This window comes from Rhipicephalus microplus, chromosome 5 (genome assembly GCF_043290135.1).
Source record: "Rhipicephalus microplus isolate Deutch F79 chromosome 5, USDA_Rmic, whole genome shotgun sequence".
NCBI lineage: Eukaryota > Metazoa > Arthropoda > Arachnida > Ixodida > Ixodidae > Rhipicephalus > Rhipicephalus microplus.
Genome location: NC_134704.1, coordinates 137,750,997 through 138,039,354, shown reverse-complemented (window position 1 = coordinate 138,039,354; position 288,358 = coordinate 137,750,997). Strand labels below are relative to the sequence as shown.

Here is a 288,358-nt window from a genome sequence, read left to right as displayed (position 1 = left end):
CTTCGTGAAAACTTGAGGCTTCGCCGATGCAGTATCCTGGGATGCATTCTTATAAACAAGCCATAAAATATAGTTAGTCATTTGTCCAAAGGAGAGAATGTAGCCAAGAAAATTGGGAGCCCAAGCTCTGTATAGTGAACTAGAATTTATTCTATAGTTCACTGTGGCGAGCCCTATTGGGAAGATGGTGGTACTTGATGCTTGGCGGCTGCAGGCTTTACCCACTACTACTCCTAATTTTTTTAAGGCGATAGTCTTTCTTGGGGACCTTAGACGGAAAAATTTTGATCTGTCGGTCTGTCTGTCTGTCTGTCTGTCTGTCTGTCTGTCTGTCTGTCTGTCCGTCTGTCTGTCTGTCTGTCTGTCTGTCTGTCTGTCTGTCTGTCTGTACATTCATCTGTTTGTGCGCCCTAACGATACCTCAAACGGCACCAAACGGCCAACCTCGTCCTCAGCGCCCTCCAATATTGCTCAAGGTTTAGCGTTCATAGTTGCGTGAATATCAATTAAAACAGCAAATAGTGTGCATATCTGAGGTGCCCTAACAACACGTCTATGTTTGCCTCTTCTAGTATAAATGCATGTCTGCATTTATACTAGAAGAGGCAAACATAAGTAACTCTATGGACTGTAGCGTTTATCGCGCTGCGCTGACAGTGCAACGCGATGCTCAAGAAGGTGTTTTCAACACTTTGCTACGACGACACGGTGGTGGCAACTGTTTGTCACTTTGCATTCTATACCTTATCACCTCCGATACTGGCGCGCATCTTTCTCTGCGGTTGCGCACACCTTCGTTTTCGAAGATAACTGCCAGATGACGCTCGTGTCTAACGTGCATAGATGCACTTGTTCACCTCCGCTACACGCTCGAGGCACTCTAACGCAGCGCCTTCAGAATACCATTCACCGATTTTCTTGCGCAGAACATAAATAAACGTTTTGTTCACTCTCTCCAGATGCAAGACTATCGTCTTTTGACGACATTTACAGTTTAACATGAAGATTCGGGCCAACTTTTTCTTTCTCATTTTCTTTGTTGTTTCTTTATTTCATTCTTACTTTTCTTCTTTCTTTATGTCTTTTGTTACTTTTTTGCTTTCTTTTGTCGCGATACATTTCTTCATCTTAGAGACATTGGCACTGGCAATATCATTTCTCTCTGCCCCTAACAAGTTTCAATCAAAATGACGAATCTTCGCACGGAACAAATGGAATAGGCAGATTATAATGTTAACGTAGACAAGCTAAGAAGTTTCGCAAGCCCCGCTGTGGCGAGGTCGTTTGTTCGTACTGCATTTATTTTCTACCTTTACCCACTGCATGACAATGAATTGTGTCAAACAAAAACTGATTGACAGTGGTTTTATATCTTCAAGAGGTGCTGTAGGCCCGTGTGCTCTGATTTGGGTGCACGTTGAAAAACCCCACTTGTTTTTCCTTTTTTTATTGTATTTCGTTTTCACGCTGTCATTGCTGACGTAGGGTGGACGGTGCTTAGTCAAGCTGCAATAACTGCAGCTTTTTTGCCATCTCCCTATTTTTCGCCATTGTATTTGTTATGGTGAAAATTAAAAATAAATAAAAAAGGTAGTCGAAATTTCTGGAGCACTCCACTATATACGGCGTCTTTCATAGTCATATGGTGGTTTTGGGACGTTAAACCCCACAGATCAATCTTTAAGTAATCTTCAAGAGCGGTTAGTCTTACCACGACTGAGTGTTTCCATCTCATTTACAAAGAGGGTATTTGCGTAGAGAAATGGTTTTATCGAGCATCCACATCTCGAGTCATGGAGCGCGACAACACGCCCTAAACTCATTATTGCTACTTTTTATGCGCGCTTGATTATGACATCACATCACTCACCTCATACATGTCAATCAGTGTAATCGTTAACTCTTTTAACTATGATAGTATTTCTGGGGAACCCCCTGTCTAGGACTAGTGAACTTTCCCACCTTAGGGTGATACCGGGCGTCGCACGGAACACTGTTTCTAAATAAACGTTTATTTCTCTCTCTGTTTCTTGGGGTGCTTCAACGCAAACATTTTGGTCTGTCTGTCTGTTTGTGCGCCCTAACAATATTCCAAAATGCACCAAACGATACCACAGAACACCTACCAGTGAAGAGAACAGGAACGGTACGTCTTGGTTGTTGTACCAAAACAACATGCAAAGAGGTAGCGGCATCGTACTGAACTGCAATACCGCGAGGCAAGATGGCACTGGTACTACTATCATCATCATGAAACAGGCGCATTTTTTCTCTTATTGCTGTAGGCGAAGGCTTGCTGCTTGTTTGCGCTGCTCGCTTGCTCTGGTATTTAGTTTTTTTTCTCGTTGATAAATTGCTGTTCGAGTGTTTAATTATCGCCAGGTGACCTAGCTCACCTCTACTGGCAAAAACAACGTCAATCAAGCCAGGTTTGCATCATTTATTGCGAGTGTACAATCTGGTATAACCAATTTATACGGTCGGATCCGAACAAAACAAGTCACTCATACATATCAAAAGCTTTCAACCCATGTGTAAAGACTCTCGAAAGCTAACAAGCAGATGCATATAACTGAACATTGAGATCGCTGAATGAACGTCACTATCATTGTGTGGCAGCTTTCGAGTTTATTAGTGTGGCTTAAGAACAAGGGTCTGAATCTGCCGTCAGATGCGGTGCTTGCCAAGCAGCGTTGATCTTGTAGTAAAGTGAATGCATGATGTGGAATCAGGAAGGAAACTTGTACATTGCCGATTGATAGCTCGGGCAGTGAGAGCAATGTAGATTTGCTAAATTTGTTAAATAAACAATCGCGGCTCCGTGCAGTTCTGAACTTTTCTCGCTCTGCAATGCTACATTGAGTACTTAACAATTGTGCAATGTCGTTGTGGTGTCGACAGGGTAGGCACTAGTTTTAGTTCTCACCATGAGCCCATATCGTAGGTAATATGTATTTAGCTGATAGGCCTAAAATTATTTCAGGCTTATTACACTTATTGCTAGAGTTAAGTTACATGGTAACTTGAGCTAGAATTTCTCGTCGCAAGTAATTACCAGTCTGCTTAGTATGCAGTGTACATGTATGCTAAAGGAACAGAAGTATGAGGCGTGTTCTTGCAGATCAAAAAAGCCCAATTCAAATGAAATAAGCTTTATGCATGCATTGTACATTTTTGTTGTTTGTACATCTTTGTTTGTGCTCTTACGGTACACTAAACAACTGTTCAGCTCTGAGCACAATTTCTTTTTTGCATAGAGATATAGATAGAACTTGAGCAATTTTTTATAAGCAAGCACTCTTGAAATCAATTGGTGGCACATGATGTGAATCTGTCAAAATACTGGATAAATAAAGGTCACATTTATTACACACTTTTTCTCGTGTTTACTTTGCAGCATACTTTTGCTTGAAAGCTGCAGTTGGTTTCTCTCTGCTACTTTTAGAGGGTTGGACTTGAAATACGTACTATCTTGCAGTGTGGCTGTGGATAAGCCAAGATCATTGATGTTTCAATTACCTGTACGATTTCCTAGATTTTTTGTGGCAGTAGGGCACAGAATTTTACTTCTCAGTGGGAGATACTATAGCTATTACAAATTGATTTAAAGAAAAGCAGATGTGCTCAAGCAAATCTGGGACGTTTCTTTGAAAAAAAAAACAGTACCGCGGCTAATGAACAAAATCTTACTCATCTCGACAGCAGTCACGTGTTTGAGGAAGCTGTGCTGCAAGTGCTCATCACCTTAATGATTTATTATTTTAGGAGCACATTGAGCATATGTGCAAAGATAAAGCAACTGTGTGCAGCCTAATGAGCTTTTGCAAATCTTTTTGTAAACTTGTAAGAGCAAAGCACAGTTAAGACAAAACAGCTTTCGTTGTAGTTTGTAAACTGTGTCACAAGGCACAACTAAATGTCGGAAAGCCTGTTCATGCCCCTCACTGCGAGGGTGTTCATTTTGTAATGCAAATAATTATTTCTAATGATTTGCAGGTCAACCATGAACTGATCATGAGTCGTACAGAAGTGGGCCACATTAGGCTGATTCTGGCTTGCAGAGATTAAAACAAATGACACTGTAGCCTCACAGGAGATAACACTGCTTGTCAAAACAGCTGCTCTGACACCTCGTGTTCACAGATTTTTTTATATTTTAAAGCTTCCATTTTTAAGGGTCAGTTTGATTCCCCTGCACCAATGGGAACTGGTTCACAGCTGTGCACGAGAAGTTTAAATCTTGTGCAGCACGAGTGCAGCAGTGCGACACCACAAATGAGTGACTAGGTGGAATCCTTATTTCTGCTCGCCTAATTTAATGAGGGGCAAACATCTTGGCGAAACATGCCGCGTTTGCCGAGGCGAGTATGGCACCTACGTCTAATACTACGTTGTTTGTTAAGCTCTGCGTGCGGCTGCGCCAATCCAGTGCCGTCAGAGTAAGAGGTGCAGAAAAATCATGAACTATTTTTAGTGCTGTACCTCTCCTGCGCTTTTTGAAAAGAATGGCATGGTTTAGAGGATGCAATGCTGAAACGAATCGCGAGGCGCAGAACTTTGTAAGGAGGAGGAGGATTGAGAGAGGAAGGACAGGGAGGTTAGTCAGTTCTCAGACCGGCTGGATACCATGTACTGGGGAAGGGGGTAAGAGGGATAAAAGATGAGAGAAAAGAGACGTTGAAAAAAAAAGGAGAGAGAAGGTTATCAAACGAACCCCGACGCTGCTTACAGTCTGTCTCTAAGACCACTAGCCCGCAGAAAGCGCAACAATGCTCTTAATGCCTTGCGTGCAGAGGACGGTCTCGGACAGTGTACTAACACCCTTCCTACCGACAATTGGCGATTGTCTAGTCTATCTAAAACTTTCGACAGTTCTTTTCTTGGCACACTGAAGCGAGGACACTCGCGAAGAAGATGGGAGAAAGTCTCTGCGCAGCCACAGTGTTCACATGTTGGGCTGCTGTCCTAAGGTTTCTTGCGGCAAAATTATGGGGTGCATAGGTACGAGCCATGCGTCAACTGTATGTTGCACGTTTTTTTTTACTTCATGCACTACAGCCTACATATCGATGGCAAGGCCCGCATAACAAACGTACGCGTCCTCTAGTCATTACAAGCTCAAGCACTGAGAATATGCCTCGGGCTTCCGAGATGCGCATCCTCAGCAGCGATGGTCGCAATCGCTCATGAACACCCTACCATAACCTACATTAGTTTCGATGTTTTAAGAACGCACATAAGACATGCCACCCGGGTTCAATCGCATCACCTCGCCTCCCTTCCAACTTCCAGTCCATGCTCTGCGTTCTGCTCTATTATTGCCGCACATTGCACGGTGATTCCCACGAACTTCACGCACGCAGAAAAACCGTCGTTACCATTGTGGTGTCTACATCCACTGGAAGCCCTAATAACCATCCCCGGAATGCAAAATAAGAAAAAATTGTCAAACTCGGCCCTAAACTAACAACATTACTGTTTCTACATGAGAAACACAGTTGACGCATTCACAATAACATGGACGGCTCGGTAAATTCAACAAGTTCAACAGGCGCAGTGGTGATTCCGGAGAAATCCATCACGATAAAGTTCAGGACCTCGCATTTGACAACATCCACGGCGGCAGAACCCGCCGCCATTCGTGCCGCTCTGGAGTTCTTAGTTGAAGAACCGCAGCAGACATGGTGAATCTTCTCCGACTCCAAAGCAGCCCTCCAGGGCATTGTCTCGCCATATCGTCATGGACCAAACAAACATCTGATTGCTGAAATACGGCTGCTTCATCACCGGGCTATAGAGAAACAACATGACATAGCGTATCAATGGATACCAGGCCACTGCAGCATTGATGAAAACGACCGTGCAGATGAAGCAGCCCGATCTGCTCGTGAGGATGCCCCTTGTGCAGCTATACCATTATCAAGAACGGACGCCGCTGCAAGGCTTCGATCACTTGCACGAGAACTGACACTCGCTCAGTGGAATTCACCGGCATTCACCAACGTACGCTTTTATAATTGGGACCCACACCTACAGCTCCGTCTTCCATCAAAAATAACCAGAGCTGAGGAGACACTTTTGTGCCGTCTGTGGATTGGGGTGGCCTTTACGAATGCTTATTCGTTTCGAATAGGAATGGCAGAACTTTGTAAAATGAATCATGTGGCGCAGGGGAATTGAACAAACCCTTGAGCACACAAGTGTCTTAGCATTTTACCCCCATCGAAATATGGCCACAATGTCTGGAATCAAACCTGTGTTGTTGAGCTCACCAGTGCCACACAATCCAACTAATATTGTTTCAGTTTCAGCGTTATTGAAATGTAGATTCCGATGCACAGCTGAATGCCAATGCTTGTCGCCAATCTAAAGCATCTCTTCACAATATGCGTGGTAAAACATTCACAAATACAGCAATGCAAGTGTGAGGTTCGAGATGACCTGCTGTAGTGGACGTTGAAATGTTTCAACGTGCTTTCAGAGTGGGCATTCGGGAGTAGTCATCCTGTCGTTGCATGGCAGTCTGGGAAAACAAGTAACATCACCAGACATTGATAAGAATAATCAATGCACAACATTTTCCAAAGTAAACAGATAAACTCAGTTAACTAGTAAATAGGCAGTATTTTATACATAAGTGTAATGGTTCCCATAACACATGTATCACTCAGGGCTGCTTCTTCACAAGTCATGTCATGTAGCAGGTTTCTTGAGCATTGTGCAGATCTGCTTCTATGCCAGGTAGGCCAGACGCGCTCGCTGGATTCTGTGCCGACCGGTTGTGCCCTCGCGATCTCCGACGACAGCGTAGCTCTGGCCGACTGAATTAGCCCTACGCCATCTCTTGTCGCCGACAAGAGCTCTCGCCAGTGTTGCCCCGTCATCGGACTCCTGCAAACGTGTTCTTTCCTGTATTTTCCTTACTTACGTCGCTCCCTGTCCCCCCCCCTTGCTCTTTCCTTCCTCTCTCTCTATCTCTCCACCTTTTAATCCTACTTTTTTATTCTCTTCTCTACCCCAATCCCTCGTGAGCTACTGTTGAGGTGTCCTCCTCCTGAGAGACAGTTATGGGGATCACTTTTCTCTTGTTTTCTTTGTAAAATCACCCCCCCCCCGGTAGGCCAGGACGCTGTGACAGAAAAAGAACTATATCTGATTTTGGTGACGCCTTTTTTCTCACACTACAGAAAAACCACACCCATAAATATGTGATGCTTCTCAAGTGCGACTGTGGTAAACTATTACCTCGTAAGGTATTTGCACTAATATATGGGCTAGCTTTAAAGATACATGCGAAGTGACAGTGATGTATTTGCATTCTTTCATCGCAACGGCGTGGTTTGTCTTACCTGGCGATACAAGTTCAGAATTAAGTATTGAGTTAGCGACTCGTTCCAACGTGAAGCCACGCCGCAAATAACGCACGTTTTTGCAGTCACCGAACGAAAGTTAAATACTTTATAAGTTAATATTGCAATACGCTGCCGCCACGTGACACTCACGAAATCATTGGAAAAAAAGAAAACTACATCTGTCCAAACGAAACGACTAGCCCAGCAAGCAACCGTCATAAAAAAAAACTTCAGTGGTTTTTACTCACCAGCCCGTTATTCTCCGGCTTGCAACGGGTGTTCATCCGATAAAAGCTTCAACGGTCTCTTTGTTCCCGCAAGTCACTTGAATTCGCTTCGTGAAAGCATTTCAACGAGTCAAAACAAACAGAACGAAAGAGAGTGTGTTGGCTGGTAGTGGCTCGAAATACTTACAGCAAAACAAATTAGTGCGAGACGTCTCCGAAAGTACCGCGAGCCATTACCTGCCATCGCTACCGTTGGCCGCCGTATATTTTGAAATGAGGATAATGATGTCGATTGGCTGCTGCTGACAACGATTCAGCTGGAGCAAAAACTATTACAAAAAGATTGATGACGCAGCACATGTTAAAAAAAATCCTTGCTATAAGAACAAATTGTTTATTTTGTGTGTAGCGGTACGCAAATATGTATTATTCGATGATTTTAGAATGGAAACATGGCCCCGACAAGGACGCACCTACAACAAAGTGCAATAGCTCGAATGGCGGCGCCCAGGCGCTGCATAACGGAAGGGTCAGTAGATCCACTTCGCGTGTTTGAAGCCGAAACGTGCCGTTGTGTATTTTTCACCCCCTGCGAGTGCTGCCAACCTGCGAAGTCACTTCTTCTCTCTCCGGAGTAAGAAAATTCTCTAGATTTCTCCAAAGTTTCGTGGCGAGAGATGTTTTGAAGACTAATGTGTTTGTGCTGTGGAAAAGATTTTCCAAGTTCACTTTTATGATATGATGGCGCATTTGTTTGAAAATATTCACCAAAATCACTGTGCTGAAGGTGAAAAGTGTTGCAGTACGAATCAATAAACTTTAAACGACATTTTATTCAATGAAATCACAAAGTAAAGCGGTAATCACATAGGGGGGGGGATGAGGACGCTTATTATCGCAGTATTTAATTTGAATCCCCAAGAAAGAAGCATTCCATATTGGCCAATGAAGGGATATTATATTGAAATAATGTTTACGAACACTGCGAGCCGAGCTGTTCAATGCGAAAATTGAAAATATTGCACCACGGTACAGTGCCCTTGTAATCGCATGCAGGTTAAATAATAATAATAATAATAATAACAACAACAACAACAACAATATTAATAATAATAATAATAATAATAATAATAATAATAATAACCAGAAAGAGCTTGTTATTTTGCAACTCTCCTTCAGAAAATGCTTGGGGGTGTTCATATAAAACATGAAAACAAAAACATACTCTCAAGCTTTGCCAGAATATCTGATGCAGGATATTGTGACGAAAAATAGTTTAACCACGAAAGAATATTATGCCGTGCGGCAGTTCATTCTTGCCACCTGCTGAATGGTTACGAAAAGATATGTTTATTAGAAATGTTGACTGCGATGTATTCGTTTAAAGTATATCCTTGCAGTCTTCCACCAGCTACTTTTTCTTGCACCTTTTTTTTTTCATTTCTGCAAATAACCGCATACATGCAGCCAACTGCTCTTGCCGCGCTTTTCACAGAAACCTTGGTGACTTTGTCGGAGCCATATGGCTCCATAGGGCAGCTCACTAGCACCGTGACAGCGTTCGCAAACAAGGGAAACCGATGAAGAAAGAACAACAAACCACAGAAATAATGCCGCTGGTGAAAAGCGACAAAATGGCAGGTTAGTGTGAAGGAAAACGTATATTTGGTAGACTCGAGAGAGAGCACTTTTTCTTTGGTTCTAACCGGGATTAAGGCAATCGACGTCGAACATGGACGGCAGGTTATGAAATGCATTGAAGTGGGGGAGAGGAGAGCGCTGACACAGCGTTAAAGATGGAGATCGGCCCTACCGCCCCCTTGCCCTCCGCGAAACCGCTAGTAAACGCATGGCATAGCGCTTTTGGGTGAGTGTAGAGTGGGTGTAAAAGAAAAAAATTGTGGCAGAAGGAACTAAAATCAGGTTATGGGCGGGAGGTCCCTGCGTTGATATGCTTGCTTCATATAAACGCCGATCTTTTCCTTGATGGTGACAAATTTTCCTTTTCCCCGGTATACAGCCAAAATCTCCTAGATCCAGAGAAAACTCCCTAGAGTTGGCAGCACTGCCCTGACAGGTGATGACTTGAACTTGCGCGTTTCCGGGGGCTGACGATACTTTAAACGGGCCACCCCAACCGCAGCGCCGACCAATATTGCTCAAGTTTCAGCGTTCATACTTGTGCGATTGTCAATTAAAAAACAATGATTGCGCATATCTGAGGCACCAACACAACATGTCAGTATTTTGTATGTAAGTCTTTATACTAGGGAAGGCATGCATAACTAAATCTAAGGATCATAGCGTTTATCAAACTGCGCTGACAATTCAATGCGATGCTCAAAAAGGCAAGTGTTCCCAAAGCTTTGCTAAGACGACACAGTGGTGGCACCTGCTGGTCGCTTTGCGTTCGACACCTTATTGCCTCCAAGACGGGCGTGCAAGCCTTCCTTTATGTTCGAAGATAACTGCCAGATAGCGCTCGTGTCTAACGTGCCTTAACGTGCCTTGATGCGCTCCTTCGCCTTCGCTGCACGGATTGACACTTTTTAATGCAGCGCCTCCGGAATACAATTCACAAATTTTCTCGCGCAGAACACCAAAGAAACGGGTTGTTCACTTTCTCGAGACGCAAGACTGTCGTGTTTCGAGGACATTTGCAAAAAAACATAGAGATACGGTGTCAATTTTTTACACCTCGACTCACCTAGTAGTATATCATGAAATCTTAAGCCACCTATTACCAACACATCCCATCCAACACCTGCTTCCAGCATCAGAGAATTGAGATGAGAATTCACGAAGATTGTAAAAAAATGACACGAAGTATGTAGACACAGGTGTAGTGGGTGCTTCTAGTTGTCGTTATACTAAACACATTCTTTTTGTTAACTATAAATACCATTGTAGTTTAACACAACCAGAAAATCAAAATTAGCACCTTCGTTGCTCTCCGCCGTGAATCCCCCCCCCCCCCCCTTTGGTTTTGCAAAATCCAATTTGTGTGCGTCGTGTTTTCGCAATATACATAATTTTATTTTAGTAAACTTTGTTTTAGCATATCTCCTGTTTAATAGTATTCAGTCATTGCGATCTCTTGCCCCTTTACTGCCCTTCTACTGCTATTTTGCAGCTCTTATTTTTCCATATCGGTGTGAAGTTCAGGAGTGCTAGTTATAATATTTGTTATCTCATGGTTTTAAACAGCTTAGCAACCAGAATATTTGCGTATAGATGCCGCGTTGGGCAAGGAAAAGTAGTGAAAACGTGATACACATGTACAACTCTTAGCGCAGGTGGTGACCCTTCCCAGACAAAACACCTTTGCATGAAGTCTGCCAAACTGTGAAGTAGTATTTACAAAATATCATTTCCCGCACTTAGCCTGGAAACAAGTTTGCTATGTCAACATTCCTGATAACATCAAGACTACCTTCTATACACTAAAGGACCCGCACTCTGCAAGATGTTCACAGCATCTGAAGAGGCGAAAGTACACACGCACCATTACGACCCCACACTGAATATTAAAAACGTTTGAGAAAGTGAGCTGATAGCATTCTTAAAGTGGTAGCCTCGATTGCTTATTGCACTTTATTATTGCACAGGTACTCTGGTGGGCGGGACGGCTATCGTTAACTGAATCTGGTCATTGCCTCAAGTGAACTTTACGTTAGAAATATTGACAGATAAATCTTGGCGCAATGATAACTGTAAACATTGTCGTGAATGGTAGGTTCTGCTAACGATTGAGCGGAGAATGCACGTTGTAGACGGTGCGTGCGAAGATGCCTCGCTTGCCAGACTTATAAGTTGCGTCATCAACTCTTCATCCCGGTGTTTTAGTTAATCGTGTTTAGAGGCTTCACATGGTGTTAAAAGAGGATACGTAAGCGTGAGATTATTACATATTTCAGTATTTCATTTTTTCAAGCGCAAGTGCGCCTCTCGGAACGATTGCCCTCGGCAGAGCTTAAATTGTTTTGTGCATTCACATTCTTTGAAAGCACAAGTTTAGGACCTCAAAATAAGTGGAGCATAAATGAAGGGTCGATGTGTCCTCTGGTGCTAGAAACGCCATCAATATTCGAAAAGGCAATTTTCGAAGTTAATTCTGTCTGCACAGCGCAGCCTGACTTCGGGAAGACTGCAGCGGGCAGAAGTGGGCTACGATTTTGAAAAAATCAATACACGTGATTACTTGAGCCAAGTAACATTTTCCGAACAAACCACAAAAGTACAGCTGAGATCAAGAAAACTACGCACCTGAATATCCTTGATAAAATGTGCCCGGAAAGTTGAAGTGAAAAGCCTTTGATAGTTCACCACACCACACCTGATAAAAAGGTAATGAGAAATGGTGATTAGTTATATAGCAGGAAGAATACGCCGCTTGAGAATTCAGTTATGTGTTTTGGTTATTTGTGGTGTCGAGTTTACTGTGATTAGAAGGTTCGTTTGTTATAAATAAGTGTGCTTTCCACGCTGCTAAATCTTCCGTGTTCTCGAAAAAAATCTTGCAACTTAGAACATGATTATGTCGACCTATAGCCGTTACAATCTTGTGTGGTCGGCATCAAGGCATGGGACAACTTTCGGAAAATGAAATATGTAAGTATTGCTTCTGCGAATCATTTCATTTCCCTCGTATTTTTTGTGGACAGAAAAGGTTTTTCTGAGATAAAAAAAAACATTGCAGCATATTCACGGAGTGCAGGGTGATGAGTGGGGCAAAACGTCCATTCGTCTTTGCGTTCATCTAAACGACAGTTCATACGTCCACCTGTGCGTCCGTCCATGCATACGTCCATCCATGCGTCCGTCCATGCATCCGTCGATCCATGCGTCCGTCCTTCCGTCCACCCATCCGTCCATCCATGCGTCTGTGCATTTGTCTGCCTGCCTGCCTGCCTGCCTGTCTGCCTGCCTGCCTGCCTGCCTGCCTGCCTGCCTGTCTGTCTGTCTGTCTGTCTGTCTGTCTGTCTGTCTGTCTGTCCGTCCGTCCGTCCGTCCGTCCGTCCGTTCGTCTAGTGAACACTCAAGTACTGCTATTTCACATCTTTTGATCATAAATTGAGCATATAGAAGTGCCTCCGTCCAGCGGACACTCCATAAACTAAACGAGAGGTCGCACTCGCTCATTTTCTTACAGCCCGCGCTTCGTGTCTACTTCCCACTTTTCATTGCCTCTTGTTCATGGCTATATACAAGTTCATTATATTCATTATACTGTGGCCCAATCCTCGCTAAACCTTGCTAAAACCAAGGAGGTTACGCCCAGTTAAATGCGGCAACACTTTCTTCTCCGGTAGGGCTCAAAGTGCGTCCTCGTGACACTTGCTTCTTTTTAATACACATCAAACTCAAGGCAAATTTTATTGTAATTAAGTCACCAGTACTAGTCTCTGTAAGTTATTTCATGAGACCAACAATTTTTTATTTATGATTAACCTGCGCGCATTTCCTCCTCATTTGAAAAAGGTGCACCCGTGCCACTCCTCTAGTATGGCCGTAGAGGTGACTACTACTACTACTACTACTACTACTACTAGTACTGCTACCACTACTACAACTACTACTACTACTACAAATACTAATACTACTACTACAACAACTTCTACTACTACTACTACTACTACTACTATTACTACTACTACTACTACTACAACTACTACATACATCGCGGACGCACGACCCACGGCATAGGGAGCTTCGCCCCCCAAAACTAACCTCATAATATTGCAGGAGCTGTACACAAGGACAGTCCTTATAAAGTACGCCTTATAAAGTGCGTCTTTTTTTAGAAATCTTTATTCCTCCATTAAACTGCACGGTTCATTGTTATCTTCACGACGAGTGCCAATTTAGCTATGATAACTATGTCTATTGATATTAGGAACCTAATATTGTCAATACACAGAGTCATATCTTAGGATCTCTGATATCTTCAATAACGTTGAGCTCAGAGTACGGGCAGTATTTTTGTCGGGAAGGCTGTGAAATTAATGCTAAAGCCTATCGACCAGGAACTAGAATGTATATGTAGGAGACAATGTACACGGCAACTAAGAGATTGCACAAACGGACATATAAAATAAAAATGACATATTCAGTGGTAGCCCGTTCGCAGTAGTGATGGATTCTTTCATGTTTCTTATTTACACAACATACCAGCCAACAATGTTTAAAAGAAAATAGCAAAAGATATGACAGTTCAGGGTGAGTGGCGGCCAGATGACGAATGCAAACGCCAGCTGCAAGAAGGTGGCACACTTTTTTGTTTTCTGATATTTGGGTATGTATGATTGTGGGGATTCGGATAAAAAATTCTCAAGTTTACTATATTTGCGAGCAATATTAGAACTTAGCACCGATAGTTTTGCAGTAGCAGACATCTGCGCTCGTTTTACCGCTTCTGTACTGTCACGTCCGCAGAGTCGAGATTATTGAATTCAGGTCGGTCTGGCCAACAACATTGACGTGAACTTTTCTGTCACGCCTAAATCATAATGTTTATTTGATGTACTTCATAAGATCCAAATTTAATAATCTAATACAGCTACGCAGCCTCTTTTACGACATCAGGATCAGTTTTCAAATAGGACTTGTAAAAAGTGTGTGCCTGCCACTCTATCAACCACAACTGGACTTCTATAGTTCAATATTCATTCAAGTACTAAGTAATATACACGTGCACATTGTACGATACACTAATCCTATCGACTCTCACTGCTTCTCACACGGTAATGAGCACCTACGAAGACTGATCGACGATACAAGCGACGATACCCCTGCAACCAAATACCTTTTTGAAGCCTCAAATAGGAAGTTACGATGCCAATTATTCTTGTTACAATACAGATCTCCACAAGATGCAGATGGATATTTTTTTAAAGTTATCGTGGGTTAGGAAGACATATCCTACGTTGTACTGTGATGCTTGTCCATGTTGCGGCGTTTTGCCAACATTATATCACGTCCCTTTGGAATGTGACCGAAGGCCAGATAATTGCAATATTGTTAGGCAACACTTTTACAGCAAGTTTGATACAGTGGCTGACACAACTTGGCAGCTCGGAACCACAGGCGCAGTTTTTCGTCTGAGTTAAGTTAGAAGAGCTGTGCAAGCCTGTGGAGCCCTGGATTTTGGGCCCCAACCAACGTGCTCCTAAACACCCCTTTTTTACCCCTTCCCTCAAAATAAAGTGTTGTTCTTCACTGTTCTTCCACACTGGAGCTATGATCTAATGACCCAGTTCTTGTGATCGGTCATTAGATCGAAAAAAGATCGTCAGAAGATTGATCTACCTTAGGATATCAGAGAAGCGTAACACTTTATTCGGCCCATGAGTATACTGATCTAATATGCTCACATTCGTTGCTCAGTTCGTTATGAGTACAACACATAGAGTGGAGAAACAACAAAAATTGGTAAATTCCACGCCCTGTGGCAATCGATATTATTCAAAGAATGAATGAGGAAGGTTGATATGTCACTTTAAAATCAGCGCAACGTTACTATGCCGAGGTAAATTATGCCGTATATGACTTCCCTTCATCATTGCTTTCTCGGCTCAAACTCATTGACCATAACTATTTCGCCAGCCGAGGATGCTTCTACTCTCATTAACATATATTTTTATCGCGAATTAAGAGAAAAACACCCATTGCTTAAAAAATCACCGACATCACTGTTGTCAGTGTACATTGGTGCCGGTGCAATAAAAAAGGAAATACGTCTCAGGTAGTATCCACGCATAATATAGAAGTCAATACATCGTCATGAGTTCCTCTCGGGAAGCATATATACATATAATAGCCAGCGTACAAGTTATTTCCAAATGAATAGAGCATTACCAGTCTTTGCTTCCGGTAAACCACACATATGCGAGAGAGCTTGAGGCTTACGTATAAGACGCACTTCAGTGCTCGCCTTCGTACCTCAAGGAGGATTTGACAAGCCCCGTGTTTGTCTCCACCCTTGACGTTTTCGTTCTTGTAGTAGACCAATATCACATGCAGAACGGGCATCGCAATTTCGCTCCGACGGTGACCTCCGCAGTCACGAGACGATCAATAAAGTGCGACGGTCACTTCAGTGCGCTCAATGTGCGCCATAAACGCTCAGAAGATTCTCGCGTTTCGTAGCTCAATGAGGCTGGCAGCAGAGACTCTTTAGAAAAGCACACAAAGTGGTCGTCTCTATAGCTTCGCGTCAGTTAATATGTGCACAATCCTGCCATTTGGTCAGAACTAGAGACTTCGCGATGCACTATCCTGAAATGCATACTTATAAATATGCCATCAACTGCAGAGAGTCATTCGGCCCTAGGAAAGATTGTAGCCAAAAAATACGATTCTAGGTGAATTAGAATATACACTAGTTCACTATACCAAGCCCTATCGGGAAAAGAGCGGAGCGCGATGCTTGGCGTCTGCACGCTTACTCACTACTGCGCTTTCTTTTAGATGCGGAAGCATCTTATATTCGCGCCTTGTAGTGCGCCGTCCGCGCCGTCCGCACCGCTTCTCAAACATTCGACAGCTGACGCGCGCGCATGCGCCGTCGCGCCGTCGCCCACTCTTCCACCATCTGTGCATCCCTTCCTCCTCTACACACCGCGCGCGCTTCACTCCTCCACCATCTGTGCACCCTTCCTCCTCTACACACCGCGTTCGACATCTACAATTCTCCTGATTCTCCAGTGGACGCGCATGTGGCGTCGCGCTTCGAGAACATTCAACAGCTGACAGTGCATGCGCCGTCGCACTGTATATATACTCAAGGTCGGCGCTCGCTCGCTCAGTTGCCGCTCGTCGGTTGGTTTGTACGGCGCGTCGACGTCCAAGGTCGCGGTGAAATTAATTCCAACGAATCCACAAACACAATGATCGACGTCCCTTCGACCAGCGCCGCCCTTTCGCATACGTGTGTACGTGTTCACTCATTTAACACCCCCTCCTACAACCACGTTAACCAATTTAGCCATCGACCCAAGTAAGTCGCAATTTAACACCCCATTTCACAACCACGTTAACCAATTTAGCCATCGACCCAAGTAAGTCGCACTTTAACACCCCGTTAACCAATTATATGCTCCGCATCCTCCTCAGTGTTCCCCCGAGGGAAGCTGCGGGCAATTTTTTTTCTTTTCTTTCTTCCTTTCTTTCTTTCTTGCTTTCTTTCTTCAGTTCTTTCTTTATTTTCTTTCTTTCTTTTGTCGCGATACTTTCCTTCATATTGAAGACATTACTATACTTTCTTTCAGGCAAGTTGGATACATTGCCTCTCGAAATACCACTTTTCTCGGCCCCTATCAAATCGCTATGAAATCAGCAGAGAGGTGCACAAAACAAATTAAATGACCAAATTTCAAATTTAACGAAGCAACGACCTTATGATGCAGGAGCGCGCCACATATGCACAAGCCAAGCACGAGTGGAGGGCAAAAGGTATAGAACAGTGAATGAGAGACGCTGACGTGTACCTCCTACGTAAATGACTTGATTCGAACGTTGAGCCGAAAATGAGGTTAGGGAATGGAGGTGGCCATTATGAATTTGAAATCTTAAGTAGCTTCACTGATTATGTCGTGAACACCAGTTAAAGAGTGCGTGTGGTAGCAAAGAAATGCGATCAAAAAGCAATATGATGCCACCGCCTTTGCTGTTTAACCAGTCTTAGCGATCTTAAGTTACCAAACCTGCTTCAGGTTTCTTAATTAGTGGCATATTCTTTGATTATCAGCACTTACATTCCAACATTTTTCTTACACATGTGAGAAATGTGCATATGCTGTGCCGCTTTGTTAAATTAAATTGTTCTTCGTTTTCTTATGAGCCCAAAATGAGCTTTCTAGTAAAATCCGAATTTAAGCTAGATTTAGCAGCTTGGTTGAAGTTAGTAACGTCTTTATTGTCAGTACTCTAAGGTCCTTGCGGCCTATCAGCTATATTTCAAATTCATGGAAATCTTTTCCCTGTAAGGCCCTGTTAGCAGTTGTGTGTAATCAGTGATTCCTTTTGGTAATAATATCGCTTTAGAGATTTTCAAGCAATTTAGAAGTTTTATTGCCTGTACGTGCTCTAGAGCTTGCCTTAATGTCACTAACTGTTCTAAAAAATGAATAACAAGCTTAAAACTGCACAACCTTAGGAGGCTTTCCAGTGTAAGTATTTCTAATTGTGCCCTCAAAGTATCTGTCTCAAACCCCTTGAAGTTTTATTTTATTTTGATCCTGACAACCATAAATTGAGAAGATATAACCACGATTATTTTTGTCACGTCACATATATAGCCTTCACATTGCTACAAATTTATGAAAAGCAGTTAGGCCACATGAGGTCTGAATGACGCTACTGCTATTTGTTGTCTCTGGTATATATATTCGGTGACAAGCTAGGCATAAAAAGTAAAATTACCGCAGTTCATTTGTATAATGCGCGTCCAACTGCGGCCGCTCTTTGCTATGACGTAACAATCATGATGAACCAATGACAAATTCAGCATGGCACCGTTCGCGACGAGAGGCGATGTGCCACTGCACCGAGACCAGGAGGCGTCTATTCGGTTTTGCTGTAGAGATTTTTTTCGTTGAAAAGCTATTACATCAACTCGCACTCAGCATCGTCCTCACTGGCCGTCATTCGATGGGGGCGTTTCTGATTTTGCAGTGTCTGAAGGGCACCGAAGCGGCAGAGCTTCATCGCTTTTCGTCGTTTCGGCAGCGTGAAGCGGCAACTCGGCGTCTACTTCATCAGTCGCTCGGATGCACCGAGCATATCGCCTGAAGGTGAAAACTCTCGACGGTTGTCGGCGTGGTCTTTCGTGTGCAGTAAAGTGAAAGTGAAATCTGAATAGGCGCGCCTGTATTTTGTGGAATATGAGTGTCTTCGATTTATCGCCCGCAAAAGCCGTGCCATCGGCGCTGCCACATGTGCGTGTGTGAGTGTGTTACTTGGTTGTCGCAACTTGGAAACCTCGGTGATCTTTTGCGATATGCGCTGTGCAGTGCGCCTATATGAGTGATATGAGGGCGGACAAGGCGTGAGAGAAAAGCATATACCAGTACCTGCTACGCGACACAATATGAATTAAAGTAAACAAACCTGATGGGGAGAATATCCAATGCTCTATGCATTATAAACAGAATTGTGGTCGTCCGGTGGGTGTGTGAATAATTATGTGCCACGTTTAAGAGCCCGTTACATATGCGCTTGTCTCAGGCTCCGTGCACGAGTGCCTTGCATGAAAAACACCGTTCAAGGTGCTTCAAACACGTTCTTTAATATCACTGAATATATTGGGATCAGTGCAGCGATAGCGATCAATTAGGATCAGTTGCATCTATCGTGATAGCTACTAAAGCGACACTGCTAAAACTAATATTGTGCGAAGAAAAAAGAAAGCGCTTGATGTCGTTTTTCCAGGCGTTATAGGATTTTTAATACTATCTTATAATTTGATTGATTAAAACTTTATCTTGGTCCCTAGAAGACGCAGGGGAGACCCCGCGCCACCCGGCTAATCTCACGTAGGAACAGTCAAGCCAAGCTTCGCGGCCCGTTCACGAGCACTCAGGACGGCCATGGTTTGATCGTTAAGTTCGGGGCTGCGTAACAGTGCAACCCACCAGTTCTCGCACAAGGTGGAGCCGATGACTTCACATTCCCACAACATATAGTTGAATGTTGCTAGCAGTCCACCGGCGGGAAAATGTGCACTTGGATAGCATTCAGGGTACATGGCAAGAAGAACCGCAGGGTTAGGGTACGCATTGGTTGAAATAGCCTAAGGGTAACTGCATGTGCCCGGCACAAGGTAGGGTGTGCGAGGGAGAATACCCTTCTTGACAGATAGAATTGCTTTGTTATTTCGTCGAACGTCAGTAAGGGTTTACAGCGAGGCAGAGGGACTGCGGAGGCGGTGCAGTCAGTGAGTCCTCACGCGGCCTCGTGTGCGCCCTCGTCAGGGTTAGAGGTAGAGCCCTCAATCGACCCAAGGTGAGCCGGAAAACAAGTGAGAGAATGGGGCGTGATACTCTTGACGACTTGGAGAATGCGGAGGGCCTGAGGGGCTACCATCCTAATTTCGTAGGCTTTGATAGCCACCTTGAAGTCGCTGTATATAGACTCTCTGCGACTACCTAGCGTAGCCTGCGCGATTGCAACCTGTACAGTTGTCACGGGCTTCGATGTGCGTTCCATGGCGGAGCAAGTGAGTCCGGAATGATGTCTCATTAGAAATCTTAGCTTTGTCTAACGTGTTTGTTTTGAATTTCGCCTGTATTGTGTGCATATAGTTCGTATTGATAACTTGTTTATAATAAATTAAAGTCCTTTGGAAGAAACATGAAGGCTGCATTGCACTCCCATGTGAAAGGAAGGTCTGCCACACAATTCACTCATAGACACACCTTCGTACAAACACCATCATAGAAGGTAGTGTCCCCTGGCCAAGCAAAACTGGCTCGCGTTCTAAGAACGTTGAATATTCAAGGACTGACAGAGTCATGGCAAACAATCGAGTACATGTTGTCAAAACAAGAATATTAAAATTCACTTACAGCGTTTAGCCACTTTCATTTAGGCCCGCACATCGCCTTGGCATCGATTTAACGAGAATGCATACCATGACACCCACTGTTAAACACATTATGCGCTACGCAATTTTGTTTCATTGAAAGAAGACGTCAAATAAAATATTGGCGTTCACCTCAGACACGATGACAAGCACTGAAACGCTGAATGCACAATCGGTAATCACGGCAGCACAAGAATCAAAATTCATGAAGTTATTCTCAGATCACTTCTCTGTTTTCGCTTTGAGTCATAGTTGCCATAGTTACATCAGATAGTGAAGAAACGTAGTAGCGAAAGTTTTCTAAAGCTACATGGAAATTGTAAGTGACCTTATAAAACTTGACTTATGCCCTTTGCTGTTGTTTTACAGCGTAAAACAAAAACTATTCTTCTTTTACACTTTACTATAACTGTGGAATTGTTTGTTTTAGTACTACTATAGATACCGCGCAGAAACGTCGCCTTAACAAGATGTATTTTACTTCATCGTGGACTCCAAGATGAGCGCGGTAGAGGGTGCGATTTAAACAACAGATATTTCGTTAAGCAGACAATGAACTTCGTGCCCTTAAGTTTATTTATCGAGCTTTGGTTTTTTATTTCAGTACCAATGAAGTATTGTAAGATAATTATTGTGTGCGGGAAAATTACTGTCCTTGTTTGGGGACTACTTCTTTTGAAGCGCGGAGGCATGCAAAATAAGGGCAATGTGGCCTCGTGGGCGGAGCTTGTATTTATTCTTAGGCTGTCACCGACTACAGATTTCTCTGCTTAAGTTTCTGTGTTCAGGCGGGCCGCACTGTCTCCTCGTGCTTGTACATATTTGTGGAACATCGACTATAGAAAACAGTATGCAATCGCAACCCATGCTTCCGTGTTCCGTCACTCCTTCTCTACAGTGACGACCAGTGTTTTGAACCATTTCTCATATGATTCTCCGGAGAGAACTACACCCACCTGAAGGCTTTTGCCGCCGTCGCCCCACAGGATCCATTTCTTCCAACAGCGGGTTGCCCCGTGCACCCATGGTCCCGTGGCACGACATGTGCAAAGCCTACCTGCTGGCTTCCGGTGCTTCCGAGCTCTTCCCAGAACGACGCAAGGCTCTTTTGCTGCATTCTTTGGGAACCGAAGGCCAACGTATCTTCAATACCCTGTCTGTATCGCACGCGCCCAAAAAGAATTGAGAGGAAGGAAAGACCATACCTGCATCCGCTGTATAAGGCTCTGCAGTAGCGGCACTGTCCAAGCACTTCAATACAACTCGCAACCTGGTCGTTAAGTGCCGCCGATTCCACTGTCGCACTCAGCTTCCAGTCGAATCTATTTAAGAAGGTGTGACCAAGCTTACTGTCATTGCCACGATGTGTTATTTTTCTTCGTAAGAAGAGTCGTTACGTGACTAGTTTGTTTCCGGTGTGTCCTCGCATCGTATTCGGCAACGTCTTGTGTTACAAAGGTCTTCGTTTTCGTTCAACAAGGCAGTGTCACTCGCCGGTAAAATCAAGCATGCAGAAGAGAAAGGCAGCGATTCTCTATTTCTGTACAGCCAGTATCTGCGCAGTCTCGCTCGATAAGGCAGTTCATTGTGGCAATCGAACGCATTCACAGCCGCGTACTCGCACTTTAGGTCAACGCGGTAAGTCAGCCACGTGTGGAAACCGCCCCTTAATCCGAGATTGCTGTCCATCGAATTAGCATAAACCGGCAAATTCTTCGCACTGCCTTAGATGCGGTTCTAAGCAGCATCGCGCGTCATGAAAGCGCTGCCCAGCTAAAGGAAAAAATGCTTCTTTTTCGGACCATATAGGGAATTTCGAAAATGTTTGCAACCAGAAGCGGTCACGAGTAGCTGTTCACTAGGTTTAAGAAAAAAACCCCTCACAGGAAGAAACCGTAGAGGCTGTCGTGGTTCTACAGCCTCTTCTAGCTACAATTCACACTAATGTTTAATTTCGGCGGTTCTTTTTTAAGCTTTTAGTTGATTCTGGCTCGTCTATTTCTATTCTTTCGGAGAACGTATTTAACCATTTCCCTTGGTATGCCGCTTTTTGCCGTTCCTCGTGTCACGCTTCTGGATTATTCGAAAGACCATTCTCAGTTTGAGGCTGTTCTTTTTCTGAGGTCTCTTTTGAAGATCACAGCGCACTGTTCATGTTTTATGACGTCTAACAGGGCACTTTCCTAATTGGCCTGGATGGCATGCAGGCTTTAGAGCCGCTCTTTGAAGGGCCTGAGGTTCAGTGCTTTTCAATGAGCACAGTACCAAACGCCCAAATAGCTTACCATTTCGAAGGAGGCGTGCATGCAGCAGCCGCGTTCAGCCCTCCAGCAAAAGTTTAGCTCAGCCCTGGGGAACAATTTTTTTCTATGGTTCAACCAACTTGTCTAACGAAATAGGAGTTCGGACAGGTGGTTCTTTATGAATCCACTCTAGAGAACGTGAAGGCGTACGTGAATACCTCTTGGGCTTTACCCAGGTACTCGCCTGAAGGTCTACAATTTTGTTTCAGAGTTCGAAACAAATTGTAAGGGGCAGAATTGTTTTCTGTGGACTGCCTCGTATTTTCTGCATATCAAGTTTCCCAAGTGACAGTCACAGAGCTTAAAGCTCACCGGGATATCGGACGCATGAAACCCCGACTTGGGAACGGTTTTGTTGACCTCGTAGGGACATTCATGTGGAAGAAGCCGTCCATCATTGTGTCATGGGTCAAGACGCAGATAAATGGGCAAAAATGTCACCTACACCACAGCAACCTGTCGAGCTACCAGAGAAATCATGGCGAAAATCTGCGATGGATATGTTGGTCCCCTGAAGAGGAGGCCTCCAGAGAACAAATTTTTCCTTACACTCGTAGACAACTTCTCAAAGTAGCCAGAAGTAAAGTCTTACAGGAAAATTTCTACAAGAACCGTGATCTGTTTCTTGCTCAACGTATTTGCACGAAAAGGCGATATTCCCGCAAAATAGTCTGCAGTAACAGACCCCAGTGCATTTCTAAAATATTGTTACCTTCCTACAAGAACGAGCCATTCAACTGTGGTATTCATCAGTTTATTACGCACAAGAAAACAGAGAGATCCAATGTTTCGATCGCATGTTCAAGACTTATTCCAAATTGGCCTGATTGGAACTGCGTCCGCTGGGATCTGCTGTACGAGATTATCTCACTGTATACAGCTGTACGCCACACGCCACATTAGGAGTGACTCCTCCTGTACTTCTGCATGAAAGGCTGCCCAGATAAAAGGTTGATATCTTCGGCTTCAACAGAGTCGTTCGCGGGAACACTCCACAAAGAACTGGCAAGGATTCGGCAACGTGTGAAGCGCACAGAAAGCCCACACCAACAGGAGGCAATCGGCCAAAATCAGACAATGGTGACCGTAGGAGACATGATGCGGGAAAATTTATTTATTTATTTATTTGTATTGCATTCACGGATGCACAAGGACACGGAAGAAAGAGGAAGAAAGCAAGCTGGCAACTGCCACCTGGAGGGGCACTACGCCTGCTCACTTTTTCAGAAAGAGAGAAGAAGCAGAGGAAAAGAAGAAAAGAGGAAAGAAGGAGAAAAGGAAAGTGAAGAAAAAATGACGAAAACTTAGACAATATAAGCGAACAAAAATCTGACTATAAACGGGCGGCCAGGTTCATTTGGTCCATAAAAGCAGGTAGAGCTCGATGGGCCTAATCACGTCGGAAAGCGCAAGCTTTCGGAAAGAGGTAATTGTCTAGGGTCATGAACTTGAGCCCCAGGAGTATTCATTATTCAGCAGTCTCGCTGCGTAGCGAATGCCAGATCATGCACTATACGAGGCTCAAGTGTTTCGCAAAAGCCACAAGTAGCACGCAATTAACTGTCAACACGCCATTCACGGTGTTGCATCCGTACAGAGCCCACCCTTAGTTTGTATTTCAGCGCCTTGGACCGACGCGACAAGCCATGGCTACGATCACGGGGAGGGAACGATGCGTTCGCCACACGCTGGTTTGGATGCTGCTTTCGGAGGTGTCGGTCTATAGGCAGATGAGCGTTGTCCATCGTACATAGAATTCCCGGACAGTCACTGTCATCATGATTGCATGACGAAGCCAGGCGATCCGCCTATTCCGAGGGTTGTATATGCTTTTGTGAAAGCAACCTCCAACCAATGACGACAAAGAAGCGAAGCTTCACGTCGACGAAGTCCGGATGGAGGTCGAAGTTCTAGTCAAGGGTATATTTGGTAGAGTCTCGTATGTCTTATGCTTGGGGTGTACCACTCCAGCAGACAGACTACCTGCCAGGTGACGAAGTTGCTTTGCAGCGTCTGTTCTTCACAAAGGAATCGGAAGGGTGTGCTCTTCTTGGTGCGATGTGCGAGACATGCTGTCTGCGGAATTATTGCCACTGATCCCACAGTGGCCAGGTAGCCACTGAAAATTGACTTCGTGGTCTGTTTCTGTGACGTGGTGAAGAAGCTTGACAACCTCGTATGTTAACTGTCCATGGCAACTTCGTCGAGAGACTGACTGCATGCTCGGTAGGAACGGTTTCGAGACGGAAAGCACAGCCCGTTTACTCGGTCTCTGGGATTCGATGTACTCTAGAACTCCACGCAAAGCCGCAAGTTCTGCCGCCGTAGACGTAGTCACGTGTGACAGCTTGATTCGCAGAGTGATTCCTCTAGTTGGAATCACCACTGCATCGCCAGAACCAGACGCTGTGGTTGAACCATCTGTGTATATGTGCACGTGGTTATTGTACACTTCGTGCAGGAGGTGCAAGCCTAAATGTTTTAGGGCTTACAAAGGCAAATTTGATTTTTTCTGTATTCCTGGAATTGAAAGACGTACTTGCGAAAGTGTCAGGCACCACGGAGGATACACCAGTTTCTTAGCAGGTGTAAAACCTGACGTAAACGACGCACGATGTGCACAGACAGTCACACTAAATTTCGTGTGGGGCCTCTCAGTAGCGAGGGTTGCCAAGTGGAGGGGAAAATTCCTAGCGTGTTGCCTGAGGTACGTACACATCGTTTCAATGGTGATGTGCGTCATGATCGAGTACTCTTGTGCAATTACAATTGTTTCAGCTGTCGATGCGCAGCGGGGTAAATCTAGGCATATCCTAAGCGCCCGGGCTTGAATATTTTGGATTGTGCGCAGGTTTGTTTTGCACGTATCAGATATAACAGCTAGGCTGTACCGCAGGAATCCAATAAATAATATCTCGTGCAGCTGTAACATAAACTCGATATTGACTCCCCAACTTTTCTTGGCAAGAAACCTGAACAAGTGACAAACGGCTGTCAGCCGCTTTCTTCATGTAGTTTACGTATGGGGTACAAGACAGGTTTTGGTCGATTATGACCCCCAAGAACCTGTGACTCCGGCTGAAGGACACGAATTGCCCGGTAATTGATATGAGGTAAGCGGACATTGGCTTTCTGATAACTTTCTACTAGCGATTTGGAGCCTTTGTTTGCGTAGGTGGCGCGATGTCACTGATGCTGCCTTCTGAAGTCGAGCGCGAAGTTGAAGTCGAGTCACACCTGATGTCCACACACAGATGTCATCAGCATAAATGGAAAGTCGTACACTGCTTGGTTGCGTCCAACTAGTCCAATGAGTGTTAGGTTGAACAGCGTCAGGCTTAGCACTCTGCCTTGCGGGACTCCTCGGCTACAGTAACACTCGGGTGTCGGGCCATTCTCCGACTGCACGTGAAATGATCTATTCTGTAGGTAGCTGTGAACCCACATATATATCTTGCCACCGAGTCCCACTCCTAATGCGCTGAGCATAGCTTCGTGAGTGACATTGTCGTATGCCCCTTTAACGTGAAGAAACAGAGCAGCAGATAATCGTTTGCAGGCGTTCTGGTGCTCTACATATAACACAAAGTCCACTACTTTGTCGATTCATGAGCTGCCTCGTCTGAACCTGGACATGACATCTGGATATGACAATGACAATGACTTTATTTTCGCATCAATACAATGATTGATACGGCGGGGCGGGTGGAAACAGCTGTCGTTTGGACAGCATGACGAGGCCGCTGGCCCCCTCATTGGCGCTGAACAGCAGTGATGCAACAACAAGAAACCAGCATAAATCAGCATTACACAATACAAGACATATATGAAAAAAACAATAATGTCTAAGTATACAAAATTGCAGTATTTTGCAGAGACAAAGAAAAAGAAGAAGAAAGATACCGCATTACAATAACGTTCTTCCTACGTGACCTTAATTATTCGTGCACGCGAGATTTAGAAATGAGAGGCATCAGAAGAATGCTTGTCAAGAATTATTTGTCTTGAGTTCAAAATAACTGTGTATGGCTTTAAAAGACATGTTCACATATTGTAGCCTTTCGCAAACTAATCTGTTTAATAAACTAGGAAGTTGTTTCCGAGTGTTTGTTTTCCATATATTGTTCGCACTGTCGGTAGTTTCCAGTACTCCCTTTTACGTGTTGCATATACAGGGGTGTTTTCTTGTAACCTGGAAAGGCGCTTAAGAAAATCTGATCTGGTTTTTAACTCTAGTTTATACGCCTTACACAATCGGTAATCATACAGTGTTGTGGCTGGAAGTATCCTATATTTTAAGAAATACTCACGTGTGTGAAATTGTCTTGGGACATTTTCAATTGTGCGTAAGAACTTTTTTGTAGGACGTGTATTCTGTGTAGATTTCCTTGTGTAGTGGTGCCCCAAACTAAATGACAATAGTTCAGTCTGTATTGAAACAAACTGTTGAAAATTAGAATCAGAATGTTCTGTGGCAGTATATGACGATTGCGCTAAACAATACTGGTTACTTGAGAGAGCTTTGTTACTAGGCAATCGACATGTGCATCCCAGCATAATGTTTCCTGAAACACGACGCGTTTTAAAACTGGATACGAAGGCGATAGGTGAGGAGTTTACAGTTAACGTTTTATTACCTACATTTTTTTAATTTTTACTGCGTTATATCATAGCTTTTGTTTTATTTGTATTTAATTTGAAACTGTTTTGAGATGCCCATTCGTCTAACTTTTGTAAGGTTAAGTTGGCTTTATCTATTATTTCATCAGCCCAATTGCCTATTAAAAAAAGATGCTAGTATCATCAACGTAAATTATAAATGTTGCCTGAAGGTTTATGGCAATAATATCTTTAATATAGATATTAAAAATGAATGGGCCTAAGATACTGCCTGTGGCACACCTGAAGACACGGCAAGGGGACTAGAGAGATCCTGGTTTATGTACACTCGCTGAATAAGATGTAGATAGGATTTTACGAGTTCTGCCGCCTTGCCGCGGTAGCCATAGCGTAACAGTTTCTCTAATAGAAGGGTATGATTTATAAGATCGAATGCTTTAGTGAAGTCAACAAAAATTCCTAGGACTAATTTACTTTCGTTAAGTGCTGTTAATATGAAGTGTTTTTTAGCCAATAACGCCAGTTCTGTGTTAAGACCTTTACGGAAACCAAATATATTTCGTAGAACTCTAAGTGCCATTTCAGACGCGTTAAAATCATATATTTCCATAAATTTTCCCACACAGCTCGCGAGGGGAATCGGGCGGAATGAGGAAATGTCCAAATGTGACTTGCCGGCTTTGAGAAGTGTAATCAGGCGACTTGGCTTGCATTCCTGTGGAACCATGCCAGTTTGCCGGAAGTCGTTGTACAGCAGCAAGAGTGCCTTCCGAGCTTGATCTCCTAGGTGAGACAGAGCGCAGTAAATGATGCCGTCAGGTCCTGGCGCTGAAGAACGTCTACACAAAGCAAGCGCCGCCTTTGGTTCTTTTATTAAAAACGAAGACTCCATTCGGGCATAACGTGAGGATACAGAAAAGTCGGGCGTCTTTGTTTCAGTCGAATTTTCCCCGCAGGCAATCCTTCGACAAAAAGAATCTTCGACATCAATCTCTTCGCAGCGTAAGTGAAGTGCCAGATATTTAAATAGGTAGCACTGAGTTATGGCAGTGCGAAGACCTCGGACAGTTCTCCAGATTAGTGACAAAAGCTTTCAGGGATCCAAAGACTCGCAAAAAGGTACCCATCGTCGCTTATCCAACTTGTCCATGTGACGCTGTATTTTTTTTGTGCGTGTCTGGCTACTTTCAGGTCATTAAATGACTTCGTGCGTTTATAACGTCGTTCTGCACGACGATGAATCACTCGGAGTTTCTCGAGATCAATGCCCATATCACTGCGAGAGGAGCCCACCGGAAGCGAACGCGGGGTGGACTGTGGGGCACTCTTTACATTGTTGTAATATTATATTATAATATATCATATTATTATTATTACTATTATCATTATTTTTATTATTTTTATTAATAATAATAATATTATAAGTGACAAAAATACAAAGGTGGTGATCATAAAATAGAATCAGGTGACACAGTTCAGGCTACGTTGAAAATGAAGTATTGAGGCCTTGGGCGTTCGCAATGCCCACGGCCTATAGGTGGCGCACCGTGAAATCCAATATGGCTGCGGAGAGAGCATCAACCCGGAATCTCGCATAAGAAAAGATAGGACGCAGGGACGTACTCCCCGTTCCACTGTTGCTGGATGAACTCTTCATCGTCAAATGAATGTATATCATACCGAAGTACTTTCCCAAACTAAAGGAAGAGCTGAATGTTCGCTATCTCATTACTGGCCGCATACGAAGGGTGGTGGGGTCAGCTGATAGTCCGTGTATTATCCACCATGCTTTGCGTAATCCTGTGCGTGCTGCAGAAAACTCCGCGAACTAGAATTTACGTATGCACTGAATGGCACTCCGAGATCATTTGCACCAAGCCTGCCTGGCGATTTCGCCGCAGTAGTAGTCCATTAGCGAGGAGCGCGCCATCGTGGCTGCACAAGACCGAGCGTTTACCGTAGCGATGGTTTGCAAACGTATTACGCCGTCGTCATTACTTGCGCTGTAAGCATCATGCAGCTGGTTCTTCAACGAAACACAAGCATGTACCTTCCGATTAAGCAGCGCTTGTGTCAAAGCCGTGATCAGATTCAAACTGTGCGCAATTCGCTGCACTTGGATGTGACAAGTTTCATCAGCGCGAGTGGAACAAGGATATCGAAACGAATACACGCATACGCTTTTCACAACGTGAGATTTGTGAAAATTTGTCGAACAACAACGTCGTTCTGACGGCACCGGTGAAGCGCAGAAGTTAGCGTGGACTGTAGTCGTAACTGCATATCTTATTGCTCTAACCATTTCGCTTCGCTGGTCGAACTCGAGTGCACTGGCGGCATGCGGCGTTCTGTAATTTTCACTGTAAATGGGTTACAAGCAATGTACATGAAAGACTGTGTTTTTTTTTATTTTGACTACACTGAAGGATAATATACCAAAAATAAAACCAAAGTGGCTTACGAGCGTAAAAAAGTATTAACACACGACGGGACGGGAAGTGCAACTCACTGCTTGTGAGCTAGCAGCTGATCGTTAATCGTTGCTGTCACTCTCAGCGCTTTTACAATCATCTACGTTCAGTGAAAAATCCTCGACGTTAAGACGGTTTATTTGAACATGACTGCTGAAAGTAATCTGGGGAATTCTCTCCACCGAACGACTTTGATAGCACCAACAATGCGTCATTGCACATCCTTAACATGGCGCCACTCATCACATTTGTTTGGGAGTGCAGATAACATTTCGCTCAGATACCAGGCAAGAAAGGGATCGCTTGCAGTGTGGTGTTATCTATTAACCAACGTGAAAAACAAGCGGCGCGGCGTTGGCCGAGGTTGGGAAGTGCAAATTGTGAGCCCGCGTTACTTTCCGCTTGCAATGAATGTTATGAGATTCATGCACTACAAAAACACTGATGAATGCTATATGCTCATAAAACAAGGTGGGTTTCAACTGAAAAGGTTAAACAATAACAATTAACTGCCCAACGTGACTGCAGAAAATTTCACGATGCTGATATGTGTACTCTGCGGACTATCTTCGAAAGTACAAGTTGCCACGTATTTTCACGAAAACTTCATTTCTCGCAAGAACGAATCAGATTTGTCGCGTCACGGACGATCCGGTATATATACTGATGTACGCAACATACAAAGTGGTTTGTGTTTGTTTCTTGCTACACTTTAACACTGAGGCTAGCAGATCCGAACAATGGAGCGTTGGAAACATCTGCCTACTGATTATCCTTGAGAGGATGCTCTTGCATTCCGCTAGGTGGCGCGACAATCAATGAACATTGCGAATACAGAGGACGTAAAATCTGGCAAATATGGCGATAATTAAACACTGTACAGCACAAGTGTCAATATCCCGAACCACTTTTCGGCAATTACTTCGACATCACAGACCCGTTATGACTCAGCGAACAAGTAATAAACATGTGGCAGAAACGATGTGGAGAATTTCCCATTACCTTTATACGGAGCTTGCCCGTCCTGACCCCTTTCAATGACCAATGTACCATACGTCATGTGAATCAATGGAAAGTTTTTCTGCATGCACCATCACAAAAATGAAGTCATGAAAGCTTTTCTCAGGCTTTTGCATTTTTATTTTTGTCTTTTGCTCTTTCTCTTAGCATATATTATTACTTTTTAATGTAGCAATAAAACAAAGGGTTAAAAAAGCAAGCCACAACACAGAAAAAGGAAATGAATGGATTCATGCATAGGTTGAGAATGAATGTATAGCAAAGGTATAGGGTATTTGTGCTCAAGAAGTAGCCAAATTTTTCCGAATGAAATGGTCACTACACATATCTTGATGCAAATGCACGTAAATAACGCCACTATACAATAATTTGAAACATATGTGACGTGTTCTATTAAACGTGCTGTATTAAAAAAACAGCACCCATACCTTGCCCATGTAGAGCATGCTAGTCTCACCACTCACAAGATGGCGTTTTCAACGTTACTTGTCGTCGTTAAACAGATACTGAAAAAATTTGAAATTGTTTCAGAAATGATTTTCGGAATTTACGATCGCACTGAAAAGAAGACGTCAATTATGAGAATTTTCAGTGGTTGCATGGTCTTATTTTAGGTATTTTTTTAGAGTGCTGCAAGCCTCTCGGCCTTGGAACGCATGACGCCTCAAAAACCTCATTTGACACCTGGTACAGTTCACCTGCGCAGTATACATTCATGTCATGGTTCATCTACAAGAGGTGAATTCACCTCTATTGATAGAGACCGGTTTACTTGCAAGGAGTGTTGCTGTACATGGCTACGATCTTCCTGCGCCAAGAGACGAAGAGAAGAAAAGGCCGCGGATGTGCTGGTCAGTTATTGCTGGCCAGCAACATGTTGCTGGCCAGCAACAATAGAAATAGATAAATCAATGTTGCACACAATATAAAACGCGCCATTTCATTAGCGTCATTAAAGCAGATACTTATTAGGGCTAAACCAAGGCTTTGCATTTTGTCGCGATGTGTTCCCTGTATAAGGTCTGCGTTCGAGCGCTGCGCAGTAGGTTCCTGCGCAAAGAGGCAACGTGTGTGAGGAATTTCTCAACTGTTTCATAGCTGCGTGCATATGGAAGCTACTGTATCATCCAAGCTAATGCACGCAAGTTGCGGGTTCAAATTATTTAGATTCTTTGATTATTTCACGTTGCCGGGCACGTAATATTCAAGTGCAGTCTCATTTGAACGTATAACGGCTAGTTGTTGCCAAGGTTTAGTGCTCTGGCTGGTCCTTCCTTTTTTACGATGCCTCTAATTGAAGCGACGAAGTGATCAGAGCTTAGAAAAACGTGTCGCGGAGTGGCGTTATATAATTGAGAATCCCGTATCTAAAGTCTACGCAGACTGCCATCTCATGAAAGGTTCTCGACCGTTTGTAGCGACTGACAATGCCGTTATCATTTGGGGAGTTATTACGCAAGCATTCCCTACCGCCGCGACGAGCGCTTGAAAACCGATGACCAGCCACCGGAAGGCGTGTATTATACGAATAAATAAATTTCATCGACTTCTCAAGTGGACCACAAAGCAAGCAAGTAGCGCTGAAAGCAAGCAACAGGCACCGCGGCCCCAGCGACTGCTGCAGCCAGGCGCGGGCAAGGTGCCACATATTGCACGCGTCGGTCACCTACGGCTGCTTGGGGGTTAGGCACAACCTAAAATCAGCGAAAGTAATTTAAACAAGAAAGTTTTTGTGCCAGATTCCATCGAGACTTGGGTGATGTATTTCCTTATTGAAAACTGCATTGGCAAATGCACACGAAAAACGGTTCCGTAAAGGGTAGTCGGTCGCATGACCGCCACAACAGAGGCCAGGCACGCTCATTCTGCCACGATCAGACGCCCTCAATGCTTTACGAATTTTCCAAACTTTATGTACCTCTTCTAAATGACTAATTGACCAATCACGCTAAAATATTTCAAAACTTATACCTAAATTTTTTAACAAATAGTCTGAAATGAATAAGCTGTTCAAACTACAATTACAAAAAAGAATAACTGTAAAGCCGCCATCTTGGCCAACGACATCTGATAATAATATCAAAAAGTTCACCAACATTGAGCGTATCGTCTATCTATCTATCTATCTATCTATCTATCTATCTATCTATCTATCTATCTATCTATCTATCTATCTATCTATCTATCTATCTATCTATCTAGCCATCTATCTATCTATCTATCTATCTATCTATTTATCTATCTATCTATCTATCTATCTATCTATCTATCTAGCCACATATGACTTTAGTTCTGGCCGTTTTAATGATGGCATCAATACGAAAATTAATATGGATGACATGATGGTATGATGAGCATAAGTGACTAGTCATATAAAAATAATGACATGTATGTCATAAATGTCATAATTTACATTTCATGGTCTTGCTGCTCTTCCGGTGGTTTTGTTTACATGACATATTGAAATACTGGTATGGTATGGTATGACTGCATGGCAAACATAGGTGACAGACTGTAGCGTAGAAATCATGACATGCTTGTCATGTAAGTTATGACTACACGCCACGCTCACGATGAGCTCGCGGTCGCTTCGCGAGCTTCACATATACCAAATTTGCAGTTACGGGATGCGAACGGACAACGAAGGTTAACGACACGTCCAAACATGATAATCATGACATGCGTGTTATGTCAAACATGACTACGTGCTACGCTCATAGAGTGCTCGCGGTCGGTTCGCTAACTTGTCATATACCAAACTTGGTGTTACGTTAGGTCAATTGATGACGAAGGTTTATGCTGGTGCAAACATGAAAATAATGACACTTATGTCATGTAGGAACATTACAACATACCACGCTCATTGACACGCTCGCGGCCGTTTCGCTAGCTTCAAATATACCAAATTTGGTATTTTGGGACGTCAAGGCCGACGTCCGAACATAGTAATCATATGAGTGTCATGTAAAACGTTACCACATGCTACGCTTATAGCTCGCTCGCAGCCGATTCTCTACCTCCACACATACCAAATTTTGGTAGCACTTGACGTGAATAAACCACAAAAATTGACCAACCAATAGCGCGTGATGAACCAACGATTTGTTGGGGCATCACGCGTCGGCATAATCTAGTTTCCTGACACCATCACATCATTGTGGAGAAAGTGTAACGGGCCGAGGAAACAGCGTCTTCCCACCCCTTGCACACACCGGAACACGCTAGTGTGCATGAACTCGTTCTGATAGTGCTTGGGCCAGCTGTTACGTACGCTCAGTAAGGAAGGTTACGCCGCACACTGAATTTACGTCCTCTATATGCTAATGCAGATCCAAAAATGTGCACTTTGATATCTCTGAAGCTAGAAGTAATAAGAGCGCAGTTTATTCAAATCGCTATTCAGCACTCTTATGTCGCTTTCCTTTGCATTTAGTCATCCTTATTCTGCAAAGTTCGTAGTTTAAGAATAGCTGTTTCTAAAGCTTTGGCGCAGTCGAAATAACGGTTGCCTCTTTCGACAGATACATGCTGGGCTTCGTATTTGTCATATCTAAATTTTTTCATTCGACATGCCTCTCGATTACGATTGCAGCTACGATAACTGCATTTATAAATTCCCCTCAACTACTACGGATACAGTTGTCAATCTTGACTACTACGTTTTTCCTTTGCACACGATGGCTTCGTGTTTTTAACTACTGCTTTCTACCAAACAAAATGTATGATTATCGACTCTCGTGAACTTTGCTTTCCACCACCACGGCACACAATTCGTAACGATTATGCTTGCCTGAAAATAATAAAAAATACGCTAAATTGTCAGACAAGCTTTAAAGAAACTTCTTCATAAAACATTCGTTTCAGTCTATTATTGAAAGAGGTTTCGTACAAACAAAGATACTTACATAGGGCTACCACACCATAATGTACACAACTCTCATACTCTTATGACAAGACGCGTCATTTAATTTCTAAAGGGATTAGTTCCTTCTTTGTACATGGTTCAGAATAAAAATTCTAAAATTTGGGTTTAATGACACAATGAAAAATTCAAGAAAACACTGAACTAAGCTTTAGATCGGGTGAAATTTGCGGTTGAAAGATTTCTCATCTTTTGAAACTCCGTAACCAGACATATTCTTTATAAAGTTTCTTCAGGCTGGGTATAAATGGATTTATTTATTGCGACCTCATGAAGTGGCAGATGACGCACAAATAAAGATTCATGAAAAATCGTCCCAAAGATCCCGGCTTCGTGACTTTTCGCAAAAAAAAATTGTGACTAAATTTTTCGTGTTGTTGTTGTTGTTGTCGCGGTAAGATGACATTCACATATGCATTTCTATGGCCATAAAAACAAAACAAATATGACGATTCAAATGAAAACTTAGCCCGCATAATGATATCATTTTGTGATAATTCGGTTGGTTCTGTATAATTTTTCTATTTTCCTTTTTCATCTCTGAGTGCGCAGCATCTAATATCAAGAATCATTATTCAAGGGAACCAATGAACGTCATTGAAGCAGAATGTGCCGCGAGATGGAAACCTCTATGACCAACATTTATCAATTCTTGCTGCTTTGGAACGTTTGGTGTCCGACAAGAAACGAAAAAGGCGAGCTTGGAAACTAATTCCACTTCTTGCTTTTCAGGCACTATCAAGGCCGAGCATTAGGTTAAGAATTATACGCTAAATGAAATGGTAAATATACAAAAATATAGGTTCTCATCTTTTTGCAGTTCTACGCTTCGTGGGAGAACAGCCGCCCTTAATCGGAACATGTCACACGCCTCGGTGCACAAATGTCCTGCATCAACGTGTCTACGTTTATTGGTGTGCTATATAATCACCAGACATTTCGAATGCCGTATTTTTTTCTAAGTGAAACTGTGCAGCCCTTACGAAATGTTTAGAAATTCTGCAGGTGTATATATATCCATATTGGTAGTTATTTTGGGACAAAAAAGGCAAAATAACTACCAATATGGATAGGATAGTTAAAATAGTGGAGGAATTTTACAGAGATCTGCACTGTAGCCGGAATAACCATGACTTTAATACTATAAGAACTAGCAGTAACCCAGATATCACCCCACCAGTAATGATAGAAAATGTCAGAAAAACTTTGGAGAGCATGCTAAGAGGCAAAGCTGCTGGTGAGGATCAGGTAACGTCAGATCTGCTGAAAGATGGAGGACAGATTATGTTAGAAAAACTAGCCACCCTGTTTACGAGATGTCTCCTGACGGGAAGAGTACCAGAGTCTTGGAAGAGCGCTAGCATCATCTTAATACATAAGGAAGGAGATGACAAGGACTTCACAAATTACAGGCCGATCAGCTTGCTCTCTGTAGTATACAAGCTATTTACAAAGGTAATTGCTAACAGAGTAAAGAAAACATTAGAATTCAATCAACCAAAAGAACGAGCAGGATTTCTAACAGGCTACTCAACAATCGACCACATTCATACTATCAATCAGGTAATAGAGAAATGCTCAGAATATAACCAATCACTATACATAGCCTTCATAGATTACGAGAAGGCGCTTGATTAAGTAAAAATATCAGCCGTCATGCAGACACAGCGGAATCAGGGAGTCGATGAAGTATATATAAACATTCTGGAAGAAATATACAGGGGATCAACAGCTACCATAGCGCTTCATAAAGAAAGCAACAGAATACCAATCAAAAATGGTGTAAGGCAGGGGGACACAATCTCCCCAATGCTATTTACCGCGTGCTTACAGGAGGTTTTCAGAAGCCTAGAAAGGGAACAGTTAGGGATAAAAGTTAATGGAGAGTACCTCTGTAACCTGCGCTTTGCCGATGACATTGCATTGCTGAGTAACTCAGGGGACGAATTGCAACTCAAGATTACGGGGTTAGACAAGGGGCAGAAAGGTGGTTCGTAAAATTAATCTGCAGAAAACGAAAGCAATGTACAACAACCTCAGAAAAGAGCAGCGCTTTGAGAAAGGTAATAGTGCACTTCAAGTTGTAAAAGACTATGTCTATTCAGGGCAGGTAATAACCGCAGAGCCAAACCACGAGATTGAAGTAACTAGAAGAATAAGAATGGTATAGAGCACATTTGGCAAGCACTCTCAAATTATGACAGGTAGATTGCCACTATTCCTCAAGAGGAAGGTATATAACAGCTGTATCTTGCCAGTACTTAGCTATTGAGCAGAAACCTGGAGACTTACAAAGAGGGTTCAGCTTAAGTCGAGGACGGCGCAGTGAGCAATGAAAAGCAAAATGGTAGGTGTAACCTTACTACACGAGACGCGGTTTCTTCATACCGACTCCACTTATCAGAATATTCGTCCACCCAAAGACATCCTAACAAACAGAAGAATGCCACCAGCTCACTTACCTAATGGCAACAACCACCCAGACGTGACGATGAGCGCCAGGACTCCCTCTTCTTCCCAGGAGAGCCTAAACGACTTCAGGTTCCGGCCGCTCCTGCCAGTCCATATTGTAGACTTGCGTGCAAATGTAAGCGTCCCTGCTGTGACTTTACGCAGATGTCGCCCTTGAACTACTATCGTCGAGCTAGTCGAACGCATGCGACCGACACTGCCGCAGTGACGAAGCTTCCCCGTAAAGCTTCCAAGCCCCATTACGACACGTCCAATCTGCCTTCTTCATGAGACGCCAGAATGGTTCGCTTTCACAAAGGAGGGAGCTTGCAGGGAAGCTAAAAGCTGAGCGCTGCATGTTGCAACGTGCCTCCATTGAAAATATTGCTCTTGCATGCTCCTGAAGTTTCTACGCGGCTTACAGCTCCAGCGCACATTCATTGTATTGTGTTGCGAAATACGCACAAGATGGAGTCGTCTTACACCTAAGGCAAAAGACTCCCAAACTAAAAGGGTCTGTTTGTCGAGCACTACAAAATAATGAAACTGCGATTTTTAAACGATAGAAAATGCTTCGAAAGCAATTACAATGAATTTGTCCCTGTAAACATTTTTCCGATTCCCACAAATTAGGGTATGTAGCCAGACGCTTATATATAAACTCTCTGCCTTCTGGCTTTTTATTTCTTCTAGCTTTCTATTGGGACCGCGAGGACTGGTATCACAGCATAATTAGTCAAAATGGAAAGATCCGTAACCTAATATATCCTCAATAAACTTTCACTAATCACGCAATATTTTCGTTATTGAACAAACGTAACAATGAGGAAGCTGTAAAAAAAAGCTTGTGAACGATGTTTTTCTTTACGTTGGTAACAACGGGCATGCTAGTATGAAATTTACCATGATAGCCACCTTCTTGAATATTCACCTACTATCGTGGTCACAAAGAAAGAATTATCCAAGGAAAATGTGAAAAAAAGGTGTGCTAGCAATTACGCCTAATAGGATCAGACAGCGAAAAGGGCAGTATAGTCATCCATCATGTGGTTGCTCCGCTCTCGAGGAAAGATACGGCGCAAGTCCAGAATTTTTGTAAAAGGCCGACAACGTACTGTGTCTTCGTTAGTCTTAATATCTGCATATGTTTTTCGCGCAGAAAGAATACATATGATACAGACTGCACTAAAACACGCCTACTTCACATGACTTGTTGGAAAAATTGTGGGATGTCTGCGTTGCTCGTATTTCAACCGGGCAGGTGTGCATAATGATAGACCACAAAAAAAAGCGGGACTGAGGTATTATGCATGCATGCACATTGGTGATTATTTTATTTTCTACAATTAACGAATCAATACAAAAATTACGATCTCACCCAAGATGCTATGTTTCAAGTATTTATGAAATTTTACAACAGCGTCTAAATCCGAGGACATTGCACTACCAATGCCTTAACAGGAAAGCTTCAGAGGTAGATATATCTAATGAAATATAAATTCAACAAAGAAGTTAGGAGTTCAGCGTGCCAGTTCACCATGACCGGCCCTCACCGACAAATAGTAAGTTTTGCTGGCAAGGGCATATCGAGGCCAAGGATGTTTCAAAATAAAACCTTCTTGATTGCAACTTGGAAATATTTGGTTTATTCAAGGTAAAAACGTGTGCGGTCCTTATTGCGTCCATGTGCGCGCATCCATTATGCGTACTATGTCATTGTAGGAGCTGATCTAGTAGCACAATTATTACAACTGAAAGTTTGCGCTTGTGAATTTTCCTTGCAGTCCGCATTCACAGTAAAACGGTGCCAGCGAAAACGACAGACCAGACAACGTAAGAGAAAGAAAGGTTTACTGTGAGAGAAAAGCTGACAGGTGCAACAGATTCGATTTTCTGACCTGCTACTCAGCGTTAGGTAAGTACAGAGGTTGGTAAAGAAAGTGGAGAGAAGGCATTGGTGATAATAAGGATCATATCGATGATGGACCAGACAAGGAGGAAGCGCCGTACACAAGGTGCTTTCACAAGGAGCTCCGAAGGCTTCTTCTTGGGCTCGCCATCGAAATTCTACACACAGCTCACCAAACGCTTCCCATGTAGACTCCGGGACTATTGCATTGCTGGTCACGTGAAGGGGGCTTCCACTTACAGCAATTTTTTGTAGCAGGTCACCTGAAGTAAAGGCAGCAATTGCTGCCATGGTACTTTAGTGGCTGTGCTCACCCCGCACATTCATTTCGCTCACAGGCGCGCAGCATGATTCTTTGTTGAGGTCAACCGAAGGTAGTCGTTCGAGAGACGAGCTTGCCGCATTCATTCGAATCTCAGAATCTAGCAGACTCTGCTTCCGTGTGCGGCCGAAAGAAGGAGTGGCCAAAGGGAGCTGTGCCTTCAGGAGAAAGAACCTTGTGTCTCCTGAAAATGGTCATTTGTCGTCCATGCTAGTAGGCAACCACCTCGATTGAGTGATAAGCCAGGTTGAAGGAAGTACATGTTGAGAAGGGATGTAACGTGCCCAAGTGTACATTTGGGTTAGTTGCTTCATATTCACTGTTAAACAGTGCCAGTGAAAACAACAGACCAGACGTAGAGGAAGACACGTACACAAGACGCTGTCTGTAATTTCTCCAAAATGCTGCTCTCAATAACCTAAATGAATGCTCAATACAAACAAGCTGTCTCTTCAGATATGATTACACATGCAGACACCAGGTGAGGTCTTGATCTATGATGACACCTAAGAACCAACGGGTATAAATTTACCAGCTACTGATAGGCCTTCGATTTCACTAAATAAAAAGCATAGGTTTGCGTGTAAATCCCACAGCTGCGCTTTTTTTCACTAGCGATGGTCAAACCTTGCTGACGAAGATATGTAGATGAAAAGGTTGCCGCCTTCCGTAAGTTTTCGCGTACTTCAGGCCAAGTCACGTTAAACTTCTAGATGGACATAAAAATAAGCACACAGGACGAAGCACTTCATACCGTGTGCCTCTTCTTTTTTTTTGTCCCCCTGACTGTCACTTCACCAACGGCCGACGCTCTACTCGCTGTTATCAGTGCCAGCGTCTTGTTGTAATTTGACTTTCCGTTAACGTGGCCATAAATGATGCTCAAGTAAACATATTAGTATTCGACTTGCAGTCCGCACTCTTCGTGCACGTCACGATCTCGTGACAATATTGACAGAGGATACCTCCAATTATCACGGTTCACATACTATGCCACACCCTCCAACAATTATAGTGATGAGATACGAAAGGTATATCACAGAGAAAAGCTGACAAAGCTTGAAATGATGTTTAGAGAAGGCTGGCAATGATACATTTATATAAAAACTAATGAATGCCGGGATGACGTCGTAGTTGATATGCATGCTTCAGTGAAATTTGAAGCCCCACCTGAGAGGACAAATGCTTGAGTCGTTCTTAACTCGTACTTGACCCAGGTCTTGCTTGAAATTAGAATGATGAAAGGACGAACCGGTATTTTAAAGTTACTATGCTTGACTTCGAGATTCAGTTTTCTCCAGAAGCACGCTTTAGAAGTAGATGAATAACCCTAAGCTTACCTTTCTGGAAAACCAATATCAATAAATAACAAAAAAATTAGAGTTTCACAAAAATGGTTAAACAATGAATGCAGTAGCAAGTTGTAATTTTGTACGACGTGAGGCTGGCTGCACACTCTTTCCCATGCGATCTCATGCAACTTTACAAAACGTTGGTGCAAGAGACCACAGCCGCTCCAGGCACACATTTCGCACCATCACATCTCGTTGAGAGTGCAGCAACTGAAAGGGTATACGTTACGCTCGCTCAGGGCTGTCGAGATAGCCAAGCAATGCCCACGCCAGCGATGGCTCGTAAAGCGAACGTTTGCAGCTCCGGCAGAGGTGTTGGCACAAATCCATTCACATTCATCATATATTTGCAATCGCAATAACAATAAAAAAAACGAAAAATCAAGGCAGCTACGAGGTAGTGGTTCGACGACTGACAAAGTAGCTTACATGATGGCTTTCGCCTCCTCGTCATCGTCATTTTCCTTACGCATCTCTTGCCGGGCTTTAATAAACTATACACGCATCTTATATGGCTCAACCTCTCCCCTTCTTTCCATCAGCTTCAGAATGACTAAACAGGTTAGTCATTCTGAAGCTGATGGAAAGAAGGGAGAGGGTTGAGCCATATAAGATGCGTGTATAGTATATTAAAGCCCGGCAAGAGATGCGTAAGAAAATGACGATGACGAGGAGGCGAAACGCCATCATGTAAGCTACTTTGTCAGTCGTCGAACCACCTACTCGTAGCCTGCTCTCGATCCTCCTCTTTCCGTTCCTCTTCTTTATTGCTGCACTGTTCATGTTGAAATTTTGACACTGGGAAGCACATTTGCGCCAACGTCACATTGTGTCAGGTGTGAAGCGTGGAAGCTTGGGCAAGTTGGTAGGACATAACTGAATTCAAGAACAGCGCAACCTACGAAAGTCAGTGCTCTTTTCTGTGCTTGTTTTTTCGCTTCCGTAGTTACGAAGTAACTACTTGTAGGTTGCGTTGTTCCTGAATTCAGTCAGGTGTGAGTGTGGTTAGTGGAAAAATGATACACTTCTTAGGCACAATTTTTTTTGCTACAAAGAACAAGTGAAATGCAAGTATGGGGTTATTTATTTTGATATTGTACATCGAAACTTTGAAACTTTGTGTATGTCTTAAAATACTTGTAAGTAGAGAACATCCTGGTGTAGTATATGTAGGTTATTGATGAAAGCTTTGGTTAATTTTTGCGTGAGCATTAGATCTTTCTTTTGATGCGGATTTCATAAATTCGTCCCGTATTTTTATTGATCAAAACCGTATCAGGTTAATGACGTGCTTTAGCCGCAAACAACATAAAAACAAAGTGAAGGAACACTTAATGACAAGCACAAGCGGTGCTTGCCGTTGAGTGTTTCTTTACTTTGTGTTTGTGTTATTTGCGACCAAAGCATGTCATTAGGCAAGTAGAAACTAGGCCAACAATCAGTATTGTTAAAATTGCACCTTGATGTATGTAATTTAGCAATAGGCCGAAATTTGGGGAAGTTGAAAAATACTGCGTTCCTAAGTTTTGTATTTCTCTGGTTAAAGTCAAGAATGTGGTCTACAACTTTGTGGGTAAATTTAGGTTCTTCCTAAACAAAAACAGGTGATACGAAACTCCGGAGTCCTTAATTGCGTCGATTTCAATAGTTGTATCGTTTTCTACACACAGACGAAGAGCTCCTTTTATACATTTTTCATTCGTTGAACTTCATTCATGCTGGTGCCGAAGTAACAGATGCGATTAAGTGACTAAGAAACCTCCAGGAAACCAAATTTAGCGGACGTTACGTTTTCAGCTGGTAGGCCAGCCTACTTCAGAGTAATGGACAAACAAGGTTCTTCAATTCTCTGACGACGCCTAGCGTCCAATTATACGTTACATTGAACCAATTCCCATTGAACCACTTCAATCTAGCATCTCGCCTACATGCAAGTGTGACCGCCATGGCTTGGATTTAAACCAAGACCATTGGAACCCGCAGTCGAATGCTTGTAACCGCTGTACTAGGCACGCAGCGATTCTTCAGCGCAGAGCCTAAGTCGGCAAAAAGAAAGAAAAACAAATTGGAGGCACCACGGGGACGAAACGTTACCTCCGCTACACTGTGCAGGCAGGGCCGCTGGAAGGCTATGACGCGAGGGTGATCGTGTGCATGGGCAACTTCGCTGTAGGCCTATTGTACGTATCTGAACGCGGGTAGGTACCGTCAGTATACTGAAGAGCTTGGAGTGACGTCACGGCCAATAATGGCCCCGTGACAACTTGCACAGCAGCACCGAAACTGCGTCTGAGGACAGCGCGTTGGGGGAGCGTCCCGCACGTTGACCAGTTGGTGAGCTCTGAGCTAGTCGGAGCGTAGGCGTCGTGACGTTGCTACAAAGGCCTCAGTATGTCGATATCGCCTACTTCTGTGTACAAACATGGAATACGTCTATAGGCGCTCAAAGAAGGGATAGGCGGTGCCTTTTTCTCTTGTGTATTTTAGCAGGAACACCTTTTACGCGGAATTTTTCGAAGCTTTTTTTACATTCTTTTTTCGAAGCTTCTAAGGAAGATGACCCCACACAATTTGTTCGTTAAAAATGGTTTCAAAACGATACTGCTATTTTAAACAACTAATTGAATAAAACGGCCATCATGTGTTATCAATATATAAATTGCACTTCCTAATGTAGGGGCCATCGAACTTGGCGATCACGCTGGAAGATTAAATAATTTTGAACTCAAATCGCACGTGCCAACGGACTTGCATGCTTATCAGGGTCAATAAATTATACGTTAAGTACCACTCAATTTTAATGGCGAATATGTGAACTGTCAAAGATGCCCCGAGTAATTTTGAAGTAAAGTTGTTTTATCGTACTTTTCCTATTTTTCAATGATTGTAGAGTAGGGCGGCTGAGATTTCACTGAATAATACTCTTGAGAGCAATACATTTCACCAGGACAAATTGTAGGAATAATTGTAGCAAGGATGGCAGCTCAGCTACGTTATCTGCCTCGAACACTGCCTCAGTAATTTTGTTGTCCTGCAGTACTAAACAGAAAATGAGATTTCTGTGCAGAGGTACATGTTGGAATTTGAGCATGTGTTTTAGTATTTGCATTCATAAACATTAATGTCCTTACACACAGTACACTTGAAGCTTGTCTCTATAGACCATATTTTTCAGAAAAAGAAGAAAAAGAGATACTATTTTAGTTTTCTATATTACTCAGCAGCGTAGAAACGATGCTTCCTGCCTCTTTTTGTGTCACCTTCTCCCTTTCTAAAAACGTGATACATGCTACGACTTAAACAGATTTTCTTTGAAAATTCGCAGAGTTTTAATGCAACGAAGTCAGTTGTTCAACGTTCGCTTTGGCGATGCGCTTACGGTAGGAACAGATTACACACAGTAGGTACGCTCCGGTAACACTGTTTCTGATGTACGTTGTAATCTGTCCTAACCGTCAAAATCATCACGTAAGCCAACTTGAAATTGATGCTGATGATTACTAATCTACTGTACAGGCAACGCTTCATTGGTGTATATAAAAAAACTAATACTTTGTTCCTTTTTTTAAAGCTCAGCAGGTAACGTTTTTCAATGTGCATCATTTCGCAAATATTTCAGTCAGAAATGGCAATCTCCTAGTTCGTCACGATAGAATATCTTCGCATATATATATATATATATATATATATATATATAGGCAGGCATGATGGTTGAGTGGCCGTAGCGTTGCATATAGTCTAGTAGATCCTCCGTGAGCGGTCACAACGTGGTTTATTTCGACGTTTCGGCCTAGAGTCTGGCCTTCATCCTGATGAAGGCCAGACTCTAGGCCGAAACGTCGAAATAAACCACGTTGTGACCGCTCACGGAGGATCTACTAGACTATATATATATATATATATATATATATATATATATATATATATATATATACATATATATATATATATATATATATATATATATATATATATATATATATATATAACATATAAAAGTAGATGCGCTTTCCTATAACAACTTGTTTATTCAGCCAAAGTTTCAACGGGAGCCCTTTTTTTTATGCCTTGAAAAAGACGGGGCTCCCGTCGAAACGTCGGATGATTAAACAAGTTGTTAAAAAAAGCGCATCTACATATAAATATATATATATATATATATATATATATATATATATATAATATATATATATATATAAATATATAACAATCAAATTTTTGTAAGTGTGCTCCTTTATTTCTTAATTATATATATATATATATATAAATATATATATATATATATATATATATATATATATATGCGCAAATGGAGATTTCACCAGGGCATACGAAATAGTGTGCCATAGATCTAACGCGCGCAGTATTTACAATAATAAAAATAAGAAGAAATAAACAAAGTGTATTCGTTGTATTGAAAAAATGAGTGCGTACTTTACTTTGTCAGATCCTGTCACGCGCGGTCTAGCCGAAATCAATGACTGCGAAGTCCGATGGGGAACCATTGTATTTTCTCGAAGCACTTTCAACAATGTTGTGAAAAACTAGGCCTCACGACACGGAATCGCCGCAAGGACTAAGCATCCGCACATAATTGAAAGAGTCTCAATTGCAGAAAACTTGCCTTAGAATCGTGCACTCTTCTGCTTTCTAACGTACGGATCGCACCAGTCGTCAAGTTGAAGTACGTCCCCTTGAATTACTTTGCGGTGGCACGCTACCAGTTCGCTTCAGCGAAATTCACAACAGCGAGTTTCAATTTCGCCGTATATATAATTACTGCAGCACATCGCAAGGGAACCATCAAAAGGCGTGTTGCAGATGGCGAAACTTAAAGTTCCGAAACCGACCAAGCGTGCGTTGCAGCACGGACGCAGAGACAGAGGGGAACAGTTGGCGCGACATGTGCTCGCACGCCTGTGCGGAAAGTCGTCAGTGCCGTGTCGTGATTGTGCATTCCGCCATTATCGCGGTGGTAGAGATTGGGAGAGAGGGAGAGGCAAACGCTCGAACGGTCGCGGCGACCCGTCAACGGGTTCGTGTTCGGGTGCGGTATCCTAGGAACCCTGTTTCGGGGAGTCCTCGGAAGCAGGAACTTCGCACTGGCAGCCTGTTAGACTGCGCTCGTCTGCTCGGCGAGGCGTGCACCCGGCCGAAGCATCGAAAGGTTCAAAGGTGTGCGCAGCGGCAAGCTGGCTCGGGCGGGTCGGGGAGCGCGAAATATGCGAGCAGATATTTTTTTTTATCCGAAAAGCTGCAGAATATTTGTGGTGCACAAATTTTGCGAGGACGAAAATAATGCGCGTAAATATGGTATATATTTCACATCTTGTGTCATGGCCACAAAAAATTCTTAGTACAAATTGTGGAATGCATATCATGTAACACTTCATAGGTTCATAAGTGATCGTACGTCGCATTGTAGAATGACGTCACAACATAGTGACACCTTGATTTGACGTAATTCCTTGCTTCGAGAAAGCTTTGAGGCTTTTTAAATGGGGCTCGGCCAAATTTGACCAAATAATGCGATACCTCCAGACCTCAAAAAAAAACAAAAAAAAACACGCATCCCTGCGAAGTGAATCCGGTCGCCTGAGCGAAGCTCTGGTCAACGTGTGATGAGTAACCATACTTTAACCGGACGTTGCCCCATATAATGTAAATTGAGTGACATAAAGAGACGTAAAGTTACATCAAGTGCCCATATAGTGCACGTTCAAGTCACCGAGCTGCATAAAGGTTTGTGATTGTAGGTGATCTTTAGTCTTCTACCACAATTGTGAGAAATATAGGTCTATTGTTAAGCATTTGACAGCGAAAGCCCTATATGGCTTGGAGAAAGGAAAGTCCGTCCGGCAGTGGTGTCACGAGCAGTGTTCGTTGGTTGTATCGAAACAGTACATATGGGAGCTTTATAAAATGAGACAGCCAGCACTGCAACCACAACGGACGCTTGACGAACATTAAGGTCTATTTGAGAAGCAGTCCCAATGTGCGGCATGGCTCTGTGTTAGAGTGCTCAATTTTCACGCAGAATGTTTAGGTTAGATTCCTGCAGGAACCCTGACATTAATTCTTTGCATGTTCATTCCCGTCGTTCCTGGGTAGCTACCAAGTTTCTATCACCTGTGGCACATACCCGTACACCAACGGCACGTACCCGCCCGTGGGTATGTGCCACGGTCCGGCTGGAAGTGTTTGACGACGTACGCGACGGGTTTGTGACATTGTTCATGTGCTGACCAGCAATTCATATTCGTCATACTATTTACCCTCCCATAATAATTTTGGTTCATGCATAGCTAATGAGTGACTGTGAGAGCACCCAGACGTAAGCGGCCATATAAATATATACATAGATACGCAAATAGACGTCGAGATTGCTTATAGTACGCTAAGTTGCGAAACATTTCTTAGCGAACTTCGGTGACTTTGAGCGTATCTATCTATCTATCTATCTATCTATCTATCTATCTATCTATCTATCTATCTATCTATCTATCTATTTATCTATCTATCTATCTATCTATCTATCTATCTATCTATCTATCTAGCGGCTTACGTTTGGGTGCTCTCGTGGTGACCCCCTTAACTTGGCGTGAAGCGAAACTAGCTTGGGAGGGCAAGATAGTTTTACGAATATGACGCGCTGCTCAAGATCTCAATATTGTCACAATCCCGTCACGTACGTCGTCAAACACGTCCCGCCAGTCAGTGGCACACATACCCATGGGCGGGTATGTGCCGCCAGTATGCGAGTATGTGCCACAGGTGATTGACACTTAGTATCTAACCAGGAACGACGAGAACGCACATGGACAATTTTAAAGCACGAGAGTTAAGAATTACCCGGTATCGGTAACGTCGACCCGAGGAATTCAAAGAGTAAATGTCAGGGTTCCAGCTGTAATCACACTCGAGCATTCTGCGTGACAACGAAGCATTTTAGCAGAGAGCTACGCCAGGTCTCGAAACTTCTTTTCAAATTGACGTTGATCTTCGTGAAACGCCAATAGTGGTGAAACGTCAATAGCCCCCAACTTTATAAATGAAACATACCTACTTCTTTGATACAGCCGTCACGTCGGGTTAACGGCAATTGTGGTTAGGTGTCATGTGCTGAAGTTGATTTATGCCGCAGTGTCCAGGGCCAGCACCTTAGCGAGCTTCAGCGCTTCGTATCAGCTTCTGTTGTTGCTACAATGTTCCAGTTGACATCGTTACGCAAGTGCAAACAACTGGTTATATGAACATATGCAACTCTTGAACATATGTCTGTGCGTGCGAAATTCGCACATATATTTAGCTTCAGTTTATGACGTGTCACAAAATAAAAAATTGAGACACGGTCACCATCCCTTCGCATGCTTCGCATTACGTCAATTTCCAAGTACGTGGTACCTGCAGAATTTTTTTTTCCATCGAACTCGTGTGTTTAAAGTTTACTGATTTCTGCAGTCTATATAAAAGTTCTTATTACAGGATTTTCTACTCTTGGCTTTCACACGCCGCACGCCACAGATGGCAGTTGCATCTCAATGGGGGCATGAAGTGAAAGGACGCTTGTGTGTTTATAGTTAGCTGGAGCTTGTTAGAAAACGCAGGTGAAGAAAATTATTGTGCAGACTTGCTGCAGTCTTTCTCACAATCACATTGTGGTTGTGAAATTGCAGAAAACAATAGAAATAGGAGCATTTCCGACTATGTGCGAGGTATACGAATTGAGCAGGAAGAATGCAGCTATAGGAACAATCTTGCCGATGGGTTCTTTTTTATCCCTCTTTTTTGTGTATCTCTGTGAACACACAGAGGTTGTAAAGACGCGAAACAAGGCCTCGTCAGGCCCATGTCCTTGAGGCGTTTGCACCTGATAAAAAGAATGATACTAACAGACAAGACATTGAGACGACAAACATGAATAATTACTTCACTTTTGCTCGTTTGATGCTCAAGCGCCTTCAGGCGTCAGCGTTTAAATACCGAATAATGAAAAGAAACAAGGCACGCGAGTGAAGGTGCGTCTGTTTTGTTGTTTTTTTTTTCTTTTCACCAATGCGCACCAAAAAAGTCTTTTTTTGACTTCCCTTGGTAGATTGTTTTGAAATGCATGTCAAAAACAATTAGGTCGACAGCAGGCGCCATCAGCACGCTCCTTATTCTCAAGAAAATTTTAAGAAAAGTTCGCTTGTGACAGCTCATATGTGGGCTGAATTGGCTCTCTATCTTCAAAATAATGAAATTACGTGATCTGAAGCTACCCGTGTGGTTATTTATGTGGTGGGCTTAGTATTATTTTATTTTTTTACGTCACCGTTCTGACTATGATTTACAAAGTGAACGAAGCTCTTTGTTGTGGGTTATGTGCATTGTAAATACTTTTTACGCACCAACATCCTTTTCCCGATAAAGGAAATAATGCAAGGCTCAAACGAAAAAAAAATTGTAAAATGAGCGCCCCAGAGGTAGTGTACGCGGCGTGGAAGAATGAAGTTCTAGGTTAAAATACATCGCATTGCCCTGAGAATACAACTAATTCTACATAGTTGTCATCCTTCTTTTCCTTCAGACGAAACGGTATTGAGTGTCTCCCAAAAATACAGAGTTATCTCTAGCAGCAGTTCCAAAATCAGTGAGTACAGTTTCCGCAATTAAAAATGTGTTGTACTTAAAGAATGCAAATAGCTGTGCTGTTTCGTATATGATTAAGACGGGAAGAAATAGCGCTGGCCACGGGACATAGAAAAAACAACAGACAAGTGCAGAGCTAACAACCACTGGTTTATTGCTAGGAAGTTTAATATTTGTAGGATCTTTGCGAAGATAAGCAACAAAAACAAAGTGTCTGAGCAGAGAAATTTAGAACTTGGTTACGTCAGACTTGGTGCCGAAAACAAGCTCTCGCGTTTTCACCGTGTAAATGATTTCATATTTTTGCACGGAAACTGACGGCATGTTGCCAGGCAGCATGACATATCGCACGTGAAAAGCGATATCATACGTGATACCGCACAAAGCGATATCGCACGTGAAAAAAAAATGCGTATAAAAGCAATGGTACTTCGCAAAAGAAGTTGTTAGGTTTAAAGCATAAAATTCAAGTTTAACAATAGTAATAAAAATTAGGGACATGGATGGGATATTCGAAGTAACACCGTTCGAGGGTGATCGCGGCTGCATGCGTGCTATTCTTTTCGCTTGTGCACCACAAGTTGGACATAGGCAATACCATCAAGTCTATACCATCACAATGTGTACGATCTTGTGAAGTCTAATGTACGTAAATCAAACAGTATCTGTCTAAATATTATTATTTTGACAAAGCTTCAAAAGCGTGCTGGCGTGTTATTCAAGGGCTACTATCGATGGTCTGTTTAAAGCATGTTGTTTAGTTTTCACTTAGTTCAACATTTTTCATAAATATAGCTAGTTCATACAAACAGCTCTTACATTTCATAAAATTCGTAATTCTAGGAAAGAAATTTATGTTACAAATTTGTAGAATTTATAATTCTATGAAGCCCCATCGCGGTGGTCTGGTGACTAAGTTACTCGGCTGCTGACCCACAGGTCACGGGTTCGAGTCCCGGCTGCGGGAGCTGCATTTCCGATGGAGGCGGAAATGTTGTAGGCCCCGGTTCACAGATTTGGATGCACGTTAAAGAACGCCACGTGGTCGAAATTTCTGGAGCCCTGCACTACGGCGTCTGTCATAATCATATAGTGGTTTTGGGACATTAAACTACACATCAATAAATCAAAGTAATTCCATGCATTTGACTCAGACAGCAGCTGTGGTTTCCTCTGCACTCCGAGTATTTTTATTTTGGACGTTTTCTTCTTGAATATGAAGTCGACCTGAAGGGATATATATTACATATTTTTTGTCAGCGTGAAGTGGCTAGCGTTTGTTTGATGAATAAAGTAGCATATATAGTAGGTATAAAAGAGGGACAGAGAAATTTATGAAACAGAAGTATTGCATGGTAAAACTATTGGGGAATCCAAACATTATTGAAAATACAGATCGGGTATGCAGGCACAAGGAAGTAACATAAATCTATAACAAAAATAAATGAAGCGGCATATTACTAACGGAGAGGAAAAGAAATACATGGAGGAACAGTCTGTCACAAGGCCGTTCGGCTGAATATTGCGCTCAATGCCGAGAACATCATTCGCTTCCGCATTGCTACGGTATTGCTGGAACATCAATATCTCAAGAGCAAGTCACGGGGATCACTCTATATTGAAAAAAAAAAACAGCGGTGCCCGCAAAAAGGTAGAAACACTCTTTTAACGACACTTTAGGCTTCAATATCTTCAGAATGTGGTGCCTCAGTTTGTCGCGTTCTGTTCATCATTTTTGCTACACATTGCTCGATTTTGTCCTCCGAGCACGAAAAAAGCACAAACACACACAGACACGCGGGCACACACGTACACAAATGTATCTCCGCTACTTTTTAAAAAAGTGCAGGAAGAAGCAGAAGGAAGCTAGCAATAAAAAAAAATTATATACAGTGGTTGTGCGCGTGATATACTACGGTTTGACAAGTGGACTTCTCTTGCTTGTTCAGTTCTAACCGTGAAGAAGACTAAGACCACTTGCTGGAATGACGGCTCGAGCGCACAATCGCTGTTCACGGATTCTTTCATCTCTACAACTCAGGAAGACTTGTCAGAGTGTCTAAACTGCAAGCTGACACCGGAAGATGTTACGTGGAGAGATGTGGTGCCATCAGTTTAGTGATGGAAGACGTTCCATTGGACTACGCGTTTGATGAGTACACTCGGCGAAGAAAGCACGCTTTATAGTCGCATTTGTTTTATTAAATGTATATCATCATCATCATCATCATCATCAGCCTGACTACGTCCACTGCAGGACAAAGGCCTCTCCCATGTTCCGCCAGTTAACCCGGTCCTGTGCTTGCTGTTTCCAATTTACACCCGCAAACTTCTTAATCTCATCTGCCCACCTAACCTTCTGTCTCCCCCTAACCCGCTTCCCTTCTCTGGGAATCCAGTCAGTTACCCTTAATGACCAGCGGTTATCCCGTCTACGCGCTACATGCCCTGCCCATGTCCATTTCTTCTTCTTGATTTCAGCTATGATATCCTTAACCCCCGTTTGTTCCCTAATCCACTCTGCTCTCTTCTTGTCTCTTAAGGTTACACCTACCATTTTTCTTTCCATTGCTCGCTGCGTCGTCCTCAATTTAAGCTGAACCCTCTTTGTAAGTCTCCAGGTTTCTGCTCCGTAGCTAAGTACCGGCAAGATACAGCTGTTATATACCTTCCTCTTGAGGGATAGTGGCAATCTACCTGTCATAATTTGAGAGTGCTTGCCGAATGTGCTCCACCCCATTCTTATTCTTCTAGTTATTTCAATCTCGTGGTTCGGCTCTGCGGTTATTACCTGCCCTAAGTAGACATAGTCTTTTACAACTTCAAGTGCACTATTACCTATCTCGAAGCGCTGCTCTTTGCCGAGGTTGTTGTACATTACTTTCGTTTTCTGCATATTAATTTTAAGACCCACTTTTCTGCTCTCCTTGTCTAACTCCATAATCATGAGTTGCAATTCGTCCCCCGAGTTACTCAGCAATGCAATGTCATCGGCGAAGCGCAGGTTACTAAGGTATTCTCCGTTGACTCTTATCCCTAACTGTTCCCATTCTAGGCTTCTGAAAACCTCCTGTAAGCACGCGGTAAACAGCATTGGGGAAATTGTGTCCCCCTGCCTTACACCCTTCTTGATTGGTATTCTGTTGCTTTCTCTATGAAGCACTATGGTAGCAGTTGATCCCCTGTAGATTTCTTCCAGAATGTTTATATATACTTCATCTACGCCCTGATTCCGCAGTGTTTGCATGACGGCTGATATTTCTACTGAATCAAACGCTTTCTCGTAATCTATGAAGGCTATGTATAGGGGTTGGTTATACTCTGAGCATTTCTCTATTACCTGATTGATAGTATGAATGTGGTCAATTTTTGAGTAGCCTGTTCGAAATCCTGCTTGTTCCTTTGGTTGATTGAATTCTAATGTTTTCTTTACTCTGTTAGCAATTACCTTTGTAAATAGCTTGTATACTACAGAGAGCAAGCTGATCGGCCTGTAATTCTTCAAGTCCTTGTCATCTCCTTTCTTATGTATTAAGATGATGTTAGCGTTCTTCCAAGACTCTGGTACTCTTCCCGCCAGGAGACACCTCGTAAACAGGGTGGCTAGTTTTTCTAACACAATCTGTCCTCCATCTTTCAGCAGATCTGATGTTACCTGATCCTCACCAGCAGCTTTGCCCCTTTGCATGCTCTCCAAAGCTTTTCTGACTTCTTCTATCATTACTGGTGGGGTGTAATCTGGGTTACTGCTAGTTCTTATCGTATTAAGGTCGTGGTTGTCTCGGCTACTGTACAGATCCCTGTAAAACTCCTCCGCTATCTTAGCTATCCTATCCATATTGGTAGTTATTTTGCCTTCTTTGTCCCTTAGTGCATACATCCGACTTTTGCCTATCCCAAGTTTCCTGTTCAATGCTTTGACACTTCCTCCGTTTTTCAGAGCGTGTTCAATTCTCTCCATGTTATACCTTCTTACATCGCATACTTTACGTCTATTAATCAACTTCGAAAGCTCTGCCAGTTCTATTTTGTCTGTTGTACTTGACACTTTCATGATTTGACGCTTTTTAATTAGGTTCTTCGTTTCCTGTGAAAGCTTGCCAGTGTCCTGTCTAACTACCCTGCCTCCAACTTCCACTGCACACTCCGTAATGATACTCGTCAGATTATCATTCATTGTATCTACGCTAAGGTTGGTTTCCTCACTGAGAGCCGAGTACCTGTTCTGCAGTGACACTCTGAATTCCTGTACTTTCCCTCTCAGTGCTAGCTGATTGATTGGCTTCTTGCGTATCAAGTTCTGTCGTTCCTTCTTCAAGTCTAGGCGAATTCGAGACCGTACCATTCTATGGTCACTGCATCGTACCTTGCCAATCACTTCCACATCCTGCACGATTCCAGGGTGTGCACTCATTATAAAGTCTATTTCGTTCTTATTTTCGCCATTAGGGCTCCTCCATGTCCACTTGCGGTTTTCTCGTTTTCGGTAGAAGGTATTCAAAATCCGTAAATTATTGCGTTCTGCGAATTCTACTAGTAGCTCTCCTCTGGCGTTTCTAGTGCCGATGCCATAATCTCCTACTGGCTGGTCTCCAGCCTGCTTCTTCCCTACCTTTGCATTAAAGTCGCCCATCACTATAGTATACTGTGTTTTTACCTTACTCATTGCCGATTCCACGTCTTCATAGAAGCTTTCAACTGAAGCGTCATCATGGCTGGATGTAGGCGCATAAGCCTGTACTACCTTCATCTTGTATCTTTTATTCAGTTTAATTACGATACCTACCACCCTTTCATTAATGCTATAGTATTCCTCTATGTTGCCAGCAATGTTTCTGTGAATGAGGAACCCCACTCCCAGTTCTCTTCTGTCTGCCAAGCCCCTGTAGCAAAGGACGTGCCCATTCTGTAGCACCGTATAGGCCTCATCTGTCCTCCTAACCTCACTAAGCCCTATTATATCCCATTTAACACCCTCTAGCTCCTCGAATAGTACAGCTAGACTTCCCTCACTAGATAAGGTTCTAACGTTAACGTTTAACGCTAGAAATGTATATAAGGAGAGGTTGATGCCAATGCGTGGCGCCGGCTACTCCTCTTTTCTTGCACTAAAGTCGGCTGCCAATACTCAGTATCAAACACAAGGCTATACATAGGTACATAAAACAACGCTTACGTAGCGAGTCCACGTTTTTCATACTGAACTGCGTCCATACTACAAAGAAATGTGTCCACAACACATATAAATCTGTCCATACCACGCAGAGTTTGTAAAAACAAAAGTAAATCAGTCCACACCACGCAGAGTTTGTAAATACAAAAGAAATCAAGCCAATTCAAAGGTCTATACAAAACATTAAAGTTCATTAACATCAAAGGTCATCCTGTCTCTTAAGTACTGAACTGTTTCAGAAAGGTATTGTAGTGAAACACAAAAGTATTGTTATGAAACATACATGTAACAATAATACATTTTCTTTTCTTTTCTTACGTTTAGTATTTTTCAGATGTTTCTCACTTCTCCAGAAAGTGAACAAGTGCACGTGCTGCAGTGGCTTGTTGTAGCTGGATGATTGATTCCACGAGAGAACGACACGGGTCGAAAAGTTGATATTTTATATTTTATTGAGTAGATTTTATTTCGGGCACCTCTCACTAGGTAGCCCGAAAGTCAACTTCGTTTTATGATTAACAGCATAACTTACGAAAAAAAAAATCAAACTTCACGATCACGAAGGCACCAATTTCGTCATCCGTCATTTTCGAATATTGCAGATGCTATAAAAAGACAAATATTTTTGTTTGCAAAGAAGATATTTTTTACCTGAAATGCATGTCTAATTAAGAATGAATTCATACGGTTTCAAGTTTGTAGACCTTAAGTAAATAGCTTTTAAAAATGTCTAATTTTGCGACTGTTTAAAATAGGTTATACATTCGCCATTTTTTTCTCCCAAAGTAATGCAAGCAGCGTTTCCAAACTTGGCACAATTTAAGGATATTGTATGTTCATTAGGTAAATAGATTATTGCTGCCGTAGGGCAAATGTAAATTTTTATATATTGCCTCAAAATTCTCATATTGGCAAAAGTGTACTTCAGTGAAATTTGAATAATAAAATAACCCATCTTCGGTTTTTCCTAAAATCTCGTAAATAGACAACCGAAGGCCATCATACAGTAGTATAGAAAAAAACATGTTGCATTATTTTGTTTCTAGTGACAATATTTGTGGTACAAATGCGAGCTTTTCGAGAATGCGCTAATAGGCTGAGAAATCTAGAAATCGGAACGGAAAAGCGGCAATATGCTTCAAACGCGATTAAACGTGACCGCATTTGGTGAAGAAAGCTGTTTTAGCAGATAGGAGTAACTATTTTGAACACGATATTCTACAGTATCTGAAGTCACTCTCATACGTAGAGCGCTGAGACTTCTAATATGTGGTGCCTCTGCATTACTGACACAAAGATGGAGCTGCTGTGACGGCCATGTATTTGCAACACTTTGAGTAAGAGAATTGAATGTTGAATGAGTTCATAAACGATTCTTAACAAGTCTTTATCATTTGGGGCACGAAGGCTGCCGCATTAGACTGAAGAACACGCTTTGGGGCAAGTTGTCATCCGTCGTCTGCTCTACAGATGAATTGCCGGCGCCGCATCTCGGAGGCAATGCTTTAGATCATATGCTTCAAAGTAGGGACAAAGATTACGCCTACCGTAACTTTATCGACAAATACATTGTGAAATTCATTTCAACGTACTATATTTCAGTGTTGCATTCGCACTCCGGATACTTGCGCACGCTGTTTTACGTCTGCTCTCAATAAAGGTGAGAGACATAGGAACAAACGACAGATAGATCACTTTCGTGCTGCTGGTTTCACGCATAGTTGCATTGCCAGTAATTTGAGCCTCAAGGAGCGTGGTGATGGCTGACTACTTCAGCCGGGATAGAGTTTTTGGTTCAGATTACCTCATGTTGCATAAAAAGAAAATGCCTTATCAAAGAAACATCCGCAAGGTCGAAGACATCGGCCTGTTTGCCCTTCAGAAGCTTTTGCCGAAAGCTGCCCGCCATGTCCATAACAACGACCACGTCTGCCAGAACTGCTTCAGACGCCTCAGACATATGCTGTCTTCGTCTAATGGCTTCTCAGCTGAAACAGCTGATGAGCTTTTGCCGGAAGAAGAAAAAGGCAGAAGTCAAGAGCGGTGCGTAAACACGCCTGAAGCATTGTCACATATGCGACTGGAAAAGCTGCATGCGCGAAATAGCAAAGTTTATGCTGAGCCAAGACAACTTAGCAGCAATTCTACAATAACCATGAAACGCCACCGTAACGTGTGTAACCGCCAATTTTAACCATCAGATCTAAAATGCAGTGTGTGTGTGCCCAGTGGTTCAAGAACTTCAAGCAAGCCTTTAAAGCGTGTTCTTCGTATCAAGAGCGCATGCGTTTGTTGACACTGTTGCCGAGCGATATAGAGCGCCGAAAACTCCAAGCGCTTATACCAAACTTGTCAGCTTACATGATATACAGATCCCGACGCTGGCGCGCAAAACACGGGATATGGTTAGCACCAAATGCGGTAAAAAGGACGTGGCTGAACCAGATGGACGTCCAGGCAGCTATGGCTTACTACTCCAGAGATGAGTATAGCTGCTCTTGGCAGAGACTCAATAAAAAAGATGTAGTATCTGTAATAATTGACGGAAAAGGGAGTTTGTTTCGAAAAGGTTTATGACCCGTTTGGTGCGAGAGGCTTACCTTCTCTTTAGAGAAGCTAATCCGAACACGTCGATTGGGCTCTCAAAGTTTTATTCACTGAGGCCGAAGTGGGTTCTTCTTCCACCACACCAAGAAGTGTGCATTTGTATATACTGTGCTAATGCCACGGAGAGTGTTTCTGCCCTACAAGACGTCACCGATGGTTCCTACACGGCGGACTTCTTGAAAGAACAATGTCTTCGCAGCTCCCCTACCAGTGATTGTTTTTTTAGGCCATTGTGACTATTGTGCTAAGGAGGACGCTCTGACAGCCACATGTTTAGGAATTGCTGATGATATTGAGGTAGTCTATGCAGTATGGGAAAACGGTGATCTAGTAAAAAAAACCGCCCAGGCAAGTGCTTTTCTGCGAAAGCTAAGTCTATGGTTCGTGAAGTGGATTACCCATGATTACATAAGATACATTCAAGAATCAGCAATACGCCAGGCGAAAGAGAACCAAAAAAAGAATCTTGCATTTTTCACTGTGATTTAGCCGAATATTGGACAGTAACTTTACCGAATGAGGTACTTTCGTATCACTGACACAAAAGACAGGTGTCTATATTCACGTGTGTCGTCACAAGGAAGCAATCAATTCAAGGTTTTGCCGTCATCAGTAATGACACATGTCATGATGCTGCACATGCCTGTTTTGCTCTACAAATAATCCACAACTATATGAAGGAACAATTTAAGCTTGACACGCATGTTACATATGTTTCTGATGGTGCATGCAGTCACTTCAAAAACAAGTACCAGTGGTTCGAGTTATGTCAGAAAGATCATATATCAACAATGTGCATTTTTTCGGCCAAAGGACATGCCAAGAACTGTTGTGACGGCGTTGGTGGCCTACTAAAGCATCAGGCTATGCTCTACAACTTCAGAGCGGCAAGCTCAGCTGTGTTAATGTCTAGCATCTCAAATGGTGGCGCAATTGAGCGCGAAGCTCAAAAATGTCAAGCTGCTGTGTGCAAATGGAGACGAGCTAGAAACTTTCCGTCAGTTTAGGAAGAGCTAGTGGAAATCGTTGCCACGGGTTCCAGGCATACGGTCTTGGCATGTTTGGCTAAGCACATCTGAGGGCACTGATCGTGGTCGTGTTTTCTTAGCGTCACGTACTGCTAAATGTGATCTGCAAAAGATGCAGCCATTTTCTGCGCATAACTTCTTTCACGCAGTTACCACCAAAATACCAGTGAAGGTACTTCAAGCGCATATGCTTTTTCTAGCGAGATCCAACACTTGCATAGGAACATTTTCATGTTTGAATTTATCTGCAAATATAGACAGATGTTTTGCAACTGAGTTACATTGTCGGAAATTTCCTCCATTAGAGCAGTGTTATCAGGAGCATAAATGCGCCTTCATAGGTACGTATTTGTCACAGTGCTAAAACAACCTTTCTTCACCAAATGCAGTCACGTTTACTCGCGTTTGAAGCTTATTGCCGCTTTTCTGTTCCGATTTCTAGATTTCTCAACTTATCAGCGCATTCTCGAAAAGATCTATTTTGTACCATGAATATTGTCGCTAAAAACAAAATAATGCAACATGTTTTTTCTATAATACTGTATGATGGCCTTCGGTTGTCCATTTACGAGATTTTAAAAAAAATTGAAGATGTTTTTTATTATTCAAATTTCACTGGAGAACACTTTTGCCAATAAGGGAATTTTGAGGCAATATATAAACATTTACATTTGCCCTACGGCAGCAATAATTTATGTACCTAATGAACACACTATATACTTAAAATGTGCCAAGTTTGAAAACGCTGCTTGCAATACTTTTGGCGGTAAAAAATGGGGATATATAACCAGTTTTAAACAGTCACAAAATTAGACATTTTTAAAAGCTATTTACTTAAGGTCTACAAACTTGAAACCCTATGAATTCTTTCTTCATTATACACGCATTTCAGGTAAAAATTATCTTCCTTGAAACCAAAATATTTGTCTTTTTATAGCATCTGCAATTTTCGAAAATGACAGGGGACGAAATCGGTGCCTCCGTGTTGGTGAAGTTTGATATCTTTTTTCTCGTAAGTTATGCCGTTAATAATAAAACGAAGTTTACTTTCGGGCTACCTGGTGAGAGATGCACGAAATATATGAATACTCAATGAAATCTAAAATATCAACTTTTGGGCCCATGTTGATCTCTCGTGGAATCACCGAGCTTTCCTTTTGAGCCATGAATCTCAGATTTTCGCAATTGATAGAGGTCACTTATTCAAAGAATTTAGTTCTTTCAACAAAGACTGGGTGCTGTCACACCTAATGCTATACGTTCCAGCTGCAGTGCCCGACTTGCCGTCAGGAGTTGGGATACAGCGTTTCAAGAAATAAATAAAAAAGATATGTGCAAGGTAAGCACCAACCCGATACGAAAAACAAAAAAAAAAAACAGGAACGAAACCAACGTGGTGTCACCCGACGATCGAAACTAAAGCTAATTTAGACTGCTTTTCGTTTGATTTCGAGTACTTGTGATTACGTTGTTGGTTACGTATGCATAAAATCACCATTATATTGTCACGTGGAAGCGACAGGGGCGTAGGGAGTAGTCGACGTCTTCAAGGTGAAACATTATTTTACCGAACTTGAAGCCGACCATCTGGAGGACTATATAACAGTCAGGCACGGATATTCTAAATAACTTAATCTAAGTGCAGAGTGCTTCTAACTGTATTGGGAAAGTAAGGTTACAGCAAAACACAATAGCACTGATAGCGGTGAACCGAGCGTCAGCCGTTGATAACCTCACAAGCGGCGAAGTGCGGCGGTAATAATACGTGTATCATCGAATGTTTCAGTCTTATCACTGGTTGTCGCACAAGCTCTATAGAATAAATTGCAGTGTTCATGTCCTGCGCGAAATCATGACAAAATTATCTACAATAGTTGTGAAGTGTCTCGAAAAATAAGGCATGGTTCGCGATGGACATTGCTGACAGTCTTTGTGGCAAAAACATTGAATAGAAGAGAAGTGAAAACTAAGAAACACACGTCACAATGCCCCCATTTAACAATCATCATCCCGAGTCTTAAAACAGAACACAGGGAGAAAGTGCATGCAAGAATAAAAATAACAACAGTGAAGCAAGAAAGTAAAATAATAAAGTACACAACACACAAGACTACACAACTACATGAGAGGGTGGATCTCCATTGAAGCGGCAAGAATCTTTAACAGTAAGGCAGAGGACTTGGTGAACGGAAGCTATACACCTAGGTACTTGAAATGAATTGTGGAGCACATGGGCGAAGATGAAGAGGATCTCAAGACCCCCTAAACATGAAAGAGAAGGCCCACTTTGCCACGCATGAACTCAGGCTGGGAACACCCATCTCAGACCCCCAGGGGGACCAATCTTGAATTTGATGATAAGGATCAGCTTCTCACCTTTCACAACATATTGGCTCACTATACAAAAAACAGAGGAAGATACATCATTAGCTCCAACTTAAACTAGATAGGTCACAAGAAGTAGACTCGAGACGCCTACCAACGAGAACATTTCAAAATCTAGTTCAACTCAACCGCATATGCCCCAGGCGACTCCCCGACGCTGGCTGTATCATATGTACACGCGAAAGCGCAGACGTAGAACACATTCTTTGGAAATGCCCACACACTACACGGATTTTCAATCGCCAAAACACGGACCTGCTTGAGACGCGTTGGCTTGAGGCTCTGGCTAGCTCAGAATTTGAATAGGAAATTCGGACCACCCAGCAGGCCCGGGAAGCGCCTGAAAAGCTAAACCTTACCGCGACCACACGGGTGCCCTAGGTCCAGCTGCTAATCTGCAGGTTTTAAATAAAGCCTTTCACATGTCATTCTATTAAGCGCAGTCCGGAGGTTCGCCAACGCGTGTAGCATGGTTTGAAGCGAGCGACATGGATCACTTCAGGTCACGCACGGTGCCATTGAGAGTTCGTAACGCCTTCCGGGACAACCTCATTATCTAGAGCACCTAGATGTCAAAAATCTTTGTATTGCTGGAGGTATCGCCGAAGAAGTTTTTTGTTAGAGTCCCCGTTGGCCTGTCGACGTCGACACTCAAACATGGTTGCCACACTGATATTGCACGAAGCTTCGTCGAAGAATGTAGTGGTGGTTAATAGTCATCTCTTAAGTCTTGATGCGTAGGCTGGCGAGTTTCCGGGCTTATGCAGCGCAATGCAGGTAGGAGGTGACGTCAATGTTTTTCTCGTCCCTGATGTTTGGTAACAAGGCGTCACGCATCGTTGCCGGCCTCCTGCCGTTCATTAAGTTGTATGGCGGGACCTGCGTAGTTCCTTCTACGGGCGTGTTGTAAGTGAAGGCCACGTACAGTAAGGTGGCATCCAACGTCTCCCGCTTGAAGTCGATGTACCTGCCCAGCATGTCGACAGTAGTTCATGTTTAAACACTCAGTGAGACAATTTTATTTTGGCGGTACAGACGGTGGTCCGGCGGTGGCTTGTCTGGCAGTATCTCAAGATCGCCCGAGTTAGCTTCACAGAAAAGGCCATACCCCAGTAGGTGATAAAGACCACTGGTGCACCAGGACGCAGGACACTGTCTTCAATGAAGAACTTCGCTACATTGGTGGCACTGCCGAGGGGTAAGGGCCCTGTTTTGGCGCATCGCGAGCAGTATAGTCGGTACTTGGTAGCTACGACGATTCATTTATTCCCTCAAGTCGACATAAGAAATGACCTCAGCAGGTCCATGGCGTCAAGCGTCATTGCCATAGGTCCATGCTGATTCGCTGGAAAATTTGGTGAAGCTGTTTGATCGGCTGAAGAAGGCCTGCTGGTCTTGTCGGCGGTGCCTTTCTTCGTTGACAGTCTCGGCATGTCTTTAAATAAGGAGCGGCTTCAGTGGTAAGCTATGGCCAGCAGTACTTTTCCTGTATTTTTGCGAGTGTACGGGGAACACCGAGGTGTCCAGCCGTCATGTCGTCGTGTAGGGTCTGGAGGATCTCTGGTTTCACTGAGGACTTCTGGTCTTTTAATTTGCGACTACATTTAGCCCAATCGAATCATAACCCTGAGAACAGGTTCTCGGTTAGGCTGTAGGCCGGTGTGCACAGATTCGGGTGTACGTTAGAGAACCCCAGGTGGTCAAAATTTCCGGAGCCCTCCACTACGGCGTCTCTCATAATCATTTATTAATATTGAGTCGTTATTCCCCACATACCAATCAATCACTCAACCAATCAGATTCCCGGTGAAAAACAAAACAATTACTTTTATGTTGTTCATTTAGACATGAATGTCAAACGAACGCAACAAATTTACGTACAACCAACAAACGACTCGCGAAGTTGATATGGTTGATTCAGTGCAGGTCACACTATCCTATTTTCTATGCTCAGAGCAGGCACTCTTGAAGTTTCTGGCTACAGGTCATACCATAAGTTAATTGCGCAATCGGTATTATCTTGTTAGGCTTGAAAAAATTGTACAAAAGCTGAACACATTTTGATTTACCACGATTATTGCTACGAGCAGACCACATCAAATCATGTCGAATGTAAAAAAAAAGAAATAGGAAAATAGACTTCGAGATGCAATGATGAAAGCGAACGCGTTTAAAAAACTGACAAAAACTGATATCATCTGAACACATGAGCAATTGTGTAGGCTGGTGCAGCGGGAGCCGGTATGGTTTTTTTTTTTTTGAACACTGAGGGAATGAAGAGGTATACGAGAGAAAATTGTGCGAGAAAAAAAAGGTTAACGAACCTTCAGAGTTCCTCTCGCGTCGGTTTTTTTTTTTTGAAGGCTGAAATTTCTAGGCCAATAAAAGCAAGATCAAGCGCCCATCAAACATTATTTATAAGATCAGGCTAACAAGGCATATGTCGAATCTATTGTAGCGAACAAAAAACGTCTTCGGGCAGCAAAAATACAAAAAAAGACTGGAAGTCTACGCTGATTCAATTATATTCCATAAAGCGCACTGTATCTGATCCTGTCCTAGCCTTCTGAGTAACGGCTTTCTCAAATAAAAAAAAAGTTCCCCTGGCAAAAAGACATACCTCTAAAGGGTGCAGGCACAGGCATCATTACTGAAGTGCCCGAACGCTGAAAAGTCTTGAAAGCCTGTATACATTTGAGATCATTGAAAAGGGGTTCGTTGAGGTACACAATTTACGATGAAAAGTGCATGAAGACACATGAGAAGCAGGTACAGTGTAGGGTGCGGCCTCTCCTTCATCATAATGAATTATTGTGAGCCATACGATATTTAGTAGCAATAGTTCCCCCACAAGTGTGTGGCATTCTGCAAACAATTTACCGACGAGCACTCTTCAGTGATTGATTGATTTGTGGGGTTTAACGTCTCAAAACCAAAATATGATTAAGAGAAACGCCGCAGTGAAGGGCTCCGGAGATTTCGACCACCTGGGGTTCTTTAACGTTTACCCAAACCTGAGCACACAGGCCTACAACATTTTCGCCTCCGTCGGAAATGCAGCCGTTGCAGCCGGGATTCGATCCCGCAATCTGCAGGTCAGCATCCGGGTTCCTTGGCCATTAGACCACAGCGGCAGAGTGATCAGCGCTCTTCATGCAACTTAAAAATTTTTTTGTAGTTTTATGTTGTAATACTCCGATGTCATTGACTTCGCACACCTATTGCGTTTAGAGCGGTTATTCAGAAGGGGTGTCAAAGCTTCAAATAAGAGCCAGAAAAAAATGCAAGCATCAGCACGAAGTGAATCATTAAGAGGGAGAAGAGCACTGCAGATCGTTTTTACCATAATTCAGCCGTGCCATTGGTTACTCGCGCATTTAGAGGAGTGACAACGCGTGTGTATGTCACTAATATTAATATGTTTGATTTTTATTGTCTAACTTACAACATGAGAACACTTGCAACTTCGGTGAATTCACCGCGACAATTCGCCATGCAGCATCACTCGGATTTGCAAGCGCATCACATATCCGCGCTGCAATTTACGGGCACAGAGTAAATGACAGCATATCCATTGGTTGAATATTGGAGAGTGGAGCGAATCCGGGTGCGCACGCTGCTGCTGCACCGCTTCGGCCTGCCGTTCTCGTACGCCGAGCGCCATCGCGCAGCTTTACGACACACTTCTGTCTCGCGCACTCACGCAATGGGGTTCTGTCTTCGAGCGCGAGCCGCCGCCGCCTTTCGCGCACGCCGCTCTGCAACCCTGTTCACCCGCCAACCTTCTGAATGTGCGTGCGCGTCAGAATGGCTTCTATTTTACTACACAAAGCCCTCTGGCGTATGGTGCCAACGACAAACACGCGATCGCCAACGGCTTTGTTTGACGTTTACCCTATTTTCTTGCGCACTCGTACATCGTGGTTATGTCTTTGAACGCGAGCTGCCGCTACCTAGCGCGTATCGTACTTTTTTTTTGGAAAACCGCGGAAAACCCGCTGGCCATAACCGTCCGTCGTCTGGCTGTCTGTTTGACGCATGAAAGGACGGACCTGCGGACGCACCTGCGGACGGACAGGCGCACGGATGATCGCAGGGACGGACACATGGACGGGCGGATGAACGAATGGACGCATGTGTATCGCACACGTAGCACGTGGCACAAGATATGCGCATGAACTGTTAAGAGATGTAAATGATTCGCATGCATTCAGCGCATATATAACCGGCTAACGCTCAATAAAAGGAGCTTTTCCACCACCGGCTACCAGGCGTATTGCCTAATTGACACATGGTGTCAGAAGTAATGCGCACCCACTGCCCCGTACATCAGCGCCGACGGCAAGCCGTGCAGTAGGGATGAAATTTGTTCGACCACCAGATGCAGTACGCTTCACAGGAGACATAGGCAAGAGCAGGCCATGGTTCAAGCAGAAATTTGAGCTATTCTTGACAGCTATCGAACCATCCGAGCAATCACGACCAGAGGAGACGAAGACTGTGTTGCTGCTTACAACTGCAGGCGAAGAAGCCATAAAGGTATTCGACGCCTTTGTTTTTTTTTTTGGAAGGCAAACTCAGCACCAGTTACGTTACGCTAGTTAAGAAGTTTGACGAGTGTTGTCAGAGCCAGAGCAATGAGACATACGAACGCTACTTGTTTAGGAAACGAATTCAAGAGCCAGGCGAACCTTCTGAGTACTTCGTGTGAAACTTGAAGAAGCAAGCTCGTCTGTGTAACATTAAATACCTGCGAAACTCGATGATCCGGGATCACATTGTTTTTTCATAGAAAAAGAAAAAGTACGAGAGAAGCTGCTGAGAAGCACGAATCTTGCGCTACAGAAAGCGCAACGGAATTGCAAGGCTGCAGAAGCAACAGCAGCGCAGCAAGAACTATGGCGACGAGACCATCAAGTACATCTGATTCGGAAGTTTTCCGTGCCAAGAAGCCACCATCACGGACAAAGTCAAAGAAACAGCGACGAAATGAAGCCACCAGACGACATAGGTCCCAGATGCGCACGAACACACGCGCCAAGAAAGTGTCCTGCGTCCGCGGGCGTACAGCCGCGGCCACTCCTGTGTAGAGCGCACGAGGAGCCAGTTTTCGCTCCGTCGGACGAAACCTCGACGCTGTTTTGGGCTCTAATGTAGTCAGCCTATAGCTAGGCTGCACAAGCTTCTGAAACAGCACTTCAGAGGCCGAAAATGCCTCGAGGTTTTGCTCCGCGGAGTGAAAACCGGCTCCTCGCGCGCTCTACACAACCGTGGCCGCGGCTGTACTTCACTCTAAGCCAAAACGGAGCAACAGAGGTATAGGGGTTGCTCCTTTCAGGGAGCAATTGCATTGCCACTCCCATTACTCTCCTAAAAGGAGTAACTGCAGAGGGAGGAACCGTTGCTCTCCTTTCAGTTCCTCCTTCGGGGGATGAACAGTTACTCCTTCCAGTTCCTCCCTGCAGACCAACAGTTACTCCCACCAGTTGCTCCCTGCCGACCAACCCTTACTCCCACCAGTTGCTCTTCTAAGAGCAACAGTTACTCTTTACCGTTCCTCCCACGTGTTTGCAGTTACTCTCTGAAAACCAACTGCACATGCTTCCAGTTACTCCTAGGGGAAATGAGTATTTATCTCGAGTATGCTTGTCACACGCTTAACACATGGCGAGAGCTCCTTGGAAGAGCACTGCTTGGGTGCTTCTAACACAAAAAGTGGACAATATTGAAAATAAAATAAATGCTTTATTGTTCTTTTTATGAGGCGACGTGTGACCACACGTAAAAGTAGACTTCGCCACAACACAGCCAGCACTAAACAAACACCATAATACATCAAAGGTTTTCTGCGTCATCCGTGGAAAAACAATCTTGAATTTCTAGCATAGGGCAGTCTGTGTCATCATTGGTGAGAGAAGGGCAACTTCTCCAATTCTGAAGAACTCAAGTTTCGCAGCTGGTGTTTCCATCAGGCTAGCGCAGCAGAACGTCACCGCAGGCATATGTGAAGCATCTCATTGCTGCAAGAAAAAAATGGAAGTGTGAGGTTAAACATGCCAGAATCAATTCATAACAATGAGTCACACACACTGAAGCAGCGCTTACATTCTAGGATGTCTACTACAAAACGAAATGTGAAAAAAAGGAAGGTTCGGCCAAACGTTACTTGGCAAGCCATATAAATGCTGATGTGGTAGACGCTCTTCACATGATGTCTCAGACAGCAATATTCTGAAAGAATATGTGCAGCACCTCAACAAGGCATATTTGTAGCAGTTAAAGATACCCTTAGGTTCAGTTAACTTGTTTCCTATACACAGCTGAGTTACATTTCTATGAGCCCAGTCACCAATGGGCATTCTAAATGAGGTCATGTGTGTGGCAAATAACACGTACTGTCTGCTCATATTAAAATACTTATTTAGCTCGTGCACATAGTTGCTCTCGATTCTACTGTTCTATCATACGCTGCTGCGTCTTGAATTGTGCAATACCTGTAGGCACAAGCCAAGCATGCAAAGCCTGCTTGAAAGCAACCATTTGCAGAGGCTACATGATAATCTTCAGTATATTTCTTTGTACCTGACGCAAACGGCTGGACAAAACTATAGACAAATAAATGTAGACCGTGCTACCTTTAAAAAATGCTTTAAATTTAGAAAACTAGGGCGCATTTGTTCACTCGGTTGACGAGTCACAGCCACGAGATATGTAAACGAAGCAATATATCTTAAGGCATGCACAGATATTCTGATTCTTTGTTTGACAGTGTCACAGATAGCTTGCCAATACATATATATCTGAGAGCAACAAGATGTGAAGCTTTTATTAGTTCAACGTCTTGTTGGCTCACAGCCAAACAGGTTACTCCTCTGTTAGACAAATTAGAATAAGCGCTTCGTGGTTTCCAAAAAAAGCATTATTAGAAGATAGCTCCCGGTGTGAATGTCTGCCTATTTATTTTGTACTGCCTTCTACATGTGCCAAAAAGACATTTGTTGAGGATGTGCTACCAGTCAAGCCAAGATCGCATGCTTGGTCAATGTGATGGAAATACAAACATTAGAAACACTGCCACCTCTAGTAAGAGCATAACACTTCAGTATCTTGGACTAGCAAAGAGGTGCACAAGAAAGTTAAGCCCACTCTTGCGGAACTTTGAACGCGAATATTTCAGAGTGGGGGAGGTCAACATGCTGTGGCACTTTTAAACCCACGAAACATCTGCAGAAAACAGGGTAAAGGCAAGTCAAGAAACGCTGTTATGAAGGCCTGCGCATGGAGAGCTTTGTGAATCTAGGCCCAAGTGTTATGCTTTGTGCAAGCCAAAATCCATGTAAATAGGGAAAGCATACTTTTAGGAGTACCAGCGTAAACAAATCTTGGCAGTTGGCTTTTTAGTACAAACAGCAATCCCTGCAATGAAAACATAAACATTTTATCTTAACGGTAACAGTGTGAGCACACACACGGGCCAGCGGAGCCATGTCGAATTGTCAGTGCCAGTGTAACCATGTGGCAAAATGAACTATTCTCTGGCCAACACATGCACAGTTTGCCCCTAAAAAGCGATGGTTTCATATACGTAGTACAAAAAGTCTGCACTTACCAAAATTCACTTGCTTTCTGTACTTTAGCATCGTTGGGAGCATCTTTATCTGCAGTATAACCAAATTTGTGTCATATCCCTGAAAAAAAAGTAAAAGACATGCATCAAATATTGTTTCATTTGGTAGCAGTGAAGTCAGGTTAAGAACAGCCAAGTGGGAATCAGCCGAATTATGTGCATGCGGCAAATCCCAAACGGCGTTATTGAGGTTGTCGAAATTTTCGTCGATTGGTATTAACGTCGATATGTGACTTCAACGGCATGCCAAGTTTTCACAGCGCATAAAGAATTCATGATGCAGAATAATGACAGCGCTAACAAGAACATACAGCATTTATGATTGTTTTTTACAATATTCAGTTTTGCTAAGGTTTTACATCACTAAAGAAATCTGAAAGATTTGGGTCATTCCTCCTCCAATTGTTCTGTCAATATGTAAACTGCTCGCTTGATGGTGCGCTTATAAAATAGTACGTTCAGCGCAGAGGTGAAGCAAGTGACGCAGTGATGTGGGCAGATTTTTTTTTTTTAGGCGTGCGGGGAGGGGGGGGGGGGGGTCCGCTTATCTGAATAGGCCGGGCAAGCGAATATGGTCGCCAATTTGGGCTCCCTACGCCCGGCCTAAAAAAATTTTGTGCGCAACCGCCTGGCTATGCCAGTGAAGTGATGCGACAATGATTTGTTCACTTACTGATTTACATACACTTTACATCTCTAAAAAATGCGGCCCAAGGCCCCAACACTCAGCCGTTAACATTACATAAAGCCAATGGTAGAAAAGTGCCAGTATGAATGCAGCTACAACCCCGCCCCAATGTTTTTTCAAGCGAGGTAGTGTTGCGGAAATGAACTTTTAACTGCAAAAGTACACTGGCACTGCAGTGGTGACAGGGGAAGCAAGAGGGTATGCAGGCGGTAATAGAGGTAATTTAGTCCGATACGGCTAGCAATGGATACGGTGAATAAGAGCAAATCATTTCTCTTTCAATAGCGCAACCACTCAACAATGTATTGTAAGAGCATTAAATGTTGCTGGAAATGCCACTCACCTGCATGCTGATGCATGCTCGGTCCTTTGTCCGACGAGCGAACAGGCTTGCAGATAGCTGAAGACGTGTTTACGATGTGTTTGTTCCACCCAGCAGCAAAATCCACAACTACTTCGCGCTCCATAAAGATAAATATACACTAACCTTCATCACGAATAAGCAGAAACGCAAATCTGCGGCACACACACACGATCAAAACATAGCTCACAAGCTCGCCCGTCCATGTGCTCGCCAACCACAGACCATATGAAAATGAGTAAGTAGTGCGAACGGGAACCTAGTTGCGCCGAAAAAAAAAACGTCCAGCAGTGGCAGCACAGGCGTCAGCGCAATAATTTCAGTGTGTTCTCCTATTACAATTATAAAAAAAACTAAAAAACTGAGGTACACTAAAACTCATAAATAAATATAAAAAGTTGAGTGTAATTTTTATTTAGTGCTAGTCAACATAAACACTGAATAAAAATTACTTTGTAACTTACATCGTTTGCTACACCAGCGCCACTTTTGTCGTGCGGGCGCAGATGGCGCAGATTTGTCATTCTGCCCTCAAACTACACGGTGAAGCGTGGTACTAAGTGTATGGCTGATGAGAAGCGCGTCTGGGTCCGCTTTTTTTTTTCTTTTCCGATATATCTGGGCGGGGGGGGGCTCCTTATGCACGTGTTTCGGTGCTTGATCGACTTTGACGCCCTTACTTCGCGGACGAACGGCGTGTCTAGGCTTTTTTTATCGTTGTTTTGCACGTGTTTCGGCATTCGGTCCGCTTTGACGTGCCAACTCTCCATTCTGCTGCTGCGTGTGTTAGGTATTTGCCGTACTGTATTCTCAGGCCTCCTGTGTTCAGCCAGCGCTGCTATCTTATTATCTACGGATGCTAAAATAAATCACTGTTTTGGCTTGGTGAAGTTTGGCACACAGAACAAACAATAATCTGGCCCATAAATATCAATGTGGGCGGCATGCATATTTGTGTGCGGTGTCCTGCCGGGGAGTAACCGTTGCGTGACGAGAGCATTTACAGCGGTTCCTCCTTCCGTTGCTTCCTTACAAACTTAGGATGAATACAGTTGCTCCCCCATTCTCGAACATGTCGGCCATCTTGTTCCGCTTGGTCTTTTCGGAGAGTAACAGTCGGTCTGAAGGAGTAAAAACAGCCGTTGCTCCCATTTTGGCCATTTTTGGCTTAGAGTGTTGCCGCTACTGCCAGCGGATGAACCACTTTGCAATTTGCTGCAATGTAAAAAGTCAAGTTAACGAGCTCACTGGCAATACAGAATGCTTTGACGTGTTGAATGTGTCCTTCAAAAGCAAGGTCAGCGGCCGGGACTCGCTTGTTCGCGCGAACGTTGGCAACATGTCAGTAAGATTTGAAGTCGACATCAGCTCCCAAGCAAACAATATTCCTCTGGGTTTCGTCATTAGCATGCAGCCAAAACCATCACTAAAGTCCAAGGGGTCAATACCACGTTTCTACGGCGGCAACAAAATCAAACACTGCGGCACCATGATCATGGATGTGACACTCAACGGGCACACCGCATTCCACCGATTCTTCGTCGTATACGTAAAGGTCAAGCAATTTTTGGACTGCAAGCTTGTGAACACCTTCAACTGCTTTCACGCTCAGTGCACAGTGTGGAAAAAAGCCATGCGAAAGAAGAGTGGAGGAATTTCAACACCTTTTCAGTGGCATGGGATGAGGCAAGCGCTGCTACCACATGGTACTCTGTTGCTGTTCCGGTGGTCCAACCAGCGCGGCGGGTTCCACTAGCCTTTTGAGAACCGCTGCGTAAAGAGCTGGAACGTATGGAACGACGCGGCATCATTCCAAGGGTGGCCGAGCCGACAGATTGGGTGAGTCCTCGCGTGCTAGTACGTAAGAAGGATGGAAAGCCTCCGGTATGCATGAATTTGAGGAAGATTAACGAGTGCATAAAAAGGGAACACTATCAAATGTAAACACTATCGAGGACATAGAAGGGAACACTGTCGAGGACATAGAAGCGGAACTAGCCGGTGCAAAAGTACTCACTCGCCTCGATGCTAATGCTGGTTTCCACCAGATACCACTGGATAAAAAAACTTCAAACGTTTAACGTTTGCAACGCCTTTTGGGCGATACCACTTCTTGAGGCTACAGTTCAGTATTTCTTCAGCATGGGAGGCTTCCAAAAAGCTTCGAATGAATTGTTTGAAAATGTGCAAGACATACGTTGTTGACGTAATAATCTGGAGCTCGTCAATACAGGAGTACGATCAACTGCCGAAGTCTGCCTTTAGAGCAGAAGAATAAGCCGGACTGACTTTTAGCGCGACCAAGTGTGCACTTTGTGTCAAGGAAATAAAATTCCTAGGTGACGTAATTAGCTCCAAGGGCATCAGACGAAATCCTAATCAGGTGTAGGGCAGGACGCAAATGCCAAAGAAAAAGGACAAACAAGCAATTCAAAAAATGCTGGGCGTCGCAAACTATTTCAGTAAGTTCTTGCCGTCTCTGGCCGAGAAAACGGTACTGCTGCGGAGCTTCTTAAGGCACGACACAGAATTTGAAGGGATAATACACCACACTAGAGAATAGCCGATGCTGTGTGATTGCATGTGTCGCCAGCCTTGGCTATCACTGTTTCACCCAAAAAAAGGACACCAACGTGTCATGTGACGCGTCGCAAAACGGAGTAGGTGCTGCCTTGCTACAGTGTAAAACAACAAGTGGAAGCCTGTTGCATGCGCGTTAAACTCGCTTGACGAATGCGAACAAAGGTTCTCGCAAATTGAAAAGGAAGCCATGGTTATTGTGTATGGGTGCGCAAGATTTCAGCATTTCACATACGGTAGGAAGATTATCGTGGAAACAAACCACCGCCCACTGATAACGATTTCTCTCAAAAAGCAATCGGAGATATGCCACCAAGGCTTCAACTTTTTTTTTGTCTACTCCGATACGACTTGGAAATTACGATTATTGAGGGAAACACCTCCTGTTAGCCGACATGCTATCCCGGGTGACTGTCAACTGCAACAACGATGCCACCGATGCAGAGGTACACGCCGTGAGCATGCTTGCATCCTGGGTCATCAAGTGGACCTAAGAGCGACTTGCCGAAGAGACAAAAATAAATATCTGGTAAAAGGTATAGAAAGTCTGGGAAAAAACACACCAATCGATGGCCAGCTAACACCATTTAACGGAGAGCTCTCCCAGGTGCAAGGTGTTTTATTAAAAAGATGCAAAATTGTGATTCCCTCTAGCATTAAGCATGAAATACTTTAAAAAATTCACCAAGGGCTTCTTGGCATCACGAAGTGCACGTGTGGTGCTCGTGATAGCGTTTTCTGGCCTGGAATAGAGTCGAGACATTCAAGACTTTGTACAAAAGTGAACAGTGGGCAGAAAATTCGACTACAGCCAGCCTCGTGAACCATTGTGGATGCGTCCGATACCTGAGCAAGGATGGTGCCGAGTAGGTATAGATAGTTTCCACTATGGCGGCAAGACTTACCTGTGCTTCTACGATGGATTTTCAAACTTTTCTGAGGTAGAAATGCTCAAAGATGCATCTGCTCTCACGGATATCCAAGCGACAAGTGCCTTTTTCCCCAGATGTGGTATATCAATGGAGGTTTTCTCCGACAATACACCACCTTTCTCGAGCAAGTCTTTTGCCACCTTCGCACGATAGTATGACTTTCGGCATATCACTTCTGGCCCTGGCTATCCGCAGTCTAACGGTTTAGCAGAAAAAGGGGTACTATTAGTAAAACAGACTTTAAAGAAAACTGATGAAGCAAAGCGCGACTTTTGGCTGGGTTTGCTTGCTTACAGGACAGCACACCTGGAAGGCAGTGCGGCACCGGCGGAGCTTCTCCAGGGAAGAAAACTGAGGAGAAGCGTACCTGACCTCGGAGGCGATCCATGTCTGCGAATTGTCAAGCATCGCCAGAGAGAAAACTAGAGGCGTCCTTTGTCAGCTCTGAAGCGCAGAGATGTGGTCCGTGTGATGAAACGTTCGTAGGACACAAAAGTGCGGGTAGTGGAACACTACCCACAACCTAGATCTTGCAATGTGGTCTATAACAAAGTGCTTGGTGGGGCTGGTTGGTGCTGCATGGTAAACGAAGAAAGTGCTTCGTCATTTGAACTGTTAAGCACTTTCTTCGTCTACAATGGGGTCAAAAAATAGAGGAGAATCCTCTGGCGTAACAAGAAAGATTTGTTTCTGACCAGGGAACGTTTTGTGTGTAACTTTTCAGAAGACAGCGAAGACGACAATGAGGATGAGCCACCCTGCAGCTGAGAAAGTACATCAGCACAACAATGGTTGCCCTCAACTTGGGCGATGAAGAACGTCTCAACACTACAAAGATCACATAGTCAACCTAGAGCACCCAATCGTTTAAGATACGAAAGTAACCTTGAACAAGTTCGTTAAGCGAGTTTTTGGGTACAAACCACTAGCATTGTACTAACACATTACTAACAGTGTAGTAATATAGCCCAGGTGGTGCGAAGTTTTGTTGTTAATTATTTTTTGTTTGATTGATTGCTGGTTTATTTGGAAAGAAGAAAATTGGCAGATCCCACGTAAAGGGGGCATCGATGATATGCGTAACGCGAATGAGGAAGGTTGATATGTCACTTTAAAATCAGCACAATGTTACGAGGCGGAGGTAAATTGTGCCGTATATGACTTCCATGTTATGGTTATCATATTTGAACGTGTCTTTTACTTTCGTTATTTATTAACGTGACGTAATACCAAATTTGGTATATGTTGAGCTAAAAATATGACCGTGAGCACATGCGCTATGAGCGTAGCATGTAGGCATGCCTTACATGACACGCATATCATGAGTATTATGCTTGGCCGTGTCATTTACTTTTGTTGTCTATTACGTCACGTGATACCAAACTTGGTACGTGTGGAGCTTGCGAAACGGCCGCAAGCGCATCATGACCTTGGTATAATGTCATGTTGTTACATGACACTCGTGTCATGATTATTATGCTTGCACCAGTCATATACCTTCGTCATACATTAACGTCACGTAACACCGAATTTGGTATATGTGGAGCTAATGAAACGGCCGCGAGTGCATCATGAAGGGCCCGATATACTCCGACGTAAAGTTTACGAGCGCGCAGGCTTCGCGCAGTGAGGCTACGCTCGCAAAATGTGAGAGAGAGAGAATAAACTTTATTGAAGAATTAAAATTACGTGACTAATCCCGGGTGGAGCCCTCTTGTAGAGCCCCACTGGCCACAGCGGCTCGCCGGGCCTGGTCTAGGGTCACCAGTTGGCTCCCCAGTGCCAGCCCGGAAAGCCGTGCCTCCCAAGACCACGTTGTGAGTGTTTGTAGTGAGCGCACCAACCTAGATACTGCATTGGCTGGCCGCTCGGTACATTGGTAGGTTATGTGTGTAAGTGTGGCTGTGTGGTTACTACACCATGGGCATACCCCTGTTGTGTATATATGTGGAAAAATTGCGTGTAGTTTTGATATGTGGGGGTATGTGTTCGTTTGGAGGCGGCGCCAATCCCGGGCTTGTTGGCTGCTTAAGTTCGGATGTGGAGGGGCGTACGTGCGTCTTGTAAGGCGTTGGTTTTCCAATATCTGCCTGCTTGTTACACTTTGCTCTTCATGATGCCCTGTGAGGTGTCCTGAGGAGAGTCCTGCGTCTCGGCCAGTAAGTCCGCGAGCTACGCAGTTTGCCTCCTCGTTTCCCCCCAGGCCGTCATGCCCTGGGCACCAAGTGACGCCATGTGCCTCCATCAACATGGACCCCAAAATATCAGTGACGCACCTTGGAAGTGTGCCTCTAAGGTATAAGCGACATGCAGCTTGTGAGTCTGTCAAAATATACGCTGAGCGCCCCCTTCTTTCGGCTTCTCTGATTGCCAAGGCTATGGCTGCTGCCTCTGCGGTGGCACTTGATCTGGTGCGTAGGGACGCGCAGGCCACGACTTTGCTTTGGTTAGTCACTGCCAATGCATATGCTTGTTTTCTGGAGCCTTGTGGTGGCGCGGGATAAAGACTGACGTCGGTAAAGTAAGCGTCTGGATCGCTACTTCTCTGCAGGAGTTTTCGTGCTCGCGCTTGACGGCGCTTTTTGTTGTAGAGCGGGTGCATGTTTTTTGGAACTGGTTCCACGATTATTTGATCACGTATTTGCTTGGGTGCAATGACTGTCTCATCGCCACAATATTGAGGGGTGAGAGGATATCCCAGCCTCTGTAGCAGTGTTCTTCCCTGGAGCGTAGTGGTGAGTCGTTCTCGCTGTGCGATTAGCGTGGCGGCGGCCAATTCTTCATACGTATTATGCATGCCGAGTCCCATGAGTTTTTCTGTGCTTGTGCTGTTCGGAAGTCGCAATGCTGCTTTGTACGAAATTCTGATGAGTCTGTCAATCTGCTCTATTTCGGGCTTGCGTGTTGATTGAAAGGGAAGAGCGAACGTGACTCGGCTGAGAACGAAGGCCTGTACAAGGCGTACCGTGTCGGCCTCTGTCATCCCATCATTACTTCGCGCAATTCTAGCTATAAGGGATGCAATACTCTTTACGGTGTGTTTGAGTTTGCCTATTGCAGTCTTTACGCTGTTGTTTTCTTGCACGTGCATGCCTAATATTCGAGCTACTGGGGTCCTGTTGATGATCTGTCCGGCAATTTCTAGCTGCAGCGCTGGTGCACGGTTGAACCGAGTGCGTGGGGGTCTTATTTGCAAATATTCCGATTTGCTAGGTGCGCACGACATGCCTGCAGCAGTGAGGTAGCCTTGAATCATGTCTATAGCGGTTTGCAGTACATCTTGTCGTTCTCCATAGGAGCCCTTTGTTGCCCATAGCGTAATATCGTCCGCGTAAAAGGCACAGCCCAGGTTTGGTACAGTCTCCAGCTGGAGGACTAGTTTCCGGAGGCCGATATTGAATAAAAATGGAGACAAGATGGAGCCCTGAGGTGTGCCTTTCAGTGGGAGGTTGTATGGTGATGATTTGGTACTAGCTATGCCAATCTGCGCCTTGCGATTTCCAAGAAAATCAGATGCATATTTGTATATGCGTTGTCCGCATCCAATGGCTGCAAGACCGTCTAGTATGGTAGAGTGCGCAATATTATCAAATGCTTTTTCGATGTCGAGTGCAACGAGTAGATTGTTGAGACTACCTGGCGCTGGGTTAAGCACTTCCTCTTTGAGCAGTAAGAAGATATCCTGGTTAGACACTCCTCGCCTAAATCCGTACATAGATGTTGGTAGAAGCCCCCGTTCTTCTGTGTATTGCTCAAGGCGAGTGAGTATAACTTTTTCGAAGAGCTTGCCAATGCATGACGTTAAAGAAATTGGTCGTAGCTGATCAAGGCTTCGCCGTTTGCCTGGTTTAGGTATGAGTACAACCTGTGCCAGTGTCCATTCTGCAGGTATCTTTCCACTCGGTGTCCAGACTTCCTGATTAAAGTGGTCTGTGATGGCTTGTAATGCTTCATCGCTGAGGTTCCGTACCATGGCATTTGTAATGCCATCCAATCCGGGCACTGTATTTCTTTTGAAGCTTTGAGCCGCTGCATAAACCTCAGCAAAGGTTATGGGGGCGTCGAGCTCAGTGTTGGGTTCTCCATTGTATTCTTGACTGGGTGTTGGGCTAACGTTTCGCTTGCGTTCTCCTGTGTAGCGTTGTTTCAGCTCTTCTATTAACTGATCCGGATCACCTTGAAATTCCCCAGCTAGCCGTTGAAGGGTAGCGTTTGTTTCGGTTCTTGTTGCAGAGGGATCCAAAAGACTCCGTAGGATGTTCCACGTCTTTTTCGTGCTTAATGTGCCTTTTAAGGAATCGCAGAAGGTGCGCCAGTTGTGGTTGTAAAGTTCCTTTGAGTATGCGTTTACTTCCTCCGTGATTTTCGCTATACGGAGTCTGAGTTTCTTATTTAGCTTTTGTCGGCGCCACCGTTTCGTGAGGCCTCGACGAGCTTCCCAAAGATGTGTCAAGTGGGTGTCAATGGCAGGTGCGTCGGTAGTTGTTTGATATATCTTGGTGTTCTTGTCATAGAGACCCTTAATGTACTGTGTCCATTGGGCTATAGTTGTTGGCTTGGGCCCGTCTACTTCCTGTTGCTCTCTATATTTAGTCCAGTTAGTCAGTCTGGCTTTTCCGAGCGGGCGTCGCAGTCGAGCTGTTTCATATGTTATTTGCACAATATTGTGATCGCTGCCCAGATTGTCGTCCAGCACACTCCAGCGCATGGTCGCGGCATTGTTGGTTACGGTAAGGTCGGGAGTGGTGTCCCTGTTGACACTGTTTCCTATACGGGTCGGTATGCCCGGTGTCGTGAGGAGTGTGTAGTCGTAGCGCTGTATCGCTTCTAAAAGTCGCGTACCTTTGGGTCTGTCTGCGCTATAACCCCATGTGGTGTGCCAAGCGTTGAAGTCCCCAGTGATGATCAAGCGGTCGCGTGGTTGAAGCTTGTTGTTCAAATAGTGGAAGATATTGCTGAATTCTGCTTTTCTGTCTTGTGGGGGACTATATATGTTACATATAACCTGCCTGGGGCGTCCTTTCTTCGCTGGCCAGAGCGTTACGATAAGGTGTTGCGTCTCTTCGTTCGGTGCCGTTATGCATGTAGCTGCCAATTCTTTCCGGACGAGTGTCGTAATCTTAGGTGTATTTGGATCCATGTACAGTTTGTAGCCAGAAACTGTTTTAGGCCTAGTTCCCACCTCTTGCAAGCAGATTACGTCAGGAGGAACCAGCGCCGCCTTTATGTATAGAGTGAATGTAGCGTGCTTGTTGTGCAGGGAACGACAGTTCCAGGACCATATAGTGAGATTCTCGTTTGCTATGCGTCGGTTAATTGCCATGATGCGAGGAGGTGGGTGTGCTTTCAGCGTCCGAGGTAAGCATGCTTTTGGCGTCGGACTCCTGGGACCGCGTTTGGCTCTGCTTACGTCGACGCTTCGTTTCTTTGTCGAGGCTTTCATGAACGTATCGCTTCAGGTCTTGAAATTCGACAAAGAACTGTTTCATTTGGGCTTCTGTTTGCTGCAGTATGTGCTGTTGCATTAGCTGCAGTTGTTGTTGTAAAGTGGGGTTTGTCGCTGTTTGTTCTGTTCCTATATTGGCTACAGGATCTCGTGGTGGTGTCGATTGCGGTTGGATGTGCCCATTGTCCCGTAGCTTTTCGCTTGGGTGGCTAGTTTGATTTTGAGAGGCCTGGACTATAGTTTTCGGGGTGGCTCCCATTAATTGGGCCAGCTGTTTCTCGAGCCACATTATTTTGTTCTCGTATTTGTCAAGGCGTTGCTCAAGCTGTTTGTTTTCAGCGATTACTGCTTGATAGTGTACGTTTTGTGTGATGGGGGGAGTACATGCAGACTTGGGAGCCACGGCTTCCGCCCAGCTTACCGGAAGTGATGATGCCTGTTGGGTGCATCCTTGATCCCCGCCGTTGCCTTTGGCTCCCCCTCCTGGAGGACCGCGGTGGAGGTTCTGCTGAGTCGGTGCTGGCGCGCTCTTCTTGGATGGCGGGTGCGGCTTTCTGCCCGGGGACCGTGAACGCGACCGGGATCTTTGCTTGTCATCTGCTGACTTGTAGGCGTTTTCTTCCTCTTCAGAGGAGAACCAGCGGAGATTCTTGGTCCTCGGTGGGTCGTTGCTAGTGCCCTGTTGAAGCTTATCACTGTGGCCTGCTTGTACTTGCGGCTGTTTAGGCTTCGGCGGCTTAAGTCTTTTTTTGCAAGTTGGATCTCCTGTGGGGTGAGCCTCCCCGCACGAGGCGCAACTGATAGAACACGGATGTCCATCCGTTGGATTAGTCAGTCCGCACAGCCGGCAAATGGGGCGATCCGGATGCGGGCAAACGTCCGCGCGGTGTCCTTTTTCTCGGCAGACCTTGCAGACTTGAATCGTAGGTCGGAAGGGGTAGCAGCGGAGTTCACCCCCGTAATAGTAGACGGTACGAGGTAGCGTTGGACCGAAAAATGTAATGGCTGCGCTTTTCGTTGTGCCTATCATTCTGTCAGTGATGATCTCCACACCGTGCGTTCTGACACGTAGGTGCGCCATGAGAGTTTCGGTTGAGGTGTTCATCGGTACGCCGTGAATCACCCCTCTCAGAGTATCGTCTCCATTTGCGGCGTATGCACGGACAGCGTGAGCCCTGCCGTTAAGCACAAGGGCGCGTATCAGACGCACTTTGTCCGCCACTTCCTCATATTTGGTCGACAGAATCGCTATGTTTGACCCTGGGTTGATTCTAAGGATGAAATGGTCATCTCTGATGCCAGCTTGGCATGCCTCAATGATTGCTTGCGCAAGCGTAGGAGTCAGAATGTTTCTCAGCGGGAGGCCCTGGTTTGGACGAATGACGATCTTGTAATCGTCCTTCGGCAACGGCGGTAGCTTTGGCAATTTCTTGAATGTTGGCGTGCCTGTCTTAACTTGGTCCTGGAGCCCTGCGCCGCCGCGTCTCCGCTCCAGTGCCTCTTGCTTGCGTTTTTTGGTGGATTTTGCTGCCTGCCAGCTAGCGTCCTCGTCTGCATGCGATTGAGCGCCGATAGCGTCTCGGCTCACCGTATCGTGGTCGCTCTGGAGTTGATCCATTTGGTCGTCTGCTGTACCATCCTGGTCTAGGAGGTGGTATTGTTGGTCGGTCGCCGCGTTGAGAGCCATAGCTGGATGAAGCTCCGACGCGGGCGTCCCCAGCGTCGGTGCAGCTGCCGGCGGCTCCCCAGGTCAGCGTTTGGTGAGCGTCCTAGGGGTGACGAGCTTTCTGAAGTCCTTTGGCACCTCCAAGTGGCAAGAAATCCTCTTGAGTGGTGCCCAGGCGTTCCTCGGAACTTCTTGAAGCTGATAGTAACGTTTTCGAGTGGTTGCAGACGGAAAAACACCACTAAAAATCATGAGAATCCAGAGCGCGAAGCGAGCGCGTCTGCACTACTTCGAGCCCCCTGGCGGTCTCCAGCAAAATGTGAGCACATTATAGTCTGACGGCAGGCGCGACCAGCGCGACCAGCGTCTGTCGGCGCGGCCCGGCGGCAACCGCCGCGAAATGCAACATGCTGCATTGCGCGCCAAGGACTTTACCCAGCTCTACCCAGACAGCACTGCGTCTGCCTTTCTTCGTGATGGAGAGACGCCGTGTGCACTCAAACACGTATGCGTCAAAGCAACGCAGTGCGGAGTGCGATCGGCGCCTGGCGTGGCATCGCCGGCGTGACGCGACGAAACGAACGCCGGCACGCGCGCGCGCCGGGTCACGTCAAAGTGTAATGGCGCCTCGAGTGTGGCATGTAGTCATGTTCTTACATGGCACGCATATCATGAATGATTATCATGTCCACACAAGTCACATGCCTTCGTCATCCGTTCACGGGACGTAATACCAAATTTGGCATATGTGAAGCTAGTGAAATGGCCGTGTGCGCTTTATGAGTGTCGCATGTAGTCATGTTGTTACATGACACGCATGTCGTCATTATCATGCTTGGACGTGCCACTTACCTTAGTTGTCCGTTCGCGTCACGTAATACCAAATTTGGAACATGTGAAACTAGCGAAACAGCTCCGAGCGCATCATGGGCGTGGCCTGTAGTTATGTTGTGACATAAAACGCATCTGATGATTATCATGTTTGTACCAGTCACATACCTTCATAATCTATTCACGTCCCGTAGTCCTGAATTTGGTATATGTGAAGCTAGTGAAATGGCCGTGAGCACATCATGAGCCCGGCATGTAGTCATGCTGCTACATGACACGCATGTCGCGATTCTCATGTTAGGGTCTGTCGCTTGAGTTCTCCAAGCAGTCATGTCCTACCATACCAGTTTTGCAACTTAATTGTTGTGTGAACAAAACCACCACAAGAGCAGCAAGATCATGAAATGTAAATCCTGACAATCAAGACATAAAAGTCATAATTTTCATGTTATGAACAATCACTTATGTTCGACATACATTCATGTTATGGCATAATAAGTTTTTTATTGATGTCATTGTCGAAAAGGAGGGCTAAAAGTCGTAAGCGGTAAGATAGATAGATAGATAGATAGATAGATAGATAGATAGATAGATAGATAGATAGATAGTTAGATAGATAGATAGATAGATAGATAGATAGATAGATAGATAGATAGATAGATAGATAGATAGATAGTACGCTCAATGTCGCCGAAGTTCGCTTAGAAATGCTTCGCATTAAAAAAATGTATTGTACACGTGGCACGTGGCGCAAAATATGCGCATGAACTGTTCAGAGTTGTACATGATACGCACGCCTTCAGCGCAAATATGACCAGCTCACATTCAATAAATTGAAATTTTCCACCACCAGCCGCCCGGCGTAATGCGTCATTGATACAGCATGAACAAACGCAGGGACAGACGCACAAACGAACAGACACACGGATGAACGCACGAGAGGACGGACGGATGAATGGACGAACAGACGCATGGACGGGTGCACGAATGAACGAACAGACTGATGGACCACCAAACGGATGGAGGCATGGGTCCACGGACGGACGAACGAATGAACCGACGGACGAACAGATGGACGCACGGACGGGTAATGAACGGAAAGACGCATGGACGAATGCACTAATGGACGGACGCATGAATGGATGGAAGCAAGAACGGGCTGACGGCCGGAACGATGGACGCTTCGCCCCACTCATCATATTTCACTCCATAAATATGGTGTAATTTTTATATTTATCATACTACAAGTAACGTCCTCTACTATCAAACCATATGCATTTTGTTATATGTACAAGTACCGCCGCCTAAGACCGGTTCAAGAACAAACGAGGGTTGGCTACATACTATTACGACGGGACGCTCAGCCCGTGCCTTAAAAGGGCTCTGCAACACTTTTTGAGCCTGGTCAGAAAACGCTGCCGATCCGTAGTAAAGGTTCCTGACCACACGCGAGCCGAATATTACAGCGCTACATGGGGCCTGGAATTCTCAATAAATTATCAAAGTGAGCTAAAATTTGCGTTTCCTTCTCTCGGCAAATGACGGAAGTTGCTCAAAAATTATACGTAGCAAACCCATCTATCAGCAATTGGCTGATATGAATATGGCGCGCCCGGTCGTTACAGAGACCACCGCGAAAGGCCGTGACATGTCCGCGAGTGCACGCGCAATCAAACTAAAAAAGCCGTGCATTCAAGGAAAAAAAAAAGAAAAAGTGCTGAAAGTCACGAGGCATGCGTGACGTAATTTTTTACCCCTTTCATCCCTCTCTGCGTAACTTCCAGCACATTTGTCGGGACGAGAGAAGAGAGATTGCATTGGCAGCGTGCGACAAATATTTGTAACTTCGCTCGTACAAGACGGATTCTTAAAATTTTTATGGCGTTGAATTCATAAGAAAATGAGCTCTTCCAGCGACTCCATTCCATGGTTACTTGAAAAAGTGTTTTAAGGCCCCTGCAAGGAGCTTCACTTTTAAAACACGGTCTTTCTGAGCCAAAAAGTGCACCTGCACGCTAGGCAGACATTCGCCAGACTTGGCAATCTATGTTTGACGAGCGACGACAGTAAGCGTAGGCACGTCTGTGCAGTGAAACATGGCTGTCTAAGCGGAGTGACGTCAAAGCGCTCAACAGAAAGAGTTAGCGGACCTGAAATCACCTAAGTGACATTGGTGTACCCACCGCCGGGCAAAATACACGTGGGAGATGAACGTATGAGCGCGCGTCGCGACGAGCGCGGTGCCGAGCTAGAGAGGCGGTCATGTAGGCTCCCTATACTAATCGCGTCTTTGCGCCATCTCGCCCGTAATACTGAAAACACGTTGATATTTACCCCGATATCGGTTTCACTATCAGTGAGTGGTTTACATATTCACCTCGCCATTTGAACGTTGAAGGACGTGCGCTTGGTGGCTTAGTAGGTAACTCTACGCGCTGCGGATTGAGAGGTCACCCGCAGAGTCAACTGAAGGCAAAAACAGTAAACTGATTGACTTGTCAGAATATCTTTTACCTACTAATATGTTTTCCTTCTGCTGGAGCGTATCATCTCTTGTGTGGTTACTGCTTATATGGCTCTAGAGCAGAAGTCTCAACTCACTTTAGCCAGAGGACTGCAATGACAAAGTTTGGTCCCGTAGGGACCGTTCTAGTGAAAAGCCTAAGAAACGAGGAAGGGGGCGAGAGTTCGCACAAGTTGTGCGAAATCGTTGCCTTTTGAACGAAAACCTCATCATTGTTTTCTGTGTATATTATTCCTCAAGGACATATGGTGCCATAATTGCAACAGCACGTCAATGACTTTGTGTGGATGCTGATTAGGAAACGATCAAGCAGATTCTTCACGAAAAAATGAGCCCATAGAAAGGTATGGAAGTTCCCAGCGAAAGCAACTTTCGCCTCATAGAGATGCAGTGCACCATGCCGAAGCCTTTTTGTAACCATTCGAAGACCGCAGGGTGGACGGCCGGCATCATGGGAATCCAACCATGTACCTCTCTTTGAGAAAGCTGACGCACTAAGCTTCTCGCCATTTTTCACGAAAAAAATGTTGTTCTTAACATGGCTGCTTAGTGCGTGATGATGCTTATTATTAAAATAAAAATGGGTAATGGGTTACGGCAGGCATGTGTGGGCCGAGGGCCACAAGTGAAGTGCTCGTACGCTTTTGAGATTTACACTCTACAGAGTTTACATGATGGTTTCACTTACATTCTATTATTATTTATCTCAAGTAAAAATGCAACCCAAATTCAGTCAGTGTTTCGTTTTTATTTTAAATAGGTGTGGTTCTCTTAGATCTTTTTTGTTCTGTTTATACTTTCTCATTTCTTTATTGTCCATTAAAACAGCGGTAATGGCACTCGGCTGCCCACGTGAATGTCGCGGATTGGATCTCTCCTATGGCAATCACAATCGATTGAGGCGAAATGATAGAGACCCATGTAAATGTAACGTGAGTGCACGTTAAAGAACTCCAGACAGTCAAAATTTCCGAAGCTCACCTTTTCGCGTTTCTGAAAATCGTATTGTGATTTTGGAACGTGAAAGCTCAGGTATAATAATAATAATATTATTATTATTAATATTAATAATAGTAATAATAATATAATAATAATAATAATAATAATTATAATATTAATGCGTTTGTTTGTTTGGTAATGTCTAATTTCCAGCCCGATGTACATTCTTGTCAAGGCAACAGGCACAAATCATAAACAAGTTTTTTTACTTATAGATGAAGAACCCGCATTTTTGGGCCATACCAATTATTCTTAGCGTTCGTCGGGTCAACGGTACGAATGTGGGCTTTTCTTAACGCTATAGCATTTAAATTACCTGTGTGTGTTCTCGCCATCACTCGGTCGATATATACTGTCAAATACCTGTGAGGCATACCGTGGCCTGTGGCAGACAAATGTGTTTGCCGTCGTCCACTACAGTATGTTGACATTAATCACGTCCTCAACAGACAGCCATAAATGTCAAAATTTTCTTAGTCTTACATGCTAATTTTGGTCTACGTCAATATAGGTAGGTGATACAAGAGCACGCAAAGTTCGGCGAATAATTAGATAGGTAGATAGATAGACAGATAGATACATAGGCAGGCATATAGATAGATAGATACATACATAGATAGATAGATAGAAACGCTCAAAGTGCATGCAGTACGGAGAAAAAAATGGGAGATGATTTATACTCCAACCAAAAGTTTTGAAGAAACCCGACGCTACTCGCGGAAATTTTCAAGCATACCCGGATCTCAGAATAGTTTACCTACGACTTATCTGCCATAACGGATCCGCACCGAGCTTTTGTGGACTACCGAAAAAGTTCACAAGCCTGACGTCCCCCTCCGACCGATGGTAGACTTCACTTTCTCCCCAAGCCGAGCCCTTTCAAGTTTTCTACACGAAATCTTCGCCCCAATAACCCGGAAGACACCAGCTCATGTCCGTGACGCCAGCCACTTCGTGCAGCTAGCGTCGAATGTGAGCATCGGCGATGATGAGAGCATGGTCTCATTTGACGTCCTTTCATTGTTCACCAACGTGCCAGTTCCCTTAGCTGTCTCCGCTGCCCATGCTGCACTTAAGGAGGACGCAAGCCTGAGTGAAAAGACTCGTTTGGAGGTTGACGAGCTCTGTCGTCTACTGGAGTTCTGCCTCTCCAGTACGTACTTCTCCTACAAAGGAACTATTTTCAGGCAGAACAATCGAACCGCGATGGGAGCTTCCATCTCCGTCACGATGGCAAACCTGACCATGAAGTACATAGAAGAGAAAGCACTCAGTTTCTTCTAGCCGCGACCCAAGCTTTTTCTGCGTTATATGGACGATTGATTTTGCGTCATTAAGACGGCTGAAGTTGAAAACTTCAGAAAACACCTAAATTCTGTGCACCCAGCCATACAATTCACGACCGAGTGTGAAAGCGACCACTGCCTGCCCTTCCTCGACGTCCAGGGGGCAAGAAAGCGCAACGACCTGGAGTTCTCCGTTCATAAGAAGCCAACGCACACTGGCCGCTATCTTCAATTTGATTCTTCCCAACCCGCCTGCCACAAGGCCTCAGTTGTCACCACGCTACTCGGAGAGCTAGGAACTTGTGCTCTAATGACACCGAGCGAAAGAAAGAGGAGGCCCGCGTAATTGCTGACTTCAGAAAAAACGGACACCCAAAAAACATCATTCGACTCACCACCCGCTGCGCTGAGCAACAGAGGATACGAAAACACCATTCAACCTCAATTGGCAGCCCCCCAAAACGCGCACCGGTTCCATACGCTCAGGGAACCAGCGAGATGTTAGCGCGGATCTTCAGGAAGGAAGAGGTTCGCATCGCGCATGTGCCTTTGTGTACGCTGGGCCACCTCCTCCCCCGGCCGAAAGACTGGCCAACAATGGACAGGCGCCCCGGTGTCGTTTACAAAATTCCGTGTGCCGTGTGCCCCTCGTCGTATATCGGCGAGACGAGAAACCTACCGGAATGACTGAAGCAGCACGCCAACGATGTGCGGAAGTTCTACAAAGAGCCCAGCGCAGTCGCCGAACATGCTGAGACGTTGGTTCACAAAATAAATTTTGAAGCGACGGTCATCCTTGAAAGCGAGCCGAACTGCAGGAGAAGGTTGTTATTCGACTCGTGGCACATACAGAGGACAGCCCATAATGTCAACCGCTCTCTCGGAACCCTTCCCCCAATGTGTTCACACGGACTGCGCTCCACGGCAAAACAAGAGAGAGAGAGAGAGAGGTCATTACCCACCCCGCGAGTGCTTTGAAGATGACGCTGCTACGTAGCCTCCGCAGTCACCCTCCCCCCCCCCCCCCCCCTAGGCGCTGCGCCGTGTTCCCGACCGGGTTGCAGAAATTAGGTGTCTTTTCTCATCTTCTAACCACTACCACTCATCCCTGAGGAAGGAACCAAGTCGGTTCTGAAACGTCGGGTTCCTTCAAATTTTTCGGTTGCGGTCTAAATCATCTGCCAGTTTCATACCGAACCAGACAGACTTCTGTCGAATGTTTACTTTGGAGAAAAAATGCCTCACATTTTGAATACCTCTCGAACAATTACAGAAGAAAAAAGCGTACAGGGTATCTCAAGCATTCGCCTAAGGTGCGGACTATGCGTTGTCGCTATATTACCATTCACTTTACATCGCGCTATTTCAAATGTTTTTAATCGTTCCAATCAGTCGAGGGCAAATTGAACGAACAGCTCGCGTGGCTCCTGTCATGAGGCGCATAGGTGGTATATGACCTCATCCACCACACGCCAGATTTTTGCCGATGAGTTCGTGCTGAAGCCTTCGAAGGCCCTAGCCTCAAAAAAAAAATGCGTAAATATATAGGTAAGTCTTCCTAGTCACCTTCGTTTCAGATAGGCCAGAGATCGCGGGAACCAAACAGTAACGCTTCCACGGCTTTCTTCCACGTTGTTAGGTCTAGCCAATGGCCTAGAGTTTTTTCTTCCAAGAGAGGTCATCCATAAAGCTGGTTAGTCTCGCGTGTCTTGGGTCGCATTGAACTTTTTCGGAGACGTTATGTATGCAGACGATTTATGAACCTTCTTCAGTGGTCAGGGATAAGCATAAGATTATTTGAAATAAAAGCAACAATATTCACATAAAATAATTGCGTGCTCCATATTCCGCACAAGACATTGCTTTCTGGTTCATCGCCATGATATTGTTGCTCAGCTGTGCCAAAATAAATTGGAAGGCTCTCAAGTAAAATCCCCAGCATAAGCACGTAAACGCTTACAAACTAGGACTAACTAGCTTGACTAACTAGGATATAAGTAGCGTGCGCTTTGTAAGAATGGAAGACATACACACACACACACATACATACATACATACATACATACATACATACATACATACATACATACATACATACATACATACATACATACATACATACATACATACATACATACATACATACATACATACATACATACATACATACATACATACAGACTGGAGAGTGAGCTCACGCAAGTACAGCGCCAGCCCACCAGTCACACGCCACTCCAAGAGCTTCCAGTCCTTTTCCCGTGCGCCAGCTGTGCCCCTTGAGACGGCAGTGCTCCTCGCGCATCCGCAGTGCGTCTCCAGTACGAGCACGAGAAAGGACTTTGGCTCGACCAGTGTAGCTAACGCTACAACAGTGGATATGTTGGCAAAGTCATAACTACATAAAGTATAGTCACTTTCAAAAACGCATGACGGCGTCTTCGAAAACTCATCTTATATATTTTCCATGCCTAAAAGGTACAATGATAATGACATGAATATATTGCGATAAGATTATCTGATTGCGATGAGGAAAAGTGAATGGTGGTGATTTACACGGTTCAGATGAGCCCCAGTGAGAGATTGCGCACATACGCACAACACGAACGAAATATTCGCTCCTCATGGCAACGAAATATGAGCGCACAAAGCTTGGAGCCAGTGTTTTCCATGTAGAGATGATGAAAAGTTTATCAGCCTGTGGCGAGGCAGAACAAAAGAATGATGAAAACGTTTATCAGCCTGTGGCAAGGAAGAACAAAAGAATGATGAAATTGGCTCATAAAAGATGGCGGGCTTAAGCGAATGGCCTAGTATAGTGAAATGCTCTACTCAACCAATCCCCCAGGGACGTTAATAATTTCCTCTGAAATTCCTGGCAATACATCAAGACAGCCGTATCAAGCAGATCAAGTGCTTTACACACAGAGAGGAGTGTAAGTACGCAAAAGTAAGAAAAGAGGTCAGGCATTTATAACAATTAGGTTTTTCGATGAGCTGTTAGTTCATACCGATGGACGTCTTTTCTTTCATTACTCATGGGTCGTTTTTTCAGTGCGTATATATACATCGCTATTCTTTATTTAAAGAAAAATATTCTTTATTTTTGAACAATGTGCATAAGAAAACATATAAGGGGGTTTCACATTGACCAATATTATTGAATTCATTCACAAAATAAATATTCAGGCCGTAATATATGGTTCACTGTGCATGTGGTATTTCTGTGTCGCGTTTTTAAATTCTATGCATGTGTTCTACTGTTAAGTATATCAAAATGTTAACCAAAAATATGCAAGTATTGCTTGATGGAAAATAGATGTGACGGAAGGGAGAAGTATAGAGCAGCCCACTTGATCACGGCACATAATAGTGAGCCCTCTACTCGAGCCATTTTTAGACCAGCGTCTTCAGCTGTGGGCGTTAATAATCTCTAGCTGCGAGAATCTTGCTACGAATGTGAGTACTCATTCCGATCAGCAAAAGTTATCTTTACCACTGCTGAGTGTAAGTTTTAGAGCGCTTTGCAGAACCTTGTTCTTGCCTCGAATGATCGAGAAACAAATTATTGCGTATTTCTCAGCTGCATTGCATTCGACGAATGGGCTGCCTGATAGTCTACTGAATACTATAAGGTGTAAACTTAGAAGGCGACTTCAGTATGAATGAGGAACGTAATTTTGGCCCCACGAGGTTATTTAACCCGCATCTGTGTTTAGGTACTCAGTCGTGCTTACTGTCGGCCCTCATCAAACTACGGTAACTGCCATCGGCAATCGAGTCTATGACTTTTGAATATATGTCATTGAGTCACCGTGGTAGACGATAAGTGATGCACATTTATTTTGTATACGTTTCCTGAATGCATTCTTTGGCTTGTATAAGCTGTATACAAAACAGCTGTCCTTACACGCACAACGAAGAACGCAATGGCACTGACTGAATAACTTACTTTGATGGCAACTCTGTGTGCACCTTACAGCTTAAATTAGAAATGAGGACCATTTATTTAAACTTATCTGCAATGCGAACGCCCACAGTCACCTAGGATCTGCTTTTTCAGCATCGTCCACCTCCGTTGTATTAGAACAGAGCGAGCTTAAGCCAACGCAAGTGCTCACATGTCTTACCCCAGTTTCATAAGGCCGGCTAGCTGCTGATGTGCCCGTTCACGCAGGTGAAAGCGAGTGCTAAACAAGAAGAGTATACATGAAAAAGAAGGAGAAGGCTCTATGTTAGAGCCATCACGAAAGCACACCGAATAGTCCATCTTTCACACCGGCGCCGCGATCTAGGGGCGTCGCCACTTCGTTCACCGTGAACTGAGACGAAGTGAAGCACAGCAGTCGACTACAGTATGCTACTCTAATCTGCGTTTGTACATTCACCTACACACCAGACATCGACTTTCATGCTCTGTTTTCAGCAAAGCTATAGATATTTCACGCTGTGGGGAGACCCTCAATGGTCATTATGCATTACTTCTTCCAAGCGTACTCCTGGTCATTGGGTAGCCCAGCACTTGAGTACTGTTAGGTAACCAGCAAACGACATTTTAATGTGCTCATTTACGGGTAGGCGGTAGCATTTACGGGGTAGCCTGGTAGCAGCTATTTTGCTCCAATTTTATTGAAAATTCAGCGAGGCTAAATCTATGGTTCTGTCACCCAAATCAATTTTCGTTCCCGTGTTTTGTTTCAAACCTTTTTTTGTCGTGACGCCTAGTCAAACACTTTGTGTAGCATTGTGTTGGTAGCTGCTAGCATAGTAATATGATAGCTTTTTTGTTTCCTCACTTGTGCCTCACTTTGGTTTGATGTAAAAAATGTTTTTTTGAATAAATGTTCATTTTCTAGCCAGAAAGTCAGTTTTGGAAAATATAAAGGAAAATACTAAATATAGTATGAATGCCCGGCACAGAGAAACACAGTCTGGCTTTACGAAAAATTTAAAAATCAGTAGTCAAGCGCATCTTTAAACAAACTTTTCACGAAACAGGCAAAGCTGCGGAATGAAAGATGAACACTTATGCTATAGGGCTTAATAATATCGCGTGTTATAAAAACAAAACGCTGGCTGTATACAGCTTATATGTAGTCATTTGCTTTATAGTTGGAGTTTGTTTATTGTGATTATCGCAGAACACCACCTGTTGACTGTGCAGATACCTTTGGCGTATTTGTTTCTGTCCTTCTATACTTTTTCGCTCATAAATCAGCTCGGTGGCCCCCATTTTCAAACTCGATTAGGCATCTTAGACATATCGTTAAGCTATAGCTCCCAACCACCTCCCGCATATTACGAAAGCCCTTCATTATAGCAACAGGTATCATCGTTAGTAATATTGCTTTTGAAGTACAAAATTTTAGCTTTCTTTCAGATCTATCGATTTGATCGCGTTTTATCGCGTAATCGCCTTTTGACAGCAAGGCATAAAGTAGTGATGAATGAGGCCTCTGGTGCTCTTATCACTGTATATAATTAGAGATAATGAGTGAAGTCGAGGCCATATGTGTCCTATGTTCAGACTTCCTCACCAATGTTAATTTTTGCTTGGAATCCAAGTAAGTCTTTTTATGACACTTTCATTCTACGCGTTGTTTCAGCGGCAACTTTGGCTTATATTTGCAGGAAGTCCAGCATGCCTAATATATTAGAAAAATGACCGCATTTCACTGTTCACACCAAAACGAGCAAGCACCATTTAACAGCCCCCTGCTTGCAGCTTTCCATCATTTCTGTAAAAAAAAGTGCAGCCATTGAAATTGGATGGCTGCTCGCTTCGCGGTACTACACGTCTAGTTGGCTATGCTAGCATGATGTGGGCGTATGAAAGTATGTTTTACAGAGGGGGGGGGTGCGTTGTGCATCACAGGCATAATGAAAGAAAATGCCCACAGTGTTTGTGTACGGCATACCGGGCATGCGGTAAGCAGCCGCAACATTAGACGCTAATGCGTTCCAGTATGTCTTTATTTACACTACATGAAACATCAAGAAACTGCTGCGATACGTTGCCATTCACTTCAGGCTTATGCACTGTTTGGTCAATTGTAAATGTCGAACCACACAACTGAGCTAATAAAATGGCTAATGAATTCTCAATTGTATTAGGAATCCTGGTTGACATTATGACCTCATTCAAAACGTATGCTTAAACTGATGACCAATGAACATTCACACCTCAAACTCAGCTGCACGAATTCCAATAATTGCATGTTGTCGCATGGCATTTCGTCGAAATGTTTCTTCATGGACCCGCGTTCTCGCTCCAGTAATTTTTCGATGTAGGCAACCATCGTACCTTACTCCTTGGCTTGTACTCGTAGCTGAAGTTCGGGAGCATCATTCTTGCATTACCTTCCCGCAGCCGGGGTGATGCAAACTTCGTGATTGATCAGCAGTTGCTGGTCGCCTTCAATCACTTCTTGCATGCCGGTTCATCCTTTAGGGCAGACAGAAATCTTCACGCTGGAGCAAGAAGGAACGGTGGCTAGGTCTTCTTGCACACTCAAGACGTGCCTTCCTGATAACGTGTGTGGTGGCAGTGAGTTTTCTGTGAATATCGTTATTGCCTCCGACACTAGGTCGATGACGGCGCCATGTTTACTTAAGAAGTGAATCCCCAGTATCACATCCCCGGAGCAGTTCTGTAGAATGAGAAAGCTGGCGAGATAAGTACGGTTAAGAATGGTAACTCTTGCTGTGAAAACACCAGCTGTTGTTATTATATGACCACCAGCGGACCGGATATCAGGGCCTTTCCAAGAAGCCTTCACTTCCTTCAACTTGATCGTGAAAGGCCCCCTAACGACGGAACAGTCGGCCTCAGCCTCGACGAGAGCGGTGACGTTGTGGCCGTCGGGTCGCTAGTTCATCTTTGTGCGTTGCGGTTTGGTCGTGACGTCGGGCCACGGCTACGTCAGTTTGCTCGAATGCTTCGACGTGGCGTCGTCAGGTCGCCTTCTGGCCGGGAAGTTTCTACTTCAGAGCTCTGTCTGCCTATTGGCGTATTACCTTGCTCTCGTGTCGTCGTCGGCAGCGGAGGGTCTTCTTCGGTTGTTCGTCGTACAGCAAGCGCACGTCCATCGGCTGCTGCCTTTAATTTTCCGAATAGAGGCTCCTGGAACGGCCCCTGTTGGAACTGCTGTACTGCTGTCGCCGATGACTGGACCCGTAAGGTCTAGGTGATGGTAAACAGAAGGAACTTCGAGGTGCCCTTTCTGAAGTGGTCAGCTGTCAGTGATGTCCAATGGTCAGTCACCGTGCTGTGGGGGCGGTGCGTTCACGGTGAAGCCGCTAGGCCCATTTGGTGGTACTGGCAGCGGTGGTATGTAGGGCCAGCTTCTCCGCAGTGGTACCAAAATGGAAGGTTGTGAGGAGCACGCCAAACATCGCAATCCCTCGGTACGTAGCGCTAGGAGGCACGTGGGTGGTGTGTCGTCGGTGGTTGCGCTGGCGGTGTCTGGCGACCAAAATGCGACGGCAAGGCATTTTGACGTAGACGTGGGGTGGAGCGCAGCGTCAGCCACCAGCAGCGTACGTACATTATGGCTTGGCGTTGCTGCTGCGTTGACTCAAAGATGACCAGCATTTGGTGAATTTCTTCTCTCACGATATCTGGATTGACAAAACTTGAGGCTCGCACAACGGGAGCATTCAGCGAAGTGCTTCTCGCACTACGGCTCTCAAGGTTTCACGCACATTGTCGGAGCAAAGTGACTGGATCTCTACACAGCCTAGCGTCGACTGGTGGTTGAATTGTTGCGTTCGTAGTTCTAGGGCCCTTTTTATAGTCGTCGCTTATGAGACAAATTCTTGAACGTTTTTTGGAGGAATCTGCATCAGTACCGCTAAAAGCTCCTGCTAAACTCCTCGCATGAAAAGGTGGACTTCCTCATTCTCAAGTATTTTCGTGTGAAGAAAGAGTTTCACCATCTCTTCCGTGAAGAGCGCCAAGTTTTTCTTTAGCCGCTGCATGCGAGTTTCAAGGAGAACTTCTGCCATCTTGCGGACCACACTTGCAAAAGTGGAGAGTAGCCTGGCTTGACAAACGTCCCACGTTGTGAGGTTTCATTCTTGGTTCTCAAACCGAGTCCGAGCAGCGTCTAATAAAGCGAAAAAGACATCCCGAAGCTTGTCATTGTCGGTCCAGTCGTCGAAGACGGCATCTCGGTAGAACCTTTCAAGCCAGTTTTCAAGGCAGTTTTCAAGCTAGTTTTCTGGGACCAGCTTACAAAGTTGGCGGCTCTTTGGAATGCCGGAGCAGGAATGGTGCAGGTGGCACAGGCGATGTCATTGTCACTGTGGTCAACGTCAACGTTTTGGTTTTCGAAGTATTGTGGCGTAAAAGCCCGTAGTACGGTGGCAGGCCTTGTCACCTACGTCTAAGTTGCAGCTCCCGGCTGGCGTCCGGGTAATCTCCACAACGTGGGCTATTTTCACGACTTGACGGGGGTGTCCGATACATAAAAGAGGCAGCGCCTACACCAGATGTCACGGGCTCTTGACGGAGACGAAGGGAGCAGACCATAGATCGAAGATGAAACTGTTTATTTGGGCTGAATTCATGGCCGACAAACACAAAGTAAAATTGAAACGATACACACTGGCATCAATAGCGGTGAACAAAGCGTTGGCCAGCGATCAACTGACAAGTTGTGAAGCAAGTCAGCATTTATACACGTGCCGTGGAATATTCTAGCGGTATCGCTAGTAGCCACGTAGGCTCCAAAATGATCTGTTATGTTAGCGATGTGAGCGTAATCTTAACAAAATTATCTCCTATAGTCTTGAAGCTTCTCAGACACTGCAGGCGTCGTTTGCGCTGAGAAATACGTACAGTGTAATGCGACGATAACAAAACTTGAGGAAGGATTGTGGCAATATTATATCACAGCAGCCCACACTCAGGATGGCATGATGGATTCTGGAGGCCACACCACCAACTTATTCAAAAATGTACAAGGCGAAACCTCAAATCAGATGTTGGTCATTATGTGAAGACGCGTTATGAGTGTCTAATAATGAAGTCGGAGTGCAGAACTCCGATAAATAGAATGGCTTTGCAAGAATATTAAACGATACCATTTAATCTAGTTCATCTTGACTTCGCTGAAGCTAAGAAGAAAAGTGAGGGCGTCAAAATAATGCAAGCTTTCATGCTATCGGTTGATGGGGCAGGCGCTTTGCAGCCCGAAAAAGCTGGAAGAGAAAACGTGAATTACGTAATAAGACTGTTAGAGAAAAATTGTCAAGCTCACCAAGGTCATCGTTGAAGACAATGGACCCGCGTTTAGCAATCTCTATCTACGCAACAGGGATAGTAAAAGGAACATTGTGATTCGATATCAAGTGCCTTGTAATCCTGAGGCCAATTGTCGCCCTGAACGCATGATTGAAAACCTGAAAATCTATATGAAATTGTACCAGGATTTCAAGAGAGGCTGGAAGAGTGCTTCGACGAGTGCTTTGAGCTAAACCAGCGCAAGTAAGGCTGTGATGGCACATACATACTCCTAACTTTACTCTAAACAGTAATAATAAACAATAATAACTTGTAATTTATTATTGCTGATTCATATGAACCTTTAGAGTATGCATGAGCCAATATTGATTGATATGTGAGGTTTGACGTCCCAAACCCATCATATGAATATGAGAGACGTCATATGAATATGAGAGCTCATGGAACTCAAGTAGACGCTTGTGCAGAGTGACATTGGATTCCTCAATCATGCCTTCAACGAATGATTGAAAGCCCGTGCTATTGATGCGTCAAGTAGGTCAAAGAAGAGCAATATAGATTATGGTGACAACCGTAGTCACCGTTCTATTTCTTTTAAACGCTGAGCAGAAACGCTGACATAGCACGTGGAATTGCGCCCCATTCTAAGTGACGTATTTGAAAGTTTTATTTATTTTATGGGTTGACTGCCCGGGCTGTCTCGACGACCTGGGCATTAGGAGTATTCCCGTATTTATTAACCAATTTCCCAAGACGTCTTTTACCCACGGATCTGCTCGCAACATCGATGACTCGTATCTTGCATAAGTAATGGCGCTAAACCCTACATATAAAAGCACTCAGTCACGTAGTTCTTCTTTATGCAAACCTATGCTTCGGTTGTTAATGCCCGCGGTAAATAGCAGCCTACAGTAGTGATCATTCTGCAGAAGATGTCAAAAAGTTATTTCTAACATGTTTTTAAGCCCGGTTATATTGTTGTAGATTGAAGATAATTTGATTTAAAACGATACTTGAAAAGGTACCAGCTTATTTGCAACCCTTTTCCTGAACAAACGCTAAAATATCCTGAAATCATAAAAAAATAAACATAAAACTTTGCCGAGGAAAGAACAACTTAATCAGCTACACGAAAGTTTTCACGATCCGAGACAGCTTCATTATTTTCAGGGTAGTTCACATCGAGACGTTATGCAGAAGCCCCCATTCCACTGGCTGTGCAGTTGTGCGTGAGCACACGCGAAAGCACTCAGAGATGGCGCTACGGGAATCTCTACAACGACCGCTCCCTCGCCTTTGCGCGTCGTACAGGCGCGTGTGCTCCCTTTCTCCCACCCACCCTCATCTCCCTCTCACCTCCAGCGAGCGCCTTCTCTAGAAGCCACGCCTACGAATCAGCGCTGTGGGTGGCTTGACTCGGTTCCTTTTCCTTCCCCTTCGCAAGCGCGCTAGTGGGGAACAAGGGATGCGTGGCGCTGTATTGCCGCTGCGGCCCACGGCTCAGTAGCCGGAGGTCTGCGCTCACGCTTGGTGGCTTCTGCTGTACACTGCTCGCGTTGGAGGAAAGATTTTGTTGAGCCAAGTGACAATCGCCCGTTTTTGTCCTCTGCAATTACGAAACGTCCCTGCGTCGACTCAACTCGTCCAGCCAGTGTCTACAGAGTAGTGATTTCGCATCGCAGGTGTCAAACCATCAGTGTCCGTAGCTCACCGTAATCTCTTCGGACAAACACCAGATGGTGATGTGTACAATATCCCTGATGAGATGTCCCACGAGACAGAGCTTTCCACCACGTCAAATGCATCTTCGACGTGCCATTTGATCTTTACTTTCTCGAGGCCATCGATTTGTGAGAGTTTCAGTTAGCGCACGCTCGTGAACACTTTAAGCTACATGGTTACTGCGACCGATGTCTAGTTATTGAATTTGTGAATGTGTGCATTGGCGTGTTTTTTACAAGTTGTATATAAGTGCTTCCCTGCTGCATCAACCGAGACGTGGTAAGAACACGGCGCTTGAGAAAGTTATTTTGTTGTTACTGGCACCTTATTAATGCAACATTTTAAACGCTGCCAAGATGTTCTGGGTTTAATCAATGTTAATATGGATTCAATCTAGTAAAATTTTAGGAGCTGATAGCTTTATTTTTTTCACGAAACACTTTGCTTTGGTTGGGTTAAAAGACTTGTAAATTTAAAAAAAATCTAACATTTCGAAAACACTTTTTGGGCTGGTAGCTATGAGCTTGCTTTAAAAAAATGCGCTGTTTAGTAGCAACAGTTTCGAAATTATCAATTTAATACTTTAGATATCGCTTTTTATTTTCCTAACGAAGCATCAGTGATGTTTCGTGTATGCTTCTAATTTTTAATAGACCGGCTCAATAAATTTCCGCGACCATGTTGTGCTGACTTTGAATGGCGTGAGAAAGGTAGAAAAACATTTAAACGTCCCAGATACTCAGATGACCCTTCGAGCTCACACGATTGACTTGGAAGGTAAAGAAAATAACCTTTTTAATCTCATGTGTGGCACTTGGAACCATGAAATTTAACAGAAAACTGTTTTTGCCGAAGTGGATGTTCAAAATGCTGAAATTCGCATAGATGTGTTTCTATCCACATATTGATGAGTGGTTGCGTACAGAGTAAAAAAAGAGCAGTGTAGTACAAGCAGCTTGAAAGTTTTCTCATAAGTATACTTGAAAAAAAGAAGACTCCAGCTCACTTGGAAAGAAAATTGATAATGCCTGCGCTGCCTGTGAACTCAATGAAGAGAAGCAGTCGCCCTCAACGTTTAAGTGCACAGTAATCTTCTGGCGGAGTCTTCATCCGAGAACATGGCCTGGGAACTGTGGTTCACCGTGTGTAGAGCAAGCTGGACATTCGCTCGAGGGACCCTTTTGGTGCTGTGTATATCGATGGCTACAGCGCCACTACTTTGGCAGTGTGACACAGTAGCGGCATTACCGGACGTCATACGCATAGGTAAGTTCACACATAAAACAACTCTTCACTGGTTCTATTGTCGCTTCACTTCTAAGACACCTCTCAGCGATTAAGCCTCGTGAAGCCATCGTTGTCAAATATTCTAAAGAAAAAACATATTGTGAATACTGACTTTGAGCGATTACTTCCCTCATGTGCGCTAAGCTGTTCTCTGTGTGAAACTGCTCAGGTATGGAATGTAGGCTGCAATATACTAGGACCCTGATCGTAGACTCTGCATGCATTTCTCATCACTATAACTTTCCCTCCCTCTTCCCTCTACACAGTGCACGGAAGCCTTCCAGGCTCAGCCCTGGTTGATCTTCCCGCCCTTCTCCTTTTTCTTTCTCTCTAGCTGAGAACAAAGCTGGCCATCTGCTTGGAATTGTATATTACTTGATCATATCTTTTCACCTTTCGTCGTCTCTTGCGGCTCATTCGACATCCTGTATTATGAAAACGAGTCTCGGGCGTGAAGAATTTTCTCGTCTGTCACAGCCTCAATCAATGCTCGAGAGTAAAACATGTGAATTAGCGTTTTGGAATTGTCCGACGTTCTCATCTACATGCTTGTATAGGAATGCAAGTTTCCGATCACATTACTATTGTGCTGCACATGAAGAGAATTTGAGTTCTCCTTTTTTACTATGTGCGTCAGTAATTGATCTCTAACACGTGTTTAATTTTACTGAGCTCAGTGGCTGAAAAATAGAGGAAGACAATTCACATCCAAGGTGGATGTCCCTGTTCATTCCACGCAGTTCTTTTCAGTTGTAATATTTTCCCACGTACTTGCTGCTTGGGGGGCACCTTTGCTCGAGTGCTATGATTGAATAAGTTTTTCGCTGATATTGACTAGTACATGTTAAAGTATAGTTGTTGGTAAAGAAACGTAAGTGCGACGAAAAAGGACCGAAGCGAAATCTGTGTTTTTTGTTCATGCAATAAGGTGAAAAGTCGCAAAAACACGCCAGGAACATACAAAGGTGGGTCAACTTATTCCTATGATTACTGCATAAAGCAGAATATCATCAGTATCTAAAGTTTTATGAGCAATTCTAACTAAAGCAATAGCAGACGAAAGCAGCGTCCTAAAACGAGCTGATAATTAGAGAAACGCTGACAGGTTCATTCTAATTGCCAGTTGGACTGCATCGCGACAAATGGAGTCATTATGCGATGGATTAGCTGTACTTCAGAGGATATAAAGTCATAGGCTAAAAAAGTGCATATTCTGCGGCGTTCCAGAGGTGAATGTGCTAACGCAGTGGTTGTGCCAAAGCAAAAAAAAAACATCGTGATAATACCAAATAAATAATCACATTACGAATCGCTTGATAGTGCTACATTACTGAAAAAATCTTTTAGTCGTCAAACCGTTTCGATACTCCCGCTCACACTTGCAACTTGGCTATATTACACATAAAGCACACTAATTATATCTTTTCACCTCGCTTTTATTTGGCTAACAGTGCCTCCTTGAAGAGTCGAGGGTATGCACACGTAATTAGGCTACGTCGAGGTGCCATGGACTCTTGCGTATATTTAGCGTGTATAGTTATGAACGGCAACGAGATCTATAAAACAGAAGCTTTAAAGCTACTCAAGGTGTGGCACTGGGAAATTTAGATTACCACTTACGGAACCATCTTGTGCACGGCCATCTTCGTTTTCTCGTAACTTCTTCGTAGTTAACGTTAATTCTCAGTCCCTCCCCTCAATGGAATATATCAAATTATATGGTCAAAATGGGCAAAGTGAGGTACTAGCCTAGTTGATTTCGCATGATTGATATATGGCGCCTAAAGGAACACGTGTATTCAACCTAGCCTTTTTTTTTATCAATAACTGTAGCACCGTATTTTAATCAGTCAAAATGAGCAGGTCAAACTGGCGTGCTCAATTCGTATTTACTGGCCTTTGAACAACAAAATAAATTAAAGAAACTGGTGTACGAGTGATGACAGGTAATCAAGACGCACAGTCACCCGCGAGCCTCATCGTTCGAAGAGAGCGATATCTGCGTTAATACACGCGTTCAATCTCTTCTTGGAAGCGCTGCTTTGCAAGGTGCACGCAGGAAAAAGCGCCAGATTTTGACTAGGCTGACCTCGGCAGCCATTAACATAAGTACTTTTCTTTGTTTCTCTACTTCTTCGGTAGGCACTGGTATTTCTCTGCATTTTTATGGGTAAAAGTTTATCATCGCGCACAGCGTTCCCGTGGGAAAAATTACGTGGCTGGTGTCGGTGTCTTCGCAACCCATCAAAAAGGGACAAATATCTGCTCGTCTTGATTACTGGATCCGTTCGTTAAGCTATATACTCCGACGTCAGTACAAGAGCTTACGCATTTACTTCGTGACATTATATTACTAGCTCCATACCACCATAAGTTTGCTTGATTTGGTGCCTGGTGGGAATGCGCAAATGTTTTTGAATTCGGGCATGTTGGAGGGGCAAAACGCCACAAAAAGCAACAAAATGCCATTGAAAGTTTCCTACTTAGTTAACCGATAACGCATAATGAAGAAATATTATAATTTTGTTCTGGAAGAATGGGGCATACAAAAGAGGACGTTATATAGAGCTTCTTGTGTGGAAAACTACACGAAAAAGTGCTGACTGCTGTGGAGGACAGGACTCACTCCATTCGCGCTACTTAATCGAGGCTGTTCCTTTCCAAGCATACTTTGGAAAGACGCGTGCGAAATTTAATAGATCTTCAGGTCAAGCCGTTTACAAACACCTTTCTTAATGGAGTTTTAATTAGTCATTTTTTTTCATACCGGAAAAATGACGAGCTAGGGAAAATTTAAAATTCATCACCTCACAATGCCTGGCAGACAATTTTGAATGTTATAAAATGCCCGTGCAGTTCTGCATCCAAAATGGCAAAAAGAGGCGAATAGACTGCATCAGAACATATCTAGGTTCATATTATTAAATAAGCCAATGGAGTGCAAGCGTCCAACAAAACAAAGCATTAGCACAAAGAAGGACTGGAAGTGCTTGATCTGCTAGAAATTTTGGAGCAACGTACCACCGGTTTCTGGCCAAATTCATTGCGTAGATGGCAAATAGGGGGGCCATACAAACTGCATGGGCGCCCTTGGAGTAAATTTAAGCTGCTTATACTGCAATATACTGCAAAATCTGAAGGAATGACGTTTTTTTCACATTATCTACTTCTCCACTCCCCACTGCGTCTCGTTTTGCCCTGCAGGTTGGAAAAAAATAACAATATGATGCATTTTTTATGCGATAGCGTTGAAGAGCTCATTTCGCAAAAATTCTGGCATCGGCGTTGGTGTTGGCGTCACTGATTGTTAGCGAAAAATTATTCTCTCATGCGTGGCCGGAAAATTGACAACGATGCAAATAAAAAAATAATTAAAAATCCTGGAGCAGAGTTCGGTATTAACCAGAATTGTTTGGGTCCAAATGGGAGTCAAACCTGCAGATCCTTCGCGTGGCATGCGAACGTTCTACCTTGCGGCCTTGCTTGCGAAAAAAGTGAAAACAACTTTCTCTTCTTGGAAATGCAGTGAAAGTAGCTTTCTCGCTTCATAAACACATGCGTCCTGTATACATGCTTCAGAATGCAACACGAAATATTGCGGTAGCAATGCGTGGCACAAGTGCGCATTGCCTAAGGGCGCCATAATATGCGATGGTGATAATGGCTCCGTGGTTGAAAGCTGGTACCTCACTACAAAGGCGCACACGCTACTGCGCCTAATCCCTTAAGACAACGTAGTGGGTGCATAAGAAAACCGAAAGGTTTTCATGCACTAAGTGTTTGAAATACACACTAGGAACAGGCAGTCGGTATTGCGTTCCACTCCTAAAAGGCAAGCTTTAGGGACCCCTAATTTTTTTTATTTACAGTGAAAGCTGTTATGAGATCACAACTCGGGTCACGCGCAGCGCCGTAGTTTACCGCTGCCTCCACCGGTGTCCGTAACTAATATCCTGCGAAATAAGAAAAAAATCACAACATATCCAAGGAGTTAATGATGATTGGGGCGAAGCGTTCGTCAGCCCGTCCGTGCTTCCCTCCGTCCGTTCGTTATTGCTTCTGTCCATCCGCGCGACCATCCGTGCGTCCATACATGCGTCCGTCCATCCATCTGTCTGTCTGTCTGTTCGTGCGTCCACCTCTCCGTACGTCCGTGCGACTATCTACCCGCTTGTCTGTCCGTCCGTGCGGCCATCTAGTGAACACTCCAAGTACCGTCATCTCCCATCTTGCATCCCCTGTGGCACATACGCACTCTAGAGCAAGTACGTGCCACCGGTGACTACGCACTACTACATACCTACAAGGAATGAACATACCCACGCTTTATAAGCTTTGCCCCTAAAAGACCTTGTACCAAGGACACAGCGGGGCTCGAACCCGGGTACGCTGTATTACAACCCTGTATTTTACCACAGAGCCACGACGGTGCTTGGTACTTGTTCGTAAACTTGCCTTAGGCAGGCTTGATGTAGGGAAAGGAATCGCGTTACTCTAAATATTGTAAACTGTTTTAGAACACCAAAAGAACAACACAATGCGATTAGCGTAACAAATTGGCACTCCAATGATCCAACCCATCACAAATCCTGTTATTGTTCCCCTATTAACTGTGGCGCGTACCCACTTCAGCCATAATTCCTCATCGTCGTCAGCCACTGCATGAACAATTGGCGCAAAATTCCTAGCAAGTGTTTATTGAATACCACTCTCCTCAGAAGAATGACGAAGAATAGCATAGCGAATGCCAGCCTTCTACCCAGGCATTATTATCATAATGCCACAGTGGTTACTTAGAAATTGTGCTTGCAGCAGTTACCCAATGACTTTTGAGAAAAGGCTGTGTAAAACCGCTCTTCAAGCCTTTGCTGTGATTGTGGTGCGCCATTCGGGAAGGCCTGGTGTTTTTTTAAACATGCCTTTGAACAGTAGCGATATGATTATAGCTATGCAGTGCATAATTTCTAGCCAAAGAAACGTTTCTGCATTGAAATTTATAGGTAAAGAGGGAAAGAAAAATATAATCACTATTCTGAAGTATTTGTCGCATTTTAATTGTTTCGCGTGCTCGCGTAAAGTAGAATTCGCGGCGGAATCGTCTCACTAATTAGGTTTCTTTAGTCATATTGGCTCAAGGCAATAACGCCTTCATACAATTTAAGAGTAAAGAGCTAAGGACCATCTCCTCAAAAGAAACCCTGATTGGATGCGAATCAGAAGCGGGGCGCACGGCGTTGACCCGGTGGTAACGGGCGTCGACACTGGTGCGGGGAGAATGGTTTGAAGCGAAACTCGGTTTAGCGTATACTTCAGTAAATATTTAATTCAAACGCAAAGAAATAGAAGACGGGACGCGTTGAACATGCTTGAACTCGGCTTTCTTGGCTCGGGTCTTACCGGTGTTACCCGTGCGCCGTCAGTGTTTTCGAATGCGATCGGTGTTCTTAACTCGCACCTCGTTGGTGTCGCTGGTCTTCCACTGCTGACGCTATTGTTCAGCGTCCCTGGCTCGCGCCTCGTCAGGATTGGCGTCGCCATTGGCGAACGCGAACCCTCGCAACGCCGGCGACAGCCGGGAAAGATACGCGGCCACTAGCGAGGAGCGTATCACGAACGCGTCCCGCCCGTCGGCGGCTCGTGCGGCCAGCAGCTGCGTGCCGTTCACATTGTCGGCGCAGTGAGATTCACGAGGTACGCACAGCGCACACGCACTGCCAGCACGCGGTCTCTTCTCGCCAACAGATGCAGAGAGGTGGCGTGGGTGAGATGATGCTCGCGAGAGGAGTGGGTCCGAGCATTGCGGGTGCTGGAGAGGGTGAAACGAGGGAAATGGCACACAGCGAGCGGCACAGGATAGGGAGGGAATGATGTCAATGTGCACGCACTGCGAGTAAAAGCCCCAACACCTGGGGACAGGGGAGCGCGGTGCGGACGGAGGGACAGCGTTACACAGGTTAGTCAAAGAACTGCTTCGCATCTAATAATAAGGTAAGTACGTAAGCAGTAAACTTGTTATGGACACTTGATTGCAATATTTTGTATGGGCGGCCTAAAGGCGATCTGCTGGACAACATATAAGGTCAATATCAGGAATCGCACAACACGAGAAAGTTTTGATTCCGAAAATATATACTGCCTTGTCCTGGGCGACAGCCACCCCGGAATAATCTAAACACGAGACCAAGGATCAAAGGGGCGCGACTTTAGCCGTTCAGACCTCGACCGCGACAACCTGTCAGCGGCTGCTAAGCGCGAACTATGACTGTGTCGTCGTTCATCATTATCTTCTTCTATAGTCGGTGCGCCCATAGCCGCCGCTCCCGATTGCGAGCCTTCTAATACAGCAATTGCAGGGTGGTCATTATTGAAGATAGAAAGAGGCCGCAGTATTGACACGTACTGAAACAGAGAAGAGCAACACAAGCCTTTTCTCTCCTCCAGTCTGTGCTAAGTACTGCCCCCTATATTTATCTTCAATAATGAACCACTACCAACTTGCCCAAATGGCTATTTTGCTACAGGGTGGTCACCCTAGGGGGCGACCAACTACAGCAACATGGCACTCTGTACTGACAGAGTGCAGCATTTTATTTATACACTTCTCTGTCTTAAATACTCATGCAACATGATGACCTGCACTATCAACGTAGTAAAGACTGGACATATTTCAACACCTACAAATACCCCTTAGGTGCGCGCGCCTTGACGACGAGGGCAGTTGGAAGAATGCAAACGCAACATGTTGAATTGAAACCGAAACAAAGTAGTGTCATACCTCAAAGATTTTCAACTGTCTTTTTTTAAATTCGTTATGAAAAAAATTGCCAAATCTCACGTACAGTGGGAATTGATAATATGTGAAGCATGATTGAGAAATATTGATGTGTCACTTTAAAACCAGTACAACGTTACGAGGTGGATGGAAATGATGCCGTACGTGACTTCCGTGTCATGATTATCATGTTTGGATGTGTCGTTTACCGTCGTCATCTATTCACGTCACGTGATACCAAATTTAGTATATGTGGAGCTAGCGAAACAGACATGAGCATGCTATAAGCGTGATATGTTGTCACGTTCTTATAGGACACGCATGTCAGAATTATCGTGTTTGCACCAGTCTTATATTTTGTCATTCATTGACGTTACGTAACACCAAATTTGGTAAATGTGGAGCTAGCAAAATGGCCGCGAGCGGATAATAAAGGGCCCAATATACTACAACTTAGCGTTGACGCGCGCACACGCTGGGCACTGTGACGCTACATTAGCAAAACGCGAGCATTCAATAGTATGACGCCAGGCGCGACCAGTGCCCGTCGGCATGGCCCGACGGCAACCGGCGCAAAATGCGACATGCTGCATATCGCGCTGATGTCATGGAATAACATTACTCTATGCCGATGCGTTACACAGACAACACTGCGTCTCTCTCTTTTCGTGGCCCCGCCGCGGTGGTGTAGTGGCTAAGGTACTCGGCTACTGACTCGAAGGTCGCGGGATCGAATCCCAGTTGCGGCGGCTGCATTTCTGATGGAGGCAAAAATGTTGTAGGACTGTGTGCTGAGATTGGGTTCACGTTGAAAAAGCTCGGGTGGTCGAAATTTCCGGAGCCTTCCACTATGGCGCCTCTCAGAATCATATGGTGGTTTCGGGACGTTAAACCCCACATATCAATTAATTTTTTTGTTACGGAGAAACGCCGGACGTGCTGAAACGCGCATGCGTCAAAGCAACGCGGCGCGGCGCGCCAGTGAGTATATGGCAGCACCGGCGCCTGGCGTGGCAACGCCGGCGTGACGCCACGAAATGAACGCCGGCGAGCACGTGCACCGCGTCATGTCGAAATGTATTGGCGCTTTGATTGTGGCATGTAGTCATGTTCTCACATGACACGCATCTCATGATTATTATCTTTGCACCAGTCACATACCTTGCTCATCCATTGGCGTCAAGTAATACCAAATTTGGCATATGTCAAGCTAGGGAAACGGCCGCGAGCGCATCATGTGTGGCAGGTAGTCATGTTGTTACATGACATGTATGTCGTCATTATCACGTTTTGGTGTGTCATTTACCTGTGTTGTCCGTTCGCGTTGCGTATTACTAAGTTTAGTACATGCGAAGCTAGCGAAACGGCCACGAGCGCATCATCAGCGTAGTATGTAGTCATGTTGTTACATAAAACATATCTAAAGTTTGTCATGTTCGCACCAGTATCATACCTTCATTCACATCCCATAATACCTAATTTCATACAAGTTAACCTGGCGAAACGGCCATCAGCGCATCATGAGCGTGGCATCTTGTCATGTTGTTACCTGACACGCATCTGTTGATTATCATGTTTGCACCAGTCACAGACCTTCGTCATCTATTCACGTACCGTAATATCACATTTGGTATATGTGATGCTAGCGAAATGCCGCGAGCATACCGTGAGCGTGGCGAGTAGTCGTGTTGTTACAGGACACGTATGTCATGATTTTCATGTTAGGTTTTCTCGATTGCGTTCACCATGTAATCATGTCATACCATACTAGTTTTTCAACATGACATGTGAACGAAACCCCCGCAAGAGCTGCAGGACCATGATATGTAATTTATGACATTCGTGGCATACATGTCATCATTTGCATGTTAGGACTAACCAAATATGTTCTTCATAAAGTTATGTTATGTCATTTCAAGTTTGATATCGATAGCATTAACGCAACGGCCAGGAGAACTTAAAGTAGTAGGCGGCTAAATAGATCGATACGCTCAAAGTCGCTGAAGTTCGATAAGAAATGCCTTGCACTTGAAATTGGTGGTTACCTGGGGTGACCGCCAACGAACACAAGGAGATCATTTGATGATGCGTGAATTAGTCTCCGCACACCTTTCAGAGCAAACTCTTTGATACAGCGCAAGAAAACATGCGAGAAAATTTGGTGTTAACGTCTACGGATATAAACTTGGTGGCGTAAAAAGCAACAAAGGATAGTTCGTTTGATAATACAAAAAAATAGTGAGCAAACTGTCTAACTTTCTACGTGACAGTTTAGACAGTGTAGAAACAGCAAGCATTTTTTTCCAGTTCGTGACATCAAAAAGCTTGAATAAGTTGGTTACACCAGATGGAAAGTGCTTATAAAAACACGCCCGCGTATGCTTTCGTCTTCAAAGTGGTTGACTTATTCACAACTTTTCTATTCACCGAACGAAAGAAAATTGCCTCCATGCAAGGAGCGGTGACAGGAAGACAAAGAATTTTGTCGAAGTTCTGAAGGAACGGAGAGATCATATTTTTTCGATGCAAAAATAATTCTAGGAACGCAAGCTTAAGGAAACAAAACATGCAATATATTTCACTAAAAGAGAAAGTCAAACTGCATGCCTTCGATGGTCACGGTAAGGAAATACGTGAGGTGTATGAGTGATATTTCTAAAACCTCAACATACTTCATCCGCAATCTGAAATGAGGAAAGAAGCCAGCAGTTGTAAAAAAAGAAAAAAACTAAGAGGATAGGGTAAAAATAGTGCCTCATCTTCCTCAAAAATGCGAACTAAAATGTGCTTTTCGCATTTACTCCAACTATCCCCACCGGTAAACGCCACGGCCTTCCCATTCTGCCGCGAAGTATTATGGGCATCAGAGCCAGCAATGAAACCATATTTAAGCCGTTGTTTTATCTCTTAGCACTGACAAGCTGAATGCCATTTCACATTCGTGTTTTTTTTAGCCGCTTTCACGGTGCTGTCACGCGCTATAACGCCCTTCTGGTGCCGTTTCCTCACTTTGAAAATGCGTCCCAGGAGATCTGAGCAGGCTTATGCAACATTAGAAAGAATTATCGCTTGTTTAAAACTTCAACATACATGTAAGTGGAACTTTTCATTGCTGCACGACTTTGTTTGCTGTTCCTTGCATAGTGCAATGTGGCATGTTCCGGATTCAATAAACACTAAAAAAGAAGGTGTCATGTTTTGCGCTTCTTATGTTGCAGGACTCGTTTTCGTTTATACCAGTGCTTCGAAAGGGCGCTGCAGTATCTTACTTGTGTTGTCTGTTTGCTTCCTTCGTTTGTCTTCGTCAATGACTTGTGTTGCGTTTATTTACTTCAGTACGTTTTACAAAAAGTAATCAAAAATAAAAAATGTCAAGCGAACGTATTGAGAACGTGGGGTAGAAATTTTCAGGCATCATAGCGTAACGCGGCCGAAGTTGCTCGCTATAAAAGTGCCAAGAAATCATTTAGTAATATTTGAATGTATTATCAAAGGATGGAAAACGCTAACTGATTCACCAAAGTGTGATGATACCTCATTCAATCTACGATAATTTGTAATCAATATTATGCGGCGCATGGCCACGAAGAGGGTGTGTTAGGGAGGTTCCTACCTCATCAAAATTTAATTTTGCTTGCGCACGTATACACCCACGCCTACAAATTTATGCGTGAACACACGTAAAGTACCGATAAACAGCCGTGCCCTCAACCAAGAATATAATAATAGTAACTCTGCCTACGCCCATGAATGATAGCGAAATTCAAATCAACTTTCAAGTTCTAAATGGTGGCCTGGGAGCTAAACAGCGAATTAAAAAAACTGTTTTTGCTTTTTCACGAAGCACCTAAAAAATTCCCAATCGGATTGAGCTATATATGCGTAAAATAGTGTTCATGCCATCCAAAAGCATTCTTTGGAAATTGAGCATATGCTCTTGATCCAAGATCAAGAGCATATGCTCTCCAATATGATCCAAGTCTGCTGCTGCTGATCGTGTGCAGGATTTTCCGCCTGTTGACGTGATTTCGATCAACCATCTGTACTGTTCACGGCATGGTACAGTGGCGGCGCTGGCAGCGAGGATGCCCAAGGATATAAGAGCGGCAATGTGGAACCATCACTTCAGTGGGTCCGGTGGCGGCATGGCGAACTGCCGTTTCAAGCACGTCTGTTTCATCTTGCAGGTAACATACAATTACAAATGCTGCAGAAGTGATAACCGCTGTTTGCTGCTGCTACCGGACCCTCTGAACTTTACTGCCGTTGTGACACATCTGGTGCATTGCTTAAGAGTATCATTACTGTTACTTTGTGGCGACATAGAGACCAATCCCGGTCCCAAAGTTGATGAAATGTTGTCGCAACTACTGTCTGGACAAGCCCGTATCAGCCAGGAATTAGCTAGCCTATCTGAAACAGTTGCATCGTTTGAAAATCGTCTAATGAATGTTGAGGCAATGGCGGCGTCTGTGTCAAACATCATACCACGTGTAAGTGAACTGGAGCAGACCGTTGGTACGCTTCAAAAACTAGTTGGTAAGCTTGACCGTCAGAACGATGAGCTAGAAAACAGACTCCGTAAAAACAACCTGATAATTCATGGTTTGCATGAGACACCATCCGAGACGACTAACCATTTGCTTGAGTCTGTATTGGATCTGCTATCAGTTAAACTCGGTGTAAATTGTGACGACATAGAGCGTTGCCACAGGCTTGGAGCAGTAAGAAGAGATAAACCTCGGCCGGTAATCATTAAACTGATGGACTTCAGGTCAAAGATTGCCATCATGAGCAACGCCCGAAAACTTAAAGGAACTAAAGTTTATATAAATGAGGACTACTCTGCTCGGGTTCGACTGGCACGTAAAATGCTGTGGCAGAGTTCGCAAAATATGCGCAAGAATGCTAGGAAAGTGAAGCTTAAACACGACACCCTCACAATTGACGGTGTTCGTTACACGTGGGACACTGATAAAAAAGCCATTATCAAGGTTTCTACGCACTCGCTTTCAGCGGGGTCCGACTCTGCGAAATCGGCTTCTGCGCAAGCGCTTGGTATAAACTCAGCTTCATCCGCTTCTGTTTTCGCGAAGGCTGATTGACGTTGTGATCGGAATATAATTGTCCTCAACTTAAATGCGAGGAGTATACTAAACAAAATTGAAGCTCTGAACTGTTTAGTGGAATGCCACAGCCCATCAATTGTCTGCCTTACTGAGACCTGGCTAAATGATACTGTTATTGACAGCGAAATTTCGCCTGCTGGTTATGCGCTTCTTCGGAAAGACAGGCGTGCCGGACGTGGAGGCGGTGTGGCAGTTTTAATTAAATCTAATCTTGAATTTTCTTTATTACCTGACCTTCCGGGTACAGAAACCATTTGGTGCAAAATATACATTAAAGGTATCGTAATAGTTATTGGTGTCCTCTACCGTCCTCCTAACTCCGATGATATTGTCCCTGCTATTAATGATTACCTTGTCAGTAACAAGTTGTACGATTGTAGGTTACTTTTGGCTGGAGATTTCAATCTCCCGCACGTTAACTGGAACTTACTTATCCCAACAGGCCGTGACAGGACACTTTGCGCTTCCCTGATCGATCTGGCGGTTTCTTTTGGGTTAACTCAAGTTGTAGATACCGAAACACGCAAGGACGCAATATTGGACCTTGTATTTGTAAACCAGCAACTCTTACCGCACGGTGTAAAATGCGAAGTCATCGATGGGTTATCTGACCATAAAGCTGTCGAAGTTGCCTTGAACTTAGTGTGTCCACCTCAAAGACCTGAGATAAAAACTGTTTTGAACTTTTCTAACGCTGATGATACTTCTGTATTGGACACTTTAGCTTCATCTTATGATGAATTTGTATATTGCAGTGAATTTTGCAATGTAGATACGCTGCTCCTTAAGTTTTGTGACATTGTGCGTGAATGCCAATCAAAGTACGTGCCTCAAAAGTATATTAAACGGAACCCAAGACACCCATGGTATAATAGAGAAATCATTCAACTCACTCGTCGCGTAAAGCGTTTACGTAAGAATCGTCATTCCAGGTGTAACGACAATGTTTCTTCATTTAATACATTGAAAAGTAAATTAGGCACTAAAATGAAAGAGGCTAAAAACTACTACTTCAGCAATACTTTGGCTAGATTTATGAAAAAAAATCCATCCAGGTTCTGGAGATCGATTAGTCCTGTATCGTCTATACCTTCATCATTTATTGTTAATGACCAATCCTGCTCAAATCCCGAAGCTATAGCAAATGCCTTTAATGATTATTTCAAATCTGTTTTTTCCACTGATAACGGCATCAAGCCTTCGTTTTCTGCATGCAGCAATCTGTCTGCTCTTCCTGATCTTGAAGTAAGCTCCTCTGGAGTACATAACCTTATATTAAATCTTGATGTAACGAAAAGCTCTGGCCCAGACGGTATTCACAATGTCTTTCTAAAAAGATATTCAGAGTGGTGTGCTAATTATCTTACTGTAATATTTAAAAAATCATTAATCTCTGCAACAGTTCCCCAGCTGTGGAAATTAGCAAACGTCGTGCCTGTATTTAAGTCTGGAAACAAGCAATTAATACCAAATTACAGGCCAATATCTTTACTTTCTACCAGCTCTAAACTTTTGGAGCATATCATTCATAAATATATTGTAGAATACCTAAATGCACACAATATACTTTCCCGATCACAGCACGGTTTTCGTGCTTGCTATTCTACTGTTACACAGTTGCTTGAATTTACGCACGACGTCGCTTCTTCTCTTAACGACCGAGGACAGATTGACGCCATATTTATTGATTATTCAAAGGCCTTTGACTTGGTTTGCCATGCTAAACTTTTAGTTAAACTTCGCACATTTTTTGGTGACAATAAGCTAGTTGACTGGATAGCAGATTACTTGCGGTCACGCACACAATTTGTTACGTTTAACCATGTGAAATCGTCTGAAGTACAAATCACTTCAGGGGTGCCCCAAGGTTCGGTGCTTGGGCCGCTCTTGTTTATTATCTACATAAATGACGTAGCAGAAATTATCGGTGACACACAAATTAAACTAAGAATGTATGCAGATGACTGCGTTATCTATAACACCATCTCTAGTGTTGAAGATCAGGAAGCCCTGAACAGTGTTTTTTCATTGTTTTGTAATTGGAGTGAAAACTGGCAAATGTCAATTAATTTCAAAAAAACTGTAGCCATGACCTTTTCAAATAAGAAACAGCCTCTTAGTTTTGCATACACTAATAATGGTGTCAGTCTAGCTCGTGTCACGGAGTTTAAATACCTAGGTGTAACTCTGACAACAAACTTAAAATGGCGCACGCACGTCGAAACAATCTGCAACAAGGCTCTTCGAAAACTTTGGTATCTCCGACGCACTTTAAACAACTCGACAAAAGAATGCAAATTGACAGCGTACAAGACCTTGGTCAGGCCCATACTTGAATATGCGTCGGTTGTTTGGTCGCCTCACCATAAACATGACATAGCTATGTTAGAATCTGTTCAGAAGAAAGCAATAAGGTTTATTTTTCGTCGCTATGACCAGCGGTTCTCGCCTACTTCGCATGCGCATGTCTTATCACTGCAGTCTCTAGAACATCGGCGCACTTGCGATCGTATCATCCTCCTGCATAAGACTGTTCACACAGGCTTGGGTGTTCTAGCGCCCATTTCTTTTGTTGCAGCTTCTGCGCGCCGTACCCGACGATTTGATCCCTTAAACATTACGCCCTTTAGAGCTAGTCTCGACTGCTTTAAGTTTTCCTTTTTTCCGTGGACCGTGGATCTATGGAATGAGCTTGATGGGTCTCTGCGCAGACTCGATGCTCTGCAATTCGAAAAAGAGTTGCGTAGTCATGTATTCTGATAATTTGTTTTACTGTTTGAACATTTGTATTCCACTCCTGCAATGTCTCAAAAACTGAGACAGCAGTATTTGTAAATAAAATAATAAAAAAAATAAAAAGATCTCAAATCTGACTATCTGACACCTCGTACTCAAAAGTGCTTGCGCTGGAAAGCTCTTCCACCACAGCCTGCGAACAGTGCGCTCCATGGAAAACTGTAAAAGTTTACGACGCGTTTTGCAAGCTGCCAGCATTGCGGCGTAATTGCGGCGTATTCGGCGTAATTGCGGCGTATTGAGCATTGCGGCGTATTCACATTGTGTTTTGAAACAGAAAGGGCTTTATTGCCCTGAAAGGAATTGGGAAATAGTTACAACAAAGCAGAGTTTTTTCTTTCAATCAACCGTATAGAACCTGACATGGGAGTAGAAGGGTTAACTAAAGTTGGCTTGCGCGAATGTGAATGTCAAAGCCAGTATACAATAACTTTGCTTTATATGACGTGTCAGTTTATACGCACCATGTCGAAGAAGGCTTAGTAACTCCAAGTAAAACTACGTGAGCAGATAGAGTGGACTTTGCGTGCTTTACGAAAAGTGCAATAAACATGGGAAGTGAATGAGCACGGATTTCGTCAACAAGCCTACCATCAAATGTATGGCCGTTTCTCAACCAAAGACATCCGCCTTAACAGAAATTATAACAGCTGGCACAATGTAGATTGACGTTCCTAAGCTGTATTCCCATGTTGCCCTAATAATGACCAATAACACTGCATAACAGATATTAACAAGGAAGCCACATACACTGCTGATAATATTTATTGCCAAACAGCTTGGTCTAAGACAAACTACTTTCTGCGCCAAATTTTTTAGACAACGAATGAACCAGACAAGAGCGGGCGCTCTTTCGTCTGTTATCTAGCAAATTTCACGCAAGAAATATTTCATAATGGAATACCTACTAGCTCGAGCCCACACCTTGTTGATCTAAGGTGAATTAGACGATTGAGACAGGAATGCAAGACTACATGAACTACATGACAATCACTAATACTACCAAACTTACGGCGTTGCTGTGAAATTTCAAATCAACGAGGGTAATGTATTCAGAACAGGCGAATGCCCATCTAGCAGGCTTTTTTCGTGTATTGCGTTTTATTTACTGTTTACCGCACGCCTAGGGAACTAACAAAAGGATTGTCTGGCAGCCATTTCTTACACGTGTCATGGCTCATATTTCTTGAACATCTTCTGCTCATTGACTACCCTCAGAATAACACAGTGAAGCATGGTAAAATATTCGTTCTCTGTTACACAGCCAGAGACAGCTAGGAGAAAGAAGGAACCATTACGTCTCTGAAGAGAGGTTTCCCATTAGGAGGAGCCGTCCAGCGCGAATCACGAGCGGACGACAGGAAGTAGACATAGACTGCGCATTGCCACCAGTTGCACAATTGAATTCCTCCAGCGCGCCACCATTTCGTTCTCTCCTCGAGAGGCCCGAGGACGAAATGAAACCCCCAACTTGTGGAGCAAGCGGAAAAAAACAAAACAATCTTTTCAGGAAACGAATAAGACATAATACGCTACCTACAGTTACGCATTGTATTGGCCTCTCAGAAGCCACAGTATTGTTTTCATTTTTTTCTCTGTTTTAGACGCTACCACTGCGTAAAGAATGTGTGCGGTTCTCTATAGGGCGAACCTATTTTGCGGGAAAAGCGGACACAGCACTTCCTCCAGGCACTCGAAAAAGAAAACGTTAATGGGCTTGCGAACTTATCAACCAATAATTTGGTGTTCTTTATCTCAGGCAGTTCTTCTGACGTTGCCATCTAGGCAGAAATTATACTTTGCTGCAAGAAAAGCACTTTTTTTTATTGAGCGACAATCCCCACTCGGCGAACTTTGCTGTGTAATTTTGTCAATTTTTGTTTTTTACATGAATGTCATCTCCTTCTTAACTATGGGAGGCTCCATTCTTCTATTAACATTTTGTATCACTTTCTGAATGCACAGCGCTGGGGCCGTTCTCGTCACGTTTGGGATGTTCAATCCATTACAGTTTCTGTTGACACAATTTCCATTTTTCCTTCTTTTTTGATTAGTACTCATAAACGCAATATATGTGCGAGTAATAACAAAAAGAAGGAAAAAAATTGCTTATTTAGCTTGACTTAATACCTTAAAATTGACTTACAAGGGCTTTTTTACGCATTTGAAATGTCTAAAAAATATGAGGCGAATCTTTTGAGGCACAAAATTTACTTTCCTTGAAGCAGAAAGCACTGGAAGTGACATAAAAATAAATGTACATGGGTATTCCTAATTGCGAGATTTATCCCTGTTTTGCAGCTGGCCTATCGACAAAAGCCACGTGAAAGCCATAAATAAACTATCTATACAGTGTCTTCCTGCTGCATTACGTCAATCGCAATTTTTCTTCTAATGTTTAGGTTATGTGAAAAGGAAATAAAATATTGAGATTAAGAGGGCACTAATTGACTCAATTCACCCTTTCGAAAAAAGATATTGCAGATAACAACATGGCAATAAAAATACATTCTTACAAATGTGCTCATTATTTGCAGTCTTCGAATTGAGTAGTAAGTACTGCTGATATGACGTAAATACAAAGAAAGAAAAGTAAGCTGGCCACTTGTATTCTTCCTACTGTAAATCAAGCTACAATTGTCGCGGTGCTGCAACCTTCAACTATCTAGACTACTGAACAATTTTTATGTTTACGATAGCGTTTGCACAAGCAACAGTGCGTATACGCACTATCTTGCACAACAAGCACGAAGTATGATAGACACGTTTTCTGGAAGCAGGAAAGTTGCGAAACCACTATAGTGTCTCGCGAAAAAAAACTGTTGGTTCAAAAAGTCGTGAAATAAGTTAAAATAACATATTCTGCTAGTTTTATTTCTCCAGTTTTCGGAACTTACTCCACCACGTTAAAGTATGTTTACAGGAGACGCTCTAAAAAGGGAAAATCTCCTACCTCCCGAAGTAAGCTAATGAATGCCTATGATATGGAATGCAAGTATTACCGTATTACCTTGAAATGAAACCATTGTGTGTAATAACTTGCAGCCTCAATGCTATCGGGGATTTCTCCTTCGCTTTTAACTACCAAGGCAGCAATGCTGGTTTTATCATCCTCTGGATTTGTACTCGCAGATGCAACAAAAGCAGTGTTGCCAGAACGGCAAGACGATGAAATATTGCGAAATGTACGCTCTTCCAGTCAGAACTCAATACGCAAATTTTTCGAGACGCAGAAACAGTAGGGGCGTCTGCAACAAAACAAAATAGTATAGAAGCATTTCTGATGCCTATAAGGTTGAAGCAGCCAGGCAGTTTCAAATATAAATCTGCATATCATTTTTTTCAATAGACAGGCAATGCCTTCACTGCTTTTGATATGCGGAATCAGAAAATTCGCAAACTCACCTTGAAAAATGAGCACTTTGTGTTCCACCCCCCTGACTGTCTAGACATTTGCGCAACCAATTTCTTTGCACGTCTACCATTTTGTCTGATTCAATCGATTTCGATGTTAACAACAGAAACAGACGCGACAACATAATTCAAAATAGATCCAAAATATTTCATTTGGCTTTACTTGAACTCTATGATGAAATTTGCATTTTACGAGGTAGGCGGTAAGCAATGATTGCTTCATGATACACAAAAGGAAGAGTATTACTACCGTGGAGTATTCCTATATCCTCCGCATGAAGCATCGAGATCCCCGATTTCATTATGACATCCACGTCAAAGGAGCAGCGAGAAAGGAGCACCAGGGACCAAGAATAATGGATGGAATACAAAAGGTACCGCCGTACTATATAAAGCAGCCTATAAGTGAGCAGCCGCGAACATACAGATAGATGGGCTGTGAGCTCTTCCCCGGTCTCGATGAGAGTCGGCACGCGAGCCAACTACTAATCAACAAGGCGGATATCTCTCCAGATAGTCCTTCTAAACATATACATACATAAGGGTACGGAAAGGGGCTCCGTCTTGTCGGCAGTGCTATATTGCCGGTCTACCAATTTATCTAGCACGCCGCCAACGCTAAGTCCGCCGAGTGGGAGGCTGACTGAGCGTTAATCGATGCCGAAGCAGGCGTACCGCTTCCTTCGAAAACAGAGTTCGACTGTACTTCACGCTTTAGAATAACAGCCTTCGATGACAAATATGCCGGCGTTACGAGCATATAGACGGCAAAAGATGGGCTGCGCCGTTCTTGCGTAAGGGCGTGACAACCAACAAAGCAGGAGTCGTTACCGAATGTGCATGATCAAGCCCTGAATATGTCTCCTTCCTGCGACGCATAAGCGATTCCCCCTTCGTCATTGTTAAGGCAATTTCGGTCATTCTACATTTATATGACTAATGTTTTCTGACCCGAATACATGATTCATACGTTTTGATGACACCGGGTGCAGTGTAGGTAACTACCTGATCATCTCTCTATGGATGGGCTCAAAGAAAAGCGTATAAGTTGCCTCTTTTTCTTCTTATCAGACGGGACAATTTATCGTTCATAGGTTCTGTTCTGATGTTCTTATTATGTTTTTTTTATTATGTATTTGTTAGGATACTTCAACGCAGAAATTTCTCTGTCTGTCTTTCTGCCTGTCTGTCTGTCTGCCTGCCTGTCTGTCCATGCGTCCATCCGTCCGTCCGTCCGTCCATCAAAACAATGCAGAAACCCGGCTAAAGTTTAAGCACTTCTTTAATGCCCTGCCATTTTGATCTGGTGGCTGCGTTCATACTTGTGACTATTGTGGATCAAGCAGCAAATATTACGCATATCTCAGGAGAAACGTCAGTACTTTTGTATTTGGTTGCTTGTTTTAATATAGAAAATCCATAAATACGTATTTCTAAAGGCGTTAGCGTTTCTCGCGTGGCGCTGAGAATGCGAAGCTGTGCACAAAAAAGTGGGTGTTTCGTACGCTTCGCTAAAACTTGACGCTGCTGCCACCAACCAGTGGCTCTGTGTTTTTTACATTTTTTTATTTCCCGACATCACTGCGAAATGGCGACCATATCTCACACAAGGCGTACACGAAGTAGACTAGCATCTTTCGACGACATTTGCAGCGAAGCAGGCACACACCTTACCAATTATGTTACTGTGTCTTTCTCTTGAATACAAACCGCTGTCAAGATGACACAACATGTAGCTTATTCTATGGTTCACATAGCATTAGGACTTTTTATTGCTGGCAGACAGATGCAATGAAGGAATGAAAGAAAAGCAAGAAGCAATGCTGAATCGATCCCACTGAAGTGGAAGATATATTGTGATTTCTCATACAAACTTCTCCCTGGGTTGCCGCTGTCCTGCACTGACGTCCTTTAAACTGAACGCTACATACATGCTTATGTTTTTGTCTTAATTTCAATGCTACCCCTTTCAAGACGTATGCATTGCGAATTCCACGCTTGAAACCCCGTTGTGATCTAGACAGGAAATGAAGCTAGGTTTGTGAAAGCTTAATTATATTATCTGAGGTAAACATCTTAAATCCACAATATAATTATGAGAAACGCCATATAAGACGCCTTTGGAAATTTCAGCCTCCTGCGGTTTTTCAACGTGCACCTAAATAAGTACACGGTTTCCAGTTATTTTCGCCTCCATCGAAAATGCAGCTGCCGAAGATTGATTCCACGACATGGCGGTTAGTAGTCGAGTGCAATAACTAGACCTCTGTGGCGGGGTGTTTGTGAAAGCGTCTGAGATATAATTCTGGTTTTCGGAGCCCAGCAAGTCACTGTCCCGAGGATTAGGAATAATTGGGCAAGTTGGCAATAGCTCATAGGTAATAGGAAGAAAACAGTGCGAAATCAATAACAACTAAGAAAATTCCGCTCCCTGTGTTTTTAGAGCTCTTTTATTTCGTACTGTTACGCTTGTATTTGCTATGGCCCTCGATAAACAAACTGCGTTTCATGACTTTGGGTCATCTTTTGTCTAGGAGCTCTGTCGTATAGAGTTGCTTTGATTAATTACTACGTTATCTCCACTAATGTCTATCCATATCATCAGTTTTTCAGACCAGGATTGCATACTTATAATCACCGTTCAAGAGCCAGCACATGGCGGGTTTGTATGCCCTAAATTATGGTGTAAATTTCACTCTCATTAGTATTCGTTTATTTGTTTTTTGCTAGAGGCAGCCATACGTTATACCTCCAGAAATAACATGCTTTTTCAGTCAGTGCTGCCAAAGAAGCCAAAATCTTATAGTCTCGAAAGTTCCTTCTCCTAGCTCGTTATTTCTTTATTGGGTTTCAAATATAATCATTCGCTCATGCAAGTAAAGTACAAGACAGGTGTGTGCTATGAATAAAGTGGTCTTACGCGCGAGAGCGAAATGACTTTACCTATGGTTTTCTCTTTTTGAGGCTGAAATGTAAGAAGCTTACCGGGACTGCAGGTTGCGCAAGCTGAATATGACGACGTTTTAATAAAGCACTTAAGAAGGAAGCAACAGGAAATAAAGCAAAAGCAGGGGTGTTAACTCGTCTAGAAGTACTGGTTAAGGACTGGACCCCGCACAAAGAAGATAGGAAAGCATTTATGGTATATTATTAGAGGGATTGTGATGGCTAAAAGCACGATGAGCGAAAAGGCAGGAGTGGGACCATAATACCGTACTCTGTTACCGTACCGTACTTCCGTAATTTACTGAAAGACCATTACTGGATCTCGCACAAAGTTTGAAAACAGCAAGTATAGCCATGCCACACACTGATCGGCACAAGAGAATATTTATCGGAGGATTCGCTTGTGCAGATACGTTTGTACACTGACTGTGCGTATCACGTTGAGAACACTTAATTTATTTTTATCCCAGTATAATTTTGCAGACATTTTATGGGCAATATTTATGAGTAATATATTTTGTGAATGATAAGGCTAAGTATTTATAGGTGTTATGAGGTATTTAATCAATAGAACAGCCGTTAACATATCACTGCTTGCATCTTGCTATTGTATGTGACCATGCGCGTTTGAACGGTAGAAGACGAAGAAGCGGGCTCATTTGTCTAGTGTTTTATAATGCTTTATTGAGCCCAATTTTAACAGAAGAAGAAGCTACTGTCTACGTTTATGCTGATGACATCGTATTCTTTGCTGCTGACTGTGATATTTACTCACTACAACTTAAAAACAAAGATATATTAATATGTTAGAAATTTGGTTACAGTCGAGTTCATTATCGTTAAATGTCAACAAAAGTGCGCTCTTGGTGTTCCCGGTGGCAGGCTCAATTTCAATTTCAATTATATATAAACAGGAACCCATCCAGCAAGTAGACTCTATAATTTATTTGGGAACCATGTATAATGAAAAACGTAACGGGAGTCTACACATAGAGTATATACCTATCAAAGCACAACGGGCCTTAGGCTTACTGCACAAGCTACATAACCGTAAAGACGGGTTACGAAGGTACACCTTGATAATGTTGTACAAGATGTACATGCACCCAATCATGGAATTTGCATGCATACTACTCTCGGGTAACCCTCCTTATAGAACAAAACCTCTAGTTGTCTTGCAGTGAGAAGAACTGCGAATGTGCCTGGCACTCCCTAGGTTTGTGGCTATCAATGTATTGTACCAGGTAGTGCACCTGCCTACACTAATATGTCAATTTTGCATTTGATTATAGATCCCAGTGAGCGCGCTCTCAACGCGACATTCAAGTGAGCGAAAAATCATCATGTTGTGCGTTACCGAAAATTGAGTAAGATGCGATTTAAATAATAAAGTTCTGGGTCCAATTCAAGATACAATGCGGGTCGTTTGCGTGGCAAGTGGGTGTTCTATCACAGGGCCACCGGTATGCTTGTGAATGCAGTGAAAGTAAATTTTGCGCTTTAAAAACGCGCGCGTCCTCACACACACATGTCTCACAATATAACACGAAATATTTCCTTATCAATGCGTGGTACAAGCGTACATTGCCGTCGGGTGTCAGCACATGTGATTATCATGAGGAGTTCGTGGTTCAAACCGGTCACTCATTACAAAAGGCGCACACGTTAATGTACTTGTGCTGTTAACGACACGTAGCAAGTTTGGAAAGACTTTCATGCACTGTTTCAAATATGCACTGAAGACAGGATATGGCTATCACATTCGACTTTCAAAAGCAAAGCTTAACGGTCCACTAATTATTTGTTTGTACGTACTCACAGCTACTTCAGCATCCACTCCCAACACTTTGAAGCAGGTCTCGCTAGTGGGCCACAGTGATGAAATTTAGTTCCACTATAAAGATGGTACACTGCGTAAAGCTTAAATAAGGGAAACGAAGAGGGCGACAGAATTGAACAGAATGTTCCTAAACACTGCCACTGGCAATAATTAGACACGTGAACCACGACTTAACAAGGAAGAAGAAATTTGGCAGATCCTACGTACCTTGGTATCGACGTTATGCGAAGTATGCGGAGAGAAGGTGACCCTGTTGCAATTTTTTTATTTTGAGCAACACGTCATGAAATGACGCTAAATATATGTACAAATTATGCACGCACACTCATAAGTTGAAGAGTTGCGCATGTTTATATAACCAGTAGTTTGCTCTTGCGCAACGACTTTAACTCGAACATGCGTATTAGCAACACCAGAAGCCTATATGAAGCGCTGATGCTCGTGAAGATGCTGGCCCTGGACACTGCTTCATAAATAAATTTCAGCGCATGACGCCGAACCACAATTCATGTTACCTTGACGTGAAGGCTGTATCAAAGGAGTACATATGTAATGTTTATAAAATTGGGTAGGCAGCACTGCAACCACCGATGATGTTTCCCGAAGACTAGCGTGTATTTCAAAAGTAGTTCCTAGACCTTGCGTAGCTCTGTGGTATATTGCTTGACTGCAACGCAGAGTGCCTGAGTTAGATTTCTGCTGGGACCATGAAATTTATTATTTGCATTCATCAGAGGCTCAACGCTGCTTATGTCAGGTTCTTCTTAACAAAGAATTCATTCTATGCCTTCGTTGGGTTGAGCCACCGATGTCGGGTATTGCTTAACGCTCACGCGTTAAAATTGCCCATGTGCGTTGTCGTCGTTCCTGCGTAGATACTAAGTGTTATTCACCTGGGGCACATACCCGCACCCCAGTGGCACATACTGGCCCGTTGTTACGTGCCACTGTCTGGCGAAAAGTGTTTGACGACGTACCCTACGGGAGTTTGACATGTCTTGACTAGCAAGTCATATTTATCCAACTACCTTACCCTCCTAGGCTAATTTTGATTGACGTCAAGTTAAGGGGGTGACCACAAGAGCACCCAAACGTAAGCGGCTAGACAAATATATATATATATATATATATATAGATAGATAGATAGATAGATAGATAGATAGATAGATAGATAGATAGATAGATAATGATTGCTATCTGGACCCAAATTGTGAAACAGAGAGCTTAACTTCCATAATTTTGTTTTAACACCTGCTAGGGTGGCTCAAGAAATAAATGGTAGAGCAATTCAGTGTCTGCAGCTTAGCAGAACCGAGCCTTATTATTCGCTATATGAGAGGCAATGATGCGAGCGAAAATCTCATTGGAATGTAACAGACATTTTTTTCCATATGAAGGTACTGCCCGCATGCGGTCTGTTATCCTCCTATTTGAGAAGACTGCCGCAAGACCAGACGCGTTTTAACAAAATTTGCAGTTATGGAAGTAAATAGTATCCAATGTCCACGTAAAAGTAAAAGTGAATGTTCGTGAAGCGTTGCCCCATTAGGAGGAAGTGAAGCTGTTTTACCAATATCACTGACCCTATGAGGTTTGTGCCACAGAGAATGAATATTTTCTTACTTCTCAAATCATGAGCTGGAAAGTTCCTAGACAGAAGTCTTGACTCTTAAAAAACAAACTAATAGATGGACAATTCCATGAGTTAAATTTTGCAGCGCACTGCTGGAACCCGCTTATCCTAATGAAACAGAAGGCCCGTCGCGCTGAAGAAAAACGACTCTGCTGATGCAGCGAAGCGACGGGAGTGGACGTCTGCTACAAAGAATAGGAAATCCTTGCACAAAGATAGCTTAGGTCGACGGTTCCCAGAATATTTTCAGCCCATTTCGTCATAGACATGAAGGCCACCGGCGAGCAGGTGTAATTTCGTCAATCGTGTCGGCATTTAATTTTATGTTTAATGACGGAATCAAAGCTAGCCAGAAATGTTTTCTCTGCGAAACGGCAGGAAATGTTCAGTATACTTCATGTATGATTGTGCGTGTGTTTATATGTGTGCGTGAATACGTATTTAAACGTAAACATTTTGACAGCAATCTGTCTGGCTGCGTATGCATGCAAAATTTACAAATTAAAAAGGGAGCCTGCCCCCTTCCCCCCTCCCCCCGATTACGCCAGGGATGGGAAATTGTTATCATAATTTGTTTTTGTCTTCTGCGTAATTGAGACTGATTCACCCATAGGAGATGTGAACGTAGCAATTCTAACACAATAATGCTGCATTTTTTCAGTACAATTCTGCCTAGCGTGTACGGTGAAACGGAGAGATTATGCTGGAAGGCTATGCTTTCAGAACACAAGAAAGTGAGAATGACCATTTCACTTAGACCACACAGACTACGAGACACATGAATTACGAGAAACCTCAAGTCTGACATCAAGCCAAGCGATAAGGAAAAAAAACAGCAGATTTATTTTTCCCATGGGTCCTCAATTAGAAAGTGAAATTCACAGTGCAAATACACGCCCGTAATATACCTGCACGCGCCGCTAAAAAAAGCAAAAAAACAAGCCAGCGTATTGCATAGAGAAAAAAAGTCTAGTCTTGATAGAAACAAGAAATGAAATAACTTGTTTTTGAAAAATTGGAAACATAAATATTTAAAGATTTTTTTTTCCAACGTTAGCTCAAGAGGTATAATGAAACGAATATAGCTTCAGGGTTTATAACTTGCAAAAGCTGGAAGTCAGATAGAACAGCTTTTGTTTGTTTTCTCAAAACCTCCTCCATATCCGCACTGGGGCATGCACGCTGAAAAAAGCAAATTGAATAATAGATAACAAAAAACAGCAGAGAACAAAGCGGGCCTTTCATTGCAACACTAGAAGGCCTTAATTCAAATAAAAAAGTTTGTTGTCTTAGTTCTATACGGTATGCATCAAGTCAAAAGTTTTGAGTAGGCATAAAGAAAAAAACGAACTTTGCAACTTTTTATAACCTTTTATTTTTATATTAGTTTGTAGGGCACACGAGGGACGCCCATAAAGTTTCGGGCAGGATGTGTGAGGGGACAGTCAAGCACGTTAAAGTGGTGCTGGTCTGATAAATATTATAGTCCAGCGGAATCCAATGCAGGAGCATATATTGCTGTCAGTGACCGCCACGGTAACCACAGTAATCACGAACTACGGAAAAGTAAAAAAAATCGGTCAATAACCAATATTTCTTCAGATGGGAAGCAAGGAGAAGCCCAAAAATAATCGGTGGCTCCCCTGAAGGTCACGGGTTAAATCGCGTGCACGGCAGTCGCATTTAGCTAAACGCGGAAGGCTAAGGCCCACGTGCAGTGCGGTGTCAGTGCACATTAAAGAAGTCCAGACGGTAGAAATTTCCGGAGCCTTCCACTCTGCATGATGTCGCATATATTGACAGTGTGTTTTTGAGAGATAAGCCAGATTAATTCATCGCACGTACACAACAATTACAAGAAATTGTGCTTTCGCTACAGAGCTTAACGTTTCCAGGTTAATTGGGCGCCCCCAATGTATTTCCTGATGTATCCATGTGGCTCTCTAAGCCAGCCCCCCCCCCCCCTTCCTTTTTTTGCGTTCTCGTCAGCATCGTCTCCTAAGGAAATTGTGTAATGAGTGATCACAATGTCTTTAAATAAGGAGGTACTGCGCCTTGAATGAGAAAAGACGAATACAGGCGCTATGTATTCATCGCTTGTTTCTCTCTCCTAGTTTTGTATTGCGCATTAGGTGCGGAATCAGGATTCCAACATCTCCAAGTCAGATGCCCACAAGTGAAACCACCACGGCTTGTTACATCATGCTGCCAATCTATAGCCGCATATTATGAACTGCTATTTTCACATCTATCTCCTTCATTAACAGCGGAAGATGTTGAACATCTTGATAGATCGTAAATTTCAGCAGCTGGTCATCTCCAAAAAATGAAATGAAACTTCGTCCTCAAGACTTGTTTTTTAAAGTTCAGTATAAAGACGCCAACGTCAACGTGAGAACATGGTCGTGATCACAAGAACGCACAATATCTCGGCTGGCATCAGCAAAGGGCTCGTATCTCCGTCTGGGTGCTTCGCTTTCTGGGCGAAGAGACTTCGCTAAAACAGCTTTTTTTCCTAGAGTGGCCCTATTCTCATGCACGAGCGTTTTGTAAAGACGCGAGAGATTACCTTTGAAAGCGTTAGCTGCTAACGTTACATTGTATAAAAAGTTGAATTTTTTGTTAATTGTTCCGTTGATTCGTCCATTCATGGAAACTGTACTCTTCATTTTAACTTGACTGAACGAGTGATCTTAACGAAAATAAAATGAAGATATAAGTGTAGTAAAAGAGAAAACTCCTGCTATTTATGTTTTTTTGAGTGCTATTCTATCGATATTTTAACAAATTATGCATATCAAACAAAAAATTGAGAGTGTTTGATATAAAATAGTTTATGTTTACCACCTCATGTGTTGCTTCATTCTGACAATCAAATGAGCTTCTTTCTACTAATCGTGCTTCATAACAAAAACAAATTGAGCGCTTCATAGGTGTGGTTAATTGCGGCAGGAAAGATCTCACATTTAGTATGTCTTGATATCATGAGACACATAGGAAGTATGGTAGAAATTATGAAGCCCCCTTTGCACTGCTGGTGACAAGCCTGAAGAAATGCTGAGCCAGTCTACATTTATTTCTATATCTTTCACGTATGCGCGTATATTTCTTTCTCTTTCTCGCCCAGTGCAGCTGTTTGTTTTGTCTTTGTTTTTTTTTCATTTTACCCTTCAACTTTAATTCTTCCCGTTTCTTTTTTCTTTCTGTCAGTATTTTTATCTCTATGTGAATTCCTGCCTGCCAATGTTTTGATTTTATTTCTCGTTTTCTTTCCTTTTTTCATCTCATATACCCTCTTTTCTTACGTTCGATGTCATGCATTATTGTCGCCACTCCTCCTTTTCTTATACCCAACCTCAATTTACTTTCCAACCTGTGTCTTTATAATATACAATACAAGGTTATGTTATGTGCTGCTATAGCGTACCTGAATCATGGAGTGGTTGCGATGCCCCTCTTTGAACTGTGGGTGCACAGGCTTGAGTCCCACCTCGCCAAGAAATTGTATATGTATAGAGTATCTATTTTTTTCCTCCCTTTCTTTTTTTGCTCGTTTTTTCTGTTTTTTTCTTTCTTTCTATCTTTCCTTACTAGTCCTTTTTCCCGCCAGGTTTATTCTACCCCACGCCAGACAAATTGGCGCACTAGGTATAGAAGCGAAGCAAGAGACAAAGAAGAAGATGAAAGTGGCGTGTGTCTGCTCATGATGATGATGGTTGCGCGCTCGTGGAGTACGATGGACGTGTGACATAAATAGCTTCACTGCTAAATACTGTGGGATCTCGCAAGCCAAAAACATACAAACTAAGTATGTAAGTCACGCCGCAGCTGTGAGTTAATGTGGACCAATTAAGATTTTAACAGTCGGCCTATATAAAAATAGAAGAAAAGTGATATTTCGTTTGACATAGCACCACGCCAATGCCGCAATACCTTCACGGCTAACGGCAAAAAAAAAAAAACGAACACCGCACCATCACTACTGGCCTTATGCGAGGGTCGCAACAGTTTTGCGCATCATGTTACGATGAACTACCATTAGCACTACGAAATCAAATTACTAGAAATGCAGCCACAGAGTGTAAGAGTGCATACATGCTACAGTCTCGATACGCTTTTCACTTAAGGGGTAGTGATAAGTGATTATCAGAAGGGGTAGTGTCGAAATTATCAGAACCGCCCATGCGAATTGCGTGTCGCAAAGTCTATTAACGACCGCAAATCGCGAGTGTCATCTAAGATAGCACTTTGGAAGACGTTACGCAAGTCAGCGACATAACATACCATCGCGAACATTCCGAGACTGACTGATAGCGAACTAACCCGCGTTGCCACCCAATCCGTCTGTAGAGCCTAAGCCGCACCGTTGTAATGCTCGTCGTGTTTATTATTTCACACTCCTGTCTTCATTTTTTTGTTGGCTGTCTGGAAAGCTTAGGCTATTTTAGCAACAGTGCGATGCTCCTCTTTAGCGACACGTTTGCATAAAAAATGTTAAGATAAGATGTATGGTGGCTAAAAGCAACCAACATGGAGTATAACAATTTTTGTAGCATATTTTCACTTTGCATTTGCACTTTTTTCTAGTGACACTGAGCGAAATTTCGACATTTCTTGTAGTCACTGCTGCTCTGTGTGTGAGATTGCGAAGAGTAGGTACGAGCATTAGTACCAAACATGGAAGCAGAAATGCAGCTCTGAACGTGGTCAAGTTAAAAGGAAAACGTACGTGCTTTATAATTTTCAGCCAGAGACGTTGAGGATGTTACGGAAAGCGCGTGAGGAATACAATAAGGACAAAACATACACTAACATACTACCATTGCGATAAAACAACCGAGCTTTTATTCGAATGGTTGTGCGTATAAATTGTAGTTTGCATTCTCTGCGTAACTACACAAGTGAGGATGAAAGGCTCGCATGAAGGCTAAGGCTCGCAATAGCCTTCATGCGAGCCAACCCCGAGAAATTTCGTGAGTGAGTCTAACGCAGGCAAGTTTCATGTTTCCGCAAGCACACCAATTCAGCAATGCAGCGTTAGATCACGCGAGCAGGCTTCACTGAGAGGCACGCACGCAAGCAAACGCTTGAAATTGTAGTCAACCAGCAGACAACTATCGCTAGCACTAACCAAGTTGAGAAATTTGTTTACAGAACAGATGAACGAGAACGCTCCTGTGATAACGAAGGAATTGAGCAACAAACTGACTTCGCAAAGCAGTACCCGGACTGCTCCTAATCACGCGCTGTTAATCTCGAGTGCACAGTTGCAGCGGTGCTTCAAGATTTACCACGCTCCTTATTGAGCTCTATTACAAACTAAAGCAATAATAAATCTTGCGGCTCGTTCATCATGGAACTCTACTTGCCTTGAGTTTTCGGGGTGCACAGTGGAGGGCGACAAGGGGCGCTAGTGCCTTGTGCACATGATTTCGTCTGGTACACCGTCGTAGCTGCGTCGTCTACCTCGTTTTTATTAGGTAATCGATTGTGCAGACCTTTTCGAGAGGTGGTTCTCACGTCTTATGCATCAATTATTGAGAAACCGTTGATTGCATCAGTCTTAAAAAAATTTCCTTTTTTTTCTGAGCAGGTTTCAATAAACAGCCATACGCGTGCCCTGCATGAAAGTTGGAGCAAGTAAAATTTCCTTTTTAATTTTTATTTTATTTATTAATACTGTAACTGTCACTTGAGGGTCATTACAGGGAGGAATATAAACGCAAAACAAAAACAATACACAATGACAAAACAGACATTACGTTTCATGTTGCCGGGAGTACAATTCTAGCGAACACTCAAACGCTTTGACATTTGCGCTAGTAACAGCGTACTCTGTAAGTATATTCCACACTTCTATACATTACAGAAAAAAAGAATTTTTAAAGCCATCCAGACGCACCCAAAAACGCCTTATTGGGTGACTATGGTTCAACCGAGCTCCTCGTTTGGGTGCAGGTTGTATGTATGTGTCTTTATTTATTTTCATTTCGCCTCTTATAATTTGAAACAGGAGTTTTAACCTTTGCTTTTCGCGGCGCACTTGCAGGGGTTCTAGCGCACATGATTTTAACAAGTTTGTGATGGATTCTGTCCTCCGGTACCGCGAGCAAATGAAGCGCACTGCTAGCTTTTAGCAGTGCGCTTCATAGGTCTACTAAATAGGTCTACTAAATAAAAAAAATAAATAAAAATAGGTCTACTAAATAATCACTTTGCTCACACACCTATATTCGGATAATTTTATTTTTCACACTTCTGAAGCTATGAAACAATTAAAAAAACATCTATAGTAACCATGCATTCGGAGCTTCTAATTTGTATAAACCGAGGTAAAGACATGCTTAAATGGTGATAAGCCTCGCAACAAAAGACTCAGATGCTCACTATGCACCAAAACGCACCGATAATTTTTTTGTAAAGTACAACTGAGCCGGGAAACAGCTGAAAAACAGTGCGCACAAAAGTTTAATGCAAGTACCAATAAGACTGCGAAAAAGAGGGTCCAAGTGTCGGTACGGTCTTTGGTGATCTATAAAGGCCGATCGTTTGGCAAAGCCATAATCCGTAAGAGAGCGGCGAATTGACCAGAAAGAGTAAAGGTGAAATGGCGGCTTTATTTCAAGGCTATCGTGCCATGAAGCGGTCTCTTCTTGTTCGTCCTCTTTTGCAAAGAATCCCAGAAGGATTTAAGATCAAAGAATGACTGTGCCCATTGCAATAGCGAAGATTTTGACCCCCGAACCTTTCTGCGGAAACCCCGTAATGGGCGCCATTAGAGCTCTAATTCCCCAAGTGTCAACGCTGCTGCAGCCGAAGATATACCAGCTCCTCGAATGCGTTGCCAATCTATATTTGTCGCATTCCACGCCGATAAGCCCAGCCAGTAATGAGAGGTGCGCCGAGAAATGAGCTTAGAGCGGGAATAGTGGGAGATATGTGTTTCATTGCCTATTAGCGTGTCTGGTGTGAGTATGCTCGCTGTGATTTAGTGTTTCGAAGTAGTCCAACGTACCAGTGAGCTGTTAACTTCTTTCTACTTGATCACACTTATTGTATATTCTTTTTTTTTTGTCTGGGATTGACACCCGAAAGTTTCTTTGAGCTGAATTATTATTTCAGTGGTTGCATTGCAACTGGGTAATAATTTCGCTTCACGGACCAGGAAGCGTTGATAAAATGAAGAAAAAAAAGCATAAGATCTTTTTTGTGTGCCTCTTTTTTACACGTATGCTGCATATCAAAATTTTTGTGCAGAACATTCTTGCGGGCATCGCTTCTTTTTCTTTCAAAAACATACCTCAAGGTTACGATTATTATATAAAAAAATTGGTATTCCAATGATCGGTCTCCTTTGAATACGTTCCTTCTTTTTCTGAAAACACGGTAAGGTGTCACAAATTGTAGATTACATTACGTTCATCGCCCACACGCTAAGAAAAAAAAAAGGTGTTTAACTCTTACTTCTTTCACATCGGCCTCACCTAGGTATGTCTCTTTAATGGAACCCGTTCAATCTCTTTAGGAGAGTAAGTAATCTCTTTAGGACAGAATACCCGCGTGTCCTAAATGGCAGTGTGATGTGCTCCACAATTTTCCTGGGGAGATTTTGCAGAGTGGTTACTGCGCAAGGTTAGACCCGAGACAAGGAGACGAACGATGGAGGGCTCATCCTCGTTCATCTCGTTGTTGCCTTTCTTAACACAGTAATCACAGTGCTCAGCTTGATACTTATCAAGATTTATAGAGGGGAACGCCGCATTCTTAGGAATCAAGAGTGAAATGACACTTCTCTTTCTTATAATTTAAGGTGACGGATAAAAGGAGACATAACTTGAATACAGAGCCACGGTACAAGTATACAGGTGATCAACTAGAAAGCCAGACATTACACATACACACACTGCGTCTGTCTTTAGTAACCACATCTGCAACAATTTAGATTGATATTAGGAAAATGTTACCAATCTTTGCTTATAAAATATGGTGGAAGTCATCAGCTTGTAAGCGGATTTTAGATCTCAGAGTTTCCTAGTATCGAGGAAGAAATTAAGGAGGAGGCCATGAGCTTAGCCCGATATTTGCATCTTTGCTGCCCTGCACTCGGATGAAGAAACAGGGGTCGGAAAGAGGGTGTGTAGGGAGAGAGAGAGAGAGCAACAGAAAAGAACACACACAAGATGGGTGCTTCGATTGCAGTCTTAGAAAGGCTGGTAGACCTCTAGATACGCCGTAGCGCTTACAGTGCCTTCTGACGACATTGTGTCATGTGTACTGCGCAGAATTAGTGACAACAACAACAACAACAACAACTACTACTACTACTGCTACTACTACTACTGCTTCCACTATTACTACTACTGCTACTACTACTACTACCACTACTACTACTGCTAGTGATAATAACATTAGTAATAATGCAATGTCTTCATTACTGCAAAGGAACGTTTTTTTCGGTCACTTCAGTAACTATCATGAAATCTACAATGCAGAAACCATTCGCATGAATACTGCATTGTACTACGTATCTTTCGTATAAGGTTTGAGGTAGCTTGACACCTGTTTTCTCCATGTTATTGAAGTTTTTTGTTTACGCAGACACTTGAAATTACATACTGTGGTTTTCTAGTAATTATTGACAGAGACGCAGTCGTGTTTTTAGATGTTCAAAAATGGGTATTTTTGGAATTTTTCACGAAGTCTGCGAAAAAATGAAAATTTGCACCTCATAGAGCCCTATTAGTCCGCAGAGACACTCAGGCGAACAATTATTTTATAAAGCCCATTCCCCCACACATTCACCTTAGTCATTCTCTACATTGTAGTGTTAACACGGGATATAAAGTTTGTGTCCACTAAGCCAGCATTGAGACAGTTCCTTGAGTCAAGCAGTGACTGCTTTTAATTTCTTGTAATCCCTAATAAGTTGGCTATGCGCGTCGCTACCAGCTGTATTACGATACTCGTGAAGCTGTGCAATGTCAACATTTTTTTCCTTTCACATTCAAGGTTATACGCTTTCTGTCGAGTCGGCATCCTCCGACACTTACTTTGCTGAGGATGAGTATAGTGAAGATGTTTTGTTTTACCATGGCAGAATGTGTTGCGATTATGCTAGCACGATCTCACAACGAAGTTGCACAGAAACACTACACAGGATGAGGTGTTCGCAGGGTTCTGTGTTGAAAGGAGCCAAGCATCGACCCAGACCTTCCCTGACCACGCCACACATTGCTGGAGTCGGAAATAAAAGCAAGAAAACAAGGTTCAAAAAGAGCACAAACTAGTATCATCATCATCATAATCATCATCAACAACAACAACAATACCACCACCGCCAATAATAATAATAATAATAATAATAATAATAATAATAATAATAATAATAATAATAATAATAATAATAATAATATAATGAAAATAAGAAGTAATCACAGGTTCCTTTTACGCATTCAGTTGAGACATCACTTTTGCTCAGTCTCTATTTATCCTGCCTTGCCACTCATCGAAAGCCTTCTGCACATGGTGTGATTTTGCACTACAGGAAAAGCCCTGAGTGCACCTCAGGGCTTTTCAGCAGCTGTTTCGAGTTCATCCTGGCTGGGACATGAAGGCGTCTTTCGAAGGACAATCAAGTGTTTCGGCCCCAACAACGTATCGAGTGACTGGTTCTCCAGTCGTAACACTGAGACGTTCATTTATTGCCGATGCTGAATGGGAACTGCCCCGAGAACGTGTGCGTGCAACCCTCACCCTTCTCGTCTTCCCAATTGTTTTGTCCGCTCCTCAGTGCTCTGTTGAACGGCTCCTCTTTCTTATCGATGCCAGGACGCTCTGCCCGATGCAGCCGTTCACCATCCTCTCCTCAATTCTTTTCCTGCTCTCGACCATCGCCTCGCCTTCACGTGTGCTTTGCGCTCAAGGGCGAGAAAACCGCTCATGCAACACATCGCAACCGCTCATGCAACACAACGGGAATCATATGGAGTAATTTTCGTTAACTTTTGTGCAGATCCGTGGGGTGGCGTGTTGTATTCCTTGTGTGCACAATATCGGCGGTCGCACTGGCTCTGTAAAAGGTACCGTGTTTTGAGATAGCGTGTCGCCGTTCGTGGCACTGTGCAAGCAACCAAATATGAAGAGTCACTGCAACGCCACCAAATGCCCTGCGCTGTGATGAGGGAATGACGTCGATTCGAGCCACAAACAAGGAGCAACTAGCAACAAATCTGAAGGACGTTGATAATGGAGGGGGAAATATGTCTACCACAACTCCGGGAGAAACCTGCGTGCTCAGCCCATGAAGTAGCGTCGCATCACGACCACTCTCCGAACTTGGGCGGACCGACGGTGGATAGAGGCGCTGCTCTGATCCTGGGCATTTCGCAATATGCGCTGCCTCCAAGACCGGAAGCACCTCGCCTAGCTTAGCGTTACCTCTGTGATTGGACTACCAGTGACGAAGCTAGGGTGCCAGGGAATGACACTATCACGTGATGTGAGGTCGCAGTAACGTTAAAGTGACGTTGCTATGAGGTCACCGCTCTGGGTACTGGAGACCTCATTGTCACCACGTTAATGGCGCCATCGCATGATTGATTTCTTTCTGTATCACTCGTTCGTAATGCCACTCGATCCGCCGACGGTCAACTATCGCTTTTGCTGAAGCATGTAAGGTATTTGACTTACAAATAAAATGAAGTCATGAAGCGGTTCCCACCACGGTCTGCCCTGTTGTCGGCTTTATGTAATAACGACGAGAATGAAGAATTCTATGACAACAGCGCAGTTGTTTTCTCTTGATAATCATAAAATCTAATCTCATCAAAGAACGCCGAAAAGCCCACTTTCATGACAAAAATAGTTCTATTTCTTGTAGTAGTGTGTAAAAAGGCAATAAAAAACGTTGTTATATGCATATGGCACCATAGTTCCCCTGCCATCAATGTTTCGCGCGCACAAACAGTCGCAAGTAAGCCTGGAAGCGCACAGCAATTTACATGGTTTCTCACTTTTTCAAATTATGCTTTTTGACCATGCAATTGAAAAAAAAGAGAAATAAGTGTACGCGAGGCAAGAGAGAAATATCCTTTTTCGCAATCTGTACGTATTTTCATCACTATAATTCATTGCCAAAGCGGTGATGCGGGTGATGTCATACATCCGCTGTCCTTTTTTCGCGGCAGTGTCTAGTTCCTATTTATGGCGCGCGAAGGACCATCGGCTCGTTACTACGATGACCGGAAGTAATGTATGTGCGACACAGTGATGCCTGAAAAAAAAATAACAACTATCATGGCACTCGCGACGGGAAAAATTGCGCACATCCTGAAGTCACACATCCTGAGGACATATGACGGTGCCACTGCCACCGTAAGGGTGCTGCCGCTTTTCAATGGCTGTGGCTTTCTCCGTCTGAGATGTAGGAACCATGGTGGGTTGTTGCAGCGAAATCGATGTCGCATTGGCTGGGCAATGGCGCTTGAAAGAAAAAGCGTGTACTCACACTGCTCTGGGTGGCACACTTGGCTGCCTGCGTTCTGATTCCGGTTTGCGTACTTTATTACGCTCAGATTTCTTTTCTTTATGCGTGCATTGTAGGTATTTTTGCATTGTTACCTAATTTGCTTTTATTTGCGTATCTGCCACTATCAGACTATCTTTGTCATTTGTCACGTCTTTTTTTGTTCGTATTTGCAGCCATTATTACGTAACGATACGCTTCGACGATCCTTCTCTTGGGGCAAGCTTAAACAAAATCATTTTCAGAGTCTTTATTTTGTTTTCCGCTTGCTTCCTCTGTTCTTACCTGAACGTTTAATATTTTTTTCGATGTAATTTTCTTTGAGTTATCAGCGTTATCGCTTATAGTATGTAAGTGTAGGTAAGCGATTAGGGTGCGCAGATACATTAGCGTTACTACTGAATTGCGATTAGCGAGCAACACTTTGAATAATTCACTGGTCTAGGAAGAATAAGCAATTATTTGAAGATAACTTATTTATTGTTGTTTCCGCAAAGACCAATGCTATTCGCTTATTTTATTCATACCACAGTTGCACACAAAGCACACATTTTATTTCAGGGGCTTCAAACTCACCTCATCTAGTGGGCCATCACAAAACTTATTCCCACAACCCCACAGGGGCCTGAAGTGTGAAGATGGCAGGCGCGCTAGTGGAGAGGGGAGGGTGAGGTGGAGAGCTTGAACGAAATCGCCCAAGACCTTGCCATACATACCATATAAGGGTGAATTTTCAAAGGTATATGATGGCAGGCTTCTGAAATCATGTGGGTATTGCTTTTCACAATGATCAAAGTGTAGACAGCAGCTCCGAAATATAGTTTTCCTTCCGCGATGATGTAACAACTTAAAGTAACTTCCGAAGTATAACAGTGCCTCCACAAAAATTGTTTCAGACCAGTCCCGTCGGTGAAGCTTACCCGAAGAAAGCGCAACAAATTTGCAATAGACCAGGAAACTAGTCAATTACTGCTTTAAAAAATTCTCAAATACGTGTTGCTTGTGAAGCGTCAGGCAACTAACGAGAGGTTTTGAAGACCCCTCTTCTGTAGACTTATTCCATGCTTGTAAACAGCGGTAGGTGCCATCGGCAAACTAGGGTTTCTGTAGCGACATCTAGGCCAAAGCTCGCCAATGCCATCTACGATCCAGTGACAACTAGCACTGCACCTGTTAAGCTGACTCCCGTGTGCACGAAGCCGGCTCCCCGATGTCACCAAATGTGGCGTAGTATGTCAATGGCGCGTACTACGGTTTACGAAAGAGGAATATCTATTTAGCCACCACACCAGCAACACTCATGGGGAGTCTTAACGGGTTACCTAGTGCTCTTTTGTAGTAGAACGAATTGTAAGTTTGTCGCCATTCCCATTTTGGCAGCATTCTGCCACCACACCCCGGAGCGGTTAGATGAGGCTGTGGAAGGCCTCACACAAGCTCGCCACCTACTCGTTGTTTCACCATCGTCTGTAACGCCGTAGAAGGAGCTCTGGCTCTTATGCACAACCATTTGCCTTATTTCATCTTCTTTTTTCATTATCCCCGCCCAGCGAGATTTTCGCAACATCATTGTCTGTTCGCTTCCTTAACCAAATTTTCTGATACATGTTTAACGCCAAACTGAATGTTGTTTGTCCTTTTTAGTGCTTTCACTTTAAGTAAAACTGTAACTTTTCAATTTTTTAGCTTCTTTGATGACTAGCAGCACTTTTCTATGAAACTGGGACAATTTTTTTATGCGCCAATAGTGGTGGGGGTGGTAGTTTGGTATAAACCTGGTGTATCTGTATAAACATGTAAAAAACAGAATAACTTTGAACAGGAAACCTTGGTACTCTATACTGCTGACACTGTAAGAAACCATGCAACGACACTTCACACGTTGATATGAAGATTTTTCTCTTAAGGAGTGGATAGTAACAGTCCAAAAATACATATTCCTTGGCTTCTGTGCTATAATGTAGTTAAAGTGTTTCATTGATACTGTTGCACCGGAACTAAACGGAAGAACAATACGCATGTGGGTGTTTAATTTTTCAGTTTGGTCCTGATATAACATTATCGCACCAAAATAATGACGTCATATACGATAGGGCTTGCCGAAACCTTGTTATTCAGTATTTCAGTCTAAAGGCCCACCTATTACCAGCCTTGTTGTGTCAAACCGAATATATAATCGTAATTATCCGGGTTCAATGTCCTCTGAAACCACGTCTTCATTGTGTGGGATGCCGTAGATGAAGGCCCCGGAAAGTTCGTTCATCTGAGGTTCTCAATGTCTGCCTAAATCTGAGTACACGGGCCTCAAGCACGCCCTAATATTTGGAATGTAGGTCAGGCCACGGGGGTGTTCAAGTAATCGTATGTTTCAAAATACCAGATTAGGAAAGCCGTTATGATCTTATTTGAGCGAATTTAAAAGCTAGCTTGTAAGAAATAAGTGTCCAGACGGCGAAATGCTATCAGCTCAAATTCGCTTAATTTTATATATAGGTATGCGCCGAATAATTAACTGCATTTCACATCAAATATTTTAACATTGTAAGCATATTGTCTGACAATACTATTGTTAAAATTTCGAATGATATCAAAAACACCCTCTAATGGTCTTCAACAGAAACACAGGTATATGAACGCAATGGCGCTTGTCTAACAATGAAACAAGCAATGAGTTGTTAATGTTGCCTAAGATCTTAAACATTAGGGTAGAACTTCGATTTATATAATTCGGTTCATCACTTTTATTAGCCTTTCTACGATACACGGTATGTGGACAGTTGTTATAACCTAAAATGCACTGAGGTTATAAGCTTAGAGAAAGAGGATCTGAACAACTTGACTCGAGCACCAATCTGCAATAATGAGTCAACACTACCCGAGGCTAATGCTGCAATCATGGCTTTCATCTAAAGTATTTATGGCACCTAGTCCCCATCAAGCGATTACCCTGCAGATAAGCAAATTGTTAAAGGCTTATGCTGGCTTGATTTCCGAGTGCAACAAACATCACTTCGAAAGGTCAACAAACTGTGTCGACAACCACATTCATTTAGAATGAAAGACCATGGTTCGAGCTTTATTGATCTGGCAAGAAACCTTGCTTTGCTGAAGAATTTAAAATTATGAAATGCAAAGGCTTCAAATTGTGGTGGCTGGTGGTTTTTACATCTAAAGCGCATATGTATATTTGTCATTTGTCTGGTGATGTAGTATTTTTTTTCTACCTAAAAGATGTGTGCATACTCTCAGGTTTTACAAAGACTATGGGTGTACATAGCAGAGGAAGCTTTAAGGGCAAGGAATTGACATCAGCATAACCCTGTCGTTTTGTGCCTCAATTGCTCTGTATATGTCGAAGAAAAATGTTATCTTGCACTTCTAACTTTATTACCTAGCCTTTTTGTGAAGGGATAAAAGAAAAGCGCTGTTCTCTTGTTAATATTTATTAATGTGTCATTGTAGTTAGCAACTGTGGCGTTAGCACAGGATTATATGTTGTTATGATAATCCATTTGAAAGAAACAAGTTTGTTAATTTAGACGGACGGAAGCTACCCTAACCACTTCTTTGGTCCATGTCTCTCTGGTCACGATGGCGTTTAGTTATAGATTACAAAATACACGACAACAAAAATCTGGCCACAGCGTGTTCATGTTTTGTTCTTTGTTCAAGTGCTATGACTGAAATCATGATAGTGTTATTTTTTGCTTTCCAGTGATTACCGTAAGCGAAATCGACTCTGAAGGATCATTGACAAGTGTTTCAACGGTCTTTTATTGAGAGTGGTTAGCAAGTGACTATGTGTTTATGTTTGTTGTTTATGCTTATTTTTTTTAAATTTGTTCCTTGGAACGTAATTCTGGATTGTCTCACGTGGCACGATGGGAAGGCTTCATAAGAAAATTTTACCTATCAAGTCTAAACATTACGTTAGAGGCACCCGCCTGTGCGTGAGAAAAAGACTACTTTAGCTTAGTACAAACACTAAAAGTTTCATAACGAACCATGCATAAGAGAACATTGAAGATATATCATATCTCTCTTTCATGCATACACACCAAAACATGCCCTATAAGAGTGCATACTTGAATTAAAACATTGTCGTGCCTCTAGCACTGCAATCCTAAACGGCCAGAAAATATTGCACTTGCATGGGAGCTTACTCATGCTTCTTTTCAAAGAGATGGCCGTAAAGTTTGTGTTGCAGTTTTTACCGACAGGTGCATGCGATCATACATTATACAGGCGTGAATATTTGGAGAAGCAAATATAGCTCGAAATGCGTTGTATTTTCAGACCGCATATCTTATTGGCAAGCTGTTGTGATCGATTGGGCGTGGGGTGTTTTTTTCACCATGCTTTTGCAGGGAGAAGTTAAAGGCACCGATATCACGCTGCATGCTGAAGACGTTTATGACACCCCTCCTCACTTTCACCGAAGTATCCCATCAGTAGCACTAGTATAAAATGAGTCCCTCAAACAATAATGGCTGAGAACAACTGTCCTTGAGGGTAAGTTGTTACACTCACTGTTCATTTGTTCAGTTTGAAGATGTTCTTGACAATATTTATAAATATAGCGGTTCCAAAAACTGCTAAGCTACAGGTCAAAGACAAAAGAACATGCCCTGCGTTTGCCAGCGAAGCTGCAGCAGCTCTCGAAGTGAAGCGCTGTAGCCATTTAATGAATCCCCCGGGTGAGTATACATTGAACTGCAACACTTTTAATTGCGATCGACCTAACGCTGGAGCCATAGTGAATAGCGAGCTTCCGCTTCACCCGAATGATTAGCGGATGCTACGACAGAGTTCTAAGCTACAAAGTTCACAAGAAACTTCTGTGACTTTGTTTCCAGCATCATTTCAGACAAGATGTCCTTTAACAAAACAACTGCTACAAGGTCATTGCATTTTGCGTAGAATGGTATTTTTTCAGCCTTCCGCTCTTAAACCCATGAACGTCTTTATACGTTCCTGTCTTCAGCTAAGGGAAAGTTCAAAAAGTTTATGGGTAGCCTGGAAATATATGTATGCAAAATAAATGATAACGTGGCACTGCGGCTTGAATTGTGTCAATATAGGAAAGAAATAAGAATACTACCAGAAGTCACTTCTTTAAGACCACTCACTTTCTCTCAATTGAAGAAGGAATACTACCTTAAACACTTAGCACAATAGAATTGGTTAGCAAAAAATACACTGATTCATCGCTGAGGTAATGATCAATATTTTCTTTCTTTTTCAAAGCAACCGCGTTTAATAAAACTACTCTTTAGGCGCGGCGTTAGGTTGAATGCTTTATTCTATGCTTATGAAGTTTGTAACAGTAACACTCAACATTACTACTTTTTTAAAAAGTTATTTTGCGAAATTCCTTTCACCAAGATGCATCTGTTTCTGAACTATTATGACTCGAGATATGTATAGGTACATACACATATTATACTACTCATTGTAGTTGATGGTTGCAATATTTCGCACGGAAGTGAAAAGTTCTCACCGCTCAGAAATATTGTCGATGCTTCAGATGGCTCTCAATCATTTAATGATTAATGTTACATGACTTATTCATGGCATTTGCGATGACCTCATTTTTGCAATAGGCATTTCGGGAGTTCCTGTGCCAATAAACCATATAAATTATTGCTATTATGCGTGAAAAGACAGAAATTGAGCCAGCGGCTAGGGTACGTTAGATGCTAATAGTGGTTAGTGATTAAGACGGTGAGTTAGGAAATAAAAAACAGCCTTTTAAAGACAACGTTAGGTCATCCTGCACCGCGAACAGAGTTCAAAAATAGGTATGGTAGATGATTTCCGGGAAAATATTCTCTTGAAAGTACGAGTATACATGTCATCTAATGCTCGCATGCCTACGTTATAGCAATGCCTCGAATCCAATGAACTTGTTTAATTTTGCTTCGTATTACCTTCCTTCCTAGTAGGCTGCACCTTGTAGCGGTGAAGCCGTGAGCATTCAGCGTACAACGTGTCTGTATGTATGTGCACGTGAGATCGTAGGAAAAATTAGCTGCTGTGTCCAAAAACCTCTAAAACAAAAATTGAGAGGTAACTTATTCGCCTTTTTAAGCGGTGAATACGACATGATTATTTGACACATTGACTCAACGGGACATTCACACAACATGAATTTTGGTGAAAAAAGGGGGAATTTTTCTAATTTTTTTTCGTTTATTCGTGTGTGCGCAATGGCATGGCCACGGACAAACTGCGACTTTATAGTGTACGAGGGGGGCGGGGAGTTGAACACGTCGCATCATTTATCTAGAATTGCCAAGAGCTGGTGAAAAGAGTGCTTCATATTTGTGACTGCAATACAAAGCTTATGCCTTTAATTCCTACCCTACTGTTGTTGCTATGTTAGTTTAGAAGCTTGCGTCACAAAACCACTGTCTAGAATGTGGAATCTGTAGCAGAAAAGAAATTTTTTTGTGGTAGGTGGGAAGTTAGCTATACTTTCACGTTCGCGCATACATATAGATGCGAAAAAATATGGAACAAAAAAGGTTTAAACCCCCCAGCTCGTTATTGGACCCCCCAGTTCGTTATGCTAAGGCTGTAAAACAACTGTTGTGTTGCCTGTGATCAAGTAAATATGTGGGTGAATTGCTCAATGGTCCTTATACGCTCCAGATTTGTATTTATCTTTGTAAATCAAACATGTGAAAGTGAACACCCCACAGGGAGTGCATGATAAAGCATTTACGATTGGTGAAATGCATTTCAGAAAAGTTCCAATCCTCAAGGGGAAAAACGAACATTTGTCATGGTCATAGCCAATTCCGAAACAACTGTTCGCACCGGAATTCGCGACAAATGTGTAAAAAGCAAGGAACGACAAATAATCACATGAGCGGGAAGAAAATGAAGATAGACGACCAGCTTTCAACTGGGCCTGTCCCTACTATTTTTCCATTAATGAAACACTCTGCATTCTTGCACAGTGCGACGCTGAATGAAAATATTTTCGAGTGTCTGGGACTATGTTACGCTTTGGAAAAAATAGCTATATATCTTATTCAAGTTAATTGGGCTTGTTCAAGGGTTAGCTTTCGCCGATTCAATAGCAAATCTGTTCAAGCATGCTTTAATACGTTTGCCGTACCACGATTCATTGGCTCACCTTAGTTCTCTGGTATGTTCACCTTAGTCCACTAATATGTTTCCCATAAATTCAGAAAGCCCCCTACTATCGTCTGGTCTACTAAAGGACTCCTCCCAGTCCTAGTTACGACAGCAGCGATTTATACTTTCATATGAGCAACTGTTGTCTCGGCTGTGACGCTGCGAGTTGATGATTGATTTGCGAAAGCTAACGTTACTTGGCAATGGAATGAAAGATCGCATGATCCGCCTATCAACCTGGTCTTGTGTTTTTTGCTGCCACGTTATACCTGCAAATTTTTAAATCTCGTCGGCGCACCTAACATTATGCCTCCTTTTCGTGCGTTTTCTTTTTCTGGGAATCAAGTCAGTTAGCATTAATCACCAGCGGTTATCCTGCTTGTGCTACTTGCCGGGCCCACGTCCATTTCTTCTTTTTGATTTTGACTATAATATCATTCATAATATCATTTATCCCATGTGGGGTGTTCGCATTCATATGTTTGATTTACAAACAGAAATACAAATCTGGAGTTTATATGGTTCATTAAGCAATTCACCTACATAATCACTTGACCACAGGCAACACAATAATTGTTTTATAGCCTTAGCATAACGAAGAGGGTAACTGGACGGTCTAAACGTTTTTGTTCATTTTTTTTATTTCGCATCTCTATGTATGCGCGAACGTAGAAGTATGGCTAACTTCCCACCTACCACAAAAAATTTTCTTTTGTACTACAGATTCAACATTCTAGACAGATGTTTTGTGACGCAAGCTTCTAAACTAACATAGCAACAACAGTAGGGTAGGAATTAAAGGCATGAGCTTTGTATTGCAGTCACAAATATGATGACGCACTCTTTTCACCAGCTCTTGGCAATTCTAGATAAATGATGCGACGTGTTTAACCCCCCGCCCCCCTCGTACACCATGAAGTCGCAGTTTGTCCGTGGCCATGCACATGCGCACACACGAATAAACGAAAAAAAAATTAGAAAAATTCCCCCTTTTTTCACCAAAATTCAGGTTGTGTGAATGTCCCGTTGTGCCAGTGTGTCAAATAATCACGTCGAATTCACCGCATAAAAAGGCGAATACGTTACCTCTCAACTTTTGTTTTAGAGGTTATTGGACACAGCAGCTAATTTTTCCTACGATCTCACGTTCACATATACACAGACACGTTGCACGCTGAATGCTCACGGCTTCACCGCTACAAGTTCCAGCCTAGTAGGAAGGAAGCTAATACGAAGCACAATTAAACAAGTTCATTGGAATTGAGGCATTGCTATAACGTAGGCATGTGAGCAATAGATGGCATGTATACTCGTACTTTCAAGAAAATATTTTCCCGGAAATCATCTACCATACCTATTTTTGATCTCTATTCGCGGCACAGGATGACCTAACGTTGTCTTTAAAAGGCTGTTTTTTATTTGCTAACCCACCGTCTTAATCACTAACTACTATTAGCATCTAACGTAGCCTTGCTGCTGGCTCAATTTCTGTCTTTTGACGCATAGTAGCAATAATTTATATTGTTCATCTGCACAGGAACTCCCAAAATGCCTATTGCAAAAATGAGGTCATCGCAAATGCCATGAATAACTCATGTAACATTAATCATTAAATGATTGAGAGCCATCTGAAGCATCGACAATATTTCTGAGCGGTGAGAACTTTTCACTTCCGTGCGAAATATTGCAATGATCAACTACAATGAGTAAGATGATATGTGTATGTACATATACCTATCTCGTGTCATAATAGTTCAGACACGGATGCATCTTGGTTACAGGAATTTCGCAAAATAACTTTTTAAAAAAGGAGTAATGTTGAGTGTTACTGTTACAAACTTCATAAGCATAGAAAAAAGCATTCAACCTAACGCCGCGCCTAAAGAAAAGTTTTTTTAAACGCGGTTGCTTTGAAAAAGAAGGAAAATATTGATCATTACCTCAGCTATGAATCAGTGTAGTTTTTGCAAACCGATTCTATTGTGCTAAATGTTTCAGGTAGTATTCCTTGTTCAATTGAGAGAAAGTGAGTGGTCTTAAAAAGTGACTTCTGGTAGTATTCGTATTTCTTTCCTATATTGACGCAATTTAAGCCGCAGTGCCACGTTATCATTTATTTTGCATACAAATGTTTCCAGGCTACCCATAAACATTTAGAACTTTGCCTTAGCTGATGACGGGAATGTAAAAAGACGTTCATGGGTTTATGAGCGGAAGGCTGAAAAAATACGATTCTACGCAAAACGCAATGACCATGTAGCAGTTGTTTTGTTACAGGACATCTTGTCTGGAATGATGCTGGAAACAAAGTCACAGAATTTTCTTGTGAACTTTGTAGCTTAGAACTCTGTCGTAGTATCAGCTAATCATTCAGGTGAAACGGAAGCTCGCTATTCATTATGGCTCTAGCATTAGGTCGATCACAACTAAAAGTGTCGCAGTTCAACGTATACTCACCTGGGGGATTCATTAAATGGCTACAGCGCTTCACTTCGAGAGCCGCTGCAGCTTCGCTTGCAAACGCATGGCATGTTCTTTTGTCTTTGGCCTGTAGCTTAACAATTTTTGGAACCGCTATATTTATAAATGTCGTCAAGAACATCTTCAAACTGAACAAATGAACAGTGAGTGTAACAACGTACCCACAAAGGCAGTTCTCAGCAATTATTGTTTCAGGGACTCATTTTATACTAGTGCTACTGATGAGGTACTTCGATGAAAGGGAAGAGGGGTGCCAAAAACATCTTCAGCATGCAGCGTGATATCGGTGCCTTTAACGTCTCCCTGCAAAAGCATGGTGAACAAAACACCCCACGCCCAATCGATCACAACAGCTTGCCAATAAGATACGCGGTCTGAAAATACAACGCATTTCGAGCTATATTTGCTTCTCCAAATATTCACGCCTGTATAATGTATGATCGCATGCACCTGTCGGTAAAAACTGCAACAAAAACTTTACGGCCATCTCTTTGCAAAGAAGCATGAGTAAGCTCCCATGCAAGTGCAATATTTTCTGGCCGTTTAGGATTGCAGTGCTAGAGGCACGACAATGTTTTAATTCAAGTATGCACTCTTATAGGGCATGTTTTGGTGTGTATGCATGAAAGAGAGATATGATATATCTTCAATGTTCTCTTATGCATGGTTCGTTATGAAACTTTTAGTGTTTGTACTAAGCTAAAGTAGTCTGTTTCTCACGCACAGGCGGGTGCCTCTAACGTAATGTTTAGACTTGATAGGTAAAATTTTCTTATGAAGCCTTTCCATCGTGCCACGTGAGACAATCCAGAATTACGTTCCAAGGAACACATTTAAAAAAAATAAGCATAAAGAACAAACATAAACACATAGTCACTTGCTAACCACTCTCAATAAAAGTCCGTTGAAACACTTGTCAATGATCCTTCAGAGTCGATTTCGCTTACGGTAATCACTGGAAAGCAAAAAATAACACTATCATGATTTCAGTCATAGCACTTTAACAAAGAACAAAACTTGAACGCTGTGGCCAGATTTTTGTTGTGTTCTATTTCGTAATCTCTAACTAAACGCCATCGTGACCAGAGCGACAAGGTTAGGGTGGCTTCCGTCCTGCTAAATTAAGAAACTTGTTCCTTTCAAATGGATTATCATAACAACATATGATCCTGTGCTAACGCCACAGTTGCTAACTACAATGACACATTAAAAAATATTAACAAGAGAACAGCGCTTTGCTTTTATTTCTTCACAAAAAGGCTAGGTAATAAATTTAGAAGTGCAAGATAACACTTTTCTTTGACATATGTAGAGCAATTTAGGCACAAAACGACAGGGTTATGCTGATGTCATATTCTTGCCCTTAAACTTTCTCTACTATGTACACCCATAGTCTTTGTAAAGCCTGAGAGATTGCACTCATCTTGGAGGTAGAAAAAAATACTACATCACCAGATAAATGACAAACACATGCGCTTTAGATGTAAAAACCACCAGCCACCACATTTTGAAGCCTTTGCATTTCATAATTTTAAATTCTTCCGCAAAGCAAGGTTTGTTGCCAGATCAATAAAGCTCGAACCATGGTCTTTCATTCTAAATGGATGTGGTTGTCGACACAGCTTGTTGACCTTTCGATGTGATGATTGTTGCACTCAGAAATCAAGCCAGCATAAGCCTTTCCCAATTTGCTTATCTGCAGGGCCATCGCTTGAAGGCGACTAGGTGCAACAAATACTTCAGATGAAAGCCAGTGACCGATTGTGCAGCGCGAGCTGTCGATATTTTCAGTCAAAAAGCGCGCTAGCACAAGCTGCCTGCGTCAGCGTCACCTGCGAGAGAAGGAGAGCATAGGAGAGGAGAGGAGACGCACATGCGTATTGGGGGTGTGGACGCCACGGAGAGATATTCCTAATAGCCCGAGAACAAACACTGGCGGCTTGGCAGTCGGGGTGAAGTGACGTCACGACAAGGGCTCATTTCTTCGGTGACCGAGTATCGCCTTTTTCTGCGCCCACCGCGCGCGAATATATACGCGATATATACAGCAGTCATCATTGCTCATTGTTGAGGTGCAGGTCTACCAAAGTCAAAGACAGCTGTTTACGCCACTAGGAAAATTTAAGTGAGCTGTTGCGATAATCTGATGGGCAAACGTACCTCCAAACGGAAGATTCACTGTGAAAATGGCGGTGAATGACAGTGATGAATTTTTTGTTTTCACCACTCACCCATAGAAATCGGTTCTTAACGGCTTTACGCTAGTTACACCAACTTTGTTTACATCTTGGAGTACAGTCCGGAGTTATAAGATGTGTCCCAAAGAATTACAGATGTAATTATGGTCTTTTAAATTCACCAAATACATCGCAGTTTTATGCGGATTATGTTGGCGATTTCACAAAGTAGTGCTTTCTGCTAAAAGAGACGTTACAATATTTACAACAAAAATCTTTCAATATGTCCAAATTGTTGAACAATATAATAGGTTCCCGTACAAAACGCTCAAAAAATGCTGATATGTTATCGGTATATAATTTTCACGTAAAGATTTCTTCTAAGTAGCTAAACACCTGCAAATATGTAGGCGTATTTCCGATTTGCAGGAACTGTTGCTCCGATCAAACGCCGCGTCACCAGCGGTAGTGTTTTATTTGCGTGGGCGAACTGTTCATAGTGATTCACCGACGTAGCCCGCGTAATAACTTAACGTTATTCGCCTAAATGTGTCAGTGTCTGGTCTACCACTTCATATTCACGTACAGTTTCATGAAACTTGAAGATACTCAACTGCTAGCAAAATCATTTTACTAGTATTCTGTTTAAACAAGTATACATACCTGTGCATTATCTGCAGCGCCGTTGCTACGATGCTGCATGAAGCTGGCGCAATTAACCTCAACTAGTTTTTGTGAGATGAATCCCCGAAATCACTCCAAAGAAAACGTGGAACAGAAATACACCTGGAGTTAGAGAGTATTCTACGGTCGTGCAGAGAATATCTTAAGCTAAAGCACTTCAGAATACGTTTCCACCACGATAGACTTAAGGTTGTATAGAATCCCTGCTGTTGTATCGAATCCCTCGTGTTTTTTTCCCTGACCAACTCTACTAACTTCTTGACCCTTAAAGTAGCACCTATCATTGCGCTATCCATCGCTCGTTGCATTATCCTTAATTTGAGCTGAATCGTTGTTGTAAGACTCCAGGCTTCTGTCTGAAGGTAAATACCGGCAAGATGCAGCAGTTATATGCATTCCTCTTGAGGTTTTGTGGCAGATTACCGTTCATGATTTAAGAATGCTTACGAAATGGATTCACCGCATCCTTATTCTTCTTGTTATTTCACCCTGATTATTTAGCTCCATGGTTACTACCTGTCATAAGTAGACATATTCTTTTACAGCTTCCAGCATATTTTCACTTATCGCAAAGCGGTGTTTTCTGCCGAAAGTTGCTGCACATTATCTTAGTTTTTTGCATGCTACTTTTCAGACCTACGTTTCTCCTTTCTGTGTCCACTTAAGTGATCATACGATGTGATTCGTTCCCCGAGTTACTCATCAAGGCAATGTCATCAGCGAATCGCAAGTCACTAAAATATCTCCAATTAACATTTATCACTAACTCTTTCCGATCTAGGGCCCTGAAAAACTCCTCTCGGTACGCGGTAGATAGCAATGTAGAGATTATGTCTCCCTGCATTACACCTTTCTTTATTGTGATTCAGTCATTCTCCTTATGAAAAACTATGATGGCTGTAGAGCCACTGTATAATTCTTCCAGTATGGTTACGTAGGGTTTGTCGATGGCATGATTCCGTAGTGTCTGTGAACTGATTATGTCTCGACTGATTCAAGCGCCTTCTCGTTATCTATGAAGGCTGTATGTATAAGCATTGGTTGTATTACGTGCTTTTTTCTACTACCTTATTGATAGTATAAATATGGCCTATTTTAGAGTAGCCTGTAAGAAATCGTGCTTGGCCCTTGGGTTAACTAAAGTGTAATGTAGCGTTGATTCTATTAGCTAATATTTTTGTAAATATTTCGTAGAGAATGGACAGTGAGCTAATTGGCCTGTATTTTTTCAAGTCCTTGGCGTCTGCTTTCTTATAGAATAACGTGATGTCGGGCTTCTTCCAAGATTCTGGTACCCTTCCCATGCAGAGACATTTCGTATATAAGGTGGACAGTTTTTCTAACACAATTTCTCTGCCATCTTTCAGCAGGCCCGTTGTTACCTTTTAATCACCAGCGCTTTGCCTCTGAATTCTCCCTAGGGATTTCCTTGCTTCACCAGTCGTTACTGGTGGGATGTCGAATTCTTATGGGCTATTGTTGCTTCTTGCGATATCATCGTGGTTGTTTTGGCTTTGTACAGCTCACTGTAAAATTTCCAGTCCACCTCACCTATCATATCTATGTTGGTGATGACGTTGCCTTCCTTTTCCCTTATGTCCATGCACAAGCTTGCCGTCGCAACATTCAGGCGTCTGCTGCTTCTTACAGCCTGCTCAATTCCCCCCAAGTTATGCCTTCCCTTGTCGGCTACCTGAAGCCTAATGATTACCCTCGAAAGCTCCATAAATCTATTTTGTTGATTGCATTTGTTTGCATGGTCAAATATTGAGTGAAATCATTTTAACATTGAGTGAAAAAATCTTACCTGGCTGCATAAAAAGTATTACTTTTTTCCGTATTCCTACTTGGCACCCTATCTGAGTGTGGTCCAACATTTGATATCGCTGAGCGTGTGGCTAGGGGCGCTCAGCCAAACGCTGAGCTCGCGTCTTCCCCCGGCTTCGCCCGATTGAGAGTTCACAAAATAACAACATGAAAGACAAATAAACAAAAGATCAGCCGGTAACGCCAGCTTTTTATTAACAGCAGGGATTTCATACAACCTTAAGTCTATCGTGGTGGAAACGTATTCTGAAGTGCTTTAGCTTAAGATGTTCTCTGCACGACCGTAGAATACTCTCTAACTCCTCGTGTATTTCGGTTCCACGTTTTCTTTGGAGTGATTTCGGGGCTTCATCTCACAAAAACTAGTTGTGGTTAATTGCGCCAGCTTCATGCAGCATCGTAGCAACGGCGCTGCAGATGATGCACAGGTAAGTATACTTGTTTAAATAGCCCACTCGTAAATTGATGTTGCTTGCAGTTGAGTATCTTCAAGTTTCATGAAACTGTACGTGAATATGAGGTGGTAGACCAGACACTGACACATTTAGGCGAACAACGTTAAAATCTTACGCGGGCTACGTCGGTGAATCACTATGAACAGTTCTTCCACGCAAATTAAACACTACCGCTTGTGACGCAGCGTTTCCTCGGAGCAGCAGTTCCTGCAAATCGGAAATACGCCTACATATTTGCAGGTGGCTAGCTACTTAGAAGAAATATTTACGGGTAAATTATATACCAATAACATATCAGCATTTTTTGGGCGTTTTGTATGGGACCTTATTATATTGTTCAACAATTTGGACATATTGAAAGATTTTTTTTTCTAAATAATGTAACGTCTCTTTTAGCAGAAAGCACTACTTTGTGAAATCGCCCACGTAATCTGCATCAAACTGCGATGTATTTAGTGAATTTAAAAGACCATAATTTCTTCTGTAATTCTTTGGGACACATCTTATAACTTCGGACTGTTGTCACAGGTTCCGTTAATTCGGGAGGCGATACCGGGCTAATTCCAAGGGCCGAAGTATCGGCCCCCCGAAGCGCACCACGAAAGCGTGGACAATTTAGAAGTGGTCCTATTTGGCGCGCCAGCGGACGCCGGCTGTGGCCCAAACAACAAGTCAGAACCGACACTTGATAAACAAAACAAATTTATATTCTCCATTATGGCAGATCAAAACGATACACAAGTACGCACACTCGACAATAGTTGAATACAATGTGTCACCAATCAAACAATGTACTACCCAGTACAATCATCCACTCTCGAAACAACGGACACAGACAACAATACGCACTACAATGTTGTCGCATGCATTGAACAACCAAGACACTTAAAGAATAAAGAGATAGAAAACCTATTCAGTGTAAAGTCCTTGGAACAAAAGTCTGGATGATACTCTTCCGAGAATCACTCACTCAAAGTCCAGCGTTGTTGTCGTTCCGCTGCCCCCGAAGTTCCTCTTCCAGGAAACCTCACGTCTTCACTTGGCCGCTCTCCAAGCTTCGAACTTCTTCGCCGGCAACACGTCGGCTTCACACTCGCAGCTGTTGCCACGCGTCTTCGCTCGATAGCGGCAGACACAGACTCTTGCCTGTAGCTCGAATCGTCACCCCTTAGTTGGAAATCCTCCTTTCCTCGTCCTTTGTCACGGAAGACAAAAAGGCTCGCTTTGTGACAACTGTACTCCAAGATGTAAAGAAAGTTGGGGCAACTAGCGTAAAGCCGTTATGAACCGATTTCTAGGCGTAAGCGGTGAAAACAAAAAATGCATCACTGTCATGCACCACCATTTTCACAGTGAATCTTCCGTTTGCAGGTAAGTTTGCCCATCAGATTATCGCAACAGCTGACTTAAAATTTGCTAGTGGCGTAAACAGCTGCCTTTTACTTTGGTAGACTTGCACCTCAGCAATGAGCAATGATGACTGCTGTATATATCGCGTATATATTCACGCGTAGTGGGTGCAGAAAAAGGCGATACTCGGTCGCTGAGGAAATGAGCCCTTGTCGTTACGTCACTTCCACTCCACGGCCACGCCGCCACTGTTTGTTCTCGGGCTAATAGGAATCTCTCTCCGTGGCGTCCACACGCCCAATACGCGTGTGCGTCTCCTCTCCTCTCCTATGCTCTCCTTCTCTCGCTGGCGACGCCGACGCAGGCATCTTGTGCTAGCGCGCTTTTTGACTGAAAAAATCGACAGCTAGCGCTGCACAGTCGTTCACTGGCTACCTCATACGCATATAGGCACTGGACCCTGACCACCCCGAAGGGCTAAATTTCTGATGAGCGTTGTTTTTCAACAAAAATTCGTTCTGTGCACGTTAACTAAAAGCGGGCTGTGGGTTTCTGTGTCCGATTAGATTCTTTTGTCTCTCATTGTCCATTAGCATCGATTAGCACGCACTTGTAGAAAACACCAGTCCATAACTGCATTCTTTGCGTCTTCTCAGGTTTTTCTTCTGCACAACACGGCATGAGCTCCAGCGTGAACAACATCGCCAGTGTAACCATTAGCACCCGCTGCTTCGCATCTGCACATGGTTCCCTTTAGCGGGAGATGGTGTATATTTCTTTACTCTTGTTCTATTCTTGTACATTCACTCTAGTCTGCCATAGTAGACTACTGGTGTGGTGATTGCATTCTGAGCCGAATCTTGTGGGTTTGATCCCTGCTTTGGTGGCTGCATTCAGGTGGAGGTGAAGTGCTACAGTTCCGTGTGCTGTTCGCTGTCAATGCACGCTAAATAACATCAGGTGATTGAAATTTACGGTGCCCTTCACTACGGCGTGCCTAATATTTTTGTCAGATGTTTGGCAAGGTAAGTTCTGGTAATATTGTTAATACCTACTTCCTCAGTAGGGAAGGACTCAAGTGTGACACTAACCTCTCTGTTCTTTTTTTACATTTGGCTATTCCTCTCTGCTCTTTAGATGTGTTTGTTAAGTTTTTATATACGTTATATATGTGGCATATGTACGCCACCATGAAGAGGTATGAGCTTGTGGCCACAGTTTTACATTAGACACTGCGCTCGCTGTTTTTCAGGTGTCGTGTACGACCAGTCGTGGTCATCAGAAGAAGCGAAGCAGCTTTCACAAGCACTGGACCGGGCTAATATAAATGCAAGTGACGTTCGTGAAGATCTGCACCAACATGGAGAAAGCGATGGCACTCAAGCTCGGCCACGGACCCCGCACTTGAGTCTGGCGGGCGTGAGACTAGAGCAAGAGGACATCTTCCGCTCTTCCAAGAAAGGTGAGAAGTCTTCTAAGCTTAGGCGTGCACCTACTTAACGGCCGGCCATGTATAAGAAGTCGAAATTGCAAATTTAAAGATGAAGTGGATCACGATTGCTAATATTGAGAATCAAAATTAATTGAGACTTACAAAGTTTTCAGCAAGACGTTGAGGACGCGGCAACATAAGTGAGCCAAAAGCGTTGACGTAATATCAACGAGGGCACCAAGGTGATCTGAGTTTGGCGGGGAGTTTGGCTGATTGTTTCTATAACAGATTCACTGTGGAGTTGTCTAGCATTCATCTGCACGGTCATGTTTGTTGAATGCAGACAATGTGTTGTCGCTGCTGACAGTATTCTACACCCGACAATATTTCACGGTCACCTAAGAATATTACCTCTAGTTGATCTCACATGACAAACAAGACCTAAAAGAACTTAAATACATTCACTTAACACGACTGCAACGTGAAACCAATCTTCCTTTTGCTCTTCGCTTGCACATTTATGCTGCCCAGCCACCCTTAGAAACTCTTCTGCACCTAACGTGACTTTACAGTGCCTTCGTGATTAAAAGCACCCCTCCTAGTTTGGCATTGCCTCCGTCATTGGACCACCTAGGGCAAGCTATCAAGCGATATGATGACTTCTTAATTTTACGTTGCGTGGTCTGACGTCTTTGTGAGACCGCGATGGCGTCATAATGACACCACAAAATTCTGCAACTTGGGTCGCCTACTCTTGATGGTGATTTTTTTTTTGTCACTCGTACTCGATAAAGCGGGTTGCGAGATGCCGTCATCGCGGGACGGTGACGGTCAAAATTCGCACTCTATAAAGCAGGGTTTGAAACCCGCAGCGTATATTGTTGTGACCCGTGGCTTCACAAGAAACACATTGTGTTATTGTTCAAGGGTTGTCGCAATATTTACTGGCTTATTTCGGATAATAGCCCTTTGCTTGGGTAAGCTGCAGAGATGAGACTTGCCCGAAGCAGTTTTTTTCTTTTTTTGTGAATTAATTCATGCATAGCCTTGTATTGAAAGATGACCATGAAAAAAAATGTAATATAAAAATTGGCGTCCGTATTCGGGTAACTCTACAGATCATCGTTGAAACGCCACTCTAATGTTGACGCCGAATAGCCACCAGAAACGCATCACATTTAGTTAATGAAATGCGCCTTTCAGAATTACCGTGTTAGGTGTTCACTGCCCCCTTTCTTCTGTAGCTTCAACCTTGTTCACAAAGTGGAGCATTGTATATAAAGGCCTAATTTTTTTAACTACGGCACGTTAGCTTAGGTGAGTTTAAGACCACTGCCATATGCCATCAAGTGATTTCGCCTTTTAAAGGATTAGGCAGCTTCGCAACAGTGTTGCTAAGCAGGATTGAAGTGCACAGCTTGATGGCCTTGTGTGTTTCTTCTTACTCTTATTCTTCTATTGAACTCCCTACTTTTACTGTTTCTCTATTTTTCTAGTGCTTTCAGGATCTTTTTGTATATATTTTTTGTTGTCCCTAAATATATTTTCTTTCTCTCTCTTCTTCTTCTTGCTTCATCTTTATTTATCTTCCCATCTATCTTTCGCCATTTATTCTGGTCCCTCCCTTGCGTTTTATTTATCTCTTTCCTTCAACGCTATGCTTTACTCTCGCTCGCCCTTTTCTATTTCTCCCCGTCACTCTCAGTTTCCTTTCTCGACAGCTTGCGGTACTACTTATACAAGGCCATGCTGTTCTCTGCTGGCGTGCCTGGATAAAAGATGGCTAACGATACTCTCCTTGGGGTCATGGGTACGCATGTTCGGATCCCACTGCTTCAAGAAAATGTTTTTGCCAAGGGTTCCTTTCTGTTCCTTTTATTTTCTTTTTTGTTGTGACTAGCCTTTTCTATTGGTTCTCCTAGCCATCAGAATTATTGTGTCTCATACCAAAAAAAAAACAAACAAACGCACGTGTTTCAGAAGCAATGTGGAACATTAAAAAAATAAGATAACTTGTGTGGGTTCGTTTCGTGTTTTTGCGAAATGACAAAACGAAAAGCTTACCAGCTACTCTGTAAAACACAATATCACAATGAAAAGAGCAATCTTGGCTATATACACTTATACGTGGGCCTGTTCTGTTGTGGCGGCCCCGAAACATTGTTTAGCGTGTGTTTATGAAAAGTCCCCAAAAATGAACAGGTGAAAGGGCGTTTTATTATAAAATATTGTTCAATTTCTCCGGCACCAAGAACAAAGTGCTGTGGGTTAAATTAGGTAACAAATAATCTCTAAAGAGGCCCTAAATAGATAACCAATTTTTCGCGTACTAGTAAAGTACACAGTGGCTGAAACACCACTTATAATGCAAAGCGACTTTCATAAGCAAGAAAAAGCGCGAAAAGCATAGACGATAGAGGCGATGCCTCGGGAATCCCCCACTATACACCGTGAGGTGATATATTTGCAAAACATGTACTGGGTTCCTGCGTAGCTTCTAATCGATAAAAAGCAAATACATCGCCCCAAACCTAGCATGCGAAGTTTCAGAAGATCTCATCGAGCTTGTGTTGCGACAATACAAAAAATACATTTCTAAATTCGGGGCTTCACGCACGGAGATTTCGACACGAGATTTATAAACGAAACTTGAACGTTAATTTTTTTCGTCACTAAAGAATTCAGGATTGTGAAACTTGTAACATTAGAGTTTTCAGGTTACAGTTTATTGTTCTAAGCGAAGTCATTGTTTACTCTATTGTGCTTTTATAAAACATTTATTGCAGTGCGAGTGGTACTGCCACAGCGCTTTCATAGAATTAGACTACGTAAATGCCTTAGTTTTGACGCCTCCTGTAAAAGTTATAAAGCAACATAATTCAATGCTCTTAGCACCTCAATGTTAAGTACAATGTTCTTTCCTTCATTCCAATAGATGCTTTCGGTATATATTTACAACATATTTCAATTTATATTTTAGAAACGTTAAGGTATACTCTCGTGTATATTGCAGTAGCGCTACATATCGTACTCATCACTATGTGCACTACTTGCTTTGCTGTGTTTGGTTTCATGCAACCAAAGCTTGTGAATAAAAATTGCTAGTAAATGAGCACAGTTGCAGAGACCGCGCTTATGTATATATTAGACAATTTCAGTTTGATGTAGTGTCTGAGGGCGTACTGGCTACTATATTAGATGTAGTTCTGAGTGCTCACTTTTTCCATGCGATAAACGAAAGTCAACGTTAAAGTCAGCTTCACTGCCGTAACAGCAGTTCTTCCTTCCTTCCTAACGTACTCACAAGTTGTAAACAAATTTTTCAGCGCTTTCGCCTTAGTGCAACATAAAATATATTTGTAGGTGGACAGGGAGAAATAAATCAGAAGCCCGGTACGGCCCCATTGTTGTCTGTGGTGACATATTGTGAGGCCGGCTGTCGGTATGTGTGTAGCCAAATGGTTTTTGTCGACAGGCCGCCCTCCAGTTCGAAGTTTGTTTGTCTTGCTAGCCCTGTTTCTGGGGGGTCTGTAATTTAGGTTCTCCACTGCGCCTCTCCATCAAGCGAGGTGAATGACACTCGTGTCAACGAGGAGCCAGAAAAGGAGTCGGGTCATTCGCGCGGGCAGCGTAAAAACGGTGCTTCATATATTCACTCTTTTCTCGAGCATCTTGTTGTTTAGGTAACTCATTTTTTATTTCTTTCACCGCGGCCAACTTGCTAACGATGTAGGGAAAAGCCGCACGGTGGAGTGGCGCCGAAGGTACTTCTAGCAACGCTAAGCGTGAAAGCTTCGGCTTAGCTCTGCGAAGATTGAAAAATAGACAAAAGAGTAGAACTATATTACTACCGGGAACGCTGCGTGGCACTACTACAAAGAAAGAGCGTTAACATTGAATCATAATGTAGTGCTGTAAAAGGATAGTTAACGCGTGAACCAGTGAGCACATGTATTCCAACGCGTTAGGTGCACGTGACGAATTGAAAGAATGCTTTTTTTATTCGAGCGATTTGAAGAGAGTGTGTAAAGGTGGGGCTCAAGTGGAGATGATTTATGTAGTTGACTTCGTGACATATGTAGAGCACCAGAAGACCTGCAAATGGTTATCTGCTGCTCTGTTTCTTGACCTTATAGGGGCATACGACAATGTCACCCACAAAGCCATTCACAGCGCATTAGAAATGGGACTCAGTGGAAAGATATATATGTGGGTTCAGAGCTACCTACAGAATAGATCATTTCCCGTGCAGACACAGAATGGCCCGACACTCTAGTACTACTGTAGCCAAAGAGTCCCGCAGGGCGGATGCTAAGCCCGATGCTGTTCAGCCTAAAACTCATTGGACTAGTTGGCGAGCAACCAAGCAGTGTAGGACTTTCCATTTATGCTGATGACATCTGTGTGTAGACATCTAGTGAGACTCGACTTCAACTTTACGCTCGACTTCAGAAGGCAGCATCAGTGACATTGCACCACCTACGCAAACAAAGGCTTAAAATTGCAAGTGGAAAGTCACCAGAAAGTCAATGTCCACTTACGGCATATCAATTAACGGGGAGTCGGTGTCATGCAGCCGGAGTCACAGGTTCTTGGGAGTTGTAATCGATTGAAACCTGTTTTGAACCCCACACGTAAAGTATGTGAAAAAGCGGCTCACCGCCATTTGTCACCTGTTTAGGTTTCTTGCTGGGAAAAGTTGGGGAATGTCTGTCGAGTTTATGTTACAGCTGTACAAGGTAATATTTACTGCGTTCCTGCGATACAGCCTACCTGTTATGTCTAACACGTAAAAACAAACCTGCGCACAATCAAAAATATTCAAGCCCAGGTGCTCAGGATATGCCTTGGTTTACCCCGCTGCGCATGGACAGCTTAAACAATTGCCATTGCACAGGACTACTCGATCATGACGCACATCACCATCGAAACGATGCGTGCGCACCTCAGGCAACATGCTACGAATCCTTCCCACCACTTGGCAACCCTCTCTACTGAGAAACCCCACACGAAATTTAGTGCAGTTGTCTGTGCACATCTTGCGTCTTTTACGTCAGGTTTTACGCCTGCTGAGAAACTGGTGTATCCTCCGTGGTCCCTGACACTTCCACAAGTATGTCTTTCGATTCCAGGAATACAAAAAAAAAATTGCCTTCGTCAGCCCTTAAACAACTGAGCTTGCACCTACTGCAGAAGTTGTACAATAACCACACGCACATAAACACCGATGGTTCAACCACAGCGTCTGGTTGTGGCGGTGCGGTGGTGATTTCAGCTATAGAAATAACTCTGCGAATTAAGCTGTCACACGTCAATACATCAACGGCGGCAGAACTTGCGGCTTTGCGCGGTGCCCTAGAGTACATCAAATCCCAGAGACTGAGTAAATGGGCTGGCTTTTCCGACTCGAATTCGGCCCTACAGAGCATGCAGTCAGTCCTTCGACGAGGTTGCCATGAACGGTTAACTTACAAGGATGTCAACCTTCTTTAACAAGTTACAGAAACAGGCCACTAGGTCAAGTTTCAGTGGCTACCTGGCCATTGTGTAATTAGTGGCAATGATTCCGCTGACAACGTGGCTCACACATCGCACCAAGAAGAGCACACCCTTCCAATTCATTTGTCAAGGACTGACGCTGCGAAGCAACTACATCATCCGGCACGTAGTCTGTGTCTGCTGGAGTGGAACACCCCAAACATAGGATATACGAGACTCTACCAAATAAACCCTCGACTGGAACTTCGACCTTCATCCGGACTTCGTCGATGTGAAGCTTCACTTCTTTGTCGCCTTTGGTTGGTGGTTGCCATCACAAAAGCATATACAACCCTCATAGGATTGATCAACAATGCGAAATGCGACGTCTGCTGCACCAAAGAAGACATCGACTATCTTATATGTCATTGCCCTCGATTTGCCTTTGAAAGACAGAAGCTTTTGGACGTATTGCGACCATTGAACGATCGGCCACTCTCTATGCAGATGCTACTGAAATACCGTCCTCGCCTTTCGGTCGGCTCGAAAAGCAGTCAAAGCTGCATTGTGCTTTTTGAGGACTACAGACCTACGTGACTACCTTCAACTTTTGTGTAGTGCCACCGCTGCATACGCGTCAGCCCATTGACTGACAGTCCTTTTTTTCTCTCTTTCTCTTCTCTTTCCTCTCCCCCTCATCTGTATGCCCCCCTTCCCACTCCCCCAGCGTCGGGTAGCAAACCGGGCATGTGCCTGGTTAACCTCACTGCCCTCTCTCATATATATATATATATATATATATATATATATATATATATATATATATATATATATATATATATATATATATATATATATATATATATATATACATACATATATATATATATATATATATATATATATATATATTTATATATATATATATATATATATAAATATATATATATATATATATAAACTTCGAGAATAGTGCAGTATAGGAAACAAAACAATAAAATATTTATTTATTCCTAACAGTTTCGGCTGGTGGACCAGCCTTCTTCGGAGGATGTAAGTGAAATGATACAAGTTCCCGTAGCAGAGGGTCACCCTCACAGTTTAAAGACCCTCCAAAAAAAAGAGAGAGAGAAAAAGACAAGCGGGCGAACGAGGTAGCAACAGACAACAAGAAGCAGAAGAAGGAGAGGAACTAGAAAGGAGCGACGGAGAGCCGCCGGGAATGAGCGGGTAATTCTGGCATTGTTACTGGGTATAGGTAAGACGCGCCGCCAGCGGAGGCGACCAAGAAAAACGGAAAAATGTGGAACATGTTGCCGCTTACTCGCATCCCACACATCGATCGAGTTTAAGTTCACGTGGTTCGGCGGCTGGCCCGTGGCATCGGGCCACACACACACAAGAAGCATACGACCCGCTCCAGCTTTCGGAATATAATGGCCACGTTGGAAAGCTAATGTGCCCTCTCCCCCTCCCTCCACCTGCCCTCTCTTGCAGAAAAATGTACAACCAGTCATACTGAAAATAAATAAATGGGTATTCTTGCAAAGGATGAAAATATATAAAAATAAATAATACTAAAAAAGTACTCAGAAATGAAAATAAAGTCTAATAATACTAACACAATCCGTTTGGTTCACGTAGCATCGAATTCGTTTAGTTTCGTTATATTGACCAACTTGCGTGTGCGACTTCACGTATGTATAATAAATTAATTGAGTAATTCAATTTCTGTGTTTCACGAAACGTCGCGGAGACACGTCAGTCGCCCAGGGCTCTCGTTGATTCCGTGGGTAAGTGATCTGAATTTCTTTATAAAGTATGACTCCCGCTGTTCGCACTCCCGTGTGTTCTGGAAGCTGGATTGTAGGAGTATGACACTTACGCGTTCGAAAGAGTGACCAGGAAGATTGATATGTTTGGAGAACGGCAAATTGGGGAGGCCCTTTACGTGTGCCCTGTGGTTGTTGAAACGCTAACGGAACGCGGTTTCCGTGTGTCCAATATATTCCTGTTTGCACACCTCACAGCGAATTTTGTATACCACATTGGCTGAGTCACAGTTAAGGTCGTCTTTAATTTTGTACACATAGTCTGAACAGGAGGCTTCGGCCGTATCTGTGGTCACCATGTGTGTGCACACCCCGCAGCGAGGTTTCCCGCACGGTCTACAGCCCTGATGGTGGTCGGATTTGTGTGTTTTCGCCCTGACCAGTAAGTCTCTCAGGTTTTTATTTCTTCGGTAAACCACCTTGGGCGGAGTCTGAAAAATGGCAGAGAGGCGACTACTCTGTTTAAGTATGTTGAAGTGGCGGTTTAGTATAGAATTCACCCGAGGGGCGGCGGCGCAGTATGTGAGGATTAAATTTGCCCCTGAAGTTATATCATCTTTATTCCCACCTTTTTCTGACATTGTTGATTCTCGGTCCAAAGAGCGAGCGCGCTCAATTGCATTGTCAATTATTTTTTCCGGGTACTTTTGGCGCAAGAAGGCTGTTCTCAATTCCTGTGCGTGGGTGTCAAATTGCGTGATTTCAGAGCAAATTCTTCTGTATCTGTGGGCTTGAGAGTAAGGAACACCTGTTTTGCAGTGATGGGGATGACTGCTATGGAAATGCAGATACTGTTGGCGGTCTGTTGGTTTTTTATACAGGGAAGTAGATGTGGTGGTGCCACTGAGTGATACAGTGACATCCAGAAAGTGAACACTCTTCTGCGAATACGTGTGCGTGAATGTTATCGAAGGATGCACGGAGTTGAAACCGGAAATGAATTTGGAAAGATTATGTTCACTGTCGGCCCACACGAAGAATATATCATCGAGGAAGCGTCGGTAAAATATAGGTTTGAATGGAGAATTTTCGAGGAAAGGAATCTCTAAAGAGGCCATGAAAATATTTGCGTAATTTGGGGCAATTTTGGTTCCCATGGCAGTTCCCTTTACTTGCAGATAATAGTTTTGGTTGAATTCAAAGTTATTATGTTTAAGTACCAGATTTAGGAGCACCTCTAAAGCGCTTTCGTCGAATTCACTCGTCGATTTACTTTTTCCATAGGCGGTGACTGTGGCGGCGATTCCTTCGGTGTGGGGAATGTTTGTGTACAGTGATGAGACATCCATGGTGACCAAATAGCAATCTAGAGGTACCACAAGTTTTGAGACTTCTCGAAGGAAGTGGCTGGTATCTTTGATGTATGATGGGAATGATTGTGGGATGTGCCTAATCAGAGAGTCAATGAAACTAGAAATTTTTTCAGTAGCAGTACCGTTGCTAGAAACTATGGGTCGGCCGGGATTGTTAGTCTTGTGAATTTTGGGTAGTAGATAGAAACGCCCGGGAGACAATTTGCCAGGTGACATCATTTTAAGCATAGGGTAGGTTATCTTCCCACGTTTACGTAATGATATTAGTGAGGCCTTAATAGTACTTTCATACTCCTCTGTCGGATCACAAGGGAGTTGTTTATATAAATTTTCATCTACCAGATAACTTAAACTCGATCCATGTGTGGGATGCGAGTAAGCGGCAACATGTTCCACATTTTTCCGTTTTTCTTGGTCGCCTCCGCTGGCGGCGCGTCTTACCTATACCCAATAACAATGCCAGAATTACCCGCTCGTTTCCGGCGGCTCTCCGTCGCTCCTTTCTAGTTCCTCTCCTTCTTCTGCTTCTTGTTGTCTGTTGCTACCTCGTTCGCCCGCTTGTCTTTTTCTGTCTCTCTTTTTTTGGAGGGTCTTTAAACTGTGAGGGTGACCCTCTGCTACGGGAACTTGTATCATTTCACTTACATCCTCCGAAGAAGGCTGGTCCACCAGCCGAAACTGTTAGGAATAAATAAATATTTTATTGTTTTGTTTCCTATACTGCACTATTCTCGAAGTTTATAACTTTTATTAGCCGGAAGAAACTCTGATCATCTATTTCGTATATATATATATATATATATATAATGCCACGAGGAATTGCTAAGGCGCAGTACAACGCAGACGTTGTTAAAAGAGGAACGCTGACGGCATCGCTACGACTCATGAAGCCCGCCGGAAGGCACGAGCCGGCCCAGCCTGTGCACGAGCTGCTACCGAGCAGCGGCAAAGAAAAGAGGAGAAGAAGAGGACGACGAGCGTTCGCTGCTTTCTCCCAGCTACTGTGTAGTTCTTTTGGCTTTGGGCACAAGTTCGCCCTTATTAAACCTTGTAAATAGGACGTCCCGGTTGTGAGGTTGTTATATCCGTTACATTTTCTGGTGGAGGAGCCTGGGTACATGATTCCGAGCCCCACGCAAGAGCGAAGTCCAAGCACTGACCAGCCGCAACCAGTGGAGCTTACACCGGTGCACCAACGAGTCAGCCGCCGTATCCGAGGAGAGTTGCCAGAATTTGGGCCACTCCCTTCTGTATCAAGGGCATCGGTGACGGAGACAAGCGCCGCCACCACCATGACGAGCCAAGTTACGCCGGCACAACTCATCGTAAGCCAACCGGTCATTCCAAAGGTGTTTCATGGTGACCCATACGAGGACGCCGAAGACTGGTTAGAGCATTTCGAGAGAGTGGGAAATCTAAATCAGTGGAACGAGGAAGGCAAGCTGCGTAACGTCTACATTGCGTTGGAAGACTCTGCACGAGTGTGGTACGAAAACCACGAGGCATCTCTGACGTCGTGGCAAGAGTTTCGGCGGCAGCTACTGAGTACGTTCGCCAACAGTGATCGCCGGGAAAGGGCGGAAGCAGCTCTCCGCACACGGATTCAACGAACGAACGAAACTGTCGCGATGTACATCGAAGACATGTCCCGCCTTTTCAAGCGAGCTGATCCTGGCATGACGGAAGACAAGAAGGTGCGCCACCTCATGCACGGGGTAAAGCAAGAATTGTTCGCGGGACTCATCCGCAATCCGCCCCGTACTGTTGCTGAGTTTCGGTCGGAAGCAACAACCATCGAAACGACGCTTCAGCAGAGAGCCCGACAGTACAACCGCGACGTAGCCGGTGCATCCGCAGGAGTCTACTCAGCAGGCGTCGTGGATAATCTTGACACATTGCGCGAGCTCGTCCGGTCTGTTGTCAGGGAAGAATTAAGGAAACTGCAGTCACCTGATGTCACCCCCGAGCTGTCTCTTGCTGAAGTTGTCCGAGATGAAATTCGACAGGCCATGCGGGAGCCGCGGAGTGATGTGCCAGCGACACGACGGGCGGTAACGTACTCCGAGGTGCTCAGGCGACCTACTCTGCACTGTTCGCCGATCGAGACACCAAGTACTTATGTGCAGACAATGCGCAGCCCGCCTGAAATCGTAGAGGCAACACGCACTCCACCTCGTGTGAGAGAGATGATGCCACGGAAGAGCGATGTGTGGCGAGATGCCACACGTAGGCCCTTGTGTTTCCACTGTGGAGAGGCTGGCCACCTGTACCGATTCTGCCGATATCGTCAAGCTGGTCTTAGGGGATTCGCCATCAATGCACCGTGTCCGCGAAACGGCGAAAGACCTTCCGAGATTGAAGAATACCTATGCTCACGTCGGGAATTTGACCCGCCTCGTCGTCATCAACCACGCTCACCATCCCCTATGCGCTACCGCTCGTCTAGCCCACGTCCCTTCCCAAGCACGTCTAGGCAGCGTTCGCCTAGCCCAAATCCGGGAAACTGAAGAGGGCGACCTGTGGAGGCGAGGCCGCTGGCGACTTGGGATATGAAGATCCTCCACTGCGGTACGAGCCTGATAACGACGACTGTTTCCAGGTAAAGGAGTGCAGTACAGAGAAAATTACTTCAGACTTGCCGTTGGTGATTGACGGACTAGAGCTCAATGCTTTGATCGATACTGGTGCGGATTATTCTGTGATAAGTTACGAATTAGCGAAGCGACTCAAGAAAGTTCTGACCGAATGGGGTGGACCTCAAGTACGTACTGCAGGTGGTCACCTCATAACCCCTTCCGGCCGATGTACCGCAAGGGTCATGATACGGGGCTTCACTTACGTCGGTGACTTTGTCGTCCTACCTGTGTGCTCGAGGGAAGTGATACTGGGAATGGATTTCCTACAAGCTAATGGTGCGATTATCAATTTACAGAGGTCGAGCGTGTCCTTTTCGACGGAGCAAGCTTTAAAGGTAGCACGATCAGATGAACGATGTACCACTCCACTGCGCGTCGTCGACGATGATGTGACTGTACCGCCACGGAGCAGTATAATGGTTCTCGTGCATAATGATGCATTCAGCGACTACGAGGGTGTGGCGGAGAGCAACGTGGATGTTTTCTTGAAAAGAGGCGTTTGTGTGGCACGAGGGATTATCCAGCTGCGAAACGGGTGCACAGACATCCTCTTGACGAATTTCGGTAACGAATTCCAGCACATCGCAAAAGGGACGGCAATAGCGTTTCTTCATGAGTTCTGTGAAGTGACAGAAATATGCAGTCTTGAAACGACGTCACCGAATGTGAAACTTCCATCTGATGCCTGCGACACAATATACGTAAATCCTAATCTTTCAGAGATTCAACGTCAACAGCTATACGACCTCGTGCGGGAATTTGGCAGCTGTTTCTCCAACAGTTCAAAGGTACGGCGCACGAGCATTACAAAACACAGGATCATAACGGACGAGACAACCAGGCCGGTATGCCGGCACCCGTATCGTGTTTCCCCTAAGGAAAGGGAAGTCATCAAGAACCAGGTACGAGAAATGCTTGAAGATGATGTTATCCAGCCTTCTAACAGCCCGTGGTCATCTCCCGTGGTGCTTGTCAAGAAGAAGGATAACACGCTACGGTTTTGTGTCGACTACAGGAAACTGAATGCTGTGACTAAACGGGATGTATATCCCCTTCCACGCATCGACGACACGTTAGATCGACTTCGGTGTGCCAAGTTCTTCTCATCACTAGATCTGAAAAGTGGATACTGGCAAATCGAGGTTGATGAACGTGATCGCGAAAAGACTGCTTTTGTTACCCCGGACGGACTTTACGAATTTAAGGCTCTCCCGTTTGGTCTCTGTTGTGCGCCGGCAACGTTCCAACGCATGATGGACACTGTGCTTTCCGGATTGAAGTGGCAGTGTTGCCTAGTGTACCTAGACGACGTGGTCATCTTCGCGGCTACATTTGAGGAGCACATCAAGCGCCTTCGGTCAGTGTTAGAGGCAATCCGTTCGGCAGATTTGACAATCAAGCCAGAGAAGTGCCGATTAGGTTTCGAAGAGCTTCGTTTTCTTGGGCATGTCGTCAGCGCCCAAGGTGTTCGCCCTGATCCTGATAAGACGACCGCCGTCGCAAGGTTTCCGGTGCCAACAGACAAAAAGTCAGTACGGAGATTTCTAGGTCTATGTGCGTACTATAGACGATTTGTGAGAAATTTTTCAAAGATCGCAGAACCCTTAACGAGACTTACGAAAGAAGATGTGCCTTTCCAGTGGCAAAACGAGCAACAAAGCGCCTTCAACGAATTGAGAAAGAGGTTAGAAAACCCCCCGATTCTTTCTCACTTTGATGAGACAGCCGACACGGAAATACACACAGATGCCAGTAACATCGGCCTTGGATGTGTTCTAATACAGTGGCAGAAAGGTGAAGAAAAAGTGATAGCTTATGCCAGTCGGACTCTAACAAAAGCAGAGACAAACTATTCGGCCACGGAAAAAGAATGCCTTGCCGTCATCTGGGCCATCAGTAAATTTCGGCCGTACCTATATGGTAGACCATTCAAGGCAGTCAGCGATCACCATGCGCTTTGCTGGCTGGCGAACATAAAGGAACCATCCGGACGACTAGCAAGGTGGAGCCTCAGACTGCAAGAATACGATATAACCGTGGTATACCGATCTGGCAAAAAACATACCGATGCCGACTGTTTGTCACGGGCTCCTACAGACACACCACCATCAGAAGAAGACGACTTTCCGTTCGTAGGAATTGTCGAGACCACTCAAATAGCCGAACTCCAACGTACAGACAAAGAATTACTCCCGCTTATCGAACACCTGCAAGGAATTGACGTACAAGTACCCCGTATATTTTCTCGAAGCCTCGCATCGTTCTGCCTCCGAGGAAACGTTCTCTACAAGAGAAACTTCAAGCCCAACCGCGAAAAGTTCCTGCTTGTCGTTCCAGCAACTATGCGACAAGAAATACTTCGAGCGTGTCACGATGAGCCCACATCTGGACATTTGGGTGTGACGCGAACGCTTGCAAGGATCAGTCTCCATTATTATTGGCCCAAGCTACTAGCTTCAGTGCAACACTACGTCAAAACATGCCGCGAGTGCCAAAGACGAAAAACACCAAGTTCTAAACCAGCGGGCCTTCTACAACCTATAGATCCACCGAAAGCGCCTTTCCGCCAAGTTGGAATGGACCTCCTTGGACCCTTCCCGACATCTTTACTCGGCAAGAAATGGATCGTTGTGGCCACTGATTATTTAACTAGATACGCCGAAACAGACTCTTTGGAACGAGGAACGGCAGCAGAAGTGGCCCAATTCTTCGTACACAAAATAGTCCTGCGACATGGCGCTCCAACGGTTGTAATCACCGATCGCGGAACGGCTTTCACGGCGCAACTTTTGAAGTGCCTGCTCAACATGACTCACACTGTTCATAGGAAAACCACTGCATATCATCCTCAATGCAATGGCCTGACCGAACGCCTTAACAGAACTCTAGCGGACATGATATCCATGTATGTGGATGTCGAGCACAAAAAGTGGGACGAAATTTTACCATACGTCACTTTCGCCTACAATACGGCTGTGCAAGAGACCACCAAAATCACCCCATTTGAACTAGTTTACGGTCGTGCTGTTACCACAACACTGGATGCTATGTTACCAATAGACCAAGATGACTACCCCCCCGATCTTGACGACTTTCTACAAAGAGCGGAAGAAGCCCGCCAGTTAGCAAGATACCGGATACGCCACCAACACCGCATCGATGCCGACCGCTACAACCGAGGAAGACTTGACACGCGATATGACGTTGGCGACAAAGTGTGGATATGGACTCCAGTACGACGACGAGGCCTCTCCGAAAAACTCATTTCCCGGTATTTTGGCCCCTACGAGATCGTACAGCGACACAATGACCTCGTCTACGAAGTCAAGCCTGCAGGCCACCTGCATTCGAGGCGACGCAATCCCACGGAGCGTGTACACATTGTACGGATGAAACCGTACTACGACCGATTCCAAACCTAGCCACCCCAATCCCTTGACGTACTGCAACCTCATTTTTACAAACTTGTACACACAAAAAAAAAAAAAAAAAAAAAAGTACTGAACAGCCTCATCGCAAGCATCGGGGCGATGCCGCTTGAGAGGGGGGATAATGCCACGAGGAATTGCTAAGGCGCAGTACAACGCAGACGTTGTTAAAAGAGGAACGCTGACGGCATCGCTACGACTCATGAAGCCCGCCGGAAGGCACGAGCCGGCCCAGCCTGTGCACGAGCTGCTACCGAGCAGCGGCAAAGAAAAGAGGAGAAGAAGAGGACGACGAGCGTTCGCTGCTTTCTCCCAGCTACTGTGTAGTTCTTTTGGCTTTGGGCACAAGTTCGCCCTTATTAAACCTTGTAAATAGGACGTCCCGGTTGTGAGGTTGTTATATCCGTTACAATATATATATATATATATATATATATATATATATATATATATATATATATATATATATATATATATGTATATATATATATATATATATATATACCTATATGTATACGCTATGATGTCATATACGCCAGGTTTATTCCAAAAAGCTTTTCGAATTCTCCTACTATGCCTTAAATTCCTTAATACGTCACATGATTCCCCCTCCCCCCGAAAAATGGCACTAACTACAAACCACAACAAATTCAAAAAACTATAAATAATAATGCCCGAATTTACTGTTTCATGCACTGATGGAGTTCCACAATCTCACTAAATCTTTAAGGCCGAGAAAGCAGTCCGGTGAAATTCTACAACACTGGTGGGCGAGGTTGACTGTTGCGTTCCGGGCAGAGTGGGTCACGGAGTGGGCTACACATGGATACTGACAATACTGCTCGGAACTCTTGTGGAGACTGAGCAAGGTTGGAACGCCTTGTGGCATCGGCAGCTGAGATGTCATCATTTTTTGTCGTGGGTGGTGCAATCCGGGTGCTTCTTGCGCTCGAGTGAGTGAAACTCCTTCTCGTGATCAGTGAAAGCTATGTAAAAGGGTTCGTTGTATTCAGCGTGTTTCTCTATTACCCGGTTGATAGTACTAATATGGTCGATCGTTAAGTACCTTATAATAAGTCCTGCTTGGTCTTTTTGTTGATTGAGCTGTAATGCCGCTTTAATTATATTAGCTAATGTTTCGTGAATGGTTTGTAGAGAATGGGCAGTAAGCTTATCGACCTATAGAGTTTTAAGCCCTTGACGTTTTTTTTTTTTTTTTGATGAATCGAAATGGTGTTGGGGTTGTTCCCAGCTTCTGGTACCCTTCCCCTCTAGAGACACTTCGTATACAAGGTGGCCTGTTTTCCTAACATGTTTTCTCCGTTATCTCTCAGTGGACCCTTTGTTACCTTACCCTCAGCAGCGGTTTTGCATTTTTGCATTCTTTCTAGGGCTTTCCTTACTTCCCCTGTCGTTACTGGTAGCATGTCGAATAACACTGGATCAATGTTGCTCCTTACGATATTATTCTGGTTGTTTTGGCTTCTTTACTGTTGAACTCCTCCGCAACCTTAATTATCCTCTCCATATTGGCTATGACATTGCCGTCCTTGTCCCTTAATGCATACATCCGATTTTGTCTATGCATGAGATTGTTTTCGAAGTTTTATTGCTCCTGCTGATTGTGTTACTGGGGCCTACGTAGCCTCTAACCAATAAAATGAAAGCTGTTTGTTACCTGTGGGTGCCATGAATTTGGCATAGAAAGTTTTCAAACAAAATTCATGCAACCAACGTAGAAAAAAAGACGAAAAATTGATTTCTATATAATGCGCTGCAATTTAGGCCTGAGATTCAATTATGGAACTTCAGCATTGATTACCTTCTCTACTAAGTAGCTTACGACAGTAAAACTGATGCCAATGGAGTTTTACCTGTACAGATAATGAGTATAAAATAATTTATTGTTTGATTTTAGGGTCCATTTAAAGGCTTTGGCCATCAATAAGCTGGTGTATAAAAAAGAAACAAGAAATATTTCGCCTCTGTGTTGTATTATTCATAATGCATAGGATGCCAATTATATGTAACTGTCACTTACAATTTGTTGTAATCCTTAGATATTCTGGAAACAATTGCGATAACTGCGGAAACGTATTTGGGAAAATACCATCGATTGTCTGTATGACGAGATTGTGGGTGCTAAGAAAGCATTATGGCAGTGTGGCGAATATTTCGAGGCAGATTAAGGACAACTTATAAAAATAACAAAGATATACAATCTGTGGCGAAAATTTTGTCATTATCAAGACACACGTAGATTGCTTAATATTGTTACGGGTAAAAGTGAATGCTAGTGGGAGATTAGGGGAGGACGAGGTGAGTGTAAGGTATTCAAAATATAGACTACAATGGTCTCATTACCAGAAAAATTTATTGGACTCATTTTATGTTCAAGTATGCTCTTTTTTGTGTATGGTGGGAATATTTATTACTTAAAAGGCCTAACAATTCACACAGCCAAAACTTGACCAATCCCCGTAATTGGGTTTGACCAATGGTTAAGGCATCATTATCATCATCAAAGCTGGTGTTTTTGGCGGCCACATTAAGAAAGTGTCTCAAGTGTAAATTGTTTGTGAGTGTTGACCAGCCGTTAAATTGGTGGCAGTGGTGGGATTCGCCAGTATGGAACGCCCAAAAGGTGACCTGGGACACGATGCCCTTGAAGATATTTTGGCAAAGTACATTCAGAAGTAGAAATTGGTGGTAGAAAAAATATATCGCCACTGGAGAACCTCATAACTACGTCCCATTGTAACGTCTAAATTTCGCACCAGAGTGACAAGTGTGCAACGTGGCTTTAGGAGAGACGCTGTGCCATCTTGAGATGCTGAGCTTTCTCTAATGGAGAAGCCTGAGATGATAAAGAGTGCGAGTCTTCTGTCGAGAGCTTTGACTTGGAAAGATGTGCTACAGACGTTACAGTGTAAGGTCAGAGGAAACAAAAGAACAACAATAACAAAGAAACGTAAAAACGAGAGTCAAGAAAGTATAAAGCAAAAAATCAGATATATTGAGTGTTTTTGATGCAGCTGAGGAAGACTTCATATAAAGAAAAATGCAAAAAAACGCCTCGTTCACTCAATTTTCCAGAATGGCATGAACTGAAACCAAAACCTTGAAGGAAACTGCAAAAGTGGGCCATTTTCTAGACGGGCTCGGTAAGTTCTTTCTCTTTGGAAAGCTTTCCAAAAAATCAGCCAACCCAATCAATCTTCGAAGACAGGATAAGCGCGCATGTACGATGACGGTTCTGTCCTACGCAATATCTTCAGTTAAATTGAACATCGCTATAGTGACCAACGACAGCAATCATCGACGGCTTCAGAAGACCCCTCAATTTAGTTGCAGGTTCCAATCGGTACTACGCAAACGGCGCGTCACTCCTGAAGTCTCCGTTATTTGTTTCAGAATGCTTCCTCATTGAACGTAACTGATTATGCTCACTGATTAGGCATCAGTTTTTGCAGCTGTTGGAACATTCATGCGTGTGATGAAGCACGAAGGAAACCAGAGTTTCTTAATATCTGAATATATTATTTATCTGAGTGTTGCCTAGGTACGTCGAGTGCCAACGGGTGCCTAATTGTTTTATTGGACAGATGTAGCTGGGCGTCCTGAGCACCCGTACGGTCAGAGCCTGCGACCTATTTGCAATGGCAGGCTGCGTCCGTACGGCTGGTGAACCTGTCGAAATCTGCTGAATCTGTCAAAATCTTGAGCAACTAAATCTGTCTAGTAAGTTCGTGCTATGTTTCGACAAAAAAAGCGAAAGTGATTGTGGTGGCTGGTGGAGTACTTGCGTTCTCACATATTTTATTCAATTAAAACGAGCACTCACACAAATACACTTGGTTTTTTGAGCTAACAGATAATAATGCCAAAGAAAGTATAGGGAAAGTCATTAGACCAAATTGTAATGTAAACGTGAAGAAAGAAAAGTGGGTGAAAAGATAACTTGCCATGGGCAGAAACCAAACCTGGGACCTTTGAATAACGCGTTCGATGCCCTACCACTGAGCTACCACTGTGGCTATCGTCCCAACCACATCATTGGGTATATATTTGAATTTAAACGTGAGAGTGTAAGTCAGCGCCATCAGTAGCCATGACGGCGAGTGCGGCACACTCTTTATGACCCTAAGTGGCATCACGTAGCATGGGAACTAATTACGAGCTGGCACCTGACCAATAGTCCCTCGTATACAACTTAAGGCACCAAGTCTGCCAGTATGAGACCCTCGGTAATGAATAAGGGAAAGAAGTTTATGCGTAAGGCCTCCTTTTTCCGTGTTTCGACACAATAATATTGAGATCTAAGAGACAATAGGCGTTTACAAATAGTATTCTAAGCAATTTCAAAATGAATCCGAAGTGCGTGTCACTTGAGCGTAGCGGCCTGCCGTACCTCGCCATCGCTTGGCGGCACGCTCAATGTACCGAAAGAGAAACCATGTGGCGTCCACCAAAGACCCATTAGTGAATTTCTCTCGGGGACTGAGATTTCAGAACGCGTCACCTCGTGACAGAAGCAACAATATTGAACAATATTTCAACGAGAGCAGAGCTCACAGCTCTTCGTGCCGCATTGCAATGCATCAATGACCAACAGCCACAAAAATGGATAATTTTTAGTGACTCAAAGGTGGCACTGCAATCCCTTCTATCACCTTTACGCCACGGCCCGTACGAACAGCTGGTATTTAAGACTGCAGAAAACACTCACCAACTCATTGAGGAAGGACATGAAATAGCTTTTCAATGGCTCCCAAGTCATTGTGGAATAATTGGCAATGAACGGGCCGATTGAGCTGCCCGTTCTGCCCATACTGAAAGCGATGAAATATCAATTCCGCTTTCCAGAACTGACGCTGCACGGAAACTCCGCATGCTTGCTCGCAAGCGCACCTCGTCACAATGGAACGAGTCACATTTCATCTATGCACGGTTAGGTACTTTGGACCCAACTCTTAGTCTTCGAATTCCTCCGGAATTACGCCAACGAGACGCTACTATGCTGTGCAGATTATGGTTGGGCGTCGCATTTACCAATGCGTACGCGTTCCGCATAGGAATGACCGACACTGCTGCATGCGAGCATTGTGGCAGTGATGAAACAACTTGGCACATTCTGTGTGAATGCCCACAATACTGCTCGCAGAGACAGTCACTCTGCAATGCACTAGATGAACTGGACAACCAGCCTCTTTCGGAAGAAAGAATCCTGCACTGCCGACAAGACTTTATGTCGCAGAAGAAGGCTGTGAAGGCGCTCCTGCGCTTCTTGCGTTCAACCGGCCTGTCCAAACACTGTGATCGGAACTCCCTGATTGTGGCGCATGTGTTTTTTTTTCTAAATAATTTTTTATCTCCCTATTTCCATCCTCTTTCCGACCCTTTTCACCACCCCCGTACAGGGTAGCAAATCAGTTCGCCTAGGTTAACCACCCTGTCTCCTTTTATTTATTTCTCTCTCTCTTGAACAATATTTGACGCAGCCATTTTTGCCTATTGAAGTCAAGCATGTGACTGCGCTCTACCGACCACCACCTAACCAACGACCCCAAAAATCAATTCAGAAGGGAGCACTACAAGTCAAGTCAAAATAGCAAAATAGCCCGAGAGAGAGCGCCACAGCATCATAACTGAAGATATTATTTGCTGCCATGGATTCGGAGGAAGGTGCCAGTGTACTGCCCGTGAACATGCACGTCGTCGAAGGGCTAATATACATGATGCAGCACAAGACGACGAAACGGGCATACAGTACCACACAAAATTTGTATGCCTGTTTTTTATTTCGGTGCTACATCATGATTTTTAGCAAGCACCAACTAGTCGCCTCAGAACAGAGCCATGTAAGGACAAATTTGTTTGTGCTGCCAGCGAAGGGATAGCGAAACGACAATGCCGGCCTTTAGGCACGTATCTACAAGAGATGAAGGGGGGTGCTAAAATAAAGCGAATACGAGGTAAGGTTCTAGTTTTTTGGAGAGAGACGCCAATGGAGCGCCAACAAAGACAGGTGATCCCAACACTTTGTCTCAGACAAGCACAATTTGAATGATAACAGAGACCCGCCAATGAACAGTTCTGATTAGCAGTGTGTAGATTTCAATGTGTCAAAGTTGCTCGATTTTATGGACTACCATAGATATTAAGGGCAGTGATGAGTGACGAATGCATGCTAAGTGTGTGCACACAATCCAACGGTAACATGCAGCGCTCTCAGAATACGTGCTGCTCGACAAGCTTTCTCTATGTCATGCTGGATCGTTAGCGAGACGACCGGAAATTTTCGGAATTTGTTTTTTGTGGACATCAAGTTTGCTTCGTGCCATACTGTGTGTAAAATCTATAATTATACCTCTATTAGTTACCTGTCACACAGCGTGATGTCAGAGTGCACACAAATCATAAGTGGTGCAAAAATGAGTTCGCAGAAAGAACTGAAGGAATTTCCAAATTTATCCTTTTGTCAACTAATGTCCCGGATAAATTTTTTAAAAAATCCCAAGATCGTTCTTCCTTAGAGAAAGTCCATTTATACTTTTTCCCTAATTTTGCTTTCCTATATTTATAGGACGGCCGCATTTGTGCGCTTTCTAAGCTACAATAGTCGTTTATAGTATAACGTGGATTATGTAAACGTTTGATTTTTCGGAACAGTGTGCGGCCTTCTGGAGCAGGGCGTCTTGGCAGTGCTTGGTTCCCAGGAAGCGGAGACTGCGCTACTAGTGCGGCATGCATGCGCCAGGCATCAGGTGCCACACGTGTACTTGCACAGACAAGAAGGACACGAGCGTGCCTTGCCAATAGATACGCTGTCATTGACCATGACACCGCCTGCTGAGGAGCTTGGTCGTGCTCTGTGTGACCTCGTTAAGGCTCAAGGCTGGAAACATTTTACCGTCATCTACGAGAAACCAGATGGTAAGCAAAACTTTGCTGTTACCTCAACTGTCATTGCCTGAAGTGCGGCTACTTCGAGTGTTACTTCAAGTATTGTCAAACATGCTGTTCTTCTTCCAGCAGTGCATTTCATTGAGAGCCGTGCGCAAACTCAGATATTTTTTATCTTACAGCGCTCTATCCGATAGAAAGTGGTATGTATCCGCCACGCTCGTGAAGTGGTTAGGGTGCTCAGTTGTTGACCGTGGGATGAATCATGGCTTTCAGTATAAGTGAAATGCTAAATACCTGTGTGCTGTCCGATGAGAGTGCACGCTAAAGGACACCTTCTGAACAAAACTTCCGGCGCCTCTCAATATATCGTGGGGCTGGCATATTACACCGTAGGTAATATTATTAAAAAATTGCGAGTTATTGCACTTTTGTACACGAATAATTGGTTATGCCTTCGTATCAGAACACTAACCCGGTATTTTCAAGACTTCTCTCCATACTGATTTATGCAGAAGCAGTGCAGTTCTTACTGTCTTTGCTTTTTAATCAATGAAAGAGGAGACGTATGTACCTTCAATATCTGCACTTCCTTGTCAGTATGTACTAAGCACATGACATGAAGAGACAGAGTGGCAGCACTTGGTTCGGAAGGTCCACTTGGTGTTGGGTTGCTATTGTGACAAAAAATAAAAACAGCAATATTATTATCATCTCCTTGACGACCATCCTGCTCAGCATTACACCATTAAAGATATAGAAGCTAAATCTGGCATACTTAAATGAGTCTTTCTTGAAAGTCGTAAGATAACACCAATGAAATAGCTGACTTCCAACGAACATTGACTGAAAAGTCCTTCGTAAAACGCCTACCTGGCTGTAGTACTCTTGCTCAAGTGAATACACTGATCTAAGAAGTTCTGTAGTAGTGTTAAGCTGTGTACATTTACGTTAGAATCGTCTATCGTGAGGATGATATTTTTCAAAATGTGCTGCTTGAAGACCCCCATTGCAATGCCTAAACAACAGGTAGAAGTATTGTTATTGCGGTGACATACCTTGTCGTAAAAGAAAGTTTCATTTAAAATCAAAAGCTACGTCATGCTGATCAAGTTTTAGAAGGGGCCATTTTTGCATCATTATCAGTGCATTGAAACGTACAGACTAAGAATTTTCTGAAAATATCGCAAGTGAATTGTGTGCGAAACCTTCTGCGGTCTAGTTTCGACTGTAGAATTCGATCTTGGCCACGGGAACGAAAAACCTACCTTATTATAGCTGAGGATATTCACTTCGATCGCACGTAAGTGCAATCGATCTCCATTTTTGTTGCATAAAAAGGCGGAACACAACAGTAGGCCGAAGGTACCACTTCTCCTTTTCATTGCCAAATTATGTATTGAGAATCATCTCTGCGCGCAATATATTGCAATGCATCCACCTTCCTTTACTTGCAGCGCTGGTTCGACTTCGTGGGCTACTGCAGCTGCACAGGCCTGGTGGCCAGCCTTCAATAGTTTCACTGCGGCCACTTGACGAAAAGGTGGACCCTCGGCGTGTTATGCGAGAGGTGGCCAAGGCAGGAGAAAATAATATAGTTTTTGATCTTACCTCCAACAGACTTGCGGATGTGCTCAGGCATGTGCGTGTTGCAGTAATTTTCTGACAAATACAGCCTTTTCGCATTTCATTGTTGAGTAGCGTAAATGATATACAGATCATCACACCTATGCGAAGGCCCACGCTGGCTTAAGTTTCACGCAGTCAGCCAGCCAATTCCGCAACGTCGGTCAATACACATTTCGCTCCGTTTCCGAAACCAAAAGTCTAACATTACCGCTTTAATACAACTGAAAATAATTTTGGGGGGTTATGCAGGCCTATGTGGTCTGAAAGTTGGAGCTTAATCCAGTCATCTATAAGGTACCTCTAGAAAGGTACATACATCACCCATATATTTCTGTTTCATATGCAGTCAAGAGTGCACTAAACGTTCGTATGCTCAGGCATTATCATAAGGATGTAGATGCGTTGACGAACTCAGTCAAGCTGAAGAAACACAGAGGGGGTTCGAGACCCATACGGTTTCTTTGTGTAAACTAGGAAGTGCTTGTAATGAGGTTCTGTTCGCCTGGCTGTAGGAAAATAACGCACAAAAATAGACACACAACAAGGATGTTATACAGGAACACAATGAAATACAACACGGCGAAAACCTTGAAAAACAACGCGCAAGCTGAGTCCTACCACAAGAGCGTGTCGCCGGTGAATGCATGAAGTTTGTTTTGGGCTCGTCTACATAGAGAAAGTGTAATGTGGGAATGTCGGGACTACAGAGATTTGGCAAAGAGCAGGGCTACGCTCAAATGTAGGCATGGCGGATAAGGTATGTGCCAAAGACAGGGCTGACGAAGCCGTGCAGCCTTCTACTCGGACGCGTGGATCAGCGTCCTCCTGCAGCTAAGCCCTCAGGCTTACGTTCAATGGTGGACCTGGTGGTTGCGGTAGCTTCCCGTTGGCTCCGCGAACCGTCGAAGCTTGAGGTCAAGTGAAGAATGCCACTACAACTTATTACCTTGACCAGGCTCTCGGGGCAGACCACTACGACCGTGATGCTGGCGAACCGCCTTCCTTTTGCTTCCGCCTGCACGACCACCACCTTGCCAACTGCATGGCACTCTACCCTCTTCACCTGGCCTCGTGTATGCACGCCACTCTTCTTGTTCTTCCACGCATGCCAAGCTAACCACGATTACACATTCTTTTTCATGCGCCAGTGTTCTCATTGTTTGTCCATCCCCACAGAACACACAGTGGAGGACTGAGAGGCTTTCGCACGCACATCTCATCACACCTGTATGGGTCCTGAGTCATCTCTTTGTTTTAGGGACTCCGTATGAATCGCAAAACGTCCCTGTGTTTTTTGACCTCGACAAAGTCAGTGACCGCATCTAAGTTTTCATTTTATTGCTCCACAAGCGTTTAGGATAAAGGGTGGGCTAGGGATACTAAACAGTTTCGGTATGATGACTGTGCGCCTATTATCTACTCTCTATATTAAAAAATGCGAAAGCTAAAAGAAAGCATTCGGAAATTAGTAGCCTCATTTTCCTCTCTGCGACAAAGTTGTGTTTTTAAAAATGCTGCCACGAAAATCGACCTCGACAGTCAATGAGAAAGTTAGTGTCGTCTGGGACTCCAACACTGCGCAGCTTTTTTGTTTGTGGACACAAAAAGGTTGTCGACCCATAAGTGACAGCATCACTATAGAAGACATTCTGACTAGGCAGACTTCTTCTGCATCTCACACGCTAATCCAAAGACACGAAATGCGATAGGCAATAGCCAAATACTATAGGCATCTGGCAAAGATACGAAATGCAATGAAATTGGCAAGATGCGAAGACATCCCTATCGCAAAAGCTAGTGGCACTGGTCCAGGGCCATACCTGATTACTGGACCAGTGCAGCGCTGACACTGGGACACTGTCACGCCACACGAGGCACGCTGGCACTGCACACTGGGACACCCACTATCGGCCGAAATCTGGTTTTAAAGTTTTTTTTTTAATTTTGGTCATGCGCACATCGTAAGTAAGGCTGAAACACGCGCGCAGCGAAAAAAAGCAAAAAAATGAAAAAAAGTGGGGAGCCAAATAAAACTCACTACTTCAGCACATCACACGTACATCTTGAGCCTGACCGCTACCCACTACACCACACCTGAAAGACGAGAATAAAGAAATTTTCCTTCATCTTAAAAATGTTTCAGGTCACCAATATTTTGATTTTGTCGCTTACATACGCGGTGTGTCCTCTCTTCATGCCAGCGCCAAACTAACAGGTGATTGTTAGCTTATTTTTTGCTGGTTGCCTTTGATCACAATAATCAGGCATGTTTTGCCGCAAAGTTTGTGAGCGTATAGCTGCGAATGTGTTAGGGCAATCTAGTGTTTGATTGATTGATATGTGGGGTTTAACGTCCCAAAACCACCATACGATTATCAGAGACGCCGTAGTGGAGGGCTCAGGGAATTTCGACCACATGGGGTTCTTTACCGTGCACCCAACACTGAGCCCACGGGCCCACGGGCCTGGGGTTCTTTAACGTGCACCCAAATCTGAGTACACGGACCTACAAAATTTCCGCCTCCATCAGATATGCAGCCGCCGCCGCCGGGATTCGAGCCCGCGACCTGCGGGTCTGCAGCCGAGTACCATAGCCACTAGACCACCGCGGCGGGGGGAAATCCAGTGTCTCGCTATGTGGTTGTTCACACCTATGTAGAAAACAGCGTCCATCTGAACTGCCCACTGAACACTGTAGATTTTGTCCCTTGATAGTTTGGGAGTAATTTATCTCCTCCTCGTTTACTTTCCGCGTACGACAACCACAACAGTTCACTCTAGCCTAAACGACCATTAGGCTTAGGGCCGTACTTCATGTGCCATGGTCGCTGTGAAGATCATAGGTATTCAGTTATGGTTTATTAATCAATAAAATGTAGTTTACATCATAACTTGCCCATGAGTGGTTATATTTTAACCTTCGACTACGCGAATCAGAGGCTAAAAACACCGAGATCGGGCGTTGCAGCGGATAAATGCTGCCAGGGACGTGCGGCTTTCTGCGATACGAGCCGGAACGACTGACTTCTAGAGTAGGTTAGTCTTGATTGTCAGACGGATACTAATGTCATGCTGTGTTGCGAATTATCAGTTCTATTGAGGCCGTTTATGAAATGCATTGCAAAAACTCAATCAAACTGCAAGCAAAGCGCACCCGTGCCAGGAGGGCATCCGTGGGTTGGCTGGAGCCGTTTTTCCCTATATTCTAGCAAGCCCCTTCCCCCCCCCCTCTTTCCTTCCCAAGAGCAAGCATAGTCAAAACACGACGCATAGATTCTGTGCCTCCCTGCCCCCCTGCAGAAACATCATTGTTGTTGGTGCCCCTCTCCCCAGCTAAATTCTGGTGGCGCCCCTGACGCGTGCCCTTGACATTTGATTGCTCCATCGTACTCGCGCATAGATCGATTGTCTAACTAAAACTAAAGCTATATATGTGTAGCACGTAGATGAGAATACCATCTTGTTCGGTAAATTTTACGCTTGACATCTCGCGATTAAATATGATGTCTTACAGAAAGTGCATTGATCGCGCCTAGCTTCTTCCAATGTGCCTCTAATGTTCTCAGTGTGCGGTAGAGACTGCACAGCGTGACCAGTGCCTCGCCCCGCCACGGTGGTCTAGTGGCTAAGGTACTCGGCCGCTGACCCGCAGGTCGTGCGATCAAATCCCGGCTGTGGCGGCTGCATTTCCGATGGAGGCGGAAATGTTGTAGGTCCGTGTACTCAGATTTGGGTGCACGTTAAAGAACCCGAGGTGGTCAAAATTTCCGGAGCCCTCCACTACGGCGTCTCTCATAATAAAATAGTGGTTTTGGGACGTTAAACCCCACAAATCAAATCGTGACCACTGCCTCCCAGTGCGCTTTAAGACACTGCCTAGGTTCCGTGCACTTCAGCGCGCTGGGCAGCACTGGCCATGCTGTACAGTGTGCCCCACTGCCTCGCAGCGCACTGTAGTACACTGGGACACACCGTAGAGCGTTTTCAGTGACACCCAGTGCGCTGAAACGCACTGGCAGACACTGCAAACGCTTTTTTATATAGGGATAGACAATGTACAACGGTACAATACGAAGTAGGCATTAGACAATGCATGCAATGGCTCTGTTGGGGAGCATTGTCTCCTTCATAAATATTTATTCAGCGAGATCGCAATGGAGGTGGTTTTTATAGCACCCACTTCCATTAGTCGCCGCTAATATAGATATATTTATATGGGAGATAAACTTTTGTCACTCTGAACTGCAGATGTCAGAGATGCTGAAAAAGGACGAAGAACTTTTTGGAAATACGTCTGTGGCTCATTCAGTAGTTTAACATGTGGCATACTGATCATCCAACTTAAGCTCCGAGTGTTATTTTCAGCACACGCGGAACACTTGAACACTTAGTCTTAATTTGCGCAGGGTCAACTCACTATAGCTTCCCCCATAAAGCAAACCGCGGTTTTACGCCTGAAGCTTAGCAAATCAATACATAGCGTCTTTTCAAAGATGGGTCTGAATATTAAAATATATTATTCACTGTAATAATTACTTTTATATTGTGGCAGACATCTGAGCTTGACTAGATACAAGTATAACGGAAATAATTGGGCGGTAGTTTAAGAGAACAGCAAAGGAAGGTTAGGTAGTAGTTAAGCTTCATAATTAGTCCTCACTAGTAGTTGAGTTGAATGGGAGTATCAAAATCCTTCTTACAAATAGTCCATTGTCACCGTGACATTTCCGAAAACGTGATGCTGGTGCTAGCTTCGCCAGGGAAACCCAATCATCAAAATGAAACAGTGCCATCACCACACTCTTCATGACGTCAGTAATGAGAAAGAGCCTTTATCTAATTGTGCATTTGCTTTATGGGCTTATGGGCTTTGCTTGCAACGCATGGTTAACAAATGCAGAACTAACACTACTACCTTCATTGTCGTGAGAAGTGTCATCATTCTTTAGGTCTGATAGTGGCGCTCTTGTGCGTTGTGCTTTAAGTCTGGTCGCTGAATTAAACCAACTTTTGTTACTTTGCGAAAATACCTGTTTAGAGGGGGTGGGGGTACTTATAGGGGTTCTCTAGGACTATATAACATTTGTTTCAACCCTCTAAAAGTCTCTTTTGTGAAAGCTCAAAGCAGCCAGTTGCTGTTTGAAGGAAGCATGGACACAGCCCCACATGACTTCACCAGATGTCAGAAATGTGTGATAAATTTATTGATTGTCATATATCACGCCTCCAATTTTATTAAACTGAGTGCCGCAACAGAAAAAGCAATTAATAAGGCGCTAGATAAACATTCTGCTTATTTTTCATGATTTCTAGGTACAATTTTTGAAACACGCTCCATCTATATGTATATTTACAAAAATGCTCACTGCAGACAGAGCGTTTGGTGAAAAAGAAAATAACAAAAAATTGCTGGCTGACTTAGAGCAATCGTCACTATAACGAACATGAGCCGCCACAGCAAGGTTACTGACTTAATAAGGCGAACGCACTTAATATCTCACACTTGCGTCCTCCTACGATTCATCCGCCTTTTTGTGCCCTGGAATAGGGTCAGCTGTGGCCTCTCCTTTCGCAATCTCTCATCAATCACGTGGTTGCACAGCGGTGGCGGGTGATAAATTGTCCGTCTATTAGTCCGTAATCACAAGGCAGCTGTCGTAACGTCGACGCAGCCAAGCAGAAAGAATTCGTGGGACGTTAGAGCAAATACAAAAAAACGTTCACAAACAGTCCATCATTTACTTGAAACTAATATTTATAAATATTTACTAAAATAAATTGAAGGACGCCTTGCGAATTCCGAAGTGCCTTTGGCGAAAGCATGTGCCCAGTACACGGGGGGTGTCATGCACAAAAAAGCAACAAAAACTACGAGATAGTCAGTCGAATAGCCGGACGCTTTTTCTGAACACACTCGGGAATTGTTAGTTGTTCATGAAAATTTTTATTTATTCGCGACATGCAGGTCTGTCTTCCTTGGATACATGTATGTGAGCGCATTTTGAAATATTTTCATTAAAATATCGACTCCGCGGTAGTGTATATCAAGAATCGATACGCCAATAATTAATGCACATGACAATTGAGAAGCCGTCAAATGACTTGAGAATGACAAATCTTGAGAATTGTTACAAAACTGGGATACAGCTATAGGTTCTTATTAAGAATATTTCGTTTTTCAAAGACCCCGGAAAATTCTGATGACACATCAACAAGCCTCGCGAGTCCTCTCTCTCTCATGCGAAATTCCCTTTTATCACTTTTCAGGCCCAGAAAGTTGGAATAATGAATGAGTACCACAACTTCATCACCACTACACTGGTAAGCGTGATCTTTTCTACTTAATATTGAAGCTGCTTAACGGAGCTGTACAAAAATTAGGCGCATAAAAAACGCTTAGTGCCAAAATCGCGAACATGACTACGTAATTCCAAGGTTTCTCAACGTTTTCGTAGTACTAAAAGTGTAGCAGCTGGCCGACATCGCTTAGGTAAAATATTCGTGCCGATAAGTATAAGAGACTTTAGGCCGCCTTAACATTCTTAAGGAAAGATTTGTTATTTTTATACCGGTGTCAATCTCTTCTTTAGCTGCACATGTATTAGAGGCGTAAAACATATTTTAAGAGTGATTCAGAAAGGGAAGTTTATCGTACACTTAACTTGTACGTAAAGAAACGAAACTTCCAAAACAAGTAAAGACAGTGTTTACATCTTACAAATGAGCACCAAAATCTAATTGATCACTGGTGTTGAAGCTCCTTAAAGTGGCACCCGTTTGTCCCTCGAAGTAGTCGTAGTAGTAGTGTGTAACTAGCCTTACGTTTTGACCTGCAAGGTGGTGCCGGTGGGAGATTTCTACTGTGCGTTGTTAAACAATAAAAAATTCGCAGCGTGTGCGTTACCTAAAAGCTGAATTCTCCTGTTTCTCATTCTCCATTAGCAGTCATTGGCATGTACAAAGAGCCGTATCTGACAAGAAAGGGTTGCTACGTTATACTCACTGGGTGTAACCTCCTTGGTTTTAGAAAGGTTTAACGAGCGTTGAGTCGCAAGGCCATGAATACATATACCATAAATACATAAACCATGAAAAAGGTGGTCAAAGGTGGGAAGTAGACACGAAGCGCAAGCCGTAAGAAAGTGTGCATGGGGCACCTCTCGTTTAGTCCTTGGAATGTCCACTGGATGGTGGTGCTTCTATATGGGGAATATATGATGAAAAGATACGAGATGGTGGTACTTAGAATGTCGAATAGATGGACGAACGGACACACATACTGATGCTTGGATGGCCGCACGGATGGCTGCACGGATGGATGAACACATGGATGGACGCAGGGGCAGATGCATGAACGAACGCAGGGACGGACGCACGGATGGACGTGCAGTCGCACAAACAGACGTACGCCGGGACGGGTGGATGGACGCACGGACAGTCACACAGACGGATGCATGGATGAATGGAAGCAAGAACGAATGAACGGATGGATGCTTCGCCCCACTCTCCATCATTCTTTGCGTGGATATACTGCCATTTTTTTTTTCACGTGGCACTCAATGCGGCCACCATATGTTGATATATTAGACAGTTTCAGTTTACCGCGGGCAATGCCTAAGGAACACAAGCGCGCGGCGCGTTGGGTACCTAACGGCTGAGACTGTCGCACACAGCGTTACTTTACCGTATGGAACAACCGAAACATGAAGTACGCTTCGGCGTAAACAGCCTTGAATTTTAGTGCTGCTCTTCGTCATCTATAGGCGAATAAATGAACTGCAGTAGCCGATGAAAGCGGCCCTTTTTTCGCAGAAGTCATGCCGTCGACGCTCGCAGCCGCAGACATCTCGCGACACAGCTTCCGTTAAGGTAGGCCGCGGCCGCAGCTGGCGCAACGACAGCGCCGACATTTGGCGTGCGCATCTCTTGTACGCTCAAACGCACGCATCTCTCCTAGGTTTAGCGCATGCGCAGTGTTGCTCTGTCTCGCCCATTGCGTGCGCAAGGCTGTCTCGCACACTAAAATAAAGCTCTCTAATATAATGAAACAATGAAATGGAATGAAAAAACTTTATTCTGTCGCAAAACAATAGTCTTTCGGATTCGGCCTCGCGGTTTTACTCATATTGGAGATCGGCTTCGATATGTTGTCGACTTCTGGCACATAATTATGTTCCAAAATGGCTCTCATACGAGGTATTTGACATGAATTCTTTCAAATGGTAGTGTGCCGTATACTTGCAGCCAGAGGAGGCCAAGCCTGCAGCTTTAAAATAGAAGAAATGGCTAGCTCTCAACCACCCAATAGTTTAGAAACTCGCATGGCGTGATGCCGGTTTCGATTCCACGCATCTGCCACGCACTAATACATTTATTGCCACCTCTCTTATCTCCAAATGAAGACGCTATAGTCTCTTTGATGGCGCTAGAAGCTGATGAATAGTGTGGGTTTCAGGGACAGCAATTTGCCTCCGGGCAAGCTGAAGTTTAGCGACGGCTTGAATGTGATGAGTGCGATGACACGCAGTTTTTTTCCACACGACCTGTGCGATCCGCTTCAGGAGCGCGCAATCCTACTGCCATTATTAATTTAAAACAACATGACTCAGCTCGTCACGTGTGCCTGAATAATTGAATGAGTTCGGTGAAAGAGCAGAATGTTTTCTTCCAGGCATGTGGCTTCAACTTGGTATATAGACGCTGCATAATATTCTTATTTAATTACAAAGTTTAGGCGTGTGAACTGCAACATCACAAAAACGCCAGAGGTATGTCATTTCACTTACTTAATTTGATTAGTACAGTCACCTATCAGTTTTCAAACTACTTGAAGCACTGGTCTGACATTCTGGCACATGAGTAGTACGTCGCCGCCAAACAAAACAGCTTTGATTTCGGCTATCACCCTAATACTCATCACTCACGAGAGTGCCTCGAGGCTCAATGGCCGGTGCCAAGTGGGCTTTAACGCTACGGCACACACTATATTTGTGATTGGCGCATTATACAAAGTTTCATGATTTAAAACAAACACGATTCTGACTTCGGATGATTAAAAAAGTGACAGTAGGGAATTTTCCTGCTTTAACAGGAAAGTGTTTATGCCGTTGTCTACCACGGCTTAACTGACGTACTTCCCTCGCGGAAGTGACGTTGAAAAATATATATTAGGAGATTTCAAGGTAAAAAAAAAACTAGTTGGAAAGCATAGGTCACACGGAATCTAGCCACCAACCCTTCAATTCTCAGCGCGTGGTGCCAACCAGTACGACACAGAGCACACGCTGCGTGAAATGTTAGCGCAAAGCATTTATACATACCAAACGCCGTTTGGTTGTTCTCAGAGCTTCGAAGCGTTAGCGAGTTTCTGGTATAAGTAGCGAGATGGCGCGACGGGTTCGCGTTAGGTGTGCGTTGTCTTCACAAAGTGCCTGCTTCATAGAGCGTTGTGTCTCCTGCGCACGTGCTTATCAGACTCGTAATTTGGGAGAACGCAAAAGTCACTTCGAATGCTGCCACGGCCGCGTTTACAAAAGAAACATGCTGCTGACACCAAACGCAAGAATAATAGGAACAATTATTCACGCCTGCCCTTTATACTCTTGAGCACTTGTTTCGTGCATCTTTCTTTCTGTTTAAACAGCGCGCATTAAATGTCGAACTGTGGCGCTTGCTAGCCCGCACTCGTACTGTGTATGTTAACTTCGTGCGTGCTTTCTGCTCGAGATGTGTGCTGCAAGTTTCGAACTGCTTGGCGTTCTTAACGTGAGTTTGAAATTTGTTGCTGTTGTTAAAACAAAGCGCAATAAACACTCAGCAATCTCTGTAAACGCACTTTTTACTTTTCTGTTATACCGATTCATATAAACGGGCATCACGCACGTTGTTTTATGTATTTTGAATATCTTACTTTCATTCATAAAACGCGTGGCCAATGATGTATTTAATCTTCGGGAAGTATTCTGTTTTAGCTGCCTTCAGAAAATAAATGTCAGCTTGTTAATTGTTCTATAATAGGCCAGAACTACAAGAAATATAAACATACGACATGACGCAGCTATTATGCATGACCCACTAGCTTAAACGGCGAGCAAAACTAAGGCCAGCACGCATATTTCTCACTGCCAGAAAACAAAGAGGAGTGTATTATTTCCTTTCACAATATGAAGAAAGCCGCCGCTAAAGGTTAGAGTGTCTGATCTAGGCCTCGGCTTTTTTGTACAGCCTTACGTAAATAAATGAAAACGTATATTTGTAGAGTTAACTGCATTTGTCAGTACAACACAATGGTTCTGTTAGGCATGTAGAGTAGAGAATATACAAAGCAGTGAAAACCCAAAATGATACAAAATGCGAACCTACACAAAGTACAAATCATACTCGTGTAAATATTTATTTGATTGCTTTTTAATTATTTAAACGCGCTATCAAAATCAACAGTAATCAACATTTTAATGATATCCACAGTTACATCATAATTTATATTTGTTTTATTATAGGTTTTGCGTATTTGAGGCAACCAGTGGATTTCTTTTTGAAAGTGATATGCATTGTTAGACAAAGTGAAGTTTTGTGTGTGCAGTTTATCGCTCGTAATATACTGCTACAGTTGAAAGAGGTAGACTTGGTTAGCTTTAAGCATATCACCAGTACGGAAACAATGTCAACGTGGAAAAATCTTTAGGTCTGCCATGGTACCCATTAATTCACAGCAGAAACATACGTGTTTTTTCTTTGAATGTTGTTTGTTTTCAGTGCTTTAAAAAAACAGAAACAACTTCTGGCCCGATTTTACAATGTCTGTCTATATGAACGGGGATAGCTTGCAGGCCATATCAGAACCCACTTTGGGAATACGCCCTGCTGCCCGACATTGCACTAAATAGGCTGGTCACAGAAAACCATCAGCGAAGAAAGCAGTACAACAGCAGTTCCTGTGACATGTGTGTAGAAGCTTGACAACTATTTTTGGGAGTACTCCGAACAAAAAAAAACTGCAAAGCTTCCGCCAAGTCATGCTAGGCTTAAATACAGAAAATCAGATTGATTCTAATGTTTCATGAATGTATTTGTTGGTTCTGTGAGGCCTCAATAGTTTTCCCACGGATGCGAGAGGCATGCTCAGAAACTCTCGTTGAATCCTGTTATCCACTGAACAGGATTCACTCTGCCCTTTATGTTCTAGACCACACACGGACAGGGCACGTATTTGGGGTTATTCTGCTTGTAGTGCTCCCTACGTCGAGAGGCACAGTGCGGCTTTTTACTGACCGGTGACACTTTTGCTGCAGCCTAACAAGCCTGGCAAGCTGCAAGGTGTACTTCTTGTGGGGCTTTTATTTCGAACTTTGTTTAGAACTATTCATGAAGGCCGTACATGCTCGCGATATCACAACGGCCTGTGCGGCTTGGGGGTGACTGCTCCACGTCCGCGAACGTTCTCGAACAGTGTCAAAGCAGGTGGGCGGAGCTGCGTAGTTAGTCTGGTTGCAGTGGCGATTCCAGGTGACGTCATAGCTAGGCGGGATTTTCGATCCAGAAGCGTTATTTTACAGACAGCGTAAACAGCATCGTTGTTAAAGAGAGACGTTTAAACATTTGCTTAGAACGTTGACATTGAATTAGGCACTCTTTGTTTGACGAACCAACGCATTGGACTTCCACTCGAAATTGGTATAGCGTATCAAAGTGCCGAGCAATAACACTGGAACAAAAATGATTGTGACCGTAAGAGCTACCTTGGTAAATGGCGGCTCCGAATATGATATTTTAAATAGATGGCATACACATTAAAGCGGAAACGCCACCTGTAGCCGCTGCACACATGGACTTTCTTCATTTCTTTATTAATTTTTATAGAAAACACAGGGGAAAGTGGAAGATCCATACTGATAAATTCTGCCCTGAAAAGTGTCCGTCTATGCGTGATTTATACCAGAACTTGGAGACAGAAAATGTAAAGTATCACGTAAACCACCCTCAACAATTGAATACGCTCTTTTTCAAACAGTTAAATGTGCCTGCGATGGTTGCCGAAGATGGCAATGGATAATATGTACACTTATCAAACATGTTCTTACCATAATTAGAATGCATAGCTACCTTTCATAAAGAGCAAAATAGCCCAGTTCATTTTACACACTGTGGAATAAACTCCAGCGCATGGCCACAACACGAGAGTTCACTGAATAACTAGTTCCAATGGATAACTAATTACTTAACTGACCCTTCCAATGGATAACTAATCACCTAACTGACCATCATCAATACGTACAGTATGGCATCCACACTTCTGACCTAGCTCCGGTGTTCTCAGGCATTCCGCAGGGGTCTGTACTAGCTCCAGTGTTGTTCCTAATATATATAAATGACATAACTAACTACGCTGACGTTAAACTCAGACTCTTTGCAGACGACTGTATGCTCTACAATGAAATACGTCATCAAGATGATCAGGTGAAGTTGAGTAATTCAATAAACAAAATAGCTCAATGGTGCGCTGATTGTCAAATGACTCTGAACATTGACAAAACTGTATTTATGTCCATTACCAACAAGGTGTCCAAGTTTGATTTTCAATACCATTTTAATAATGTGCCACTACGAAGGGTTAACTAGTACAAATATCTTGATATCACAATTTCATCTGATCTTCGCTGGACAGAGCACGTGCGTCAAGTGTCCAAAAAGCGATGAACAAATAATTTTTTATTAAAAAGGCCCTGTAATTCGCCACACATGAAACGAAGCTTGTTGCTTACGTCACGTTGTCCGCCCGGTCTTAGAATATGCTAATATTGTGTGGTTCCCCCACACTGTGATTAGTATCGCTATACTGGAAAGGATTCAGCGGAAAGCAGTGCGCTTTACCTCAACACATACGAGCGCAACGACTCACCTACTGCTCTACTACATCGTGCTGGTCTAGCCACCCTTGACAGTCACGCAAAGGTTTTTCGGCTCAAATTTCTTTTATCTACTTTTACACAAATTATTTCGCATAAACCCAGATCTATACTTGAGCTTTCGAGATACCAGACCGACTAGGCGAAGCCATATATGGGAACTCAAAGAATACTCATTTAGTAATAATACTTTTTCCTATTCGTTCTTCCCGCGCGTAATTCGAGAATAGAACACACTAAATCCAGCCAATACACAGCAGCCAACATTAGAGAACTTTATGAAACTAATTAAAGGCACTGATCTATTCTAACCTAGTTAGCATGTACAGTGATCACATGTTTTTCTTCACGCAGTCCTTCCTGTTTCCAATTGTCATACCAAAACACTTGTCTGCATATATTTATTGTTTAATATGGTTCCTTGATACCAATACTCGATCTGTGTTTTCTTCTTTCTGTGCTTCATTTCTTCTCGACTCCTGTTTTTTGTTGGTGTACCATTGGTGTACTTCGTACTTGGTTATCGTTCAAATAACTATTTATGATTGTTCTATGTCGTAATTCTATGTTCAGTGATTATGTGTTCTTTATTATTCTGCTTTTTCTTGATTCAAACGTCGAAAGATCTGACAGTGATGTTCAACCCTGTAATAATCCCCATGGGGGGATTGACAGTATTCTGTAAATAAAATGTTAAAAAAAACGTCCACAATATAATAAAGGGCAATGAGTAGGCTGACAGACTCCCCCAAGAAGTCTTGGTCGAACGACCGAATTACGCACCCCGTTTGCATTGGCTGGATGTTCGGAATATTATATCACAAAGAGGTGAAAAACGTTCTATAGAGAGGTGGTTTGATATACTACATCGAAACAATGGTTACTACATGAAGTAGATTCACAAAGAAAGTTCCTAAAAGTGATATTTCCTACATGGGACATAGAGACGTTACCGCGCTGGGTTCAAATGGAAGTAGCGTACAAAAACAATATCCTAAACGGGACACACCCCTGCAGGACCATGACATAAAAGGCGTCTTCAGCAAAAGGCGAACACCTTCCCGAAAGACTTCGAGTGTACTGTAGACTACATATGGTGGTCTAATCAGCAGCTGTCCATCATCATCATCATCATCACCATCATCATCATCAGACTGACTACGGCCATTGCAGAACAAAGGCCTCTCCCATGTTCCGCCAGTCAACTCGGTCATGTGCTTGCTGCTGCCACTTTATACCCGCAAACTTCTTAATCTCATCTGCCAACCGGACTATATCTGTCTCCCTCTCACCTGTTTGCCTTCGCTGAGAATCCAGTCCGTTACCCTTAATGACCAGCGGTTATCTTTTCTTCTTAATTTTTTTTCTTGATTTCTTCTTGATTTTAACTATGATATTCTTAACCCCGGTTTGTTCATTAGCCCACACTTCTCTCTTCTTATTTCTTACGGTTACACCTATCATTTTCCTCTCCAGCGCTCGCTGCGTCCTCCTGAATTTCAGCTGAATCCTCTTTGTAAGCCTCGACGTTTGTCCTCTGTACGTATAACGGCAAGATGCGGCCATTATATGCTTTCCTATTAACGAGATGTGGCAGTCTACCCGTCACGATTAGAGAATGTTTACCGAATATGCTACACCCAACCCACTGTTATTCTAGTTACTTCAATCTCGTGGTTCGGCTCCGCGGTTACAACCTAGTCCTAGGTAGTAACCACTCTTACGTGATAAATGGTCACCGGTAGCTAGGTAGCTGTAAAGTCGTATACTAAGTGATGGTTTAGTCCATTGGCTCTCGGCAAAACATGAAAAGAAATGTGTGCGTACAAACGTCCTGTTGCCAAGTGAGCTCCTGCAAATTAACTCTTCATTTCACTGCCAATGTTTAATATATTTTGCAGTTTACTTCTTTTTGTATTAGCATCTTCATTTTTTGGCTACAACTTTTTTAGCACAACTTAAAAGTATAAAATATTCCAATTTTTTGTAGAACTCTACCTCTCCACGGAATAAAACAATGCTCAAGGTTAGGTCTTAAAGGCTACAGCGTGAGGAGCAACAGGAGATCGAGAGGATAAGTACCGCCTTTTGCGGGATGATAACCAATGCAACTATACCGAAAAATCGAAGCAGGTAATGGAAAAGTAGTACTCGCGTCTAAATGCGAATCAATAGATGTAGATAATATAGTGAAGCTCGCATGCGTGTTTGAGCAAGGTAACTCGTGAATAACACATTCCTCAAAACAATCGTTCAGGGGCACTGTTTTAGCCCCTCAGAAGGTATTAGAGCATTCTCTCTATATATATTGTTACGGGGAGAAAAGGCGTCATGGAGTATATTTACAATGTGTGCCTAAACACGTAACGCCAACCATATAAGGTAGAGCCAAGTCCACGCGGATATCAGCGAGCGTTGTCCTTTTTTTTTGTCTTCCTCTTCATCTCCGACAGCGCTTCGTAGCATCACCCCTGGTGAAGAAGGTACCGACCCGGTGTTCGACTGGTAGGAGTGAAACGGCTCATGTGACGTGAACGATGTCACATAATTGCGCTGCGGTGGTCTTCAGAGGTTCGAATTTGTACGTGACGTCGGTGACTTGGCGCAAGACTCGGTATAAACCATAGTATGGAAAAGTCAAGTTCTCGCAAAGACCAACGCACCGTGATGGTGTCCAAAGAAAGACCATGTAACCAGTATTGAAGTGTACATCCCGGTCGCGAACGTCGCAGTTTAGTCGTTGCTTTTTTTTGGAAAGTGTTAAGCCGAAAGCGGACAACTTCGCGTGCCTCCTCAGCTTAGCGATTGCATCACCAGCGTATTTTGATGTCGTATCAAGAACGGGTGAAAGGTGCGTGTAGAAAGGCAGCGTGGGTTCTCAGCCGTTCCAGAGAAAAAATGGAGAGAAACCTGTAGAGTCATGCCGAGACGTATTGTACGCAAATGTTACGAACGCCAAAGCTTCGTCCCAGTCACGATAATCCGGCGAAACAAACATGGCGAGCATGTTCGTAAACGTTCTGTTGAACCTCTCCGTTAGGCCGTTGGTCTGTGAGTGATACGCAGTGGGAAACTTGTGTTTTGTAGCTCAGGCGTGTAGAATGTTTTGGACTGCCTTTAATAGAAAGTATCAACCCCGATCCGTAATGAGCTGTTGAGGAGCGCCATGGTGAAGTATGATGTCCTCGAGGAGAAAGTCGGTGACGTCAGTTGCACAACTGGTAAGGATAGCCCGCGTGATCGCATACCGAGTTGTGTAGTCATTGGCAAGAGCTATCCACTTGTTTCCACTGATGAATAGAGGAAAAGGGCCGCGGAGGTCAAAAACAACTCTGTAAATTGTTGGAATGGTATCTCTGTGGGTTGGAAGGCATCCTGCTGGAAGGGTGGCCGGTGTTTTGTGTTGCTGACACAATTTGCACGAAGCTACGTACTGACGAACAGAGCGGTAAATAACGGGACAAAAGAAGCGGCGTCGAACATGGTCGTAAGTCTTTGAGACGCCCAGGTGACCAGCAGTTGGAATGTTATGCAACTGCACGAGAACAATCTGACGCATATGTGTAGGTATGACCAGCCGCAAGTCAGGACCGGATGCATGTTGTCACGGTATAGAACACCATTATGAAGCAAAAACATACAAAGCGGTGGAGGCGTGGTGGGGCCCCTCAGTCGGTTGATGATCTCTCTTAGTGTTGATCACGTCGTTGCTCTTGTTTAGTGTTTGCCAATGCAGAAAACGCCAGGACGCACGTGGACTCATCACTCCCAGAAAGTTCTGGTGGATCTACTGGGTGACGAGGCACACAATCACTGTCCTTGGGTTATCGGCCTAATTTATCGATGACGATAAATGAGTACTCTTGCAGCCTCAATGCCCACCATCGAACCCAGCCATCCGGTAGGGTTCTTCAACGATGAAAGCCAGCATAAGACGTGGTGGTTCGTGACAACGGTGTATGACTGTCCATACAAATACGGTCGAAAGTTGCCTATGGCCCAATCAAGTGCTAGACGTTCACGTTCAGCGATGCAATAAGTCTGCTCCGCTGGGGATAAAAGACGGCTAGCGCATGCATCGACGCGGTAATTACCATGCTGTTGCTTTGCCAAAACGGCGCCTATGTCATGGCCGCTGGCGTCGGTTCGCACTTCTGTTTGAGCGGATATATTGAAGTGACCGAGAATCGGTCGCGACGTGAGGCACATGGTCAGTTAAGCAAGTGCAGTGGCTTGTTCAGGACCCCAGACCAAAACCACAGCCTTCTTCAGTACGTCTGTTAGAAGACGTGCAATGTCGGCGAAATCACGCGAAAATCTTCGAAAGTAAAAGGAAAGGCCTACAAAGCTTCAAACTTCATTCACACAGGTCGGCACAAAAAAATCCGTGACCGCGCGTACTTTGTCGGGATGAGGATGAACACCTGAAGATTCGACAAGATGTCCGAGAAAAGTAAGCTCCCGATGGCTGAAGTGACACTTCAACGAGTTGAGCTGAAGGCCTGTCTTTCGGAAAACGGAATGAATTGTCGAGAGGTACTTGAGGTGTTTCGCAAAACTCAGCGAAGAGACAATGACGTCATCAAGGTAGCATAAGCATACTGACCACTTGAAGCTGTGTAGTAATGCGTCCATCATTTTTGAGAACGTAGCTGGGGATTGCATAACCTTAATTACACCAATTTAAACTGATAAAGGTGGTCAGGTGTAATCGATGCGGTCTTTTCAAGGTTCATGTTGTGAACTCCAATCTGTCAGCACCCCCAACAAAGGTCTATCGAAGAGAAATATTTCGCACCAGTGAGACAGTCAAGGGCGTCATCTATGCGTGGTAGGGGGTACACGTCTTTTTTTGTTACCTTGTTGAATTTTCGGTAATTGACACAGAAGCGCCAGCTGTTGTCCTTCTTTCTGTCGAGCACAACAGAGGAAGCCCAAGGGTTTGAAGAAGGTTCTATGATGTCCGGGCAAGCATTTTGCCGACTTATTTTTGTATGCTTTGGGCTCAGTCAAAGAAACACGATAAGGTCGCTGGTGTATCGGGTTGACATCGCCGGTGTTGATCTAATGCTTCACAATGGTTGTCTCGCCAAGTGGTCAGTCGTTAAGTTCAAATACGACTTGGTATGAAACGAAAAGGACACGAAGAGCACGCGCATGTTTAGTCGAAAGGTCTGATGCATTCATTTTTGAGATCCTTTCGAAAGCAGTTTGACACAAATCAGGACTCGTGGGCGATAAGTTATCCACTGTTAAGGCGGAAATGTGGTAGTCGCAGGCCGGGGCAAGGTACGCAAGGGAGATACCCTGGGGAAGAACTTGTGAGCATAGTACAAAATTGACGAGAAGAAGACATGTGGCATTGTCGTTTATACTGATAACCATGTGCGGGAATGTGACGTTTTGCGAGCAGAGGATGGAGGGTTGGGTGACACGACGTAATCACCATCAGGCACGGGTGGATCAGGAGAGACCGCAATACACATAACGGATAAAGAGAGGACGCGAACGTAATCGGTGGAACGTAGCGTGCTGGGTTCTATGTCACTAGGCTCAAAGGCGTATGGTAGCGCAAGTTCGACAACACCCCTAAAAGAGTCAATGACAGCTGAATAGGAAGATAGAAAATCAAGTCCTAAAATCCGTTTATGCGGGAATTGCTCAAACACATAAAACAAAGCAGAGGTATGGGGTCCGGCAACAGTGACCCGAGCAGTACACATCCCACTTGCAACTGGAGTCGTACAATCGGCTACGCGAAGTACAGTGATTGAAGCTGGAGTGAGAACCTTTCGTAGTCTTGCACGGAGGTTAGAGTTCATACCTGACACGTGAGCGCCTGTGTCGACTAGTGTGATGACAGGTGCGCCATTGACATTTACTTCGAATGGGCTGCTGTGTCCAGGTAGTGTGAGCAGAGGAATTTCGGGTCAGGTCATCGCTGCCATGTCACTTCTAGGAGCTGCACCCGTTAGTTTTCCGAGAAGCGGCGGAAGGAGGGGGGGGAAAGGAGAACGAAGGCGTTCAGAGCGAGACAGGAGACTTGATGGCGAAAGAGAGCGGTGTAGTTGGGGAGGCGTCGATGGCACAGCAGCATCGTCTTCGTGCGTGGGCAGTCGGCAACTATCAGGAGAACGCCGATTGTTGGAATAGTTGGACCAGATTGAAAGTTCAAGGGACTACGGCAGTGGTGGGAAATGTGGCCGACGCGTCCACAACAGAAGCAAATGAACCTGTTGTCAGGAGTTTGCCATTCCACCGGGTTCCATTACCAAGTACGGGAATACGAGTTTCGGGGCAGATCACAAGGACAGGGTGGGCGGTAGTCTGGTCTGTTCACGGGCCAGAGCGAGCTCTGGGCGTACGACGGCCTGTAATAAAGAAATCGCGTGGGAATCGTCGTTGCCATGACGTTGCATTGGTACTGGAGCTTATGCTTCTATTTCGCGGTGGGAAAGGCGTACAACGTTCTCACCTGCAGCAGGAGTGGAGCGTGGATGGATATCCTCGCAAAAAGAAGTCGCCGTTGTGTTAGGAAGGCGTGAAAAATTAGGAGCAATGTGACGACTTTTCGCTTCTTCACAGTGCCGACATAGGCCAAAACTTTTGCGACTGTCGACGAGTTGCTTAACACGAGGAAAATTAAACCATCATCTGTGATTCCCTGAAGGATGTGCGCGACCGTTTCGCACTGCGGCATCTTTTCGTCAGCCGTGCGGCAGAGGGCGAGTACATCCTGAATGTAAGTCGCGTATGACTCGGTGCAGGACAGCAGCCGGCACGCGAGTTCTTTCTGCGTGAACAATGACGCCCCATGATCTTGCCGAAAATATCAATGAGCTTGCGCTTGGATATGTCCCAACTGGTTATGGTTGGCGTACGGGACACCAGAGCCATACTTTTTCTCCGGGGTGGTTGTACCTCGAGTTCGGAAAACCAAACTTTGGCCGTGCCCTCAAGGTAAACTAGAAAATTGGCCAACACTAGCTTCGGGTCCCAGTTGTATACTTTACTCATCCGTTCGCATAGCTGAAGCCAATCCTCGACATCTGTGTTTGCAGTGCCAGAAAAAATGCCCGGGTCGCGGGGTTGGGTCTGGACGACGATGTGGTCAGTGGTGATTTGTGGCGGCGTGGCAGGCCCGGCTGGCCGAGGCATGGTTGAAGACGTTTCCTATGCATCCTCGTATTCCTCTTGAGCAGCCATAACATAGGCAGCTGAAGAGCGTTCGCTGCAGAGAATCGTCGTGATCGTGAAAAGCAGGACGCACACTCTTCCCCTAAGTGTTACGAGAAGAAAAGGCGTCGTAGAGTATATTTACAAGGTGTGTCTAAACACGTAACGCCAGACCTACAAGGCATAGCCAAGCTCACGTGGATATCCGCGAGCATTTTCCTTTTTTTTATTTCTTCCTCTTCATCTCCGATAGCACTTCCTAGCAATATATATATATATATATATATATATATATATATATATATATATATATATATATATATATATATATATATATTGTCACGGTAATAAAATCAGTGCAAGTAACAGTGTAGCAAACAGCGGAACAGCTTCTATCGTGCAGCGCGAGTTCGCCGACGTCTTTCTGCTGACGAGATCCTTCAACATGCCCAAGTAATGATGACACAAGCCACGCAACAGCCAGAAACCCACTACATGCTCGTGTCATTACTGTCCCTCTCGAAAAGCATCGGCTCGATGCTTTCAAATGTATGAAGCAAGAGAAAGTTCTCAGTGTGAGTAATACGGCTTCATCATAGCTTCATGGACAATGTCCGGCTGGGCACAACGACGGGAGGACTGCACGCTGGGCTCTACGATAGTTTCGTAATATATATCGCTGAGGTGCTGAAGAACCCTGTAAGGGCCGAAATAACGACGCAAAAGCTTCTCAGAGTGTCCGCGTTGGCGTACGGGACTTCAGAGCCATACATTTTCTCCGGGGTGGTAGTTGACTTCTCTGTGCCAAAGGTTGTACCTATGGGCATCGGGTTGTTGCTGAGAGCGATTGCGCAAGCGAGCTAGTTGTCAAGCTTCTTCGGCGCTGCGCATACTGATCAGCATTTTCGGTGGTGATCGTGAATGCGTCATGTAACAGCATGGCGTCTAACATCGTAGTAACTTCGCGGCCATGAAGCAGGCGGAAAAATTGTAAGTGCTGTAGTTTCTTGCACGGCGGTGTTATATGCGAAAGTTACGGAAGAAAGAAAACTGTCCCAGTTCCTATGGTCTACGTCCGATTACATAGAAATCATGTCTGTGATGGTCTTATTGAACCATTCTGTTAATCCGCTAGCTTGTGGATGGTAAGTTGTCGTTTAGCGATGTACGATGCCGCTGAGTGTCATCACGTCTTCCGGTAATTGGGCAGTGAGGGCCGTGCCTCTGTCAGAACGACGGCCGGTGCACCATGGCGGAAGACGACATCATGAATAAAGAAATCCGCGACATCGCTTGCCGTACAGCGCTGAAGTGCTCGTGTTTCACAGTAACGGGTTAAATAGTCAGTTGCAACTATTATCCGGCGATTCCCCGCTGAAGATATCGGGAATGGACCTAGCAAGTCCCTGCCAACTTGTTGAAATGGTTTTCGGGCTGGCTCAACAGGGTGTAAAGACCAGCAGGTTTCGTGGGCGGAGTTTCGCGACGCTGACAGTCTCGGCAGGTTTTTACGTAGTGCTTCACTGTACGGGACAGTTTGGGCCACTAGTACGTGTGGCGAATACGTGCCAGAGTACGCGTGAACCCTGAATGCCCGGAAGATGGTTTGTCATGGCTCGCCTTAAAGATGTCGTCTCACATCACAGAAGGTACGACCAGTAGGGCGGTTCAAGCGTTGCGATCAAAGCTCCGCTTGTACAGAACGTTGTCACGAAGGAAAAATGATTAAATCGTGCGTCTGAATGTTCGTGGTGATTGTTCAAGCTTGTCCTCTAGATAATTGATGATTAGGCGAAGCTTTGTGCATTCACGCTGTTTTTGAGCCAAGTCAGAGGGTGTGACGGCCATAAGGAAATGTTCGTCGTCAGTTTGGTCAGGAGAAATTGACTCGACTGGGGCACGTGGTAGGCAGTCAGAATAGATGTGCTTGCGTCCTGACTTGTAAACCACCGTAACATCAAAATCTTGAACGCGAAGACCCCATCGAGCTAGGCGGCCTGAGGGGTCTTTGAGGCCGGCAAGCCAGCACAAGGAATGGTGGTCGGTCACTACTTTGAACGGTCACCCGTACAAATACGACCGGAACTGGGCTATGGCTCACACGACAGCTAGGCATTCCTTTTCTGAGTTGGAATAGTTCGTTTCAGCCGATGATAACGTGCGACTTGCATAGGCGATCACCCACTCGATATCTTCCTGCCATTGCACAAGGACGGCTCCGAGGCCGACATTATTTGCATCTGCATGCACTTCCGTGTCGGCATTTTCGTCGAAATGGCCCAAGATTGTAGGAGCCTCGAGGCGTCGTCGTAACGCGCAGATAGCTTCGCGTTGTTCTGGGGCCTACACAAAAGCAACGTTGTCCCTCGTATGTTGGTTTAAGGGTTCTGCTATTTTGAAAAAGTTTAGCGATGATAGTACGGACAAAGGCCCGGAAAACGGCGTACGTTGTGTTTGTTCGTCGGTGTTATGAAGGCAGCGACAGCCAGTATTTTCTAGGGATCTGGGCGAATTCCGTCACTGTTGACGACATGGCCGAGAAACTTGAGCCCCTCGTAGCCGAAGTGGCATTTTCTTTGCTTGAGCGACACGCCAGCTGTTCGTAGCGCCTCAAGTACTGCACGAAGACGCTGAAGGTGCTGCTCGAAGGCCGATGAAAAAACGACGACGTCATCTGAATATACAAGACACGATTTCCACTTGAGACCAGACAAAACTGTGTCCATCATTCGTTAAAAAGTCGCGGGAGCAGAGTACAGTCCAAAAGAAAGCAGCTAAAATTCGAAAAGCCCATCAGGAGCAATGAAGGCGGGCTTTTCCCGGTCGCGCTCATCGACCTCAATTTGTCAATAACCATATGCACTGTGTAGATCCATGGATGAAAATTATCGGGTGTTCCTAAGGCGGTCGAGTGAGTCGTCGATGCGAGGAAGCCGATAAACGTCTTTCTTTGTCACCGTGTTCAGTTAGCGATAATCAACACAGAAACGCAATGTGCGTTCTTTCTTTTACCCCAACACAACCGGTGATGCCCATAAGCAATGTAGATAGCGGTAGGGGGGCAGTCCATGTAGATAGCTGATTGATGTCGTCAGCAAGCATTTGTTTTACTTGGTCGTAAACGGCGTCTTGCTCTCTGCGGGAAACTCGATAAGCATGTTGTCGAATAGGTCTTTCGCAGGGCTCTGTTATGAGTCTGGGCTTTGCGACGGGTGTCTGTTTGGTTTTGGATGTCGTGGCAAAGCAATCACTGAAAGAAAGCTGGAGGGAGCGAAGACTTTCTCGCTGTGAAGTTGGCAGTACACAGTTCACATCAAGCTTAACCGGAGACTGACTGTCGTCGCGAGGACCGGAAGAGAGTTGCAAGAGTGAGAAGCTGGCTTTCGAGTCTACGATTTCTTCGAAGTAAGTGGTGCCACACTGCCTCATGAAATGCTGGTATTCATGACTGAAATTTGTTAGCAGAATTTTCGCAGGCTCTTGTGTCAATTCTACGAGACCACGGGCGATGCATACTTGAGGAAACAAGAGCACGGAGACATTGCCTTCCACAACTCTGAGAGCCGTTCGGTTGATGTCACTCAGCACGTTAACCAGAACACTAGAACGGGGTGGTACCGTCACTGAATCGTCGGATACACGCAATGCCATTATACGCGATTCACAATTCTGAGAATGCTCGTTACGTGGAAACAACACTAGCGATTCTCGGAGATTTTTAATACCCCATATTCTTGAAGGAAGAATAATCTTAAGATGACCTGCCTGGAGCGTTCCCGCAGTACGACGAAAGTCCTGACAAACGTCGAAGCGCCAATATGTACACGGACAGTGCACCTCCTAACCGGCGTCACTAGATGACTACCCGCGGTACGGAGCTGCGGACCGTTCGATGACGTTACCACTTTTCGGGGAGCAGCCGCGAAGTCACCACTCATAATGGAGTATTTGGCGCCAGTATCCACGAGTGTGATGGCAGAGTGATTGTCGGTGGTTATAAAAATATCGGCGGGAATCGCTGCGTCATGTTCAGAAAATTTCGTGACAGAAATATCAGCGTGGACAACGTGTCGTGGCGGATGATGTTTGTCAGTTTGATGAACAGCGGCTTTACCTCCAGAGGCGGCTGGACTCAGTTTTCCTGGCGTGGGTGAGGACTTGGGGACCTGTTTCGTACACCAAAGAACGTGGCGTAACGACTAGGCGAGCCGAGGCACCGAGGAGAAGGTGAACGGGGCCGGTGGCTTTGTGCAGGAGGAAATGGCTGGCTGCGCTGTTAGGTATTGCTGAATCTCGCGAGGACACTCCCCGTTGCTGGGTCGACGCGTGTTTGAGTGAAACCCCTGAAGACCCATCCTGCGATACGCACACTGGCGGTACAGATGGCCCGCTTCGCCGCAGTGGTAGCAAAGAGGCCTGTTGTCAGAGGTGTGCCATACGTCAGATTTACGGGTGACTTCACGCGGAACGTCATACTGGAAAGTGCTCTCGTAGTTATTTGCAGGTGCGAATTGACTGCGTGATGGTGAAAAAGTAGAAGTTGGCCGGTGGCCGGTAGAAGGTTGATGAATCCTCAATGCATCGGCGTAAAACAGAGCAAAAGCTTCCGCACGTATTGGGAGCAATGGTTGGGTCACATCCATGAGTTCATTGCGAATAATGTCTGCCAGAATCTTCACACTTGGGTGAGCAGAAGTGGGACGGACTTTTTCAAGCTCCTCGCGAACCACGCTCCGCACAAGCTCGTGGGGTGCTGATAAGTCCTGTCCACAGGTGAAAGGTGACACCGCGACAACAGAAGCTTGGCGGTCGTACTACAAAAGTGTTGCGGAAGTGCCTGTTCCATGGTAGTAGCTTACACGATTAACTCATTGACAGTAATTGGAGGCTTGCGTATGAGTCCAGCAAAAAGTTGCTCCTTGATACCCCGCAGGGGGAGTCGATCTTTTTTTGTTTCATCCATCCCTTGGTCAGCGCGCTTGAACAACTGTGAGATGTCTTCGACAAACATAGCCACGTTTTCATTTGGCTTCTGAACCCGGCACTGCAGAGCCTGCTCGGCCTTTTCTTTCCTTTCGGGATTTCTGATTGCCCGGCATAGCTGTCGCTGAAATTCTTGCCAGTTGGTGATAGACGGCTCATGGTTCTCATACCAGATGCGAGCATAGTCTTCAAGTGCGAAATGGACGTTGCGAAGCTTCTTGGTGTCGTTCCAGTTATTGGCGGATGCGACCCGATTGAAGTGGTCTAGCCAGTTATCTACGTCCTCAAACACATCACCAAGAAACGGCTTTGGGCAGCGGGCTGTGTAGACGACGCTTGGGGTGAATGCGAGTTGGTCTACGTTGCTCTCTGGTGTCTTGATTGATTGATTTTTGAAGTTTGTTGTCCCAAAACCACAATATGATTATTAGAGACGTCGTAGTGCAGGGCTTCGGGCCTATATTTCCGCTGCCGTCTTTTGCGTCTTACTTGTCGTTGTTGTGGTTATTCTTCCCGAGCTCAAGGGACCAAATTCAGGAGGTAGTCCTAGCAAGCAGCGGCTGTGACGACGTGCCAGGTTTTCCTCCGAAATTGTTGAAATGGTGGCAGAAGCTTGAAGCGGCTTGAGTTAAACCTAGCGAATTGGGACTGTACCCAGCCACTCCACCTGTTTGTCACCGTAATAAAATCAGCGCAAGTAACAGTGTAGCAAACAGCAGAACAGCTTCGATCGAGCAGCGCGAGTTCTTGTCGCCTTTCTGCTGATCAAATCCTTCGACACGCACAAGTAATGATGACACTAGCTACGCCAATGCAAGAAACCCACTACATGCTCGTGTCAATATATTTATACGAGAGACTGTTGGTCAGCTGCCAGCTCGTGATAAGTTCACGTGCTACGTGACGCCACACAGGCCCATAAAAGAATGTGCCACACTCGTAGCCATGGCTACACATGGCGCTGACTGACATTCACACGTTTGAACATACATATATACCCATTAATGTGGCTGGGAGGATTGCCGCCGTGGTAGCTCAGTGATAGAGCATCGAACGCGTTATTAGAAGATCGCAGGTTTGATTACTACGCACAGAAAGTTATCTTTTCACCCACTTTTCTTTCTTCAGATTTACCTTACAATTTGTTCTAATAACCTCACCTGTACTTTGCTTGGCATTATTCACTGTTAGATTTCAATATATGGGGTCAAAACACAAAAAACGAGCCCTTAAGTATGCACTTCTTTTTCTTATATATATTACCAAGGGTTGTCAGTATGTACCACTCTATTACATGCGCTCTATAACACAGCTGAATAGTTAATAGAAACAGACCTCAGACCTCTAATCAACCTGCTTGATATAGTAGGTGAATATTGCCTTATGGGGATGGTAGTGGTAAGCACTTCGACAGAGCTCAAACATGCACACATGTTCATTCAGTTGAGTCAGTGCCTATGACCTCGACAACACATTCATTACCAAACGAGGACGGAAGAGCACGTGCGCATCCCAGAAGTCTGGAGATACGCCGTCCAGATATACTCTCTTTCGACCAGCTTGGAACGTGACGACCAAAGTTGCAAGCGCCAAGCACGGGCAGAGACATTGGCCCACCATTATGGGTTCAAACACAGCATCTTTTACGTGTACGCCTCGAGCCCTCACGATGGTTCACAGCTGCAATCGGTCACGGAAATGTCGCGGTAAATTTCACCACATTCAGAGCCCAGATTAGAACATAACACATGCTGGGGAAGTCGCCATCATGCTGGATGTCGCAAACCAGGCCTCATGTGTCGTTATTATTACCGATTCGAAAAGGGCCGACAGAAAGAACTGAACTCCAAGTAAATGGCGTATTGCATGTTATACGAAACTGCAAAATTTCGGAGCTTCCATGGAAGTTCTTTGAGCTGGAGTTCCTAATGAGATATTTAAGGCCCATATAAGTTCGAGCCTATCTGAAATCGTAGGAACAGATCGGCTCGAGCTTATGCATATGAACCGCGAAGGCAATGAAAGGGCAAACGCCGTTAACTACGCTCTGAAAACGAGTTGAGACCCTTCTAAAATGGATCCCAAACTTTTTTATCCTTAACATTTTGAAAAATACTCTATTTATGATTCGGCTGCGTAATTTATTCTTAACCTTGTAATGGCCTTACAAAGGCAGACGAACACTTACTGCTCCACCTTCACACCAAAGCACTGCTGTGCTTGGTAGTGTTCAAATACTATGACCCTGCATATAGAAGAAATTTCCCGCACTGTGCGAAGAAGTCTTCGAAGACCCCCTACATAATGCGGGCGTGCCAGTCAACCCTTCGCCTCACACCAAAACTGAACCCCACCCGGGAGGATCAAGAAGCAGCCCTGATCAAGTGCCCCGACCTGATGATCAAGTGCCCCGACCTGATGATAACACATACTAGCTGTATGCGTATTCGAAGTGGAGTTGTCGTGTCGTAAGTCAACAGTACATGTAATAATTTCTTCCTATGTGAAATGAGATCTGTCGGCTAAATAAGAATCGTCAAACCATACAGGGTCATGCACCGTTTTATAAAGCAAACAGTTGCGTAAAAAAAGATAGTTTTTTCTCAAGTTCGTGTTTGGATTGAGTGAATTTTTAACGGGATACGTTTCCGCGGCCTCACAAAATGACACGACGTACACATGAAAGCCTTGTTCTAAAGATATGCCTAGTTGGAAATGGAAAGTTGGCTTTTACCGCCCGAGTTCCATGAGACTCTCAAAAAATCTCACAATGTGTTGTGCATTAAGGACTTCTTTGAGCAAGCTGAATCCGCGCGCCTCTGTCTTGACATGGCGAATGGTAGAAGTCTAGACAGCTAACTCAATTTCACAGAATACAACGCAAAGATAAACCCATTTGCACAAAATAAAACACAAAAAACACGAAGGAGATGTAGATATCAACTTCTTTATGTGCCACTCCCTGTATTGAAAGTGGAGTTGTCGTAAGCCAACAACAGCCGTCTCCTTAACCCTCAAAACAGCATAGTACGGACAACTTTTACCGGTGCATTAGGATCATTGCAATTAGCAGGGCATGGAACTGGGCGTTGCAGATATGCAACAAGGGGCAATAATGGGCTATCCTATCATTCATTATGTCATCAGATGTAGAGAAAAAAATGAAGGAATGGCGGGAATTGTAAGGCTATTCCCCTCTCCCCTTTTTTTCAAGGCACTACACATCTAGCGTATACGAAGCTCTGGCTGGTAGTCGGGCGGTGTCTCGTCATAATATGTCGCCGATACTCCTAACACCTTTATGGTGTCACTGGCTCATATTTATTCTAACACGCACTTGCACCTGCAGTTCGTCACCAAATTCACACAATCTGGGTGCACTTCACAGCTTTTTAAGCGCGAAGCTCTTTCAGCTCAAGGTTTGTCTCTGACGCATGAACAAAAATATTTTCGTTCTAAAACCTCTTTGTCCTTTCAGTTATCGTCTTCTTCTTCTGTTACACTCCCTGAACACGTGCACTAATTTCCCCAGCGCCAGATACAAAAACCTGATAAGAATGAAAGAAAGAAAAAGAACAATAAAATATCGCCAAATCCTTAAGCTTCGGTTTTAAAAGTTGAATGCGATAGCGGCGTCGTATCCTTAGTTCGAACTTCACTTGGTGCATACTTTTTATTGTAGGATGTTACTCGAGAAGTTGAAATTCTGGGTTATTACAATGCAAGCGATAAAGCTGAAAATGGCATAATTCAGTACAGCTTTCACATATGGCTGCATTTTATATATTTTGTAGGTTGCTTTAAACCACGAACGTTTATGAGCTTGCAATATTATCGAGCCTGCTCTGCACCCATTATACATGGTATCAAACAAGTACGCGCAGAAACGCGTGTGCCTTTTATAATGTATAGCCGCCTTCAACCAACAAAAACCTTTATTACATGCTCTGACACCCAATGGCAATGCACCCCTTCATCACGCAACATTACGGCAATATTACATATTCTACTGTGAAGCCTCTATACAGGACGCGTGGTTCGTAAAGCAAAGTCATTTTCACTGTTTATACAAGCAAGCACGTGACTGTTTGCTAGAACTTCTGCTTCCAACACAAATTGCCTGGGTTCGATCCCCTCTCAAACCCAACTGTCATCGTTTATTTGATTTGTATCTTTCTCAATTTTGCTGTCGTGGACGAGATGATGGTTTTTTCACTCACAGACAAAGACGTCGACGCCAACACCAATGCTGACACGAACACCAAAATTTCTGCAGAACGAGCTCTTTAACGCTATCGTGTTTAAGTTCTTTGAGGTGGGACATGAACTGATGTTTCCGTGGCACGAAGGCGATCATCGTAAGAGCTTTGCAATCCAAACGCGCTTGAAAAGCCTTGAATAGTATTATATAGTAAAAGAATGTGAAAGAGAAAACAGGGTGAAGAGAAGATGCGAGGATAAAAGTGATCGAGTAGAGAAACGAAGGGAATAAAGCAAAGTATATAAGAAAAAAAAGAGGGAACAACGACAAAGAAAGGCAGAAAGACACTAAAGCGACAGACTCAAGTAACGGCAATGAAGAAATAAAAACAGTAAAAATTGTTGGAAGCAAAAAAATCCAAGACCATAGCAGGTAGAAGAAGAAAACAACAGAGAGAAACAAACAGGAAATAACATGTAAATTTCACAGCGAAGAGAACAAGAAACAAAAAAAACTGCACGAAAGAACGGCAAAACTAAAGAGTAACAGTGCAGGCGCTGACCTGCTTCACACTTCCTTCTCCCTTGGCACTCCAAGTGCAAGCTGCGTTGGTGATTTTGCTTCTACAGGAGGCATGGGGAGAGGTGGCATCTACAAAATGTTACAATTACTCAAAAACAGAGGACGGGGAAGAGTTCGAACCTTTTTTCACCGGTACACTGGCTGCGCCGCTCGCAACACCCGGTGGTTGTTTGCATGCAAAAGCGCTGAAATTTTTGCGAGTCTCAATATTCCCGGCAGATACGGTGAAACTTCGGCAAAATATCTAGATATTAACATATTGTCACGTGTGTCCTGCGAAAAAGACGAAGGTGACAGCGCATAAGCACATCTGCAGGCTTTTATGCAGAACGCAAACACGAGAAAGACGAGGAACTCTCTGGCGCGCGCGGCTAATAAAAAGACCGACCCGCTGCTGTTTTCTCAGCGTCTTCAAATACGACCTCTGTCTTCATGTCGCGACACTCGTGGAGGTGCTGGGGCCTGCAACCTGATGCAAGAAAGCGTTGTTCAAGACCGTACACCCAGTCCGGAGCCTCAACATCTTGTTACGACTCCAGTACACCGATTCAACCGGCGCCTACTAGGTCTAAGTCCAGAACTCTTGACGGCATCTGCTGTTACCAACATGGGAGCCCCTTCAACATCTGCGAATCTCTCTCTGGCCCAGACGGCTCATCCTTAGCAGGTAACTTTTGAGACTCCTCGTGTTCCCGAAGTCTTCCGTGGAGAACCGTATGAAGATGTCGAGGACTGGCTCGACCAGTTCGAGCGGACCGCTGTGGTGAATCGTTGGAGCGTGCAAGAAAATCTTGGCTGTGCCTACTTCGCAATGGAAAACAGCGCTCGCACATGGTACGAGAACAGGGAGCCTACTTTCCAAACCTGGGACAATTTCCACAAAAAGCTTCTCGAGACGTTCCTGAGTGCGGACCGAGGGGATCTCGCACAACAGATGATTGAAGCCCGCATGCAAAAGCCGAACGAAAGCGTCGCCATGTTCGCTGAGGATATGGCCCGTCTATTTCGCCGCGCTGACCCTGACATGCCCGAGGCAAGGAAAGTTCGTCACCTGATGCGGGCAGTTAAGAAACCGCTTTTCGCCGGCCTTGTACGAAATCCGCCAACAACAGTGGATGAATTCATCAAAGAGGCGACTGTCATCGAGCGGGCGCTCCGGCAACCATGCCGCCACTTTGACCGCCTGCCCCACCAAATGCCTGTTGCTACCGCCGCTCAAAACGCTGCTGTTTCCGAAAACTCTTTACGCCAAATGATTAGGCAAATCCTGCGGGAAGAGCTGCGGGCCCTCGGCCTTCCATCTACCGAGCTCCCAGTGTCTTCTGTTGCGGAAATCGTGCGCCAGGAACTACGGCAAGCCTTCTCATCACCGGCACCACCACCCGAACCACGTCCGCTGACCTATGCTGATGCCGTCCGCCGTCATCTGCCTGCCCCAGAAGAAGCACCCTTTCAGCCACGGCCCGTTACCTTGCCGTGGTGGAGCGGGAACCTGTGCGGTGACCACCAGTACGTCGCACTGACTTGTGGCGCACTGCCGACCGTCGACACCATTGTTTCAACTGCGGCGAACCAGGCCACATCTCGCGCTACTGCCGTCATTGAGAAGCCCGGTTTGGAAACTTTTCTCGGCCCGCTTCATCTTATTTTGAAGACACTCGTGACAATGGTGCTGATCACCTGCCGGCGAACCAAGCGTATTCACCAAGTCGTCGCTGGCGGTCTCCCTCACCTGCATGAGGTCACACTTCCCCGAATCGCCAAAGCTACGCTGACGCCGTCAGAAACCGCTCCGCAAGCCCGTCCCAGGGAAACCAACGGCCGCGACCTCCGGGGGCAAGGTTGCCAATCGCCGAGACGCCAAAAAGACCCCCTTGCCTCTACACAAAGACGACATGACGACGGTGATGACGAAGACGACGACAACCACGAGTACTAATGCCAATGAATTTGTACGTGCCGACCTCAGCGTTAATATAGACGGACACCACGTAACAGCATTGGTTGACACTGGTGCTGACTTCCCTATTATGATACAAGAGCTCGCCGACCGCCTTAAGAAGGTCAAGACGCCGTGGAGTGGGCCGAGCATAAGGAGTGCTGGTGGACAGCTAATGACGCCAACCGGTAAATGCACCGCTCGGCTCGCAATCGGTGATTCGAGCTTCGTTGCCACTTTTGTCATAATTCTGGACTGTTTTAAAGAGTTGGTTTTGGGTATGGATTTTCTGCGAGAGTATGGTGCCGTCATCAACATTCCAGAACGTATTGTCACCTTTTCCGCCCATCCTTATGTCGACGCCACCACTGAAGAACAACTGCAACGTTTACGTGTAGCCGATGATATGATGCTCCTGCCGAGATCTTGCTGCCTTGTGTCGGTGTTATGTGAACGGCCATGTCGTAATGAGGTGATAGCGGAGCGAATAGACACGCTATTGCTTACGCAAGGTGTTCCAATAGCAAGAGGTGTTCTGGCACTAATTGATGGGCGGGCAGAAGTGCTCATCACAAACTTCAGCAACCAGCGTCGTCACATCCAGAAGGGCACCGCGATTGCCAACTACAACAACGTGAACCAAGCCAGTGATTGCTTCGCTTTGCAACCGGACGACGCGACCATCCCAGCCTCGACCCCTTTGTCTGTTAACATTGGCTCAACCCTGTCACCCTCGGATAAACTGCGCCTACTAGAGCTGATACACCAGTTCAAAAATTGTTTTTCGTGCACGTCGAAAATCAAGCAAACACCACTGACCCGGCACCGAATCATCGTTAAGGAAAATACGAGACCGATCCGTCAAAATCCATACCGTATGGCTTCGAAAGAACGTGAGGAGATCCAAAAGCAAGTTCAGAAGATGTTCCAAGATGACGTTATACAGCCTTCCAAAAGTCCCTTGGCATCTCCCGTGGTATTGATTGAAAAGAAAGACGGCAGCTTGCGTTTCTGTATAGATTACCGCAAGTTAAACCAAGTAACGAAGAAAGACGTCTACCCACTGCCACGCATAGATGACTCTCTTGATCGGCTGTGGCAAGCACGCTATTTCTCAACGATGGACCTGAGAAGTGGCTATTGGCAAATAGAGGTCGACGAGAGAGACCGTGAGAAAACTGCTTTCGTGACGCCGGACAGTCTTTATGAATTTAAAGTGCTTCCATTCCGGTTATGCTCTGCGCCAGCCACTTTTCAGCGTTTAATGGGCACTGTGCTATCAGGACTGAAGTGGCAGACATGCTTGGTCTATCTAGATGACGTTATCGTCTTCTCAGCTACATTCGAGGAACACCTGAGTCAATTATTCGCAGTTCTACAAGCTATACGTTCGGCTGGCCTGACTCTAAAACCAGAGGAGTGCCATTTCGGTTTCAGCGAACTTTGCTTCTTAGGCCACGTGGTCAGCCACGAAGGTGTTCGACCTGACTCGGGCAATATCGACACTGTCGCAGTTTTCAGCAACACATGACAAAAGAGCAGTGAGACGCTTCTTAGGCCTCTGCGCTTATTACCGACGATTCATCGCCAACTTTTCGTCTATCGCGGCGCCTTTGACGCGGCTCACACGAGAGGATGTCCCCTTCCTTTAGAGCGAAAAGGAACAAACAGCGTTCAACGAATTATGCCAACGCCTCCAAAAACCTCCGGTTCTTGCGCACTTCGACCAGGAAGCGTCGACAGCACTTCACATCGACGCAAGCAATGTAGGCCTGGGCGCCGTGCTGATACAGTGGCAAGATAACTGCGACAAAGTGATAGCCTATGCCAGCAGAGCTTTCTCTCGCACGGAAGAGAACTACTCGACTACGGAGAAAGAGTGCCTCGCCGTGGTTTGGGCGCTTCTCAAATTTCCACCATATCTGTATGGCCGCTCATTCAAGGTTGTCAGTGATCACCATTCGCTTTGCTGGCTCACTAACTTGAAAAACCCATCCGGCCGTTTAGCTCGCTGGAGCCTTCGGCTTCAAGAGTTTGATATGACCATAATTTATCAATCAGGGAACAAGCACACCGACACATTTTGTCTCTCGCGGTCACCCATCGAGCCTGCCGCTATTAATGATGAGTCTATGGACGCCACATTTTTGGGAGTCATCAACGCGGCCACTATTTCACAAGAGCAGCGCAGTGACCCTGACCTGCTTTCGCTTATCGACTTCTTAGAAGGACAACGTGAAGAAGTGCCGCGAGTTTTTGCGGGAGGAGTGCCATCTTTTTGTTTAAGGAACGACGTACTATACAAGAAAAACTTTTTTCCCACTGGCAGCCCATACTTGCTCGTCGTCCGTGCATCACTGCGAAAAGAAATTCTAGAAGCCTGCCATGACGAAGTCACTTCCAGACATCTCGGTTACACTAGAACATTGTCCCGTCTGCAAAACAGTTACTACAGGCCGAACCTACCTGCTGCTGTGAAACATCACGTGCAAACATGTGCCGACTGTCAAAGACGCAAAGCACCACCCGGTAGGCCGGCAGGCTTATTACATTCCGTCCAAGTAACAGCAAAGCCATTCGTCCAAATTGGAATGAATTTCCTGGGCCCATTCCCAACTTCCACCACAGGGAACAGATGGATAATTGTCGCCACCGATTACTTTTCTCGCTACGCAGAAACTAAAGCCATGCCGAGGACCACAGCAGCAGAAGCGGCTCATTTCTTCATAAAAAACGTCGTCCTTCGGCACGGTGCTCCAACAGTTTTCATCACGAATAGAGGAACTGCGTTCGTGGCAGAACTTTTGGAGTCAGTTCTTAGGCTCAGCGGTTGAGCTCACCGGAGAACAACGGCGTACCACCCACAAACGAACGAACTAACAGAGCGGTCTAATAAGACCCTCGCAGACATGCTCTGCAAGTATATCGACACAGAACACAAGAACTGGGATGAAATCTTGCCTTATGTGACCTTCGCCTATAATACCGCCTGGCAGAAAACTACCGGAATGACGCCGTTCATTTAATACACGGGCGCGAAGTCACTACAACGTTGGACGCTATGTTGCCGCACGAGTGTGACGACACTCACGCTGACGCCGAAGAATTTGGTCAGCACGCCGAAGAAGCCCGACCGCTAGCCCGCGTGCGTATTTGTCACCAGCAACACAAAGATGCGAAACGATACGACCTACGACATAAATTTGTAACCTACAAACCAGGCGACAAGGTATGGGTCTGGATCCCAATACGTCGACGCGGACTTTCAGAGAAGCTATTACGACGATACTTCGGCCCATATCGAGTCACCCGACGATTGAATGACATCAACTACGAAGTTATTCCCGACGGCGATTGCAGTTCCAGTCGCCGACACCGCTCACTCGAAATCGTGCATGTCATCCGAATGAAACCCTACTTGTCCAGCTAAATCTCGTTTGTCCTGTGGGTGCCGGTGCATATGTGCGTTTTTATAAGTAGAGCGCCTTGGCTGTGCATCGGGACGATGCCATTTTGAAGGGAAGCGTCCCGCGAAAAAGACGAAGGTGACAGCGCATACGCGCATCTGCACGCTTTTATGCAGTACGCAAACACGAGAAAGACGAGGAACTCTCTGGCGCGCGCGGTTAATAAAAAGACCGACCCGCTGCTGTTTTCTCAGCGTCTTCAAATACGACCTCTGTCATAACGCGCGACAATATATAAGTTCACCAGTACTATGAGAGAATGTTTTGCGTGGATTGTAGACCTAGTTTGTCTGCTCAGAAGATTGTGAGATTTCTGACAAAATGCCACCAATTTCACTAAGCAGCTCCGCATTTCGACATTGCTCATATACCGCTTTTTAACGTTGCAAATATACATAAAAGTGTGCTTTCTGAAAATGTCATTTACAACAATGCCATACCCAATAAGAATGAGTAGGTATAGTGCGCATCATGGCATTCATGTTTATGCACGTTGGGTAGTTCTATGTTTTTATTTTTATATACTTGAACTCCATGAGGGCTATCGTACGAGTGAGCTACAAAATAGCTTCAAAGTAAATGTATATGAGTACACGTGTTGAGCACAAGTTCCGGACACAACTTCAAAATTTGACTATATATGTTCTGCAGGGCTAAATTACCATGCAGCAATAAACTTACCACACGTTGCTCCAAAGCGTGCAAGGATGAAAGACTGCAGAGCCATTGGTACGCTTCCTCATGTTTATTTAAGCGTCGGAAATGAATGCCTGAGTGGTGCTTGAGTATGTTCTGGTTGAAGAGAATTTTCTACCTACGACGCATGGTAAACCACCTCTGTTATAGCTATCCTACCAAAGCAGAACTTCTCCAGACTCTTTGATTCGAAATTTTATAGCACGCAGTATGTGTGAGAGACACTGGGCAAATCCCGCATCCTTTTAACCTTCTTTATTTACCAGCTGTACATTATGCTATGGTGGGCATTTAGCACATGATGGCTCATGGTGATAATGATTTAAAATTGACAACGCACAATAAACCTAGACCGTAACGTCTCTGATGGAAAATATGTACAACTGGTCGAGAAGCTCTCATTGCCAAAGAATCTAATTTTTTTAATATTTACTGCCCTCACATGGCCTCTGAAGGCTGATTAGCCACTGACCTGTTGACCTGGTTACCCTCTCTGTTTGCCTCTCTGACTTCTTGTCTCTTCCTCTCACTGAATTTTAATATTTCTCTATGCAGGATTTGCACACAGTTGACCTGTCGGACTTCCAAAACTCGGGGACAAATCTGAGTGGTTTTGTGCTAGTAAAGAAAGAACTGTGGGAGCACGACAATGCGGCAGTGCGAGATGCTTACTCTCGCACTGGCTTCCATCCGATGTTCAACAGACAAAGGGCCTCTAGAAAGCCTATAAGGGTGAGATGGGCAATGCGTATCTTTTAGCTTTCTCAAATATTAAGAGGAATTATCTACTTTGTTAGTCAAACTTATGTGCAACAACCTGGTTCTTATGACGATGGATACCATATAGCACGTAAGGTCTTACACCGCACGACCACTTTGGCGAACGTCACCGGTGCGCAGGCGCACTTTCAAAGTCTCCAGCACGTCCGTGTAATAAATGCATTTTACATAATAAATATTGAAGTTTCGGAGGCAGATGAGAATAACTTGTTTTGGGGGATGTCGAGACCGTGGAAAACACATAATCAGGTTCAATGAAGGAATGTAGAAGAGTCTGCTGGACTGAAATGAACGTATTAAGGCTATTCACTATTATTTTATTACAAAAAAAACTACGCACTACTTTTTTTTTGCTTTTGCGTTGTGACAAGCCTTGAAGAAAACAAAAACCTAGAAGGGAGCGTCGTGTGAAGGTCTTGAAGTCTAGAGAAAAAAATGAAACAATGGCTTGCTGGGAACTTATTAGGATATCTTTAAGGCACGAAGTGCGAGTGCCTTCGGATAAGATTTCCTTCTTAATGCTAGGCGCGCCCTTTCTTAAACAATCTCGTTCTTTGAAATTGAAAATATTTTGCAGAAGTTAAGGCAGTATATATACCGTCATAACCGTATTCTTGCAAATTGAAGCAGCACCAGCATTCATCACGATTTTTTGCTAATTAATAAAGTTTCTAATTTGCAAGATTCCAATAAATCCTCCCCGCCGCACCTCTCTTGATTCTATGTTCTTGGCGCTCATTTTGTTTGCGTTAATTGTTTTACTCGTTCTCTTACCTCATAATATATAACTGGCCCTTTACCTGCTGATGTATTTGTTTGATGAAAAAAATGACTGTCATCACTGTTGATCCTGCGGATACGAATAAAAGGCTTTCACGTAATGCACTTTGCCGGTCGTCGAACTTGGATGTAGCTCGTTTTTTAACGGCTGCGCGATACGCCTGTTTTGCACCCCAACAAATTTGACATTGTTCTTCATAAGCGCAAAAAGGAGAATCGTTATTAGAATTATAAGATATTGCTACGGTATGAGCTGGGCTGTTGTATGTGCCGGGTAGGTAGAAGAGGAAGATTACGTTGTCTGGTATGGCCTAAGGACTCCATCTTTACCGCGACTGCCGCACTTCATCCTCACCCTGTAAATAAATCCACATAACCTTTAATTCAACCGTAACAATTTTTTGGTGGAGGTGCTTTGTATCGATCCCAGTACCTCAGTTGCGGTGTTCGCCCCAGAATCTGCCACATCTTTTGACGCCATCGTTGAACCTGCCATCGTTCAATGTGCTAAGAAAGGCATTCTCGTCACTTGTTGTTTGGTATCTGTTGATAAAGGAGCAACCTTTTTGTGGGCACTGAACTGTTCGCCAATCTGTGGGCACTGAACTGTGCTCCCTCGAGGAATGAAGCTTGGCGTCTTCGATGATGCCACTGAAGATTCTGTAGCAGCCGTTAACAACGATGGAAGCGAGAAAGGTACAGTCTCTGGCAAGCGCAGTAGCTCTTACGAGCCGCAGATCCTAGGTATGATTAGCGCCACTTTGCGGTCACACGAGCAGCAGACGTAACGCCATCTGTTGAGGCAACATGCTTCTGTGTTTGGCTTTTGCCAAGAGAAGAAGCTTGACCTTTACCATGTTCTCGCGCTCACCATAGGATTGACACCAGTACTGCCCATCCGATCCGACAAAAGCCCTACCGAGTGTTGTCATCAGAAGGAAAAGTAATTGCCGACCAGGTTCAGGAAATGCTGAAGAAGGGTGTCATTGAAGAGTCGTGTAGCCCGTTGGCAGCACCGGTCATCTTGGTTAAGAAGAAAGATGGTGCCTGGTGGTTCTGCGTTGATTACAGAAGACTCAATGCCGTGACCAAAAAAGATATATATCCGCTGCCTAGGATTGACGATGTTATTGACTGCTTACACTCGGCTTCGTACTTTTCTTCAATAGATCTACAATCAGGATATTGGCAAATAACTATGCACCCTTCAGACAAGGAGAAGACCGCATTCGTGACGCCTGATAGACTGTACCAATTTAATGTGATGCCGTTTGGGCTTTGCCACGCCCCCGCCACTTTTGAAAGGTTTATAGACTCCGTCCTTCGTGGTCTTAAATGGGAGGTGTGCTTATGCTACCTGGATGACGTCGTCATTTTTGGGCGTACCTTTGAAGAGCACAACGTCCGTTTAAGCCTTGTTTTAGACTGTGTCGGAAAGGCTGGCTTGATTCTGAACTCTAAGAAGGGCCGGTTTGGTGAACCGGTTTGGGAGCCGGTTTGGGAAGTGCCGGTTTGGTGGTTTGGTGCCGGTTGGTGCCGGTTTGGGAGCTTTAGTCCTCAGTCACCTAGTTGACAAAGATGGTGTCAGGCCGGATTCCCGCAAAATCGAAGCAGTCGGCACATTCAAACCACCCGAAACACTGAAGGAACTTCGTAGCTTCTTGGGCCTATGTTCCTACTTTCGCCGCTTTGTGCCCTGATTCGCGGACGTAGTATACCCACTGACGAGCTTGTTGCGAAAAGACAGCCCATTCGAATGGACACCTGATTATGATACCGCATTTTTTGAACTGAAACTTCTGACATTTGAACCTATTTTTCGTCATTTCGATTCTTCTGCTCCTACAGAAGTGCACAGGGACGGAAGTGGAATTGGCATCGGAGGTGTGCTTGTTCAGCGCCATGATAATGCAGAGCAAGTTGTTGCTTATACGAGTCGACCTCTAAGCAAGGCTGAAATGAATTATACGGTGACAGAGCAAGAATGTTTAGCGGCTGTATTCGCCATTCAGAAGTTTCGGTGTTACCTCTACGGTCGTTCATTCACGATTGTGACAGACCATCATTCATTATGTTGGCTTGTCACTCTCCGAGACCCTTCTGGCCGACTTGCTCGATGGACTGCACGCCTTCAAAAATTTGACTTCAGCATTTCGTACAGAAGTGGACGACGTCAGTCGGACGCTGATTGCCTTTCTCGCCTGCCTATGACCACGACGAAGGACAGTGCAGATACCCTCGACATCTGTTTCGCTGCGGTCTTTCACACGTTTCATGACGCCAATATCTTCAAACAAGAACAATTGACGGATTTATCTTTAGAGCCTTTGTTCGTTGACGCTTGGAATCTCAAAGGCAGTGGTCGCTTTCGCATTCATGATAAACTGTTGTTGCAAAACGAATTACTCAGCAACCGGCACACGTTATTTACTGGTTGTACCTCAAAGTCTTCGATGCGACGTTCTCCGTACTATGCACGATGATCCAATGTCAGGACACCTTGGGTTCATTCGCACCCTGCATCGAGTGCAGCAGCGTTTTTACTGGCCTCGAATGCGAGATTTTACGAAACAATACGTCTCGAGCTGCGAGAACTGCCAGCATCACAAACGACCTACCAGTGCATCGCACGGCCTTCTTCGCCCCGTAGAACCGCCTACTACGCCTTTCGAGCAAGTGGGCATCGACCTATTGGGCCCGTTTCCGCGATCTTCAAACTACAACCGCTGGATAATAGTGTGCGTCGACCACCTTACCAGATACGCCGAATCCGCTGCGATACCATCTTCTACAGCTGATGGTGTCGCTGCCTTTTTGTTACGCTCCGTTGTTCTTCGCCATGGTCCACTTCAAGTAATCATCAGTGACCGAGGTCGCCAATTCATCGTTGACGCTGTGGAAGAATTGCTTCGCCTCTGCACTTCAAAGTTCAGACATTCGACACCATACCATACCCAGACGAATGGTTTTGTAGAACACACCAATCGAACTCTTAGTAACATGCTCGCTATGTACGTCGCATCCAATCACAAAAACTGGAAATATATATTACCATTTATTACTTACGCATACAATACAGCGAAAACGAGACCACGGACTTCACGCTCTTCTACCTGTTCTACGCTCGATCACCACGCAGCTCCCTTGATACAATCCTCCCAGTTAAGCTCCATACCGATGAGTCCATGGCCGAAACAATGTGCTGGGCTGAAGAAGCCCGCCAAATTGCTCGCTTGCGCACACTGGCATCACAAGATTGCTCCAAGCAACGATACAATCATCGCCATGATGTCATTCTATTCCAAAAAGGTGAATTCGTGTGGTTGTGGACCCCCTAACAAAAACCTGGTTTATGTCAGAAGTTTTTACCGCAGTACACAGGCCCCTACATCATTGTAGATCGCGTGACTGACTTGACGTACGTTGTGGCACGTTTGACCACACCTCCTCGTCGGTAAAATCAAACGCAGTTGGTGCACGTGGCTCGCCTCAAGAAATTTCATCCCTCCAGTGACTTAAACTCGCCCAGCGGGCTTCGTCTGTGAACCGGGGATTGCTACGGTATGAGCCGGGCTGTAGTATATGCCGGGTAGGTAGAAGGGAAGACGACGTTGTCTGGTGCAGCCTAAGGACTCCATCTTTACCGCGACTGCAGAACTTCATCCTCACCCTGTAAATGAATCCACATATCCTTTAATTGAACCGTAACATTATGTTTACCCATCGTAGTCCACGGCAAGATACATAGTCATAAATTTCATACTAATCGGGTGATAACGCCAGTGAAACGACTATGAAAAAAAAAGCATGAAGCTTTTCAGTTCTATGTTTGGTGGGCCAAAGAATTGTGGTGGCACGTCAAGTAGGGTTAGGTAAGAAACAGGCCGGGTTCCATAGTTCTAAACGACGAAAATAGAAATGCTACAACAAACTTGATACTACCTGCTGATTATGCTTCCTTCCAGACAGATGCGGCTTTGACACAAGATGCGCTGGACCTTCTGGTACGTGCTGTTCAAAGGCTAGCGTCGGAACGGACACTTGCTCGACCACCTAGCGTGCAATGCCATGAGCCGCAAGCGTCACGACATAGACCACAGTCGCAGGCTTTTGTCGACGCAGTTAAACAGGTGTGTGCTCCTACTTCAAACGTCCAAAAATATGCATGCAATGTCCCTATGTACACTATGTATACAAGACATTTCGGTACACGTGTTTTAATCTCTTTCTAATATAGTTTTAGGGGCCAAGCTCCTCTTAGCTTAACCCTGTCACTTGTCAAGCGTACCCGAGAGAAGAAGAGAAGAGAAAGAAAGAAAAAGCGAAAGAAATGAATGAGAAATTTTTGCCTCATTTCCTAGATGGCGTTACTCTGCCGCTACTCTCCGAAGTGCCGGTACTGTTCTATATGCTGCTGCGCATGTTTTGTCTGAGTGCGCGGAGAACGAGTGCCTCTCTTGTATCCTATATAGTCACCGTAGGTGCCGGATCATTGGTGGGGCATGAATGGAGCAGAGCGGCAGGTGCTTTGAAGACAATTGCGCACGGCTGCCTTGGCTTGCGTTTTGTTAGTGTTACCCGCGTACCATCTGCATTCTTGAACGCGATTGGACGCACGGACGCATGAATGGGCGGACGGACACATGGACGGATGGATGAATGGATGGGCGCTTCGCCCCGCTATTCATCATTCACTCCGTGGATACGCTGTGATATTTTTATATTACTTGGCGCAGTGGAATTGTACACTACATAACTTTAGATGAATTAGAACAGCAATGTGGGAGTTTGTGTGTTAATATGTTCGGGAACACGTACAGAACAACACACATGAAGGACAAAAAAGCAGGAGACAAGAGCGCGACGTGTCATTTGCTTTATTGTGTTTCATCTGTGCCCCACCGCACGTTTACACGAAGATTTATTATTAGGTCCTAATAAACACGAGACATGTCCTGATGTTAAGAATAGTACCTTCTGTTTTATGCATTAGAGAAAGAATGGAACATAATACCGGAATCTCAGAGCATGCTAATTCAATTAGTAGGAGAATTTATGCCGTGCGGCATTGAGGTATTTAGTACTGGCTCTGGTACTCATTATGGTCTTCCCCTGGCACTTCAGATTGGCGAAAATGGCTATCCGTTTATAAATAAAAAATGCTTATTGTGTCTACGATGAAATAAAGAAGCTTTCAGCTGCCACTTAAAATAATTTTTACAGAATTTCTTAACTGCTGGCCGTTACCATAACACACTCAAATATTTTGGATGTAGTACAAATTATGAATACATACACATGCCTTTATTCAGCGGTAGTGTACATATACTATGTAATTCAAAGAAGGCACTCGCTATTACCACGCATCTATGCGCGAATCGGGCACGGACTTGAAACACGTTTGACAAGACTTGTGCCTACTACCAGTAAATTTTATTCGGAAACGAACAAAAGCGTATATATGATTTCGTATGCATGCATGACCAGCTAGCGCCTACACAAGCTTTGCAGTTAACAGGTGTCTATCTGACATCAACCTTCAACACCAACGGGCTGGTTCCTGATGTAGTTCACCAAAGATCCTAAATATATTAACCTCAATGTGTGCCATGGCACTCCCGCACATCTGTAAAAGCCACAAACACTAGGTGTCAATGTGCAGCACACTGCAAAGACACATATTATTCTGTATTGCGATAAATATGTCCCGTCCAAAAGCACCAGTTCCGACAAGCGCCGCTACTGAAATCAAAAGTTGGTAGAAGAAATGACGCTTATCACGTTAAAAAAAGTCACACTGATACCCCGCTTTTGATCTGAGCTTCTATTTAAGTGTTCCCTAGTTCAATATATTCTTGGTTTGTAGGATATATCTGAATCTTTTTTTCTGTCGTATAACAGCAGGACTTCACTTTGTACAAGCAGCGCTTATGAGTTTGGGAATGTTGAAAATAAGCTCTGAATGGAACAGATAGATTCTTTCTTAACTGACAGGCGTTTTTGCTGCTATCTTGTTTACCTTGTCTTATTATCGAAGAATGTTCGCTACTTTGTAGTACCAAGCTTCTCGTATTGTTGTTTTTTGCAGCCCTGAGATCCTTTGTTGCATTTCAATATAACACATAATTTTGACGACTGAGCATAAGAGCTCCAACATTGTTTCTGACTCAGCCAAGTGTGTCAGGCTGTGATACCAGGGGAGGAATATAGAATCGATGGGTAAGAGGATTATGGAAGGGCCCCTCAGCGAATTCTAGCGGAAAAGCCTTATCTTTGCTCACATATACGTATCTTTCAGTAAAGATACTTAGTTTTGAAAGCGGAGAAAGTCGGTAACGACTCGTAGCTCGTTGAGGTAAACAACGCAGAACACGAAAACAGAGCATAGGAAGGACACAAGACGAGCGCTGGTGAACTAGGGATTGAGATATAAAAACAGAGCCCTGTTTACTGGAAATGGCGCTGCATCAAGTTTCTTCATGCTGAGCAGTATGTATTCTAATTTCATTGTTTTTCTTTAAAGCAAAGCATTTTTTGGCGAATTTTAGCATATCTATCTATCTATCTATCTATCTATCTATCTATCTATCTATCTATCTATCTATTTATCTATCTATCTATCTAGCCGCTTACAACTTTAAGCTCTCGTGGTCATTTGGGCAGTGGTATCGATACCAAAATTGGTATGGCATAACATGACTGTATATAGAGCATAAACGCCCACAAAAACATGAAAATTGTGATATCTATGTTTTGAATGTGATGATTTAAATTTCATGGTCTTGCTGCTGTTGCGGTGGTTTCGTTCACGTGACATGTTGCAAAACTGGCGTAGTATGACAAGACTGCATGGCGAACACAAGCGACAGACCCTTATCATAGAAATCCTGACACGGATGTAATGTAACAACATGACTACACGCCACACTCATGATGCGCTCGCAGCCGTTTCATTTGCTTCACATATACGAAAGTACATATACTACATATATACTACAAAGTTCATATACTAGGCATATTTCATTGCATAAAGCAATGAACTATTCCTTATGCAGTTTTATACAGAGGTAAGATCATATGTAGAATTCAGGGAGCGCATAATTATGGTATGTATCAACACTTTTTGAAAGATCGTGAATTCATAATTGCTGTGCAGATTCAAAAAGGTGCTGCCCTTTTAACGCTCAGAAATTTTTTTCACTCTGCTTGTTATGTATTATGTTTGCGCTGAGTACGCCGCTTGACAGTTTGAAGCATTCCTTTTGCTACTATTAAGAACTAACAGACAATAATGCCATCGAAAGCATAGGGGATGTTAATATAGGTAATTGTAATGTAAACTGAAAAAGAAAAGCGGACAGAAACATAACTTGCCTGGCAAGTTATCTTTTTGTCCACGTTTCTTTCGGCAAACTTATATTACAATTACTTGTAATACCTTCCCCTATCCTTTTAAGGCATTATTGTTTGTTAGTTCTCAATAATAGTGCATCTAACAAAACAAACAGGTCCTTCAGTTTACGCTTTCCTCCGTTTTGTCGATGCATGTTTTACCATGAGAAAGTCGCGGGATGTTTGCCGAATATCTTCAAAAGTTTTGGAGTAGCCAGCACAGTGATTGTGTGTCGAAATCCACCCACTTGTTAAATTTGCGTAAGACACGTTCAGAGTTTTTAACGAACTAGCCCATTTTCTAGCTTCTCCTCACATGAATAAAACAAAGACATTATGCCTGCATCAGAAGTTGAAAATTGCCACTAAATAATTGGATAACTCAAAAAACATTCCGGCATATATACGGAGTGAAATGATGTGTGGGGCGAAGCGTCTACTCGTTCGTTCGTCATTCTGTTTCTCTATTCATCCGTCCGTCCGTTCATCTGCCCGTCAGTCCGTCCGTCTGTCTGTCTGTCTGTCTGTCTGTCTGTCTGTCTGTCTGTCTGTCTGTCTGCGAAAAAACTCGAACGATGCGAGCGATGGGAGCGCCATCTAGATAACAGGTCGCATACAAGGGGCGGCTACGACAGACAGCTGCGGCACTTAAGCCCTTAAAGAACTTCTACCTTAAAACAAGTGAAACGGTAAAAACGACTCTCTGTTCTAATTCGCTCACCGTATTCCCTTTGCTTGTTGCAGGCACAAATTTCAGGACTCACCGGGTCGATTCAAGTGGATTCGATTGGACGCCGACATAATATTTCTCTGCAAGTTGTCCGGATGAAGCGATGGGGATTGGCGTCGGTTGGTGCATACTAACATCTGTTTATTTATGCTACGTCATCAGTTTTAACGCCAATCATTTTAGACTACTCCCTAATACTTCTTATTTTACTACAGCTGAAAAATAGGAATGTTCCTTTTCTAACAACAGAGGCCCTTATGTAAGGGCATTTAAGATATTGTAAGGTGGATATTTGAACAATAGCTATGCATTCATTCATAATGGTACAAAGCAAAAGATGATGTTAAACGCTAACAAGGTTTACCAGTTGCGCTCACAATACGCGGATTTTAACTTACTTTTTCGCCGAGTAAATTTTACGGCTTTTGCTTGCTGCATTTTGAGAGGGGAAGAAATTTTTAGCATTTTTCCAGCAAACGTAGTTATTTTAGTGATAACCGTGTTCACTAGGATGCATTAGTCTTTTACCGTCTGTTTCGATGCCTTAGTAATTGACAGAATGGATCTGCGCATGATTTTTAAAGAAGAGTGTAGAAGGTGCTTTAGGCGAAGGGTAATCTTCACACCCATACCTCATCCAACTATTTTTCTGTATGAGGAACATCTTTCACACTGCCTCTATAGGTGACCCCTGAACCACCCCGTGAGCCCACGCTCATTGTTGAGTGTTGAAAAGTCAGTTGGAGAAATGTGAGTAACGGTAAACGGGCTTTAGATCGAACTGAAATAATTCCCTGCATCTAATGTTAAAAAGTAGCCATGTGCATTTGTTCAAAGCTGAAAATATTTTCGATGTGTTTAAAAAAAGCTTTCCTGTATAAGGCATCTTTTTTTTAACCGCAATGAAAAATATTCTTGAGTTTGGGGAAACTCATTATGCCTCCTCCTAATAAGGACTTCTTTTGTTATGAGTATTTTTTTGTGACTTCGTGCTGAAAACGGGCTGTTGTCTTTTTTTCCCTTTCTTTATCATTCTGCCACCTAGTGGGTTTCCACAGAGCTCATTTGCAATTCTCTTTTATTCTCGCTAGCATCTGGCAACACTGGCGCTAACGTATGTGTCAGGGAGTAGGACAAATTTATTACGCTTAAAACTTCTTTTGCAAAACAAAAAACGTTTGTTCAAGTAGTTGAGGAATGACTTCCAAGCTCTATAACACATCTGCTTCGGACACGACATATGATTTGCCTTTTGCCGGGCCTGGCGCAGCTGTAATTTTTGTCGATGCGGCCTCATCAAGTGTGATGCCCATGGGACGGCTTTCAGCACTTTCATAGTAAATCATCAAGTACTCTAAATAGTTAACAACTTTTTCTAAATACACACTTATTACTGTGAAGAACTGTCCTTGCTTTTTTTCGAAGAACATTGATATTTGCACTGTCATGCATTCTCATAATTCAGCTGACTTCCTCAAAGAGACGTGAAAAAAAAAAGCTTTTTAGCAATCACACTTACAACTTGAAACTTGAAACTTGAACTTCATGCTACAAACACGTGCAACAAATTCTATACGCGAGTGCGCAGTTTCAATTCTTCTTGTAATTTTTGCTTCGCTGATGCAACCGCAAACCATATTCGTCCGAGCCTGCCTGTCTCTATGAAGGAGACGTGCATAGAGTGTTCGCTACATGATACTGCTCCCGCGCTCTTATCAGCCACTTGCATCGTATTTCCAATTCGCATCCCTTTCCTTGTGCAGCTCCCCAATTCACAAAACAAAAACAGCAAGATGCTTTAAAGGCACAAAGAACGTGTCTAGCATCACGATAAATGTTTGAAGAAACATGCCTTGCTTCTGAAAGATGCTTGCAAGATTCTTCGCCTGTGCTTGCTCGACTGCGCAAGAAGTGCCGATGGCGGCGAAACGTGGCGAAAATTAGTGGTCGTTGTAGGAGAAGGAAATCAATGAAAAAGCATGCACTAACTCAATGTTGAAAATCGTGAGAAATTAAAGAGTATCTAGCACTTTTAGCACAATTAACTCATTACCTCTAGCAGCTGGTTATTTCATAAAAGTAAGCTCTAAAGGGAGAAAAACTGCAGCAATATCACTATTGTTAGCGTGTCGCCGCAAGGCATGAAGTCATCACGTAACAGTGCAACCTAGTTTTTGAAAAACATAAAAAACAATCTATAGTCTGTTTACAATCAAATTCGAGCTTACCTCAACGCTGTCGCAGTCCTACTAAGATAACTTTTGAACTTTTGACCCATGCAATAAAGCTTGATCATTCCTGTGATGTCAAACAAGTTTGATATTATTCAGGTAGATGGCTTTCCCACAGAGATATATGTTCGTGTCACGGTTCACGTTCTTCATAAGAATTGGCAGTGAAAGTTAAGAAAAGCTTTTGGAACAACTCCCGAGAAAACAAAAAATTTGAGTCGGTACAACGAACATTTAAATACTGATCAGCGTAATAGTTGTTTACAACATAAACGAGAAAGTATTTACAGCCACAACGTAAACCCTCTGGCACGGCTCTTTTACACATATTAATGGCAGACGTGCCGAAGTACTGGGGATAGAGCATTATAAGGTTCGAACTTGTTACTTTGTTAGAACACACCCTATAAAAATAGGTGAGGGCGCGAACAGTCTATATTCGGTGGTGGAATAAAATGCTCTGCAAAAGTTGCCAAGGTTTGACATTTGGAACAATTTAGAAATTGCTCAATATTTCAGAGGTGGTGCAAACATTTTCTACGACTGTCACTTGCTTTCCACAAAGTGATCAGGGTCGTTGCTGTACTACAGTGTGGATTACGTGCGTTTGGCACACATCATCTTTAACATAAAAGTGAGAATATAAAAAGACAAACGTCATGACTGAGAACTTGCATTGAAATGCCCTTTCCCTCTAACACGCATAGTCTGCAGCCTAAACAGTCTGTGTCTAAGCTCAATGCAATGATTCACCTACGGGTGTTATTTTTGTGTAACTAAGGCATGATATTTGCTTATTGGAATTGGTGAAGTCTGTGTTATATGCCTGCTGGCACGAGAAAGTTGATTCAGTGTTATGATCACCTACATTGATCTGAGGGATATCTTGAAGAAAGAATTAGTGGTAACTGCAAGCCATCATGCACAATCCATTTAAAAAAGAACTCACAAATAGGAGCCGTAAGCTCCAGTAGAGTTAAACATAGACACGTTTTGTTCATGCAAGCTGCAGACTTTATTTGAGTCTGGCAGGCATAAGTTTATACGTCACAGAGGGGGTCCAGCTTCCTTTCACTAAACTTGGGGTCCATGTGAACATTCCAATTAAAAAAATTTGGGTTGCCATACTAGCAAAACCATTATGCAGAAAACGGCTAAATACGAGACAGTGAAATAACGTCGGCTTGTTTGTTTCGGTACCCCGTAGTCTGTTCTGTTTGAATTAGATTCTTATTATATTTATTCATCATCGTAATATCAATTACGATTTGTCAATGTTGCCATTATGTAGCGATAATTTTCCATCCCTCGTGTTGCCGTCAACGTGGGGCGCAGGTCAGTTTTCACGCTTTGTGAGGCATCTAAAATTTTATTGTCAATAAAACCTGAAGGAAAAGGCTAGAAAACTTGTGTGGCAATTTCGAGTGCCAAACAGCTTGCGACGCAGTCAGATGGGGGGGAGGGGGGACCAATCCTATTCAAAATGTCCAGAACAACTTGAAACTCGACGCAGATAATACAATGCCGTCGCATCGTATCTACTTGTTTATGCTATGTTACAAACCAAACAATTGAAGTAAAACGTAGTTCTTCATCTTGTTGTATTACGATTCCACGTAGGCTCTTAATAGGGGTACCTTTATGCTCATACAAAACTAAATGTAAAATGAACGCATCATGAGCTTGCTTAGTAAATGGCAAGATTAATCTTCCCAATTCCTCACTAAGTATGCATGCTTTGTGTTATAGCAGCAGATTACAAAACAGTATCTAAATACTATACTGCCATCGGGGACACCAACACGGGCTTGTTCATTTGTCAATTGAATGACATTTACCCTCTATTTTAAACATTATCCTAATGAAATTTGTAAAATATATTTTGCATATCATCAATAACAGAGGGTGGGATGGGAGAGAGGTAATCCCTTTTTCTCCTTGCTCGTCCTAAGTTAACTACTGCACAATAAATAAAGTCCATCAGTAATGAATTCATAAGTAATTATTCAAATAATAAATAGTTCGTTTATTCACAAAGCATTGTGTCCGGGTTCGCATTTTTTTATCATTGCAACAAGCCACAATCTCTTGTATGTGCTAAACATTTTTTTATTGTGGGCAATGCCTATTGAACGACAAGTTTGTCATTAGACTGCACCAGCATATAAATATTTGTGAAGGGTACAGTGTGGCCACATTACCTACCCGGTCGTTTTCTTTTTATTACTGAGGTCGGAACATGGAGTGCCTCCACCGGTCTCACCATGGCCCAGACGGAGCAGATGTTCCAGCAAGAAATCTTGAGTACCCTGAAAAACAAAACTTTCAGGATTACTACAATATTGGTATGCTCGCAGTCTTCCTAATACAGTGTATCTAATGTCTGGAAGCCTATTTCCTGTTGGAACCATGTATGCTTTCATCAAGCTTATTGCAGATTGTCTATTCACCTAAATGTTTTCATAGATGTGCTACATGTTCACAAAACCAGATATCATCTTATTTATACTGACAGCCGTAAAGTTTAGAGAAATAATTGTGGGATGTAATCATGAACAAGCTAATTAACCTCACAACTTAAGGGCAGAGCTTAAAATAATTGGTTGTACCCTGTACCTACTGCCGCGAAGCTGTATCTATACTATATATTGTTTACAAGATTTGGCCCAGGAATTCTTTTGCAGGTTGCAGTTATTCTAATTGCAATACAAGTTATGCTACCATCTATTCTACCTTCTGTGCGTGTCTTGGCCTGCGCTTTACGAACGTCGTGATTATTCTTAAACTGACAAAACTTGTAATCTTTATGCCTTATTTGCCAGTCGAGTGTGAAAGTGAAGCAGAATTGTTACAACTAAAGAATGTTGTATGTCTCAATTGACTAAAAAGCTAACGTGGTAGCAATGGAGCTAATGTTAATTTTGGTCATCTTAACAAACATAGTGTAAAAGTGAGCGTCCATATTTTTTCAAGTATATTTGTGGATGTCGAAATGGTGAAGACTTGACAGATTGCCATGACAGCATTCTGAAAGCCAACTGAATTGTCTTGTGTAACTGCTTGTAGAAGCTTTAAGTGAAATTTTCTCGTCACAGAATGCACCTTACGTTATGGAAAGAGGGCCATTAGAGAAGATGGTGGGTAATGATCGCTTCGAGGGATTCTGCGTGGATCTTCTCCGAGAAATGTCCGGGCTCCTGGGCTTTCACTACCAGTTGCGGCTTGTCAGAGATGGTGCCTACGGCAGCCGAGACTCCCACGGTCATTGGAATGGCATGGTCCGTGAACTACTCGACATGGTAAGACCACGAACGTTTTCTCGCCGACGTGACTTCACTTATAAGACTGCTGAGGGTACGAAGCACCTTTTTGTAAGCAATGCATAAAAAATCGAATAGTTCGTGGACTTTACAATGCTTTGAAAGTAAAAAGAGAAGCCGGCACTGCGCGATACCGCGCCTCTTCGTGCACGAAAAAAAAAGCTTGCGTAAAAAATGCTGTATAAAAAGGAAGGTAGCTTTAGATCATGCCATTTCTTGGCATTGCCCCTTGTGTTCAGTACTTCTGTATGGCTTATGTTTCTCTTTGGCAGTCCTGATGGAGAGAAATACTTTAGAGGCTAGGGCTGTCCGTATGCTGCGATCGCATGCTGTCGAGTGAGTGAGTAAAAACTTTATTGAACATGTCCGGCGTCATTGAGGGGGGTGGGGCTACAAGCGCCCTGGCCTAGGTGACGGCCTCGAGTCCTTGGACCCGGGTGGCATCCTGAGCATGCCGGACGGCTCACAGTTGATCGGCAAGGTTATGGCTGAGCAGAAGCCTAAAATAATAATATCTGGAAATGAAGTCCCAAATCCGCAATACAAAAATAAGGAACGCCGTAATAGAGGGCTGGAATAACGGAGGTAAAGTCAAGAATGAAATAGTGATCTGTATCAAAGGGAGCGCACGCTCCCGCCAACAAAGTGCCTTTTTCCCGTTTAAGTTCAATTGCCTTGACGATGATAAGTTCAGAGCTCTGAAGGGACCTAGGCTGTGGTTTGCGGCCGTGCACTGTGCTCGCTTGCTATACGCAGGAGATACCGCGTTTACAAATGAAAAAAAAAGTTGAAGCAAGTGAGAAATAGAAATCGAGAAGAATAATGGTAAGAAAAGTAAAAGAAGCCACAAAGAGAAAACTCAATGGAGGGAGAGGAAGACAAAATAAACATAAATAAACAGAGGAAAACTCATAAACACAAAAAAAACGTGGCTGATTAGTCTATCTAGGAATCACTGTAACACAAAACTAAAGCGTCTCTTCTTAGACGGAGTTTAGCGCTTATTGTGCATTGTTTCAGCAACAGGAAGAGTTTGGAAAGTCGCGGCGAAAATGGCAAGCAGCTTTTTTTTTCTTTTTTTTGCATTCCTTCCTACATGCTTTTCAACGTCGCTTCCATTACGGAACTACGTCAGCACAGCCATGTGCACCACGGCATCAAGCATTTAAGTGTTATAATTTGAGAAAACAAAACCCCCAGCCCAGCACCGCACGCCATTGAGGCTTTGCACCACTCGTGTAAAATTTCCTGAAAGTTACCACATACTTTTAGTGTGCATTGGTTCATAGTTTTAGAGAAGAATGGTGTGTTTAATAACGCAGCGCTTATTGCAGGGTGATTCTACGAGAGATCAACAGGCGCCCAAAAGTTGATATTTTAGATTTCATTGAGTATTTTATATTTCGTGCACCTGTCACTAGGTAGCCCGAAAGTGAACTTCGTTTTATGAATAATGGCATAACTTACGAGAAAAAAAATATCAAACTTCACCAACACGGAGGCACCAATTTCGTCACCTGTCATTTTCGAAAATTTCAGATCCTATAAAAAGACAAATATTTTTGTTTCAAGGAAGACATTTTATACCTAAAATGCATGTCTAATGAAGAATGAATTCGTACGGTTTCAAGTTTGTAGACCTTAAGAAAATAGCTTTTAGAAATGTCTAATTCCGCGACAGTTTAAAATAAGTTACGTATTCCCTATTTTTTTTTCTCCGAAAGTAATGCAAGCAGCGTTTTTAAACTTGACACGTTTCAAGGATATAGTGTGTTCATTAGGTACATAATTTATTGCTGCCGCAGGGCAAATGTAAATCTTTATATATTGCCTCAAATTTCTCATATTGGCAAAAGTGTACTCCACTGAAATTTGAATAATGGAAAACCCCATCTTCGATTTTTCTTAAAATCTCGTTAATAGACAACCGAAGGTCATCATACAGTAATATAGAAAAACATGTTGCATTATTTTCTTTTAGCGATAATATTTGTGGTAAAAATCAGAGCTTTTCGAGAATGCGCTGATAAATTGAGAAATCTAAAAATCGAAACGGAAAAGGGGCAATGAGCTTTAAATGCGAGTAAACGTGACCGCATTTGATGAAGAAAGGCTGTTTCAGCAGAAAGGAGTATTTTATTTTTTATATTTATTTATTTATGAATACTGCAGCCCTAACATAGGGTTTTGGCAGGGTGGATATACATATGATAAATTTAGAATTCGGCAAACAAATAAATATAAACTAGGTAAGGCATTTACACACTTTCAGAACGAAAAAAAAAAGAACAGTGGTTTGTAATAAACCGGCATAAGAGCATATAGAGAAATGAGCGCTACAATTAAGATGATCACAAGTTGAGAATGGTTACAGTGATTGAAATAAACAACACGAGCGCATGTCATAGAAATCAGACACTCGCTGCTAGAGCTGCGCAGCAAAAAGGTTCAAGGATGACTGGGAAATGACTTCGTTACTAAGGTTATTCCATGCGGTAATTGTCCTAGGTAAGAACGAATACTTGAATGTGTTATTACGGGTGGAAAATGGGGTTATTGTAAAGGCATGCCTCTGCCTTGTGGTATATCCTGTGGACAAATGAAGTATATGTGATAAGTCTATCTTAAAATAACCTTTAAATAACTGAAAGAAAAATTTCAATCTCAATACTTTATTTCTTTGTGTAGGTGTTCGGAGGTTAGCTTTTGCTAATAAACATGTTATTGAAGTACGACCAAAACTGTTATAAATAAACGTAACAGCTCTCTTTTGAATTTTTTCCATTTCGCTGATATTTTTTTTGGTGTAAGGGTACCAAATTATGGATGCATAATCTAAAGTAGGTTGAACAATGGCATTAAATGCAACAAGGCAAACGGCGGGAGTGGAGTGCGTAAGAGCTCGTCTAATATAAAATAATTTGTAATTGCACGAGCTTATTATCTATTTTGAACACGGTATTCTACAGTATCTGAATTCACTCTTATACGTAGAGCACTGAGACTTCTAATATGTGGTGCCGCTCCATTACTGACACACAGATGGAGCTGCTGTGACGGCCATGTCTTTGCAACAGGTTGGGTAAGAGAATTGAATGTTGATTGAGTTCATAAACGATTCCTAACAAAGTTTTATTATTTGGGGCACAAAGACTACCGCATTAGACAGAATAACACGCTTTAGGGCAAGTTGTCATCCGTCGTCTGCTCTACAGATGAATTGCTGTGCGCCGCATATCGGAGGCAATGCTTTAGATTATATGGTTCAAAGTAGGGACAAAGATTACACCTCCCGTAATTTTATCAACAAAAACATTGTGAAATTCATTTTAACGTACTATACTTCAGTTTTGCACTCGCACTGTGGTTACTTAAGTACAAGTATCCACAAACCTGGTCTACAAACCTGAAACCGTATGAATTCATTCTTCATTAGACATGCATTTTAGGTATAAATAATCTTCCTTGAAACAAAAAAATTTGCGTTTTTAGAGGATCTGAAATTTGCGAAAATGACAGGTGACGAAAATGTTGCCTCCGTGTTGGTGAAGTTTGATATTTTTTTCTCGTAAGTTATGCCGTTAATCATAAAACGAAGTCGACTTTCGGGCTACCTGGTGAGAGGTGCACGAAATATAAAATACTCAATGAAATCTAAAATATCAACTTTTAGACCCTTGTCGGCTCTCGTGGAATCACCCTGCAATATGAATGTTTACAATCTTGCATTACTGCTAAGCGTCTGGTGAATATTTCAACTTACCTGTTGTGCGAAAACTTCGTTTCAAGGTGATATTGTGTAATTCTGTGCACGCTGCTGACTTTCATCGGCAGTGTGCACTATTTTATATTGGGTGTACTATTATTATCTTGAATAAAGAGTGAAATATTATTGTTTCTATGTTAATCAAGAAAAATGTCGTAGATGGAAAGCTGTACGTAAGCTTTGGGGCACAGTCGTGTTGTGGTTATTTATCTGTCTATCTATCTATCTATCTATCTATCTATCTATCTATCTATCTATCTATCTATCTATCTATCTATCTATCTATATATATATATATATATATATATATATATATATATATAAGTATATATAAATATATATATATATGGTGGCTGCTGACCCGACAGCCACTGGTTGAATCCTGACCTCGGCGGTCGCATTTACTTCAAGCTACACTAACGCCAGAGGCCTGCATGCTGTGCAATGCTAGTGTACATTAAATGCCTCCAGAGGGGGGAATTTCCGGAGCTTTCCACTATGGCATCACACATAATTGTATCGTGATTTTGGCGTGTTAAACCCTGAAACAGTATTTGTATTTTAATATATTCTAGATTGATTTAGATATATTATTCTATTTTTCTATTTGCTCTATGGTCTTTTCATTTATACAGCATTTGTGGCATTTCCATGAAATATCGCGCTCTTCTTGCAAGATTATAGATGTCCTCTTTTTTTTGGTTCTATAGGCCATGTCGAAGCGTGGTCGAAATCCTAGAATGTTCGTATACCACACAATAACTGCACGTTTAAGACTATTGTAGAAATACTTCTACACTCGTTCGTTTCATATAATCCAGCATTAGCCGCAGAGCAGTGTCTAATGCGTGTTCATTTAACAAACGAAGTTAACGAGCTCATCACTTCTGCGTTCTTAGAAGACTAGAAAGAATATTTCTTGATTTGTGTCCATAGCGGATGTAGATGTCATACATCACATCTGCACCAATGATGCAATGAACCGATGCTTCAAGACGCTTAGTCTACTAACGCGAGATTGTTAATGAGCTCGTGTCGCAGAAGTTTTGGTTTCGGTGTCGGCGTCTTTGGTTGTGAGCGAAAAATCAGCGTTGTACATCACCTATATTTCTGGATAGAGGCAAATAAGATGATGAAATTTTTGAGCTTTGAGTGAGGATCTAACACAGGTCAACTTTGTGGCAAGCAGGTAGTCTGCTACCAAGCCGCGTTGTTTGTTCGAAAGCTGTGAAAAAAGTTAAAAAGAACTTCACTGCAGGAATGTCATGTAGTAGAAGCTTGAAGTATCCTTAACGCGTCATACATTGGGTTACAGGAGCGCATACTCGCACGAGGTGTCGATATATGCTATTCATGAACGAGTGGGCATTTCAAACGTCTGCCCATTACATAGCGCACTGCCATGTCTTAACGTCAGCATCAGCTATAAAAGCTTCAACAAAGTGTGCAGCTCTGTCAGTTAACGTGTGGCCTTAGTGCGTATCCGTATAGGGCCCTTTCCTATTTCACAAAATGAGTGAATATAGTTCAGTGGAAGCCGCGCACATATTTTGCAGCAGGCATTCTGAAATAGTTTGAAACAGCCATTGGCAAGTGAGCCGTCAATCGATTGCTCACGGAACGCACCTAGAATCGAAGACAGGCTCTGTAGTATTTGAGAAGCAGACGCGCATGTGGCTCGACCACGCTATAGAGATCTACTCTCGAAGGCGTAGCTTTCTATTGCAAAACCGGCGTTGTCGTCTGCTAACTTGAGCGCCTTACTCTACATTGGTGACCCAAACATTTCAAAATCCAACGATGAGTGTGACACACGCAATATGAATGAAATATCAATGGTAAAGCCCTGCACTGGAGTGATGATAACGCTTTTCATGCTCACTTGCGAGAACCTTGCTGTACAGAACAGGAAAGGAAATTAAAAGCGACCGCCACAAGAATTTCATTGGATCTTTGTTAGTTTCCAAATGGTGATCGATGAACTGCATAGCAACAGCTGGTAAGACATGTATCAGCACCTCTGCATAGCTTTCAGTGAAACATGAACCATCTACGAATTTTCGTCTGTGACCTGCGGAAGTGTTGTCTAATGTTGTGAACTTTCTATGCTTGCGCAAGTCTGGAAATTCGGCACCATTTCGCAACGAGGCTTCGTTGAAAGATGGCGCTCTGCCCCCTTGTGTTGGTCTGCTGGGCCGTTTTTGTTTCCCATAATGGGCTGTACCAACGATGAACCAATATACGATAAAAATACTCAGTCAATCTTCAACACTTCCGGACTCTTTTGGCATTAGTTATTCTCCTATCGCGCTGCTCTCATGAATTTGGGCTACGTCGACTATTTCTGCCGTATTATGCTAACTAGATACGCACATCGTTCATCAAATATGTACTGAGCGTTGAATTTTGATTTTATAGCTAAATCCAAGTTGAAAGACACAGTAACAAGATATTTCTTGTTATTTTTTCTGCTTGCCATACGGCACCTAAAGTATCGTTTTGCATTAACTATTCACTAAGAAATCGTAATTTCTACAGTTCCAGACTTCCGAAAACTCAGCTTACAGGCTGCCGCGGGGTTCTTTGACAAAATCTCCTATGTTCCTTTCTTTGCAAGATAATAAGGTTCTAAACTATACAACGTTTAAATATGTTTTTTTATTTCAATCTTGTCTAAAGACGTAAGAATACACTTTAATTGCCGTACAATATTCAGGAAATTCAGTTTTTTTTATTTTTGCAAGCGCTGTTAGATTGTGAATTTCTAATACGCTTCAATACGATGCTTATACAAGAAAAAAAAACCCTTTCTGCATTTTGCATATTACGCAAAGACTATCTACCAATGCCGAATACACCACTGAACAGAAAGCTTCTCGATCTTACATTGACGTGTTTTTGTAAGATATTTTCTGTGCTTGTGCCGGTAGATGAAAAGAGACTCGTAGCTCGTAGTCAGGAACACGTTTCCGTTGTTACTAACCGAAAATTCGAAATTTGAAACCATTGCCGGGTGTGCGAACCAATTTACTGACAACCTGATTCACACGAGAGTCGTTATGGGAATACTAATACATATGAAAAGCTAGCACCGAAATCAAGTTAATGTATGGTCCACTTGCACTAGTTTTTGCTGACCGAGAAGTTAAGCCAGCTTCGCACTAGCGGTTCCAACTACGGCGAAAGTGGGTATGCACGCTTCATCTTTATAATGTTTTAGTTTCCAGTTTTTATCCTTCAATAAACTCGTGATTTATACTTGAGGTAATCGTAAGAAACACGGGCTCTAAATGAGTTGCTTATTTTTTTTTTAATCACAGGAGGCTGACTTCGCGATTGGCGACCTGACCATCACCTACGCCCGCGAAGCAGTCATTGATTTCACCATGCCTTTCATGACCCTCGGAATGGGCATACTCTACCGCAAGCCCCAGCAGGACCACTCGCTGCTCTTCTTCCTGTCACCACTGTCCACAGATGTGTGGTTGTGCGTCGCGGCAGCCTACATAGTGGTCAGCTTGTTGCTCTGCTTTGTGGCTCGCGCGGGAGAGGCCCGCTGGAGAAGCAGCTACGTCTCGACTGGACATTGCTGCTGGTCGTGCCAGGGAAGACCCATTTGTGGCGGGGGCGGTGGATATGTCGCCCGCAGTGATTGCGGTAGTGCGGGCCTCGATGTCGTAATGGCCGGCCGATCTGGTGAGTTGCGGCCACGTCATGGCGAACGGATATTCAGTGATGAGAGAAAACACGATGAAGTGAGAACGGCCAAGAGCCAGTTCACTCTCCTAAACAGTCTATGGTTCACCATGAGTGCAATCATGAGACAAGGCTGCGACACTTCCCCGAGGTAAGTTCTTTTCTCAATATTATAGCACGTGCGGTAAACTTGAGGCACGAAAAAGAAGTTTTCATATGAGCACACGTTGAGCATATTCTGCAGTATAGTTCGTGGTATGCTTCCTGTAAATGATACCGTCTATGTGATCCTCGTATTGAACAGCCAGTAGTCTACTGTCAAATTTATTGCGCTGATTTAGTGCTCATCGTTCGGTGCAAAGCAATTGCAGTCGTCGGTGATTCATGTAAAATGCAGAGCGCAAAGGCAACGTTTCGAACAGTTCATTGCGGGTGCTCCATTACGTATTCACAAACAGAAGCAACGAAAGGTGTATAAGGTTGTGTGGTTCTAATGCTGAATCTCAACGGCAATGCATACATTTCAACCGACTGGCATATCACTGAAATGATTTTTTGCACAAAAAGGGAAGTGACATGTCTTATGGAAAAGTACGAGCCACGAGCCTTCGTATTCTGCCTAAGAGCAGAATACGAAGGCATAAACTGAACCATAATATTAAATTTAGAGCAGTAGAAACGGCTTGAAATTCAGATTGTTGTCTGAAGAAACGTAACCCGATAAATTTTTTTTCTGGGTGCTATTTTCAAAAAAGTACGTCAGAATGAATTTTAGCGTCACTGGAGTGATACAGCGCAGCCTAGACTGAGCATGTATAATGATGTTGGCGGCAAATGACAAACTCAAAAAAGAGTGACGACTCAATACACTGGGCATTGCAATGCCCCTTTCACTGCTTCAGACCTGCCATGAAGACGCGGAATGGAAAATGCCCCTCGATGCAGTATCTTACACCACCATTTTTATACATAAAATTTGCACTTTCTAAGGAAAGAACATGCCGCAAACGTTCCATCATCGTTATGGCTACTACGCACCGACGTTGCCTTTTGGGGAAGATTTCGGCCCGGTGCGTTTGCAGTGATTCGGGCAATGGCATTGAACGTGCCCGGATAACGGCAGCACCTACAAAGAACACATTTGTGTTGATATCGTGCGTTGCTTCATAGCATCCTTACCTCCCCTGCCACTACAAGCTACGTGGAGTGCTTATCATGTTACGTCCACCATGATTTTTGATGTCGGCGCAGCCAATATCAAGCACAAGCTTAAGTCGTAATGGTGCAATCGCATTAATTAAGCTAGGGTGGCAGCGATGACTTACAGCAATTGCACATCTGCATTTCACTGTTTCATCAAGAGCACTACAGTATTTTTCACCATTGACTGCCTCCGCATGTACCCTTATCCTTTGCTGCCTATTCGCGATTTACTTTCATCATGACAAGATGGTAGCGCAAACAAACCGCACAAGGGACACAAACTAGCGCAAAATGAAACTTGGGTTATATTGTAGCAGAAAGATATGCAAGTTAAAAAAAAACGAGGGAAAATAAGTTACAAGGGGAAGGAACAGCATCACGTATGGTCACCAGGTGTAGTCGAAGAAAGAAATCTCACAAACTAAAAGCGATGAAGAGGGTGAACTGGCACAAGTATCAGTGTTCCTCTTCATGGAAAATGCTTCAGCTACCTCCTAGTCCTTGCGTCATGATGAGCGTATAAAAGAGAAGTGCATGGAAATTTTGGCGTGGAACCATGCTTTGCGCATTATTCAGACAAATGCAAACTGTAGGCGCTGGCGTTAGCGCGTTGTAATGTTCTCAAAAGCGCACGTTCACGCAGCATCCAGTCTGTCTGGTATATAGCCCAGTGCGAGACAATGAAATGCAATAAACTGCATTCATTGGGCAGTTATTAAAGTGATTGGCATAATTACTTGCGTTTGTTTGTGTCCTTTGTCTTGTTTGTTCGCGCTGCTAAGATGTCATAACGTGTTTCCAAGATTGCACACAAAAAGCACGCGCACGTCTTTTCTCCCGTGGTTGGTTCATGTTTGCTAAGAAACGACTCCCGTTTAGAACCAGTTGAACGCATCTGTTGTAAGAAAAGCAGTATTATTACCAAACTTATGCTTGCCGTAGAGAAAGCCAGACATGGCATATAACGTAACAATATTGCTCGTGTGTGAGCATTTTTAGGTTCCTGAAATATTTAGATTACAATATCATCCATGTCATTGCGACTGCAGCATGTTTTCTGAAGAAGAGGATTATACTCCTATTTCCTATTTATTTATTTGTTTCTTTAAGTTCAGATAACGCTGCAAGGGGCGAACGTCAGCAGTGTTAGTGAAACTCCCAATGGTATGCAGAAAAAAAAATTGGCCCCGTATCCGCAAATTAATCTGCAAATGTCATCGAAAGACGACAGTCTTACGTGCGGAGAGAGTGAACAAGACATTTATTTGATGTTCTGCGCAAAAATGTTGGTGAATGGTATTCTGGAGACGCTGCCTTAGAGTGCCTCGAGTCGGCAGCAGAGGCGAACGAATGCATCAAGTCACGTCACACGTGAGACAAGAGTGCCATCTGGCGGTTTTCTTAGAAAACAAAGCGCGTGGCTTTGAGACGAGTGTGCGCGCCCATTTCAGAGGTTATAAGGTGTAGAACGCAAGGCGACGGGTAGGTGCCACTACCGTCTCGTCTTAGCAAAGCGTTGGAAACACTCGCTTTTCCGTGCAAGCGTTGCATGGTCAGCGCAGCGTGATAAGCGCTACAGTCCTTAAATTACTTTGTATGCATTTTCTAGTAAAAGACGCACAAGCAGAATATATACGTGTTGGTATGGGGCCCCAGACATACACAATAATTGCTTTTTAATTGACGATTACACAAGCAGGATCGCTCTACCTTGAGCAACATTGGCGGGCACTGCGGATGGGGTCAGCCGTTTCAAGTACCCGATGCCGTTAAGAGTGGACAAACAGACTAGCGTACAGACAGACAGACCAAACTTTTTGCGTCGAAGGTCCCCAAGAAAGACTATCGTCTTTGATAAAGTGCCCGATTCAGCTACATGAGTTACCATTCCGGAAGAAATATCGCCTGATGAACCACCACATCTTGCAGGTCAGCCTCCACAAGAATTCTCGTTGCTGCTTGGTGGCTGTTTTCGTTCGTACTGGTATCGTCATACACCGCCAACCTGGCGTCCTTCTTGACTCGAGAAAGGCTCCGGTCACCAATAGAAAGCGTCGAAGACTTGGCAAAGCAGACTGAGGTTCTGTATGGCTGTGTCCGCTTTGGATCTACACAGGCTTTCTTCAAGGTATGAGCTCGTTTCTGAACTTTTTGCTTAATGTTTTCAAATAAAAGTTCATATGCATGAACTTCACGAAAGTTGTTTGTGCCTCACGAAATTTTTGGTAAAATGAAAACCAAGTATTGCGGAGTTCGTCCTACTTCTTCATGATGAACACAGGGCCACCAAAGCGGAGCACCCAAGAAAAATAAAGACACATGAACTTTTTACTTCACTCTTGTTTGCTTGGTTTCATAGAGCGGAACTCCAAAATTCTTTGCCAGCAAAATTATCAGTAGGCAGCTTTAATAAAATTTATTTGTACTATTAGGTTATTGATTAAATACTCCATAAGTGTCATGTGAACTAGGCTTGAAAGTGAAGGTGCAAAATCAACAGGCAACATCGAAGTAAAAATGCATGTGCACTGTTACTACTACGCGCGGAGGACATATTTGTGTTTACAAACCAGAAATTGTGTATACCCATATTTTCATGCAGTACATGTTAATTTTACATATATGTAACATATATCTGCGGTTCTATTCTAGAAGCAATTTTTGTTGTCGTGAAACCACGACACGACCACACGCTCCTACAATCAGTGGCCTAGCAATCGGATATTGAGCCTGATTGATATTGAGGAAAGAGCGTAATCCTGATGACTTCATACAGAATGAGCTGCTCGGAATTTCGACGTTTTCGCAAGCACGTCTTAAAATTTGGTCATTGACTGCGCAGCACTTTTGAGCGTGGTACATTTTGAGTGTTTGTGACACACACATCAAACGGTACGCTTTATGCGCAGGATTGCAAACATGAGACATTCGAGAAGATGTGGAATGTCATGAAAGACGACCTGGTATCGTCCAACGCCGAGGGCGTTGAGCGGGTAGAGCGTGGAGGCTACGCCTTTCTGATGGAATCAACCAGCATAGAGTATGTGGCCCAGCGTCGGTGCGAGCTCACGCAGCTCAGGGGGCTCCTGGATACAAAGGGATATGGTATTGCGATGCCACAAGGTATGTGATAAAATTTGTTTATCGTTTCTTCTGATGTAAAACGTACACGTACATATTACTAAACATTGACTAGATTATGTGAAAATAATACGACGAGCTTGAGTTATGGTTGCACTGCTTATTTATAAGGTAACGTCACACAAAACGGTATATATAGGCCTTACTGTCAGGAGGTTAATGAACAGGCAAGACTGCGGACAAAAAAAAATGATTGGTTTGTTCACTAGGGCAAATCAATGAGTGCAATAGCAAAACATTTTAATATCACGTGGAGACCGACAAGCATCTCGATATATTGAGCACGCCGATACGGCACTAAGAAGGATGGCTGATAACGCATAGGTCTATAATGGACAAGTGTGATCTAGTTATGCCTTTGTGTTTGAGGAATGCGCTGAAAAATGTCTGCAATGCAGAAGACGAGGCTGTTGGATTTTTTTTTCAACATGAAAGTGTTCTATGCCGGTTTGCACTAAGACTTCAGTGACTTATTTCTGTCACGGATATGACGTTCTAAAAATAACGTCACCACGTGAGAAAGAAAGAAGCATTCAAGAAGTTTTCCCATTGATCATCAAACCTCTGACTCTTGGGGAAACGGTGAAAACCACCAAGTATTTTACCAACTAAGGTATTGAGACAATTTATGATTGACTGATTGATTGATTGATTTGTGGGGTTTAACGTCCCAAAACCACCATATGATTATGGGAGACGCCGTAGTGAAGGGCTCTAGAAATTTCGACCACCTGGGGTTCTTTAACATGCATCCAAATGTGAGCACACGGGCGTACAACATTTCTGCCTCTATCGGAATTGCATCCGCCGCAGCCGGGATTTGAACCCGCGACCTGCGGGTCAGCAGCCGAGTACTTAGCCACTAGACCACCATGGCGGCGCAAGGTGTTGATACAAAAGCTGGGCTTGGTATGAACATGCCCTATGTCTTCCACACATTCTCGTTAACTCCGCGCTTTTTGTAGGCAAACTTCGGAGGTGCTGCTATGTGTAAGTGCTTAAAATAAGTAATGGAGCACAACGCAGTTTAAGCATGGCATTCGAGATTGTGCACTGGCGTGCAGTCTTGGAATCAATGATTAAATCTTCACGTTAGCAGTGAACAACCCTGACCGAAGGAGCATCGGAGAGTCACCGACGTAGTTATGTTTTTTTTCTTTCACTGTAAATCACTTTATGTATACGTCCTGTACAGGGTGCGGCCACCTGCCTGGCTAATCACACGTTGGGACTGCGAGGTCCAGCCTCACTTCTTGTTAGCGCGTGACCTCTCTATGTTGAAGTCGTGCAGCTTTTATACGCATGTTACATGCATGATACGTTCCCCACCACCGACTACTTCATTTGTGATAGCAGTGGTCACTTTAATAAAGCTGCTGCAGTAAGCAATGCAGCAAGGAAACGATGTCGACGGGCGAACGTCGCGCCTAGGTGGAGCACTACTGAGACTAGCACGACGTAGAACGCCGGCTCGCGTTCTTGGCTCAAGCTACAAACCTTTGTTTCCCGCGTTGCTGAAGCGCAGTTTATGTGTTTGGCCACTCCCGTAGGTTTCACGAGCGCACATTGTGCTGTTGCTCTTCATAACGGAAGATGTTTGAAGACGCGCTTAAAAAATAACAGTGCTTAGTGTGTGCTAGTTAATGTCATCTTTGTGCGCGAATAACTAAACGATGTGTTCAGGTATATGACGAAAAATTCATCAGAGTTCCCGTACCTGGGAATTAAGGTTATGCGAAGCATGTGGAGGGAAGGTGACTGTGTTGCAACTTTTTTATTGAGCGACACGTTATGAAGTGACGTCCCATAGCGGTGGTCTAGTGGCTAAGGTACTGGGATGCTGACCCACAGGTCGCGTGATCAAATTCCGGCTGCTACGGCTGCACTTCCAATGGAGGCGGAAATATTGTAGGCCGAAGTGCTCAGACTTTGGTGCACGCTAAAGAACCGCAGGTGGTCGAAATTTCCGGAGCCTTCCAATACGGCGTCTCTCATAATCATATGGTGGTTTTGGGACGTTGAAAAACAAATACCATTCAATAATTCATGAAATGACGCTAAATATATGTACAAATGTTGCACACGCAGACATATGTTGAAGAGTTGGAGATGTTCATATAGCCTGTTGTTTGCACTTGCGCAACGATGCCAACTGTAACATGCGTATTAGCAACACACACAACCTGATTTGAAGCGCTCATGCTCGCGAGAATGCTGTGCCTGGACACTGCAACATAAATTGACTTCAGCGCGTGGCAACTTACCACAATTTACGTTAACCCAACGTGACGGCTGTATCAAAGAATTACATAAGTAATGTTTATAAAATTACGTAGGCAATACTGCAACCACTATTGGCGTTTCACGAAGATTAGCGTCTATTTGAAAACTATTTTCGATACCTGACCCTGATACACAAGAAGACAATATTTGAGATTTTGGTGAGAGAAAAACAGGAATCGAGAGTATTGCTGCACAATAGATTCGAGGCTCTGAATGGTGTAACCGACGTTAGCGTTTATAAAATGAAGGATAATCTTACTAGTATTATTAAAAAGTGTGCAAGAGAATTCGGAGGTGCTGTCACTAGACTGAATGCTGGCAAACTATCTGAGGAGACAAAAAATGTCATTAAAAAATGAAAAACCACGAAAGCATAAAATACTACCATCAACTAAAGCTAGTAGAGATTTCGAAGTTATTCAATAGGCGTAAGGTAGCCGACACCAGAAGGTATAACAAGGAGAGAATCGAGCAGGCTGTAAAAAGTGGCAGAAGCCGAAAAGCTGCGAAGGCTAACATGTGCATCGGCGAAAATTGGATGTATGCATAATAAACAAGTCAGGGAATGTCATACTTATTATATATAACATAGTTGGAGTGGCAGAAAAGTTCTACAGAGATCTCTGCGGAAGCCAAAACAACCAGATAGATATCTTAAGAAGCAATATTAACTCATAGAAATTCGACATCCTACCAGTAACAACAAGGCAAGTACGGAAAACCCTACAAGGAATCAAACTGCTGATAAGGATAAGGTAACAATAGATCTACTGAAAGATAGCAGAGAAATTTTTTGACTGGCCACCTTACAAATGCAGTCTCTCTTGCACGGGCAGGGTACCAAAATCTTAGAGGAACACCAACATCTTAATGCATAAGAAAGGAGATGTCTTGGGAGTGAAAAATACAGGCTGATGAGCACACTGTGAACAATAATTCATCGATTACCAACTATTTACAACAATAATAGGTAATATACTGAGGGCGACATTACACTTCAATCAACCAAATGACCAAGCAGGATTTTGTACAGCTAGACTTCTCCGCAATAGACCACATTTATAATGCACACTAGCTGATAGAGAAACGCACGGAATACAACCAACTCCTATACATAGCCTTCACAGATTACGAGAAGGTGTTTTACTCAGTCGAAACATCAACAGTAATGCAGGAACCATGGATTGGTAACATCTACGAACCTTGCATAAACACACTGAAAGAAATCTATAGAAGAGGTACAGCCACCATAGTTTTTCACAAAAAATGCGACAAACTCTCAATAAAGAAGGGTGTAAGACAGGGAGACGCGATCTCTCTGATGCTAGTCACCGCATGTTTACAGGCGGTTTTTCAAGGTCCTACATATACACGAGTTAGAAATAAGACCTAATGGGAAGTATCCTAGTAACCTGTGACTAGCTAATGAAATAGCCTTGATCAGTTACTCAGGGGATTAGTCACAGCTCACGATTACGGAATTGGACACGGAAAGTAGAAGAGTAGGTCTGAAAGTTAATATGCACAAAACTGAAGCGTTCTTCAACAGTGTCGGCAGAAAAGAGCACATTGCGAAGGAGGAGAGACGCTGGAAGTTGTAAATGAATGTCTACTTGGGACAGGAAGTAACCGTGGAGTCAAACCTTGAAAATAAAATAACTAGAAGAATAGGGAAAGGGTGGATCCCATTCGGCAAGTATTTTCGAATCATGTATGATAAACTACCACTAATCATCAAGAGCAATATTTTTGCCGGTACTTACCTACGAAGCAGAAACCGGCAGGCTTACAGAGATGGTTCTGCTTGAATTGAGGACGACGCATTGATCGATGGAAAGGAAAAGGATGGGAGCAACCTTAAGAGAGAAAAAGAGAGCAGAGTGGGTCAGGAACAAACCCGGGGCAAAGAATATATTAGTTGAAATTAGGAAGAAGAAATAGAATTGGGCCGGGCACGTAGCACGTAGGCAGGAGAACCGCGGCTCATGAAGGATAACTGGCTGAATTCTGAGTGAAGGCAAGTGCTCGAAAGGGATGCAGAATGTAGGTGGGCCGATGACATTGAAAAGTTCGCAGCCTAACGTGACAGCCGAAAGCACAAGACCAAGTTTATTGGCGGATCATGGGAGAGTTTTTTGCCCTGCAGTGGACATGCGTGCGTCCGTCTGTTCGTCCGTGCTTCCATCCATCTGTTCATACGTGTCTGTCCGTCTTTGCGTCCGAAGAGCCAGACGGCAGCATGGACAGATAGACGGAAGTGTGCGCGAATGAACCCGCGGATGAACGGACACACGGACAGACGCTTCGTCCCACTCATCATAGTTTACTCCATGGGTCTGCTGTGAAAACCACTTACGCCACTTGGATTTTCTCCCAACGCTCGGCTTACTATTACAGTGATCGCTTCATATACAATAATTTTGGTATACGGTTTCATTCGCAGACAGAATATGGAGCAATTTCTAGTTGACTTTGAGATTTATTTGAAAATTTTGGGGCACATATTGCGCTTTATTGCTTGCGTCGCTTATTTGCGGAAGCCTCAACTACCTATCGACAGTGTTTTCTGACCTTGGCTGAAAGTGTGGCAGGGTCCCTTAAAATAACCTATATATAAAAGAATATTGTCACGGGGTCATGACGTGGCCGAAAACAGGAGACTTCATGTTGGCATTTAACTGTTAATTTGGGCGAACCTTTGCCCGGTAAACGGAAAGTGCAATTACAGCAGCAGTGTCGCACATATAGCAGTCTCGGACTGATACAAAGAGAAGTTTATTAACTTCAAACTCAAAAAAACTCTTTACATCATTTATTCATACAGTGCTCGTTTAGACACCCCTCTTGTGCACTATGGGGTATACAAACTCCATTATCCATAGAGGAAACTAGCGGCACATACACAGATCCATACATATACATATATACATACATACATATATATACATATACATACACATATGCATACACATATATATATAAACTACGCATACATTCGTAAAAAAACCACAAATATATATATTTACAATCACATATACATATATTTACAACAGATCGTGAACATGGGTAGGCATATTTACAATACTTCGACTGGTGCTAGACATACACTTGTAACACAATGTTTTGGGGAGAAGGGGTTAGTAGGGGATTATGGGGGTACGGAGTTTTGCACCTCTGAGGAAAAAAAACTTTGTGCGCCAGCGGCGAAGGAACTGGTCCTCCCCGCCAGCTTCCAGTTGCTTGGCCAAGTACTGCACTATTTTCTGCCTGATCATGGCTAGTGCTGGGTAGGCCGCTCTCACTGGGGTGTTCTTTACCTCAGCAAGGCACCGGCGTTTCCAAATCACAAAGAGTGTGATGGAAATCACCAGCCTTGCGAAGCAGCCCCTATTCCTTTCGAGGGCCGGAGGAGGGCGGATGCTGAAGCACCTCGCAACCAGGCGCCATACCGACTTGGCCGCCCCGCATCCTAACAACGCGTGGGAGATCGTTTCCTCAGCGCGGCAATTAGGACACTGGCTATTCGGCGTGATGCCGAAACGGTGCAGGCGATGTCTCGTGGGCAAAACTTGCCACCTGCGCTTCCACTCGAAGTCATGTACTTCGCGCGGTCGGTACTTATTGATTTTTTGTTTGCACAGTCCTAGGCTTTTGATGTGCTCCTTTTCTTCTTCGGACAACTGGTTTTCTGTTATCGCTTCGACAATTCGGGCGGGTGGGTCCTTGTCAATGTCGCAGTTCGGGGCTTCTTTTTCTGTGATCTTAGTCGTAGTTGCCGCCATCCTGTAAAAGTGTGAGGGCGCTTCCGCGCGCGGGCCAGTGTGTTTGTGGTTTTTCAGATAGTGCGTGATGGTGCTTGTCCAGTAGTTGATTAGATTCTTCCCAACGTAACTCGCTGCGTAATAAAGCATGCAGGTAATCTTGAGGGCCAGTATCTGGCTGGCCATTTGTACGTGTGGGAGGCCGAGGCCACCTTTGTCCTCGGGTAGTTGAAGGAGGTGTCGCTTGACTGGTGCCGGTTTTCCTTCCCATAGCAAATCGGTGATCACGGCGTTCAGTTGGCTCGCGGTTTTCCTAGGGATCACCACTACCCTACTGGCGTAGAACGCAAACGCGCAAACGGTGGTCCTTGCTGCCAGCGCTTTTTCACGTAACGTAAGGTTTAGGAGGCGAATGCGGGCAGCTGCCTGCTTTGCCCTCTCGAGTGCTCTCTGCCACGTGGCTGGTGCCACGCCTTCACTGGAGAAGTAGATTCCCGGTACTTTAACGATGGACACCACTTCGATGTTTCCTAGGGCTTCTCTAGGGAAAGTTCTAAATAGCATCGCCTTGCTCTTGTCCGCATTTATCGCCGCTCCGGATGCCTGCGCGTATCTTGTGAACGTCGCACTGAAGGCTTGGAGGCTGCTTTCATCCCGAACAAACAGGGAAATGTCGTCCGCGTATGCCAGCACTTTCACCTGCTCCTGGCCCGTCAGTGGGAAGCCCCGAATGCCTTCATGCGCAATAACACTTGTGATCAGCGGCTCGCACGACATGACAAAAAAGGTCGGGCCCAATAGGCAGCCTTGCCTTATGCCTCTGCTATACTTGAATGCCGGCGTTGCGACTCCGTTTATCAGAACGGTGCAGGTTAGGTCCTCGTACAAAGTTTTTGCCAGTTTTATAAAACTTGCCGGTAAGCCAAACTCCTGCATCACGTCGAAGAGGCAACGGTGTCGTACCCTGTCAAAAGCTTTAGCTTGGTCTAGGGAAATGAAAACACCATTGAAACCCCTTGCCGTCGCGTATTCGAAAGAGTCACGGATCACTGCAAGGTTCGCAAAAAGCGACCTTCCTGGAATCGCGCACGTTTGGTACGGGCCAATGATGTCCGGTAACAGGAGCTTGAGCCTGTTGTTCAGTATGGCGGCCACCAGCCTGCAATCGGTGTTCAAAAGCGTGATTGGACGCCACGCCGTGGGCTCGTTTGGTTGTGCACCCTCCCTGTGTAGTAAGACAATTCCACCCACTCCGAAGGAGTCGGGTTTCTTAAAGGACCTGAAGATCGCATTCACCATCGCGAGCAAGGGTTCTTCGAGAACTTCGAGAAAAGCCACATAGAAGGCTGCAGCCAGGCCATCAGCGCCTGGGGCAGAATTGGGGGTCATGCCTCTTATGGCCTCGCGAAGCTCTGCAGGGGAGACTTCAGCGCTAAGGGTTGCTGGCTCCTCCTCCTCCTTAATTCGCTGCAGATGTTTGCATAGTTCTTTGACATGGTCGGGTCCCCGATTGGTGTCTATTGGTTCGGTGTCTTGGAACTGTATGCTGAAGTAGTCTCTGAAGATGTTCTCAATTTCTGCTGGGTCGTCGGTTATAGAACCGTCTAAGCGCTTTGCCTCTGTAATTCGCAAACAGCCACTTCCACGCACTTCCCTCACATCAACTCCGGTCGCCGTGCCCAACAGTCCATGCTCACTTCCAGGCCGTCTCATGGCATCTCTGAGGAGTTGATTGCATTGCTCCTCGAGCGAGGTCAGGCACTCTGTTGTACATGAGGTCAACGTGTCGGCTGCCTTGATGATCTGCATTCGGCGAAGAAGCCCTTTCATTCCTGTGTACGACGTCTTTTTCTGGCTTTGCCTTCCCTTTGCAACAGGGCCCTCCATTCTCCCTTAAGTTTATCCCACAGAGGGGGGGGGGGGGTAATATGTCCGGCATTTTCCACTGATACGCTGATGGCAGCTTTCAAGTTTTCTACGCAAGTCCCATCTCTCAGCAGCCCAGCGTCCATTCCCCAGCCATTGCTATCAGAGCGCGGGCCGGGGGATCCCCTTACCATCGCGACAAGCGGGGCATGATCCGTCTTCTCTTTCAGGCTGGCCGGGAGCGCGAGCACTTCGCATCCTTCAACCAAAGGGAGGAGGAGGTCCGGAAAGTACATCCGGTCCATTCTACTTCCTGCCGATCCAGAGGTACGGGCCGCCACGAAGCGGTCCTCATAGAGGTGTACCCATATGTCCGAGAGGTTTAGGTGCCGAAGGGTTTTCACCAACTCCTCTGCATTGTAGGTTGATCTTCCTTGGCTTGGCCCCCTCACGTCCCGGTTAGAATCTACCACGCAATTAAAATCACCGACCAGTACGTGGGGAATGGGCTCTAGGAGGAGTTCGTGCATCTCTTGAAAGAACTTATTCGTATGTTTTCTTGTCACGGGGGCATAAACGTTCACAATGCGAATCTTTTTGCCTTCGATGAAAATGTCAATCATTATGTACCGACCATTCGCCCCGAAAATACAATGGGATTTTGATCGAAATCTGCCTGATACAAATATTACTCCGACCCCGCATGCTCTCGTGGTCGCCAGAGAGAGAAAGGCGTCGGTCTGATGATCTCTGCGGAAGTTAACCACATCCAGCGGCGTTCGGAAATTCGCCTCTTGAATAAAGAGGAGGTCTATGTTCTGGTTCCTAGCGAAACCTAGGATGGCTGCTTGTTTCGACCTATCTCTAAACCCTCGGATATTTCACGTAGCCAATTTTAAAAAAGCCATCAAAAACCTTAAAAAGAAGGAAACAAAACGCGGGAAGTATCGAGGCTAGCAAGAAGCGTGGCCGTCATCCGCCGATTGGGCACGATGCCAAGCGCTGGAGGGGAGAAGGAAAGAGGGGTGAGCGAATGCACCGAGCAAGACAACCGACAGCCGCGCGCCGACAGAAAGGGGCGAGGAGGGCGCTGCACAAGAAGGAGAAGGGAAGGCAAGTGGGACATAGTGCGGCCAGAGCGAACGAGGGGAAGGGAAAAGGGCCGTGAAGCCGACAGGGCAGGCGCGCCGCTTCAGTGACTTGCGTCTCGGGGCTTGGCGGGCGGTTCCCCTTCGCCCACACCGTCTTTCTCGAGCTTCCGAGCCTTCGCGTGTGGTGGAGCGTCGCTATCACTGCTTTGGCCGGCTGGCCCGGGTCCACGCTGCCGGGCCTCCTTGCTGGCTGCCCTCCCACCCAGATACCGCTCATCGTCATCAGGGCGCATTCGTGAGCGCGAGCGAGCTCTCTGCTCTAGCCCAGCGGCCATCTGTCCAGTTTTCGCGTCCGACCTCCGGCTTGGGCGCGCCGAATGGGAGGCGGGGGAGGAAGTCGGTGCAGCATTGTCGCATTCGCTGTCGCCGGGTAGAAAGTAATACCCTTCACCTCCTATGGGGGCGTCGTCGCCGGCTGGCTCTTGGGTGCCGGCCTCCAAGGCCGGGCTGGTCACTGGGGCCCGGACGCTGACGGGTGTGTTTGATAAAGCAAGGAGGGCCTCTCCCTGCTCGTTGGACTCGGGGGTTGCTTCAGCCGCGGTCAGCGAATTCCCGCAGTCATCCCGGCTCGCCGAGGGTGGAGGCGGCTTAGGGGGGGACGATTGCGCCGAACCCGTCTCGACATCGCTAGACCCTGTTTCAGTCGACCTGGTGGTAGTCTCGTCAAAACTCCCGAGCCTCTCCCCCTCACTGGCGGACGGATCGCCCATGCCACTACCCGAAATCAGATCGGAGTCCAAGTCGCGGTCCTCGGAAGGGGATCCCCTCTCGGCTGTGCGGGATGCAGACCTGGACGCAAGGACCTGCATGCGCGGCGAGCCAGTTGCTCGGGCACAGGCGGGGCCGCTTGACTGAGAGTGCGACGAAGCGGACTCAGACAGCGAGGGGAAGCCGCGGGCGGCCGAAGCGTATGAGCGCCCACGAAAGCACTCGCGTGTTCCGTGGTGACCCCCGCAACGTTTACAGTCTGCCGAGCAGCCCTCAGTATCGTGGCCGAAGGTGCCGCACCGCTTACAGTACGCCGTGGTGCACGCAGTCGCCATATGCCCGACCTCACCACAACGTGCGCGCACCCGGCGCATGCCTCTGTACTCGCACATGACTTTGTGCCCCGCAATAGTGATGAAATTGGGGACTGGGCGGCACATCTCAATTTTAACCACACGTACCCTGTTTAACTTGGTCTGGCGAGTGGCTAGGGTGGCGAAGGAAATGCCCTTCACTTTACCAAAGTGGGCTAAGGCGTTGCTAAGAGCCTCGTCTGATAGAAAAGCGGGGTAACGGTAAATGTTCACATATGTGACCGGCGGCCCGACTGCCTCTACTGGCACCCTCGCCCCGTTCACTTCAAATCCTTCCGCCACCATTAGCTTCGTCGCCTGGCCAGCATTGCGGGTGCATACAAGGAATTTTGCGCCCCCCATATGTTGCAGTACTAATACGCTGTCGTCACCAGCTGTCTCCTCAATTGCGTCAATCAACTCATCGACGGAGATATCGCCCTCGGGCGCGGGAAACATGAAACAATTCTCCCTCACCGGGAGTTCAAATGGCGTGGCCACTCTGGTGGGTGGATCCCGCAAGCCGCCGGTTGGGCGTGGCCCGTGGGTGACCTGCAACGTGCAGTCGAGCTGCACTCCGGCTGGAAGCGGCTCAGCCGAGGCGAGTGCCGCGCAGGTCTTGGTGGTACCAGGTGGACCGCAGGGGGACTCCGGGACGGCGGGCGTGAACCGGGGACCCCGCACCTCCTCCTGGCACGGGGCAGGCGGGCTCCAGGCAGCAAGGCCCGAGACCCAGGGGCGGCGGTCGCGCGCACAAGACGCCGGTGCCGCGCAGACCCCCCTTGCCGACCCGAAACCCTAGGGCCGACGTCCGCGTGACGCGACCCCGGGTCCCGCTTGAGGACTCGAGAAGAGACAGCTAGACCGGCGAACGCAGCGTCGGCCTTCGATCAACAACTCACAAGCGGCGAAGCGCGTCGGCATTTATACCCTTGCCGTCGAATGTTCTAGCGTTATCGCTGGCGGTGGCGTAGGTTTCAGAACAATCTGTACCGTTCGTACAGTGGGCGTGATCTTATCGAAATAATTTACTACAGTCCGGAACCTTATCGAAAACTTTAGCTGCGGTTTGCGCTGAGAATCGTGTGGTGTTTTGGGATGATAACAAAAACTTGGGAATTGGAACTTGGCAATATCATTCAGCCTTATTTACTATCGCCGTGAAGACAATTTGCCGACTTTGATGGGACGACATTGACTAAAGATTGCCGTGCACTTGCACTGTTTGTATGCATGATTGATCGTTATGTCACTAATCCGAGACCAGTAGGCTAGAAACGCAATCTGCAGTCGCGTCAAAAGTCACATGTGCTTGTGACAATTCAATCGTAAAAACACGTGTCAAAATCTTCAAGAAGCAACATTTTCGAAACTACCAGCAGGCAAGAAGATGTAACTGTGCATGCGCAGACTAGCATCTCGTATAGCGAAAATTGCTGGTTTGGTAAAAAATAGAAATAAACGAATATTTGAAACTGAACTCTTGCTACGTGGCCACCTAATTTGAAGGTCTGCTGGAATGATCCCCTGGTGGTGAATAACAAATTTAGTGTGGCACTCTGAATGTACAGAGCATGGGTTGAACTTCTAGCCATGCCAGTTGCATTACCACGAGAGTGAATGACAAGAATACTCATGTTTTATGATTTGTGTGCATGATAAGGAACTCCTGACTCTAAGAACTACATACCACGGTGCTGCACTATTGTTGGGAGAGTATTTTCTTGTCCCATCTTTCGCTCTCATTCCCAGAGTAAATCACCTTTTTTTTTGAGGCAAAGTTTAGTTATTCCCCGAGAAAGGTTTAAGGTACCTCACTTGAAAAAAGTAACCTCACCCGAAGTGCTCTTATGCCTTAGTTTCTTCATATCACAAGTAATGCCCATGATCTGTCTTGACATTTTCTAATTTAGATATGCAGATTTGAGTGTTTCAGCACGCGCGACAACTAAACAGATTGTAATTCATGTGTTCGCTTTGTGTCTCGCAGGGTGGCAACGTCGATCTGACTTGTTTCGCTGTAAACAAGGATTAGCGTAGCCAAAGTTTTGTGTGGCGCTGGAACTGACTCGTTAAGGGGTTATCCATTTATGTGTGTAGGAAACATCGCACTTCTAGACTACACACTGAAAGAATGTCGTTTTCGTCATTCTTGATATATTTTCGGTCATTCTTGTTCAACTCGTGTGACTAAAGCAATAATACTTCGCTGTAGCTGTGCCATACATTAGGCTTATTAGTAAGCATCCTCCCTGTTTAACGTTCATAGCGAGAAATATGAATTACAAAATAAAAATAAAGCATTATCTGTTTCATTTTAGTTTCGAGAAAGACCAAGTCAATGAGCTGATATTATCTTATATAACTACATAAGTACGCAGCCAGAAACATCGATTTTTTCTTCAAGTGCCTCCGAGTGCACGAAAATTCACTGAGAAGCGCTGAAAGCGCCGTTCTTTGTAGTATTTGTCTTTAATGCCACAACAAGAAATAATATACATTTTACTGCATATATGGTCGGGTATTAAGTAGTGATAGTCCACTCGTGGTGTGCAGGCGCATCCATATATAGATTAGGAGCGTCAGTTTAACCAGGTTTCACACTGCCATGCTTTAGGAGTATGTGTGAATTCCACTCGCTCGAAGAGAAGTAGAGTATAAAGCAGTTTCACTCTCTCTTTTCATACAGAGTGAAAACGCATTTCACTTTATTCGATGCTTTGCGAAAGTAGAACACCACTTCGCGTTTCAAGCACACTTGCAATACCTTCCACAGTCTTTAGAGTGTACTTGATATGTAGTCCGCAATTACGGCGTGGGTTCTTAACAAGGTTGTTGTTACCTAGAAAACACCTGCAGGTAATGTTATTGTTAGGGGTCCTTTCCTATGCGTACCTCCTTGAATACGCTTCCAGCATAACCGTTAGGCAGCGTAGTCTTAATTCAGGCTCTCTTGTAATGAAGGTTCGAAAGTACTCTTTTTGTATGGAAGGCATTCCCAAGATTACAAATGTACTTCTTCTAGAAAGGGTTTGTAATTACTAACAGAAACAAAAATGTTTAGGTGCACGTGGAAGGTGTGATGAAAATAGAGTCGCGAACAGCTACTCGCACTAATTCGATTTCAGCATCGCGTTGATGACACGCCATCACAAGATGGGCCCATTCTTCCAACGCAGGTTCTCCGTACCGTAGAGTACTCTCATCAACTATTCTACGTCTTCAAGAAAGCGGGACATTACAAACGCTCAAGGACCGCTGGTGGAAGGTCAAGGACCAAGTGAGGCGATGTCCTGACGACCAGGCGGCGTCCAGGACCAACGCAGTGAGCGAGCTAGGCCTGCCCAAGGTGGGCGGCGTGTTCGTCGTACTGCTTGCCGGACTTGGTCTGGCTTGTCTCATCGCTTTCGCCGAGTTCTTCTTCAAGGCGCGTTCATCGCGCGAAAAGCGTTGCAATGCTTCGACAGGTGCCTCGACATCGGGACGACCGGTAGATGTGAGTGTCCTCAACGCTCTCTTTTGCTTTTCACGCAAGCGCGTACGCTCAAGCTGCTCTGCTACCCTCATGTCATAAAGTTGTTTTGGTCTGGCTAGAATTTGTCTTTGTTTCTGTCCCCATTGTTGCAATTCACACCTGAAGGAGTACGTACAATATTATTTATTTAGGTTATTTGGTTCGTTCATGCTTTCATTCATTAGTTATTAGTTGGTTAGTTATTCATTAGCCAGTCAGTCAGTCAGTCAATCAGTCCATCAGTTCCAATCTTGAAGACTAGAGTTTAGGATTTTCATATTGGGGTTGGGAAAGGGTTTAAAATAGCATTTGTTCTTCAGCATCTCGAAACACGGTTATGCGAGCCAGAGATAGAGAGAGAGAATAAGGATTAAAGAAAGGTAGGGAGTTTAACCATTGCTGAGTCTGGTATGCTACCTTGCACTGGAGAAGGGGTAAGGGGAATAAAAGTTAGACAGGGACAAGGATAGAAAAGTCACTCACGCTGTCGACGAAACTTTATATATCTTTATTTGTATCTTAAGGTCTATGCTGCGCGTCACTCGCTAACCACAACATTTCATTCCCACTAGTAGAGTTTTTTGAACCTTGCTGGGTTAGTTTGATTTAACTCATTATTATAGCAATAAATTGGTGATCATGAAATAATAGTTACGTTGCGTGTATGAGTGATTTTTTGAGAGCTGTCACGTTACGCATTGCTACCGTTTGTAGCTCCACAAATAAAGCACCGAAATGTTGAAGTGGTGCATTTGTCAGTGGTAAAACTACGATAAAAAAATAAGACGTGAAATAGTGGTAGTCTCTTAATTATTTTCAGCACCTGGTGTGTTTAGAGCGCACTTTCATAAGAGCAGCGGTGTTATTTGAATTTCGCCCTCATTTAGACGCGGTGGTCATGACCTTAAGTATAATCTGTGCCATTGACCTAATTCAAAGGTGCTTGCAGGCGTGTTGTCTTATTATCTTCTCTTGAGGAAACAGCGTATATCTTTTCCAGTTTAGTAATTTTGCAAATTTATGCCAATGACTACAAGAAAAAAATGGTAGTACCGGGTGACTGTCATAAGGAAACACCAATTTATTTTCCTTCTTCCAATTTCTTTGCAGATCAGTGGCAAGTACCTCCTGTAGGTGGTCTCACAAAGTGGATAAATGGATTGTTCAAAAGTTTCTAGCACGGACAATGCTGCCAACTTCGACAAATAGAGCTGAAGTGTCTTTTTTAAAAACCGTCGAGTGTATGCAACTGCCACATCTTTTTTTTCCGGGAAACTACGTGAGGCTCTAAGTACAAAGAACGTTTAATAAATTTGTAAACATTCAGTATCTTTCTGTCTTTATGGATATTCTTGAATTGAAGTTATACGGATCGGAAGATTTATATGGCCTCTGTCAGGAAGTTGTCGCCTAACCATACCAGGAAATACGTTGTTATCATGAGAAGAGCTTACGTATATAAGAATAATAGGTGACAGCTAAGGATGGCCGAAAGTGGAGATTTGAAGTTCTCTCACAAAATATAAAATTACAAAATATAACTACCGAAGCGTCTAAAGAAGTCTAGGACTGGGCGTTGTGCTTTGTTTTGTAGTCTCTTAATCTGCCTGTGTCGGTGATATTCAGTTGTTTGCGTGCTTTATCGATGAAAACTGTGTTTCCGTAACAACACTTCCTGCTTCGATTCATTACTAGATCCGCAAGCAGCTAGTAGTAGTAGCCTTGCTGGTGTCAAGATGGTTAAAGTATACTAACAGTATAAGCAAAACTGCCCGAAAATGTCGTGCATTTGTAGCCTTGTAGGCACGTGTGCTCCGATTTGGATGCACGTCAAAGAACCGCAGGTGGTCGAAATTTCCGGAGCCCTCCACTAGAGCGTCTCTCATAATCATATGGGGATTTCGGGACGTTAAACCCCACATATCAATCAATCATTTGTAGCCTTGTTCATAACACCCAAAATGTAAGGGTGTAAATGGGATGTTTTCAGGGTGTTTTATTCACGAACACCTCATATATAAAAATCGAAGCGTAAAAAGAATGTTCATATGGGTGCTTTAAATGCGTACACCCGTTTTACACCTTTTAGGGTGTAATTTTTTTTATAGTGCATAAATACATCTTCAAAGCCCGTTTACAACTATGCACTGACTATGAGATCACCTTACTGGACGATTCACCTACTTCAATATATTTTTATGTATTCTCTGCTGCCCGCACGCTCTTGCATACGCGTATATATTAAAACATTTGTTTCGTGGCAAAAAGAAAAAAATAAAGGTACCTTAGCCCGTACCACAAGTATAACGACAGGAAGAACGCGACTGGTGGCAGTGAGACACACGGGGCCGCCTCGCGCACATCGGTAGACAATCTGGTGTTACGGTCCTTACGGCCCAATATTTTCTTTTCGTATGTACGCACTCCGCTATGTGTATATTTCATTGTTGTAAAAGCTTCAAAATTACAACCTCTCCTCTCTTCAAGGTGATTATGCAAGATTATGCGTAAACTCCATGAAGAGGGTTGAAACCTTGCTGCTGGTTCCATATGAATAGTGACTCGTTGTTTTGTTCACCACTAGATGACGCGAAAAGAGGCAGTGATTGCTCTTGCTGACGCTGGAGCGTACTGCAAGCAGCCACCAGAGCTAGCAGACCACGCACTCATGCGTTCCCTTTCATAAAAATGACAGCTCTACGCGGTCTCGCGCACAGAGAATAATTACATTTTTACAAATGACATACTAAAGCAGCAGAATTATATAAAAGTGTGACATTGGTCCCACGAGATCGAGCTATGATTTTGAGGTCAGGTTCAACCAACGGAACAATGAATTTATTTTATCTGGTGCAGGTGAGCTTGTGTATTTGCCATAAGAACATAAATAAGATTATCAGAGATAATAAAATTTTCTGAACTTACGTCGCGATGGCTGTTGCAGTTATGTGAAAGGCGGTGTTATTTATTGCGATAACAAATATATGAACACTCTCGGCTGTATTTCACCACCGGCGTCGGCATGGGCGTCAATGTCTTGCACCGTATATGTATACGTATCTATATATATGAAAACACAAGAACGAACAAAAAAATCTCAGGAAAAAGACCGTGGCACGCGGAATCGAACCTGGGACCTGTGCGCCGTGAATGCGAGGCGTTAACCAGTACTTCTTTGGGCGAACAAACGGCAAGCCATTCATATCTACCACTTACCGATGTTAGCGGGCATCTCGGGGAGGAAGGAGGGACTATCGTGTTTTAAGCATTATCAGAAAGATGGCGCAGTGAGCGCGCGGTGGCGCACATCTCTCACGCGTACTTTGGCCCGCGTAGAGAATAAGAGGGTGTGCGCTTGATCACACACCTTTATCTTGCAGTGGGAGAATCCTACGGCTTGGCTATCCTTTGGGTTCCCTCAGAACAATTTTGTTGTAGTTACCGAGCGCACAAAGGTCACTGCAGTCGTTTCACAGCTTCCGTTAGAAAAAAGGGCGCGCTTTTTCGACACAGCAAAGTGTTAACTGAGACGTGTATACGCGTTACTCTGTAACTGTGAGTACGTTTTGTGCATTATTTGTGTGAGAGAAACGCGGGGCACGTTTCAATGTGCTTGCCATTCTGCGCGTGTCCTTCCAATTTGTTGCTATCGAGTTCATTGCTTCGACTTTGCGGCAAAGCTGTGACATTTTACGTAGGCGTCCCAGTTTTTACAGAATATTGAGAATTGCTGGGCTGCAGTACACCGTCTTGCACTTCTTCGCTTTGACCTTCCCTCAGAAAAGCGCTTTTATACTCCCATTTTGAAATTTCCCCTACGAATTGTTTGCGGTAGTTTTATATTGTTTCATGTAATGAACATAGCTTTATGATAAGTGGTCTTGTTTCCCCTCCCTGGGTGGGAGATGGCGTGTATAGCCAGCAGTATTATACACGTGCTCGTCGCTAAACGGGCCGTGGTTCACATACAGAAAAGGATTCGCGTTTCACCCTCACATCGTGCCTCTCTACTCCAGGGGGTATACACGCCCAAACAATGTATTATTCAATTCGATTCACTTCACTTTTTATTTCTTTTCAGACTTGAAAGAGAGGGGACAGGGATAAAAGCTACCACACCTTGGCAGAGGTCCTGTCTCATTTACAAATGACAGCAACAGATTGCAGAGAAAGTATAAGCTACACATTAAAAACAAAGTAATACGCGATAACAATACAGTTTAAATAAAAAGAAAACATTTGTATGCATCATTATATATTTATATATGTACAGACAATAAAATATTTGCCTGCGAACGAAATTGCGGATTTTATTGATTTACATTTTTATACACGATACACAAGTATAAATAAGCAGGTCGATATACTCACGTGCATACGCCTTTTGGTAACATGTTCTACACAACTTAAACACAAAGGTAATGTACGAAAGAAAAAAATATACATTATTTACAGTAATAGGAATCTGTGTGACCTGACTGACGAAATTGTCTTATTTCTTTATTGTAGTTGCACAAAGGGTCAAAATCGGCCTTTGTAAGCTTATTAAGTATGACTGGGACAGTATGTTTTGTTAATTGTTCGTAATATTTGATTCGAGGTGTAGGGACAAGCAATTTTTTCTTATGCCTAGTATCTCGAATACAGTGGTTTACATTGAAATCAGTCAGCGCAAGTTTAATATAATTATTTGACTTTAGGTATGACTTGTAAGTTAAAATAGGCGATTATTGTATAAAAAAAACACAGGTAGAGTATGAAACTTTACGAACAGATCTGTCTGGCTCCACCGCATTTCTGTTCGATGCTGCTTACCTAGCAGTGGATACGCGGCTCTAAGAAACTCAGCAGGTTTGGATATCTGTCATGTATCAGTTGACAAATGCAACGCTATTAGTGAATGCTATACAGTAAGGCTCTATATATAGTCTGGCTGTTTTATGGAAACATTGTAAGTATGGTTTTTCTAGATAAATATGTTTTTGCAAGGAGCACTCTAATCTGGGCAAGTAAACATCGAAGCGTGGCCTCTTGGTGGACTTCTGCAATATAATGAAGTTGAGAGTTATATTTCCCAAACTACAGGAGGAAAACAAATTTCAACAAGAAAAAATTTAGCAAGCTTACTGGTATTTGTTTTCAAAAAAATTTTTTTTCTCGCTCTTCTAGCTTTCGCCGCGACTCTGCTGCGTCTTCCGCGCAGGCCTGGCGTTTTTTTTACTGGTACAGTCACGCTGAAACGTGACGCATTCTAATTTCTTAAAATGCATTTTACCACAACAGCTATTTATCCTGGCCATCATATAGTCGATGCAAAAAAAGCGAAACTCCGCACCATTATGGCGACACCACTTGTTTCTTAGCAACCAGATTCAGAAACTTCAGCCAGCTTCGATTGCACGAACACTGCTACGCCACCTTCCGCTTGCCTACACACATGCTCGCGCCACACATGACTTCAGGGCCAGGTGCGCATACGCTCCTTCTTTGCGTGTAAAGGCGGCACGCGGTAGCAGCGTCCAATTATGGGGAGACCGAAACCAAAAAAGCCGCTACTCTGCGAATCACCGTGCGCTTCCAAGCGAGACTACAGGGCTCGACTGCTTTAGCGTGGTATCTGCGTTTCTAAGCGAGACTACTGGACTCGACTGGTTTAGCATGGTAGCGCGTTTCGAAACAAGACTACTGGGCTAGACTCGTTTAGCGTGGTATTGCGTTTCAAAGTGAGACTACTAGGCTAGACTCGTATAGCGTGGTAGCGCGTTTCGAAGCGAGACTACTGGGCTCGACTCGTTTAGTGTAGTCATCGACGTAAAACAGCCGAAACAGCGAGATTCAACTGTGACTAACTGTGCTTTAACTTGGCATCACAAGGCATATATTCCTGTACCTTAAAGCAACTTGGACTAACTTCACTTCATTTGGCATCATCTCGTACGCCCAGACCAGACAGGAACCGATTAGTTCCACTACGCCTTGGTCCTTTAGGGCAAGCTACGCACACTTTTTTTCTTGAATTTTAAATGGGATATGAAGATTCTGTCAACTCATCAGAAATTGTTTACTTGGCTTGGATAGACAGAAAATACAAAGACGCAGGAGAAATAGGGAGCAAAGAGGTTGACGATTGCACCTAAGGGGGCACATTGCCTTCGGTTAATGCCGAGAAAGCAGGAGTGGGCATCTACTCAACAGAATTAGATTGGTCTTATTCACTGCGAATGCCCGATTTGACGCCGATATTGTAGGCAGTATTAATGGCAGTGATTCTGGTCATACGCAAGCTCGCAACATATATCTCTTGGGTTGTTATACTGACCAATTCTTGGTCAGTTTAGACTGCTTTGACAGCACCAAAGACATCACTTTGTTTGTCAGAATTTCATACGTATATACCCAATCTCGTTCAAGTTATCCTATCTGTTTGGAAGCCAGGTTATACTGAACTAAAACTAAATGAAGCGTCTGACACACTGGCGGGGAATCAATTAAGGACCCCGTCCTGAATATTCTAAGACCCTGCTGCCTATATACAATCACGCGATTCTGAAATTTCTGTATACGGCAGGAACACACCAGCTTCTCTGTTCTAAATGGCGTAGATTTTCAGCTCCTTAGGTTCGCTGGTACAGCGCTTGGTGTGAAACAATACAATTCGAAGTGACATTCACTAAATTGCGATGCATGATTATACCTTTAAACTTTTGAGTATACAGACTTCGTTTTGTTTCTGCCCCTCATTGTCACAATCGCACACAAACGAAAACTATAAAGCACGTTTCAAGAATGTCGCAGGTATCGAACTTTACAGCAACCATTTCTAATACCAGCTTTCTAAAAACACGGGTTTGAGGTGTCTGCAACAGTACTGCTCTTTCTATGGGCTTCGGCACTAAGTCATTGCAACAGAGACACATGTGGGGCGATATACAACTATATAAAAGAACCAAAACGGCTACCATGCTAATCTCACAAGTACATATATACTCCTTACTTATTTTTGTAATTAGTCTAATTTATATATTCTTTACTGTATTTATTTTTATTACTTTAGTTTTTATTTATTTCATTGGTAAACTATTATTAACTGCCTGTTAGCACAACTAAGCTTTTCGCTCATATAAAAATTAGGCATCACACTCCTTATTTTCTTCTTTTTTCCCCGACATCCCACTGCCGCGCGATTCACGGCCGACACTTCGCGGTGGTTTGAGCCATTCCTCTTGGGTCCAACCGACCAACCGACCGACCGAACGACCGACCGACCGACCGACCGACCGACCGACCGACCGACCGACCGACCGACCGACCGACCGACCGACCGACCGACCGACCGACCGACCGACCGACCGACCGACCGACCGACCGATTGACCGACCAACAATGCCTGCGTGCTCTTTGAGGAAGAAAAGCATGGAGGAAAGAAAGATGAAAGAAGCAACATAAAGGAAGAAAAAGCTAATAACAGAAGTGTTAACACCAATAATCAATCAAAAGTTTCCGAACAACGCAGTGTCATCTTCAAGCATGTAATTTTGCAATACGTGCATGCGAAATTGATCGGATTGCTCTTTCAGACATCTTCCACAAATAAATAACATAACATCACTTGCAGCAATGTTTCCACCGGATCATACGATTACACGTAATAGTTGCCTGTTTAATTATACGAAGACCCACCTTATTTCTGTATTTATCTAGCCTAGCACTGCCCGGCAGGTGAGAGTGTTGCAAAGAAGGGTTGAGTTGCTGTCACCTGCGAAACCACAAGATGAAAAAAGAGAACAGAATCGACGTCAATTAAACCCGGCAAGAAGAAGAAATGAAGCGTGCTAGCTTTTTAAGCAGTGGCCTCGTTCTAGCGACTCCCATTTTACCCTATCACGAAAGTGTGAAAATCTGGATACTGCGAGTCAGCAATACATGAGGTGCGAAACAAAGCTTGAAGCGCACTCCGCGCTTCTGGCTATTTTCGCTTACGTCTCCACCTGTTTTGATTTGATTGTTCATTCTTTCCCTTCTTATTTTGACACTTTAGTCTTTTTTTCGTGCTTTCTGTTTCAGAGCTGCTTACATAGCTTTTGTTTGTAGGGAAACTCCTATTTGTAGGGAATAAATATAGGTTGCTTTTTTACAGCTTTTAGTAACTTCACGTTCATATTATGCACTTCCTGGCTCGCTTGCTAGCTCGCTTGCTGGCGTGTTCAAAAAGCCTTCTTGCAGCCAAGAAGCATAACGTATTCTTCCATATACTTTATTGTATGACGATAACGTGTTTCATAGAAGTTGTCGAGTTACACAACATTAAAAACTTTCTTCCTTCTACATACGCATCTTAAAAAGAGAAACGGAAGTGGTGTCTCCTTTCTAATATTTTTGCAACCAGAGCACTTCGTAAGTCGACAGCTGACTTCCTCGAGTCTGTACCATTGTCCGATTTGAGTTTTTCTGTCATTTTATGTCGAATTCCTTCTCTGTTCCACATGAACATGAACCTTTTTTTTTTCTCGTCAAGTTGCCTGCAGCACTTTGTAGCTCGACGAAGCTAATGCAAACGCCAAGCGTTAATCTATACAACAGTGAGGCGTAGTTGCGCTGAGCGAAGGCCACCAACGAGGATCACGGATGATGAAATGACACGGAAGTCTACAGAGGGTCACATTGTGTGCTTTTACCGAGGGCTGTGACCTGTAAGCATTCATTAGGGTGTCTGAAAGAGGTTTTTCGAAAACGAGAAAATGGGGTGTTGGCGTACGGACATGTGTATATTGGAGGCTCGAGTATGGATGATAATCAGTAGATATAATGCTCCCCTTTACGTGCAAATGTTCATGTCAGTGACTGCCTTCCCGTTGGCTTCATAACTCAATGTTCATAGTTTCTGCATAAATAAAGCGTAGTTGAATGCTCTTTAGTTTGTAATATACACAGCTTTACCGTTGGTGAGGCGTGAGGATGAAAATGATTGAGCGCAAGTGGAGAAAAGCATTGTATGTGGTTTTTTAATCCAGCGTTCCTTATTGCCCTAATATGTTTTGCATGAGTCTTGATGCAGAAAAACTACAAGGCATATTCCTGTCAACTGTCGCCGCGATATCATATTCGGAAGAATCTCTCCAGGTCTGATACAGTTTAGGAAAACGGTTTTATGCATTCAGTAATAATTTTCTCAGGTTAGCAAACTTTACTACAAGATATGGTGGTCTGATACGGCCAAATTGTCATAAGACTGCTGTCCTCTCAATTGGTGAGATAGTTTGAATCAGTGGCATGTGTTGCTGTTTTATCTGCAAATACCTGGGGAGGGGGCAGTGTCCTCGGCTTCTTATAAAAGCGGTGAATGCTTCATTGTGTAATAAACACGTTCGGGACCATGAAAAATATAAAAGCTTTCGCAGGTCTGTATAAGCTCACCAATCACGATGAGTACTCATACGCCATGTGCACCTGACACATAAACCGGGTACTAGTGTGTCCGCTAAAAAGTCGATAGTAAAACAAATCAATCCTGGTATTTTGCAAGTAGCAGTTGAACCCAACGCTAATGAAGCATAATTGCGTCTCGTGCTTTTTTTGTGCGCATACACCAGTATTTATCACTGTTAACTTAACGAGGAGGTATTTTATAAAACAAAACTCGCCAAATTGTTTCAGTTTTTAAGTAGTAGTAAATTGGCCATCCACATACTTTTTTACCGATTTCACTGCCTACTGCTGAATTTCACTGCTGAAGATATGTTATCGACATCATTCAATATGGGCAAAATAGTCTGTATCCATGTGTTTTCTCGAAAATAAAGCGACTTCAAGACATGTTTGGAAAACAGAAGGTGTCCTAGCGAATATGAATACTCTGTCGGTTTAACAAACGCCAAATATGGCTGGAGAGCTGCATTCAGCGGAATACAAGACCAAATTCCAAAAAGATGTTTACAGTACTTTCGGTTCTACCAATGACATTTCTAATGTTCAGGTCGTGAATAAGTTGGTACTTGTACGTAACGCTCTTTACCATTTCACTCGAGAAATAATTTCTTGATTTGAATAATTGAGAACAATAGACAACATCGTCAGTACAATTGTAGGCTCCTCCACTTAATTTCCAGTTCTATTCAGCGATAGAACCATCAATTCTGCCAAGTACGATTTGCGAAGTACGATCGAACCATTTTGTCGTCATATATAACACTTCCCGTATAGCTGTCTTGTTCAGGCGCCTTAACGAGCGATAATGGGGCCAGAAGAGCGAGCTATCGAATGGGCTTTGTCAATGCAGCACGGGTCACAAGCGCTTTGACATGATTGGAGAGACGAAGCAGCCGATACACATTTTAAGAGGAAGATGAGCACTCGGCATGCACCTGTTTGCATTCTTTGTGGCACTCGTTCACATTCGCTTCAAAACTGCGTTTATTTCAGTGCTCTGTATGAGCTCCAACTTGTGAGTCTTGAGAGAAAGGAAGAAAAAAGGGGTAAAAAAAACAGGACCATTTTTCTATATAGGTATCGGTACAACACAAAACTAAACTGTGTATTTACATTAATAGTTGAGCGTTTATTGTTTATTGTTCAGCAACGGCAACAAATTACAAAGTCGCGTTAAGAACAGGGAGCAGCTCCGGAACGGCCCGCAGGAAGAAGAGTAGTATAGAAGTGAACCAGATGCAAGTTTGGTTGGTTACCCTGCACTGGGGGAAAGTACGAAGCTATTGAAGAAAATAAAGCGTGAAAAAAAGCCTTGTCAGGGTACATGTGTGCCTGTTCAATAAACGCGTACAGGCGGTCACTCTATTCGTTGGATTTCAGAAACATTGCATTGATTGCGTCACTTTGATGGCCTGCGACACGTAGAGCCACGAGAAAAAGGTCTACGGCCTAGTTTGTTCAGTGTATTGCGTAGAACGTCGCGTTCATTCACAAACTGATCACAGCAATGCAGTAGGCGTTCTATTTAGTCACTAACTCATCAGTCTCATCTTAGGGTGCCTTAGATTCTTAGGCGACACGAGTTCTTCTTCTAGAGCGTTACTTATAACCACAGGCGGCACAGAAATGTTGCGTCGCGGCAGGGCAGGTTCAATGGCCCTTAAGTGTCTGCGATGGGTGCTATTTTGTAGGTGGTGGTTCCTGACATTGGCAGCGCTCTACCAAATTTTCGACACCACCTAAGGAAGCGAGGAAACGCCCTTGTCCCGTTTGTTCTTGACAAGGGTATTGGGGCTGTCTGGGTGTTGTCGTGGGCGAATGAGAATCATCATTATTGGCATCACTCCCTACAATGCCACAATGAGGCGGGAATCAGTGAAACATAACGTGTGTTCCTTTTTAAAAGTTGATGAATGACTTCTCTCATTTCGCTTGCTATCTAAGTGCCCTTCATCGCAACAATGATTGCAAACTCTGAAGGGATGCCTTAGATTTACAAAAGACAGCTAATTTTTATGCGTAGCTTACGCGATACATAGCAGTACCACGCTCGCTGGATAGAATACGAGGTACAGCCTTCTGAGTCGTGTCTGTGCTCGTGTCGGTGCGAAGTGGCTTTCGCACAGAAACGCTCCACCCGTTTTTGTTTCGCCTTTGTCCCGTCTTTTTAGCTGTCCTAATGAGTCTGTCTATATCAACATTCTTGTGTCATAGAATTTAGGAAAAGGGTAAAGCTGCAGTATTATTTCTGAGTTTTCAATGAAACGTAAAACCCCATATATAAGTCAATTATTTTTGAATGAAATAGTTTTTATTAACCTTTGCGTTATTGTAGGCTCCCCCTCAACGAAACACATCGAAGAAAATTGCGTGAAATTTAGTTGCGTCAAATCGTAAACCATGAAAAAGGGTACACAATTTTTTTAATACAGCGATGTGTTCGGTATTGTTAATACTCATGTTGCGTGTTTAATGTCCTGAATTTTTCGCAGTGAGGACAAAAACGTATGCTTGATTTTTTTTTGTCGCATACACGTACAGAAAAACCAGTAGGCATCCACCTGTGACCCTAAAAAGCTAGCTTTTAATTTTGTCCGACCTTAAAAAATTTTTGTGACTTTCACTGTTTGTTATTCAATTTTTGCGGTTTATAAATCAACACAATGTTTGCAAAAAAACCGTAAACACCCACAATATCAGACGAAAAAAACACCGTATGCAAGTAAAGGCGTATCTGTAATTTAAAAACTCGTAAAAACCTAGAGATACTTATGGCTGAGTTTCGCCGCCGTGCCTTTAAATATAGGAAGAGCTTCGCGGAAGGAGTGCTCTATTTACCAACTCGGATGTGATAGAAAGTCTATTGCCACTGAAGAATTTTCGTGCCCAAATTATAAAAAAAGTTGAAATCGTTTTTGGCTCTGCCAATCCTACTTCTATTGCGCATGTCGCCAATGCATTCGCACTTGTACAAATAATCTACTGAGAACTTGCAGCTGGGCGAGTTATTGAGTACACAACGTCCTGTCTTCACTCATGTGGCTGTCAGCGCAAACATAATGATGTTTTGAACATAACTTTTCTTGCCGTTTCACTCCAGAAATGGTTCACGGGCTTGAATGCTGGAAACGAAAACAACTTATACACTACAATCATATGATGATTTTTCTTAATTAAATGTATGTAAGGTATGACACCTGTAGACGTATGGCACCAATTCTTTCGCAGAGAGGCGCAGAAAGTAGCTGCAAACTGACCTTTCCCTTCAGAGCTGAGCCAACGACGCTGTGAGAGTAATCGCAGGACTCTTTAGCACAATTGTGGTCGTTCAGTAAATGTTGTCGTACATTGTCGTATGTTATATGATGATCCTTGTAATTTCCAGTTCTTTTCAGTGAAAGCGACATTGCTACAATCTGTGCTGCAGGATTCAAAAGGACATTATTGCCAAGTCGCAGAGATCTGTGAGGTATAATGGCACCGTTTTCTCGCCATATATCACACCTATTCTATAGCTGTCGAGTTCAGGCCTCTAACGAGCGATAACGGTTTCATAAGGCCCTACGATCAAGTGTGCTCTGTCGATGTGGCATGGGTCATAAGCGCTTCAAGACAACTGGATAGACGAGGCAGCCGAGAGACATCTAAAGACGAAGATGGGTACTCGGCGTGCACATGTGGGCGATCTATGCTACGCTCAATCACGCTTGCCTGAAAACTGCGTGTACTGCAGTGCTCTGGTGAGCTCAAACTCGCGGGTCTTGGGAGAAATAAAAACGGGTAGACTAAAATAATAGGCAACAAGAACACAAAAGTGCGCTACAATCACGTGCATTCAACTGAGAACGGCATGGCACCACTATGAAGTGAACAGGGCTAAACAGGATTAAGTGAGATGAAAATTTAAAGAACATTTTAGCAATGCTCGCAAGTTGTAAAAACACAGCCATTACCAAGAACAAATGGAAAAAAGTCTGCTTTCTAGAAACGCTGCTATAATACTTCTTCTGGATTACTTCGGCTTCGTTGCTCCATCGACGGGAGTACAGACGAAGCAGCACTCGCTGCTCAGGTTAAGGTAAATGCACTTATATTCTCGCCATTTTCGTTCAGTTTATCTACGGTCTCTCTTCTATGGCAGGCATCTACTAAAAAATGGTAAACCTTACGTGATACAGAGAAGGCATAGGCACGATTTCTTGTAGGATGACCGTCTATCAAAAAACTCACACGCGGTACTTTGTTTAAAAGGGTGTGAAAATTTGTCTTGCTTCAAGCTAGCACTGCTCTGTGGGGACATGAATAATGGAACCACTCATGGAGACTTGAAAGAAAAACAAATCAACAATCAAGATAGTGAGCGACATAATTATATTGTTGTCGCCACGAGACAAGACGAGAACTCGTATTAAAAAGGTTCATTTATTCACCCAGAAGAATCCACGTGACACAAGCTATACTCAAACGCTATACAGAGAAAACGCAAGTAAATCTCTTTTTCTGCGTCGTCGTCTTTTTTTTTTTTTTTCTGCAACAGACACGTGCATGTCGTGAACGCGCTAGCAATTTAGCAACATACCAACATTCGGCCGTCCTGAAACGCTTCACGTCCTAGTTAATGCTCTCTCAAAAATGTCAATGGCCAACTTGACATACAACTTTATTGCTTTCCAACTATACCAACTACCCAAAATAAATAACACGTGATAGAAACAAGATAAACAAGAAGGAAAGGAAAAGCAATCAGAACACTATTCCATAACATGAACAAGCTATATGTTCAGCGCAACACAGAAAACGTAACCAGTTTCTGAGATTAAACTCTGAATAAAAATAATATCGACCTGCCGTCTTGACTGTCTTGACAATGCGGAAGGCCACAAAAAACAAGAAACGCATTTTGTGCCGTAGAGAAACCGTTTGTCACTAAAGTTATGTGCACCCAAAGAAAATCGAAGCCATGGCACAATCTCGTAGTCTGGTCGGTAATGTGCGTTCGTGTTACGGCAGTTGACGTGCTGGTTTTTTTTTCTTGGGACTCTTACGATGCGACATTGCCATATTGTGATGCTCTTGACGTATGACACCAATTCTTTCGCAGAGAGGCGTAGAAAGCAGCTGCAAACTGACCTTCCCCTTCAGAGCTGAGTCAATGACGCTGTGAGAGTAATCGCAGGACTCTTTAGTACAATTGTGGTTGTTCAGTAAATGTTGTCGTACATTGTCGTTTATTTCTCGAGGTAGTTGGCAAGTTAATTCAGTATCGGTCATCTGCTGAAGTTGCACTTCACGAAACTCAGCTTGTAATTGTGAAGCACCTCTGGTGCATTCGAACCAGTACTCATTCTTAGAGCACTGTTAAAGCTTACATTTTGGTTATGCTGTTCAGGATAATTGTTAGCAGGTGTGATTTCTCTTTACATTTCGTGCATCACGCTGCCTCCACAGTGCTTATAAACGAGTAGCTTGGCCGAGAGTGATCGGTGGACCTGGTGACTAAACTCACCATATCTGTTTGGAGCACATATTATTCTCTTGGTATCAGGTACAGCTTCGAATGCTGTTCGAACTGCACTAGACCAAAGAAAGTGTGCCCTACTAGAGTACACGTGCATATCGTAAACGCGTTAGCAATTTCTAACTTGAAGGAAACAAGTTCCTAAATATTCCCTAAAACGATTGCATGATCGTGTTTGTGCGATATTTATATTGTCAGTTCACTCAGGTAGCATGTGTGTGCTTTTTCTGTGAATATACAGCAAATAGGTAGAAATAACCAAGTGCAAATTTACGTACAAGCTGACCTATACTGCATTGTGTCGGCGTGAACGAAAGTGTTGCGATACCCCCACCGAGGTGGCTAAAGTGAAATATAGAGAGGTTGTTAGGAGACGTCGCTGGGAATCGCTTGGTGCATAAATTATAAGAGCGTGCAGGCCTAGATTGCACATAAATCATGCTGCTTCAGCGGAAGTACTGGCAGTAGCTAGGGTGCTGGCGCGATAGCTGTAAGCCGCTGTCACTCCTCTAGAAGAGCCAGATCTAAACGCAGGCTCAACTCGGGAAGCTTAGTCGATTAGCTTCATTCTCTCCCCACTCACTGTTTGGCTTTTCTAAGTCTGCAAAAAAATCCTTTTTCTATGTGGCATTGTTTACGGGAGCCCTCAAAAAAGTACAAATGTACTTCTCTGCACCAGTTGGTGAAAACAGAACGGGATATATACAAAATATATCGCTGATCCCTCTTTCTAGGAATCTGTACAACACGAAAGTGAAACAGAAAACGTGTCTTCGCACAGGTACTTGAGCGTCTATTGTGCATTGTTTCTTCACAAGGGCGAAGGCATGAATGCTACAGCCACAAAGTTTAGTCACACGAAGACTGTAAGCGGCTCGAAACTTACAGAGTGCAAGCACGAACTGAGTATACAAAGGATGAGCGTGGACTAACAACTGCCACAACTTGACACATGAAGCGCGCTGTTGGAGCAGAAAAGAAGACGCACGAAATGAATGCACAAGTAAACACAGAACAAGCGCGAACTACTCTTACTCCTTAGTTTGTCACAATTCTTAAATCTTGCCCCGCCGCGGTGGTCTAGTGGCTAAGGTACTCGGCTGCTGACCCGCAGGTCGCGGGTTCGATTCCCGGCTGCGGCGGCTGCATTTCCGATGGAGGCGGAAATGTTGTAGGCCCGTGTGCTCAGATTTGGGCGCACGTTAAAGAACCCCAGGTGGTCAAAATTACCGGAGCCCTCCACTACGGCGTCTCTCATAATCATATGGTGGTTTTGGGACGTTAAACCCCACAAATCAATCAATTCTTAAATCTTCGTTTGCGAGCAGTGTGCTCCTTTCGTAAACGTGGTCGCAACATCGAGCGGTGTCACAGCAATGAGTGAATCCCGAGTCAAACATACGTGCGCGCAGGAGAGACCATGCTCCGTGGGGCCCATGTTTATCAAAGCGCGAGAGGTGCCAACCGTTAGAGCGCGCCCAACGTGAGGTCTTTAAGCCATCTCTCTACTGATGATAAAAACGACCTGAAGTCGCGGAGCTCTGACGACTGCCAAATGTTATAGGATGTATCTAAATAATAGCCTTCTTCTCAACGCACGATCCGAGGTCTAGTATATAAACCTTATGAAAAATTGCTGCCATCTGTCGGCCGTCATGTGCATGTCACCATATTAGAGACTTGAGCGTGGCGCTGTACGCACACTCTGCATGTGTTTACGTATACGTATACGTAAGGCGTATCAAGGTGAGGCTTGTATTGCCCGATAATCGCAGTGTCGACGTATTGCGGTGTCCCTTGCTGCACACAGAGAAGAACTCGGAATGCTGAAGGAAGAAAGATAAGCCATGAACTATGCTCCTTGTTATTTTTCAATCTGATGACGTTTTCATCGTGTGCTCTGTCTACTGCACCTGAAACACGTGTTTGCGTTCTCCTTTCCTAGAAATTAAGACGGCAATTAGCATTTGTACTCGTGTACCCCAAAATTACTGTATGCCAAAGCAAGACAGTTTTTACAACGTTTTCGCTATCACATATTTACCAAGACAAGGCAGCTCGTACGCTTCACGTAGAAGCAACGTTGACGCAACGTACTTTATGGCAGGGTCATTTCACGCCAACTCTCCCAGCTTAGCGCTCGACCATCTCCGATTTACTGGAAAATATTTACAACTATCTACCCCAAGTCAAAAGCGTTTCCCCGAAACATTTTTGGCCAAAAAAAAAGTTTCCAGTTCCGCAAGCCTCACTTGAACTCCTTCGGAAAGCTCGAAATCGTAGCTCGTAAAACACGATGTCGAAAGATCCGTTCTTCCTGAATTAAGTTAAGACAAATTTTTACCTTTACAAATATGGAATGAGTTCTATATTAAGTAAGTATTAAGAGCTTTTCCGCTTTAGTAGATTTTTCATGTGGCCTCAAATACGGACAATCTGGTCCATAGCGAAGAGTTTTTATAGAAAGACAACATTAAGAGAAATGTGATAATTGACATTACCATATTGCCAGAATGTTGTACTGCAAACCAAAAATAATTTCAGGCATATACAGTGCTATATAAAGTTTACAGGCGGTGACAAATTTGCACAAATGCTCAATTTTTCACGTGCACAGGGCTTATCTTTCTTCCTTCAGCATTCAGAGTTTCTGTGTGCAGTAAGGGATACAGCAATACCACGGCATTGCGATTATCAGCCAATACACGCCTGATGTGGACATGTCTTACGTATACGTATAAGTAAACTCACACGGACTGTGCAAACGGCGCTGCACTCGAGCCTCTAACGTGGCAGCATGCGTACGACGGCCGACAGATGGCAGCGATTTCGCAGAAGGTGTATACCGCCACGTGCTGCGAAGCAAGAGGTCACTCATTCGACGCCACGCACAGGAACCTTTTCTTTTCGTCATTTACTTGCGATACTTGTGTATATAATTTACAACGTTATATTCATGACAGAAATACGCCAGCAGAGACGTAGTGGATCCTAGCGTAAAACACCTGCGTGTTGAAAAATTGGTGTTGCTACGAACTAGCAGTGCATAAACTCATTAAATACAACAGCTGGTGTCGTTACTCTTCACTTTTACACACTGATCGCATTAACATCACTTCCCTTTCTCAATTTATTTTCCCAGAGAAATGATAGAATGTGATACATGACTTACTCGAAAATGTAATGTTATCAGCGAAGTGCAGGTTACTGAGGTACTGTCTATTACCTTTTGTCCCTAAATATTTCCATTCTAGGCTTCGAAAAACCACCTGTAAGCACGCGGAAAATTGGGTTGGGGTCATCGTATTCTTTTGTCTTACACCTGTCTTCATCGGTATTCTGTCGCTTTCTTTATGGAACTCTAGGGTGGCACATAATTGTAATGAAAAAATAATGTGACCGACACACCCCGGTTTGCGGCTGCATACATACTGCCGTTTTATTAGACGTTCCACAAGTATATACAAGTACAAGGACACAGTTTTGCCAACCTATACACTGAAGCCAAAACTTCAGAGTACAACACTTTCACTCCCTCATTTATTTTAGATTTTTTGATGGTGTTAGTACGTTTGTATGTAATAATATAGGTTCATTTCGCCCACATGCACGCCAATATATACACCTCAATATATACACATCAAATGCACTCAATATATACACGCCAAATTATCGATACACATGCAGAAATATTGAATACTTCAAGTATACTGGTACACCAACTTCGAACTATTTATGCGTTCACAGTTAGTAACCATATCGGTCCGGTGGCCATCTCTCGCAGTCTGGCTGAATGCGGTGACCAGGTGGGCACGACACGAACGGTTCTTCTGCAGGGTTGACGGGTGGACGTGAGGCAGTTTCTGAAGCGGGAAACTGTCTTGCGGGTGATCTCGTAGGTGACCCGGAATCGTTGTCTGCACAGGCACAGATTGCGCTGCGAGAACACTTGCCTTCGCAGACGCTGTCTGCCATGCTGCAGTAAGAAGTGTCGCATCTAAGGGATCGTGGTGGAACGACGATTCGCACCCAGGAGACTGTTGCCAACGGCCATTGTCGCTAGGGCACCGAGAAGGCGCCTTGCACAGCTTTGTCACGTTCAATGTTTTGCTGTCGCCGCGAATGAAGGATGCTAGACGCACTGCTTAATGGATTTCCTTTGTTTCGAGAGGGAGATGTCAACCTTGAATGAAACCGATGGTTTCTTCACCCACACTGAGCCTTCCACTACCCTTGTGGTCAGTTTCACTGCTCGGCTCTTGTCGGTGTAAGCTTTGCTGTACTCTTGGCTGCACGTTGCCGGAGCCTGGTCAGTTCCTGATAGGACCTTTGCGAATGACTTAGGCGATAAGACGAAGATCTCAAGTATCATTCTTCGCAGCCTTCCATGTAACAGTACCGCAGCGGTCACTTATGTTGTGGTGTGTGGCGTTCACCTGTATGCGGCGATATAATCCCGTACAACCGTTCGCAGTGGACGTTGTTCCATACGGGCCAATTGAAGGTAAGTATTGAACGTGCCATTGAACCGCTCCATCTGTATGTTTCCCTGTGGGTAATAAACAGATGAATGCGACAGATGGATCACTTGTTCTTGTAAGAAGTTGACAAATTCTTTGAACATCAACTTGGGCCCATTATCACAAACTATCTCTTCAGTATATCCTCTTCGTGCCAATACATTGAGCAGGAATTCGGTCATGGTGCTTGTAGAAACTTCTCTTGAAAACTGTACTTCTGGCCATTTTGAGAAGTAGTCCACTAGTGTCAGGACAAATCTGCAATCTGGAGGCGCCCTCTCCAGGGGACCAACAATATCAATGGCAAGTTTCTGCCATGGTCTCTCTGGTAACTCAACAGGTTGCAGCGGAGCAGGCGACGTCTTTGCCGATTTATCTGGTGCTTGGCAGATGCTGCAATTTCGGACTGCTTCTTCCGTGTGAATTTCCATGCGGGGCCACCAAAATTGGTCCCTAACTCTGACCTTGGCGCGTGCAATGCCCTGGAGTGTTTCATGCTCTGTTGCCACAAGTTGAGCCACGAAAGATGAAGGAAGTGCAAGCCTCTCTGCACACATCAGCAATTTGCCCACTACTGACAATTCCTCTCGAACTTGGAAGTATGTTTGCAGATCTTGCGGCAAGTCTCAGTGTGATGGCCAACACCCATTTAAAAACGTCTTCACCTTTTTAAGAGTGGCATAAGCCAGAACCGCTTGTTCAAACTGCTCTTTTGTCACGCCCGCTGGTTGAACCATAGAAACAATTTCTTCCCCAGGATCCAGCTTTCTATCTGCATTATGAACAAGTAACCATGACAGAGCATCAGATAATATGTCGGACGAGCCTCTCTGGTACTCCACCGTGAAATTGTACCATAGTAGCCATGCTCACCAACGTGCAATTCTAAGTGGGCGTTGGCCTGAGCCTTGCGAAGACAAAAGCGAAACGCGTGCTTGATGGTCTGTTTGGAGAGTGAAGATCCGTCCCCACAGGTATGTATATCAATGCTCGCATGCCCAAGTGCATGCAAGTGCTTCCTTCTTGCAACTGCATACATTATTCCAGCCGGGGATAGCATACGTGATGCAAAAGCAACAGTGCGAAGATTGTCAACGACGTGCTGCTGGAGAACTGCTCTTATGACACATTCAGATGCATCAGTCGAGATGATAACTGGAAGCGCAGGATCAATCATGTGCAAGAAAAGGTCTGACGATATTACCGCCTTTACCATGCGGAAACTGTTATACACATCTGCAGACCTGGTAAAGGTTTAACCTTTTCCAAGAAGAGCCCTCATTGGTTCTCTCATCTCAGCCAAGTGTGGCACAAACTTGACTTAGTATTCCACGAACCCACGAAAGGAACGGAGTTCAGCGATGTTTCTTGAAATTGGGATTTCCACACTCGCGTCCATTTTCCCCGACAGTGACGAAATACCGCAAGGTGTCACTTTCTGACCCGAGAGTGCGAGCTCCCGAACTCCAAACACACATTTACTGTTGAGTTTCAGGCATGCGTATTTCATACACTGCGTCCAAGTTTTTAAGGTGCTCCTCAGCAAATTTGCCAAAAATAATGACATTGTCAATGTAAAAGAGGATACCCGCACAATTGCGAACGATTAGAGACATCATACTCTGGAAAGTAGCAGGTGCTGAGGCTAGCTGAAAACAAACGCGCTTGCAGCGGTAGAGCCTTTCATGTGTAATAAAAGCTGTCAAGTCCCTACTCTCCAAAGCCAGGAGAACTTGGTGATAGGCAGACGCTAAGCCAAGTTTCGAAAAGTGCGTGGCACCAACCAAGGCATGAAGCAACTTATCCATGCGAGGCTGCGGAAAGCTGTCCAGAACGATGGCCTTGTTAGGCTCACGTAAATCTACACAGAGCCTAATTCTTCAATCTTTCTTCCGAATGACTACAATAGGGGACACCCATTCTGATGCTTCCATACGTTCAATAGTTTTGAAGATTTCCAAGCACTGCAGTTGGGCAGACATGGGTGGTCATAACGTTAAAGAAAGACGGCGAAGTTTTGGTGCTACTGGCTGAAAATCCGCACGTGTCTTAATCTTGTGAACGAAAACTTTTGCCAGCCCGAGCTCATTTGTGAACAGAGAGCAAAATTTTGCTGAAGTGCTGATGGCAGCTGTAAGGATGAATCCATCGAACATGTCCGAGATACTTCGGCGTTAGGTACCGTGCTGGTTTCAAAACACTGCAGCTCAGACCCTTCAATGCGCAGCTTCAAAGCCTTAATACCATCCAGGCCAACAAGAGAAGTACCCTGTTATACGACATAAAACAGAAAAAGTGCACTGTGATTCTCGAAAACAAAGCTCAAAAAAGGAGCAACCTCGAACCGATATTGGTCTTTTGAAATAATCTAGAAGCGTCACACGCGGCACGGGAAGAAGCGGCACGCCAGAAAAATGTCGGTGAAACACCTTGCCTGAAAGAATGGAAACGTAAGAGCCAGAATGTTCTAATAGCTTCACAGCGACCTGCCCGACTTGAACGTTACTGTAAATTCAAGATGTAAAATGCTCTTGAACAACAATAACCTCTATGGCTTTATCCTGAAATGGGCTATTTACTGAAACCTCATGGACAGGCGCCTGCGACCGCTTCTGGTTGCAAACATTTTCAAAATATCCGATATGGCCACAAAAGAAGCACGTTTTTTTTAGCCGAGTGATCCGAATGATCTTCTCTCTATTACGAGCCTCTCTACATAATCTTCTCTTGAGTCAAATAATCCTCTCTATTATTTCTTCAGGATGTTTATATATTCTTCATCGACGCCCTGATTCCGCAGTGTCTGCATGACTGCTGTAATCTATACTGAATCAAATGCCTTTTCAAAAACTATGAATGCTATGTGTAGTAGATGTTGAATTCTGTGCATTTCTTTATCACCTGATTGATACTTCTGTCACCTGAGGGGACGAATCACAAAAAAATGATTACTGATTTGGGCATGGAAAGCAGGAAGTCATTGATAATTCTGCAGAGTAGGAAAGTACTGTACAAATACCTCGGAAGAGAACAGGGTTTCGAGATAGGCAGCATTACCCTAGAAGTGGCAAAAAAGTACGTCTAATTATAACAAGTAGTAACCACGTAGCCTAAACACGAAATTGAAATGCCTAGGAAAATGGGAATGAAATTGAGTCCATTTGGCATGCATTCTCAAATCATGACTGGTAGACCGCGACTATCCCTCAAAAGGAAGGTGTATAACAGCTTAATCTTGCCGGTACTTACCTACAGAGCATAAACCTCGAGGCTTACAAATTTCATTCAGGTTTAATTGAGGATGAAGCAGCGAGCGATGTAAATAAAATGATCGGTGTAACCTTAAGGGACAAAAATACAACAGAGTGGGGCAGGAAATCAACCGGGTTTAACCATATTGCCGCGAACCATGCATTGGGTTTGTTTATTTGTGTTTTGTTTTTTCGGCCTGGCTGCGCCGGCCTGTGCTATCGCCGTTTTCACGGCCTGTGAAACGGCCGTTTTCACGGCCTGTGCTATCGCCGTTTTCACGGCTATAGCATGGCCTGTGCTATCGCTGGCCGTGCTATCACCGTGTGACAATATCATAGTTGAAATTAGGAAGAATAAATGGACATGGGCCCGGAACGTAGCACGCATAGGCAGGATAACCGCTGGTCAGTAAGGGTAACAGGCTAGATTCCCAAGCAGGCAAGCGGGTTAGGGAAGACAAAAATTTAGGTGGGCAAGTGCAGCACCGATTGGACTGGCAGAATATGGGACAGGCCTTTGTCCGACAGTTGGCGTGGTCAGACTGACGATGATGATAATACGTGAGGTAAAATTATGCTATACCAGCCTATGTTCTTCTTTCTCTCCACCTTACTCTTAATTCAGCCCCTCACCACGCATTTATGCTGAACTATGCATCGTTATGCTATGCTAGCAGATGCTTCACACATGTTTCTCTTTCCTGCCCCTCGGTATGCTATACTGTACACAGCTATGTCATGAAATCTATGGTTTACCCTCTCACCTTCTTTTTTTCTCCCCTCCTCTTGTAGCACGAGTGCATCTTGCCCCCACTCTCTCTCATCCCCTTGCTAATATACTTTGCTTGGTTATGAACTATTTACCCTTTCCCATCCTCTTTTATTCCTCCTCTACGTCACTTCTGCTTTTCGCCCATTGGCTATGTTATACTATATTATGCAAAACAATTGCTATGGTAGCAGCTGTCTGGCACTAAACCGCTTTCTTTGGCAGCTACCCTGTCAGTATTCTGCGGCAAACTACGTAATTTTAACTGCGTACAAAGTCTAAGCATCTGAGCTGTTAAAATAGTTTTGGGTGAGTTGATATCTCTCGATAAAAAGTCTAATAATACACAAGAAGCACTCGTCAAGGAAGAACATGTGCACTGAATGTATCGTTTGCTACGGCGACAATACGATGAATGCCTGCAGACTTCCTGGTGTAGCCTTACAAATAAGCACGCAATAAAAAGACGTATTGTGCCATCAAAACAAGCAGAATCCCTGCTTTCAACAGTTGCTTCGATGAGCAATGTTTTGTTATATTGTGTACCATGGTATGTTTTGAAAATTGAAGTTACACGCATTGGCAAAAAAAAAGGCGATAAAGCTGGTGTTTCCATTTGGTTAACTGTGTCTTGCTGAACCTCACAGTGATGATGAACATTGGAGGTGGTTAGTGTCATTTATGTGTTATAATGGCCAACACTACTCAAACACAGAAACTTGGTCCTCCTACAAACCTTTGTGTCAATTCCTTATGCAATACAATGTTTTCAAAGAATCATCCCAACATTTACGCTGTTAAACTCACGATACCTTTGCATTGACGCTGAAGGATATGCAAGGATATGGGTATCACAAATCACACGCTACATTACAAACCCAAGACAATAACGTGGGTTCAACTTTTCATAAACATGAACTGCTTGCTTTCATGCTGATGATGGTGTCGATGGTGAAAGAATAGGAAGAAATACGTGGACACATATTCCTCAGTAGCTGCAGGCAGTACCTTTTTAATATCTGATTGCACCTTTTGGCATAGGCAAGGGTAAATATTCACACAAGCCACCGAGGAATTTTCTTGATTCAATGGTTTGTGCAGGTGCGCATGACTCAGTTGCAGTTGTTGCTTGGCGAAATGGTTTTTAGGGAAATGACACCAGGCGCTGAGCATCTCGCTCTTGAAGCAGGACACGCTTGAGAAGCATTTTAACAGCTGTGAAAAAAACCGTCGAGGTATTGAGCTGACATTCAGGAAATGGTTGCGTATGGATAATATAAGGCGAGTTGAATGAACTTTCTGAAAGAACCCTGATCAATGCGCTTGCTACAAAAGGCCGCTTCAGCGACAGTCGACGCCAAATCCACCTAAATGTGACTGCCGTTCGCGAGGCTAATTCCCCGTTCGCTATAGCTCGCTTTAATAGCAGCATCCCTCGTGCTTCAAACCTTCAAATAGGGATCTTGGTCATAAGCGAGACCGCTGGCAGCGTGAATATCTTGGGTCCTCATGGGCCTAACTTATTAGGTGGAATTATTGGTAAAATAAAGATCTTTTGGAGAAAACTGTCATAAGGTTATAATACGAATATTTTCAGGCTATTCATCTCAAAGCGCAGCTCGCATGTTACGATAGGCATTCGTACCTACAAATTGATTTGGGGTGGAATGTGACCGACCTATTGCTCTTGCCTTTACAATCTTTACTGGAACTAGTGCGTACAAATATGATGCAGGCATGAAGGAATACTTTGGAAGGGAAAGTGGTAGGATCATGATTATCATCACCTTTTTTTCGCCGCCATTTCGCATGTGATGGGATCACTTTGGAGCATAATAAAACACCAAGCGCACTGGATAGCGCCATTGATTTGTTAGGAAGCTGTACATGCATGTTGATAGAGTGGCCGGTTCAAAGCGTAATGTAACGTTTTTTTATTTTTTTAGGGGGGGGGATGTGTTAAGTGCTCTATGCTTCCTGCAGACGTTTTATAACAATAAAACGTTTTCCTCGGCAAAACAATACTATTACGTATGCTTTCATTCGATATTGCGAGTATGCGGACTAATTGAGCACCTCGTAGGCGGTTACATCGACAACAACTTAGGGAAAAAGCAATTGTGTTCTATAAATGACATATAAAAAAGCAGTTTTTTTTCACACAAAAAAAACAATCGGATGAAACAACTTTGAAACAAATGCATAACTGAAAGGTTAGTATTAAGAGGGTGATTAATTGATATGTCGGGTTCAATGTACCAAAACCACCACATGCATGATATTCAGGGGTAGTATTTGACGTATGTGGGCACCTGTAAGGTGCTGAAATATTGTTCAGCAAAGTTTGTGAACAAATGTAGCACGGGTATGTGCAACAGGCAAACTCGGAGATAGGCGATGTGTGCTTCTTGATTTTGAAGGTCAGAACAGAATAATAACATATTAAACGAGCTTGAAGTTGTGTGCATTTTATTACGAATTTTTTGCAAGCTAGTAGCACGCTTGCGTACAACTACTCGCACGATTCGTAAATAAAACAGAATTTCTTTTTCTTTCCATCCAGGCGTACACCGAAGTGAAAAAAGAAATCTCCAACGATTAAGGTACTGCCAATAAAAATTCTTAGCGCAGCTTCATGTTGTGTCAATGCCAAATGTGCTTTACGTTTTGGTTATACGCAGCTGTAACAATGCAACATTCGTTAAATATCACCACCGTCACTGTTCGAGCTCGAATGCTACTCAAATCACTCTGTGCATCCTCCGGTCATGACGGCGCGGTAGACGAGTGGGTTAGGAAGACATAATGGTCGAATACAGTGTCATTACAGATCATTGTAAAATATGGAGGGGCATATTCTCGCCGCCTCACTGAAAATTAGCAAAAAAATGATGGCACACCCATGCGGTGAATGATGAAGAGTCGGGCGAAGCTCTTGCTATTTAAGATAACTCGCTGCACACCTCAAATCGATTTCTTGAGAAAAATGTTTTTAAACAGTGTTTATTAAATAATGCTGTTTATTACTTCCACTTTTCGTTTCCCTTTATTAGGACCACCTTATGGTCAGTGAAATTCACCGAAAGCATTTCTTGCACTGGTTGTACCTGAAAGCTTGCAGTTATGATGTTGATGCACATTCCCCTGATGATCGTCTTGTAATTGAGGTAATCGAATGAGATGCACTTGAGTCTGTACCGTGCTCGTCATGTATTGCATCAATCATTGTTTGTTCGGGTCCGATACATAGACATTGAGTTCGCCTACGAGACGCAACGGTCTCGACCTATCGTATATGTGCAAGTCTTGGTCGATGAACTTTTTCACGTCTTCAATTGGAAGATTGGGCGCCAGGTACAGCTTCTCGTGTGGCCTGGCGCCACCACCACCACCACCACTTCAGTCTCCCGCGCTCATACTACATCGGGGGCCGAACTCACAAAACTCACTTACGAAAACACTTTTGCGCAAGAGAAATTTTGTTGCGTAAGTCGATTCACGAAACGAAAAAAAAAACGCCGTAAGAGGCCATCTGTTCACATCGACCGCTGCAATAAAGCGCGCTGTGACTGCCCGGGAACGTGTCAGCGATGGTGATGCAGTTACTATATTTGCTTACGTCACCGAAACGTGCCCGTAAGTGGATTCAGGAAGCAAAACTTTGCGTAAAAACAGCGTGGCTAAGAAAAAATCCGAAGAGTGCTCCGGACCACTCTTAGGAACAATGTGGCTACTTAGAACCTGCAGCCACAGCAGTATACTTAGGTGTCCTGGTTGGTGTGAGTTAATTCACGCCCATGCAGAGCTGCCAAATGACTGCTGGTGCGCTTTTAATTCTTCTAGTGCTTTGAGTTTCGTGTGTTGTTTCTCTTGTACGCACTGGATGGTATTGACAACCACCGTCGTCTAAGAAGTTTGAAGTCACAGTAATTGAAGAATCCTATAGGGCGTCCATGCGTCAAATTATGCATGTAGAGATTTGTGGTTAGACGAAAACGAATATGCTACCTGAATTGTCGGTGCATTCGAACGTGGAACGGCATAGTATGAACCTTATTTGTTATCTTGTTGTGTTGCACCCAATCTCATCCAATTAAAAGTACGACTTGAGATCTTTGCCTCATTAGTGGAAATTACCACCAAAGAGGTTAATGAGAGCACATTCTTTGCACGCTATTGGAAATAAACATGAGAGGAACTTTTTAGAGAGTGGTTCATAAAGCTTGTGCTCTAGTGTACTTCGATTGCGTCTTACTGTCCATTGGGAACGATCTCTGTAATACTGCTGTCAATACACTTCGAGACAATATGAAACGGCGCGTACTTTGTAAATCGAAGCGTATTAGGGGTGGGCGTGATTACGCATGGAACTACAAACAAATCAAGCATTTTCAGCTTTACTGTTCAGAAACCGATATGGACCAAGATAATATGGCAAGCAGTCGGGATAAAATGACCCTAGTAACATTTAAGGACACCGGAAATATGCAAAACCTCACGGTTCTCAAGCAAACCTTGGCTGCTTTGGTCCCTGCGACATTTACCAGCAGTTTAACTTGGCGCACGAACACCATTCAAAAGTAGAGCGAGCTACTGACATGTATTTTGTGCGACGCAGCCACCACTTCACCAGGGAATAATTGCGTTGTGAAGGCGAATCCCCCTCGCATGCTCTGATCGAAGCAGACGACAACTGCGAGCAGATGACGGCTTGGCCGACAGACACAGCTTGTGACTGGTTGTAAAAGAATACCCTCAACATCAGCTCTCTCTCCGTGACGTTGCCAAAACACTTCTTTCATGTGGCATGCCTGTCGTGTTCGTCATATCACCCCCCTCGCACATAAGAGCAAATTTTGTCACGCCTTAAAAAATGCGCAAGTACTTTCTAAGAGCTCTCTTACGTGAATGCGCAGATGTCGAAAACAAGAAGGCGTCGTAAACAGCATAAGCAAGCGGTGCGAATTTCAGCAAACGTTTCTCGCATCAGACGTTCAGAAACGTTTCTCGGTGCGTTGTGATTACGGCAGCTCTTCTGATGCGTGTAAGCAGTGTGAAAAGCTGCGGCAGTGCAATGATGTACGCTGAAGCGCAGCGAAGCCTGTGCGTCGGTGTGTTTAACCAGCGGGCATCGGCGCCGGGCTATCGATGACAACTAGCACTCGAGAAGCCTGCAATGTGTGTTTGTGTGCCAGTAACAATTCGTTCGCTTGACTTTCCGGTCTCTCAGTTGGGTGCTGGGCGACATTTCGGATTGACAACGTTTCGGCACGTTACTTGAGTGACCCCAAGTACAGTACGTCCGAAAACGTATGAACTACGCGCTGTGTTTGGTTCTTGCTTTGTCACTGGTTAGCCCGCACACTTCTATTTTCTTGTGAGTAATCTAGTGTTCGGGAGTGAAACGATGTTCGTTGTGAACAGTGTGGCTGTGTTGACATTTCCAAGACTTGTGAAAAAGCTGTGCTTGTGTGACCGAAAATTAAAAGACAGCGTTGATAACTGTTTTGCCCTGCGAAGCTGCGGTGGTGGAGCTTGGCGCTTTTGTTTGTTAACTCGTCTTTTCTGCTTTTTGTGATAACCATAGTCCTAGCGCTGTGATATGATTAACCGAATCTGCGAGATGCTACATTCTGTTGTGGATCGTGCTACTTTGGCAGTGCACCTAGACTGTTCTTCGGTAAGAACTTGAGAGTTCTACGTAGACAGCTCGTCAACGTCAAGCTTCTCTGCGGCCCCCAGAAAATGCAAAGATTTCACTGGTGCCTTGCTTTGGATCAAGTTGTAGGCCGGTACCGGCTAACTACATGTTTCCGAGCTCGTCTGCCCATCGTTTTGCACGGCACTAGAACCTTGAGAACAGCCGGACATAGCCAATTCTTACACTATATCAATGCACGCGCAGGCCTGGCAGCCCTGTCTTGCTGTCATCAGTAGCTTCTTGTCTGCAGATGTCCTTTACCTGTTGGCCCTAGAGCACACTTGGTTCTTCATGACACTGACGGCTACTAAATGCTGCCATCGGTGAGTTGATCTTGCAGAACTAAGTTTGTTGCTATTCACGCACTGCTATAACGTGTGCAAGTTTTTAAGGCCATTAGATGTAATGTTTTCCTAGGTTAAGTTCAAGCATAAAAATTTACTACTACATTTATATACATACATACATTGTGGAGAGGCGGGCAAATACATCAAAAGCTTTTTGTGATTTGATAAAAGGTAGCTCTTGTTTGATTAATAGGATTGGCCTTTCGATTTACCACGTTTGATAGTTGGAAAGGTAATGTGAATTTATTTTCTAGGAGCCAGATTGCACTTGAGAAATTTATGCCATTTTGAAAAATTAGTTCTATAGACGATTACCGCTGTGGTAGCTCTATACTTCACTAGAACATATATATTGTGGTACGTAAATTTTACATGAGGCTTTAGTTTGTTTCAAGGTGTATATAGCAGATTTGGTCACTTTGACGAAGAGACAGCTTCGTCAAATAAGTATTAGAAAGGAGTGATTTTGATGATTGTTTTTAAACATCTCGTATTTGGCTCTTCACAGATCACAGAGGTTATTTTTTAAGGTTCTGTGATGCATCGGTTGCACACACTGGCACCTCAAGCCTCACCATGAATAAGAGAACCCGCACAAAAATAGGAAGAACACGTGCTCCCTAACAGTGCAAGTCTATGTCACTGCTGGGACTGTTATCATTCAGCGGACCTGGAAGTAGCCTGGAAGCATTCATGGCTGCCTCATTTGCAAAGACTGCGATCTGCTTGGGAGCTTCGAGGGCACAAAGCAGTCTTACGGCTGGCTGCAAGGTTAGTTTTTCCTTAACGCATACAATTAGGTAAATACCACTTAGTGTGCACAAATTGAAAACCCAAGCATAGTTGCTTGCAGTGGACATCTCTATTATTCTCACTTATATTGCTTATTTAACATATATAGAACTAAATTGCGAGATAATTGAGAATGTTGAAAACTGAAAGCCTGCAGCTTATGAATGAAACTCTAATCATCTGAGGCTCAAAAGCTCGTGCTTTTTAACGAGCACAAATACTTTGATCCTTTATTGAGCTCTCAAGCTTGTGACTCACTCTGTGGATCAAGTGCTCTGGAAGGAAATAGAAAGTGGGTGAAAATCGCCTGGCTGTTCACAACTTGCAAGGAGAAAGACCCATTGAACAAGCCTCATATGGCATAGGCCCAGTAACTTCATCTCTTACTTTATGTAGCTTTTTCTATGTCTGTGCTCTGGCATGTTGTGTTTCAGTCGAACGTGTTCACCACAATTGCATAGTGATATATTTTTTTCTACAAATTGTACCTTACCTAAGTATGCATTGTTGATCTCTAAAGGTGACGTTCAGTGTGTTTGAAAGCGGTGGCTCCTCATCTCTCTGTCTGTGGCTAGCTTACTTCAGCCGCAGTCCGATGCAGCCAGCACACATGCAAGCAAAGTCACAGAGCGCTCCTTTGGTGTTCTGTGCAGCACACAGCATACCCATCCGGCAATACACTGATATCAACAATAATGGTGAGTGTTGGTGACACCTGTAGGAGCCCGTTGTGTTTGTTGCTTATGATTATTTCCCCTGATGAAGTCGATTTTTGACAGGTTTTCTTCGTTTGGAATGAATGATAGATGTCAGCAACAAGCGTACTTGTAATTGACAAGTGCTTTGTGTCTTCTAGACTGCCCATTTGCTCCTATACGCGGTATGGTGAGCGTGCTATGTTAGACAGCCTTAAAGTTATGAACATTAGCTCTTGTGTTGTAATGCAGTTTAACTTGTGTTTCATAGTGAATCTATTCGTGGTCTGCTTCTCGCACCTAGTGTAAAGTCGAAATAGAAGAAACTTTATTGGCTTAATAGGCCAGGCAGAAGTTTCATGCCTTTATCTATAACATTGTAGTTTTGCTCTTATAGCATTATAAAATATATTTTCGGTCTTCACTGTTTCTGTGTGTGCTGAGGCTTTTGAAAATACGACATCTGTAAATATGAGCACATTTTTACCAACTGTACACTTTTGCATGTGGCATGGTTGTAAGAATGATCTGTATTTTTTCTAAGTTCAAGCAGTAACAAGGGATCCGGTGCTCCACGGTCATGTACAGTGCATTAAAAACAGAGCACCGAAGGCCAGCACGTATAAATGCACTGCCAGTGAATGTTCTCCTGCTCAAAGTTTACGACAGCAGAAAGAGCACATTGTGATGCCAGGAGCAGTTTGAATTGTATACGTAGTAACATTCTGTGCAGATGTAGTTTAGCTTCTTAGCAGTGCATTATTCAGCAGTTCCTTTGCTTGCATCCCAAGTTATTTAAATTTTTCATGCAAGATACTAAACAATGACACTAATTGAAAGTCTGCTGTAGTGTTAGTGGGCAAATAGTTTTCAGCTGATGTTGTTTACATGCATGTTAATCAAAGTGCCAGCGTGTCTCTGCATTTACCTGCCATAAATCACAGCATCCATGATCGGCAATGGTAACTGTGTTTGCATTCTTTGTAGTACAAGAAGTAACGCCATGGATGCGGTAATTTGTATTTATTCAATATATTCCTTCAGTATATACCCATTTGAATTGCCCCAACGATGACCTGTGTGTATAAGCTCTGGGAGGTGAATCTATGAGGCTCATTTTATCTGAAAGGAAGAGGATCATCACTAATCCTAGTATATCTAACAGTATATTTTAGTGCTTTTGTATTGTTATGCCACACCTGTCCGTCCTTCAAGAGTCTACTTCTCTGTTTCTACTGCGTAAGTGTAACTTTTTTAATGTATACTTTGCTCGGATATATTTGTTCATATTATCATTGTGTACTATGCAAGTGACTTATCATCTATGCAGCTTTACTCGGACTAGAAATAAAAGTGTTTATTTTAATTTTGCTTATCTTTTTTAGTTATCTTTTTTGTGCGGTACAATTTTTTAGCCCTACAAAGGTACTGGCATACTCTATTGAAGCTGGCATCTTAAAATAGTTTGTTAGTGGAAGTAACAATTTGTTTATATCCATTATTACTATTCTCAGATGAGCTGTGAAAACTTTATGGTAATGTATTTACATTTTTTGAACAGTGTGAAGGTAAATGTTCTTATGATCTTTTATTGTGGTTCCTGTTTCATTTAAATGCCACATAATTACTTTGCATTGGCATAGTATTAGTTGTGATTTTACACATATGTGCTGAGCAACATCGCAGTTAAGGCCAGCAGCAAGACTTACATGCAGTGCACTGGAGCACCACCTCACATAATTAGTTTACAGTCTTTGCCCATTAGTGAACTGATTATTTTTCAAGTGGACTAACAGACAGCTGTATGAGAACTGTGATGTGCAAACTTTGAAGTATTTTGAGGTGTGTTTTCGGGAAACAAAATGGGGTCTATAGCTGTCAATATAAACATTGCTTGCACCAAGGAGCTTAGTAGCTTGAAATTGTATTATTCATGTATTGTCTAGAATTTCTCTGCGCTGTGTCGACTCAGCCCAAGTGTCTTCACATGCTCTTTTAGTTAAATTGTGAAGAAGCCAAGCAATGTAAATAAACACAGTAACATTGCATACATGTACGATATAATAATGCACAGCCTTTCCTTTATCATGACATTGTCAAGGGCTTTCTTCTTGTGTTTCTTATAAAAACTGCTAGTCACTGGGCAGCAGCAGAATCTATGCATCAAGCTTTTCCGAGATGGTTCGAGAAACACCGAGTTCAGACATAACAGTGCTGGTGGGTTTCTCTCGTAAGTTACTTTCTGTATATTCAAAATGAGTGTATTAGAATTTTTGCTTTATAGCCATTAATTTTAATATTTACACCTCAGTAGGTATGTATGAATGTATGTATGTATGTATGTATGTATGTATGTATGTATGTATATATGTATGTATCTTTTATTTTAAGATCCGTTTATCATTGAGGAGTAAGTTTGGTAATGATTTGGCTGAATTTATTTTTAGTTCTCTTTTTTCTGAGCCGTCATACAATACAATTTATTTTTACTGCATAAAAATAAGTGTAACCTTACACAATATATGTTCATTCGAAGAAGTTGTTTTATTTACAAACGTACAGTCACGAGCGAGAAACTGGTTAAAATGGAACGAACCAGCAAAGATGAGTTTAGAGCATAGCTACTTTACATGGCATATCTTGTACACATTGCGTTGGTTGAATGTGTCTATTTCAATATATCAATTTTATTCTAAATAAACAAGCTATCACCCGTCATTGTATACGAGTGTGATATTTATGCATATTGTAATACCGCTCGGCAATTACTATTATGGTTACAAACCTAGTCAAGCTGAATACACGAATTTTGTCCATGCACCTTTCATCTGTACTAGAACTGTTCTTAACAAAAAATAAACTTCGGTTTAATTATTTATTTTAGAAACCAAAAGCAGAGTATCTCTCTATGAAACAAATCAAATTGCCACTGTTCTGTTCCGCTCTGGACAATAGAGGACCCTCTCAGCAGAACTCGATTAACCGTCATAGTTCATTTTAATCATTGACAGCGTCATTACACTGAAGCACACAGCATGACAGATAGCGGGAAAGAAGACACAAACTAATCACTCTGTTTGTGTCTTCTCTAACTGTCTGTGCTCTGTGGCCTTCCTGCATGTAATGATGCCCACAAAATTAGCACGAAAACGTGTCCCGACAAAGGCAGTCAACTTGGCCGCAAGCAATTAGCTCGCTGCATGTCTAGATTTTCTTCAAAACACCGTGACGACCGATTGCAGGTCGAATATCCAAACACGTGAAAAATAATAAAGCAGGTATGATATTGCTTTTTCAGCACTTGGCACTTTTGCGATAAGAGAAGATGAAGGGAAGAATTATGAGCCCTGAATTATGTAATTTATGAAGGAGCATGGAAAAACGCTTTTAGGTCAAAAGAGGAGTGAAAGACGAGAGCGCGAAAGCCACCTCCTATAAAAATTATTACCCGCCACCACGCATAATATAAGGCCGGGCAACCTCTTAAAAAAGTGCTTGGTGACACTGCAGATCAAACCCAGTACCTCCTAGATTGTAGCTGAGCGCTGTAAATGCTCGTCCGCTGCAGCAGTGCTTGCATTCACCCTATTGCTGATATATATCGTCAATACTTCTAATGATGCCAATTGCAAAAACGTCCGGTGAAACTTGGTCAAAATTAGAAAAAATAGAATGCGTTTGCCCAAGGTTACTAAAAGATAGAAACCGCCACGTGTGACTGTATAACCGTGCATTATTTACCTTGTACATTACTGTCATGATGTTGGGATAGCCGGCTATAACGTCCGCTACCTTCTTATAGTGTGCCAAGTAGAAATAAAAATAAAAATATATAGCAGTCTGTGACAACGCTAATAAACTATAATGATTTCACTGTCACCAGTGTCACTTTCACTAAATGAATACTCAGTTTGTTTCCATTGACGTTATTTAAAGAAGATTTGGCTCATCAACTCACAACTCTCCTATTAGAATTGATTCTCACATCTAGAGACAGTCACACTTTATCTCGCTTTCTATGTGGCTGTCGCTCTTATAAAACGCGTACTCCAATTTTTTATGCTCTCCAAGCATCCGACCCTGCTTTGCGGAAAGTTTCCTTGACGTCTGCTGGGCCAGAAAATTGTCTTTAATATATATCTATAGATTTCAAGCTTTTGTGAAGACCAAACGAGAGTCTGCCTTTTTTTTTTTGTCCTTTTTGCACTTGTGATAATGTCTCGCGACTTCAAGACTCATATACACGTCCCTTGCTTTGTTTGCTCACTCAAACAACGCTGGACGAAATATTTTGAACGTGTTTTGTGAAATTCATTAGCACTGAAAAAGCTCCGACGAGTGTTCCTCGTTTTACGTAGACACATACCTAAGCGTAAGCGTATGCACGTTCTCGCATTCCGGCTTAATGAAAATGCTGCGGTGCATGGAACCTGCGAAATTCCGCTCACAATTTCATTTGATTACTACTGTTTTATACTTCTGCACAATTCGTTCACAGGCACGAAAGTCACTCTAGTGTTTCGTAATAAGAATATTGTAAGAAAGGCAACCTTTAGGTTGCCTTTCTTACAGGCAACGTCTAGGTACAAAGGCAACGTCTAGGTACAAATTACCCTTACGTTCACCACTATACCGTGCTCTATTACACCGGATTAGTTGAGTAGCAGCACAAATTCATTAAAATGTAAGGTAACTGGTCGCGTTAAACAAGGGAAGACATTTTAGGCACATTTCCAAACGTTGCATGCATCGATTTATGCGTGGTTTCAATGATGTGATGCACCTGGAGTGTTTACTTCTACTTGGTGAGATAGTGCATGGATTGCTCGATGGCTTAAGGCCATCGAGCAATTTTTTAGCTACAGTCGTTGATGAAAGGTGAGTACTTGGCTTTGCGCGGCACACCCAGGTGTCTTATTCAACGCGGCATCGCGTGAGTGCTGCAGCAGACGCCCGTAGAAATGAAACAGATGCAGCAAACCATTGGCTATAATCGTATTGCCACGTTCTTATTCTCAAGTTTTGTTATCGCTTCAATACGCTACGTAATTCTCAGCGCCAACCGCGCCTGCAGTCTTCGAGAAACTTCCGTATATTCTCGATGCTAGACGCTTTGCGTGCTGCCTTTATATTATCGGCACACACATCTTACTTTCCGTGTCGTTTCATCGGCTATCGTGTGTCCTCCTCGCCCTCTTAAGTGCCGAATAAGTTAGTTCGTACCCGCGCTATAGTAATCCCTCCAGATAAGATAAATCTTGGCTGAGAAAATACGTAGCCAAGGAAAATCTTTGTGAATTCGTCCCCGCGATTTTGTCCGTGCCGTCGCGCAGCTTCACGGCATGCTTCAGCCTTGTGCGCTCGCGCATCGGGGTTCCATCTTCGAGTGCGAGCCGCCGCCGCCGAAGACACGTACACCCTCTAACGACCGCTTCAAGACCTAACAAGAGGTGGCTACATACTCTTATGATGGGACCCACGGCCCATGCCTTTAAGAGCTTCGCCAATAAAAAAATGGTCTGCCGAATGGCGGCAGTTACAGACTAGGACGAATCCGAATCTTACGCTCTCGCAAAATATATATCCCGATGTCTACGAAGCCGACAAGTGCAAGCGTTGTGACCACAGAGCCATTTCAGGGCATATGTTATTGTAATACCGAGTGGTTGGTGCCCATAACAAGAACGTGGCCTCTAGTGACAGATTTCGCGCACGGTGGCAAGCCGCTATGCTAAGCCCAATTCTCCAAGATCTTGATGTAGGCTGGCCAGCGTGCTAAGGCAACCACCAGAATTTGAGGACTCCTGGCCGTAGCCTAGGTGGAACCATTAGCACACCCCAGCTACTAGCCGGACTTGAATAAAAACTTTTCCTCTTCCTTTTCCGCATTTACAATGAAAACGACTGTTTTATATATAACCTATGCTCACAGCAAAAGGCAATGTGCCCAATTTATTTGGCATCCCCAAAGTCCCAATAATAATGATATTGAATGAGTATAAAATAACACCGCTTCATTCATAATAGATAACTATCAACGCATTCCTCGTATTACATTACTGAAGAGTACAATTCATATCTGATTGCACTCCTTTTGCAGAAACGATTCGCGCCTTTTGTTACAATAAATCTATTAGTATAACGCATTCCTTCGCTATGTTTATATCTACCCAGCCTCAATGATCATTTGCAGATAGTCAACGTACCTTGTCCGACCGCTATTGCATGTTAAGAATAATGTCTTCTCAAAGCCTCAGTCGATTGAAATACTTTACCTCCTTCCTTAGTAACCATCACTTGCGCCACCCGTTTTATTATGGGACAAATAAAATAGAATT

The 288,358-nt window shown here is 43.9% G+C and overlaps 1 protein-coding gene across 1 annotated transcript; it reads left to right on the top strand.

Moving 5' to 3' along the window:
- The first annotated feature begins 96,044 nt into the window (after positions 1–96,044).
- On the top strand, positions 96,045–252,330 carry LOC142761731 (glutamate receptor ionotropic, kainate 3-like). The gene is made up of 15 exons (XM_075895954.1): positions 96,045–97,528; positions 150,976–151,185; positions 172,515–172,778; positions 174,206–174,390; positions 180,645–180,698; positions 210,882–211,058; positions 215,852–216,016; positions 220,023–220,127; positions 224,471–224,584; positions 225,335–225,538; positions 232,646–233,172; positions 236,154–236,352; positions 237,134–237,347; positions 250,667–250,983; positions 252,112–252,330. The coding sequence occupies exons 1-15, from the start codon at positions 97,381–97,383 to the stop codon at positions 252,133–252,135; spliced, it is 2,907 nt and encodes a 968-aa protein (XP_075752069.1). The 5' UTR covers positions 96,045–97,380; the 3' UTR covers positions 252,136–252,330.
- Positions 252,331–288,358: the final 36,028 nt, after the last annotated feature.

Excerpts from the sequence above, each read along its gene's own strand:
- LOC142761731 (XM_075895954.1), top strand. The coding sequence starts at position 97,381 with ATGGCCTGGGAACTGTGGTTCACCGTGTGTAGAGCAAGCTGGACATTC. Across the intron at positions 172,779-174,205 it reads CATCTACGAGAAACCAGATG|CGCTGGTTCGACTTCGTGGG; the intron begins GTAAGCAAAACT and ends CTTTACTTGCAG. Across the intron at positions 250,984-252,111 it reads CATCGGGACGACCGGTAGAT|ATCAGTGGCAAGTACCTCCT; the intron begins GTGAGTGTCCTC and ends ATTTCTTTGCAG.